General features: G+C 38.9%; 6 protein-coding genes and 2 long non-coding RNA genes across 20 annotated transcripts; 6 read left to right on the forward strand and 2 right to left on the reverse strand.

The window, feature by feature from the left end:
• The first annotated feature begins 13753 nt into the window (after positions 1-13753).
• pde4d (phosphodiesterase 4D, cAMP-specific) lies at positions 13754-175847 on the forward strand. 6 transcript variants are annotated; one of them, XM_077520814.1, is made up of 15 exons: positions 13754-14516; positions 148302-148493; positions 152466-152502; positions 152597-152673; positions 153269-153318; positions 158140-158252; positions 167682-167775; positions 168747-168922; positions 169162-169260; positions 169337-169501; positions 170401-170500; positions 172369-172523; positions 173182-173304; positions 173399-173581; positions 174785-175847. In XM_077520814.1, exons 1-15 carry the CDS (start codon positions 14188-14190, stop codon positions 175316-175318), a joined length of 2427 nt encoding a protein of 808 aa, XP_077376940.1. In that variant the 5' UTR covers positions 13754-14187; the 3' UTR covers positions 175319-175847. The 6 variants fall into 6 exon arrangements, with proteins under 6 accessions (XP_077376940.1, XP_077376941.1, XP_077376944.1 ...); XM_077520815.1 differs by lacking the exon at positions 13754-14516 and adding an exon at positions 71349-71860; XM_077520818.1 differs by lacking the exon at positions 13754-14516 and adding an exon at positions 98916-98951.
• Positions 175848-180452: 4605 nt separating this feature from the next.
• rab3c (RAB3C, member RAS oncogene family) lies at positions 180453-193934 on the reverse strand. Of its 2 annotated transcripts, none has more exons than XM_077520497.1 (5): positions 193780-193934; positions 191436-191660; positions 186695-186813; positions 183514-183638; positions 180453-182266 (listed from the first exon to the last, which is right to left on the reverse strand). In XM_077520497.1, exons 1-5 carry the CDS (start codon positions 193795-193797, stop codon positions 182076-182078), a joined length of 678 nt encoding a protein of 225 aa, XP_077376623.1. In that variant the 5' UTR covers positions 193798-193934; the 3' UTR covers positions 180453-182075. The 2 variants fall into 2 exon arrangements, with proteins under 2 accessions (XP_077376623.1, XP_077376624.1); XM_077520498.1 differs by lacking the exon at positions 193780-193934 and adding an exon at positions 193288-193493.
• Positions 193670-197598, forward strand: LOC144018409 (adenine nucleotide translocase lysine N-methyltransferase). Its single transcript, XM_077520499.1, is given in 6 exon segments — positions 193670-194067; positions 195326-195504; positions 196299-196403; positions 196528-196672; positions 197004-197050; positions 197121-197598. Coding segments are annotated over 5 exon segments (642 nt in total). The 5' UTR covers positions 193670-194067; positions 195326-195336; the 3' UTR covers positions 197298-197598.
• Positions 197599-198295: 697 nt separating this feature from the next.
• Positions 198296-206494, forward strand: plk2b (polo-like kinase 2b (Drosophila)). The gene is made up of 14 exons (XM_077520496.1): positions 198296-198837; positions 198927-199034; positions 199142-199258; positions 199594-199723; positions 199796-199979; positions 200915-201113; positions 201195-201342; positions 201771-201865; positions 202050-202185; positions 202353-202433; positions 203790-203949; positions 204070-204199; positions 204278-204388; positions 205657-206494. The coding sequence occupies exons 1-14, from the start codon at positions 198652-198654 to the stop codon at positions 205846-205848; spliced, it is 1977 nt and encodes a 658-aa protein (XP_077376622.1). The 5' UTR covers positions 198296-198651; the 3' UTR covers positions 205849-206494.
• Positions 206495-226120: 19626 nt separating this feature from the next.
• LOC144019366 (uncharacterized) lies at positions 226121-228941 on the forward strand. Its single transcript, XR_013283641.1, has 3 exons — positions 226121-226425; positions 226696-226926; positions 227198-228941. It is a non-coding gene; the product is annotated as an uncharacterized LOC144019366 (long non-coding RNA).
• Positions 228942-257109: 28168 nt separating this feature from the next.
• LOC144019230 (uncharacterized) lies at positions 257110-259550 on the forward strand. The gene is made up of 3 exons (XR_013283609.1): positions 257110-257514; positions 258617-258703; positions 258785-259550. It is a non-coding gene; the product is annotated as an uncharacterized LOC144019230 (long non-coding RNA).
• Positions 259494-260902, reverse strand: LOC144019229 (uncharacterized). Its single transcript, XM_077522161.1, has 3 exons — positions 260529-260902; positions 259900-260129; positions 259494-259618 (listed from the first exon to the last, which is right to left on the reverse strand). The coding sequence occupies exons 1-3, from the start codon at positions 260771-260773 to the stop codon at positions 259515-259517; spliced, it is 579 nt and encodes a 192-aa protein (XP_077378287.1). The 5' UTR covers positions 260774-260902; the 3' UTR covers positions 259494-259514.
• Positions 260903-263363: 2461 nt separating this feature from the next.
• Positions 263364-274678, forward strand: mier3b (mesoderm induction early response 1, family member 3 b). Of its 7 annotated transcripts, none has more exons than XM_077522159.1 (13): positions 263364-263961; positions 265809-265833; positions 267451-267575; positions 268180-268302; positions 268384-268507; positions 269011-269084; positions 269169-269241; positions 269340-269482; positions 270382-270463; positions 270763-270857; positions 270961-271088; positions 271165-271313; positions 271389-274678. In XM_077522159.1, the coding sequence occupies exons 3-13, from the start codon at positions 267477-267479 to the stop codon at positions 271850-271852; spliced, it is 1554 nt and encodes a 517-aa protein (XP_077378285.1). In that variant the 5' UTR covers positions 263364-263961; positions 265809-265833; positions 267451-267476; the 3' UTR covers positions 271853-274678. The 7 variants fall into 7 exon arrangements, with proteins under 7 accessions (XP_077378285.1, XP_077378283.1, XP_077378280.1 ...); XM_077522157.1 differs by having other exon boundaries at positions 263366-263961; positions 267430-267575; XM_077522154.1 differs by lacking the exon at positions 263364-263961 and adding an exon at positions 264862-265014 and having other exon boundaries at positions 267430-267575.
• Positions 274679-288358: the final 13680 nt, after the last annotated feature.

Genomic DNA, 288358 nt, shown 5'->3' on the forward strand with positions numbered 1-288358 from the left:
ATTCATGCACAGCAAATGAAAACTCCGCGCGGTTTGCAGCAAGATAAATGGGCGCCATATCAGCCTCAATTTATCACGCCGTTCCAGCCTTTGCATTTGTACCTGTGTATTCAAGTGTGCCCTGAATCAAGGATACTCCTGCGAGCACTCAATAAGCAAATAACTGATTACCTTTCTACCCTCCCTAAGGACACTTTACCAAAGGAAACCCAAACAAAACAAACAATGGATGACGTTAAATGGAACTCCATCTAGTCCACTTCCAGCCATCTGAGCCTTGGGTGTATTGTGAGTTCAATAAGATGGGGGGGAGAAAGAAAGCAACTCATTCTGGAGTTGAGTCCATCACAAGCCTGACTGAAAGAAATGAGTCATTTGTTTGACTATAATGGAGTCTATTTGGGTTTCTCAGTATTGCAGCCGCCACTTTAAGCTGTATGGAGATCATTGAAATCATCTGTTCACTTTATGCTACATCCGTTCACCTTAATGGGCTCCTTCTGAGTTACCTTAGCGTTTAGGTGTAACCTCATAGGAAATCACACTATCATTTGCAATAAAAGCAATCTACCTCAGTGTGACTGAAAGCCACACAAGCGTATATTAAAAATAGCATCAGCAGCAGCTTTGCATAACTGAGTCATGTTTTGGGTCAGGGGTTTTGCTCCTTTAGGCGAGTGAAACATTTGTTTCTCTGTTACCCCCTTTTTTTAGGATGCCTCGATTAAGCAAATTCCATTCATTAATGCTAAACTGTGTTTTATGTCATGTGAGGTGCAGAGTTATGACCTAAACGCAGACACGACACGGGAATCTTGAGTGCAAAAATACAAAGTAACAACAACAGAGAGCAAGGCTGGATTCAGATGGCCTCGTAGAAAATCCTTCAAATCTATCTATCTGTCTGTCTGTCTGTCTGTCTGTCTGTCTGTCTTGAGATGCCTTTCTACAATTCTTTCTATTTGTAAAGATGCTGCTGCTTGGAGCCTCTTGTGCGTTTTTCCTGCTGCCTTCGTTCCTATCAAGCACTCCAATGTCAGAAAGACTGCGCCGTGTTGCCCTCATGTCTTGGCGGGAAATGAGAATTGGAAATACGAAGTGGCCGCTATTTTTTTTCCCCCATGTTGGGTACCTTTGGAAATTCAATCTGATGTCCTAACTCCACACTGAGAGCGCAGTGTTCTGAGAGGCATAAGACCTGTCATTTCCAAGGTCTAACTTCTGACTTCATACAAGATGGCTATTAATGGCCAAATGATTGTTCTGTGGAAACAAATTCAAGGAGATAACACAGTTTTGTGTTAACTTATTTATTCGTGGGCCTGCTGTTTAACTAATGTTAGCTAATAGTGTGCAGTTAACTTTTTGTTCTTTTGTTCCCATGTCAGTGTCCATTCTATAACTTGCTCGGTTCCAATTTTTTTTTTACACATAAAGCATAAACACATTTTCCAGATATGCCATGCCCTTACACAATGTCATGAGGGGACCTCTCCCTGGATCTCTGCAAGCACGGTTTCTCAAGCCCTTGACTGCTATGCTCCGTCACTTGAGACTCGCTCTGAAAAAACTTAGGGCAACTTTCAATCACCTTGTCTTGTAGCGATAGTGAAACTGTGTTAGAGGAATGGAATGTCTTTATTATCACTGCACATGTGCAAGTACATTCACCCATCCTTTTTCTTGACCGCTTATTCCTCACAAGGGTCGCTGGGGTGCTGGAGCCTATCTCAGCTGGCTTTGGGCAGTAGGGGGGTACAACTTGGACTGGTTGCCAGCCAATCGCAGGGCACACAGAGACGAACAACCATCCACACACCCAATTAACCTGCCATGCATGTCTTTGGAATGTGGGAGAAGACCCACGTAAGGCACGGGGAGAACATGCAAACTCCACCCAGGAAGGCTGGAGCCTGGACTCGAACCTAAGTCCTCAGAACTGGGAGGCGGACGTGCTAACCAGTCATCCATCGTGCCGCCCTGTTCAAGTACAGAGCAACTAAATTTCAACCCTAACCCTTTGCCACTTGCTATCGACTGAAGATGACATCATAGTTGCTCAGGGCCCAGGCAACGAGCAATCACATCTCACCTGTTTTCTAAAGCTGAGATGTGATTGGTTGTTACCTGAAACCTGAGCAACTGTGATGTCCTTTTCACTCGACAGCAAGTGGCAAAATGGCGGCCTTCTGTTACTGACAATAACTGCTGGATTTCGCTGCTTAACTTGTATTCCGCTTGTGCAATATTAACCAGAATGCCGCATTTAGACTAGTGAGGCTGTATAGAACATATTATTGTCGATATTTATTTATTTTTCCAAGAACTATGAAAAACAATGAACAGCAGAAGGAGACAGGACAAAAAGGTCTGTTGGTATTCACTAAAAAGTGCCCCGCAATCTTAGATAAGAAGTGACGATGCGAGTTGGAGCGGAGAAAAGTGAAGGCTCATGCCATGTTCACAAAAGTGCATAATCCCTGAAACAAAAAAAACAACAGAATCTTGAATCACCTTCCAGGATGACACCAATATGCACGTTTTTGATGACACGGCTGGTCTGATCACCAGTGGAGAAGAGGCAATTAGGTGGCTCAGCTGGTGTCTTGGTGATATGAAAATAATCTCTCCTTAAAAGCTGTAAAGAATAACAAGATGATTATTGAGCCAAGGCAGAAAAATGAGCAACCGTCAGTGGGACTCAGGTGGAGAGGGTGAAAACAGTCGGTGGCCACATCAGCGATGACCTCATATAGACCCACAACACAACACACAGCCCTTAATCAGGAAATCACAACAGAGACTGTACTTCTTGAGGAAGCTGAAAAAAAAAAATGGAATTCCACCTAAACTACTCAGCAAATTTTGCAGATGCGCAGTGGAGAGCATCCTGACCAAATCCATCACAATCTGGGATGGAAACGTTACAGTGTCTAAAATTAAAATTAATCTCTGACAGAGGCAGGCATGTCACTGTGGGGACCCCGATTCGAGACCACCCCCGGATGCAGTGTCCTTGAGCCAGACCCTGATACCCCTGACGCTTAACCACTGGAGCAGGGGGTTGCTTACCACTAACAGTGTTCGCTGTGATGATTTCATCATCATATTTCATCTCTTACCAATTCCAATGTTTCTGATGGTTCAGTCTTAAAAGATTGATGGACTTGGGAACTAACAAATAATTACATATACATAAATAGATGTTTCCAGTATATAAAAAAAAATGAAAATATGGGACAAGTCCAAAAGAGATTTCTGATTAAATTCCTGTCATAGGATACACCATTTCGTTTCATTTGTCCTTCATCATGATTTCCTGTTTTTTTGGGTCATTTCAAGTTATAATATCCATCAATGAGTGTTGAGTGGACTTTGATGTTGTGGATTATTCTGAGCCTTTCTGGTAATTTCTAAGATGTGCATTGACGGTTATTAACAATGAGAAGGAGAAACGACCCCATAGATTTATATCATGACACGTCTGTGCTCGTGCTTGTACATCAACAAACTGGGGTCTTTGATGTTGTGGATTATTTCAAGTGGTTCTGGTGATTTCGGTGATGCGAGGTGACAGTTATCATTAGCAAATGGCAACGGGAACGATTGCATTGATCATAGAATGTCAGGTCTGTGTTGCACATCCGTGCCTGTGGATCAACATGCATTGCATAAGAAGTGGCATGAGGGACCCTGACATCGGTTCTCGATTTGATCTTGCTCATTTTTTTTTTCAGTCCTGACAATTGTGCTTATTCTGTCATGCCCTTCCCTGGTTCTTTAGGTGTCTGACGATTCGACGGACTCCCCAGAGTTGGGTCCGGTCACCTGCATGGAGCCCTTCCTGGTGCGGAGGTTATCGTGCCGCACGGTACAACTTCCCCCTCTGGCCTTCAGGCAGGCCGAGCAGTCGTACTTCGAACGCAAACCAGAGGCCGACGCAATCACCGCTCCTCCGCGGCCCAACACTCTGCCGCTTCGCACGCCGCCTCTCATTGCCATCACCTCCGCTGACACCAGCAGGTAGGAGGACATGGAGGATTTGGGATTTTTTTTTTTTTAAATGTAACGTGTAGCGAGAGCTTCTAGGGTAACCTGTTTATATCTGTCAATGAGGGCTATAGCAATGGAGGAGTGCCAGTTAGCATCATGTTGGTGACACCTAGTTTAATATTCATCTTCCATATATAGACAGAAGGCTTTGACGCAGTCTCTGACCTGAAGAGGTCACTTACAGCAATGGTAGTTATTACAAAAAACGTCCAGCAGGTGGCAGCAGAGTATAAGAGATCAACCAGGGCCACGTTGCACGTTTGTTAATAATGATAAAACTTAGCTATAATCTAATGATAATTGATACTAAACGGAAACAAATATACTTTTTTTTTTTTTTTTTTTTTGCCTGATCAACGAAGAGACTCATCTTTCTTTTTGGTAGGTTCCATATTTTTTATAGCAATAGAGCAGAATATTCTGTGGACCTTGCAAATTTAGCCGGGAGCAAAGGGGGTCCCTTCAGTGAAAATGGCTGGGAGTGAATGCGTTAATGTAAAATTTAATACGGAACAGCCCAAGAATACAGACTGAACAGTGAATACATTACCATACACTGCATACCTCTATATTTAAACATACAGCACACTAACTGTTGAAATGACACTCAAAGGTAATTATTATTATTTACTGTATGTTGAATACACCAAGTAATACAAAACATTTGCCTGTTCAGGTCTGCTGTGAATCGTAATTAAAAATGTTGGTTTTGTCTAACAAGTTCAATTAAAAAATGGTTAAGGTCTCTGCACCTTCGGTTTGCAGATGATGATGAGGATGTAAATAAATGTTCATTGGATGGCCGCTTCAAGTCCCTCCAGACTGAGGGTTCTAATTTATTCGAGAGTGTGATTTGGTCATTTATCCTGGATATGTGGTGGACTCATAACTTGCAAATCTCTTTAAAATGACTAACTGCCGGCCGGTGTGAGTCATCACGCTTATTAGACGAATCTGTCACTTGTCTAAAAACATGCCTTCAACTAGCTAATAACAGCCTTTTGCCGAATGGAATGTAAAACAACTCTTTGTCTTTCATATTTGGCAGTGCATACAGAATATAGTGCTGGTGATTTTTCACACTCTAAAGCAAAGATAATTACAGTGGAACCTCCAAAGTCAAACACAATCGCATCCATCCATCCATCCATCCATCCACCCTATCCATACAGATGGACATATTGGTACCAGACACTGATACTTAAGGCAACAAAATAAATAAATAAAAAAGTCCTCCTCGACAGTAGTTGGCCCTATACACTTTTGTTTATCATGCATCACAACGGAAGTTCTTTGTTCACAAGTTTTTTTCAATTTATTTTTATATATAAAAAGAAAGAGGTATAGGTAGTATACGTGAGTAGTCAAAAGAGTGAATACTTCCATTGGTATCGAATGTCCCTTACTCTTGTCCTCCTTAGGGTTGCGTGTGAGCCTACCCCAGCTGCCAGTCAGGCTCACATTTGCACACCTTTTTATTTATTCATTTTAGCGTCTTCGGTGAATCTAATATGCTTATTTTGAAATGTGGAAGGAAGCTGGTGTATCCTTGTGAGCACGTCGAGAACATTTCCATGACTGGCGACCTCCTGTTTTGGCTTCACATTTCCATAGAAAAAGCAGAACACGGTCTCACAGTCTCATGGTGATGGGTTTGTTTGTACTTCAGGCATTGTTTTTCCCAGAAAACCTTGGTTGAACTTCCACGGTGATCATCTTTAGAGGGTCAACTAAAAAAATAAGACATAAAAAAAAACCTGAGAGTGCATTAGTCTGTCTCCACTTGAAGAACACGACCTTGTGATTTATAACACCCCCCACCGGATACGAAAATGTACCATGGTGTGTTTGTCATATGTGATTTTTGAAAGACAAACAAAATGTTATACCGCATTCCCATCATGGAGCAAGCTCAAGTACTTCCAATGGATTCAGTCCACCGACAAATACAATGGGAGACAAGATGCTCTATATTCATACCGTAAATATGGGCATGGGCGTACTAGACTGGTTTTGATAGTTTTTACATTCTTGCGCTGCCTACGAATGTGGAGTCCACGGTCTCTTCAAACTTGGCTTTGATCGTTGATTCAACAGCCGATATTGCACGTCGCTCACGTTACAAAAACATACACGCTCCACTCAAAGCTCTGTCAGTCTTCCAAATGAGGAATGAAAAACATTTTTTCCTGCCTCTTCCTCATGTTGTTTTTCTCCTTGCCAAGAATGCTTGTACCTTCAGCGAGCGGATAAACAACAAGGACACGAGCGGCCGCTTACTAATAAGGCTCACTTGCTACGGGGGGTTTTCATTATTGAGACTGGATAATCATGCTCTGCTAATGGAATTCAAAGGCAAAGAAGGTTGATTGATATGTTAGAGTAACAAAAAAGAAGTAGGAAATATCAGTGTGCTGTGGATTACATAATCAGGCAACTTTGATACGGTACACACACACACAAATCATTTACTGTTCCCTTATAATAAGCTCGTCCTTTCTGATGTTTCTGTGGCTTTGTTTACAATGCGTCATCAAGCAAAAAAGTTGCTACTTGTAGTTTCAACTGAATTTTTCTTACATCAGAAGAAAAAGCCCAAAGTTGACATGAATAATTGGTGTCTCCTTGATATTATTACACAAAAGAGTAAGAGGATATTGACAGAGTTGTATGTATAATTTTCAACAAGTTGGACAATGATCGGGTGATTCTGTGAGAATAGTTAACTGAACAGGATAAATTATTACACACTTTGCCTTGTTTTCCCATCTTCTTGGAGGGAAACATTTTTACAACAATTTTCTTGTTTGTTATGTCATAATTGTGTTTATAACAGTACTCACCAGGGGCCACACTCATTCTGTGATTCTAATGAAGTTGAGCAGTTAGGGCAAGGGCTGATAGAAATGAAATTCACAAACTTTCCCACTAAGAGAAACCACGCTTGAATTTTTTACTCGGAATGTTGATAGATGGATCGTTGGATGAATAAATATAGTAGAGGTACAATGGATGGATGGATGGATTGTTGGATGGATGGATAGATACGTTCAGTAGATTGATAGATCCTTTCATTGTGTGTCAATTTGTGTCGGTATGCACATTTGGAAACCTAACATCCCCTAAATGAGAGGCACGCCCCAAACCACGAATGGTATCACTCTCGTAAGATGCAAAACAACAATTGTTGATATGCATGGAAGACAGGCCAGCAAACGACTGTTGTAGGCATGCAGAGCAAAATGTTTTAAGACAACCAGAACAATCCAGTTGAGATCAATTTAATAACCTCAGAAGAAGATATCAGTTCAAATCAGAATTTCACGGATTCCACTGTAATCCAGTGTAGCAATGTGGGTTATAATAAGTAGAGTATAAAGCAGCTTAATGACACAACTGTGTGTGTAGAAAAATACCAAATTGATACTAATACTATTCATCACAGTCATCCTCAATGAATAAGTTAAATGGCAATCCAGAATGCAAAAGTCTGAATGTGTGCGACCGCTGTTTAAGTATAGAATTGCATTTAAAACAAATATTTTTATTTTAAATTTGGTCTCTGAGTTTTTATTTTTTATTTTTGTTGATATATAATTTTAATAATAAAAAATGATGTCATTATTGGAACTTGGTCGCCCTGGTGAACAACTTACCGTACTTTAATTGTCGTTTAACTGTGGGTGTCGAATTGCACGTAGTTAGTGAGACAACCCTCAAGCACGCTCATATATTTTGAATGAAACGAAAGAATACACAATTTGAAAGTGGTGAGGAAATGAGTTATGCAGAGAATGTTAACAATGGCCATGCATCTTTGCCTTGCTTCAGGCTTGATTCATTTATAATTCAGTACACAGTGTGGAGAGCTATACAAAGGTGCCACGCTTTGATACGCTCAACTTTGACTTTCGGGGGTATAAGAACATGCATTTTGATAACACGGTGTGCGGTATTAACGCAAATGTCAAGATGTAGTGAAAGGTGCTACTGTATGTTTTCACTACTAACTCATAATTAAAAACATCCAGTGCCACAAAAAACACGTGAGTTTGTGAGAGTACCGTATTTTCCGCACTATAAGACGCACCGCATTATAAGGCGCACCTTCAATGAATGACATATTCTAAAACTTTTTCCATATATAAGTTGCACCTCATTATAAGGCGCACCTTCAATGAATTACATATTTTAAAACTTTTTCCATATATAAGGTGCACCGCATTATAAGGCGCACCTTCAATGAATTACATATTTTAAAACTTTTTCCATATATAAGGCGCTACAGTAGAGGCTGGAGTTACGTTATGCATCCATTAGATGGTGCTGCGCTAAAGGGAATGTCAACAAAACAGTCAGATAGGTCAGTCAAACTTTATTAATAGATTACAAACCAGCTTTCTGACAACTCCATTCACTCCCAAAATGAATAAACAGCTGTTTTATTATTTTCTCTGAGGTAAAGTATTAGTATTAGCTCGCGATCCAAGATGGCGGGATCTTCTGCGCATGCGCGTCACCGATCGTGCAGGGTCACCGATAGCGTCTTGACAGCGAGACCTGTTGCGACTCAATATTGATCCACATATAAGATGCACTGGATTATAAGGCGCATGGTCAGCTTTTGAAAAAACTGAAGGCTTTTAGGTGCGCCTTATAGTGCGGAAAATATGGTACATGCGAGTGTTTATCAGTGAAGTAGCCGTTTCTGCTAAACAACATGACCGTGATGAACTGTGCGTTAGAGCATTTGTAAATTCCCAAAGTGTTTTTAAACAACATTCTGGAGAAGCTACAGAGAGGACCAAAAGTCAAACCACCAGATGTTCATGTGACGCCGCAAACATGTCGATGGTGATTGTTTCGAGCACTTTAGGTGGTAATTAGTCCGCAAACCGTTAACGCAGCATGCTTGTGCTAATTGTAATCAATGTGTGCGTTTGAAGATAAACAAAGGCAGGTTCTGTCATAGTGAGGAAGATTGATGAGGTCATCAACACCCTTCCTCAGTTTTGCAGTCATTATTATGGATTGCTGTGGTAATTATTTCATTTTCATGAAAAAATAATGTATTCTGTTTAGGTAGCCAGAGTTGGATTTTTTTTGTGTGTGTCAGAAACAACCCTGAAATTCCTGCAGCTCCTTCTTGACTTTCCGTCTCGTCTTTACAGTTCTTGGCATACGTTGACTGTTGTTCCATATTTTCTCCACTTGTATGATGTCAGTCTTTACTGTGTTCCATGCTATATTTCTTGAATGCCTGGAAATTATTTTGTACCCTTCTCCTGGCTGATCCCTTTGAACAATACAACCCCTCTGATGCTGTGGGACATCTCTGTGGACTGAACAAAAAGGCTATTTACCAGGGGTGTGTAGACTTTTTTTTTTTTTTTTTTTTCTTTCTGTAATATAACGACTGTCTACAAAATTTTTGTCCAGAGATTGCACCTGAGCCAGGGAAGAAGCAATTACGTTTTGGTGCAGAACTGGACAAAACTATGTATCAGTATATACTTTTTGCAGCTCCTGTCTGCTTTCTTGAGGGCCAACCGCCAGATGCAGTAGATGTGGCTATTGTGAAAATAAGCTTGCTGTATACTGTAAACTTAGTATCGGCTCACTTAATTATTATTAGTTAGCTCACTCGGCATGCAAAAGCTGAAATGACATCAGATGCAGAAGTGACAAGCATATTTAATATCTGCGCAAAGTGTGTAAATCAAGCAGCTACATTTTGATTGCGTTATTTTGTACGATATGCCATTTTTGTGGTTATTTTTTTATGCTGTACGCGACCTACGTCGTTTCGACTTTACGTACCTGTACCTCATCCGTAGCGCCTTCTTTTTTGTGAATTTCCCACAGTAATCACGCCATTTTAAAGTTATTTAAAGTCACATTTGCGTGTTGAAGTTTGTATTAGCTCCGCTCTGCCCTCCGTCAGCAATGAATGTCCGTGCAGAAGCACGAAATATTTGTTCTGGCTCTTCCGAGTTGCGCAAATATGTTTTTTTAAAAATGTCTGTACAAAGTATTTTGATGTAAATATCGACTTAACGGTGAAATCCAACTGAAGTTGAAATTCGGGTTGCATCACCAGCGTAGAAACGGAACTCATCCGTAACTCGAGGACTCCTTGTATTATGTAATAACTGACTATGTTTCTAAATGTAGGGGAAGAATGGATTACATTTCGGTGCAGATGAATTAATTATTTTTGCCATAACATTTCACTTGAATTTGTGACCAAGAGAGGCAGTGACCCACTCCTTGTGACCAAATTGGCTGGGTCCTCCAAAGGCCAAATTTGTCGGCTGCATGCACATGCATGGACTGTCGGTCAATGCGCTACTGAAAAGCACCTTTGACAATACATTCATATGTAAGTCCATGCGTGCTGGGAGTGATGTCATGCAGCCGACAAATTTGGCCTTCAGAGGACCCAGGCTTGTGAATTTGAACACAGGCACTGTATAATGCAGATTAAACTGTTGCTTGAAGAAGAAAAAAGCTGTTTTGTGCCACCTTGTAATTCACATGACTGCCACCTAAAGGACTGGAGTGGAATCATTTCAACCAGCATGTCATACTGTAATTTTTCGTTATTGTAAGGCACCGTCACATTATCCACATTTAGAACATTTAAAAAATAATAATAATGAAAGTCTATGCACAGTTTGACCATTAAAAATAATAAAAATAAATAAAATACTTATTAAATGATTTAATTAAAATGCATTGCACATAATAGTTGAATGAAAGTTGTACTTAATTCTGTGAAAACAAACAGTCCTTAAAGCAATATATTATGCTTAAAAGTTAAATATAACTGAACCGCAGTTAGCAACTTTACTGTACTGTAATGAATAAGGAAAAAAAATAGCCACTGAAGCACCGTTTGAACATCTTATTTCGTTATTGTTTTGCATACAATTACCACAAGTGCATTGCATTTCCGGTTTGATTAAATTACAACCAAATTGGATGGATAACAAACCACATGACCCTGCAGATAGCTACTTATTTATTTTAGCAATTTTAAATGTTGTTTGGAGGAGGTAATAAAATTCAGAACAGAAAAAAAATTACCTTAAGTAATATTTTATTATTATCAATATTATATCTCAAGAGCAACCCAGAATACGAACAGGGGAGTCGTGTACGAAAGGTTTACCCGATTTAAAAATAAGTTGTCCATCTGTTGTTTTGATTGAAGGTTATGCCGGGACACTCTCCTGCCAACGACCTTGTTTAAACTTGGACAGTGACTTAAATGAAATGAAATGTGTGTGCACCGCGCCGGGCCGCACAAGAGCACACGCATATGTCACACAAGGCCATGCTGCTGCTTCTTATGCTGTGTGTGGCGCGCCATCACACTTAGCTGCCGCCATTGTTTTCTCTCACTTTGTTTGCGAGGAAGATGACACTTCGGCTGTTCAAAGAGCGGCGATTGCATTCCCCTTGCTACTAGTTTCTGGAGGAATGGGCGTGTACCTCAAGACCGATGTGGAGGATAAACACACACAGTGTTCAGACGTTGTGTTTCGAAAGAATACTCTTTTGGTGTGGAAACCCAACAACAGGAGGTTTAATAAACGGGATGCACTTTCGTTGATCTCTGATGTCATCGCAGACGCAAGCGTTGCTTCTGTTAAGCCATGTTTAGTGTTGTTGCTGTTTTTATTTTGAAGCAAGAGCCAATATTGATCACCTTTTTGTGAGTGAAGAGCATTGAAGAACCTGTGATTTGTCCTACATTAATTGACAAAGGATAATCCCGCGGCTTGGTTGAACCTCCTTTAGGGAAGATGCAATCGAACCTTTAAAAGCGTTCACTTTATGGAGGCGGATGTGGATTTATATTACTCACAGTGGCGGCTTCACAAAAGCGCCATTCATTTGCATTCTGGATATGGATGGGTAAACATGTCTCTCATAATTTATTCTTTCATGAATCTGCTAAGGCATTTGACAAGTTTCTCATTTACAATGCCAACCTGGAGGCAATTTAGAGTTCAGTATCTTGCCCAAGGACACTTCGAGAGCAGACAGCGGGAACGCGATTCGGAACTGCTGACCCTTCGGTCAACCGTCCAATCAGCCTGCTCTACCGCCTGAGCCAGAGCTGCCCTAATAAAACCACAAAAAGTCACGAGATTTGTTGCTAGTCTTTTTTTTTCTTTTTTTTTTGTAAAGGTCTAAGACTGAATTTAGTAAAACTGCTTTACTAGTCACTCGGTCTTATGTACTCTCAACTTCATTGAATGCGAGAGCTTGCCCACAATGATCACTCGAGAGTCAAATAAAATTTTGAATTGAATTTGTATTAAAGAGGTTGGTAAAGTTGCTAAATTAGCAATACTGAGACCCCATCCACACAAAAATGAGTTCAAGGCGTTTCCGCGAAGTTTGTTTCGTCCGCACGTTATCGCTGTTTTGCGAGCTTGATTATGATCATTTTTGCAACCTTGCAACACATACTTCTTTCCTGAGACAATGAAGTGGTTATCCCAGTTGTCATGTGACCGTGCACAAACACCACTCCAACAACAACAACTGCAGCAATGGTTGATAACAGTGTCGGATGACGTTTATCTTGGCCGTGATCTTGGCTTACGTCACAAAGCAGAATTTCTACCTTGTCGTCAGTCCAACAATGTTGTCTTTCTTGCTCGATTCACATTTCCTGTCATTGTTCTTTTTACATCACACAGGCTTCTGTATGAACGACGGTATTTCAATATCTTTGTGTGGACACCTGGTATACATTTCTTGAAATTATTCTGGTCCTATGGAAAACTTTTTAAGGACGAAAACATTTCCGTTGTTCTGCCCCTGATTATCATGGTAACAAAAGCAGCTTTTGCATGAGACAACTGAAGTTGATATGACATGTAGCCTACTGTAATTCCTTAGCTTTTGTATACTTTGACCAGGAAACTGTCAAAATATGCATTTCTTCTTTAATGTGAAAAGGGCTTGTTTGTATATTACATTGAAAGAAAAAAATACTATTTAGGCGAAATCAACCAACTTTGTGTCTAACATTGTACTGGATTTATACAGTATGTGAATGACCAAATTTGCTAGGTTATTTTATATATATATATATATATATATATATATATATATATATATATATATATATATATATATATATATATATAAGCTTTCTGTTTCATTAAAAAAATTTCTCTTTTTATGATTTTTTTTTAAATGCCCAGTCATTAAAACATATTCAGAAAGCCACACAAAAATATTCACATGAAATAAAAAATAACTCAGAAAAACAGAGTAAAAATCTGAAAAACAGAAAAAAAGATATTCTGGAAAAAAAACAGAACAAAAAAAAAAACAGAAAAAAAGTTACTCAGAAAACAGACTAAATATTCAGAAAAAAATAGAAATTAATATGAAAAAAACTGGGGAAAAAACACTCAGAAAAACAAGAAAAAAATCAATCAAAAACAAACAAAAAACAAAAATAAAGCACCCAAATATTACTCAGAAAAACAACGATGATTATTATTATTGTTATTGTTTTTATTAAAGTGAATGCATATGTTTCAAACCGGTCATGTTGGGTGCACTTGGCTATTTTCCAGCTCTGAAGTGTGCGTACATGATTGGGCCATGTGGGCGTCTGCCCGCTGCCACCTTTTGCCTTCTCAATCTCGCAGGATAGCAGGGGAGGTGCTCTGGGTGGGTCTCTCATGTTTAATGTACAATCTTGCTTGCTTCCCTATATTTGCCGCCGGGTGTGGATCTTGCACAGGAGCACTCGAGGAGGGGATGGAGTCGAGCTTTTTATTTATTTAGTTTTTTACTTAAAGTTCATTATTTTTGCACAATAAAAGTTGTGCACATGCAAGGATTAGTCCTGGACCGAACATATGTTGCACCTTTTTCTGGAGTGGGAGTGGATAGAGACTTCCGGGACACTTGTGAGGTGGGGGGAATGCAACTTTGGACCTTTTCGAGTCCACCTGGATGTACCGCCAATAGAGAGGAAGTTTCTGAAGTTTAACAAGCTTTAAAGTTTGACTAAACTAGTCATGATTCGGCCAAACATTTGCATTTGAATGCATCCTAAGTAGCGTTTAAAAACAAACAAGAAAGCTCAGGGGTGAAATGGAGCAAGGCAAAGTGGGGACGCAGTCCTCGGTGGCCGCCGGCGGTGGCGGCGGCGGCGGCGGCAGCAGCGTCGGAACCGCCGGCGTGAGTGCAAAGGCGCCCAAACATCTGTGGAGGCAGCAGAACCAGGCTGCGCTCTCGCCGCTCCACCACGCTCTCCTAGTGCGCAAGAGCCACCAGCGCGTCAGACAGCGAGGCTTCTCCGACACCGAGCGGTACCTCAGCCCCCTCAACATGGACCGGACGTACGCCGTGGACACGGGACACAGACCCGGACTGAAGAAATCGCGCATGTCGTGGCCGTCGTCGTTTCAAGGTCTTCGACGGTAAGCTTTGCGTGGACTGTAACTGCGAGAGGGAAGGGAAAAAGGTGGCGGGGGACAAAGTGCTTCGCGATGGGCGTTGTGTGCATGGGCGATCCGCTCTTTTTGCTGTGGTTCCTTCTTGCAGAACTTTGGGTGGGTTCGACGCTTTATTGTTCTTTTAAAATCACGAGCCACATTTTGCATCAGTTTGTGAAGGTGGATGTTGCCTGTTGTAGCTTTTAACGGCAACAATTACAGCGCCTTTACAGCATGAAATAATTGCAACTTTTTGTGTTTTAACTAAACATGATCCGTTCGGAGGTTAATATAAAATAAGAGGATATAAAAAAATAACACAATGTGACACAAGGTAGTGATGCGTTCAGGTGCAAATGACACTGAGCTGAGGTGTCGCCCCACAGGCAGGTCACAGAAATTAGAATAACATATGCAAATCAGTAGACATCAGGATTAATGCTAGTCAGCTGTGTAAACGCATTCGTATTTGATGCGTACTCGAACACTTATGCTCCAGTTACATATGTGGCCAACCTATGACCCGTTGGTCCTTGAGAGCATCTGATCTGACCTGCCAGGCAATTCTGTTCTGCATATGGGACTGGTTCTGGTTCCTATGAGTCGAAGGGCACATAGAGACAGACAACCTTTCACACGTAGAATCACACCATTCTGAGTGGTAATTGAACACGCCTGCATGGAAGTCAGGCGAGTGAACCATTGTAACCCCATGCAATTCGACAAATAGAATTTCAGAAAAACCAGTGAATACTCATAATGTATACCACTTTATTTATTTATTTTGTACACAATTAAGCAGCACTTGAATATAGTGCTTGGCATATATTGCGTGACAGTCCTGTGGTTTAGGGTTCAAATTACTTTGTGCGTTTTCTCTAGGCTTCCTCGCACATCCCCAAAACATGCATGTTGGGTTCACTAAGAGTCTTAATTAAAAGATAATTTCATTTCTTTTTTTAAATCTAGTATATCCCTCAGAAGATATTCCAGGAGAAAAATGGCTTCCCATCCCTGATGTATCTTATGTATACATGATGTCCACATTTCCTCCCTTCCTCCTGAGCATTTTATACCGACACTCAAAAGTGATGACAGCAACATTTTAATGAAGCACTTCCTGCACACATATACACAGTGGCAGAAAGGCAAAAAAAATGGCTCTGGTGTATGCGGGAAGTGCTCTAATTACTCACATGTTCTGGGAAGAAGAGAGCACACGAGAGAGTGAAGGGAGGGGGAAAAAAAAACATCTGAGGATGAAATCTGAGAAGGTCACCTCAGCTCCCATGTCTAAAGTGACTGTTAGGGATGCAGGTTTGATGTCAAACCACTTGATGTAAACCTCCCGCCTCATTCCAATTTCTCCTTTTATTCAAATATTCCGCTGATGAGAGCCTGCGAGTGCGCTCGCTCGCTCGCTCGCTCGCTCGCTCGCTGGCCGGCTACAGAAAGGCTGTCGGTTTGTCTGGCCGGCTGACGAGAATAGTTCCTGTCTTTTAGTGGCAGAACAGTCACACGGAGGAGAAGCCAGAGCGAGCGAGGGGAGGGAGAGCGAGCGAGAGGGCACGCGAGATCAGAGCACAGATGGAAATGACACAGCCATGCAACTGCTTTGCTGCACTTAAACACCCATGTCATTAAAAAAAAAAAAAGGGTAACATCAAAATGTGGTTATCTTTTGCCAACATGTTCCCATGTGCAGTAGGACCCCATTAATAGGGGACAACATTCAGGAGGTTAACGGCCTGTGTGGCACCCGCAGCAAATTACATTTTACACCAAAAACTAATTATGTTAGCGATACATTGGACTGTCCATTGGGGGGAAACAACACATGAGGGCAAATCAAATTTTTGGCATCATGCCGTCGCTGTGATTTGCAGTTGGTCACTGGTGTCTTTTTTTTTTTTTTTTTTGATTTACGTCACATATTATGGCCTTATGCTTTTGCTTGTAATCCATCTGCTGATGACAACGTGCTTGGCTCTAGGAGTTGGGATGGTATAGTGCGGATGAGGAGTGAAAACGCCAAATTCTACATCGATGTGGGGAGGGTGGACGCCGACCGACCGATCAACTTCCAGCGACTGCTATTCGTCGTTCGTAAACGAGGAAGTGACACGTGGCGACGATTATACATCAACGGGGATGTGGGGAACGTTTAGCATTGGCGGGCCGCCAGGCTTTTAAAGCACTGGAGGAAACCCCTGCACTGTAATTCTTGCATATTCCCAATTCACAAATTCAGCAGCTCTCTCCAGCTTTCTCAATTACGTTTTTTTCCCGCTCTATCTTAAACGCCCTAAGATGCTGCAACATAGCCCTAAAGCCCTGTATAAATAGGAACGTAGTACAGTAATTGGTGCAAGGAATTAGGGCTAGGCAATAAATCGAACTATAGACTAAGTGCAATTTCTGGAGAAATTGCGTGGGAATGCTGAAAGCTGAATGCCAATAGCTGAATGCTTATGAAGTAAATTGAAATATAAATTATGTAAAAATGACAAAGTTTTAATTGAAATTGAAAGATAAAAGAATAAAAAGAACTGAGAATTATCGCCGAGCTGGTAATGATGATCAGTTGTATGTATGTAAGTCGGGACTTAGAAAAAGTTCAATATCAGTCCTATTGAAAATGAATGGGGAAAAGTTTATCTTTAACGTCAAATTGTGCGAGTACTGTAAGTAACGTGGAATCAGACGATACATACCCCGAAATGCGTGAATTTTTGAAGCAAGTTGAAATTTGAACGGTGTAAATCCGTGGGAGTTATTTTTCGGCAAAAAAGTGAGGAGAATAAAAATCCGAATAAAATTTCTGGGATGCTTTCAGCAATCCCACAATTAATTGGATGCATCGTCATTTTAAAAATCGAATTGTTGAAAATTTGCTAAATCCTGAAATCAAGTTTCGTCTTCTGGATTATTAAAACGTTATGTTCTGTTACATCCAAATGTTTTTGTGAGTTGTAATATTGCACAAGTGGCAGAATGCTGGATGGTGGTTTACAAGACATGTTTACATTATCTACCAACTATTTAATTGTGGCTAAGCACAAACTATGAATGTTAAGTTCATGTTCATATAGTGCATTTTTTTCTCAAAATCAAATAATCTATCTGTAAGCCAGTTTTTTATTTTATTTTTTATTTTATTTTTTTTGCAGTTTCCTACAGTACCTTTTTGAAATGGGACACAAGCGGACCTATCTAGTCTTTTTTTTTTTTTTTTTTGTGCCCTTAATTTCTGTTGTGCCGTTGCTGTACATAGCTCCGAATTCTGCCTTGTTATATCCCACAGTCACCACTTTTCCATCGCAGCCATTAGTCTTCTACCGAAATTAAACTGTGCATCTTTAAGTGGCTAATAAGCACAAGTCAAGAATTAAACATTGGACTGACCCTTGTTATCTTCCATTAGTTGTTGGCTCCTGCATCTCTTTGCGATAATGTTGACGGTTTCTTGCATTTTCCCAGTAGTACTATTTTGAAAGCAGCCCCATGCTGTTACTGCTTTATTGAAACATTTGAGGATACGCAGCAAGAAACAACAGATACCGTCTCCACTTTACCGAATCGGTCTGTTCACTCGCTGCCCTTTTATTACACAGGCCACATGCTGACATGTAAATACAGGAAACTCTCATTGTCCTCCATTGTTGGTCTGACTGATGCGTTTAATGTAGTTTTTTCTTTGTAGTTTCCCGCTAAACTCTGTTGAAATAAGGAAGCAACTGCATCTTTCATTGTTGTGCTATTGTAGCATGAAAATGCAATTCTAGAAATTGAAAAAATGCGGCCATAAGTCTGCACTTTGCAGCATCAGCCATTTGTCTTCCTTTGAATAAAATTACAGTGGTCAAACAGCCACATGCAGAGATGTAAACACAAGTGACCCTGTTTGTTTGTGTTTCTTGTTCTGATTGATGTGGTTGCCGCTTTTTTTTTTTTTTTTTTTACAGTTTTATAAAAAAGTAGTGCTGAGCTGGTATTGTGCAGTGGAAAAGTATCATTGTTTGCACACAACTGTTTGGAATGGTAAACCCTCACAGGTAGAGTTGGGCGAGACACTATAACTGCCAACAATCCAGTCATGAAAAGGAAGGTGGAAGTAATCAAAGTACAACAATGGACGACTTCCATTGTGTTGTATTAAAAAGAGCATTTTGTCTTTTAGAGGTCGTGATTCTCTGTCGTCAAATCAACTGACTACATTGTGTCTTAAAGTTCTGTCCCCATTTGGCTTTTATCCTAAAAATAGGTTGCCAAAATGTTAGTAGAGATCTGCCAAAAAGTGTGTATTACAGCTGTAAAGTACATGAAGCATTCAGTAAAAAGTAGATGGCCTTCTGCACCAAAATTGCTTGTCGTGCTATTTTATTAGATGCTTGTTGTTTTCATGTGGCGCAACGTGCTGTTTGAAGGCCGCTTGTCGTCCTTCCCAGACGTGCAATAAAATAAGTGAAAGATGAGGAATATGACGCTTTTGGCTCTGCATTGCCAATGTTGTTTATGTGAGCCATACTTTGGAACAACCTCATTAAGCGAGGCCACGCACGCCTCATTTCTTCGCATGAAAAGCTCGGCGATCAAGTCGCTTTAAGTCAGATAACGCTGACACATCTGCTGATTACAGCAGACAGATATGAACAACTACCCGGGCAGTGTCCCCGAAGAAGACGAAAAAGAAAAGCCGGCTCCCCCCCCTTCCCCCCTCCCGTTGCGTTTGTCTCTAACAATCTTGCGTATATGTGGAGAGACAGCGGCCCTCTCTCCAAAGACTGTGGATGTTCCAGTGTGTCCCTGAGTGGCTGGTTGCAGTGCAAAGTCCAGCAGCACCCCCCAGGTATAACACATCACCCAAATGTGTCACAATGCAGGCTGGGCTTGGATGCTGCTCAAGGCTTCTGTGAGACCTCAGCGAGAATCTGGAGCATCCTCTGATGACAACATGGCATTTCTCCCGTTTCTGTCCTGTTGCAGAGATGCTGCAAGGGCCGCTGCTGTAATGGTAAACATCTTTGTCAAAGGGAACATTCGGATTTCTTTTCTCTGGGTCCAATTTTTGGACTGGAAAAAGGAAATGATGAAATAAAAGCAGAGGAATAGGTGGAAGTGTTCCATCTGGGCTTTTGGTTGCTTTGTCTTATCTGGGTCCTCCAAATCCATATTGGATTTCACAGATTTAAAGGTAAATGTATTCATATTTCCATTGGGATTTTTTTGGTGTGGAAGATATTAGGTCAGCAAGTGTAACTGCTTGGCGCTCTGTCCACATATCTACTCCTTGAGCTAATTCAGTGCAGGTCAGCCTGCGGCTATCAGGCGTCCTGGTTAGCGGGATGCTTTTGGCAGTACCTCAAACTTGGAAATGGCACAACGCCAACGTCAATATCAGTGCAGCGGGAAAATAATAATAACTAGAGCTGCGAGCAGCTATAAAGGGCCCTCGCAACCCGGGCCACGTTGGGGTCCTTGCACGTTGGGGTCCTTGCACGTTGGGGTCCTTGCACGTCGGGGTACTGGCATGTTGGGGTACTGTCAAATAGGAAACCATCTAAATTGTAAACGTTTTTGCCATGCTTTGTGTTTTTAAAGTTTCATGGAAAGGCCAAAAATGATGCACAATTAACAAAATAAAATCAAAATGGATTGGCACATGGCTATATAGAATACTTTTTGAATATATTCGGCATGCCTGCCAATATTCACACATCTAGCTGAATCATATAATCGGAAAGACTTCATAAAAATGTCTAGAGGGCGCTATTGAGCCATTTATTACAAATTGCACAACAAATCTCTAAATAAAATATTCATGTTCCAGACAGGTCTGGTGTGTGTGCAGTTTTGTGAGTTTTCACCCATATTTAGACTCTCAAAAAAGCATTTTTCTTCACAAACAATGCATGGCTACAGCAAAGGAGTGTGACAAAATAAAAAAATTCAATAACTTTTCATCTTAAATATCTTAAGATGAAACACGCCAAAGAATGAAGACGATCTGATAAGTTCTGTTGAAAATATGACCCCTATAAAAGGCCCCAAAAAATGGCTACAAATACCAAAGTAAATCAAAATGGCAGACTTCCTTTTTGATTCAGCATATGGCTTTAGAAACCTTTTTGTAAGTCTTAGGCTGATAGGTATCCCAATTTTTACAAATCTAGCTGAATCATAAAACACAAAACATTTGCAAAAGCTTCATAAAAATGTCTAGAGGGCGCTATTGAACCATTTATTGCAAATTGAATAAGAAATCTCTAAAATATTCATGCTGATGACAAGCCTGATGTGTGTGTAAAGTTTCATGAGTTTTTGCACGTTTAGACCCAAAAAAAAAAGCAGCATTTTACTTGGCAAACAATGCATCGCCATGACAACGGCGTGCGACAAAATAAATAACTTTCGATAACTTTGCATCTTAAACATCTTAAGATGAAGCACACCAAGTTTAAAGACAGTCGGATAAATTTTGTAGGAGGAGTTCGTTAAAATATGACCCCTAAAAAAGGCCACAAAAAATGGCTACAAATCCCAACGTAAATCAAAATGGTGGACTTCCTGATTGGTTTAGCATATGGCTCCAAGAGACTTTTTTGTACATCCTGAGCTCTTATGTTTGCCTGCAAATTATCATAGCTTTAGGTGAAACGTACAACCGGGAATGCTTTGTCTGTTTAATCAAAACGCAAAATATGGTGTGCAATTCCAATGCATTGCTATGGCAACAGAGTGTGACAAAATAAAAAACTTTCGATTACTTTGCATCTTAAACATCTTAAGATGAAACATACCAAGTTTGAAGACAGTCGGATAAATTTTGTAGGAGGGGTTCGTTAAAATATGACCCCTGAAAAAGGCCACAAAAAATGGCAACAAATCCCATCATAAATCAAAATGCCGGACTTCCTGTTTGTTTTAGCACATGGTTCCAAGAGACTTTTTTGTACATTGTGGGCTCTTATGTATGCCTGCAAATTTTCATAGCGCTAGGTGAAACGTACAACCGGGAATGCTTCGTTAAAGAAGAGTTTTTTAGCTCAAAATGTGATGCCCGGCCCCTGGGGGACTTCCTGTTGCGTTTAGCACATGGCACCAAGAGACATTTTTGTACATCCTGGGCTGTTACATATGTCTACAATTTTTCGTCGCTCTAGCTGCTTCGTACAACTGGGAATGCTTCATTAAGAAGGATTTTTTTCCTTTGCAAAAAGTGCATGCCACGATAACAGCGTGTGACGAAATAAAAAACTTTCAATAACTTTTCATTTTCAACATCTTAAGATGAATCACACCAAGTTTGAAGATGATCGGATAAACTCTGTAGGAGGAGTTTGTTAAAATATGACCCCTATGAAATGGCCAAAAAAAATGGCAACACATTCCAAAGTAAATCAAAATGGCGGACGTCCTGTTAGGTTTAGCATATGGTTCAAAAAGAGTTTTTTGTACTTCGAGGGCTGTTATATACCTCTACAAATTTTGGTAACTTTAGGTGAAACGTACAGCCGGGTATGCTTTGTTAAAAAGGAGTTTTTTTAGCTCAAAATGTGATGCCAGGCCCCTGGGGGACTTCCTGTTGGGTTTAGCACAGGGCACCAAGAGACTTTTTTGTACATCTTGGGCTGTTACATATGTCTACAAATTTTCGTAGCTCTAGCTGCTTCGTACAACTGGCAATGCTTCTTTAAGGATATTTTTTTTCCTTTGCAAACAGTGCATGCCATGACAACAGCGTGCGACGAAATACAAAGCTTTCAATAACTTTTCATCTTCAACATCTTAAGATGAATCACACCAAGTTTGAAGATGATCGGATAAACACTGTAGGAGGAGTTCGTTAAAATAAGGCCCCAATGAAATGGCCAAAAAAATGGCAACACGTTCCAAAATAAATCAAAATGGTGGACTTCCTGTTAGGTTTAGCATATGGTTCAAAAAGAGTTTTTTGTAGGTCATAGTCTGTTACATATGTGTACCAATTTTCATAGGTCTAGATTAAACGTACAACCGGCAATGCCTCGTGAAGTAAGAATTTTTAAACTCTAAATTTGATGCGCCGCCGCCGTCATATAGTATATCAAAAACTTTTCATTTTTCACAATGATGTTGTCCCAGGTGTTGAGATGGTACATCCCAAGTTTGAAGTCAATCGGGTTAACCGTGTAGGAGAAGCGGGCAAAAGTATGACCCCTGTAAATGTGCAAAAATGGGCCAAAATTGGACATTCAAATACTCATACCTCACTTCCTGTCTATTTTAGGGTACACATATCAAAGAGGTTTTTGTTCATCTGGATGTGCTACAGGTGCCACACAATTTTCGTAGCCATAGGACAATCGTAGCGGGACAGGGATCCGTTAAACCTATGTAGGTGGCGCTACAGAGCCATTTTTCTGTTATCATGTATGGCGACTTTAAAATATCAAATTTTTCGCCAGGCCCGATCTGCGTGTAAAATTTGGTGAGTTTTCGTTCATGTTTAGTGCCTCAAAAAAGTGGTTGTTTGCGGAAAAGAATAATAACAAAGAAAAAGAAGAAGAATAACTAGAGCTGCGAGCAGCTATAAAGGGCCCTCGCAACCCGGGCCACGTTGGGGTACTTGCACGTCGGGGTACTGGCATGTTGGGGTACTGTCAAATAGGACAAGGACCATCTAAAATGTTTTTGACAAGCCTTGTGTGTGCAAAGTTTAATCAAAACGCAAAATATGGTGTGCAATTCCCAAAATAAATTCAAAATGGCGGAATTCCTTTTAGGTTTAGCATACGGCTACAGAATACTTTTTGTAGGTCTTAGACTAATAGGTATGCCTCTGAGTTTTCACAAATCTAGGTCAAGTCAAGTCATCTTTAGTTATTTCGCGCTTGAATCATCCAATCGGAAATGCTCCATAAAAATGTATAGAGGGCGCGATTTATTGAAAATTGCACAAGAAATCTCTAAAAAGTCATGTTCATGACAAGTCTGATGTGTGTGCAAAGTTTCATGAGTTTTCACACATGTATAGACCAAAAAAAATAAGCAGCACTTTACTTGGCAAACAATGCATCGCTATGGCAACAGCACGTGACAAAATAAAAAACTTTCGATAACTTTGCATCTTAAACATCTTAAGATGAAACACACCAAGTTTGAAGACGGTCGGATGAATTTTGTACGAGGAGTTCGTGAAAATATGACCCCTAAGAAAGGCCACAAAAAATGGCTACAAATGCCGACGTAAATCAAAATGGCGGACTTCCTGTTTGGTTTAGCAGATGGTTCCAAGAGACTTTTTTGTACATCGTGGGCTCTTATGTATGCCTCCAAATTATCATAGCGCTAGGTGAAACGTACAACCGGGAATGCTTCGTTAAAGAGGATTTTTTTTAGCTCAAAATGTGATGCCGGTCCCTGCGGGACTTCCTGTTGGGTTTAGCACATGGCACCAAAAGACTTTTTTTGTACATCGTGGGCTGTTACATATGTGTACAAATTTTCGTAGCTCTAGCTGCTTCGTCCAACTGGGAATGCTTCATTAAGAAGGATTTTTTTCCTTTGCAAAAAGTGCATGCCACGACAACAGCGTGCGACGAAATAAAAAACTTTCAATAATAAACTAATCAATCGGCGACTTTAAAATATCAAATTTTTCGCCAGGCCTGATGTGTCTGTAAAATTTGGTGAGTTTACGTTCACGTTTTGTGTCTCAAAAATGCGAAGCTAATAGGTATGCCTCCCAGTTTTCACAAATCTAGGTCAAATCATCTTTAGTTGTGTATCGCTTGAATCATACAAATGGAAATGCTCCATAAAAATGCATAGAGGGCGCTATTGAGCACAAAGTTGGGTTACTTGCACGTCAGGGTACTGGCACGTTGGAACAAGGACCATTTAAAATGTTAGTTAGTTTTTTCCATGCCTTGTCTGTGCAAAGTTTAATGAAAAAGGCCAAAAATGATGTATAATTCCCAAAATAAAATCAAAATAGCGGACTTCCTCTTTGGTTTGGCAAATGGCTACATAATACTTTTATGTAGGTCTAGCATAATCATACAATCGGAAATGCTTCATAAAAATGTCTAGAGGGCGCTATTTATTGCAAATTGCACAATAAATCTCTAAAAATTCATGTTCATGACAAGTCTGATGTGTTTGCAAAGTTTCATGAGTTTTCACACATGTATAAATAAAAAAAAAAAAAAGCAGCACTTGGCAAACAATGCATTGCTATGGCAACAGCGTGTGACAAAATAAAAAACTTTCGATTACTTTGCATCTTAAACATCTTAAGATGAAACACACCAAGTTTGAAGACAGTCGGATAAATTTTGTAGGAGGGGTTCGTTAAAATATGACCCCTGAAAAAGGCCACAAAAAATGGCAACAAATCCCATCATAAATCAAAATGGCGGACTTCCTGTTTGGTTTAGCACATGGTTCCAAGAGACTTTTTTGTACATCGTGGGCTCTTATGTATGCCTGCAAATTATCATAGCGCTAGGTGAAACGTACAACCGGGAATGCTTCGTTAAAGAGGAGTTTTTTAGCTCAAAATGTGATACCCGGCCCCTGGGGGACTTCCTGTTGGGTTTAGCACATGGCACCAAGAGACTTTTTTGTACATCCTGGGCTGTTACATATGTCTACAATTTTTCGTCGCTCTAGCTGCTTCGTACAACTGGGAATGCTTCATTAAGAAGGATTTTTTTCCTTTGCAAAAAGTGCATGCCACGACAACAGCGTGTGACGAAATAAAAAACTTTCAATAACTTTTCATTTTCAACATCTTAAGATGAATCACACCAAGTTTGAAGATGATCGGATAAACTCTGTAGGAGGAGTTTGTTAAAATATGACCCCTATGAAATGGCCAAAATAAAATGTCAACACATTCCAAAGTAAATCAAAATGGCGGACGTCCTGTTAGGTTTAGCATATGGTTCAAAAATAGTTTTTTGTACCTCGAGGGCTGTTATATACCTCTACAAATTTTGGTAACTCTAGGTGAAACGTACAGCCGGGTATGCTTTGTTAAAGAGGAGTTTTTTAGCTCAAAATGTGATGCCCGGCCCCTGGGGGACTTCCTGTTGGGTTTAGCACAGGTCACCAAGAGACATTTTTGTACATCTTGGCCTGTTACATATGTCTACAAATTTTCGTAGCTCTAGCTGCTTCGTACAACTGGGAATGCTTCATTAATAAGATTTTTTTTCCTTTGCAAAAAGTGCATGCCACGACAACAGCGTGTGACGAAATAAAAAACTTTCAATAACTTTTCATTTTCAACATCTTAAGATGAATCACACCAAGTTTGAAGATGATCGGATAAACTCTGTAGGAGGAGTTTGTTAAAATATGACCCCTATGAAATGGCCAAAAAAAATGCCAACACATTCCAAAGTAAATCAAAATGGCGGACGTCCTGTTAGGTTTAGCATATGGTTCAAAAAGAGTTTTTTGTACCTCGAGGGCTGTTATATACCTCTACAAATTTTGGTAACTCTATGTGAATCGTACAGCCGGGTATGCTTTGTTAAAGAGGAGGTTTTTTTAGCTCAAAATGTGATGCCTGGCCCCTGGGGGACTTCCTGTTGGGTTTAGCACAGGGCACCAAGAGACTTTTTTGTACATCTTGGGCTGTTACATATGTCTACAAATTTTCGTAGCTCTAGCTGCTTCGTACAAATGGGAATGCTTCTTTAAGGATATTTTTTTTCCTTTAAAAACAGTGCATGCCATGACAACAGTGTGCGACGAAATACAAAGCTTTCAATTAACTTTTCATCTTCAACATCTTAAGATGAATCACACCAAGTTTGAAGATGATCGGATAAACACTGTAGGAGGAGTTCGTTAAAATAAGACCCCAATGAAATGGCCAAAAAAATGGCAACACGTTCCAAAATAAATCAAAATGGTGGACTTCCTGTTAGGTTTAGCATATGGTTCAAAAAGAGTTTTTTGTAGGTCATAGCCTGTTACATATGTGTACCAATTTTCATAGCTCTAGATTAAACGTACAACCGGCAATGCTTCGTGAAGTAAGAATTTTTAAACTCTAAATTTGATGCGCCGCCGCCGTCATATAGTATATCAAAAACTTTTCATTTTTCACAATGATGTTGTCCCAGGTGTTGAGATGGTACATCCCAAGTTTGAAGTCAATCGGGTTAACCGTGTAGGAGAAGCGGGCAAAAGTATGACCCCTGTAAATGTGCAAAAATTGGCAAAAATTGGACATTTAAATACTCATACCTCACTTTCTGTCTATTTTAGGGTACACACTTCAAAGAGGTTTTTGTTCATTGGGATGTGCTACAGGTGCCACACAATTTTCATAGCCGTCGGACAATCGTAGCGGGACAGGGATCCGTTCAACCTATGTAGGGGGCGCTAAGGAGCCATTTTTCTGTTATCATGTATGGCGACTTTAAAATATCAAATTTTTCGCCAGGCCTGATGTGCGTGTAAAGTTTGGTGAGTTTTCGTTCACGTTTAGTGTCTCAAAAATGCGATTGTTTGCGGAGAAGAAAAAGAAGAATAATAAGAAGAATTCCTACAAAAACAATAGGGCCTCGCAGCGGCACCGCCGCCGCCGCTGCTCGGGCCCTAATAATAAGAATTCCTTCAGGAACAATAGGGACCTCGCAGCGGTCGCTGCTCGGGCCCTAATAATAAAACAACATTTAAGTGGCATTTAGACAGCCTCTCCTGAGCTCTTCATATGGAGCCAAAATAATAACAAATACCATAATGTTTTTTTTGTTTTGTTTTATATATATATATATATATATATATATATATATATATATTATATATATATATAGCATAACACTTCTCTACGCTGTTCATTTCCTAAAAAGAAGAACTTTTCTAATCAACAATTCTAATTTCTACATTTAGAGCATTTCAATTATTGGATAATTTGTCACGTCAGGTGCAAAGTTAGGACGCAAACGCAGACAAGACAGAGTTGCGAAACAGAGTTTTTATGTACAAAAATACAAAGTAACAACAGAGAGCAGAGCTGGATTCAGATGGCCTCGAAGGAAACACTTGATGGCGAAACCTTGACTGAGAAAACTCGATTGAGGGATTAGGGCTGGATGCATCCTCAAACAAAATATAGTCTTGTTGACATAATGGATTTTTTATTTTTATTTTTTTAACTCAACCAGGATTTCTGGCATTCATTTGCGCCCGTAGTATTTACACTTCAAATTCACTTATACTCATTCCAATCAATCAGTCAAATCAATTTCTTTCACTCTTTAAAATAAAAGAAATGAAAGGGGACAGAAAGAAGTAAAACTTGTCATTAAGCGAGGCGACACACGCCTCATTTCTTTGAATGAAAATCTCGGCGATCAAGTCGCTTTCAGTCAGATAAGTCATTTCTGTCCCCTACAGAGAAATTAGTAATTTTCTTTAGCTTTTATTTCCCGTGGTTTCTCACACATCTGGTGATCAAACGTAGCCTGATTAGAATATAAATATCGTGAGATGTTGGTTCTCTTCTAAATTTCATTTTACCTATAAACTTGCAGTATGCCGTAATTTATATTTTCTCTCAGCTTGCTCTTGTCCCACGTGAGTAGCGTTCATGTAAATGCTACTTCTTGGTTCACCACCATCTATTTTTCCACCCAGACGTGCATATGGTGTCTTTAGGGCCTCCGGGATTAAAGAATTTACACAAATATTACAATCTGACTGAAAAATTAAGACATAATCAACCCCAATCTCTTGCAAAATTTACTCTTCGTTGTATTGCTGTTATTTTGCAATTAATATGAATTCCACATTTGCTCCCAATAACGTGTAAATACGTTTTTTTTGTTTTAAGTGTCCCAAAGACGTATTTATACGTTTATTTTTTTAAATTTTTTTTATTTTTTTATGCTAGATTATACAGAAGGCTTTGATGCAGCCTCTCAACTGCAAGGAACGGTTGCAGAAATGGTAGTTATTACACAAACGGCCAGTAGGTGGCAGCAGAGCAAAGGAGATCAACCAGGGCCATGTAGAAAAAAAGCTAAATTACTTAAATTGTAAATAGATTTGTGAAAACTGATGAAACTGAGCTCTCTTCTAATGCTAATTGCTGCAAAACGGAAACAGACAGAAACATACTTTTTTTTTTCCTGATGAAAGAAGAGACTTTAATCTTTCTTTTGATAGGTTCCATGTTTTTATAGCAATTGAACACAATATTCTGTGGGCCTTGCAAAATCAGTCAAAATTCAGTAAAATAGCCGGGAGCGAATGGGATTGCTTCCGTGAAAATGGCTGGGAGTGAATGAGTTAAAAAATAAAAAATAAATAAAAATCACGAATCACCATTTTTTTTTTTTAGGTCAATAGCAGATTAGAAGCCTTTCTTTTGCACACATTGTAAATTATCTTTTTTTTTCTGCAGTCAGTCAATGTGCCTACCATTTCCAAGAAAGATTTTCACCAGTATGTGTACATAAGCCGCTGACTGCTGTTGAGTTCTAATGATGTTTGTGAGGAATTCCGTATGACCGTAGTCGACAAAGAACGTTTGGAATGTGCTAATAGACGTGGTACCACACGTTCCATTAGAACAGATTAGCATAAAATCACGTAGCTCACATAATGAACTGGATTACAATATGGTTATTTGTGGCTTTTCTGTACAATAACAATGCAATAATTGAATGTAGGTTGAAGTTCCAGTGTAACAATATCAATGGAAGATCCGAATCAAGCGAACTCATTTCTGTTCATTTAGAAGAGCGCAGCAGTTTAGCTCATCTTTTTTTAAACATTATTTCTTTCAAGGACTTCACACATTAGCAGCTTATAGCAGCAGACACATTTAGGTGCCCCGTCGAGGCAATTTCGGCCAGTCGGATGTGGAGTAAAGCCGAATGAGAACGCTAAAAAGGTCACCAAGCATTCGGCATCAGAGTCAAATAATCAACGTTATCATTTTGCACAAGCACAGGCAGCCGCTACGCGCCGGCAGCTAACCTTGGCAGCTCGTCGAAAGCTTTCCTCGCGAGTAACGCTCATTGTTTACTTGCTCACAACTGATGAGGAGTCCCTTCTTGAACTCTTTCTGCATTAGCCAATAAAACCTTTTGTGTAATATCTGCAAACGTCAACTTGCTTCCACTATTGAGCCAACTGTACACATATTTAGATTCAGTATGTTTTTCATAGGTCGCTGATGGTGTCGTGGTTCATTTGACTTAATTCTCACTCGGTGAAGGTGTCGCGATATGTGACCTCAAAATGACTGGCAACCAGTCCAGGTGTCGTCCGCCTTCACCTTGGATAGACTTCAGCCTAAGCAGTTCGAAAAATTGACGGATGATTGATCGATTATTATTATTTATTTTTTTACACTTGTATTATCTTTTAATATTTAAAATATTGTTACGCTCAGAGACTCCTTGTTTCTTCATGTTTTTTTCATCTTGCAAATGAAAAAGAACGCGTCCTTGATTGCTAATTGAGGTCAGCAGGTAGTGCAAGCCCTGTTTTATTTTTCCGCATTTTCAAATGTGAGATACAATAGAACGCCAATAAAAACGTAGTTAGCAAAGATGATCTAACAAGTAACCTTTCAATTAAAGACAAGTATAAGAATGTGTAAGAGTTCATGGCGGGTTCATGATGTCATGTGTTTTTCACTCTTGTAGTATTTTCTTCTTGCCTTTCTTTGAAGATGATTTTTTTTTTAAATAGAATATCCATTTATAAACAGACTTTTCACGTTTGCTGTTATTTTCATTTCTTTCAAGAGCTCAATCATCTTGGGTAATTATGTGTCTGTTTACTCTTTGGTAGCAAGTTGTTAAGATTACATTTTTGGTTAATTATGCCTCGCGTATGCGAGCGAGTGAGGAAGCTGACTGTGTTTTTGTAAATAGACTGTTTTGCACATTTTTGCCAACTGGCACACTTTGCTGGTTAAATGAAGCGACAGTTAAGTATAATGTGCTCTGTTTGTAAGCAGATGGAAAACAAATCCTTTTCTGTGATCTGTGTTTTTCGGTTTGAAGTAGTCAGTCTACAATTTTACAGTTTGTATTTTCAAGCAAGAGTGGATCACATTTGTAATATAAATCCATTTCTCTTCATTGTTAATTTAAAACAATTTTATTCATTGGTGTGAGAAATATCTGAAAGTTCTTGTGTAAGAGTGGTTGGTCATCTAGCTTTTTTTTTTTAAGTCATATATTTATTAATTGTGGGAATGCTGAAGCATTCCCACGTTATTGTGATTTTTATTTTCCACACTTTTTTTGCCACGTAACAACTCCCACTTTACACTGTTCAAATTTCAACTAGCTTCAAAAATTGACGCCCCCTGGGGTATATATCGTCTGATTCCACATTACTTACATTATTTGCACAATTTAACGTTTAATATCAACTTTTCCCCATTTATTTTCAATGGGACAGACATTGAGCTTTTTCAAAGTATCACTTTCCATGCCCACATCCATACGTATAACTTATCATCATTACCGGGTGTCTGATACTGCTTTGTGGCACAGTTGGTAAAGCACATTGTCCAGTGACCAGGAGGTTATAATTTCATAATTTATCACTCAATTCACTTCATAAGCATTTCCCATGCATTCAAATCTTAACATTCAGCTATTAGCATTCAGCTTTCAGCATTCCCACGCAATTTATCAGAGAAATTGCACTTAGTCCAGTTATCCTGAGTAATTGTCCTGCGATGTGGGGTGTGTTGATTGATTTTTTTTTTTTCCCCCCGCTAGCTGCTCCAAAATGTTGGTAGCTGACAATCGTAAATGTAACACTGTTCAATGGCAGATGCTTATGCCTGTTAGCACAGATTTTGGCTGAGCCACTTATTTTAAAAAAAAAAATCAGTTAAGATATTCCAAATTGCGAAGAGATTTTTACAACCTCCGACAGGGTTGCTCCATTTGCTGGATTTATCTAATGCATGGAAAGACAGGACTGTTACTGTGAGCCAGAAGCTCGTCTGTCTTGATACCGGGTGATTTCCAGCAGTCTTGGCTGGCTGCGTTGTGCGGATCACATGGTACTATTACACAGAGAGAGACTTGCCAGTGAAGGCTTTGATATACTGTATGTACACAGGAGGCCGTACTGACCTATGAGTTAATGCTGCCTGGATCTGTAAAGAACAAGACATTACATTGGAAATCGCTTGCCTAGGCACATTTGTTTTTCCTAACCTTGATCTTGTCGCGTACTCATTATGTGGCAGGCAACTAATTTAAGTTGTCATGATTTCATTTCCGAGTAAAAAGCCGAAATAGTCGTGTGACAAAGCGTGACAGCAGCCTGCTAAACTAAAGCCTGAAAAAGGGGCACAGATTGAGCCAAATGAAGAATATTCTAACAGAATAGTAGTGAGATGTTGCACAACATGGTTACTTAGGCAGCTAGCCAATTGGCATTGAGTCCTAAGTGTAACTGCCACTGCTCTGGTATTTTATTTATTTATTTATTTATTTTGATGGTCTCACCTCGTACATGCTGAGTGGGATTGTTTGATGTAATCAATCTTGTGGCTGACATCGTCAAATAATTCTCTTAATTCGATCTCAACTGTGTTTGCTTACTTTGCTGTCATTAATGGAGATAAAAAAAAGTAAAACAAAAAAACAAACAAAGTGCCAAAAGTATCTTTTATATGGACTAAAAATTTAACAGTCGTCAAAAAAAACCCAAACAAGTAAATTACAGCTAGCCTACCTGAAAATTCGACTTAACAGTCAGCCGCCAACAACCTTCACCTGCCGAGAATGAGTGCTGCTGAGCTGATAAAGAACCCGACAGCACGTGACAGGTGTCACAGAAGCAAGATGGCAGAGCTGCTGCGCGGTCGTTTGTAAAGAGACATATAGTGTCTGATGCAAGCACCCGTGGGTGTTATCTCGCTCGCTTGAGTCATGTGCCTCTTTGGCTTGGTCCTGTGGGGGAATGGTTTACACAGAGCTCGTGGAACGTGAACAAGATTTCCTCCTATGCATGACCACGAGGGAGCGTGTTATAAGAGCTGTCAGTCATGCTGTGCTTCACCGTGTCTTCATGGTCCAATCCCTCGTCTGATTTATTATTCATTTTTTTTGTTCCCTTCTTTGCCAAGTTTCATTCTATGATCCTCCTCATTATTGTTAATCCCTATTGGTACATAAACAAACTTGAGGTTAGATTGCAGCTAATAAATGAACTGGTTTTGGTCTTAAACTGACCTAAAATGAACTTTCTGGAAACAGAGTGTTTTTCTTTTCCTGCTGTATCTATACTCTATAGTAGTTGCGATGATTTGTCTTGCTCTCGGGATTTAGATAGCGATAGTTATCAATGGTGAAGAGGAATGTTATATCAGTAGATTTGTTAGAAACCATGATGTTGAATTGGCGGCTCATGTTGTCCTTGGGACTAACTAGTACCTGGTGGCACCATTTTAAAATGATATTTTATAGGGCAATGCACATTAATCAACAGCAAAAAGGCATCCGTGTTTGCACAGTGATACCGCCCTCCTCTTCGTCCGTGCATCACTGCTCACCCCTCCCCTCTTTGCTCACCTGTTTAGTGTTGCAAAAAAACAAACAAACATAATGAGTAGCAAAGTTGACAAGGTTGTCTGTACAACCCCAAGCGTGCAGTGCCTCAGTTAAAGTTCTGCCAGGCCCGACTCGCATTGTTCTGTGTATGACTTGCGCAATGTAATGGACCATTATTCAAAAATTATTATTATTTTTTTTATGGTGGCAGAAAAACCATTTAGAAATAATTGGTTTCAAAACACAACGCTGTCGTTAATGTATTGCGTCTGGAGAAATCCCATTAGAATTCTCGTCTATTAAATAACAGGTTTTAAAATATTCATATGAATTGAAAACGCGACTTGCTATACAAACAAATTGTCAGTGCAGCTGCTTAACATCTAACAAGTGACGGTAAACAAACTTAACATTATTTTCTGTGGAGTTAGGGGATCAGGTCCTCTAAATAAGAGGCCGGTTTATAATAATTTGTATTGGTGCTTATTCATTACATATACTTCCAGTGTGTTTTGATGTCTTCAGGCAAATAATTTGAAAGTAAACAGGCAAGTGGATATCAAGGGAACAACAAACGGACAATGATATGCAGCAAAAGTCCTTGGCTGGTTTGGGCCAAGGATACGAGAGGTCACGGTCAGTCTGTTATGTGTTTTCTGTCCAGGTTGTGTTTCACTTGAGTTGGTTTAAAATCTCAGTAACAAAGAAATACATAATAAGTTGGCTAGGGGCCTTGAGAGGTTTGTCTTATTTGGTCTTATTTAAATAATTGTTTTATGAATTGATATCAGGCTTGAGAAGCAAAATTGATATGATATATCGATTTATTTTTTTTTAAACTTAGCTCTACTGTTTACAATATTTGGTAGTGACCACAAAGCTGCTCCTGCTTAGTGTGACAGCAGCTGCCAGAAAGCAACCCACAAAATAGTGCATTAAAACATAACTTCATGGAGATTTTTCGCTCATTAGATATCCAAACATTACCAATTCCTTCTATTCCATGAATCCTACCCATCGTTTGACCAGCTTTGTTTGTTTGCATGATGTTCTCTTGTACATCAAATGAGATCAATTAAATATGAAATACATGTGTCCTGTTTGGTTGAATCATAATCGGTTATGCATTTTCTCGGAATGCGTTCACAGAAGGCCACCACGATCATTTGGGAAATAGTTGCCATGGCTACATTAGTTAGACGGGTGCGCTCATTTCATTAGTGATGAGATCTCCCGAGGACGCTTCGAGGGCAGCGGCCAAAGGGCAGGAAGGGAGAAGAAGAAGGACGGCGAAATTATTTGAGGGCGTGCGGAGCAGATGAGAAAAGTTTTTGGTTTTCAGCCAACAACTTAATTATGCTGTCAATATGGAGATGCGTGAGTTAATTTGAAAACTTGTAGCGTGCTGATGAAACCACAAGTACGCCCAAAAACCCCCCAAAAAAAACACTTTGTGTAGAAGCGAGTCATTTGGATCTTTATTTTCTGTAAAGAGAGCTATTTTCTGTTAATTGATTCATTTTGCCTGAATTTTCTTTCTTTTTTGTGAAGCTCTCACACCCCAGTAAAGTGCACTGGAGATCCCAATATGAGCCCAAAGGCATTTATTTTCACACCACACTATTCTCAGTGTAACTCAGAGTTTAAAAGCCTCCTGCAGAGAGTCCAAAAGGCCTTATAATAGTTGGGGATGAGACGCTAGGGTTCATGACGATTTGTTCCTTAACTCATTTGCTCCCAAAGACGTATATTTATACGTTTTTTTTTTTTAATGTTTTTTTTTTATGCTAGAGCATATAGAAGGCTTTGATGTAGCCTCTGAACTGAAGGAAACGCTTGAAGCAATGATAGTTGTTACAAAAACAGCCAACAGGTGGCAGCAGAGAGTATAAGAAATCAAACAGGGCAATGTTGCAAAAAATTATTTTCCCCACTGTTTTAAACATATTTGTAATGAAACTTAGCTACATTCTAATGCTAATTGCTACATAACCGAAACAGAAATATACTTTTTTTTTTTTTTTCCTGATGAAAGAAGAGATACTATTTTTTTTCTTTTAGTAGATTCCATGTTTTATAGCAATAGAACACAATACTCTGTGGGCCTTGCAAAATCAGTCAAAATCCAGTCAATGGATTGCTTCAGTGAAAATGGCTGGGACTGAATGAGTTAAAAGGAATGCACTATAATTTTGTCACTAACGGAATAGTATAGTGTTTGTGAGTATCCGCCACCTGTCAGCTTAAATACTCCCCACCCAATGCACCCTGCTACCATCACATTAACTCCTGGACAGAATGCTGCATTGGGTGTGCATTAAAAAACAAACAAACCAAAATCCCCGGTGTCTGTCTGTTTGTGCTGCAGCCAACTTCCTGAGCTATATGAGTCTCACACAACAGGAAGATTAGTGTACCTTTTGGTAAAGTCAATCATGGAAAAAGGTCATGGTCTGCTACACTTTATTTTCGCAGTTTGCAACGGTGATAGCAAAAGTGATGCATCCGCAGGGAATATTGTAGAGTAGAGCATGACTGAGTTTCACGTCCCTCTAGAGCGGCCAGGATGACTCTTGATCATGCGTTTGGAAGAGACTGAAACATGAGAGACGAATAGCAATTTGCTCCATACATCCATTTTGTAATACCAAACATTAGGGATGTGCGATAAGTAGTAATTGATAACAAGTACCAAAACCACAAGTCCTTTTGATATGTTTAAAAATTCCCCCCCAAAAAATGATGACAGATAATTTTAAGGAAAGACCTATATATCCCAATAGAGCATTTGCCCTAAAACTTGCATGAATTAAATGGCAATTTTCTATTCTAAATTCTCATTCCTAGATCCTGATCATAAAACGGACAGAAGAGGAATCAAAGAAATAAGGCCGGGTATTGGCCCTCTACCAATACCTGGTATCTGTGCTCATCCATCCATCCATCCATCCATCCATCCATCCATCCATCCATCCATCCATCCATCCATTATTACTGGTTTCCTCTTTGTGGCTCAAAAGGTGTACCCCAGAGTAAACATCTAAGTCCACTATTATTTAGATATTTTAATAATCTCTGTGAAAAGTTAGAACATTAGCAATAATGTTATCCATCCATCCATCCATCCATCCAATCACATGCACATACAGTATAAACACAAAAGCATTCACATTCAGTTGGACAAAGTATTTTCAGCAAATCCGTGCAGGTTGGAATGGGTGCAAACTGCACCCAGGAACCCGAGCGGCGATTCAAACCCAGAACTTCTTGACTGCAAGGCGTACCTGCCTTGAGCACACCTTGCAGCCAAGTTATTTCACTTGTCATAATAAAAAGACTCTCCAAGGATAGAGAATTACGCCATCTCATCATTCTCTAAAGTGCGTGTAGTGTCGTGGTACGTTCCTGTTCACCGCCCTCATTTCAGTCAGTCCCAGATGATGCTTTTACTCCCTCTCATCCCCGTTGAGCGGCTGCACCCAGATGTTTTCTCGGGAACCGCCATCTCATCGACATTCGTCTCGCCTTGTCTCGTTTCGGGCCGAGCAGCGGCCTGTGTGGAAATAATGGAGGAAATTAAATTTCCAACCCATTGACATAAGGCGCGAGCACATTCGAATCAAGAATACTGATTTTCACATTTGACTAAAAGACGTCTGTAAGAAGTGTGAAGATTATTGCTATATTTGAGATCCAATAACAAAGATTGTCTCCAAAGTTGCGAGAGGCACAATACATAAATAAGATATAAAGCTCGTGTGCCATTGTGAGTGAGGTATGCCCTCTAGCATATTTCCCCTGAGTCACTTTTTAATGAGACTGCAGGACTGTCCATCATATTGAGTCATTGTTTTTTTGTTTTTTTTGTGTGGGTCTCTAATCCGGTCCCATCTCTACTTTGGTGTTTGCTGTGAACTAGGTCAAGCTCGAGTGTCTCTACATATTTTTAAAAAGCTGTATTATACATGTACTTGTTTTTAAGGTATGGAGTAATGAAAAACATCCATCAGATGCTTCTATTCAAATATTTTTTTATTTTTTGGTGAGTTGTTGTGGAACACAATGTCCTTTCTCTATCATATCGACTGTACTCCAAACTTAAATTATAGACAATAGATGTTAGCGTTTTAAAATGACTTTAGATAAGAGTTTGTTTACAGCTTGTACATTGTATCATGCTGTTGATCAGGGGTGTCCAAGCTACGGCCCGGGGGCCATTTGCGGCACGGCACGCACACCATCCATTTTTCAGCAGCCCGCGGCACATATTAAAAATGTCATTTGACAAGGGTATTTTCTAAAAAATAAATTGGTTCATACTGTCAAGCTTTTCTAAAATATTTACAACTAAAATAACATTTCATTTCACTTCAAAACACTGTGGTGAATAAAGATAATTTAACTTGAGAAACAAGCATTGTTTCTTACACTTTCTGCTCTGTGTCAAGATCCGATTTATGAACGTTAATAATCCTCAAGTAACTGTTTTAGCATTTTATAAAAGCTTACTATAGTTTGTTCTTGTTGTGGTTCTGAATGTTGGACAGTTATTTTGCTTTAGCTATGGATGATGTAGTATTTAACGAAATCCATTTAGTCTCATCCGTGCTGCACTGCCTCTTAAAATTCTAGCATATAGTTATGGAAATTCTCATTTTTTTGCTGATGCATTCAATGCAAAAGTGGCATTAGAAGCTCCAACCATGAATAAGATAAACCTAGTCTTGGCCTATAACAATAGGGCTTGTAAAAATAATACAACAAAAAAAATGTCCTTTTTTTAAATCCTCTGGCTAAAGTGAAATGGTGCAATATCCTTATGTACCAAAAAGTAGCATGATTGTACAAGCTGCTATATTTGGAACTTGTAGACTCCAATGCAATCAGAAAGCTGTCTTGCAAGAACAAGCCTGGTCTGACTTTGTTCACAACTTAATATTATTCATATACCAGTGAGGGTTTTTGCCCGAGCCATATAGGAGCTATCTCATAAAAGGTTGGGATTGGTGTCCCAAAAGATCTAGTTTGTTTTTGTGGATTGATCAGCCGGCCCACAATGAAGCGGTGGTAGGGCTGCGATTTGATTTGCGATTTTTGTATTTTACACATTAAAATGCGTGAAAACACTACAACTGTGAGTCAGTTTGGTTTCAGACAAGTAATTTGATCAATATATGACAATGCAATACTATAATGTCACGATTTGACTAAAAGTACGAGGCGGAGGTGTCCTCTTCTGGTGAATATGCTAACGGGGGAGCTTTGACCTACATTCTGCTTCTAAACCAAATAATTTTCCAATAAAAACAATACATTGAGGCTCAGGCTATGGTGAGATTATAATATAGTTACATATCCAGAATAATAACACAGAATGGAAAATAACATCCTAATTTTTTATTTTTTTTGTAGCATCATTAAATTCAAACAAGAAAGAGATCCATGAATGTAAACAATCTTCAAATATCAAGTGTCAACATTTCAACAGGTAAACATTGCACACTATTATGCACTTATATCAAGTAAACACACCTTTAAAGCTCAATACTCATCACAAAACTCTTGTATTAACAGTGCAAAACTTTGAGGTCTGTCCATTGTGTGCAGGAGGCTTTTGAAACCTTCCCCCTGACACAGAATTTAGGGAAATCATTTCCTTGAAAATATTCTTGTAATTTCTTTGCGCCTACCCGAACTTTTTTCACAAGGCGTGACTAACGTGAATGCTGCTGTTAGCGATGTTTGCTTAGCACGACCGCTAGTTGTTGCCTCCCCTTCGTCAGTCTTTTTTTTTAACCTGCTTGACGGGCTTCATACTGAAGTCGGTGGTGTTTTTTTTTTTTTTTTTAAGTGTTGATATAAGTTGGTAGTGTTGCCTCTAGATCTGGCTACTCGCTGATAGCACATTTTGTATCTGTCGCTTTTCTTTTGGGCCACGTCATTTTTGTCGAATCCGAAATACGTCCAAATGACAAACGTACCGCCCTTCTTTGACACAAGTTGCTCTCTGTCCTCCTTTGTAGCGGCAAAAGTGCCTTCTTCCATTAAATCCACTTTGGTGCACGGCAGTCACAGCAAACCTCGAGGTGCACTTGTTATGGTTGCGTTGTACAGAGTGAAGGCACCGGAGCGCAGACTAACATGTATGAGCCAACAACGCTGATTGGCCAGCACCATTAAGACTCGCGCATCGGCAATTGTGGTTGGCTAATACAGCTATTACGCTAACACCAAAGGGGGGAAAAAAGAAAAACTATCTAAAATCGCACTGTTTTGCGATTAGGTTATTGCACTTGGTCAAACCTTGAAGTCGATTTAGATTTATCGTGCAGCCCTACGGTGAATAAATTATGAGTTCATAATTTATACTTTGTATGTGGATTATATCTTTTGTGATACCAGTACAGGAACTTTTCTCTCACACCTCACATTTAAATTGGAAGTCAAAACAACATCTGAAATATTCATGGCTGATTACAGAAGTGGCTACTCGTTCACTCCGTGTGGAGACTTTGATTTATGTGGCTGTAAATATCACACGAGAGCAGAGCCTCAGTTCCATTCGCTTTTGAGCATTTGTCTGCACATCTTGGTGTTTTTTTTTCTTTTTTTTTTCGGGGGTGTTGAAGCATCTGTCGATTTTTGTTTAGTATGGTGTGCTGTGCTGTGTCATGAGTGCTCAGTAACAGGACTCAAGATGTTACTCTCTTCATTTCAAAAGTATGTCCCTGGAATAAAGATGAATCTAGTAGATTCCCTGGCCAATATATATAAAGTATAGCTCTATATGTCATCCATTTCATGTAGTCCAAAGGTGTTGTCTAGAATAACACTATTATCTTGGATTTGCAGCTTTTCTTATAGACATATTTTGAGTGCTTTTGACATCCAAGCACCTAACATCAAGTCTGTTTTTATGAGCATGACCCGTTTGTTACAGTCTTCTCCTTGAAGAGGCTAAAATGACGTGTGACTCACTATGCCACTCACTGATAATTAATGTCGTTCTTGCGTAGCAGTGCCAGTCTTGTCTTCCAACTTTCTGCTTATCTTTTCCTCATAGTTTGTGTTTTTTTGCTCTTTCGAGGGGTAGGGTACGCAGCTCTCCTGGAAATGGTTTGGAACAGTAACTGGCTTTGTTTCCAAAAGCGTGTAGGCGGGATGGCATGCGTCAGCCAAGTACAGTAAACAGTGTGACATCATAGAGACGGTGCAATTAGTGCGACAGCACAGAGAGGAGCTCGACATCCTAGGTCAAGGGCAACAACTCTATTCCAAAATGACAAAAAGCATTTTTTTGTGATCTTCTCATTTGAATTGAATGGTCTCCTCAGTACAGTGACTACTAGTAAAGATCCACCATTTAGGTACTCTTCCAGAATAGAAAGATGGCCAAAAGTTAGGAAACCCACATTTTGCATACCAAATCCAAATGAATTGTACTGCATGGTTCCTCTCTTTATGACAAAGCAGCGAATAGCATTCACATATGTTTTAAAAATATTTTACAAAACAGTAAGTATTCCACGATATATGATCGCTAGGGGTGTTAAAAAAAATCGATTCGGCGATATATCGCGATACTACATCGCGCGATTCTCGAATCGATTCAATAATCGGCAGAATCGATTTTTTTTTTTTTTTTTTTTTTAGGATTCACACCTTGAGCATGGAAGAATGTTATATGAACGGAACATTAAGCCTTAATATTTTATTTTAATGCTGTTCAAACATGAAACATATTACAACCTCTATAAGACTGAAATTTCAGATAAATAAATAATACATTTTCATATAAATCTTACACTCCACAAGCTTACTGATTAGTATTTTCTAAATTTGAATGAAAAAAAAAATCGCAACAATCGACTTATAAATTCGTATCGGGATTAATCGGTATCGAATCGAATCGTGACCTGTGAATCGTGATACGAATCGAATCGTCAGGTACGAGGCAATTCACACCCCTAATGATCACACAACAATTCAATATCATTTGAAACTCATCTTACGACATTACCCTTAAAAAGAAAATGGCTACAGGTGATTTGATTTTGAAAAAATGCACCAGAAATGCTCACACTAACAAACCAAGCTTCACTCTGTCACGTTCACGTCAACATATTCTTGAAACCATCACTTTGCTTTTCATGCCTTGGTCAGAATCTTGTATTTTCATTTCTGAAGTAGCACAGAAATGTGAAAAAGGGAATTTTCAGCAAATGGGAGAGTAAATTTTACTGCGTACTAATTAGCAACAACTTGTTAATTTTAATCAACAACTTTTTTTTTTTTTTTCTCATTGAAATTTGGCAGGGACTTTAAAAACACTTTTCTGTGAGGTGCCAAAATTTACAAGACTTTGTTTTTTGTTTTTTTTGTTTTTTTCCGCTTGACAATTACTTTACGTATAAAAATGTAAAGTTATACAGTATTTGACTTGATTTGGCAGCAGTACAGTGGCGGCCTTTTTGTGTTCTTTGTCCTTAGCAGTCTTTGTCTGCCTGAAGGGGCATTTTTGTGTTCCTCCCACTTCCACTTGATTCTCATTCAACCAATCAATGGACTGCAGTGTGTGTAGCTCCAGCCTTTATTTACCATAGTAGTTTGGATGAAAAGGGGTGTCAAATAGTGATACAATTTGTCTGTCTTTTTGTCATGTGCTGAAGGTTGGATCCCAAAGCGCAGACACAAATAAGATTTTAAATATTTATTCACATAACTTGACTAGATGAGAAACAAAGAGGTACAGTGGTAACAGAAGTAATAATCGGACGAAGATACACTTCTCAGGAGGCTTAGATAGACAAGGAATCGATCTGATTGGTTGTGGCTAGACATGTGGGTAACAGGACTGACATGGAATTATCTGATTGACTGTTGACCTGTTGATTAAAGATTCCTGACATCACACAGCCCTTAACATCACAAAACATCACATAGCCTAAAACCAGTTGAAACTAGATGCTCATCATTTCAAAACAGACGCTTGTTACATCAGTACATAACAGACACTTGACCTCACGGTCATGAACCCAACTTAACAGGTCATGAACTCAAACTTAACCCTGGCGTGACCCCAGACATGACACTTTTAGGTAACCCCACATAGAACTTTACTGAAACATACCATTAGTCCCCAGGGAATTCATCTACATAAGACAAAAACAACTCTCAAATAGATGCATCAATTTGTCAAACATAAAAAAAAAATACTGATACTGTAATGATCTCATTTCATAGATGCAATTCCTCATATATGGAACGTAAAAAGTTAACTGCTGAGCCAAACAGCAGCCCCCACTGAGGCAAATAAAAAGTCTCAGATGAATTAAAGTGCAGAGTCTAGTAGATGGCAGGGGGTGGACACTAAACTAGTTGAAATGTTCTCATTTTTTTTTTTGTAGCATCCACAGTTACACTCAGCAGTGTATTTTGTCCTTGAGTAAACTTGGGCTGAGATGGCAAGAGCAGCAAGCTAATGCACTGGATACTGTTTTTCAGTATTTATGATCATCTTCCTCTCACAAAACCCAATTAAAAAGAAGTCATCAAAGTTGACCCCCCCCCCAAACACACGCACGCTTCAAGAAGTGATCGGGCACTCGTAAATGTGCCACTATGAGCTGCCGCTGCGGCTTCGGGGGAATAGTGAGGGTTGCTCTATTTGATGAGCGCCTGCTTTCTAAAATTGTAAAGTGCCTTGTCATTTGTGGTGTTCTGCAGGGGATGGAGTCGACACACAGTAGTTGTGATAGAATTGTTGCTTGTTTCGCGCTTCAAGTCCATTCGAACCGCAGGCTGCTTTATGCTACTTGGCAGTCAGTGCTTCTGAGACAAAGACCAGATTGTGAGTTTTTGATTGAGAACGTAAACAATGATACTCATAACAGGGCTTGAACAATAAAGGTAAACATAATGGGCTCACAGGGGAAACTTCAAGATGGCCAACCTGGCCTTTAGATTTGAATTTCAATTGACCTTCTCAAAACTTTTTAACCTTCAGTTTTTCACTACTTTCTGTTCTCTAACAAGCAGCTGAACGGCAGCATTCACAAAAGATGTTTGATCCATAAACGGACCGTTATATTTCTAGTTCAATTAGAATTGCTATTTTCATCATGCTGTTCACATTTTATCATCAGGAGACCAGAATTTTTGCGGTTGGAGAAAAGCAAGTTGTGGAGAACGTCCTGACAGATCAGACCGTTGGTGATGTACATTCAAAAGATGAGAGAAGGTCAAATGAAGTTCACCTGTACATATTTTAGTGGTCATCCTAAAGCTGGAATCTGAATAACTGTGTGTATTCAAAATCTACTGCTCACAAACGTACATTGTTTACGTGTTCTGAGCATTCTGACTTGCACATCAAGTTGCTGTTAAGTCACGGCCATTGGAATGAAATTATGTTGTAAACCGAGGACCCTCTGAACCGGTTGTCATCAATTATTGTTTAGTATAAGTGTGACAATGGCTGCTGTGTAACTGAGAATCTCTTGTATAGTACATTGAACAATTAAATATTATTCTATGTTCCCCTGCTGCTCTAAACACGGTATTCTGATTAATATTGTTTTTGTGTGTGTGTGGAATATGAATTAAGCAGCAATCAATCTCAGGGGGCGGCCATTTTGTCACTTGCTGTTAACTGAAAATGACGTCACCACTTTAAAATTGTTCAATTTTAATTTCAAACTTAATTAACTTTATTTACCACATGAAGAGAAATTGTGTTTATACAACCATGAACATTCCAACATCAAGGAGAGCAAGACCTCAGATTTCAACTCATTAGATTAGCCACGACAAGTTTTTGTTTCACACGTTCAACGGACCAGCCAGGAATCCTCTTGTCGTGAGTTTTAATAGTTCCTGTGCTTTCAATTCTCAACAAAAGCCCCTAAACCACAATTCCTTTGTATTTACCACTTCTGTATATTACTCTTAAGAACTGTCGGGGAAGCCCTTGAGAGAAGAAAAGAAGCTACCATAGTCTAAATTTGTGTGAAATTCTTCCCATCCCGCCAGTTCAGTCTTTTATAACACGTGACATCTTTCACTGTCGGCGAGCACTCTGTGGGATTCATCAGTGCCATCTGGCCTGAAAAGCATAAGTCTGCTAACATGCTTGGCTCCTCTGCAGATGTCACTTACCTGATTTGTGCCACACTAATGAGAGGCTTTCCTAAATTTGCCTCTCTGGGCCCTTGTAAAGCTAGATGAAGGAAAGCACCAAGGACCTTTTTTGTCCTACATGGGATGGCTAAAAATGGGATCCACTGTTGAAAGTGGGAATGAAGGCGAAGTTTTGCTTGGTTTGCGTATTACTGACATGGATCGAGGATGGAACGAAGGTCTTGCTTAATATAGTGAATTGTTGAACATAATTTGGCGGCTAGTTGATGAAGTGCTGCTTCCACTTCTTCACGATTTCTCATATTTTTTTTCTTCAGACTGTGGGCTGACGCTTTTGCAAGTCGTAGCAACAAATATAGCAATTTTTTTGCGACCCTATCAGAGATATCCAGGAGATGGCCACACCCCCTTACATCAAATAAATGGTGCTGGCTAATTAATCGGAATGTGTTTACACTTGTGAGAATATGAGGTGACTCGCCAATTTATGTCATTTGCTCCCGAAAACATATAAATACGCTGTATTTTAAATGTTTAAATGTTTTAAGTGTCCCAAAAACGTATTTATAGGTTTGTTTGTTTTTAAAAACAATTTTTTTTAATGTTTTTCTTTATGCTAGAGCATACAGAAGGCTTTGATGCAGCCTCTCAACTGCAAAGAACGGTTGAAGAAATGGTAGTTATTACACAAACGGCCAGCAGGTGGCAGCAGAGCAAAGGGGATCAACCAGGGCCATGTTGAAAAAAAGCTCAATTACAATTCTAAATAGATTTCTGAATAATGATGAAACCTAGCTATATTCTAATGCTAATGGCTGCAAAACGGAAACAGAAATATTATTTTTTTCCTGATGGAAGAAGATACTTTAATCTTTCTTTTGGTAGGTTCCATGTTTTCAGTCAAAATTCAAAAATCTGTCAAAATTCAGTTTAACAGCCAAGAGTGAAGGGGCTTGCATCACTGGGAGTGAATGAGTTAATTGCATCCAATCACATGCTTGCTGGTAACCTCAGCTGTCTGTCATCGCCCTGTTACTTATTGATGTTTATTTCGCTTTGACTCGAAATGATAGCTCTGGGCTGCGTTTATAGATTTGGCCTCCTCGGAGATCTAGCGGGTAAATATTGTCAACACAAGCAAATGTGCAGTCAAAGCGCGTCAGTCGGTTGATTTACAATCGAACATGCTGCTGTAATTACCGGTACTCTTACTTGTTTGTCACATTCAAATGACTAATTAGTCTATATGCTTTACATGCTGGCATGGGCCATTAATGGCGCAACGTCCAACTTTGATCATTTATCCAAAGGGGAGGGCATTTAGCGAGAGTGTGGACGGTTATTCAACATGCAAACCCGTCTCAAGTCATGTTTGTTTTATGTATAGAACATCGAACCCTTTACTTATTTGAGGTTCGCTTTATTGTGCTCTTGAAAATGTCACAAAATGGCACTAAAGTCTACAGGAAAGTAGTAATTGCTGTCAAAAAAGTATGTTGAGACTAAGCGACTACCATCTTAGTGGGAGTTTACTGTATTGTGAAAGGCAAGAGAAATATTCCACTGTTCTAGGACAAATCTCACATGTGGGTCAATGTGGTAAGATTTTCTCTATGGAATTTCTCCTTATTAAATTGTAATTTTTGGGAGCTGACAAAAGCAGTTTGGAGGTGAGCAAAACCTTAAGGGAAAGTCACCACCCACACACAAAGCGGGCATGACTTTGCTTTGTGCTAGCTCGTATCTTCTCCACAAGGTGACTCAAATGTGAAATGGTAAAGAATGAACAGATTGTCGAAGCCCCCAGGGGGGATCGAGTCAATGCACACCAACTCTGCTGTGACTTGGACTCGGTTGTGGGAATGGCCTCATGAGATTTGATGAAGAAATCCAATAGAAGCCCTTTCTGAAAATGATGATGATGATAAGCGCACTGTTTTCTATTGGCGCTAGCGTCACTGCACCTGCGGGACCTTCTGCGCACCTGCACAAACTCACTCAAAAGCTAGAACGGCACTCGGTGGAGTACAGATGAGAGTCAAGGTTGAAAAAGTGTAATGCTAGATGATGGTGGATTTCTCTGTCCTAAATGAGTGGCGAGATCAGTGAGAATTCATCAGGTGTACCGCGGGAAATTAGCCAGTGTCAAATTAATTAGTCCAAATATTACTACTCTCTGTTTATCAACAACAGTGGTTCTTAACATTGTTGGAGGTATTGAACCAGTTTCTTGAAAAATAAAATATGACTTTTTTTTTTTTCTTTCTTTTTTTAAATATATGTTGACTGGTAAACAAATAAAATGTGATTCAAAAAACATGTTTGGTGGTGAACAAAATGAACGGGGCGAGTAGCCTTTTAATTGAATCTGGCCATCGTCATCTTGAATTCTGAAAGTGTTGTGTTCTTCTATTCCCCATAGCCATGTAGCTTAACTCATTCACTCCCAGCCATTTTCACCGAAGCAACCCCTTTCGCTCCCGGCTGTTTTTTTCTGGATTTTGGCTGATTTTGTAAGGCCCACAGAATATTGTTCTATTGCTATAAAAGCATAAACCTACCAAAAATAAATACCAGAGTCTCTTCTTTCATCAGGGGGGAAAAAGTATATTTGCATCTTTTTCAGTTCTGCAGTAATTAACATTACAATCTGCAACATGTCCCTGGCTGATCTCTTATACTCTTCTGCCACCTGCTGGTCGTTTTTTGTAATAACTAGCATTGCTTTAAGCCACCTCTTCATGTCAGAAGCTGCATCAAATACTTCAGTATGCTCTTGCATAAACAAAAGAGAAAAAAAACATATAAATATGTTTTTGGGAGTGAAGGACAAAGTATTAAAAAAACGTATTTAAACGTTTTTGGGTTTAAATGAGTTTTAATTGAGTGATCATTTAGTTTTGCTAGATGGGTAATTGTGCCGGACTCGAGCGTGTATTGACTTTCGCCGAACACCTGTTACCCGAACCCAGGTTTAGAACCACTGATCTAATCATTACGCTGATACAGTGGTGAAGTCATACATACTACAAATATGAAACCTCATATAAACACTAATATTTGCAAGAACTGAGTGTGCCTTTTTGTGGCTCATGACAACACATTTCAAACCTTGAAACCTTTTTTTGTCAGTACTGTCATAAACCGAGAACCCTCTGTACTGGAAATGACTGAATTTCAATCACCTTTATAGAAAACCACATTTTGTGTGCATCCTTATTTACTGGAAACCTATTACATAAACTGTGTAACTCTGAAACATCTCCCTCCATCCGCTGCCTTAGCGGTAAAAAAAGAGAAAACCAATGGAAGATGTTGCTGTGAAAAGTATTATTTCGCCATCATTTCAAAGAGGTTAGGCTGGGGCATGTTATTGTGTTGGATTGAACTCATCTGTCCGTCACATCGACGTTTTGTGTTCCCACTTTTATGTGGATCCTAGTTCAACCTTTGTGTGTGCCATGACATGTCAACATCTGTCAAGATTTCCTCAATTTTCCGAGGACCCTAACCCCCCACGACAGATGGAACGACGTTGATTTTTGTCAAACAACGTCCAGTGTTAACCCTAAAATGTGCTTCTTGGGTTGGTACTAGGGGTGTGAATTGCCTAGTACCTGACGATTCGATTCGTATCACGATTCACAGGTCACGATTCGATTCGATACCGATTAATCCCGATACGAATGGTCACGATTCGATACCGATTAATCCCGATACGAATTTATAAGTCGATTGTTGCGATTTTTTCCCATTCAAATTTAGAAAATACTATCAGTAAATTTGTACATGTACACTGTAAGATTTGTATGAATATATTTATCTAAAACTTGAGGCTTATAACCGTGAGCCACTGTACACAGTTTGCAATCTGTTTCACATTTGAACAGCATTAAAATAAAAATATTAAGGCTTAATGTGCCGTTCATATAACATTCTTCCATGCTCAAGGTGTGAATCCTAAAAAAAAAAAAAAAAAAAAAAAAAAAAAAAAAAAAAAAAAAAAAAAAAATCGATTCTGCCGATTATTGAATCGATTCGAGAATCGCGCGATGTAGTATCGCGATATATCGCCGAATCGATTTTTTTTTAACACCCCTAGTTGGTACAACTGTTTTTTTTGTTTGTTTGTTTGTTGTTGTTTTTTTTTTAAATGTGTGCATTAGGTGTTGCCTGGCTCTTATTCCAGTCAAGCTGCCATAGGCTCTCGTTACCTAATTCTAGTTAGGACAGGGAAAATAGATGGATATCGATAGATGATTTTCGAACAATAAACTGCAAAATGATTGGATATGTTTTATTACACCAGAGAGCTCCTCGTTTGAGGCTGATGTTCCTCAGCCACAAAAACTTCACTGTGGTTATTAATTGTGTTATGATAGCTTGAGCACTAAATGCCTCAATTGTGGCTGACCATCACAACGTTCACCGTTAATAGCTACAAAGTCTTGCCTTGTCATCATGATAGACTCCAAATGATCTTCAGCTGTTGGAAGGTCGTCGCACGCTTTAGCTAACGCATCCCGCCAAGGTGTTCGAGATTAACAAGACCCCGAGGGAGTGGGGAAGGGAGCGGGGGGTTGTAAAGGAGAAGGAAGGTTAAATGCGAATGCGACTGCGTGCATTCAAGTGCCTGCGTTCTCCTAGAAGCACAAAGGTGGGGCATCTAATCAGCCAGTGAGCCACAAATGTAATTCCCTTGTCATTGAGACAGAGAGAGTAGTAGTAACAGCACCCAGCAACCCAAGCAAGCATCCTGAGGAAGCAGGCTAGAAGCCAGGGGATTCAGTCATCACGCCCGCAGGCGCCCATCCTGCAAAGTGACATAAATTTGAGTTTCCGTGTTTCCTGAAATAGTTGTGTGCGCTCCAATAGATACCCTGCCTCAATTATCTTACAACCTTCAGGTCCAGCCTGGTTCTGAAAGGTTTTTACTCACTCTGCTTCTCATTTTATCTGATGTAGCACATATTCCTGAGTGTAATGACATTGCATTTTAAATTGATACATTATATTTTTATTATTCATTTATCCTCCACTTTAGAAAAATAAACACCTCACCTCAAATTAACTAATTGGTGACATTTAAAATATTTATTCGTTCTGTAGTAGTAATGAAAAATGATCACATGTAGTACCATATAATAATTTGTTAAATTTAATTACGAGTTTGAAAGCATATGTTTAGTAATATTATTATTATTGAATTATATAGTATTTGTAAAAATATACGCCTCGCCTCCTCTCTACTAAATGCCTCAACTTTAATGAGAGTGGGTCATCCACGTGGCCGACGGGTTGCCTGTTGGAATCTCGGCTCCGACTGCCTGCTGTTGAAATGTCCATGGGCAAGGCACTGAGTTCTAATTTAATCCCAGGGTGCCTGGCACTGCACCTTGCATGGCAGCAGCTGTCCATTTCTGTATGAATGATAAAGTGCCCCATATAAGTTGGCTCCATTTAACCAATTACCAGACACACTGCAGTCAAATACTGAATTGCATTTGTAATTGTTTTAAAGTGCTTTATAAATAAAGTTGAGTTGAGTATTTAGGTTTAAATATATGGATCAGGCCAGGAATAAATTCCTCACCTCATGGTACTTTACAAAGTGTTTGAAAGTTTGGATGAAGTCATCCATCTTCCACCTTGCAAATTAGACCAGTAATGAATGTGCAAGCAATTGAAATATGGAACGGGCTCAGTTGAGGTTTTTAGCCTCATAAAATAAAGCATGAATTTTGTGCCATAACTTGATCTATAAAAATTTGATTATGTATGTTAAATCTGATCACCTCAGGCCATAGAATAACATTACGGAACAATCTTCCTGAACTGACATTTATTATATGTCCGCGGGCGCTCAGCTCCCATAAAAGGGTCTCGAAGCTGATCGCATGAATAAGTTATGACTTTCCTATAATGCACATACTGTATACTGTACATGGTTGACTTAATAGGATATAGATCAGGATGACGAGAAGGGGGGGGGGGACCCTTGGAGACAGGCACTTGTCATTTGAAGTAGTACAAGGATGCTAAAAAGCCTGCTCGCTTTACACCAGAGGAGAACTTGAAGCGATTCTTGAGTCCTAATCAAGGAAAAAAGTAAAGAGAATGTGAGGGGGGAGGGCCAAAAAACTCCCTTGCCCCCTACCCCACTCATCTTTTCTTTCTGTGAAGTTTCAATTTGCAACTTGCACTTAAAGTACACGCGGCCATCTCTACTTTCTATTTGATTTTGTCAGGAACTTTGGAAAAGTAAGTCTCTCAAGCTGTAGCTCGCGGCTATTTGTGTGCCCGCGGGTGACCACTCAGCCTCCCCCAGGGACCGAATAGAGAGCCTTTCATGCTAAGTGCAAAGGGATGTGGCCAATCAAGGGTCGAGTGAAACGGCATCCTTGATCAGCTTCATGTGTTTGACAAGGGAGCCGCAGAGCAACTGGGTCCATTTAGTTTTAAAACCCTTGGGTGTTGTGTTTAAAATTTCCAACTTGTGCTGTGACGGAAAGTCAAAGCTAATGACCCAAGTGCTCCTTTGTGCGGAGTGACTGTTAAATCCTGTAGATACCCCATAATTTCAATGCCAATTCCCAGGAAAAAAAAAACAAAAAACAAAAAAAAACCATCATACACTGTGTATACAATAAATAATAAGGGTGTGCCAAAAAAATAAATTTTCATAAGAATCGCAATTCCTATTTACTATGATTCAGAATTGATATAAAATGTCCCAAAATCAATTTTATTTATATAATTTTATACTGTCTTGCCCTTGTTTGTTTGTGCCTTTTATTGGGAGCGCTGTTCATGTTGTACACGATTTGGCCACATAGGGGCAGTGTTGTTCCACGTGTTCTGACGCTGTTAAGTTTGTAGCCACAGTAGATAGTAGAAGAAAAACGTCACAATCAGGTTATAACAAGTTGTTGTTTTTGCATCATAGGAAGCGCATATGCCGGTGAGTAGTGTTAAGATGCTTCTCTGTATACATTCCCGAAGCGCTTTTGTATGAATAGCCGTTCTTTGGAGTGATAAAAGTTCCGCGAGTAATGCGGTAATTAGCATTAGCAAGTCAATGGTGCTTTCCGTTGTGCGTTAGCCTTGAGTTAGCTACATTTGGGGAACAAGCTAAACAAAGTGTGTTTGCCTTTAAGTGTTTACTGTTAGTAATTTTCTTTGTTTTGTGTGTTTAGATTTACAGTTAACCCCAACAGGAGTGTAATAAACGACTTGATACTGTAACAATAGTATTCTTAGTTTGCGTTCATGTTGCTTGGGGGACTGATTAGAGTGAGCGAACACATTCCAGGACGTGATGTAAATCGAGCATGTCCTATGAGCCAGGAATAAAGTCACATTCCTTATAATTCAAAACTTAATAAATGTGGGAAAAAGAAGAAGAAGAAATCAAATCGAATCGTGAGACAGTCAAAGATTCCCATCCCTAATAAATAGACATGTCTTCATGCCAAGTTTGGACCCAAATGCAGACAAGGGTAACGGTTTATTATTGTTATCAAGATAACATTAGTCCAACATTCCACCCAATTGACTTAAGTATTGATCCACCAATTGATTAATGGATTAATAGGCTCATTCCGAATCGAAAGTGAGTTAGCCCACTCGGAGCGGCACTTGAAACAGTTGGTTTGCGCACTGTGTGAAGAACTCAGCCTACTAAAAATTGATGTGCAACAAAGCCAGATTTCTGTTTCTGTGCCAAAATAATGTCTCGTCCCCATGGAGGACCTTTTTGCTGTGGGGGTGGTGGCAGTGGTCAGCGAACAGACCATCAGGCTCCAACGGGGTCAAACAGACATCGTCCTCTGGGGCCACAGGCTTGGAAGAGCGCATGTTTGGAAAGGAGATGATGGAAGAAGAGGGGCGGGGGCGCAGGGGGGTGCACAGAGCGGATGATTGGGAGGCTCTGAGGAGTTGCCGAGCGAGCTCAGCACACTTTGTAAAGCTGGACAGCTGCGTTTGAAAAAGCAAAAGCTCACTGATGCACAGGTGCAGCGCTGCAGAAAGCGTTCCTTTGAGTTGAATTAAATACCATTTCTCCAGGCTGTTATTAGAAATGGAATTTGGTTGGGTATTGTACAACTGATGATGGCAGAGAAATATGTTTCACTGCCTTCCGATTAATTGAAAACTGCCCTTGCCTTCAACAGTAGGATCCGGCTTACTACTTTTACAAATATTTTGACACAGATCATTTGTAATATATTCTTTCTGATTCAAGTTGAAATTTGCAACTATCATTTTGACGTGACACTAATAAATAATTCTAATCTTGGCCTTCGGAAAAATAACATCTGGCGAAAGAATTAGTTACCAAAAATAAATAATTGTGTTGTTTTTGTGTAGCTTTACCAAAAACATTTTTGAATGAACACAAAAACACGGATTTGCAACCTTAATCGTTGTCACTTAGCGACGAGCAACACCCATGCCTGTCGTGGCTGCTCAGTGCAGTATATGTCAAACAGGACAAATGTGATGGTGACCATAGTCACAAATGATAATTATTAGCAGTGTTCAGTAAATCTGCCTTTTTATGGTTTGAAAATTCACCTACAGTAAACATACATTCCAGACCACCACCGCAATAAGTGATATCCACAATAGAATTAGGCAATTGAAATATTCCTTAGCTAACAAACTTATCGCTAACAAATTAATCATGTCACAATATACGTTAATAATCATGCCAGAAGATGTACATTATAAAAGGAAACTTTAGCCATTGCTTTCTGAAGGCGTAAAAACGGTGGATAGAAGAATATTGAGACATTTGATAATCTTTCTAATCAGCAAGAAGGAGGCTAGTCTTGATCTTCTTCTTCCAAATTTGCAGTGTTGAACAATAATGTGCCGCCCCCAGTGATAGGAAGTGGAATTACACTAAAACAACAACACTGAGTTATTATTGCAGAACGAAAAGAAAATTCTCAAAAATGGCAGGAATATGAAACTTTTTTTGTGTTATTTTTTGTGCAACTCATAGTTTAGGATGTATTTATGGTATAAAAAACAGTTGTCAGTTTTTTTTTTGTTTTTTTTTTGGCCTAGGTCTCTGTTATTATCATCCGCAATTAGCAAGGGATTACTGTCGGATAGCAACAAAAGCATGACTTGTGATGAAAAATGTGATGATGATCATGCGTAAGAATCTGTTTGCTCTTTATAAGGATTTGTGCATTTATCTGAGACATTGTGGTCTATAAATAAAAATAGAGTAAAGCCATAAAACCCATTTTGTCCCGTTCCCATGTGGACATCTCTATGTTCAGGCACACCCAGCATGGTCTTAGCCACATGCGGTCCCTCTCTTTAAACAGCGTTAAAATGTCTCCTGGGTCCTGCACTTGATGTCCTCTGCTCAAGCGCAAGCACGCACTCATTTGCACACCTGGAACAAGCTAAGGAAAAAAGCCCGGTCTGCATGTTTTTGACTTCTTTCTCATCTAATTCCCAGTAGACAGCCACAAACTCAAGGACGCTTGGTTTGAAAACAAGCTATATTCAGCAGTGATATCCCAAGTGTTCACTTGGAATTGGTTTACCTGTTAAGAAATAGTATTACAAGTGTCAAGAGAGGGCAAACATCAAATTTAGTTTAAATTATTTTAATCATTTGGGTCATGTGAAAGGAAGGGAAGACCCGATCACCCAAATAACATCCATCCATGTTCTCATTTGTCGAAGGCCTCACTGTTTCGCCTTGATGTCATGTCTCTGGGAAGGGTCCCCAGAGTTTCCAAGCTGTTCGCTCGTATTTCGCTCCAGCGGCTCAAAGCGCAGAGCCCAGTGGAAGTCCTCATTTTTTATTCAGTGGGACGATAATGAGACCAAATTAAAGGCCAATTGGCTGCGATTTCGGAAACGTCTCCTCCAGTTTACTTTTCTGTCCGATTAGATTAGCTCATATCGGTTGGAGGCAAAAGGCTGTTTGTTTGCAGTTTTTGATTCATTTGTTGTAGACATTAGAAATAGACAGAATCCTGGACTCATACATTCACATTTCAAGATAATGACTTACTACATTAAGCGTTTTTGTGAGCCAGATTTTTCAATAAAAGAGAGCAGTGGCTAATCAGCTAATGTGGAAGTCATGCATATGGATAATCTGGCCTAATTTTAGAATGATTCTGATCAGCTAGCTCGATTATCTGCTCACTCTAACAACACACTTCTCTGCTATTTGATTTTGTATTATTATTATTATTATTATTTTACATTTTATTTCATTTTTTGTGCAATGAACCGCTATGCTGACAATACACTATTCATTTTGGAGTCATCTTATTAAACACATGCTTAGCATACGTGAGGCCACTTGCATTATTAGTGTCACCCACCATCACTGAAAAGGATTCATACATGATAATAACGTGACGTCTCTCTCCATCCTTGCATGCCTTCCTTTGTCTCCCTCTCATTTACATATTCCCTGTTCATTTTGTGTGAAATGAACATGGTCGTGAAAGTGTTCTTGTACAGTGTAATATTTTTCTCACCATATGAAAGTGAAATCATTTTTTTTTTTTTTTTTTTTTTACTAGCTCGAACTGTCACCATGTTAAATTCATTTGCGATTCAACATTTGTAAACTCACATACTTGCCATTTTTAGGGCATACAAAAACTGAGGTTCCACTTGATTGGAATTTCCTACATCATTAGCGTAATGGAATCGTTGGCGGATGGCTAAGTCATTGTAAAACAAGAAATAACACAATATTATATTGTAATCGTAGGTTTAAAACGACTTCGGCAGTATGCGACTGACGATAAGCAGGAACAGATGGGGTCTCCAATGCCAGGTTCTGTCTTTGGGACCATCATGACAGTAGCTGGCGGCTATTTGCGGCGCTGCCCCCCCCCCACCCCCCCCCCCCACCACCACACGTTTGTGTGTATGTATTTGTCAGGTTCATCAATACTGACACTTATATAATAATTTTACACAGACACAAAAAGGAGAGAAAGACACCGTAATACCTTTTAACACGCTAGCGAGGAGAGCAGAGGAGAACTGTACCATACAGTTCAAACCCATGCTTCTAAAACAGTCCCTCTGCCCCCTCTCCTTTTATTTGAATCATCTGGCACACAAAATGAAAATAGGGAGGGGAAGCGAAAGAGATACTGATTATCTTCTCCATCCAGGTTCTTCTTTGACGTTCGATCATGACCTTGCAGAAACTCAATAAACATCACGTTTCATGCAAGGGCACTTTCGATTGCCAACGGATGCATAATTTCCAGATCTTCAAGAGCAGTTTTGCTCTCGCTAAAAACACTATATTTAATATGAATGATTATGAAAACTTAGCAAATGTATGATAAAACAATATAGTTAAATCTATCAAATCATCTTCTGCAAATCACACTTGTTAGATAATTATTCCCAATTCAACAATTATTCTATCATTCCCCCCTTTTTATCCTACATTTGCTACCAAAAAGAATATCATTAGAAAGACCTCTCAATGGCTTTACCCCAATAAATCATAAATTCTTCAGCAAAGAGGAAAATCAACACCGCCGAACACACATTCGCATAGAAAAAAATATTATTGTAAATAAAAATTGGCTCAGAAAACGGGTCAATACGAGGACAGAGGGTCGTCACCAGTGTTGGCCAGGTCATCCAGCAAGCCCGTGTTAACCCGAGATTCATCCTGTCTCACCAACAAAGGGAATAAGTCATTGATTTTGAAATTTGTATGGGCTATAGCGGCGGAGATAAGGCGGTTGAGAAGGCGAATGCAGGGGATCATTCAACAACCAAATGACAAGAACAACAACTGAGGCGGCAATGGAATCCAGAATAGTGAAACCCAGATTTTTGTACTCGCCAAACATGCTATCCCATCACTCAGCAGGCAGAGGTGTCCACACCTGAGTGCTCCTTCATCTTGTGGTTCAAGGTGCGCAGGCCATCTATGGCCTTCGAAAGAGCGCCCTCCGTGGCGGTATTTTTGGCACGTAAGTGCAGCAATGGCTGCCAAACATAGCACAGACACCACCTTTTTCAGCAAGGAGCATATCGACCGCAGTGCGGTTCTGGAACGCCATGAGTGAGATAGCAGCCAATTGTTCTCGAATTGCAATAAAGCCAGTCTCAGTGTAATTTCCCAGTTTTTGAACATTGTAGTGGATGTAGTTGATCCGACCGCCATTCTTGTTGGGTGTTATCCAATTAAGAATGGACTCCCACCCTGCTGCAATCTAGTCAACCAACTTATACTCATCCGGTACTCCCCGTGGCACGCCAATGGAGTCAATGTAGGTCGGGTCCCCGTCCCCCCAGGCAAGCAAGTGCCTTCCAGAACGTCGGAACCGCGACCCCCGCCCTCCAGCAGGCCGGAAGAGGAGCCCTCCCCCAACAGGCTGGAAGCCAGACTCCAGGTTCGTCACAGCCAATCGGATGTCTCGGTCTGTAGCTGGAAAGACAGACACGGGTAAGAGGAGTGACACAAGCGCAGCCACATGGACCAGTCTGATAAGAGGGTGCAAAGTTTTAGCAAAATAATCAGTCGTATAACTTGATCGGTCTCTACTGGTCTCAGCAAGCAGTGTTGACAATTTAAATCTCGCCAATATATACCAAACATACCCCTTGCCATGACTATTTTTTTTATTTTAAACTTCCTTATGTTAAATGTTTTAAAGTTTGTTGAATAATGTTTTAAGATTGTTATTGTATGTTTTTGTTTTTTTCTCTGAATGTTAACTACTGTTTCTTGATGCTTATGTGTTGTCTTTCCTTGTGTAAAGCACATTGAGTTGCCTTGTGTATGAAATGTGCTATACAAATAAACTTGCCTTGCCTATAAGCACTATACCCATGCTCTTCTTCAACCCTAACAGATCTGGTCTCGGTTAGCAAGATATCAGACCATAGAAATATAAGAATAATAGTAGCACAGCCGGAAGACAGTACATTTTAGTCCGCGGTGGGAGCCCGTAATTGATCAAGGATGCAGGAAGAGGAACAATTTTTGTTACTGCGCAATTTATCTGTCCGCATTGGTCCGGGTTTAGCGAGTGTCACCTTTTTATGGTGATGGTAATTTTTTGTTTTGTATTTATTTATTTATTTTTTAACCTTAGCTTTTCGGAAGTTCTCTATTAGATCGACTAGCTACGCTATATGCCTGCATAGCAGTGGTGTACTAGTTTCTTCATTCGGCCCCCCCCCTCGGAAATGTAAACCATCAACTGTGACATAAGAATCAGCCCGATATAAAGCAGACACAACACTGCAGAAATCGTTACCATTATAATGACATAACACGCAGCGGCACATTTCAGACACTTACGACACGTCATTGTCAGCTGAGAAACTCCTACAATGGTTCAGGCGTCTTGTAAATTCTTCACTGGCCCTCAGGTATTTTCAGACACTAAAAATCTGCACCCACCTTTATGCCAGACTTGGCTCACCGTCCCCCCTGAGTTTCTCAGATGAGATGACCTTTTTACAATGTGTGAGATGTATCCAAGTCTTTCTTTCTGCGATCTTTGACAGCTGTTGGTGTAGTCATCAGCACTTGATGCCAATGCTTCCTCTTTATGGCTCGCACCAGGACCCAATCTCCAGGCGTAGTCAGCTCTTCCTGTGAGGGGGAAGCAAAAACTCCCCCTGGCATTTCTAAATCTTTAGCGCATATACTCTACCAAAGTAGCCTCATCGTCTTAACTACCACTGTGTAGTAAATATTTACAGTTTATACGGTTTCCCAAAAAGAGTTTCAAATGGAGTTAGACCTGCCGCGCTAGTTATATTCACATACAGTTTTACTAGGTCTATACATTGAGTCCACGCTCTGTGGGTAAGCGCAATGGTGTTTCTAAAGTAACATGGAACATTTTGCCAATCTTGTCAATAATTGTGTTCACAAAATGTGTTCCATTATCACTATAAATAGCTTCAGGAATACCATATCACGGTATTATATCTTTACATAATGCCTTGGCTACCGTTAGTGCATCAGGGTGTGATGCTGGAAAAATTTCAACCCACTTTAAAAAGGCATCAATTATGACCAAGCAATATTTTTTCCCCTTCACATTTGCTTAGCACAATAAAATCTATATGTATTCTTTTGAAATGGATACGTAGCCTGGGGAACCTGGCCACTCTTAGCCCTAGAATTCCCTTATGGATTATGTTTTGAACAAGTCAGATGAGCTCTTCAAAAATATTTTGAATACAAATTAAACCCATATGCCGCATGATGTCTCTCAATCATTTTTGTCATCCCGGCCGTGGACAGATGGACTTTACCATGCGTTAAGGTGGCAGCCCATCTAAAAAGATTTTTTTTTTGTGAAAAACTGGTTTATTTTCATTACTGATATAAATCCCATTTATCAGTGTCTCCCCTTTATTTTCCCACATTTTTTTTTTCTTGCGCCGGACTTTGCTGTTGCATTTCAAGCAAGACGCTGTTTTGCAAAATATCATCTTGTACTGTGTTGTCTGCTACCCCCAAAAATGCCTCACAGCAGCTTATCAGCAAATGCATTCCCCAGGGTGACACTATCTGTGCCAGTGGTGTGTGTTGCACACTTACATATCAGTAGCAACAAGGCTGACACAGCGTGTGGTACTCTTAATGTCAGAGGGTGAAAAAGCACGATTGTACTGCCATATATGCAGCCACAACTGCTCTGACGCAATGAGGAAGTGCGCAAGCCACATTGTCCATTTTAGAGGAGAAATCGGCTATTGCCCTTAATTTATCTCCATATTATTTATTATTATTATTATTATTATTATTATTATTATTATTATTTTTAGTTTGTTCTGAGGTGATCGGAGGTATGCAGTCGTTGCCGCTGAAAAGTCCCCCCGCCTCCTCACTTCTATGTTGCCTTTATCTGTGGGCACCAGGCCAAGCCCCAATCTCAATAGCCCGTCTCTCCCCAACAAATTTACAGGGCAATTTGGGGACATCACGATTGACAATTTGCATGTCTCCCCCAGGGGGTCTCTAATACAAACTGGGGCAGTTAGCGGATCGAGAGAAAGCCTTCCGTCCGCTGACCTAGTCAATACATTTTCGCCGGACAATTTAGCGCCTGGTATACCTTGATTACATACTGTTCTACACGCCCCAGTGTCACAAAGGAATTTCATCCTTTTCCCATTTGCAATTAGCTCAATTTCAGGTTTTACTTCATCCATTGCCAATCTATCACTAAAATTTAGTTCAGGGTCGGGCTCGCCTTTGTCATCAATTTTTCCCACGTTTGTCTGTGAAGGAGAAGAATGTTCTAGTCATGCCGTAGCTTTTTCCCTTCTCCTCGGGCATCGTCTTGAGATATGACCAATGTTGCCACACCTCCAACAAATTATTGGTTTCCCCTCAGTCCCATTATTGTCACTGTCATCCCTCATCTTATTAGTAAAACCTCTTTGTCGCCCGTTTCTAAACTCGTTAGTTTTTTTCCTAAATTTATCATTAAAACGCCTCTCGCCCTGGTGGCCCTCGAAGGCCCTTCCCCCCCATCGACAGTCGATGAGGAGGGTGTTGCTGTAAAAGGAGGCGGAAGAAGGGGAGGATGTTGATTGTGGGCAATTTCTGGAGGAGCCGGAACTCTTATACTGTGGTGTTGCTGGTGAAGTTCTTTGTGATTGAGATTCTATATCTTCCCTACTCTGCTCTATATTAAGCCACACCGGCCCGGTCTCATCGTCCCCCTTTCTTTGATACATTACTGCTCCTTCCTTTTCTCTTGTTTCCACCTGCCTCGCTTTCTCGCCGCTTCGCTTTTCTGCCATGAACATCCAAAATTCGGTATCGTCATACCCATCATTTCGCATTTTCTTTTTGTTGCATTTTCGCGTGGTTTTAATTTTATCTTGTAACTCGACTATTTTTACTGTGTTAAGCTGGCCAGCGAAATTATACTTGTTTATCCATTTATTAAGGTATTTTATTTTATCAGAGCATTGATTTTCCACGAATTTCCAATCCTTGCATGCCAATTTTTGTTTCGGATCCTTTATCTTCGCCTGCTTACTGTTTGATTTCCCCATTTTGGAGTCAACCGTCACCTAGGGTGACTATGTTGACTTTTTCAACCTTGAACAGGGCGACAATTACTTCCCGTCTGAGGTAATTCTCAAGCTTCTACCACAAGTGGCGGAGAATTCTTGCCTTTGCTTCCTCAGACATCTTGTCACTCAATTTCCTGTTCACATGAGGTAGCGAACCTCCAGTCACACTGTACACATTCACACTGCGGAGCTTCTATGCGCAACAGGACACCGCCGCCCTTCCCAGTTTTAAAGTCTACTCTGACTTTCAGTTTTAGAGTCTGCTCTTTTTATGGGTTTTAGGGTCTTCTCTGACCACCACCAGTTTTAAAGTCTACTCTGACTCACAGTTTTAAAGTCTACTCTGACTCACAGTTTTAAAGTAGGTGAAGTACTCACCAAAGATGTCTTCTCTCCCTGGGTTACCCGTCAACCCTTGGCTCCCAGGCGCAGAGACGAAGCCCAGGGTTCCCAAAATAAGGGATATAATGCCACGGCCGAGGTCTTTACCTGGACGTCGACTCAGCTCCCGGAAACGTCAGGCATATTGGGTCCCGGGTTTCGGCACCAAAGAAATGTCAGGTTCATCAATACTGACACTTATATAATAATTTTACACAGACACAAAAAGGAGAGAAAGACACCGTAATACCTTTTAACACGCTAGCGAGGAGAGCAGAGGAGAACTGTACCATACAGTTCAAACCCATGCTTCTAAAACAGTCCCTCTGCCCCCTCTCCTTTTATTTGAATCATCTGGCACACAAAATGAAAATAGGGAGGGGAAGCGAAAGAGATACTGATTATCTTCTCCATCCAGGTTCTTCTTTGACGTTCGATCATGACCTTGCAGAAACTCAATAAACATCACGTTTCATGCAAGGGCACTTTCGATTGCCAACGGATGCATAATTTCCAGATCTTCAAGAGCAGTTTTGCTCTCGCTAAAAACACTATATTTAATATGAATGATTATGAAAACTTAGCAAATGTATGATAAAACAATATAGTTAAATCTATCAAATCATCTTCTGCAAATCACACTTGTTAGATAATTATTCCCAATTCAACAATTATTCTATCAGTATTCCTCATTTTTATTCATCCGTTTACTTTCACCCGGCGTCTGTTACCAGCCGCTCTCAGCTCCTGTCAGACTTGGCAAGCTGCTCCCACTCATTTACCTCCCATACCTTCCCCCCCCCCTCCTCCTCTTCTTCCTCCCACCTGGTCCATTTCCTTCTTCTGCCAAAGCCAAAACACATGCATGTACTGTAAAGTGCGCCTGTGACATAAATGTAGAAGAAAACCGAAACGCACACACATGGGTTTGTCGCTCTGCTGCATGCACACTTTTAATCAAAGCTTCCAGGAGTGTGCTAATGGATACCGGCCCGGGGTCTATAATGTGACTTCTTTCCTTGGCAGTGAGGACTCCCCGAAGTTCGGCTTTCTGAGTCATTATGCCGTCGGAGACGCGCTGCCCCCGACTCGTAATGCTTTGGAAATTGCAATAGGCTCTCAACAGTATGTCAGGCGAATTATGAGTGAGAGATGTGTGTTCAATATGTAGTTATTTTTTTGATCCCATCTCGTTCTCCACTTCCAGATTTGAGAGATGCTGTGGATTTAAGTGAACACATCACTATTAAATATCATTTTCTTTTTTAGCCCCAGATTTTCTCACAAAAAAAAAGTGGCACGTAACCTGAATTGTATTTATTAATTAACTCATTCTCTCCCAGCCATTTTCACCTTCAATCCCGGCTGTTTTACTGGATTTGGACTGAGTTTGAAAGACCCACAGAATATTGTGTTGTATTGATATAAAAATATGGAACCTACTAAAAGAAAGATTAAAGTCTCTTCTTTAATCAGGAAATAAAAGTATATTTCTGACTGTTTCTGTTTTGCAGCAATTAGGATTAGAATACAGCTAAGGTTCATCATTATTCACATTCCTGGTGAAAACTGGCAAAAAGAGCTTGTTGCAACATGGCCCTGGTTGATCTCTTATACTCTGCTGCCACCTGCTGGATTTTTTCATAATAACTACCATTGCTTCAACCGTTCTCTTCAGTTCAGAGGCTGCATCAAAGCCTTCTGCTACGACAAGGCAACACAATGTTGATCGATTGACAAAAGCAAAACAAAAACAAAAAAACACCTTGACTTGAAGAAAGAAAATTGAAGGAAAAAAAATCATTTGTTGTGCCATCTCGTCCCCAAAAAAAAAAAAAAAAAAAAAGTTTAAAATGCACTTATTGAGTAGATCAGGGGTGGCAAACTGCGGTCCTCGAGGGCCGGAGTCCTGCAGGTTTTATAGATTTCCCTACTCGAAGTGCAGCTGATTCCAATTAACAGGCTCGTTATCAGGTTTCTGCAGAGCTTGCTGATGAGCTGATCATGAATCAGCTGTGTTGAAGAAGGGAAATATCCAAAACCAGCAGGAATGCGGCCCTCGAGGACCGGATCTCGCCACCCCTGGAGACCCAAGTTTTGTTTGACTTTGGAGGCATTTTCTTTCAGAAACTCATCATTGCAAAGGGCAGTCACACTAAATACTTGACACTTATAATTATGATAATATCTTAAATTTATATAGCTGCTTTTGAGGGACCCAAGGACACCTAACAGTAACTCATGGAGGTAATTAAAATCTATATGACAGTGTGTGCGTGTGCATAATATGAAATATTGATAGATGGCGTGATGCTATTTCTATTCAGTTATTATAGGGCCATTTGTGAAGCTCAGATATGCAAAACATGGCACCTCTTTAACCCCAGACACTATTATTCACAATTTCTTATTTCTTATTGACAATTTATATCTTTGCCCGACACATTACCAGCACCATTGCTCAGGTTTTTAGGCCAGAAGGGGTGAAGGTGGAGGGCTCAAGGGTTGGTTTGGACTATTGACCCCATGTAGGACAGAAGCACCACTCAGGGTCACTATGGCACCTGCGCTAGCTGGCGAGCTAGCCGGCCTGCAAGTGCCCTACACGGCAATGTGATGAGGGCAATATGGAAAGCAAACAGGAAATGGGTGAAATAATCTGTGTCACTTACTGTAATGTAAGGCTTTTGTGGTCATTTCTGTTTTATAGGAGACATATGAATTGAGGTTTCTGAGATGTTCCTAACACACACACACACACACTCAACCACCATGTGTCACTTTCTCAAATGACAAACTACCTACTTTTACTTGTGATTCATCCAAAGAGAACGCTCCATAAATGTTAAAGCAATAAATAAGTCACTCTTTTAAGTTTTCAGCCCTCACAACCGGGTAGAAATCAAATTGTTTTCTTATATGAAAGTCGTATTGAGAGAGTGACATTTTGAGGAAATTGTTTTTGTGCCCGTGCGTTTGATGATAATGCAAATGAGCATAGTAAAACATAAATTGGGCTGCCCATCATATTTGCCAATATGCTGGAGTGAACTGCGGGCCATGTTGAGGAAATAGCTGTACCGATGCTGCCATCTATTGGCCATTTAGTGTTACTACGATTTCGTTTGGACAATTGCACATTGCCATCATGTGCAATCATATTCAGAGAATATTTAATTCACATATATTAAGCTTTTTTTTTTTTTTTTTTTTTTTTAAATGTATTTTGTTACGAGGCAAATTATTTAAAGGTGCACACCTTTGAGGTTTCAAATAGCTACACCCATTGTGGAAATGGCAACATGTTTCACACAATATTTTGTGTAACATGTATGTACCACAATCTTATTGGGAATTCAAAACAGCTTATGGCAGCATCTACTTTTAATTAATCACCGGCTGTGTCATGCAACTCTATAATGCATTTGTCACACCGCTGACAGATGCCATCGTTTTCCCTCAAGGTGTGCCACAGAAATGGCCCAGTCACGTTTGCCATAATTGATATTCATAACATCATCATGCATGCTGCCTGCAGAGCTGAAAATGTCATCTCTAAAGTTGGAATTATGAAATAAAAATGAGTGAAGAAAGCAGTAATGCACAATATAATCTAATATTATTAAATCTGATCTATATCTGTGTCCATATGTCACCACATTTTGCCAGCTTGAAAACCTTATCTGAAAAACAAAAAAAAAAAAAAACTTTTTCTGGTTTGTGTAAAACAACAACAAAAATATGCTGATAAGTATACAAGCTTTTTGTTATACAGCCACTATATATCATTCATTTTGTACTTACAAAATGTATATCTACAATATATTCCTCTATTAGTTATTTAGATTTTCCATCCATCCATTTTCTTGAGTGCTCATTCCTCACAAGGGTTGCGGAGCGTGCTGGAGCCTATCTCACCTGTCTTTGGGCAATAGGCGGGGTACACCTTGAAGTGGTTGCCAGCCAATCGCAGGGCACATATTTGTGTTTTCATTAACTATATTTTGGAAAATATTTGAAAATATATTTGAGACGATTGCGAGCAAAGTAACTTTGTTCAATTTTCCCTTAGTAAGTATAGTCTGTTAATGGGAAAATAATAATTACTAATTTAAAGATCATGCTGTTTTCACATTTCTCATATGAATGTTTTCAGAGAATTACTAGTAACTAAAATAAAATCACATTTCATCCCATTCCCCACTGTATGAAGTGCAGTCAAACGAATTGACTCCTGATATTCCTTGAGTTCATGTATGTCCACTAGAGGGAGGCAGAGGTGCGTTAAGGCTGTTTTGTACGCCCGACCTGCTGTCAGGCTGAAGTATACGTCACATTTTCAACGTGTCCTCTTGTCAAATGCATGATAATTAATACACCTAACACTATTTGTCGTTTGATTTCAGTATTGATCCAGATCTATGCATTCACTCTCTGTATACTGTATATTAAATATGGCAAGTACAGTAGTAGTCCATTTTGTGAGCATCATACAGAGAGCCTCTTCACTGATAACACCCCCCACACGCTTGACTGCTGTCCCTGCATGACACTGTTTCTGGGGAAAAAGCATTTTCACCGTTGCTCACTAATGCACACTCATTTTATGTTGTCTTTAAATAAACACTTTTATCAAAAGGAAAAAAAAAAAAAAGTCTGACCACGAGTTAATATTATGTCTCTTAATGCCTCCGGGTATGAGTCATACCTCGTAATGTATCCTTCCGTAGTGTGGATAAATGATGTCTAAGAGTGACATTTGTAGCCTTCTTTTCGTTGTGCCCTTCATGTGATAATTCAGCTGCATTGTGTTGCAGCACTTTTGTGTTCATTTACTTCATTAACACTCATCGCGACTGAAATTGACATCAAAGTGTTCACGGGCTCGAATTGTGGAAACGTCACGTGACCAAATCAAGAAAAGGCGAGCGTATCTTTGCAACGCGTGCTCGTGGTCAATTTCAGTCGACAGCAGGGGGCGCTGCCGCATTGAATGTCAGTCATCTTGGATGGCTGAAAAGGGGTGCATTATTCCGCTTCTTCCTTATTCTATGAAAATAATATTAATCAGAATGCCGTGTTTATACTATAGGAGGCTTTAACCGCTGACTGCAACAAACAGTTGAGAATAAATTTCTTAATGCAAATGATACATTTCCTTTTCCCTTTTCATCCCAGGTGAGGCTCGCTGCCAAATCTGTCCTGTGACTGTCTTAAGTTTTGACTTGTTCCTCTGACATTTTCCCTTCAGTTAGATTCATGTCAGGTGGTTGACTTGGCCATTGCATAATGTTCCACTTCTTTGCCTTGAAAAAACTAGTGATAGACCGATATGTTTTTTTCAAGGCCGATACCGAGACAGATTATTAGTAAACAAGGAGACCGATAACCGATATTTCAAGCCCATATTCAATTTGCAATAAAATAGAAAAAAAAATATTTTAAACAATATTGACAATTTGTTAAAAATTGCAGCGCTTCCAGGGTCGTTAGCATGTGTTAAGCTAAATTAAAAAAATAAATAAATAAATAAAAATAAATAAATAAAATAATAATAATAATTAAAAAGCAAGTAAATTTGCTTCCCAAGTTTTCTAAATTTTCAACATAATTTCTTGATTTAATTTTTTAAAATAAAAAGTGTAAGGTGTTCAGTTTTGTTTTTTTCTCCTTTCCCTCCAATAAAGTGGAAATTTAAATAGACCCATAAATGAAAAGTTCCCCATATCTCACGGAGTGACAAATGCAGGCTAATGTCGCTAATTTGGGGTTTTTGTTCGGGTTCGTAAAAAGTTTCAAAAGATCTTCGCAGTGAGATTTGTCTGAATATGTTCCAAATGTGTTTACGATAAATAAAAACTGACTGAACATCTTCAAATTCCTGATGAAAACCACAAATTCGTTACGTTCACAAGTATTCACTGCTCAGTGAGATACCAGCTTTATCGGCCTTCAGATTTAAAAAAATGGCCGATGCCGATATTTGTCAAAATGCCAAATATCGGCACCGATAATCGGCCCGGCCGATAATCGGTCTATCCCTAGAAAAAACTCTTTGGTTGCTTTCACATTATGCTTCAGGTCATTGTCCATCTGCACTGTGGAGCACTGTCCAAGTTCTAAAGCATTTGGCTGCATATGAGCAGATAATATTGCCCGGAACACTTCACTGCTGCTTTTGTGAGCGGTCATCATAAATAAATACAAGGAAACCACATACACGCCAACCAGGCCATGATAAGCAGCCAATTGACCCATTACTTTAGGTCCCTCAAAAGTAAGAATACTGTCTAATACGAAGTGTTGTAATTGCTTTAAATTTGTGGTTGTACTTAGAGCCAAACACATGAGAATTGTCTTGATGTTGCAATATTTATGGACCTAACTATCACCACATGAGTGAAGCTTGGCATGACAAGAACATGGAGATGTCAGGAACCTCCTTACATATGTGCATCCACTTTCTTCCTTGTATTAATCCCACTTTTGTTCCTTCAGCCTTTGTTTTTATTTTTGGTCCCTCTCCATCTACGTTGCCTCTAGTAACTAAACGGGGGTTAGTGTGGGATGCACGCATTTTGTCACGTGTTGAGGTCTTGAGGAAAATCTTTGGCAAAGCAAAAGGTCAGAGGAAAAGAAGCACAAGTGAAGGTGGCGAGGAGAGAAACAGCAGAGTGAGAGAAAAAAAAAAAACGAGATGGCTGGCAATGCCGGAACGCAAGCTGCCACAACCGAATGTGTCGCAGTTTGCGCTTCGCCAAATCAGCAATCGCATGATGTAACGCGCCAGACCCCGCCGACTTAACAGCCACATTGCAGCAGTTCAGCTCATTTGAATTTGATTCCCACGAGCCAGCGTTGAATAAACGAGGGCTAAGATTGGCAGACAAATGGCCATCGTGATGATGCCTTGAAGAAGAAGAACTGATATGTAAATCTGGAATGATAGGCAAGAAATGGCTCTTATGTCAGCCTATGATCGTGTCATGGTCCATTTCATTGCTTTCTTTGCCAGTACAAACTCAATTTTGGGGATGATGTTGGCAGAAATGGCTGCTGGTTGGCAGTAAAAACACTAATGAGCACTGCGATGTGCTGTCATGTCCTCAGTGGTCTTTCCTTGTAATTTCAACATATGCTAACATTAGCATGCAATTTTGCAGGGGAATTTGCATTCTATTGACAGTTTTTGTCTGATTGGTAAACTTTAGGGGTAGTCACTTTTTTTTTTCTCTCGTTAGTATTTAAAAAAAATGTAATTAATGATCCTATATTAACTATTTTGCTCCCAAAAACATAAAAATGTGTTCTATTTTAAATGTCTTAAGTGGCCCAAAGCTGTTTTTTTTATTTTTTTTTATTTTTTTATTGCGAGAGCAGATGGAAGGATTTGATGCAGTCTTTGAACTGCAGAGAACAGGTGAAGCAATACTAGTTATGACAAAAACGGACAGCAGGTGGCAGCAAAGTATAAGAGATCAACCAGGGCCATATTACAACAACTTATTTTCCCCACTTTTTAAGCAGATTTGTGAATAATGATAAAACTTGGCTATATTCTAATGCTAATTGCTGCATTTGCTAAATTATGTGTTTACTTGTGGTGTAACAAAAATGGTTACAATCGGAAAATCAGTTTTGATTTTTAAAGATTGTGAGTGCATTCAATCGAACCAAATAAACTTTATAATGTATCGAATTGAATCATCTTTTATTGGAGAGCTATATCTTTAAAGGAAATGGCAAATGAAAACAAGAAACTCGAGCTGAGTTGTTGAGCTTATGGAATTGAATTGTTCCACTTTAAAATTGAATGATCGTTGAATCGTATCACATCCCATTATCAAAACATATCGAATCGTCTTTTATTGGAGAGAGTGTTTACCATTGTGAGAATATGAAGTGACTCGCCATTTTACCTCATTTGCTCCCAAAAATGTATAAATATGTTCTATTTTAAATGTTTTAAATGTCCCAAAGACATATTTAGTTTTTTTTTTTATGTTTTTCTTTATGCTAGAGCATACAGAAGGTTTTGATGCAGCCTCTCAACTGCAAAGAACGGTTGAAGAAATGGTAGTTATTACACAAGCGGCCAGCAGGTGGCAGCAGAGCAAAGGAGTTCAACCAGGGCCATGTTGAAACCAAAGCTCAATTACTCACAATTCTAAATAGATTTGTGAATAATGATTAAACTCATCTATATTCTAATGCTAATTGCTGCAAAACGGAAACGGATAGAAATATACTTTTTTTTTTCCCTGATGAAAGAAGAGACTAATATTTCTTTTGGTAGGTTCCGTGTTTTTGTAGCGATAGAGCACAATATTCTGTGGGCCTTGCAAAATCAGTCAAAATCCAGTAAAACAGACGGCAACAAAAGAGAATGCTTCAGTGAAAATGGCAGGGGGTGAATGAGTTAAGAGGTCATTGGGGCATATTCACTAAAGGTTTGCGTCGCCTTTGCACGGCGCTAACTGGTAAAAATGGAGCAATCCGAGAGCGCCTAATTCACTAAACAGGCGCAGATGAGGAAATCCGTCACTAAGTGCTCTGCGCCAGTGTTATTTGCGCGTATATAAATTAGGTAAATTAGGTAATTTGCATACATTTGACGCAAAATATGCCCACCCCAATGCAAATGAAACTCATTAATATACAGCGTCTAATTCACTAACGCCAGCGCTAATAGCCACAGAGAGAGAGATAGATTTTTCTATGTTGGTTTTGGACACATAACATAATCCGGGCTGATTGGCAATGGCGGGGAGTCATTTTACGATCATTTTTACGTGCCAGATGCATACTGTATGCCCACGCCAACCTCGGAAAATATATTTTTTTAAAAACAAAACAATCGCACCAATAATTTGTACTTTATGAATGAATGACGTCATTGTCGTCCTCTCTGCTCTGTACAGCTTAATGGCGCTCTAAACGCTTACTCTCGGTCCAACCTCGCTTTCTGATAATGTCATCTTTCTCGCAACTGTTACTATAACAACCATGTTCTTGGCGCGAATCCATTGCCATGTGTGGTAAATCAGGTGCAAATTTGCTCCAAGCTGTCAGTTTTGTGGGCGTGTTTGCGCCGGTATATGATGAGAGCAATATCCTTAGTGAATAGGTGGGTAACTGGGCGCAGACTGCGGGTGCATACCCCATTAAGTTTAATCACGTTGTCATGTTTGGGGTCACACCAGAGTTAAGTTTGAGTTCATGACCTGTTAAGTTGTGTTCATGACCGTGAGGTCAAGTGTCTGTTATGTACTGATGTAACAAATGTCTGTTTTGAACTGATCTAACTAGCATCTAGTTTCAACTGGTTTGAGGCTATGTGATGTTATGTGATGGCAAGGGCTATGTGATGTCAGGAATCTTTAATCCCATTACCTGGTCAACAGCCAATCAGATAATTCCATGTCTTTCCTGTTACCCACATGTCTAGCAACAACCAATCAGATCGATTCCTTGTCTATATAACCCTCCTGAGAAGTGTGTCTTTGTCAGATTATTACTTCTGTTACCACTGTCCTCGGTGCAACTCTCTTTGTTTCTCGTCTAGTCAAGTTTGTTCCATGCCTCTCGATGTGACTAAATAGTTAAAATCTTATTTGTGTCTGCGCTTTGGGATCCAGCCCCCAGCTCATAACACACCTGAGCTCATTAAAATAGAGTATGTTGTTATTTGGTCATTTGCTTTATTGATTTTTGGCTCTTTTATACTTTTAAAAATATGTAAAATGAAATATATATTAGGAGTGCATGTTTTGCACTTTTGCATGTCTTTTGTTTGTATTTAAAATAACATTTTTTATTATACATCTGGCTAGAATGTCCCCCAGTCGAACTGAAAAATTGTGGGCCCCTCCACAATTTAAATTTCGCATCCCTGCCCTTGCTAGTCAAATCATGGGAAGAAAAATTTGGTGTGATTCGGAAATTATGTAAATTTGGAAGCACAGCACTTGTTTAATTTCACACTTGATGGGTGGCGAGGCACTCCGGAGAGAATCATGTTTTTATTGATCAATTTGCTATTGCCATGAAAAAGTCCATTTCCCAAAGTATCGCATGCGTCGGCACACACTTGCGGTTTTGGGCTGTTCCTCGACATATCTTGATGTGCAGCCTGCTTTCAGCTCCCTCAATAACTCATGCGGGCTTTTAGCGCCACACAGCTCCGCTCTCACGCACACACTTCTATTAAAACATCTTCGCAGCGTCACTCAAGCAGACTCGATTCCTCCCTCTTTTTATCCGTTATTAAACACACACTCTCTCGTTGCTCCAAAGGATCAGTAGCTTGTAAACTGGCTGCAGTCAGCAGTCATTTTCCCGTGAGTGTGTGTGTGTCAGGAGGGAAGATGGGAGGAGGAGGAGGAGGAGGAGGATGGATGAATTGCTTTCGATTGGATGGTGCAGAACTCCAGCGAGCCTTACTGGATTTAGTCGCACTGGGCTGGCGATGGTTCCCAATGGCTAGACTTCACTTGCACCGTTGAGGGGTCATGCGCTCAATGATTGAGCTCAACTCCTGCCAGATTTGGATTTGCCCGACTGTGCTGCCGCTGTGAAAGACGGAAATCCCTTTTTTTTTTTTTATCCTTCTTTTTTTTTTTTTTTTTTTTTTTTTTTTGCCTGCCGCCCTCTCTCCTCTCTTGCATCGTCCCCTCATCTTCACACAGCAGACATCCAGTGTAGTCTTGCAGACAAAGACATCTCATCACAAGGAGAAGGAAGGAACAAGAAGGGATTTTTTTTTTTTTTTTTTTTACCTGCCAACATTTTATTTTTCACTATCTGGAGGAATTTTCTGATTCTTTCCTATCTGGACTGATACAACTGCGGCGATTTTCTCTTTGGATCGGGGGCATATTCCTGGTGCTACTGGTGGTGCTGGTGGCCAAGCGGCGGGCGAGGCATGGCCCAGCAGGCAGCCATGGGGCCGACGCACCAGGACACCCTGGCCGTGCCCGACATGCCCAAGCACTCGGGCCTGAATGAGGACCTGGTGAAGATCCTGCGCGAGAACCTGCTGCACCCGGAGAGACCCCGAGGACACCGGCGCTCGCCCTCCTCCATCTCCCCCCGCCTCTCGCCGCGCAACTCGCCCAGGCTGCTCCGCCGCATGCTGCTCAACAATAACATCCACAAGCAGAGGCGCTTCACCGTGGCGCACACATGGTGAGATGGGTGTCCGAAAATATATATATATATCAAAACTTAACTTGGGTTTGATCGGGTGAGCCAGTTTCAGGGGTTCATGATGATACTCCCCGCTTGGCTATCATTTGTTGCATGTGATCACGCCACATTGTTTGGCATATCTGTGCTGCAGGGACTTTCTTGCGCTCAGTCGTCGACTTTTGACTGTTGTGATGGTACCTTGTGTGATTTATTTCTTATTGTAATGCCTTCGTACTAACTAAGTGAGCAAATAAAGAAAGTGGTTGGACAAATATGCGCAATACGGAACATGGAGTTCTACAGGGTTCAGTTCTGGGGCCTCAGCTGTTTCCAGTTTTTAGGAAACCAGTGGGGTTTAGTACCTCCAACAAGGTTAAGAACCACTGGCCTAGATTTGAAAATATCCCCCGCGATGAATAGAGCTTCACTGTACCAGTGCTGTCACTATCGAGTGTTTTACAGAAGCATTTTTCCCTGATTACTATTATGGGCCACGTTTTTCACCGGAAACATTTATCAGTGGGTGTTTTATACCAGGATCTCTGTATGGGATAATGAGAGCCTAGCAAAGAACAAACTTCATTGTTTGCGTCAACCATTCAGAGTATTATCTCAGTATCGTGAGTGGTGACTTAATTGAAGTTTGGTTTACCTTTCACAGCGATTGTTTTTTCTAGAGTGCTTTGCTTTCATTTCATTGTTGATGGTTCTGATAACTGGTTCTGATTATGCAGATCAATCTTTGAGTAGCACTTGGAAAAATACCATACGTTCTTACTGATGAAATCTGAATTTAGAGCTTCTCCCACACTTATTTTATACTTATTGGTACAACTGTACGCCACACACTGTGGTATTTTATTTCACAGTAGAGGAAGAAAATAACATGGAAAAAGTACGCAGCGAAATAGTACAGTATTGAACTTACTGTTGGTAAGATGGCCGCTGCCGGCTTCACTTCTTGCTTCAGCATGAGCAGCCCAGGTTATTTATTATAGCCGTGCTGTATCAGCCTGCCAAATGCGAATCCACCTCAGAATCTGATTGTGGTCTTTTTTTTTTTTTAAGCTTTGAGCCAGGAAAGCATGGCAGCATTTACATTTCATTTTCTTAACTCAAGAGCTACAGTTGTACACAAGCGTTCTGGTCGGGTAGCATTGGGCTAGCATCACCTTTATGACTTGAATGACATATGCACGCTTCTCTCGCAAAGTACAGATCTATATGACTACTGGATTAAGCGTGCGCATGGTGATGTGATGAGCGCAGGGCTTCAACAATATATGTAAGTCTGTGGATGAGCGTCGCTCGCTGGAAAAGCTCTTGGGGATCAAAACATGAATTGTCAAGCATACCGGAATGCTGATAGTACGTCCTTTGCACGTTGAGAAGTACCTGTACCCTCAACGGCGATTTTTGGAAGTGCCGGAGCTTCATACCGGTGCATTCCGGCCCACTGAAAACACTGTTCCTGTTCGATTAGGGCTCTTAATAATAAGGTAGATGACTTGAGCTAGGCAGTTATTTCGTTGTGACCTGTTCTGGCTGAGGGCCTTTCTATCTATCTGCACTTATCACACTTATCCAGTCGAAACCAGTTAAGACCATCAGGTCTCACATTTTAACGTGGGCTAGGCTGAGCCGGCCCCCGTGGGGGTGGCGGCCAAGGTAGTATAAGAGTAGCGACCCTTTTGAGTGGGGCAAGCGTTCTTCCGTGTTTATCAGATAAGGCTCCACAGCTGTGTACTCGATCTTTCTGGTATCCAGTAAATAGTTCAACTGATAATATGCAGTCTCCTGGTTGTTATTATTAATCAAGATTAAGGAACCGGTGAAATTTCCCATCGAAACCGAAAGCTCTCCATCACTTTATTTCTTCAGCTTGTTCGTCTTAGTACACCTGCTTGCCAGCAGTTTTTGGACTGTTAATTAGCTCTCTATTTTTGGCTGTCTATCAAGCTTGGTTACGCCCGCCCACGCCTTCTACGTTCATCTATTCCCCAGCCTCTTGCGCCGACATAAACTGTCTTCTTTCCACCCGACCCATGTTAACCAATTTCTTCTTCTCTCAATGACTTGCAATATCCTGTTCTTGATGTCAGTCGCTGGATCTCTGCATGTACTTGGGGGGTCCTTGGTTTATATGATGTTTTGAAGTTATGAAGGGCGCACTGTGAAGTAGTTTGCATATTTGATTTGATGGATTTCTTGTTTGTATGACACAATGAATTTCTTGTTATTTTACTATATCGTTCCAGTGAAATGTAGGTATTGTGTCTGATGCACCTCCGGAATATTTTGTGCCCCACAGGCATTGGTATGCAAGTATAATTCAGTTCTATTTTTACACTTCTGAAATCTGCCTGTAGAACTTCTCCTTTCTCGTGTTAAATGTGGCTTTACTTTGCTTGTTTCCTGCATAATCTCACTTGAGTCTTTCCTTTATTAACTCTCCCACCACTTTTATTATCACTGTTATCCATCTTTCGGCGCCCAGTGCTCATATACTGTATGTTGCGAGCGTGTCTGTGTAATTTCAATTTTATGACTTCATTATCTGTGCCTGTGCGTACACACACACACACACACACACACGAATGCAACGGTGCGTCCATGGTGGTTATTTTGGATTATGTAACCATTCACACCACCATCATCATACCCCCATCTGCCTCTTAAAGATTTTGTTTTTAAATATTCTTTTCCACCATTCCCAGTTCATAACCAGATAATTTGGCTTTTTTTTTTCTTTTTTAATCATTGGCTGAAGCTCTTCTCCATGGCAATATGGTGGAAATAGGATGCGGTCGCAAATGGTGCTCTAACTTCATTATACAGTAGATGCATCTTGATTTAAAGAGGAACTTCCTGATTAATCCACACTCAAGGATGGAACCGGCATTTTTTATGTGGTTATGATGCAAATGAAATTAAATACTAGCCGACTAATTGTAACACACCCACTCCTCCCTTGTCGAAATCTGCTGTGCTCTGTTACATCATTAATGTGATACCTGGTCGCTGGTCGATATTCGGGTTTCTCTGGGCAAAAGAATGAAAAATGTGCTCATAACAAATACTTCTTACATGAACAGTAGTCACATTGACCAGTTGACCAGTCAGTCGTTGCAACCGGAGATTGACAAAAGGTTGCTGGGTTTTGTTGTCCAACTTTTGCTTTAAAAACTGCTAGGACATTGTGGTCTTCTGTTGTTTGTAACACACCATTTGTCATACTCTGTTTTCTTTGGCCTTTACCTTTTTGCTTCTTGAGTAAGTCTGAATCTTTATCAGTAGCAAATTTAAAACTGTTGAATCCTTTCTGTGTGGACTCTGCATGTACTCGACTTCTCTGCCGGTTCTCTAGCTTCTTTGTTTGGGTAACTGAGCCAGATGTCCATAGTATGGTTTGGAAAGAGTAAAGCCAGATCTGTCTTGTATTTCCACCACGGGGTGTGTCCGGATGCCCATGGCTGCGTCAGCTATGTGAATAGTGTGACATCATAGCAGCGCTCTACACCCTTTAACCCACAGATGACTGCTGGCTTAAGGCGGACCATGGTCACATGGCCAGTTGCTACGGAACAGTGCATTGATTGCAAATTAATATCACACTTGTCGAGAAACACATAACGGTCCAAAAAATAAAAAATACACAAATAACAAATCAGATTTTATCATCCGTGACCCTTTTGAGGAATTTGCGGTCAATAAAATGGATGGATGGATGATTTTATCATAATGGTCAATGTAATGATGAAGTGCACTATTATAGTGCTTTATATGAATCATATATGATTCGAAAGCAGTTTGGTATGGATTTTATTAGGAGTGTGCCGAAAAATCAAGTCATAAAAGAATCGAGATTCTCATTATTAATCGAATCGAATCGATATTAATATCCCAAAATCGATTTTATTTAAATTAGAAATGAAGAAGAAGGGGAAACGGTAGTTGTAGCCCACATGCTGTTTTTGTGGAAAAAGACACAATAAAAAATTAATAAATGTTTTAACAAAAAAAAACAAAAAAAAAGACACTTTGATGTCTCTATTTGTCATTTTGTCTTGCAAAGCAGACATAATGACAATGTTGTGCATATCTGTAAATTGAAGCAGAAATGATTTGTCAATCAAATCATTTTGAATCGAAAATCATTTGAATCGAGAATCGATTTTGAATCGAATCGTACACCCAAAAATCGTAATCGAATCGAATCGAATCGTGAGACAGCCAAAGATTCGCAACCCTAGATTTTATAGTGTTTCCTTTCTAAAGGACCCCAAAATATCCAACCTAAACCGTCTCATGTTTCAGTAACAAATATTAGCCATTTTCCAAGCACACAGAACCATGTCAAAGCCAAAAGCTAAGTAGAGCTACAGCGTTATTGGATACTTATATTAGTATAAGCTGATGGCATTATTAGAGCCTCAGATGGTACAACTGGTACAAAAACACACTAATGTCATAATACATGACAAGAAAATAAAAAAAACAGTTGAAAACTTAAGCAACATACAAATAGACTCAGAATGATGTCAAGTTGTTTTTCAGTTACGTGCTGTTGTATCCATGATTTGCCATCCTGTTCAGGAGTCTCCTCCGCCGCGTGTTACAGGAGGCTGACTTGATTTGCCGTCATTTTTCTGCTCCGGGTACCCGAGGGAGAAGAACTTGGCAAACGTAGTTAGCCTCTAGTGGTGCTTGCAGCTAGTGTCGGACCCAGTCGGTTGACCGCCGCTTACTTTCCACACGCTGAGTCTCATGATCTGGGCTCCTGCTGCTTATATCACTCTGCTTTGCTCTCGCTAGATTTTGCTAGCTTATCCTGCTAGCCACTTTTGTTAGCCACTCTAGCTAGTTCTTGCTAGCCACTCTTGTTCGCCAGGTTGCTAGCTCCTGCTCCTGTTGTGTATGTGCTATTAAATCATTGTATTGTATTAGTTCACCATTAGATGACACAAAATCCTGTACACAGTCCCTCTAACTTTACAACAGAGATGTATTTTCAAGTACAAAAACTTGTTTAAAAAAAAAAAAAAAAAAAAAAAAAGCATACTTATGGATCTTTAGGCCATAAGTAAAGACAAGTTACTGGCAAAACATTATTCATGGCCTTTAACATTAAATTACATTTCTTCTACTGTACGGTACTCCATTATTTTCTTTGCCATTAAGACATGACTCATATGAAACAAGATAAAAAAAAAAAACAGAGATGTCAAAACATGTCATCTTGAAAATATTTGCAAGAGCAAGCTAAACTGAAATGGGAGGCAGACATGTTGAGTCATTGTTTATACCTATTACTATGTCGTTGTAAACTTACCTGTCTGAAAGCTACCTTCAACCCACTCCTGCAATGTTGCCTGCCAATAGAAGGCAGTGTTGGGGACACACCCATCCACATGGAGATCGATTTTGTTTGTTTGTTTGCTTTTAAAAAGTTTCCCGTAAACACGGAACATTTCAAGTAATATGAGAAAATGTTGAAACGTACCCAAATTTTGTCCTGGTTGCCTACGCGGTGGATTTAAGCATGTGTAATCTATACGGTTCTCCATCACAACTGTGGTTGTAGAGATGTAGAAGATTTTGATATACAAGCAATGTCTTCCTCTGGGTTTTCGGCAGCACCAACATAACACGTTTGTCCACCATTGTTGTAAACGTTGGCAGTGTTCGTGTAAGAAGCGAGCTAACCACTTCATCAGACATCATTCTACGCAACTAAGGCAAAAATTCGCTGATTATGATTATTATGAAAATTGGCCTTTCTTGACTGTTTCCATATAAACCTTGCAGTACAAACGTAAATGTGATCATGTACGTTTACTGATTGGATCCGTACCTTGGAACTGAACGGTAGTGCTTGGTAGAAACGTGACTCAAACTGCCCGTAGGTGTTGATATGAACCGAGATGCGTCAACTACGTATGCAAATGCAACACAAACATCCTTTTCGTCGTGACTGCGGCGCTGGGCTCACAAGAGAGTAACAGTAAGAGGCAGTAAGAAAAGACAGCGCCTGTGCAATGTGCTGTTTTGACATTTGCGGGACAAAAAAAAGAAGACAACAATAACAAGTGCCAGACAGACCAGATACAGATGATGTGACAGACGGGGAGAGAGGTGTTGTAGCGAGGGCAAAGGGAGAGACAATTCATTTGTAAGAGAGTGAGAGGCACCAGCGCAATTTACCTCAATCATCTGCTTATTGTTTAACCGCCACTAGGATTCACAGGGCTGCTGGGTGCTAAATTGTGGTGACGCACACATATAACACACACTTAGCCCACAGTGGTAGCACTCCACACTTCATTAAGGAGACAATGCTGCTCGGCGGACTGATTGGACTGATGTACACAGCTTTGCTCCTCTTATGGGGCTTGAGTCGAATGGAAAGTGCTCGCAAATTGTTTTCTCGTCAATCATTACTGTGACCCAAATGCTGATTGGCCAAAACAAACATCGAAACATGCTAAAAAAAAAAAAACAAAACAAAACAATAAAACATTCAAATAGTTTTCCGAGTAATGATCCGATTCACAAAATGCAGCAGCTTGACATTGACATAGTGAACAATTCTTCTTTTAATTAACCAATTTTAGGGGCGAAATGGCTAAATTTATGCAACAAATATTACATGACTTGATAATGTTAGTGCCTGGTGGGCCGTATTAAAGAATGGCCCACGGGCCTTATTTTGCCCATTGGTGAGCTAACACAAGCTGTGCATATGTAAGCAGCTCATGAATGTGTTTAATGTTTGTGGTGCCTCAATGCGATTGTTGCTGGTAGCTGCTCAAGGGGACTTTAGTGTGGCTGTTGTTTGGAATTATAATAACATCTTGTGAAAAAGCCACTAGTGGTAACGAGCAGCAAGCTAGCCTACCTCGCCGGAAAGGGATGGAATTATGGTTTGGTGTCTGTAAATGCGTGGCCTTCACGTGAACACATAAACGCAGGTCATGAATGCAAATGAGTTACGCTGTTGTCTGCGCAACTCAAGCGACAGCCTTTCAGCGACTGTGACACCTTCGTTAGCAGAGCAGCGCGTCTCGTACCACATGTTCACACGCGGGGATTTAATTGCTCTGTAAGACACACGCGCTTCATAGTAACAGCGCTTTGCTTGTCCCTTGCATTGTGTTGCCGCATGTGGACATGAATGTTGATTTCATCAGCGACTGCAATAGCTGTCAGTGGAGCGCATGCAGACCTCTGCCGATGTAGAGAAACGGCAACGTAGAGGGCCGTTTTTGTGGTTGGGTCATCAGACCGCATTGTGGCAGCAGTTTCTGTAATCAGCGAGGGAATTCCTGGTTCAATGTGTGTAAGTGTGATACGGTAATTTTGTTTGTATCTTAGTTTGCAAGGCACTCGGTTGCTAGAAAATGACGTTAAGATGTTCAAGTTGATTGATGGGACCGTTTGCAGTAGTGATACACAGGTTATCGGCGGCCATTTTAGACAATTCAATAAGATGCCTGGTTGCGGCGAGTGTAGATGCATGCTTTGGCGATACACTTTTTTGTTTTTGAACTTAGAATAACTTGGGTTTGAGTCCAGGCTCTGGCCTTCCTGGGTGGAGTTTGCATGTTCTCCCCGTGCCCGCGTGTGTCTTCTCCGGTCTCCTCCCACATTCCAAAGACGTGCATGGCAGGTTAATTGGGCGCTCCGAATTGTCCCTAGGTGTGCTTGTGTGTGTGGATGGTTGTCCGTCTATGTGTGCACTGCGATTGGCTGGCAACCAGTTCGGGGTGTACCCCGCTTACTGCCCATAGCCAGCTGGGATAGGCTCCAGCACCCCCCGCGACCCTTGTGAGGAGAAAGCGGTTCAAAAAATGGATGGATGGACGGATGGATAGACGGATGGATGGATGGATGGACGGATGGATGGACGGATGGATGGATGGATGGATGGATGGATGAAGTTAAACATTAACTGTAGAAAACTTTGACATTTTTCTGTCTTGTTACTGCTTTTAGCCTGGAAGCTCCTTTTTTTTTTTTTGTTTGAATTTGTGATGAATGAAAAGCTTGTTAACATTCGGTTTAAGGCATTCAAATGTTATTTTCACTTTTATCGCAAACAAATGGCAGCTTAAAATATCAGTTATTGGCATTCTTTACTGCTACTTATCGATATTGGTATCAACACTAAAAAACATATTGGTCTATCACTAATTTACAGTTTGGAAAAGTGGGAAGTAATTACCAAAAAAAAAAAAAAAAAAAAATTTTAACTGGTAGGACTGGTAGATTCCTGTCTGTCAATTCCTAATGTATCATGTCTTGGATTCAGCCAATCAGCCAATATTAGCACTGTACAATTGGCTTTTTTTTTTTGCTTCTTAGCAACGCTAATTGGGGTTCAGCCGAGCCTTTTTGATATTCTTCTAGCTCACAAAAATAAACAAATGGATAAATAAATAAATATTTCACTTCTGTGTCTCACTTTTGTGCTTGGTGGATGTAACAAAATCACCGCATTCACGCATTGTGTGTTTCGCTTGGAAGCAGCATGCCATCAACACTCACGACTCCACTTTACATTCCCTCCGCCATAGTCGCCGTTTTCAACTTTCCTCCCAACTGACCCTGAAGTATTTTTAATGCTGTTGCACAACCGCATCCGATGCTGCATTGCAACAGTGCGACTGGCTCTTTATGTAACAGGAAGAGTGGGCCATATCAGTGAGGCGGGGAGGGAGCGGTGGGGGAAACAGGTGGCTTTGGCTGGGTTGCGCTGATGCCAGTGCTTCTTCTCTGGCCAAGTGGCTCTTGATGGGGAAGCCTGTGGACAGATGATTGACAGACAGACGGACGGATGATGAATCTTTAATGCTTGGCTCGGAGCGGAGGACCAAAGTGCACGACTGGCTGATATCATCGTTTTATGCATCTTTATTTCATGGCTTTTAGCTGGATTGATGCAATACAGCTGGACAACACTGCCAACTAGAAACCGCAGTAATGCACACAGTGATGAATCACCCCCATCCAAACGGACCATTAGTTTGTAAAAGCTGAATTTTAGATATAGATGCGGCCGGAATGCTAGTCAGAGAGACATTAAAAGGTGTTTTCAGTATGGTGTCTTATAATAATAATAATAATAATAATAATCCATATATCCATCCATCCATTTTCTTGACCGCTTATTCCTCACAAGGGTCGCGGGGGGTGCTGGAGCCTATCTCAGCTGGCTTTGGGTAGTAGGCGGGGGACACCCTGGAATGGTTGCCAGCCAATCGCAGATACTGCATATAAGCATGGCAAATTTGCAGCCATTTGCCGATTTTATTGTAAATTTCTCAAGGAGCTTTTCTTATGTGACAAAAATTTGTAACGAAATTCATAATTAATAAATAACTCTCGAATCCCATGTACCTATACCAATAATATTTTTTATGCATAAAATTGACAAAAAAAACAAAACAAAAAACAAACAATGGCAGATAATTTAAAAAAAAGACCTACATATCCCAAAATAACATGTTTCCTTAAAATTGCATGAAATTAGTGGCATTTTCTATTCCTCTAATATCTAATTTTGTTAAACAGCCTTTGTGTGCATGCACCAATCCCTTGAAATAAGGCCTGGTATCAGCTCATACCGATACCCTGTATCAGTACTCACGCATCACTACTCAAGGATAGTACAAAATCTATAATCTGCATTTGTAGGACCGCCCCTTCAAAACAGGTTTCTTGCAGGTTCAAAGTATGTTGTAATTCTTGATCATTGTGATGATTTCACCAATTATTTTGACAGATATGTTATTAAGATATGTAGGAACTAAATTGTAAAAAAAAAAGTACAGTATGTCTTCTTTAATGGAATGTTGCATGCCTAATGAAAAACGTTTCCTGTGATAAAACAAAATGCATACAAGGTGATCCATTTTCTGTACATGTTGTCATTCGCTGCACAGGTTATTTTCTTCCCTTTTCCCTTTTCTTTCTCCACAGGCTCTATAGCTACCTTTTGATTGTGGCATTTCTAATAATAGACTCTTCAGGGCCACGTCGCCCGTTGTTTGGGCTTTGCAGTCAGTCCACGCTCATCCTTTCATTTTAAAGGTGTAGCACATGTTTTTCTTCTTCAAGTAATGGCTGCTTCTTTTGAGGGCGCGGCAGCGCAAGGAGGGATTCGTCAGGTTTTTATCAGCCCAAACAGTGGTCTCCGCCCAGGAGAATAAGTGATTTGCATACATATGAGCGCTGCTGCTTGTGCCGCTGCCGCTTCAGCGTCGACACGTCGTTTGACAAAAACAGACAGATTGGGCATACACGATTTTTCTTGTGACACGCAGCGACTTGTTCTGTCTGGCGATCGGGGATTAGTCAGGGTTGTGTGACTCAGCTTTGACTTTGTGTACTTGTGATAGAGACGGTGATGGTCGGCATAAGATAAGAGAGAATTCAGAAGTCTTGTCATTTCAGTCGTTTGGTTTTCATTACTATATTGGTGTAAGTAGATATGTATACATATGTACAGCATCTGTAAAGCGACCTACCATCTCCACTAATGTTTCTTTGTTGATGAGGTTAGGGTCTGTCTGTCTGATCTCTGCAGGGGAGGTTGCAAAAAATGACCTTAATAATAATTTCTTTCCATTTCAATCATACTCACAGGTGAAATGTTCGTCCACAGCCTTTAAACTGGCGATTTGTGCAGTTTAGCGCGACACATGTCGGCCTTTTGCAGCCAAATGGCGACATACGTTTCTTGGGAGTACCAAGATGGCAGCTCCGCGGCTTCAAAAGTCTCTCCCTGCGCATTCAAAGCACCTCCAATTAGGGATGTCACGATAAGGGCAATATTGTGATATTGCGACATTAAAACTGCCACAATATCGTCGTCGTCATGTTCACAATATTTAAAAGGAACAGCTGTTAAAAAAAGTCAGGTTGATTTCCATTTGTGCAGTTCTAGCACCCTCTAGTGGCTAGTTTATTAGTGCAATTTAATTTTCATTAGGGATGTTTTGGCCTTATATGTTTAAAATCTATGCTAATTGTCAGATGAAGGGGAAACTAATTTGCTTGTGAAGCGATCAATGTGTGCTTGCATTACCAAGTAAGTGCCTCAATATTATTATTAGAGATTGTAGGTGGTTTATATGCATTGCTGTTATGCACAAAAGCACAATATTGAGCTCTTTTTTTTTTAGTATGAGTCCTCTTTTTTTTTTTTTTTTTTTTTTTAAATATTGTGGTCTTTTTTAAATATCGCCAACGCCCCCACAATATCGTGATATTATCGTATCGTGACCTTCATATCGTGATATCGTATCGTGATGTTTGGATATTGTTACATCCCTACCTCCAATGTAAATCTGGAAGTGACGCATAACCGGCATCGACACAATAGTTGAGCGCGGGAAACAACATATAACCAAAACAGTTGTTGAACGGCTGCGGTTAGATAATCCTGATTCCTGACATTTAAAAAACACAGATTTATAGCTTCACTTCAGTGGCTCTATGAAGAGGCATCCAGGAAAGCCTTTTGTCTAATTTGGTCCTCAGTGCTTTGGTTTAGAACTTAGAAATATATTATTCTAAACACCACATGTAGAGTTTCAGTTTTTCAAAAGTTTGAAAAGACCGGGCAAAGAGTCCATTGAAGTGACTTAAAGATCTTCAGCCGGAATTAAGACTATTAGGAATCACATGTCTCACTGTTAAACGTTAAAGACGTTTAACCGTCCGCTGTATGAGGAAATAAAGCAATTTTCATTGGACATACTTAAAATAGTGTCAGGTAGTTGACGGGTCTTTATTCAATGTTTTTGCATTTTGGAAATAAAAAAGCCACGTCGTAGACATCTTGACAATGAGTCGCTTTCAACTGGTGCAGACACACGAAGGTGTCTCGACCGAGGTTAGCACGCCGACGCGTTTAATTAAACCGTGACAAGAATGAATGGGGCTTGAATGGGCCCAGCTGCGGGGCTTCATCAAAGACTTTTTTTGATATGCTGATCGCTTGTTTGATTCAACCCAAATGACGGAAAGATTCTGCCAGTGGCTACTGCAACACAAACATACACATCACTCATTTGTTCTATTTTTAAATTTCATTTGAATATGGAAAGGTAGTCAGTTTGAGGGTTTATTTTTGTTGCGGCACAATTCATGTGAGTTCGATCAGTCTGTATAATTTCAAACTCATCTTCCAACATTACCCTTAAAAATAAAATTACTACTACTAATATGTATTATGCATAATATATGTAATCCATCTTTGTCATTTTTAGCTGAATTCTTACAGATTTTGCCGCCCGTATTCTGAGTAATAGTTGATTGCAATGGGAGAATTTAGCAACTGATTAGCCGCGCCCGCGATGAATGCGGCCAGCTAGCGAAAAAACCTCCGCGGAATAGCCTGAGGAATCAAGAGTGTGAGGAGGAGATAAGTGCCAGGGAGTTTTTAATGGAGTGTCCTTTCTCGACGAGATGGTCATGTAGTCATTTGAGCTCGTTTTAGCCGTACGTCGTTATCGCGGTTCGAAGATAAAGACTGTATAACTCTATCATTTGCCACACATCCCATCTCATCTCAGAGGGACGACTTAACAGTGTGTGACTGAAAATGAAGATTCAATATGCCCCAAGGCTTTCATTATCACATTTAGTTGAGTGGGCCTTATTATCTAGATTCTAGAAGGTGAGATGCCTTAATGATATATTAGTTATAGTTGCCTATAGATGACTGCCTTAAGCAATGATAGAACGTATCGACGGTCCAAATCAAAGTTCACATTTTCGTGTGTTTAAATTATTATTGCTAATATGTCAAAGCCAAAGGCAAGCTGACCTGTTTTGAATCTTGTTAGATGCATAAATTAGTGTTAGCTGAAGTGTTAGCTTCTGATTATGGACGACCAAAACTGCCAAAATTAAAACTAAATAAATACATAAATAAATAAATTCATGAATGAATTTAAAAAAAAAAGTTTTAAAAAAATATAATTCAAAAATTAAATACAAAAAAAAAAATAAATAAATAAAAAAAATAAATATAAAAATATGTGGAAATAAATACAAAAATAAATATATAAGGTATAATAAAATGATATATCAATCCATAAATAAAAACACTCTGCTCTCACATTTATTTATTTCATGCTGCAGATGCCCTGTCAGCAAAAAAATGTTATTCAAATGAGGGGGCGGTCCTAAGTGTGTCTTGGGTTGGACTCCGCCATTCCAAACTGTGGTCTAGTGAGTGGGTCACCACGTGTGACAGTGGACAAGATAGTCTGCCATTGCTGAATATATTTTTTATATCCGTTTTTACTTTCACTTGTATTTATTTATTTTTAGTTTTGGCAGCTTTGCTCCTCCATATCTGATAAGTGGCACATATGTGATTGCTTGGTGATGTTGTCTAGGGTGGTGGCAGTGTATCAATTGGAACAGGAAACCAGCTGGCGTCCAACATGTAACGTTGTTTGTTCAAATGTGACCTCCGAGGCAGTCCACCTCTTAATCATTTACATGTCCAATTAACATGCAGATGCCTCCTGTGTAGTCCTGCCATTGATGTCATCTCTTGATTGCTTGTCGCAGCTGCCTCCCAATATCCTGCTTTATTTTTTTCATGATGATGCATTTTTATCTTTTGTGTGCATGTGCGTGCAAATGTACTGTAGACTGTGTAAATACACCCGGCGTCTTTTGTCTGTGTGCATTATACGTATATACAGTACACCTGCAATGAATGCGTGTTTACGTTCACGGGTGCACTATTTTGTCAGAACCTGTCCTGATGACCACTCATCTGCTGTCTTCTCTTCACTCTCCTGTTTTGATTGAATCGATTCGGCAGTGCTGCTAAACGGCAAGAATGAGCAGCATTGCGACTGTGAGGTCTGCAATGAGTTGCTCGGGAGGAGGTCGGCTGAGCTGACACGGGCTGTAAATCCCCCGTTTGTCGCGGGGAATCCATTCGCTACAGGTGAAAATCTGCAGTATAAAGAGACCTATGGATTTCATTTGTGGATAAATGGAATAATGTGCCTTAAATTTTACAGAAGGGGTCAATATTACCAGAATCATAAATTACCGTATTTTCCGCACTATAAGGCGCACCACATTATAAGGCGCACTTTCAATGAATGACATATTTTAAAACTTTTTCCATATAAAGTCGCTAAAGTAGAGGCTGGGGTTACGTTATGCATCCATTAGATGGTGCTGCGCTAAAGGGAATGTCAACAAAACAGTCAGATAGGTCAGTCAAACTTTATTAATAGATTACAAACCATCTTTCTGACAACTCCATTCACTCCCAAAATGAATAAACAGCTGTTTATTTTCTCTGAGGTAAAATATTAGTATTAGCTAGCGATCCAAGATGGCGGTATCTTCTGCGCATGCGCGTCACTGATCGTGCAGGGTCACCGATAGCGTCTTGACAGCGAGACCTGTTGCGGCTCAATACTGATCCACATATAAGGCGCACTGGATTATAAGGCGCATGGTCAGCTTTTGAAAAAATTGAAGTCTTTTAGGTGCGCCTTATAGTGCGGAAAATACGGTAGTTAAGATATACTTTTGGTTTAGTTTGACTTAACTTGCACGCTGACAGATGTTTGAACAGCTGGGTGACGTGTGACTAAGCAGATAGCTTTAAGGAATGCAGGTACGTATGTCTAATGTCCAAAAAAGAGAAAAAGTTGAAGTGGATTCGGTGATTTGGGATAAATGCTGTCATTTTCTGTCCGCCTCTGGCAAAATTATTTGGAGGTTTTCGTCCTCACTAGTCCGTGACAGCCAGGCAACACTTCTGAGGAATTCGCTTTATTCAAGAGTGATTTTATTCTGGTGATTATTATTTTAGGCTCATTTTTTCCCCATTTTTAAATTCATTAACATCTCATTATTGCCTTTACCTGGCAGTCAGGCTGCGTATGTTTTCAGCACGAGGGCCAAACAAGAACTTCTAAGGATATGGAACTGGTAGTGACAAGATTATTAAAAATAATAACAATAATAATTGTGATTATAAATAATAAATTTGCATGGTGAACATCTCTGTGCTGCTATCACGTGATCAAAGTATGGAAGGAGTACACAGGTCAAGCCGGCTGATGACATGCATTGCACCAGCCCACCAATCAGAAACGTGCGTTGGCATAGCAACATTTGCCCCGAAGCTTGGCTGGAAGGAAAACGTCTCCGGACCTCGGACCGGTGCACACATAAGACAAATTTAAGACTTTTAAGTACTCCTTATAGTTTGAACATGCATAACATTTTCTTGAAAACGTCGTGGGTGGCGGCCAGTTTATTTAAAATGGTGTGGGAATCGCTGGTAGTTTAGTATTTTATTGACTTTTTTTTTTTATTATTATTATTGAATCGGTTTTACTGAATTTTATGTGTATGATAGTGTGCGGATCTCGATGTGCAGCACTTTAGAAATGCTTGTTTATAAAATGTGCTATAGAAATAAAGTAGATTGGATTGGATTGAAGATCCATCTTCTCGTCCAAGTCAAAACCGGTCGTATCCCAAAAATAGCACGTAAATAGAGGTGATTTTTTTTTTTACACACAAAAAAAATGTATTTGTGTAAAATCTCTGCATTAAAACCTTTAAATGATGTATTTTCCAATGCCCCTTTTCAGGTATGTTGTGATAAATAATTCACGTTTTGAGTGTGTCGCAGTGGCAGGTAAGTGCAGCGTCTGGCCTGCATTAACAAAACCTTTCTGCGAGCATTCAGGAACTGTCTGCTTATTGACGTGGAGTGGACGGATTCGTGCAGGTACCTATACTTAAAAACAGAGACGACCTCGGCTCACCTTTCATGGCTTTCTGTAGACGTCGCAATGGAACCTTGAAATGGAGTTCAAGGGAAGACTGCGGTTTTATAATTCATTAACCCGGCATGTTGCACAATTGTCGTCGAGGAAATCGTTTGTGTGGCTCGGGGAGCACATTTTGCCCTAATTGGACTTGGAATTTACATTTTTTTTGCCACCTGGTGAGTTTTTATAGCAAACTCAACAACGCTTCCTTAATCCCAAATGTCTCAGTATCTTGGCAACATGCGCTGCAGTAATGCCCACACATCAAGTAAACAAGGAAACAGGAAAACACACAAGACAACAGTTACATCACATCCCACCCACAGCATGCACAAATACAAAAGGCACAAATGGATGTGCATGCTCCAAAATGTGCAGAGGTAGAGCTGAAAATATCCTTTTTTTTTATCTCTGATGTTTGCCTCAAGACTGTTTTATTGCAACACTTGAGGTAAAGCAAGGGATTATGGTACATGGAAAGGACAAGACAGCACATCAAAATGTTGCAAGTTCATTTGTCGTCTTGGTGAAAATGTATTTTTTGGAAATTGTCACGGTTGTAGCCACCACAAATTGGTTGTCTAGATTCCCTGGAGTCCTTTTTTTCAACATTCAACCGTCATAGCCAGTTTCACTTGGCTTGACAGTTTGTACTCGGGCCTATCATGAGTAGAACCACAATTACTCTTAAGAAGCAGTATCTGAAATTCTGTCATGTTGGTTTCAAGTGGCCATTTTAGGCCATTTCAAGGTGTCCTTAGAAGATGATCTTGTCCTAGGAAATAATTGGCCACATTGTAGTCACAATTTCCCTCAAAAGGGCCATAGTGACTGAAACCATATAAATGTCTGATTGCCTCATCATATCGTATATACCACATGTATCAAACTCAAGGCCCGTGGGCCAAATCTGGCCTGCCATATCATTTCTTGTAGCCCCCGACAGCAAATTATAATATGCATTGACTTCATGTTTCTTGCAAAAATGTCAAAATTCCAAATTGTCTTCACTTTTAGAAGTGCAGATATTGCAAACATTTTTGAACAATTTAACTAGCCTCTTATTTCAAAACTAGTTATTCATCAAATTGTTTTGTATGCAGTCAGAACGGCCCTCCAAGAACCGAGCAAAGACCATCTCTTGTTTTAAACATAGAAAATATGCCTTTGGACAGTAATGGAACACAGTCCATTTAGTACTTGACCCACATGAAGCTAAAACTCCAGGTGTACAGGTTAGTCCAGGTTTGGCGGCCAAAGTGTTTGATGTATTCATAAATAAATAAATGTATTTCAAAACTCTGACCCAAGTGTTTTAGCCACCATATTCTTGCGATATGCTGTACTTTTGAGATTAAAAGCATCTATCGCTCCTTTGGTAGAAGCTAGTAAAATGTGCTTTATAGACCATTTACCCAAGCTACCTCATATTTGGTCCCTCAAAAGAGCCATCTCAGATTAGCTGTGAAGTCTTTTTTTTTTCTTTTTTTTTTGCATTAAGCATTATGACTATATTGAGATAAAAAGGCAATTTGCTTTGCCTCCTTCAGGCGAGATGTGCTGTTGATGTTGACGTAAACAAAATAAAAAAAGTGGAGAGAGTTTGAAATGTTAATAGTGTTTTAGGATCATAGTTTGAAGTCAACCTTAAACATTTCTTGACAATAATATTTTATATGTGACCTCACTAGACGACGTTCTGATTAATATTACATTTGTGGAATATGACTTATGCAGCAAAATCCAGCCATTCTTATCAATGTCAGGGGCGGCCATTTTGCCACTCCACGTCGACTGATGATGACATCACAGTTGCTCAGGCAATGGCCAATCACAGCTCACCAGATTTCTGAAACTCAGCTGTGATTGGTTGTTACCTGAGATATGAGCAACTGTGATGTCATTTTCACTTGACAGCATTGCTAACATTGCTAAAAACGTCTGGATTTTGTTGCTTAACTCATATTCCAATTATTAACCAGAAGACCATAGTGAGGTTCCAAAGAACATATTATCAAGAATTTTGAGGGACTTCCCCTTTAAGGTTTAAATGATTAATAAAGGAAATGCAAAATCTTTTATCGAGGGGGTGATTGTATTCTTTTCACTATTAGCATCTGGGCTCAGTCTCTTTCTCCTGTGAACAGCCCGCAACGTCAATATCCGATATAATTTTTTTTTTTGTCAAAGACATTTATTTCTAAGCAATTCCCATGCACGCTTTCTGATCTACACGTTGAATTGTTCAAGGAATCCATCTTGCAGTTGCAACAGCGGAACGAGAGAGGCATTCCCACACGCTGAACTCCGAATGACCCGCAGTCTTACTTTATCTCCAGCAAGCAGCGCGCTAATGCCGCATGCCGCCTTCAGTTCATACCCGTTATAGCGATCGCTACGGCTGAAGTTGACGGCGTTCCAGAGAACGCGAGCGCACGCGCCACCGGGCTCTCCAGGATGCCGCGTGCCTCTTAGCGATCTGTTGGTTTTTAGACGCTCCCCAGAGGGCCTTGTCACATCCGTCCTGCTCATTGATTTTTCTCCCCCGTCCGTGTCACAGACTCCCGCTGACAACACTTGGATGTGATGTGAACTCCTCCTCATGCCTGCAGCGTTATGTATTTACTTCATCTGTCCATGCATGTTGGTTGGTTTTGCGTTCCAACCCACCAGCACCTGCCTTAATTTTCCTCGCAGGGCTAATTGTTTTATTGATTTGCTGCATTCCTCTCATCTTTTTGTTGGCATGAAGTTGGATCTCAGTTGTATGAAATCCAAAATACATTAAAGGAGAAACAATTTTTCCACTGATTGAAACAGCTCCCAGGTGTCTTGATAAAATTGCTCGATGAAAACACCCTCAGGATCAACAGTTATAGCAGACGTATCACCCTTAGGGTTAATGGGAGGTTGCCCTGTCTCATGCAAATGAGACACTGCTCACTCCCTCGTCCTGCGCAAGCCCCAAATCGGGAATTTACAGTACTTAACAAGCTCACCCAATACCCCCACAGAGAAAAAGAATCATATATTGAAATAAAAGTGAAATGGTATTCAAAACAAAACAAAAAAAATAGAACAGAAATGACATTTTACATTCATAAAGCCAACTATAAATATAGTGAAAAAATTAACATCATACTCTACATTAGGGATGTAACAATAAGGGCAATATCGTGATATTATGATATTAAAACTGCCGCAATAGTCTTCGTCATGTTCACAATATTTAAAAGGAACACATCTGTTAAAAAAGTCAGTTTGATTTCCATTTGTGCAGTTCTAGCACCCTCTAGTGGCTAGTTTATTAGTGCAGTCTAATTTTTTTAGGGATGTTTTGGCCTTCTATGTTGAAAATCTATGCTAATTGTCAGATGAAGGGGAACCTAATTTGCTTGTGAAGCGATCAACGTGTGCTTGCGTTAGCAAGTAAGTCCTCAATATTGTTATTAGAGATTGTAGGTGGTTTATATGCATTGCTGTTATGTACAAAAGTACAATACTGTGCTTTTTTTTTTTATATGAGCTCTTTTTTTTTTTTCACAATATTGTGATCTTTTTTAAATATCGCCAACCCCCGACAATATCGTGATAATTATCTTATCATGATTTTCATATCGTGATAATATTGTATCATGATATTTGGATATCGTTACATCCCTACTTTACATAAGCCTTTAAATGTATTTCTTTTGGGATTACTATAGATCCGTACAGAATAAGTAGACTTTACACAGGTCAAATCGGCAGACTGTTTAGTTTTCATGCAAAATGTGTCATCTGCCGTTATGTCATAATTTGCTGATCGATTAATGTTGTCATTGATGGTATCCACAAAATAAGACATGACAGCAAACACAATCAGGGACGTTTTGTGCTGCCATTTTTAATTTTATAAGGTTTCGCAGCATTTGTTTTTTGTATGTATATTGAATTATTATCAGAATTTTGGGGTGAATTTTTTTAATTAAGTTTTCTGTATTGTTTTCCCCCAATGCTGTTCAGTTTATACGAGACTTGTGGCTATTCCTGGGCTGGTCCAGTCTGAATCCCCTGCGAATAGTGGGGGGTCAACGTTACAGTAAATAAAAAATAAAAAAAGTTTAAATAGATTGGATGGATTGCTCCATTTTCTGATCGGATCGGTTATCAGGTTTTTTAACTTGTTGATTGGCTCCAAAATTGTGATTGTGTCAACCCTAAGAGAAAAGAATGTCATGCAGTTTTGGAATTGGAGTTTATGGCACAGTGACCTTTTTTTCCCTGTAATCTTGTACTAAACAAAGACACTATAGTCCAAACACAAACAAAAAAAAATTACAATTATAACTTAAAAAAAAAACACCCAGAGAAACCCACACAAGCATTTCGATCTGCTTTATAAGCAGTCAGCAATTTTGTGTTGAAATATTGATAGCAAATGGGAACCTAATATACAGCACCACAATATTTGACTTTGGAATAATGCAACGGTTTGTTTTAATTACTTGTGCAGTGTGTTTAATTAGGGGGCTGCCATGCTATGACTACCCCGCGCTTCGTGATGCATTTCGTGCGAGCGTGTGCGTCGACGTGTGCATGCGCTTGTCTTCATGTTGCGGCGGAGTGGATCAAATTGATTTGAGAGGCAGAACTGCGTAATCTTCTTTCGAAATTGGTATTCGACAGAAAGCTTATCTCTGGAGCCAGAGAGGAGGAGGCGGGGATGGGGGAATGCAAGTCGGGGGGTGAAATGAAAACGGGATTGCTGTCTTGGCTACCAGTGGTCACGTCTTGCTTTGACTTTTTTGTTTATTCCCAACTACAGAATAATAATCTTTGTCTTTGCACAGTTAGACATGTTGTTTTCTCAGATGTTTTATTCCACAGAAGAAACATTTTCACATTCTTTTTTTTTTTTTTTTTTTTTAAAGAGCTCAGAATTGTTCATTCGGTAGTCTTACCGATTCAACGTCTTATCATCATTGCTCTTTTTTTATTTATTTATTTTTTTTGTGTGTGCGTGCGTGCGTGCGTGTGCGTGCAAATACGTATAAATTTATACTCATTAATTCACCTAAAGCCTTATAAATATCCCATTACCCTTCGCCTTAACCAGGTACTTCAGAATCTTGCCAGAGTCGTGAAGTTTAAATGGTCAGGAGACCAGAGAAAAGGTCAGAAAAAAATAAAGAGAAAAGAAAGATAAATCAAAGTGAAATCCAGCACCGACCAAACACTTCCTGCCTTCCCCATGATTACAAAATCAAAGTCTGACGCCAACCCCGGAGGCCTCTAAATTCCAGCAAATTTAGCGAGATCTCAAGAGACCAGAGGAAAAACTAAAGAGAGGAAGGAGGGAAGGATCGATAAGGCAGAGTGAGATCCATAGAAGCCAGTACATCCAATCCATTTTCACATTCTTCACTGTCATACAACTGTAAACATAAGCTAAGTGCTCTCTTTGTCTTTAGAGATTTGTAGCTTTACCGTGCTTGTTTATACGTTCTGACATTTTAGCACCCCCTGTTGCTTAGCCTCAGATTTGGATGCTGCCATATTGTACTCTATTGTCTCCTCATGAATAAAGTTTGTCCCATTAATCGAGCAGATTGTCCAATTCATCACTAGCATGTTAAAAAATCAATAGGCTGCCACAAACGACAATTTTGCTAATCAACTAGTCACCAATAGTTGTTGTGATTAGTTGACTAAATGGATCATATGTAAATCGCAGCATATCGTATCAGCAAGCAGCTGCGTTTCACAGGGTTTCCCCCGGTTCTTTATACTTGTAGGCCTGGCGGGCTGCCAGGATTTTCTTGAACCAGCCTAAGTGTCACACCAACTTATTAGCTTACAACTTGAATTCTGCAAAGGGGAAGTCAAAAATTGTCTTTACAATATGTTGTATGTGACCTCATTAAGTCCAATTCACACTGGCAGTGCGAATTCCGTACGGCGGCCGTACGGACGCCGCAAGGATAGAACGCATTCAAGTGTACGTGTCAATTCACACCAGCTGCGGTGCGTCTGCGGTGCGGAAGGGATGCGGCGATGCGGAAGGTTTCCGCAAGCGTTTTATTTTTTCCGGACGCCGCATGCCGATTTTCCTGAAGCTGAAGAAATTACACGAGCCGGACAGGAAGTCGGGCGTCTCGCATCAAGATAAATCCGGTATATTTCTAAATAAAACCGCTTGCGAACTCGTTTTTTTTGGGAGGGAAGCTAGCTAGCTACATAGCATGACGTGAGTCACACATTTAAGACAAAAAATGAGCTGAGATTAAATTAAACATGACAAAATAACACTTTTTAAATACAAAACGTACTTACCCATGGTAGAAGTCCCAGAAATAATGTCCAAAAAGCATACATGTGACAACAGGTAAGCGTGGCTATTGCTTACATAATAGAACAAAATAGAAATAGACACGGTTGTTATTGTGTGCAGTTCCCCATTAAAAAAACACAAAAAAATGCCTTTACACGGACATCATAGAGAAGCTGCATAAAAAGTTTCTCTGTGATACAAATAGACTACAGGAAAGGTCTTTTCAATGTTGTCATTGAAGGTCTTTGGCCACGATGCACCCTGCGTGCGATATAAAGGGAGGCTGTAGAAAGCATTATACTGGCGACATCACACGAAACGCCCTCACGAGTAGAGACAGGAACAAAGTAAAGCTCTAAGGCAGCGCTGACGGCGAAGACTTGGCCCCGTAAATCACACGTTTGATTCTCAGCGCGCGTCAGCGGGTTGAACTTCAACGACCCCGCCGACCTCTCACGGCCCCCCATCGTGTGATTTACGAGTGTCGGGTGCGAATCGCCTCGTCGTTAGGAAAAGTACGAGCGGCTCAAATCCATACTGAACTCGATCATTTTTTTATATTTGAACATCATTACTTAAATTGGTACAGCGCAGAGCGCTGATTTGCGCTCTTAGCATTCACCACATGGGGACGACTGTATTATTCATGGAGATGAAACATGCTGTGAGGTTAATCAGATCTGGAGTTTTTTTTTTTTTTTTTTTTTTTTTTTTGCCCCATTTTATCATGCAAGCGTTACCACACAAGAAATATTTCACGTTTTCTAAGCAGCACGCTCCCGTGATTTATGTGAGGTTGAGATCCCCGCACGGGTCGTATAAACACCTTTAAAAAGACGTAGTGGGTCATTTCACACTAATGAGCGTCCTCAAACTGTGACTGCAAACTGCTCCCGTTTGGAGGCTGAAACGCACCCGGGAGGTTTTGCCAGCAGTAATCCCGATTTTTATTTATTTATTTATTGAGTTGCTGGCTTGCATGGGGAGTGAAAGTGAGCCAGCGACGTAACATTATTACGTCTCGCAGTATGAAATTGCAATCCTTGTGACTCATTTCCCACAGTCTCTCCTCTTCTAATCCTCAAAATTTGCAGGCTGCTCACAATACACAGTCAACACCTTTAAACCGTTTCAAAAAATAAATTATTTGACGTGTTTATTGTCTGATTGCTGCATGCTTACTTAAATGTCATTGCGCATTTATTGGCTTTCATTAAATAGTTATTTGCATCCTCAACTCGTGCATACCTACACAATCACGTTTGCCGATAATGTTGCCACGGCAAATATCGCATTTGCTCAACTAGTTTCTCTGTGGCACAATTGCAATAATACCCTTAAAGCCATTTTGCTAACCAAAGCTGCAGAACCTACCAAGGCATGTAAACAGGTGTGCACTGTACCCCATGCTGTCAGTGAATTACAAACATCACGACTATCACGATATGAAACTCACAATACAATAATTATCACTATATTGTGGGGAGGTCGACGATAGAGGTCACAATATTGGAAAGAAAAAAAAAAGAGCTCATACTAATAAAATACTAACAACCTACAATCTCTAATAGAACTTAATATTGAGACATTTATTTGCTAATGTACGTACGCATTGAGTTCCTCCACATATTGACTCGGTTCACAAGCATATTACGTTCCCCTTCATCTGACGATTAGCGTGGATTTTGAATGTAGAAGGGCCAAAACATGCGTTATGAAAATTAAACTGCACAAAAAAATAGCCACCAGAGGGTGCTAGAACTACACAAATGGGAATCAACTTGACTTTTTTAACAGATGTGCTGCTTTTAATATTGTGACATGAACACGACGATATTGTGCCAATTTTAATGTTGCGATATTACGATATTGCCGTTATTGATACATCCTTAGTAATAATATGTAAGTATGAAGTTTTCCTCAAATAGTGGTCCCTGCTTTATTAAATTATCAGTGGGTTTAGGAATGGGAAAGTACCAATACAAGCCTAAAAACATCTAATGCTGCACAGAAGTGTACCTTGTAATATAATATAAAAATAACATTGCTTAATAACAATTCAAAAAGGCCTCCCCTCAATCGACCTGTTTGCTGGCGCTCACGCATGCCTGTGCAGTGTGTCGCGAGAGGGCGGAGGATGTCTGCCAAGGGTGGGAAAACGGCAAACAGTGGCTTCCCAATTGTGGGGAAAGTAGTGTAAGCTGCTACGATTAGCGCAGAGCTCGGGTCTGCTCTCTTTATTTGTTATGGAGCTTAAGTTCTTAAGCGAGGACCGCTTAGAGTTGAGGCCTTCGTTCCTTGCTTCACTGCATCTTTTTGTCATTTTATATGTATCTGACTGAAATGGCAAAAGTACACATGCATGTACTTTGTTTAAGTAAAAGTGTAGGTAATAGTCTTAAAAAAAATAAAAAATTTAAAAAATAAAAAATAAAATAATAATAATAATAATAATAATAATAATAAATGCATAAATATTGACTGACTCTACTTGTAAACGTAAAATGTGCTTGTCACTTTGATAAAACAAACCAAAAAAAAAAAAAAAAAAAACTGCACACAATAGTTTCCCACTGTTAGCTTGCATAATAGTAATTATGCTAAGAAAACAAAACTCTCTTCGTGTTGGCTAAGTTTTATGCCATTAAAGCAATGTGTTGTCATAGCTTTGCTAGCAGTGTGAAATGCTAAAGAGCTAATGATAACTGAAAAATAAACCAATTTTGGACATATTCAAATCAAATCAAATTTTATTTATATGACACCTTTCATACATTAAAATGCAACACAACTGGGATGTAAAGTAGTTAGAACAAAAAGGTTTAGCTTCACGTATAATCAGGAGGAGCAGATGTGGTATACAAGTGAAGCATGTGAGGCTATGCTATATATTGTTTTAAGCTAACATTTAAAAAGAAAATGCTAGCATCACGTTTCTACCACTTTAAAATTCAACCAACCTGGTACATTTTGCGTGATGATGTTTTATTTTATTTCATGTTTTAAATTGCATCACCATCCATTGCAGTTGAAAAAAAAAGTAATATGTTTTGTAACAAAATAAGAAGAATTTCCAGATTCTAGTTTCAAATGTATGGAGTAAAATTCACTTAATTCACTTAAGAACCTATTCATACTTAAAGTAATTTTTTCCCAACGTGATGCCTAGAATAGGATCCTCTGGAAGAAAAAAAAAAAAAAAGTAACACAACCGCAGAGATACAAGCATATCCATGAGAATTCACACTCAGACAGTGTGCGCGCACACCCGTCTCTCCGGCAAGTGATTAAAAAGCATCGTTATGGCACTCGGGCCGTAATGAGGAGCGCACACCTGTTTCCCGCAGCTGCTTTGCTAGGCGCAAGCTGTCGCCCTTCACTTACGACCACACGCTTTGAAGGTGACGACTGTTTGATGCCGTAAATCCCCCGGCCAAGTATCCCGTCGCCACGGTAACGGACCTCATTAGGATTATGCGACTGGAAAGGCTCGTCCTATTAGTGCGGTCAAAAAGCAACATGTTAGTCAGATTTTGTCCTGGTGGAGTTAACAAGCATGCAAAAAAAACAAAAAAACAATTAAATTCCATGGTTAGATACATCCTGCTTCATTGACATGTTCCAGTACTTGAAGATGGTGGCGCTGTGGTGCATCTTTGCGCATATGACCAACAATTTGTTTACCAGATCGTTTGAGAAATGATGGAAAAACTGGAACTGTAAATATGGTTGTCCATGTTCACTCCCCATGCTTTATACTTGCAAAATGAGCATCATTACGTGGAAAAATACACACTATGCGTTCCTCTTACTGTGCTTATGAGCCATTATTTCGACATTACCATATGTACCCTAGCAACCATTAACCTCTCTTCCAGGTTGTCGGTGTATAGGTGAAACACAATATGCATCAAGGTGTGTCTCTATGGATGAAAAGCAGCCATGCGGCCATTTAGTTTTATTTTACCTCCCTAGCTTGACTGCACACTAGTTCTGAAGTAAAGCAGCAGTCCTATCACATTCATCTTGCCAACTCCATGATTGCTGCTCATGTCGTCTTGTGCTGTGCACTAAAGGTGCAGGATTTGAAATAAGAACAATGCAAAATGAATAGCGGAACCAGTAATTATTGTTCCAGCCCCCTCAAAAACACCAATAAAATGGTTTTATTAAGAAAAACATTCAGTCATACCATAATTTAATGGAATGTAAGGAATTAAACTTTATTTAAAGGAATTTGTCTGGCATGCTAATTCAATAGCTTTCTCATGTTTACACCTCGGCCACAAGGGGCAGTATAATACATACATACACATAGGGGTAGATTCACGAAGAATGCGCTGCGTCGGGTAATAGTGCGGGGGGAAGGTGATTCACCTCGCAAATGGAACCCCACAGGTAACACCTGTCGAGAAATGTAGTCCCATCAGTACTTTTTCTTTCAGGGATGCCATTTCACTTCTGGAGTGTCTAAAATGATCATTATAGTGCGAATCCCCCCCCCCCCCCCCCCCCCGCCCCCACCCACTGCAAACAGATTCTATTTTTATTCAAGGATGAGAGCTATGCTGATAACGAAGGTTGGCGTTCGCAGAAGAACGCGGGAGGCTCGACTGAAATAATCAATGAACCGTAGCGCACCAGGGGCGGGGAAAGCTAAAGAAAGAGATGTTTTCTCACCACTGCAGTAAATTGATGTAGACTCCCTATAAGTGTGTGTGTGTGTGGTGTCCATTAAGCAAGACGGGGTCAAGGGCTACCTGCAGTCATCGAAAATATGCTCCCATGCTTGTTTCAGCACAAATTACACCTGACTGGAGTACAAAGTAGATGGATTAACCTCCCTCTCTCTTTTTTCTTCTCCCATTCCATCCCTTCTTCCCTTCTTCTCTTCTTTTTACAGGTAAGTTGCTGAAGTGAGCATGAGGTGCCTCCAAAGGTAAAGCATGCAGTCATCTGCCTCATTTTGGAAGGTTATGTTGATTAAAAATAACATTACATAAGGTGGCATCTTAATAAATACCAGCAGCACAAGAACGCTATACAGTAGTTCTTCAGTCACACCATATTTTCTCATTGTGCGGCCAGGCGGGTTTCTTTACTCAAATGCAGATGGGAAATAGGGATTTTTAGAAGAATATTAAATAGGTACGTTAACGTTTATATCACATGTAGGGCTGAAGGAGGAGACATGAATTGTATATGTAATTGAATGTATATATATTGAATATCGTAGAATATAGACTACTAAATAAGAACATATGCTAATAACCTTAAAAAAACACGAAAACAGGGGTTGCCTCCCTCGCCCGAGGAGCGCCGTGCGTCTTTTCGCCCGCCGGCTGTGTTGTGTTTGGCTGCTAATCTGTTTATCTAATCAGATTCTGAGGTTACGGCTCTGTCTCATTAACGTGCGGGATATTGATCGTGCTGCGTTGTCTTCTGCGGCGGCCCACGGCTGCGCTCGCAGATGGGAAGGAATGCAGCTCTTTTTTTTTTTTTTCTTTTTTTTTCCCCTCATAGCTCATCAATCGATCCCGCCTCGTCTCAGGGTTGCTGCGTGTGCGAGCTTGCAAAAGTAAAAATAGCTTGCGAAGGAGACACGGATTCCTGGAGATACGGTTTGAAGTGTGTGGAGACGCTGCTGGAAAAAGTGTAAACAAACGATCAACGTTTAAGCGCATCTATGATGAATGAAGAGTTTCACCTTAGCAGAGGTTCCACAGTTCTCGTCTATTCATATTTTAATATCCTGATTGCATGCATTCCTGGAAGGCATCATTTCATTTCCCTCTCCACACAAAGCTGTTTATCATCATAAAATACTTGAGGAACTTCAAAGTTTTGACACAGTCTGATCCGGGAGGCAGTCGGCCTAACTGTTTATTTTGATTATTTGTCACGGCGGAAATAATTTATAGGAAATAATCTTTTCCATAATCAGGCAGGTAAACATAAATTCTTTCTTGACTGTATGCTTCTGTTCAAATAATATTTCTTAAATTACATTCAAGTGTAAAAATAAGGCATAATGTCAAAGACTGAGTTTTTCTGTGATGCATCACATGTGAACATTTTAAAATTATAAATGGACTGCTTTTTATATTGCGCTTGATTGCCAAACAAATAAGTTAACAAGTGCATAATGAGCTCTGGTTGTGTGCCCAGTTTATTGCGTTTTTAAATCCGTGTTTGTCATACCAGTGTGAAAATAAGTTTGATTAAAAAACTGTATTACCGTTTGGACTTTAAATTACATAATGCGAAGGCTTTGTGTGTCTTTTAAGCATTAATCATTTCTACAAAAGTGCTAAAAATCTTTATCAACTCAATTAACTTGAAAATCAACCAGATCAAAATTTCTTTGCGACAATAAAAACTTCGGAAAAAGTGTTTGTGAACGTCTTTTCCTGCAAACTTGAGCGAACCCTGACGAGAAAACAACATCCACAACGTGTGCGCACAATCACAAGCCTTCGCCAATCAATGAGATACGGTCTTTCGTTCGTGAACTTTGTGAAGTTTAGTCAGATCCACAGTAGTGATTCTGTCGGCTAAAACAGCACATGAGTTTTTTTTGTTTGTTTTTTTTAAAATTATTATTATTTTTTAATCATCAATAGGAACTGCAACAGTGCCAGGCTGTCAGAAAAAAAAAGAATGCAAAGCCTATTAACTCATTTGCTCCCAATAACGTGTAAATAACGTTTTTTTTTATGTTTTAAGTGTCCCAAAGACGTATTTATACGTTTTTTGTGGTTTTTTTCATGCTAGAGCATACAGAAGGCTTTGATGCAGCCTCTCAACTGCAAAGAACGGTTGCAGAAATGGTAGTTATTACACAAACGGCCAGCAGGTGGCAGCAGAGCAAAGGAGATCAACCAGGGCCATCAAGAAAAAAAGCTAAATTACTTACAATTTTAAATAGATTTGTGAAAACTGATGAAACTTAGCTCTCTTCTAATGCTAATTGCTGCAAAACAGAAACAGATAGAAACATACTTTTTTTTTTCCTGATGAAAGAAGAGACTTTAATCGTTCTTTTGATAGGTTCCATGCTTTTATAACAATTGAACACAATATTCTGTGGGCCTTGAAAAAACAGTCAAAATTCAGTAAAACAGCCGGGAGCGAACGGGATTGCTTCTGTGAAAATGGCTGGGAGTGAATGAGTTAAACTGCCTTTGAAAAGTAGTCCAACAGCTCTTGCCTGCCTATATGAGCCTCTAGCTCACTAGCTAGCTGCTAGTCCAGGACTGTCAACGGTCACACATTTCTCACCATTCTCACGATCTCACACTTTACTTTTATTTTTCACAAAAAGAAAAAGTATCTGGTACCAGGATGGGATGGGCAAACTAAATTCCAATTCAATTTTTCATCATTCATTTCCGGGTCTACGCCGAATGGTTTGTGTTTACATTGCTTCCCCCCTATTGTTTGAACGGGTTAGCTGAGCCAGTAATGTAGACTGCCATCTCGCATCCCCATTCATTTAAATGTGTCAGCCTTGCCTAGCGTAGCTGTTACCTGGCTGTTGCGTTGTCGTGTGTGCCATGTGATATTTCTCTGAATATGATTTATCAAGTGAATGTTTGAGGGTTTGAATGATATTGAAGTGCTTTAGAGCCCAGTCTCTTTGTTATTTTGTTTCTTTGATATTAGGTACTGTGGTGAACCTGTCAGTCAAAAAATGAGTGCCTTGCGGGAGATTGGCAAAAGTGACAGAACATCCACCAAGAGATTTTAAGTTAAATCAACCTCGCTACCTTCTTGTCACTTCCTTCAATATAACCAATACTATATTTTTATATATTTTGTATTTTATATATTGAGAATCAGAAAATATTTTAACATTGAACAGTGAGACACTGATAATTATCATGCAGCTTGTGCTATTTCTTTAATATTTGTCTTTTGAATGTTTGATCGTGTGTGTGCACTGGATTATTAATTGGGTGGCAAGCTATGAGACTAGTCTGGGCCTGAAATCTGGAGACTGCCTGCCGCTCTCAGTTTGAACTAAAACTGAACCTTCACTGCTCTGGTTGTGCTAGTGGGAGTCTGCATCTTCATGCAGCCGGTCCCCTTTATTATTTAAAGATAAATAAATAAATAATGCTGATGTATTGTTGCCTGTAATTTACTGACATTAATTTTAAAAAAAAAATGACAGAAGCACAGATAAAATAACCTCGACAGATGATGGATGGATGATTACAGTTTAGTTTAGTTTGGTTTGACATAATTGATGATTAACAACGATTCATTTTTTTGATGATTGTTTTGATTGATGCACCCACTTCTGTTTTCTTGCCCTTGCAACTTACTTGTAGTCCATTCATTTATTCAACACATTCCCTCCCCAATTCTTGGAGTATTTCTCTGAACAGTTTGGCAGTGAATTGTTGAACTGTTGTCCATTAAAGACAATTTTATTTGTGCAGATTGAATGAAGGCTGAATTAAATGCTTTTCCTATTGTTTATTTTTTAACGTTGTTTGTCTTTGCAAATATAAATATTCCACGATGCCGAAGTTTTCAGTTTGTCATTCTCCACGAATAGAGCTGAATAGTGTTGTTCCGATACCGATACTGGTATCGGCAGAGGTGCCGATACTGCATTAAAACAGTGGTATCGGTATCGGTGACTACTCACAAGTAACATGCCGATACCATTAATTCCAACGCTAATATAGGATTTTGGATGCAGCATCTTGCATCTTGCTGGTGCACGACATTCACTGGTATGTGACATGTTCACTGCATGCCGATCTAAGATATCCTTTTGGCCCTTGAATGCTCTGAACCAATGGCAGGACAGATTTTTCATGTTGAGGAAAAAAAAACCTTAAGTATCGATATGGTATCGGTATCGGCCGATACTGCAAACCTGGGTATCGGTATCGGGAGCCAAAAAACGGTATCGGAACAACACTAGAGCTGAATCTTATCTCCTGAGTCTAGGCCATCACCAGTATGTACCCTGTACTCAATAACTGTCTTGCACATAGGATAATGTACATGTTGCATACCACTGGGGGAAAAGGGGGTTAAAGTGATACTTGACTCATTTAGCTATTTTCAGCAGTAACAAACATGTTGTCCAGAATTAATTTGATAACTTTATTTTTCATGTACAATACCTTTAAAAAATATCAAAAAATATCATGCTTGCGTGAGTGTGAGTGTGTGTGTGTGTGTGTGTGTGTGTGTGTGTGCGTGCGCCAGTATAATGCGTCATACTGCGACTTGCAGAAAAGCCCGGGAGCTCCCCTCTGCCTGCTCCCATGCTGCTTGCTCCTCGCTGTTACGTAACGATGCTCCTCTCACACGTTCACTTTCAGTGGCTCTCAACTTGTTGTGTGATGTGCACAATAATGTGGTAATTTTCCAAGGCCCAGTTGTGTTGTGTTGTGTACAAGTGGGATGTTTTTGTGCTGACACTTCACAGTTGACGGTTAACAATGCTAAGGAGTGTCCATCGGTATTTTGCTCACTGCTTCACTTCCTTTATTTTACAGTTAGACCGTTAATTTGAGTTTAATGCTCAGGATGTTTTTTGTTTGTTTGTTTATTTGTGTTAAAGAATATTAATAATAATTATTGTATTTGAAGGGGACATTCTATTTTTCTCCTGGGGGGAAAAAATCTACCGTATTTTCCGCACTATAAGGCGCACCGCATTATAAGGCGCACCCTCAACGAATCACATATTCTAAAACTTTTTCCATATATAAGGCGTACCGCATTATAAGGCGCACTTTCAATGAATGACATATTTAAAAACTTTTTTCCATATATAAGGCGCTACAGTAGGCTGGGGTTACATTATGCATCCATTAGATGGTACTGCGCTAAAGGGAATGTTAACAAAACAGTCAGATAGGTCAGTCAAACTTTATTAATAGATTACAAACCAGCTTTCTGACAACTCCATTCACTCCCAAAATGAATAAACAGCTGTTTTATTATTTTCTGTAAGTATTAGTATTAGCTAGCGATCCAAGATGGCGGGATCTTCTGCGCATGCGCGTCACCGATCGTGCAGGGTCACCGATAGCGTCTTGACAGCGAGACCTGTTGCGGCTCAATATTGATCCATATATAAGGCGTACTGGATTATAAGGCGCATGGCCAGCTTTTGAAAAAATTGAAGGCTTTTAGGTGCGCCTTATAGTCGTGAAAATACGGTACTTTTGAAAAATTTATTATTATTATTTATTTTATTTTATTTTATTTTACTTAGTTGTTTTTTTTTGCAGTTTCTATAGTTCAAAACGTTGTTGAAGTGCTCTATGAATAAAGTTGAATTGAGTACAGTACAGTTGACAGAACAATAAGTCGAATCAATCCATCAGTCAGTCCACAATAGTTTGAATAAAAATAGTGCTTAGGCGCTCTTTGTTGCAGCAGGTGCTGCCTGCTCGGCCCGGTCGTTTTACCCGGGCGAACAATAATAGCCGTAACATGACACTTTGTTGATCTCTGCGGGGAAGCTCTCAACAGTATTTGTGCCTTGCACTGATGACGTCATTTGGGAGGCTCACATACTGAGCGGCGCACCTGGAGCCGCTACACATGGGTGGGGCGGGACCCACTAAAATATTAATGTGGCCGCAGGAGGTGCATACTCTTAAGTGCTCTTTGCATTATGGAGTGTACACTCAGCGTTATAATATTCATGTAGCATTCAGTCAAATGAGGTCCGATGCAAAAAAAAAACAACAACAACATACATTATATGGTTAATGTGCTGTTAGGGTCATACAAAATTTTGACATTGAAAAACAATAACTGAGATATATTGTCTCCATACATTTTTTTTACCCTCCCAATGTCGAGGAGCAGCTTTCTATTTTTTTTTCCCCCTTAATCTGCCGGGAGTCCCAGCAGAGTGACAGCCGGGTTACATTTGGGTGACGGCGACGTGTGAATGAAAAGGAGGTGAAAGTTTGACTTTTAAATGTCACGGGAGCCATGAGCACATAGAAACACACGCACACACGCAGAGGGGTGGCCGGGTCGCTGCTGCGTGCCCCTCAGTCGCTGCTGTCACATCCAGTCAAGACACAAAAAGCCACAACACTCTGCTGCATCTGCACAGAGAAATGATAGCAAATATACTGAGAGCAGAGCGCTTCAAGAGTGTTCAGATAATAGTTTGTTTACATTGAATCTATAATTGTTCTATTCTCACAATTGAATGTTTGCTTAAGTGCCACTGTTTTTTTTTTCTAATTGTGAAAATCAGTTTTACAATTCATTTGCGGCAAAATTTACCGACTTGCACACTTTCGAGCAGATCTGTAAAATTTTACACACATTAATGCGAGTTTTGTATTTTCATCACACATTCCCAAAACATACATGTTAGGTTAATTAACTCTTGCCGAAGTCAGCTGTTATCCAGCTGTTGAACATATTTATTCTGTTTGATACATTCTATGAACCCTGGGTATTTTTTTCTTTCCATTTTGTCACAGAATTATTGTGACATGGAAAACATAACTGCCACATAACCAAGCCAGAGAGAAAAAAAAAAAAAAAAAGCCGAAAGTGGTGAGGTGTCCGAGCCGGTCCATTAATATTCTCGACCTCTAACGTGGAGGATTTTGGGGGTCGGTTTGGAAGGGCGTGTGCCGCTCAGTCTGGTGGTTTTTCTTCCGCACTTTGTAGACAGAAAATTAAGCACAGCCCTGTTTTGGCTGCGAGATAATTTTATATCCCGCAAAGATCCTCCTAACCCGTAATTACTTTCACAGTTTAATGTCACACAAGTCCACCCTCATGTACATTCACAACGCACTTCCCGTGTGCTGTTCTTTCCGCCTTCATAATTCATGCCCTTGAACGGAATTCAGGGCAGTGGAGAAAAAAAAAAAAAAAAACAGCGCACAAAAAGCCTTGTGATTCATTTCTTTTGCTCTAAAAAGTCATTCAAATGTGTCTTAGCCTGAATTCTAATTTCACGATGAGTATTCTCAGCGATTTCTGGTTTTAGCGGCTTCGTGTTTTTAATCCTCAATTAGTTTTGAAGCACAGCAAGGAAAAATTAAAGCCAATGAAGTCAGGTCAATAAATGTACTGAGGGTGTCAAAATTGAGTTAATTCACAGTTCCCTTCACGCCACTAATTTTTTGAACACGTCATTAATACGCACCTTACTTGGAAAGCCTGTACTGGGAGATTTCCAGTCGCAACGTGACAATAATGCATTTTTTTTTGTGGAGACTGGTGTCAATTTGTATTTTACAATTTTAAAAATGTGCAGAATTTCACAAGTTACTTCATGTTAAAGATTAGGTAGATAGCTCTTAATATGAAAAGAAAAATACACTGAGCTGTCACTAACGTCTTACAAATGCAATTATGCCATCTAGTGGCAGAAATATGACAACACAAATCAATAGCGTACTCGTTATTTACAGTACAGTACATCTTTTTAATTTTAACTCAATTTTCTGAATTATTATGAAATTACTGTATAAATGACTAAAAGATGCAGCCATATTTCTATTTATTTAACATTTTCTTTCAACTTACGTTGACAAGAGTATGAAAACTGTTAATTGTACATTTTATTGAACTTTTAGAACAGATATAAAATTTGCGATTAATCGTGAATTAACTAATGAAGTCATACGATTAATTATGGTTAAAAAAAAATTTAATCGCCTGACACCCCTAGTGCTAATATAACATATATGCCATGACATCATATCTAGTTGCTCTGAATAGCACTGTCAGGTTAGCGCTGACGCTAACAACATGAGTAGTGTCCTGGGTAGTCCACCGGTATCATAGACCAATAAAAATGTTCCATTATTACAAACGGGCGTACCATCAACATAACTTCTTAGTTCACATATAAATGTTGAATCATTTCAATTCATCGTTCCTCTTCCAAGAGTGGACATATATTTCCCCACAAGCCTGGTAATTACTGTATCGCGGGGTCACTTGTGGGCCGTAGCGTCCCTCTGTGGAATTACTAATCACGCTCACATTGACAATCAGTCCAATACAGCAGGGTGATTAAGGCTACTACGAGTCAGCCGGCGCAAGGGGAGAGAAGTCAGCCCGAGTGTCTCGACCGCAACAGTGACACAACGTTGGTGCAATGCAGGAGAGGTCTATTTTTGGAGGGCTTGAGCAACCGAGCTGGGAAATGGAGGTGCTGGGGTGCACAGTTTGACGGGCAGCGAGAAATTAGGACAAGGTGCAGATGCAACAGTGGGTTTGTGAATGAGAAGCGCGTAGGCATACGTTTCTGCTGCCAATTTGCTATTCACAAACTTGCCTATTCACACTATCGTGCTCACAATCTTTCTGTAATGTTTATAATGCCTCAAAATGGGGCGCAAGGTTTTTCTTAAATCGGAGGTAAACCCAAAGATTTTAACCCCCAATCATCTAAACAAGGTGTTCTGATTAATATTGCGTTTGTGGAATATGAGTTATGCCACAAAATCCAGCCGATTTTATCCATCTCATGGCAGCCATTTTGCCGCTTGCTGTCGACTGGAAATGACATCACAGTTGCTCAGGGCTCACGGAATGACCAATTATGGCTCACCGTTTTTTTTTTTTTTTGTTTTTTTTTAAGCTGAGCCGTGATTGGTTGTTGCCTGAGCCTAAGCAACTGTGATGTCATTTTCAGTTGACCACAGGTGGTAAAATGGCCGCCCCCTGAGATGGACAAAAATGGGTGGATTTTGCTGCTTAACACAAACAAAATATTTATCATAATATCGTGGACTAGTGGAGGTAAATTGAGCATATTGTTGTAAAGATGATTTTTGTGTTGACTTCCCCATTAACAGGAATTGATCTCAATGAAGTATGTTTACAATTTAAACTGTTATAAGCAATCATCTTCTATTTGCGGTAGTCCGTTCAGATGAGCGTCTTGAATGAACTGACCATGCATGTTTTTGGAATGTGAAAAAAAACAAACAAAAAAACACGCAAGCAAATGGAGCACCTGCAAACTCCAGTTACCCACTCACCCTAATAAAGACAAGTTGTAAAGAAAATGGAAGCGTGCCTATTAGAACAAGTACAGTAACTTAGGTATGTTGGTGGTGATATGACAGCAAGGTGACAGTGTCAGCTCCGCACTTCCAAAGCTTCCGCTTCCTTTCCTTTTATGAGGAACTAAAAAGTGCCCCATCTGTAAAATCCTGCAGCTCTTTGAAGCCAAAGTAGGGGCTTTAGAAGTCTGGATTTTCTTTCCTTTTTTTTTTCTTTTTTTTTTTTAAACTAAAGAAGCCCGTTCTTTTCTTTCACTTGGCCATAATATCAAAGAGTCAGTGGGAAAAAAAATTCCCCACTTATCAAGTGAGCATTTTTTTTCTCGCCACTTAAACCTTCTTTATATTCTCCAAATGGCCCTTGAAGCCTCCATGTCGCCCTCCACCCCCCCCTCAGTAGATGCTGATCTGATTACAAATATCTGTCTCCAATGTGGAATGAGTTAGCATTTGCCGAAATGCCACCGCGTACGCGTGTGAATAAAGGCTGCCTCTGGGCTTTTTACACAGCAGCGCACATCATCAACGTGATGGACAGCCGGCCCTCCTCAAAGGAGGTAAAACGAGCACCGGGTTCCACTTTTCTCCACCTCTCGCTTTCACATTTTGGATCTTATCTGGAATTATTCAAGTGTTGGTATTGAGATGAGGTGTGGCGGCATCAGCATGCTGGGCAACCTTCAATTTGTTCAGATTAAAACATCATGGAAGGAAATCATGTAAATTGAACAAAATCAGATCAAATACATCTGTTAAAGTGGGACTGAGGCTGTATTTCATTTTCAAAAAGGTGAAGTCAACCTTAAACATTTCTTGACAATAATATGTTATATTTGACCTCACTAGTCTAAACATGACATTCTGATTATTATTATATTTGTGGAATAAGAGGAAGCAAAATCCAGCCGTTTTTATCCATCTCAGGGGGCGGCCATTTTGCCACTTGCTGTCGACTGAAGATGACATCACAGTGGCTCAGGCAATGACCAATCACAGCTCACCTGTTTTCTGAAGCTGAGCTGTGATTGGTTGTTACGTGAGCAACTGTGATGTCATCTTCGGTCGACAGCAAGTGGCAAAATGGTCGTTTTCTGGTGTTGATAAAAACTGCTTAACTCATATTCCACTAACGCGATATTAACCTGAATACCGTATTTAGATGAGTGGGGCTGCATAGAACATATTATTGTCAAGAAATTGTTTTGGGGTTGACTTCCACTTTACTGTAGTGGCCAAAAAAAAAAAGATTTAAAAAAAAAAAGAAGTAAAATAGTATATTTTGATAATGGAACCACCGATTACAATAATTACACGATCTTTAACTCATTGACTCCCAGCCATTTTCACAGAAGCAATCCCGTTCGCTCCCGGCTGTTTTACTGAATTTTGACTGATTTTGCAAGGCTCACAGGATATTGTGTTCTTTTGCTATAAAAGCATGGAACCTATCAAAAGAAAAATTAAAGTCTCTTCTTTCATCAGGAAAAAAGTAAGTTTCTATCTGTTTCCGTTTTGCAGCAATTAGCATTAGAAGAGAGCTAAATTTCATCAGTTTTCACAAATCTATTTAAAATTGTAAGTAATTTAGCCTTTTTTCTTGATGGCCCTGGTTGATCTCCTTTACTCTGCTGCCACCTGCTGGCCGTTTGTGTAATAACTACCATTGCTGCAACCGTTCTTTGCAGTTGAGAGGCTGCATCAAAGCCTTCTGTATGCTCTAGCATAAATAAAAAAAATAAAAAAAAACGTATAAATACGTCTTTGGGACACTTAAAACAAAAAAACAACGTATTTACACGTTATTGGGAGCAAATGAGTTAAAAAGTCTGTCAATCCATTTTTTGCAATTAATTGCCTTTCACCTGGTACGAAAGCAGTCACATGACCAGTAGCAGTGACATTCTGTCAGGTTTTTTGCGCACTCCGTTCTGGAAGTGGGGATACAGTACACAAGGTTAAATTCTCTGCTAACGTGAAATCAATACCGACTTGTTCCGCCGTGTAATCCGCCTCTTTTCATTGGCCGTCCAGGGCCACACGGCAGTGCCCGGTTCACCAGTACGATGGGATGCTGTATTTATCTGATGAATGCTGTCCATTGTTCTGCCAGATGAATCTCATGCGAGTGACAGAGTTGTCTGCAAATGACTGGGAAAATATTTTAAAAAAACACGCTGTCATTGACCCCTCGAGTACCTTTCCTAGACCTCATCTCCGCGTCTGTGTTCCGCTCTCATTTGTGTGAACACCTGCACACTTTTAACATATTTGTTTTAGCCTTTGCTCCCTTCCTCTTCCTATTTTGTGTCGACTGGCAGAATGAGTCGTGACAACTCACCAGCGTTGAGTGGATCGGAGGCCAAGAGCCTGCCGGGGAAACGTCTGAGATTATGCAATATGACAAGCAGAGACACATTGTTGGCTCCATCACCACTAAAACTTACAGAAGGAAATCTACAGAATGATCATCAGATTTTCGAGGATTATGAATTCTTTATAGGTGTGAATGTGAGTGTGAATGGGTGTCTGTCTATGTGATGGTTTACAGTGGGGAAAATCACAACTTGAAGCAAGCATAAATTCTACAGTCAGGTTAAATTGATGGATAGAAACAATAGTAATTACCTCAACTGAGATTGATTGATGTTTTGGGTTTTTTGTTTTGTTTTGTTTTGTTTTATATCAGGGCTGATACCAATTTATTTTTTTTAGACAAAATTGCTTTATTGAAAATTCCAACGAAAAGTTCTGGAAGTTCATCAGCATTTCTGAAAAAGTTACATTAAAACTTAAACAAATAAATAGCGAAGTTTTCAAAATTTTCAAAATGACTGAAATGTTTGTTTGTTTTTTTGCTTTAATTTACATAAAAAATAAAAGGTGCATAGTAGGGTTGCACAATTTTCGAAAAACGTGAATATGTAACATGGGTGTTGAATATTGCAATATCAATATTATCGCAATAGTCAAGATGTACATAAAGAAATGACATTTTTGATATCTAATGAAACAGATTTGTTTTCATGCAAAAAAACAAGCAGGCTCAATGTAATCTGATCTAATTCTGGAAATGTACATTTTTTACATGTATATATGTATTTTTAAAGTTATTTACTGTTAGTAATGTCCTTTGATGTTTGATGGCGATGCGCATTTAAGGTTGTATATGATTGTCAGTGCCGATATTGGTCAAAATAACAAATATTGCCCGATAATTGGTTTATAACTAATTTATAAACACTATTACACACAATTATGGTGTGTTTGCTACTTTGAGATAAGTTACTAGTTTACTTTCATTTCAGTGAGTTTATTTGTAAGTTCAATTTTCAGTAAGATTTTGATATATTTCCACACTTATTTGAATGTTTGAGTCACTATGACGCAAATTCAGCACAAACGGCACCATTAACTTGAATGGATGGACAAACAAACACAAATATGGCACCCCGCAATTTTTTTCCACTTAAGTTAAGCCTTGGAAGAAGTCTCGTCAGTCTTGCGAGCGTCCTTTGAAGCCTCCTAAATGAAAACGTTTTCCCCGTCGCCGCTTTTACGACACAAGTCATCCCGCTTGCGCGCACAAAGCGGCCGCAGTCTCCCAGCGGGACCGCATCTCGGTCGCGACGTTGGCCACAAGCGGGTTCCTCGCCCGTCACCGGCCCGCCCCACCCAGCCCGCGTCGCTCGGAGGTGCAAGCCGACACAGGCGGTGAGGCGGTTTGGACTCCTGGCAGCGTTTGAGAGGCTGCTGACGTGCGTGTTGGGCAGGAAGTGTGCAAGAAGCGGTGCTGGATCCTGTTTTTCAGACCGCAAGCGACTGGAGGCGCGCCACAGCTATGACTTGTCATGCACAACACACACATACAGGGCGCTCACCCCGACCTTCACTCATAACTTCCTCGCAAACCACTCCTGCCCCCCCCCCACCTAAATTCCTAAATGCATGCACGCACGCAAATACGCACGCTTTCTGCAATCAGTGTCAATCATGCGTATGGGGGGTTGCAGTTATCTTCACACCTCAGTGCTTATGAATGACATCATGACGTATGATTCCCTTTCACACTATAATAGGCTTCAGCTTGTTCTCACGAGAATGCTGCAGGATTTTGTATCAAGGTAAAACACTGTAATTCGTCAAATATTGGCTTATTTTGATATTTTACGTGAAAAATATTTTTATGCGCCACAGCTTAAAAGGCCTACTGTTGCCATGTAGGCAATACTCTTGATCATTATTGAAATATTTGTTTATGATTTACTTATTTACATTTGAAAGTTGTCAGGTCTTATCACAATGTTGTTACATGACATACTCGCTGCATAATTTCCTACGGGAAAAAAAAAAATCCTCTTTGAACACAAAATTTGCATTAGACCACGGTTAGGGATGAGAATGCAATACATGATTGCATATTTACATTTGTACGATTTTCTATGAAATTCGTATGAGGAAATTCTCTTGGGATGCTAATGCATCACTCATACACGTTCACATTTACATTTACGGTATATGTATATACATTAATTTTTTTATACAATTTCCAACTAAATATACATGACAAATTTAGCCCTTGAAGGCAATACTTTGTAAGATGGTGATTTTTCAATGATATTGTACTACATTTGCCTTAAGAAATTGACCCATTGAACACACTACTGCTACAAATTTACAAAAACTAAAATTGGCATGCTTTTGCATACACATAAAAATTTACTTATATTAGACTTTCAATATTATTCTCAATGGGATTTTAGCATTACTGTATTTTTGGAACATTCACCACTACATCTCTGTGAAGAAAAGTAGGTCTTGAACTTTTACACCAATTGCCACTTAAAAAAAAAAAGAAAAAAAAAGGCTCTTCAAGTACCATCTTAATCTCATTCACTGCCTTTGACAAGTATACTTGTCAATTGTATTTTTTAGAGCGGTGCTAAATGGGGGCGAATCTGAGCATGCTCCACTGTAAATATCAAACTTGGAAACAACTTTACTGATGCCCAACCACCGGTAGATGACATCATTGCCCCATTTTATAGGAAATAAACACAGTTTCAGAGTCCATGGGAGAAATGGCTGTATTTTGGCAAACCTACATTTTTCTGCTGTCAATTATAAAAGAACGGGACGGGACAAAAATTAGGGAGTCTATTCTGTTATTTGGTAGATTCGGTTTATATATAATTATTGAATGTAATATCACGTGAGTATTGGAAATGTAAAAATTTTCTATAATGACTGGCAGTGAATGAGTTATGACCAACATTAGGTATATTTAATATTTTTGTAAGCAACTGGAAGCCTATCAATATGCACTGTTTGATAATAATAATTCATCCATCCATCCATTTTCTGAACCCCTTGCTCCTCACAAGGGTCGCGGGGGGTGCTGGAGCCTATCTCAGCTGGCTATGGGCAGTAGGCGGGGTACACCCTGAACTAGTCCCCAGCCAATCGCAGGGCACACAGAGACGAACAACCATCCACACTCACGAGCACACCTAGGGACAATTCGGAGCGCCAAAATAACCTGCCATGCATGTCTTTGGAATGTGGGAGGAGACTTGAGTACCCGGAGAAGACCCACGTAGGCACGGGGAGAAAATGTAAGCTCCACCCAGGAAGGCCGGAGCCTGGACTCGAACCCGAGTCCTTAGTACTGGGAGGCGGACGTGCTAACCAGCCCAATAATAATAATAATAATAATAATAATAATAGTCACATAAAAAACAAACAGCTCTAAAAGTAAAACACTGAACGATGTACTAATATATATATTAAAAAAAAAAAAGTTTAAGCCACTGAAACACCCAGTTTAAATATTTAATTCAGTGATACTTTCACGTACCACTAGAGGGAGCCTGAGTACACACTTTGAGAATTACTGCTGTATAGAACACTGGCTGTGTAATATCTCACTACGATTGCATGAGGAAAATCATCCCTTTTGACTTAAATGCACTTTAACGTTTTGGAGATATCTCATTAAATGTTCTGCTAAATTTGCAAGAGAATTTAGAGGGAGCCCTGCGATTGGCTGGCAACCAGTCCAGGGTGTCCCCCGCCTACTGCCCAAAGCCAGCTGAGATAGGCGCCAGCACCCCCCGCGACCCTTGTGAGGAATAAGCGGTCAAGAAAATGGATGGATGGATGAATTTAGAGGGATGCAAATGTAGTTTGCTTGTAATTTTTTTAATATCGTTTCCGACTAAATTTAAACATGGTACAGGTTTCATTTTTGTACGAGAGCATGTCTTATAAATATACTTTTCGTATGATTTTCCTACTTAATTTTAATTCTAAAAATCATTACCTTTCAAGAAAATGCATATTGCCCATTGTTTGAGAATGCCATCAAATCGTGCAATTTTCGTGAAATTTTCTACTACATTTTTGTGAGGAAAATAATCCTGATTGAACAGGATGCACTTTTACTTTTTGTATAAGTTGTCCAAAAATTGATGGATGATTTCTTATTTGCGTTCGAAACCAATGCCCTTTTGAGCGCAATGTAGCTACTTTTTCCCCCTACAATTTCCCACAAAGTAACCCATTTATGGTTTTGCAAACAATTCTCAACCGAGTCTCAAAGGTGCTGGTGCAAGAAGCGAGGACGGTCTGTTTCTGGTTAGTAGTTACGGGGCAGTTAACATGCTGTGTAACGAGTTTCCAAGAATCCCCCTGCATGTTTTTGTGGCATTACTCACACACACGCACAGAACAGAACCACATGTAATGCAACATAAGAGCAGCGTGGCCTGCTTGCGTGGTTATGATGACGTCGGCGGACAAACAAAGGCGTACTCCGCAAAGAAAAGAAAGGTGCGGCGACAGATGGACATAAGTGGGCGGAATGACTTGTGTCAACTCATGTGTGCGCACATTACGCACACACACACTACCGACTTTCTGTTGCGTGTGTAGACACGTCGCTCAGCAATGGCGCGCAACCGCGTATGCTAAGAGGATCAATCGGTTTTAGCAGAGTGGAGAGCGAAGGCACACCTCACACAGGGTCAGGACATCCCACACAGGGAGGAGGCGGGAGGAGGGAGGCAGAGAGAGGCTCAGACGCTTCACTGTTGTTGTTGTGTTTTTTCTTTTACCTCCCTCCCTCTCTCCCTTCCTATTTCCTTACTTTCCTCTGCGGGATGTTGAGAAAGTAAGCGAGACAAAGCAGAGCGCTTTGCGACATGCTCGGTCACGCTAGCGCCACTCCTCATCCCGCCGCTGCCCCCCGTCAGCTGTTCTCCAGAGGAATGACTCCCTGAAGCCGGCTCACCATGTGGATGCGGGGCAGTCACTTCCAGACCTTTGCCGGAAGAATACCCAGGAAAAAAGGAGCGACGGCGGCGGCCCACAGGGCTCGGCGTGGGTGGCCGCACTGCCGGGAGTCCATACGCTGCAGTTTTTACACTGGGATTTCATCTGCCTTTTGATGATGGATTTTTTTTTCATGATTTTGATGGTGCTACTTCATTTTTAAGTGCTTTTTTATTGCAACCAAAGACTTCTATTTATAGCTTTGTGCTGGACTCTTCTGCTATACTGCAGCATGGGACACCACTCATGATACCGGTTCTTCATCCATAGATAGAATAGTAGAATCCGAGTGAGAAAAGAGCTGAGTCAGCCTCGGCATGAAGCCCGGATTGTGTCCAGGTGTCTCCAGTGACAGGACCATGAAGCACCTGAGCCACTTTCCCTTTAGAAGACACTCCTGGATATGGTGAGTTCCAACAAATTACTCCTGTTGCCCTTTCACCCCCCGTGTAATCTCAGGACAGGAAACATGGGACTGACACTCCCGGTTATTTTTCTTCTGCAACAAACGTAAACAAGGCGGGAATAAATAGTAAGTGCAACAGCTTTTCAACAGCTAAATGTTACGCTGCCTCGTTGAACTTTCCCCCCCGCTGTCTGGTTTTTATTAGTCCTCCCCAAAGAAGCTCCAAGGTATTTTGGGAATATGGTAACCTTGCTCTCGCAAGAATTTTTGCGGTATTTGTGAGTTCACAAACTGAGGAGAATACATCTTGTAACCGCTCCCGTTCATTTCCACCGACCAGTGGTTCGGACCAATCACAGAGCAACATTGTGTTTGGGGCGGGACATGCAGTTGTGACGAAACCAGGAAGTCAGCACCGACGCCGGGGCTATCAAACAAACCTAACATGGGCGAATGGACGCTACAATGAATTCTGTTCTTGCAGAATTACTCACCGTTTCCTTGTTTTATGTTGAACGAGAGGCATTTCGTGCATTTCTAGCTACTAAGATGTTCGTGCTCCGCCCCCCTTTGACAAGAACGAAGACGATTTTCATCCGTGGCCGTGATTGGTCAAAACAAACGTGTAGAATGTCGCATCGTCCAATCAGCTCGAATTATTGTACAGAATGTCCCGCCTGTTCCCAACGACAGTACCGTGGTGAGGTACCAGATGGATATTGCGGAAACTCACTTGAGTGAATCTATCTGGTTATTGCCAAGTTAGGAATATGGTATGTGGACTCTAAAACGAGAGGAAACACGTAGCGATGAGTCAGTGATCTCATCAGAAAGTACTAATTGGGATGGCAAATTTCTTCCATGGTCGTTAAGTTGACCCAAGCTTATCTTCTCATCATTTCAAGAACTTTGTCCATTGTTTATCTGCAACGTGACAGCATGCAAAGCGTGAAAAGTCCTATAAAGTTGAATGCAGTAAATTCTCGAAAAAAAATTATTGTTATTAGTTGGGGCTGGGCCAGACATCTTGATTTGACTGGGGACAGTCCCGTATTGAACCGAGCCAGTCCCGTTTGTGCCTTAGGTCCTGTTTCCTGACAGATTTCGCCAAGGTCCTCTCCGGGAGTCCCTGTTTTTTGCCATGTGTGTGTCAATCACATAGTTGTCATACCGATTTGTTACCTGTAAAATTCCTTCGTATTTAGCTTCACATTCACGTTTTGCATTCTCATTCTCATCCGTATCTAAACGGTAGCAGGCATATTTTCATCATACTGGAACTACTTCCTGCTTCCATGACTAAGAATCATGGGAAATGTAGTCTTACTGCTGCGCTCGCTGGTCAGGGCCGATGCCAGCTGAGTTTTTTGACGGCATATTTCCAATGTTATACAGTGTGGGACTGGTGCGAGGTAAACGGCACAGCCAGCTTCCAATAGCTATCGAGCAAAATGGGTGGATAGTGGTGAGTGCATTGTCTTGTTTAGCAGAATTGAACTGTCTAAAGGAAGTCTAAAAGAAGCAACTACTACTTCTGAAATTTTGCACGTCAACTTTGTCACCGCTCCAGTCTGTCTCTGCCATCAACATCAATCCAGAATATTGACAAAAAAAAAAAAGGTGTAAAATTCCAAATACTAATACAGTACTTTTTCCTTTCCTTTTATTATTTTTTGAACATATAAACAGATGAACAGCAGAGATAAAACAAAAAACAACAACAATCAAAATAGAAGAAAATCCCAATAACATAATCATTCAATTAATCATAACTTACATGTTCAAAAGGGAGTAGGAAGACAGAAAATTTGCCGGTTGACTTTGTCATCCCCATTCCGCATCTGTGCTGTTCTTAATTAAACAAAAAGTGGAAAAATCCTAATTTTACTGTGGAGGCACTGTATAAAGAGTTTCTATTTGTAGGAATATTCCTTGGTCGACTTTTTGGTACCCCTAATCCGTGTCGGTGCTTTTCAACTAGGCAGTTTTAACAAGACTGTTCTGTTTATTGTCATCACATTAAAAGGTTCAGGGAATTTGTCACTCAAGACACAGAAGTTGAACTGCTGCAGTAGCGGAAGTCGACATTGACGTGCATGAAGACGTCAATAGAGTATCTTTATTTTACTGCACCGTCACGCACGGAAGCGGGCAGGCTTTATAGACAGGAAGGTGCCGTCAAATAATCCTTCGCGATTGCTTTAAACATGCTCAAACATCCTTGTTCCTCTCTCAAAGCTCGCACTGCTACACTTTTGCCAACGTGTTAGAACAGATCACGTTTAAAACAACTTAGTTTTTTTTTTTTTCAATTGGTTGATACGTGTACATGGCACAGTCAAGACTTCTTCTTTTTTTTAATCAATAAGGCATTTGTTTCCTTACTAATTTAATTGTGCAGATGCCTGAGTGTGATGTCATGCTCTTTAAATGCTTTTGTGCGCTAACAATTCAACAAGCTCTCATGCTTGTCACATGCAAGAATTTGTCTATGAAACGTGACAGATGAGCTGCATGGCCTCCATTTAAACCCAGGCAGGGAATTTGGTTGTACTCAATCACTAACCAGTGGGCACCATCATTGTTGCGCACAAGCGTGTGTGGTGTAGCCAAAGGAACTGTCAGGAGAATGTGTATAATTAATTGCACCTTGATAATGGAGCCGTTCCCCTTCTGTCCATGTTTGGACTACAGTGTGAAAAAAAATCATGTGACACTATCTATCTAGCTAGCTAGCTATCTAGCTAGCTAGCTATCTAGCTATCTATCTATCTTGGAAGCTAGTTATCTATCGAGGAAGCTAGTTATCCATCTATCTATCTATCTATCTAGGAAGCTAGTTCGCTATCTATCTAGGAAGCTAGTTCGCTATCTATCTAGGAAGCTAGTTCGCTATCTATCTATCAAGGAAGCTAGTTTGCTATCTATCTATCTAGGAAGCTAGTTCGCTATCTATCTATCTATCTAGGAAGCTAGTTCGCTATCTATCTATCTAGGAAGCTAGTTCGCTATCTATCTATCTAGGAAGCTAGTTAGCTATCTGCCAAATGGGAGAGAAAAAACATATTCTGGATAGGAGTCGCTGATGGTTTCGTGTTGTTTGCCTGTCTTGTGTGCACGCAGCGCGGGTTCGGTTCCCAGTCACTGACGTGTGAATGTGAATGATCGTCCATCTGTATGTGCCCTGTGACTATTCTGCCTTTTTCCGAAATCAGCTTGGATCAGCTCCAGCACCCCACAACCCTCAAAAGGATAAGTGGCATTAAAATGGATGGATGGATGGATGGATGGATGGATGGATGACATTCTGTGTATGTTGAGGAAAGCATGGTGAGAAAATGAGGTAGCTTATAGGGTCTCTACAATCAATTTTAATTTGTGGCGTGTTCAAAACTGAGTCTAAAAAGTCACACTTTCCCCATCAAAAGAGTGATTGATGTGGTTGTTGTCATTTGGAGAAAATGCGTGTTGCCTTCAGCACTGCTTTAAATGCATTGAAATGCATCCCAGACATACGGTCTGAGGACTGGAACTATTTTGGCTTGTTTGACCAGTTATGGATGACGGAGAGTGCGTTTTTCACATATTTTACTGGTTAATGGTCAATTTTCATTCCTCGGCAGTGGCACCCTCCTGTGTACCTCTCACGCATTAGCCCCAGGCTCGCCTCTGACAATGAGACACTTGTTATCTCACTCTCGTCTGCCATTGCCCTGTGTCATTGACTCTAGTCGCGCTCGGGCAAACTTTAGATGACTTTCTATCTCTGCCAGTTGCTTTGCTTTTGAAATGGGCTTTTTTTTTTGTACTCTGGAGAGACCTGAGACCTGCTGTCACTTGTGATGACACAAACACATCACTCACAGTTTGCAGAACACGCCAAGAACCCCTACCAGCACTGTGTGCGTGCGTGTGCATACCTGTGTGTGTGTGTGTGTGTGTGTGTTTTTGTACGTGCATGAGGTACTGCTCAACTGCAGTATCAATCTTGCCTTCCTGCTAGTTTGTGTGGTGCCAGTGCTCTGGCACTCATTACGTTCTCCACACTCTCCCCACGGCGAGGCCAAGCAGCTCAACACGTCGTACCTTTTCCCTGCATCAGAAATGTGATGTGGCAAATAGGAAAAACACACACTTGGTGGCGAAAATCATTCCTATGTAGAAGCTTTCACCATATGACATGATGATGTAAACCACTGCTGTTGTCTCATTGGTTAACATTACTGTAGTAAGTTGAGGATACATATAGCTAAAAAAAAATGGCACCCCAAATATGTAAATATCATTTGAAACTCGTATGACAACTTCCATCCATCCGTCCATCTATCCATCTCCCTAACCGGGTCGTGGGAGTGCTGGAGCCTATCCCAGCCAGCTTCGGGCAGTAGGCGGGGTAGGTTGCCAGCCAAACGCAGCGTATGACAACATTACTCTTAAAAATAAAATAAATAAAAATAGATGGATGACAGATATGCTATTAGGTTAGCTTAGCAATTAGCATTACTTACCCGTCGTTCCTTTATGAGAACGATACTTGTCGAAGTATATTTTGCTCGTCGCCGCGGAGGCAAAGAGCAACTTTGTTTAGTCACTCTAGCTAGCTAGCCAAAGCTCGATGCTAGCTACCTGATACGGCATAAATAGGACCGAGCTTGCATGACTATTGGGTGACGTGAGCACATCCACCCCAGCGAAGCTTTTGGGACCATCTCAGAGGTTCAATTACCTGGCAAAACGTACAAGTTGATTCTTGGTTTCGCTATTCAATGTGTTTTGACGAAAACGCTAAATGCTAATTTTGACTCACAAACTGCCATGACAAAGCGCTTATTGTGACCCTTGGAAGTAAATACAGGACATCATTTTCTTCTCCATTTGTTGCTGTTGTTTATGCGTCTCATTAGCAACAATGGCTTCAATGCAGTGCAGTTTTTAGAGTTTTCTGCATTTGTACAAAACCGACCACCCAAGATGAGGCAAGTAAATCTCATGGTTTGGAATTGCGGCGCCACCCATTGCCCTATGGCATCCAGCCTTTATTTTCATTTTGCTTACGACGGTATTAACATATGAAGCGTCACGTTATGAACTAGTTTATACTACAATTTTGCTCAGTAGTAAAGACTTTAGCATTGGTTAGTGATAGACCAACTACATTTTTGACTGACTATAAATATTAGTCTGTTCTACAGCATATGTTATGTAGTCTGTGAGAACACTGATGCGTCCCACGAGGTGCGCGGTGAAGTGTTAACTTGATTAAGAGATGACTTGAAGCATAACAGACATATTTCTCACCAATGTTTCTCTGTTTTGTGTGCATGGCCGCTAACGTGGAATGTTAGTTCTTACCCACAAAGACCTCTCTGTTTCACCTCCTGATTTTTTTTTTTTAAGAGGAAGTAACGACTTGCTTGACCAGAAAGAGTGTTTACTTCATTGTGTGTATTTTGCTTTGAGGCTCTTCATGTCCAGAATGCTTGTTTTTATCCACACTATTCTGCATGTTTGAGTCATCATCATCATCATCATCATCCACGTTCTTCTTCACACATTGTTGCTCTTGTGTTCTCTTTACCGACTTCTTCTTTTATGAGCTGCCCGCATTTCAGAGCCATGAATGTACAATATTGCGTTGCAGGAATGCAGTTTAGCTCAATGATTTCTTATTCAAACTTATAAATATGTGAATTATGAGGGCATTTTAGCAGTAATAAATAAATAAATAAAGATAATTTAAGACTTTTTATTTTATTTTATTTTTTTTAAGTTTTACTAACTGACTCAAATTCTGATTTTCCATGTACATATCAAGAGCGTGTGAGTGTGCAGAAACATTGATCAGACCAGGAATCAAATTAATGAGTATTTTGTCTATTGTGTGGAATTGATTATTGATTCATCAAATCTTGAATCAAGTTCAAATGAAGTGCAGTATTTGGTTGCAGTTACACTCATTGTTTCAGTGTCAACAGGTTTGCTCTCCAAAGAAGTATGAAATAGGAAGTTGAGCTACAGCCGCACATGCGGCCACTACTCCTCCACCCACTATTCGTCTAACTCAGTAAGATGCCGACATTGAAACAAGAGTTCAAAATATTCCGAGAGAAATGGTCAAACGAGCAAAATAAAGTAAAATTCATTCGTTAATTTTCTCTACTGCCAAAATTGAGTCTTATGCCAATCACAGATTTTGTGCCTGCTTACTGAAGCCAATTTAAAAGGGGAATATTATGGAAAATGTCTTTTTAATAGCTTGTATACAAATAATTGGGTCTCTTGTGGGCCTGCCTACCCATCAAGTGTGAAATTGCACAACTATGTTTTGTTTTTTTTGTGTTTTTTTTGTTAACGGCCTGTATCTGGAAATGCAGCTTCAGATTTGGATTCTTCACAGTTGGGGAAGATGAAATAATGTCACCTAGAGAATGGATTTTTCCTACCCATGACTTGGCAGCTATCTTGGCAAAGGCACACAATTTTCTTTAATCGCGGGAATCTTGTGTCAAGAACCTGAAAGTGATTATTGAGTAAAAGTAATTGTACTCTGTTACATTACAAGACTGACTGCACATAACGGCGCCCTGTAATTCTTCATCCTTGAGGCGTTTTAACCGAGGAATGTCACACTTTTTATTACGACTACTGGGAACTGTTTCATTTTGAGGGAAAGTGGCATGATATGTCTCCTTTAGTGGTGAAAACGGACAGAAAATCTCTCTGGGCATCGTAGTGAATCAGGTTGTCACTGGTCTGTTGAATAAAGTCCCTGGAATGACACAAAATGGTCAACTGGAGCCAGAAACAACCCCCCGAGGTCTTGTAGAAATAGATTTGTGCAAATAAAGTTTGCACATGACCAATAAAGATTTGAGCCTTGAGACAGAAATATTTATCTTTGATAGAAAGGTTCAGGTATGGCTACATGCCGCCATATTTCAAGGAGAGGTTAAAAAAAAAATATGTGATAGCAATATGGCTCCCCAAATCCCTGAGGCAGCTTTGAGATCGCATCGATTCTAAATATCCATTTCTCTTTCAATTTGATTTATCAGGCCGCTATGTCCGCACAGCAGCTGCTACACGGGGCCGCTCAATCAGGCCTTCATCTCGCCCACAAAAGGGGAGAAGACGGACAGATCAATAAGAAAGACGGAGCACCCTCCCCAGGGCTGGCGGTCATGACGCATGTCTTTGTGAGCTGTTGGAAATTAGGAACATCACCGCAATTTGGACTCAAAGGCGACTAACTGACTGCCAATGACTGATTGGTTTTGGGATTTGAAATGTGGTTTGTTTCATAGGACTCTTCTGTTTCCGTCAAGTCAAGCGACCGCGCACCACAACACTACAAGATGATCTTTCCAGGTTGTCACATAAGATTATCATGTCCACTTTTCTGTTGTTTTTCCACATCAATGGCAACTGCACTATGTCACTATTTCATTAGATAGTGACGCCAAAATGAAAGCTCACAACGGTAGTTCATGAACCTCTTGAAGCTAGTTAATGGCTATCCCCGGAGGCTAATCTTTTCACTAGCCACATTCCCGCCCCAAACTTGGATTAGACAGGCCTTTGTAGTTTCCTCGTAAGCTGATTCTGTGAAACGTAATACGCGCGGTGAATCAGAGTGCCACTGTGCGGCCATGTACGTCAGCCTTTGACCCAAACAAAACCTGAGGCCAGCCCGGAGATGCTATCAAGCGCGGGTCCTTCCTGTATGAACAAAGGAGCCGTCCACTTCAATGCTGCCACCGCTGCTAATAAATGGCAACCAAGCAAAACAATGTGGATGGAGTGTTGTATTTGCGTTTGAAGGAAATCATCTAATAATAATGATGTAGACGACTAGACGTCTTGCTCTCGGGGGAGGGCTACTCCTGGACCGTCACCTTTGTCAAAGTTGGAACCTACTAGTAGTGTACAAACATGGCTGTGTGGGAAGTCAAGTCAAGTTATCTTTATATAGCGCTTTCAGAGCACAGACCACAAGAAAACCATAATAATTGCCTGTATTAATAGTTTAAATCTGGTGTGGTCAAACGTGTTTGCTCAAGGCCTGTATTTGTTATTCTAAGGTTGTGGTGCCCAAACTATGGCCCGTGGGCCATTTGTGGCCCGCTAGACATTTTTAAGCGGCCCGCGACATGCACTAAAAATAGCGCATCTGCTCCTAATAAATTAGTTTTATAGTCTGTCGAGCTTTTCTAAATATGTAAATGAACTCTTTACAATTAAATAACATTCCTGTTCATAACACTGTGGTAAATGAAGATTTTTACAAGCAATTGTGATTTCCTCCACTTTCTGCTCTGTGTTAAGGTGCAAATTGTGACAATATCAGATGAATGAGAGTAAGTGCTTTAAAAATGATCTTACGACAGATTTCTCCTGTTTTGCTTCTTGATTTAGAGATGGGATTCGGCTGCTACTCTGTGCATGGGCTCATATTTTCTTGAAAAATTCTTGCTGTAAAAAAAAAGAAAAAAAGATGCAATTGCTTGATTGATTGAGTTTGGTGTGCTTGATGAACTAAAGTAAGAAAATTCCCCAGTGGCCCAAGTTTTAAAATAGTTTATTGTAAAATTAAAATAATTTATTTTCATTTTTATTTAAATTATTTAATCAAATAAATAACTGGAAAAAAAAATAGAAAAATATCAATAGAATGATAAATTAGATTAATGATTAAATACTTTTAAATATGTTAAATGTAAAATAATAAACATTTTTTGTAATTATTAGAGCTGTCAAACGATTACATTTTTTGTAATCGTTTAAATAAAAAGCCTTTTCAGCAACATTTTTTGCATGCCAAATTTGAAAAGCACCTGGTATGTGTTAATTCTTTCAACATTTAATTTTATGAGGACATCTTCAACGTTTTTTGATCCACTGCACATTCTCATCCTCCTCTTTTTCTAATCAGTTAATTACTTGCATAATTTAAGCATAATTTAAAATGAAAAAAAAATTACCCCAGTCGTTTGACATGAACAAATATTCTGAATGTCATAGACAAAGATAAAGGATCATCTGTGGTCAAAATTAATAGTGTGATTAACCTGCGTTAATACATGATTAATGTGATAATTTTTTGTGACTAATTAGTTAACGCTTTAACTTTAACAACATTAGGAATTACGCTTATTTTTACATTATTTTACATTTCACTTCCTATAAAAATTAACATAATGACTATTAGGGGTGTGAATTGCCTAGTACCTGACGATTCGATTCGTATCACGATTCACAGGTCACGATTCGATTCGATACCGATTAATCCCGATACGAATGGTCACGATTCGATACCGATTAATCCCGATACGAATTTATAAGTCGATTGTTGCGATTTTTTTTCATTCATATTTAGAAAATACTAATCAGTAAGCTTGTAGAGTGTAAGATTTATATGAAAATGTATTATTTATTTATCTGAAATTTCAGTCTTATAGAGGTTGTAATCTGTTTCATGTTTGAACAGCATTAAACTAAAAATATTAAGGCTTAATGTGCCGTTCATATAACATTCTTCCATGCTCAAGGTGTGAATCCTAAAAAAAAAAAATAAATAAAATAAAAAAACACGATTCTGCCGATTATTGAATCGATTCGAGAATCGCGCGATGTAGTATCGCGATATATCGCCGAATCGATTTTTTTTAACACCCCTAATGACTATTGAATAAAAATAAAACAAATACATTTTAATTCAGCATTTTAAGAATGTCAATAAACATGAAGGGGAAAAACACCAAAGACGTGTTCCATAAAATCGTTTTTAATCCTGCTAACAAACAGAACGTGATTAGAACCCTCACGCCCTTGGAGGAGGTAATAAGCGATTAGTACATGGCCAGATGCTGTGGCGCAACCACGTCCCTCGTGGTCGGTGGCGTCCAGAGGCGGCGCCTGACACGCGTTCCGGGAATCGCCATCATTAGCGGCGAAGCTGGATGACGCTGACCATTTGGATGACGCCAGTGTTTATGGCCGGACGTAATCAACGGCTTAGACGGGCTTAGAGAGGGAGTCCCCCCTCGTACCTGGCTGGATCAAGTCATAATGACGGACTTGAAACTTTTTCTGCACATGGTCTTTCACTAGCTTACTTTTCCCCTGTAAAACTTGGCATTTTATCCACATTTGTACAAACATTTAGAAGCAATGTTTAGCCAACACTTTTCCTGCGTGCGTGTGTGCGTGCGTGCTGGCACACGATGAATGTAACGGCTTCCTCGGAGGAAACGCACTCCCACTTGCACAATCCCAACTGTTACTTTGTCGTGTGTGTGTAGAATCACACTCAAGTCAGCAGTCATCTAGGACTCGTTCGTGATGAACTGACAACATTTCAAATGTGCCGCAGGGTTTTAATTCCATCTGCTATAGTTGTTGTGTATGCGCCTTCGTTTGCTTTTAATTAAGGGACTCTGTGGGCTGTTTCAATGGTGTGTACTGGCAAGGTACCATCCGTCTACTTTTGAGCCTTTTTGACCCCTTTATGACCACCATACATTGACTAGCCAAAAATAAATAATAACCAAACAATACACTAAACAAAGAGGCCAAGTTCTAATAGCGACATTAGCAACTTTTTACCTGTAAATTTGAGCAAAATTCCGGAAGTGAGTTAGTAAGTGTTGCTCAACCTTTGCCATATTATTATTAAAATTCAATATTATCTTCATACAGGGAGTCCTTGAGTTACATCAGAGTTCCGTTCCTATGCTAGTGATGTAACCTGTATTTGGACTTAAGTGGAATTTCCCCATTAAAGTCAATATTTATATCTTAATAATTTGCATAAACAAAACCTAAAATACATTCAAATAAAAAATAAATAAGATGCTGTACGACTGTCCGACTGAAGCCCAAGTCTTTGCTGATGTTTGTCGTTGTCTCTCCTTTCTGCGATCTTTTTATGATGTCTAGCTTCATTTCCATGATAATTGCTTTTCTTTTGGCCTGACCAACATTGATGGAAGATGTAGCTTTCTTCTTCTTCGGGGCCATGATGTGGAAAAAAGAGGGCGAAAAAGCCGAAGATAATCCCACAAGTGCACAAGCGCTAGCACTAGCTAAGGGCTAAATAGCGGACGAGGGGAAAACACTGCCGGCATATGGCGGACGAGGAGCCAAAATGGCGGACGGGGCCAAAATGGCGGACCGGGCGTAACCGTTGTAAAGTCAGGGGTGCTAATTAGTTCCATTTGTACAGCGTAACCTCAATTTTTTGCGTGCAAGTGGGAATGGGCTTTGGTCTATTCTATAACCAACTAGTAAAAAAAAAGTCATAATTAAGTAAGTTAATATAGGAAAAGCTGCTTCTAGGTCATGAATGTCCATGTCACATTCAATTTGACTAATTTTGCGCCTTTTTGAGCCCTTTATGGCCACCATACTTCAATAGTGTTGTAAAAGTTTCACGTTCCTCCAGTAAATTCTAGCTAAATTCTGAATAGTACGATTTCAGGGATATGAGATTTGCATCATAATAATACTTAAAAGGGACGTCACGTCAAATAAGTCACTAATCACGGCTCGCCTGTTTTCTGGATGTGCTCATGTGACCAAACTGTTCGCAAATTGAGGCCTAAGGCACTTTGATGTCATATTCAGTCGACTGCAAGTGGCAAAATGGCCACCCTCTGAGGTGGATAAAAACGGATGGATTTTGCTAACTCATATTCCATACCGTGTTTAGACTAGTGGGGGCACATAGAACACATAGGTTTTTTTTTTTACTCTTTAAATAAAAAAATAAAAAAAGAAGTGATAACTAGTAACATCTGTTTCCATTTGATTCTTTTTTACCCCTTTAAGGCCGCCGTACTTCTGCTTTTTTTCAACAGTTCCGTGTGGTATTATCACGTAGCATTCTTTGTATATAAAATGTAAAATTATGAATTGTAAATTATGTTTCAATAGTTCGCACGGTGGTTGACTGGTTAGCACGTCCCCCTCCCAGTTCTGAGGACTCAGGTTCGAGTCCAGGCTCCGACCGTCCTGGGTGGAGTTTGCATGTTCTCCTCGTGTTTACGTGGGTTTTCTCCGGGTACTTCCTGTCTCCTCCCACATTCCAAAGACATGCATGGCAGGTTAATTGGGCGCTCGAAATTAGCGTGTGGATATTGTTCGTCTCTGTGTGCCCTGTGATTGGCTGGCAACCAGTCCAGGATGTACCCTGCCTACTGCCCAAAGCCAGCTGGGATAGGCTCCAGCACCCCACGTGACCCTTGTGAGGAATAAGCGATCAAGAAAATGGATGGATGGATGTTTCAGTAGAAGGAAATGTTACTGCATTCAAACTATTTCGTGTGGCCTCCCTGTTATATTTCCAGAATTCATCACTGCCGTGTTTTACATCAGTGGTTTTCGCATTAAACTCTCTTTTGCTCTGCTTTTTAATAGGATTTATTATGGTCGTGTTAATCCCATGTGGAACCGTATGTTCTTGTCCGTGTGAGCGTATGCGCTGGTGGCGCGCTTATATAAACTACACATGAACACACTGTGTAGTCAAAAAAAACAAAAAACGCACTAGCGTTCCATTCCAAGCATGTCTGCGCGGGTGTGAGTGAGTGTTGGGGAACATCCTGGATTACCTGCTCTGTGTTGGCGCACAATGACAGGCTGTCCCTTTACACACGCACAAACACGCTCTCAGTCTAATGGGGTTTCTCTTGTGGACTGTCCAAAATGTTCACACAAAGAAATGTCCACACAATAAAAGGTAAGATGGTGAGGGTTTTGCCACGCAAACAGAAAGGGAGAAAGACACTCGCACACGCACAGGAAGCTTGTCCACAAGCATGTGGCCTCAGCCCTCGCTCACACTCACTCTCACCAGCGTAGTAGTGATGTCATCAGGGCTTTAATGAGGGATTACTCTGACATCACCGGGCCCGCTGCCAGTTTAAACCTATTAGCTGCCCCATGTGCTTGCGCCGTACGGCATCTCGAGTGCTGCGGTTGCATGTGTGTGAGCGCGTGTGTGGCTATGCGTAACGTTTAAGAGGCTGCACACGTCCATTCAACTCTCCGTCAATTTGGAGAGGAAGCGGGTTTTCACGGTTAGCGTGCGCGGACGACGTAAATCCTGCAAGGACTCGACGGGTGACGCTTGAACATCTGTTTGATTGTGTCTTTGTTGTCACCGCATCATTGGAACGCTCGCAAATTACCAGTGCAAGTTCATTCAAATCAATCATATGCAGTGGAAAATATTTTTTTCTGTCTTAAATGATTTTTACAACCCCAATATAGGGTTGCTCAAGTATGAAGAAAATATTAATCAGGATTATTTTGGTAATAATTGAAATCACGATTAGGATGATCTTGTTTTTTTTGGGGGGGGGGGTTTGTGCAAAACAAGAACATGTTTAAACTAGGGGTGCACCGATCGATTGGCCGGATGAGTTAACTCATTTGCGCACAAAAACGTATACATACGTTCTATTTTAAATATTACCATGGTCCCAAAAAACATTTATACGTGTTTTATGTTTTCTTATGCTAGCGCATACAGAAGGCTTTGATGCAACCTCTAAACTGAAGAGAACGCTTGAAGCAACAGTAGTTATTACAAAAAAACGTCCAGCAGGTGGCAGCAGAGTATAAGTAATCAACCAACAACAGATTTGTGAAAAATCATGAAACTTAACTATATTCAAATGCTAATTGCTGCAAAACAGGAACAGATAAAAATATACATTTTTTCCTGATAAAAGAAGAGACTCTAATCTTCCTTTTGTTATGTTCCATGTTTTAATAGCAATAGTACACAATATTCTTTGGGCCTTGCAAAATCAGTCAAAATCCAGTAAAACAGCCGGGAGTGAAGGAGGTTGCTTCAGTGAAAATGGTTGGGAGTGAATGAGTTAAGATCCAATCATGAACCAGAAGTGTTGACATCATCCAAATTATACATTTTATTGGTTTAGACATAGCACGGTGGATGACTGGTTAGCACGTCCGCCTCCCAGTTCTGAGGACTTGGGTTTGAGTCCAGGAAGGGTGGAGTTTGCATGTTCTCCCCGTGCCCGCGTGGGTCTTCTCCGGGTACTCCGGTCTCCTCCCACATTCCAAAGACATGCATGGCAGGTTAATTGGGTGCTCCGAATTGTCCCTAGGTGTGAGTGTGGATGGTTGTTTGCCTCTGTGTTCCCTGCGATTGGCTGGTGTACCCCGCCTGCTGCCCAAAGCCAGCTGAGATAGGCTCCAGCACCACCCGCGACCCTTGTGAGGAATAAGCGGTCAAGAAAATGGATGGATGGATGTTTTAGACATGCAAATATGTCAGTCATGTCCACTGCAACCATCTATGGGTCTGAAGGGGTTAAAAGCAGCTGACAAAACTTTAAATTATTTGTATTTTTTTTTGTATTTCAATTCAAAGTGTAAAAAAAAAAAAAACAGGCACGGCGCTGGCGGTAAACCAGAAGAGCTGCTACCATTTGAAGAAAACATTTTTACCATCCAGAGTGTGAATAGTTTTGTCTATATGTTCCCTGCAGACTGGCTGACAACCAATTACTTTATAAATGTTTGTACTAAAAATCCCCCCCAAAAAATACACTCCTCCCCCATGTTGAGTAAATAACAACCCCAGTCACTTTGAGGAAATGCAGTATTGAATATTTCAGCCCATTACAAGCACAAGACAATATTTTCATTGCATATAATTATATTGTATTACATTTTCCTTTTGAATGCATGCTATACTGCCTTATTGTGATAGAATAATGGCTCCTTGCAATTTTTTTTTGATCACTTCCCATTGTGTTGTCTTTCCAGCACGTCTCTTCTCGTCATCCTCTATTTTGTCATCATTTCTTACCCTTAGCAACTGCATGCTGATTGGTTACCTGTCCCTTTTCAAAGCCGCCACGTCGCCAAGGCAACCACATCATAAACATGACTCTGCGGGCACGGCAAAAGGTAGGCAGGAAGTGCGATCCGAGGCGAGGCGAAGGAATTGGCCCCGGTCACGCAAAGCAGCCCGTTTTTCTTCCCTTGAATTCGAGGCGCGGCATTGGTCGAGAGACGCTCGCTTGGCATCAAAGAAGCGTGCCGACTCTTCCTCACCATAACTTTACTCATTCATGCACACCGGAAGATGAATAGTCAGTCTTTGTCACCCTGCTTTCCCGTGGCCGAGGTGCAGTTGCCATGGTGATAATCTGCCACCTTAGCGGGAGCCACAGAGAATGTTTTCTTTTTTAACCATTTATCCACCGTTGCGGAGAATTCAATTAACTCTGATATATGTGCTCGCCGTACGAGCCTGTCAGCGATGTGGTGCAAGATAGATGGCTGCATGGCCAATCTCCACCTCTTTGTCGAATCGGATTGTCGTTCACATTTTGCGTTATCTGTGGAGAAACAATAGCACAAAAAAAGGTAATGCACTGTACTGACTGATTTGTTAACCCACCAAACTGTTACATTTTAAGACACTCAAACCCTCATTAAAAGCACTTGTGTATGTACTCTATTACACAGTGTTTGCCGACATTTACTGATCTTGCACAGTAAATTTTGTAGAGTACATTTTACTCTAAACATCGTCTATTTGGTCCCACTCTAAACAGAGTAAAATTTACATTTGGAAGAGAGTAAAATATTTAGACTATTATGCACATTTTTAGTATATTTTACTATTTTATTTAAAAAAATAAAAAAAAAAAATAAAAGGGTTAAGGAACAAACTCACGACCTTCAGTTCGGGAGACTGCCACTCTACCACCTGAGCTATGCCACTCCTACTGTTTACTAATGTCCAATAGGAGATGTTTTTGGTCTCTTGGAGGAACGAAGATTCCAGCAGACACGAGCGATATATTAACACACAGTAGGATCAGTATGGCTCAGGACTAAATTGGCTCCCAACTTGAAATTGTAGGCTTGTTCCTCAACCCTTCGGTGACTTTTTTTTTTTTTTTTTTTTTTTTTTTTTAATAAACTAGTCAAATTTAGTCAAAATCTTTCCTTGCAAATTTTACCTAGAATTTCTGAGTGAAAAATGTTTGACTTACAAGACATTTTGAGCCCTCTTTTTCATGAATATAATATTTTCCCCCATTCAACCCCTGACATATATCTGACACATGCATTGCACCGATGATCCATTAGAGGGCAGTATCACCCAGCTGATGACTTTTCTAGCGAGTTTGCAAGAGACACCTGTACTTATTGATAGTGGGAAATGTTCTTTCTGATTTTTGGAAATACTCATATGTTTGATATGTCGGTGTATTATTATATTTTTGACAGTTCTATGAATTTAAAGCATTGTAACCTGACGTATCAAATAAGACACAAATCAAAAGTCATATGTGGATTTTCAAAACAAAAAAACAAAAAAACGTTTTTTTATATATATATTTCATGGTTCAGGCTTTATAGGGTTACCAGTAATAGGTTTTTTCATGGCATAGGAAAATTCACTCATACATGCTAAAAAATACTTTGAGAAAAATTTACTCTGAATATTTTACTATCTTCCAAGTGTAAATTTTGCTATGTTTAAAATGGCACCAAATACTCTTATATATACTGTATACTAAAATTAGTCGCTCGCTAGTTATGTCCTTCAGAATCAGTAGTATTGGCCCATGTAAATTAAAACTATATTAGCAATGAGAAAAGCATTTTTCCATCGTTTGATTGGTTGATTAGAACATGTGAAGGATATTTTTGCAAATCACAACTGCCTGCACACATTGAGTAATATGCACATCATCAGTATCTGTATCTACTTACAGAAGTCAAAATGACGTCTTACTCGGCGAAATGGCGCTCTCTGGATTTTGGATCGTGGTAATTTGATTTGTGAGGATTATTTTGATTTCAAAATGTGACGAAATGTTGTTTGACTGCTATAAGAATCAGCCTGGTTTGTATGCTAGCCACAGGCAAAATCAATACAATAAGGTGTTTGTTTACACCGTGTAAAGGAAGCATTTGCATTGCGGAAATATAAAAAAAAAATGCCCGGATGTTCAGAATTGTCGCTATTGTGTGAGTACTTCTGTCACCTCTGCTTACATGGCAGGCGTTTGTCAGGGACGACTGGAGACCGAGTGACGGCAGTGTCGTCATTCGATGCGCTGCCAGCGTGTGTAAAGCATTTGTGCTCGTTTTGTGAGGAGACGCTTGTCTCTGCACTGGAGCATGCGTGTCACCTCTCCCGACACACTCAAGTCACTACATGGGGACTGTGTGCGTACGCGGATGTCACAGGGCCCACAGATGTGACGGCATCGTCATTCGCGCGCGCGCGCACACACATGATCTTCTGTCACACGCTGGTTGAGTCTGACAGAACAGAGAAACAAGCGGAACACCGCTGAGATTTTATGCGCGTGTGCTATACTGGATAAGCTTGGATTTGAAACATAAACTCAAAAATATCAGTTTCTAAATTTTGCTACTTATCTACTTATTAGTAAAATGATTGATTCATTTTTTTTCCTTTCTGTCTAAACCGCATTTCTGTTACCTCATTTGTCATGACTTCAAGGGACAGTAGAGTTGTCCTCTGACTCTTGGCCGCTTTTGCGGTGCGCTACTCCCTCCTACTGGTGAAAAGTGTGAATTGCAGGAGTTGAATAGGATGTGAAGGATTTAGTGGCCTCATATAAATTTATCTTGTGTCTAAATGGTCGCCGTCACCGTCTGGCAAGGAAAGATTTATACTGGCTAATGTCAGATTTCATTTTTCACAGTTTAGTTCGGTTGGGGAAATGTTAACAATACTATCGCATTTTCATATTTATATTGTATTAGTTTGGAAGTTTGAAGTTTATTTTATTATGTACTTTTTTTCTTCTTTTTTTTAAGTTATTGTAACAGTTGAGTTTGGAAAAGTAGTTTGTTTTTTCTAGTACCTGACTATGTATTTGTTGATCCTGCTCATTTTCAAATTGTAGATTGTGTTAATTTTTATTTTATTTTTTATGGTTATTTTGGAAGTAAAATTTCCTTTATTCTTTTTTAATAGAACAGTTGGTAACACAGTATAATAATTATGTTATAACTAGTTAATAGATCACTAGTAAACTGTGAGTTATTAGTAACTTAATTAAATGCTTGCCAACAGTTTAAAGATTTATAATGATGCCTAGTTAATATATCATTATTGTATTTATTTATTTATTTATTTATTTTACGATTGAGTTCCTTTTTTTAATTAGAGTTAATAATGAAGTTTAGAAATCAACGTCATGAACGAGTGACGATATCCGGCCTTCTTTCAAGGTATGGCTACTCATGGCCTCTTGTGGTTGTTTTACGACCAGATTTAGAAAAATAGAAATGAGAAGAATAGATAATTGCCATTAATTTCATGCAATTTTCAGGAAACAAACGTGATATTGGGATATTCAGGACTCTCTTAGAGTTATCGCTCATTGATTTATTTTTGAAAATTTTGTGTACCCAAAGTACCAGTGGTATCGATCAGTATAAGTGACTACACAAGGTTTGAGTACTCATGGTATTGGTATGGAAAAAAAAAAAAAAAGTGGTTTTGAACATATCTAGAATCTACCCAGACATCATAATACTTTACACTTTTTACTTTACATCTTACAGCACAAACTGCAAGACAAAAAAAAGTATTTCTTTTGAATAGTTTTTTTCTTTCTTTTATAAATAATGTACACACAAAAGAACGAGGAAAGAAAACATCAGCTTCCAATAATAAGGTCCACTCAGCTGTTAACCGTCAACACAGTTTGCCAAATAAAAGGCAGACGGTGGAGCATGAGTGTCATTTATGGGCGAAGGGACTTCCAGGAGCGCATGCAGTATTACTTGAAAACATACTTGATTATGAGCTGGCAGATATGATAAATTAGTTTGCTTTGCATTTGCACTTTGCCCCCTCCTATTACATCCCTCACTCTCTCTCCCTCTATCATCTTTTGACTCAAAGTCACACGCACCGCCTCCTTCGCTCTCCACACTCCGCTCTTCTTCTCCTCCTGTTCACTAACCCTCAAAATCCCACCGTGCTCGCTTGGCTTTTCGTACCCATTACACCCACCCTGACCCCCCCCGCCCTTGTTGGAGATGAGTTTACCGGTCAACTCCGAGTACCTGTCGCTGGAGAGGATCGCGCGCTACCGCCACGCCTGCTCCAACGGCTCGCCCTACGCCACCAACAAGCCCATCGACATCAAACCTCGCGGCAGGAGAGGGTATGCGAGGGAGACGGCCGGCCGGGCTAAAAAGGAGTCGAGAACGTTTGTGTGAGATCCAGAAAGTCGGCCTGAACTTGACGCGCTTGCTTTTGTTTGCATGCCTATGACTGAGTATCTGTTGAGTTGCTCCACCTGCTGTAGTCTATCACTGTTTACTCAACGTTGTCTGTGCGTGCGTGTGTCTATGCGTGTGCCCGTGTGTGTTTGATCTCTTGGGGGCCCCCCCAAAAAAAAGGACAATGCAGGACACCCTAAAAAAAAAGGAAGATGATAGGATGAGGTGATGGATAAACAACAATATTGTATATTGTTTTGAATAATTGACATAAAACTATTGATGGGCGAGTACCGATACCAGGTATCATATCGGCCCGATATCTGTAAAGAAAATTGCCATTAATTTCATCCAATTTTAACAGAAAATGCTATATAAGGGAGATATATATATATATATATATTTATGCTCACGCCAGTCACATAATTTACAGCTGATCATGATCAATATTGACTGAAAAGGAGCAGATTTTTTTTTTTCTTTTTAACCGTCACAAAATAATCCCGAGGTATAAAAATCCTGCCAAATTAATCAGCAATAGCTTAGATTTGTATTGCACAATGTAACGATTCAAGTTTTTAGTATCCTTATTAGGCTTTAGACCAGGGGTGGCGAGATCCGGTCCTTGATCAGGATTTTCCTGCCCAGCACTGATCGAGTTTGAAAAAATAAATGATAACCAATCACCAATTCAATCAGAAGATTGAGCAATATGTCTATTTAAAAAAAAATAACAGTAATTTTTGAGCTGATTGATGACATCATCGATTGATCAGGCAAATTAAGACATTACAACCAATCGCCGATTTTGCATATAATATAAATATGTAAATATATACTTTTTTTTTTTTTTTTTTTTTTTTTTTTTTAAGTCTAGTCATTATTTAGAGCAGGGGTGTCAAACTCATGTTAGCTCAGGGGCCGCATGGAAGAAAATATATTACAAAGTGGGCCGGATCGGTAAAATAATGGTATATAACTTTTACTTAACAATTGCCGTCAATTATACGCAGATTTTTGCGATTTTTGGGCCAGCCCTAAATTACAAAACTCAACTGTAATCTTTTGTTTAAAAAAATAATATTATTATATTCATCTAAGGACTGCTGTTGAAATGACAAATTTATATATTTGATTGTGGCTGGCTGATTAATTAGTCCGATATTAAAAAAAAAAATTTTTACTTTACAAAGTGGGCCGGATTAAACCCCTTTGCGGGCCTCATCCGGCCTGGTATGTTTGACCCCCTGATTTAGAGTTTGTATGTCGTGCGCATGTGTGTGCCATATTCCTCATTTGAGCTTTTTCAGACAACAAGGTTAACAGCGAATGAGCGCTCAATCAAGGTGTTCAGGCGCACCGCTCACAATCCGAGCACTCTGCGTCCATTAAGGCCCCGCACAGCAAATTTTAAGACCTTATTAGGTCCATTATCATGTCGCCATATTTCTGGCAGACTCAGTGACCTCAAACAAATGAAAAAACAAAAAAAACAAACAGATGTGTACATGTGAAATCTGGATATTCGATTGTATGTGCCTTTTTCTATGTGTGTTGTGTATTTGCATATTATGAACTTAAGATAATGTCTGTGTAGACATATAGATTTGGATGGAGCCTTGTCAATAGCACGCCTGAGCCATCTGTGCTCTACTTCGTTTAGTGCTATTTATACCAATGTTTACTCTTAGCACTTTCTCTATGTGAACTACACACTTTTAATATTACCCCCCTTTAAACAAAATCAATGATCTTGTCAAGTGACGTTTGTCACTTAAATGTGTGCTGCTGCTCTTTTATGGTCGGGTTGATGCTGCACTTACACAACAATCGGCACTAGGTGGCTGTCTTGTACATCAGGATGGGAAAGATTTTACAGATGAGGGACCTTTAGGCTTATAGTCTTATTTATATATATTGCTGATCTAATTATTACTTATTGTGAATCTTTGTGGGTAAAATATTTTTGGAGCTTTTTGAAACCGGCTCACTGAGCTTGAATATAATTTTGTCTTTGACTTGCATTATTAATATCCATGGTGTGGATGTTTGTTATTCTTGTTAAATTATGATATATGTTTATTCTGTTATTTCTCAACTTACGTATGACATTGTTCACATGTAGATTTTAATAATAGCAAGGAAGTAGGATGGCAACTGATGATAGTCTAAAGCCAACACTCGAATGTATGTTTTAAATTGGACGTTGAATTTAAATTGGTCCGGTGCAGTTGGTAAATCGGCTATTTTTTATTTTTTTTCCCTTCAATTCCCCCAATCCCCCCCCCCCCCCCCCCAACCGCACCCCACCCCCTCAATGCTGCTGCTTATGGAGGACCAAAACTGCCAAAATTCAAAATAAATAGATGACTAAATAAATGACTAAATAAATAAGTACATAAATAAATAAATAAATAAAAGTGACAATAAAAACGGATATAAAAAATCTAATTTAAAAATTAAATATAACTGTATTATTTTTATTTTTACTTTTAGTCATTTATTAATGTAGTAATTTATTTATTTTGAATTTTGGCAGTTTTGGTCCTCCATAGCTGCTCACCTCTTAACTGATGCAAGGAAGGAGGACATAACTCCAATATTCGTTTTTAAATCTTACTCAGCATTGTTTTAGTGTTTTATTTTTTTTTTTCTGTGCGTGCCTGCGATCAGCATATGTGCGCATGCACGCCGCAGCATTAGCATCCTGCGTTCACCTCAAGGCCGCCGCCGCCTTCCTTTCTTGACATGAAAGCCCGTGCGTGCGACTGGAGTGGATGACCGCAGCATTATCAGTCAAAAGGGTCCGGCAGTACGTTTGTTTTGGCTTGAATGGGACTGCAGATGGACACGTTTCCATCTGCATGTCTTTTATGTACGCCGTGCTTGCTGCGAACAAAAGGGAACCTTGCGTTGACTGATGTCGCTCTGCCGTCGCTTGCGTCTCCGGTCAGTGGAAATATTCAAGGCTGCTTTTAAGTTGACCTCGGGGCATCTTGGTGTTGGATGTCTTCTTTGTCTGTATATAGCAACCACAGTCTAATCATAAGGTTTTGAATGACGGAGGTTGGGAATATACAGCCGAGCATTTGATTTGACCCACTATGCAATTCTAAAAACAAAAGCAACAATGAATGAGCCCTTGTGGTCCTTTTTTTATGGCACATTCTAAGGCTGCAGAATATTTTGGTCCAGTTGCAATCGATTCAACGACCTCACAAAGAAATGACCTGGATGAACGAGAATATCCACAAGTATATTTGGATGTCCCACTGACTACTGAATAATGCAGTATTCACACAAAATACAGATGTAGATTTTTTGCTTGAATAAAGAGCAGTTATAAACACACTTGAGAAAATAACACATTTCACTTAATAGTAACAACCTATTGGTTATTTAATATAATCAACAATCCATCCATCCATTTTCTTGACCGCTTATTCCTCACAAGGGTCGCGGGGGCTGCTGGCGCCTATCTCAGCTGGCTCTGGGCAGTAGGCGGAGGACACCCTGGACTGGTTGCCAGCCAATCGCAGGGCACACAGAGACAGACAACCATCCACACTCACAAGCACACCTAGGGACAATTCGGAGCACCCAATTAACCTGCCATGCATGTCTTTGGAATGTGGGAGGAGACCGGAGTACCCGGAGAAGACCCACGCGGGCACGGGGAGAACATGCAAACTCCACCCAGGAAGGTCCGAGCCTGGACTCGAACCGGAGACCTCAGAACTGGGAAGCGGGCGTGCTAACCACTCGACTACCGTGCCGCTATAATCAACAATATTTTCCTAAATTTAAGCTGTGCATATCAGCAAGGTATTTTGTTCATGAGAAACATTAGCAAGTGACATCAGAACCACTAGCGATGTTGCAAGTAAGCTTGGTTTATTTATAAATAAATAAATAAATGATCATAGCAACTGTAACTGTGTCAGGCTATCACCATGAAAGTATACATTTTTGCCTATTAAACTGCCTTTGAAAAGAAATTTGATAGTTCTTGCCAGCCTATATTGGGTACTCGCTTAGCGGCTAGCTACTGGCCATTAGCCGCTATTACTGGAATCAGACACCGCATTCTACAATGCTTTTTTTTTTTTTTTTTTTTTTTTTTTTTTTTTTTTTAAACATGTTTGATAAGCGATTGAACCTGATTTCAGGATGACGTTTTTTGTTGATGTCGTTGGCAACAGTTTGTGATGGCAAACTGAGCTCCGACTATCCAACTTCCCATCGGGATGATGAGTCAAGTTAGCCACCACGCTATCACGCGCTGACATGAGAAACTTGGAAATAAAAGAGTACCAAGGCACTAATATCTGTGTATCACTATGATTGTGTCAGATTTTCTTTTGAAGTTGGCCTTCTCACAACATTAGCGGCGTGTTGTCATGTCTCCTGACTTCAGTAAAGTTTGGGAAACATGAGGATACCCACTTCCGACTGGCTCATTCAAATACTTTGTCCAAATCTGAGTCCTGGAATTTGCTCGAGATGGTTGACCTAATTTCTTATCTTGCTTTCTTATACTTCAAATGAAAGAGAAAGTCCAGAAGATTCCCTATGGAATGCATTGAGATTATGTCATCTATGAATTTGTGGTTTTGTATTGCATCCAAGTTCTACCTGGGCCCCAAAAGTAAAATCCATATGATTTTAGAGAAAAGGACACATAAATGTTTGTTTTCGATATGAAGATTCTGCTGTTATATTCTCTAGTACTTCCATGTGTTTCCAAGTAAGCACACACGCTAACTCTTTTCTCTGTCTGCTACTATGTTTAACTCCACAGTCTCCTCTTGGCTGCATGGATTAAATGTGTCACCATACCGTGGCCAAGAATAGTGTTGGAATGAGTTTTTTTTTTTATATCAAAATATCACTATTCCTCCACTGCCTCACAATTTCTAAACTGTTGTCAAAACACATGAGGTCCCCGGCCGCTTCTCCTGGCATTGTCGCCGTTGGTTTTGGGTTACCGTGGCAGCGTGGCTGATTGACGCGTGAGATTGTAAGGACGCCCTGGAGGCAGCGAGGGGTGAAAGCAAGTCCCGCCCTTTAAGGAATTACTACGACCAAAACAACCCCTCCCACTCGCACTCAAAAGCCAGGCTGCAGCTGTGGAGGGAGGCAGAGAGAGCGCGAAGAGTCATGTAAACTCTTCCACCCGGGTGAGGGGTCGAGGGTGCCGAGTGGGGCTAGCCGAACCCAGGAAGTTGTCGGGATTCCAAACGAGAATAAAGCTGTCCAGAAGTGGGGTGAAATCATCTGGAATACTTGATCCGAGGGAGCGTTCGGGACTTGAGGTCCAGGTGGCCCTCAAGTGCGTGTGTGTCTCTATGTGCGTGTGCGTAAATCGAGCAAGTGGATGTGGACGGGAACGTGAGAAAATGAGTATCATTCTGAAGCCAAGGTCGCGCTCCACCAGCTCGCTGAAGAACACCGAAGGAATATGGTAAATGGAAATATTTGCAATCTCCATCCTGTCGTCTGTGTGTACCTCAACGTGTGCGTGTGTCATGTTATTGTTCACCATTCCTTCCTTCCTTCCTGTTTGAGTGTTACCTCCTGTTGGTTTACATCCATCCTATGCTAACACCTGCCGTATTATACTCCACAGTCTCCACTTGGCTGCGGCAACTTTGCCTACAGATAAAGAAAAAAGGTTTATCATTAAAATGTCAATATGTTGGTATTTTATGGTTACAAAATTTTTTTAACTCAAAAATGTTATCACAACTAGTAGGTACAATTTGTAGTGTCTGCGGTTAACTTTTCTGGCCTGTGTAGTGGCCGTATGGGTTTTACAGGACTTGATAATAAACGCACAAGCTAACTTCAGCTATCCTTAGCCATATTTGACTTCACAGTCTCCACTTTGTTGGGTATCCCTTAGTCTCCTCATGGATGAAATTTATGCTGTGGCGTACAGTCGAGAAGAAAGGCCGAATTTTTAAGATGGAGAAGATCTAATTTAGGGAATAAAAGTGAATGAGTTATTAATAAACGCACACGCTAACTTCAGCTAGCCTTAGCCATATTTTACTTCAGTCTCCACTTTGCCTGGCCCTTAGTCTCCTCATTTATGAAATGCGTGCTGTGGCCTACAGTTGAAAAGAGAGGCAGAATTTTGAAGATGGAGAAAATCTAATTTAAGGAATAAAATACAATTAATTTAATTCAAAACATTACCGTTATGAGGTAGCATTGCTGTTTTGTTTTTTTTTGCATTTCTGACGTGTATTTGAGTCTTTGGGGGACTCATATGCTGTTGCTAACTCCGGGCTCATATTACACAGCCATTAATTCCTGAAGGTACAGCGTATGAGCATGATTTTCCAAAATCTGATTCTAGAAATGGTCTAAAAGACCTTAATCATTTGTATCGGAGCATAGCTTTTAACTTGGATTTAAAAGCATTTACACTTTTTTTTTTTTTTTCCCTTAAATGATCTACATTTGGGACTAACTTGGATCTTATTACATTTGTGTCCAGCATAACAGCTCCATGTTTGCTCTGAACTCTGCGGAGCCCGCTAATTGACCTTAGTTTGACCTCGGAGCCCTACTGGGTTTATATTCAATGAGCATTGTATTCGCAATATATTAATCGATTAACTGACATATTAATAGATCAGTAGCATAATTTTAGAATATATTCTATTCTAATATATTCTTCATTGGTTTGAGTATGAGTGTGACTGGTTGTTTGCATGTGCCTCTCCTAATTGACTGGCGATCAATCCTGCATGCATGCTGCCTCTCGCCCAACATCAGCTTGGCTAAGGCGCCACATGTGACACTAATGAGGTCGAGCGCTGTAATAAATGAATGGACTTCCAAACTATCCAAGTTTTATTTATCAGCGGTGGCACCCCTTTTTGGCCGTAGGCAAGACTTCGTTTTTTTTTTTTTCACCATTTCCATTCAGGAAGTAATATCTCTCGCACTCTTTTTGATCAACAAAGATGCAGCCCGAGGCGCAACCTGCCCTGCCCTCGTCCTGTCTCCACTCGTCCTTCGCTGCCAGCTCTCATTTCCCTCTGACAAATTGTCCTCCTGTCGCTTCCACGCCAGGAGGAGGGCGCCCAGTAAATATGCTCTTCCACTGTCACATCGTCAGATAGCGCTGGAAATAAATCTCCAAATCGTCGCTGTGTTTGTAAAGGAGAGAGGAGAATGCCTCTTGACCTTTTTCCTGCCTATCGATGTCCTATCATCAGTGGAATCTCGCTCGTTGTTGTTATCGCTTATTATTCAAGCAAGATATGCAAGTAGTACGGATGGGTGCGGGTGATAGTTCGGCTTTGTCTTTTAAGATAAGACAGCGCTTTACTGGGTTTGTGATCTTTTGTTGTGCATGTGTGTGAGTTTGCATGTGGAGCCGATACTCCTGCCTCAGTACCACAACAGAGCTGATGTTGGTTTATGTTGAATTGAGTAGTAAAGTGGAAACAAATAAAATGCTGGTCAACTTTACAATTTGGTCTGATTGTTCCCTCAAAAATTGACTTATGTTTTTTTTTTTTTTTTTTTTTTTTTTTTTTTTTTTTTGTTGTTGTTTTTTTTGTTTTGTTTTTTAATTCAGGACTATTACTTTCAGGCTCAACTTTACGTTGAATGAAACTCAATGCAGCTCTGCTTACCTTTTGGCTTTGACATGATAGCAGGTTTGTGGGACCAGGTGAGGAAGTGGGAAAGATTTTGGTCAAACTTTGAATATTACAAAACAGATAAATAGCCCAAACCGGACATATTTTTTTGTAGCTGGATTGTTAAAATGACATTTTTATTGTGTAGCATTTTAGCTATTTTGTGGATTTTTGTATTAATTTTTTTATTTGACAGAAGGTCTCTGTATTTTTATTTGTATTTGTTTTTTAAGACTTTTGCAAACATTTTTGCTTGCTCCAGCAGAGTTTAGCAAAATTTTACATCCATTTTCAACCTCGTATCCTGCTACTTAACTTTGTTGGGCAATTTCCTAATCATAACATCATACTCTCAGCAGATCATATTGGATGTTTGGGGGGGTGTAGTAAAAAGAAGGCGTGTTTTTATGCATTTTTAATCATTTAATGTTTTTTTTTTTCTCATTCTCATGAGGTAATAATCCTCCACTTTATTCAGACTGATACTAAGATCCCATCCCTAAATATATATTAATCAGCATTCTGACACCTCACCCCCACTTAGAAAACATGATGCTGAGATTAAGTGTGGACGAATGTGAATCGCTGACGTCGACTTGAAGCGCATTCATCTGGACTTTGTTTGTCATGACTTGACTGAGCGATGATGTCGCTCACAAGTGCGCAGGGCCTGTTTTATATTATTCGCATTGGAGTCTTTGGATCCCTAGTTGCAAAACTGGTTGAGTGTGTGACCTTTTATTTGCACGCATGTCACGACTGAACGGCTCATCTGAATGGAGCATTGAAAGTCGGCGTAAAGACGACAAGCAGCAAACCGCTTTTCTTTACGCTCCGTCTGGCAGAACAAGACAAACCAGATGGAGCTAGATGACACAATTGGCTACTCTTTACGTGTATGCTAATTTGCTCACTGTGAACGTCACCACTGCCGTTTGTGTGTAAATAAAGGGAAGATCGCTGAAGTGCAGTAAAGGCATCTTAGCATCAAATGAGATCCAATACAAATGTCGTTCCCACCTATGTGTTTGGTACTTTAGTTTTAAGTTCACAGGACAAAAAAAAAGCTGCTTAACGTTTTTGTAAATGGGAACAGGTTTAGTGACTTTTAAACTTCAAATTGCTAGCAATGAATGAAAATCTCAAAATAAAGAAACTAGGGGACACAAACACATTTCAAAATACGTTGGCGCAGTCTCACAGTTGAAAGGTTCGGGGTTTGAATCTTGTGCAACACTGTGAATGACTACGCTTTTTTTAATACACCAACATCGTTTGTTTAACTGCTACTGGAAATTTCATATTGCATTGCACAATTTTTTTTAACCTGTTTTTCTGTTAGCATTTGACTGCTGCTAAAGGCATATTGGCTAGCTACGACGCTATGCGCTAACGAGAGGCTAACCTGCATCGTGTGTATTTGATTACAGAGTTGATGTGTGGCTCAAGTTGGGCAACATTTTGTGCTTACTTTTGATGTTTAGAATAGATGGACTACAACACTAAAATAATCATATTTTAATTAATGTTAACTAACTGCTTACTTAACTCATTCACCCCCAGCCATTTTCACAGACTCAATCCCGTTCGCTCCCGGCTGTTCTGATGGATTTTGACTGATTTTGCGAGGCCCACATAATATTGTGTTCTATTGCTGTAAAAACATGGAACCTATCAAAAGAAGTCTCTTCTTTCATCAGAAAAAAAGTATAGTTGTATCTGTTTCCGTTTTGCAGCAATTAGCATTAGAATATAGCTAAGTTTCATCAGTTTTCACAAATGTATTTAAAATTGTGAGTAATTGAGCTTTTTTTTTTTTTTCAACATGGTCCTGGTTGAGCTCCTGCTGTCACCTGCTGGCCTTTTGTGTAATAACTACCATTTCTGCAACTGTTCTTTGCAGATGAGAGGCTGCACTAAGCGTCTTGTATACTCTAGCATTTAAAAAAAAACAAAAAAAAAACGTATAAATACGTCTTTGGGACACTTAAAACGTAAAAAAACATTTATACGTTATTGGGACAATGGGAGCAAATGAGTTAAATAAAACAAAATTGTACGTATAACTTTATTTATACAGCACTTTAAAACAAGCATTGCTGTATTCAAAGTGCTGTACATGAAACAGTAATCGGTCATGCAGTAAAGAATAAGATAAGAAAAACAAGAACAAAGCAAGCATTTTAAGTGAGTATACCATATGTTATGATAATCCACCTTTTGTTGATGAATACTTCCGACAGTATCTTTGCAAAGGCAAATTGTCTTCCATTACGGACATAATGTAGTGTCCAGTGATCTTCTGTGAGTTTAATCTCAGACAGTTTGTGCAGTGTGAGGAGGAGTCAGTGTCAGTGAAGTTTCCTGACATTCAAGCACGCAACTTGACTCGCGTGGGAAGCATTATTGTTCTTAGCAGGGTGTCTACCGTCTTGGCTATGTAAGGGCCGCTGAAATTCGATCTTCCATCTTTGGACAAGTTACTGTCCGCTTGGAAGTCAACAAGAGATATTGTTTTATCGCAAAGGCAGATTAAAAGCGTATCTGGACTCTGCTGACTCTTCAAAGATGTCCTTCCTAGGCGAATTAGTCGCTCCTTGTTGGGAAATGTGGAAGAGCTTTGCGTCAGAAGGGAGAAGCAAAGGAGACCTTCCTCGATGAGTGATGTCAGAGCTGGTGCAATACCTCAAAAAGACATTCCCAGAAAGGGTGTGTCTCTTGCCACACACACACATCGGGAAAAAAAAAGAAGAAAAGTCAGTGCTGGTGTCACTTGTACTGGAAAGAGACAATGGAGAGAAAAAAAGTGACTTTCCATGAATTAGGAAACAGGCTTGTGATGCATATTAGCTTTTATTAAAAATAATAAGAAGAAGAAGAAGAATATTTATTTTGTATCGCACTTTTCAAGATACTCAAACGCTTCACAGATAGTCCAAAAGATAAAATCAGGACAAAAATGCATTCAAAAAAAGTCCAGAACATAAAATCAGTACAATGATAAAATAAGTACAAAACTTAGCATTCATAATACTAAACATTAAACAATCAAAGCCACTTTAAACAGATGGGTTTTGAAAGCAGTAAATTGTTAAAAATGTGGGAAAATGCACACATTTATGAGACGTGTACAAGGGAAATCTCCAAAGTCAGAATATATTTGGATCCATTGCACCCTCACGTTCCGATAGGTGCTTTTCAAGTCAAACTATAAAATGGACAAAACAGCAAAAATATAAATAAATAGTGATGATGATGATAATGATAATGGAGTTGGAAAAGTTCAGATTGAATTTTGCCCCCCTAATTTAGCCGTTTACCACAACACAGGGGAAAAAAGCTCATAAACGCAATCTGAAACAACCCACAAAGACAGAAAAGTTTGTCTCCCATTCCGTGTCGGTGCCATTAAAAAAAAAAACAGAAAAATGCTAAATAAATAAATATATACCAGTTGTCACAGGCAGTTCAAAACTGTCTCATGATGATTTGTTCAAAAGCGAAACATTGCTGAGTCCCACCATTCAGGATCACTAACGTTCATCCAGAACAGCTGCACATTTCAGAGGTTCAACAATGCCAGATTTTACACGCAATGCAACAAGGTCTTCTGGTACTACCTCAGAAGCCAGAATCCTAATACTGTATACAAAACAGTAACATGGAGGTCAAGAGGTGTATTTTTTTTTTCTTTTTTTTTATTATTATTAAAGACTGTGTAAATGTTGCGTACATGTGTGGTTTTATTTTCCTGCCGGCTACCAAATATGACATGTGGGGCTGTGAGGAATCTGGTACAGAGATGCCAGTGATGTCCCGTCAACACAAACCGAGAGATACTGGAGTCACACTGGCTGCGTGTACGCATGCATGTGTGCGTGAGAATGTGAGTGTGAGAGAGAGGGAGACAGAGGACAAGTCGATTGCCCCTTCCTCGCCAGCCAAAGCTGACACTCACTTAGCTGCTGCTACCCAGACAACAGAGGGTGAGAGCCCAGTGTTGAAGTTGTTGGGGGGGGGATTCCTGGCATGACCCGTGTTCGTGTTTGTGTACGTGCTCATTGTGACTTTCTAATGATTTTTCACTAAACGCATGTTGTCATTTATCAAACTCTAGTTGGGGTGTTTAGTTGGTTTTGTGGTTAGTCTTTTTACTAGGGGTGTCAAAATTTAGTGCATTCATATTGAGTTAATTCAAAGTTCCTTTAACGCCACTTTTTTTTTTAATACGCGATTAATGACCACCACTTACTTGGAACACCTGTAGTGGGGGAATTCCAGTCACAACGCAGCAGACACGCCCATGTCAAAATTTAGCAGTAATAAACTGAATAATGATGCAAATGTTTGTGGAGACTGGGGTCAAATTGTATTTTACAATTTTAAAAATGTGCAGAATTTCACAAGTTACTTCATGTTAAAGATTACATAGCTCTTAATATGAAAAGAAAAATGCACTGAGCTGTCACCAACATCTTACAAATGCAATTATGCCATCTAGTGGCAGGAAATTGTCCTCAATGCAAATCAATATCACACTTTTTTTTTTTTATGAATTGTTATAAAATTACTGTATCAATGACTAAAAGATGCAGCCATATTGCTATTAGTTTAACATTTTTTCCACTTTTGTTAACAAACTATGAAAACAGAAAAAATTTACATTTTATTCAACATTTAAAACAGATATAAAATTTGCGATTAATTAAGAGTTAACTATTGAAGTCATGTGATTAATTACGATTACAAATTTTAATCCCTGACACCCCTACTTTTTACACATTGTATGACAAAAGTATTAAAAATGTCATTCCACTGTCGTCATGTGTCATACTTGCTTCTTTCCTTTTCGTCCTACGCTTCCATGCCGGTCAAGAATGTGAAAATGGAAGTTGTTTTGAACCTATTTATTTTGACATAAGATTATTTCCTGTGGGGAAAATACTGTAGTTGTGTAAGAATTGTGTTCAGCCTTAAGATGACTTTTAGGATTTTTCACACCATATTTTTCAGTGAATACATACCTCATTTCTTTTAATCCCACTTTTCCCAGCCAAGCTATGAATCAGCTCTGATGAGAAACTATTCATGCGCTCTCACAATGTACTTCTCTGTCCGCCGTTCCAAACGTCCACGTGTGAACCGCATGCCTCCACACGCCGCCCACGTCACCCTTTAGCGAACGCGCTGCAGAGTACGTCACGTCGGATTAAGGACGTGCCCTTATCCACAGCGAAGATGATGATTATGTGCGGGGGGTGACGTCATAGCTACGCGTTTGGGATACCCCCCCACCTTCACTACCAGACGGGATTATGGGATGGCTCAGCAGCAGATTTCCCCTGCCTGTGACACAGGTGGTGGTCACCGGCACAAACTTGGTGCTCAAGGTCAATGTTAGGTTTTAAAAATGAATGGATGAGCAATGTGAGCATTATAAAAAAATATGAAATACTTCATTTCAGATAATAAATTACATAAAGTTTACACATTACTTGAGATGGTGAAGGTGGTTGCGTATGGCGATTTAAAATTAGGTGGCAATCCAAAAATGAGTTGCTAATCTAAACCTCTTGTCTTTTGTGCAGTTTCGACGTGGACAATGGAACATCATCAGGTCGCAGCCCGCTGGACCCGATGGCCAGCCCAGGATCGGGCCTCATCCTGCAGGCCAACTTTGTCCACAGCCAGCGGAGGGAGTCCTTCTTATACCGCTCGGACAGCGACTACGACCTCTCACCCAAGTCCATGTCCCGAAACTCCTCCATCGCCAGCGACATGTAAGCGCTTCGGACCATTTTTTTTTTTTTTTTAAATCCACCTGCGTGTTCCCCTGTTGCGCTGAAAGCTTTTTATTCTATTTTTAGACTTGTTTTTTTTTTTTTTTGCCTGTCTGAGTGCATGTCTGAGTGCCACAGCTGGATGTTTATCAGCACAGGTCATAAAGCTGCCACATGGGCCACCTTTGGCTCTGGTGGGAAGTGTGCATGACCGACAGCCCGCCGAGTGGTGTCACATTTATTCTTATCACACAGGCCGCGCAGTGGACTATCTTAAATCACTGCTTAAACGCTTGCCATTGACACACTGGCCTTTATCGACTCAACAACTCCTGCACAAACAAATCTGATACAGGTGTTGAAAATTCAGTCTTCACGAGATAATAATGCTCGTTTTTGATTGACACTGCCTCTTTCACATGTTGATAGCATGCTCTCACACTGCGCCGGTTAGATGAAGCAGTCGTACAGGAAGTGGAATTATTGGCTGAAAATGTAGCTTCTTGATCGAGCCTGAAAGGCAAGATGGGGAATAGAGCAATGAATGGAAAGTAATGACCTGCATTAGTCATAGTCACTATTATGTGGTCCTTATTGCTGCTTTTTACTTGTCGGGCAATTGACAGTATTATGGAATACAAATTTTAGGTACACAGAAAATCCTGAAATAGCCCCAACTCAACTTTGTTTATAAAACACAGCAGTGAAGAAGTTAGGCCTAAAAGAATTGTAAGAATTTTGCTAATTAAAAATCACAATATTACAGAAAGATTTTATTATTAAATTATAATACTACACGATAATGCCAGACTAATGCAGTAAAGTGAGGCCTAAAAGAATATCAGAACTTTGCTAATTAAAAATATTCATTTTTTTTTAAGTTAAAAAAATTAATAAAAAAAAAAAAAAGTCATTACTACAAGATAATGCCAGAATATTGCGGTGAGTAAGTCAGTCCTAAAAGGTTAATGTCAGAATTTTGCTAATTAAAAAGTCACAATAGCACATGAAGATCTGAATTTTACTATTAAGTTATAATTGTACAAGATGATGCCAGAATATTGCAGTAAAGTTAGGCCTAGAAGAATATCAGAATTTTGCTAATTGAAAATATTCAGCATATTTTTAAAATGTAAAAATGTAAAAATAACTAAGTAAGTAAATAAATAAATAAATAAATAAATCATAATAATACAAGATAATGCCAGAATAATACAGTGGAGTTAGGCCTAAAAGAATATCAGAATTTTGCTAATTGAAAATATTTAGCATATTTTTAAAAATTTAAAAATGTAAAAATAGGTAAATAAATAAATAAGTCATAATAATACAAAATAATGCAATGGAGTCAGGCTTAAAAGAATAATATCTGAATTTTGCTAATTAAAAATATTCAACATATTTTTAAAAGTTAAAAAAAGAGAAAAAAATCATAATACTACAAGATAATGCCTGAATAATGCAGTGAAGGAGTCAGACCTAAAAGAATATCAGAATGTTGCTAGTTAAAAATGTTCAGCATATTTTTAACAGTTAAAAAAAGAGAAACGAGTAATAAAACTACAAGATAATGCCTGAATATTGCGGTGAAGAAGTTAGGCCTAAAAGATTAATATCAGAATTTTGCTAATTAAAAAGTCACAATATTACCAGAAGTTCTGGATTTTACTATTAAGAAGCTGCCATGTGAGAATTGTATTTTTAAGACATGGCATTCTACAATGCATAAATTAATGTCTAAATTTCACAAATAAAAAGTTGTTTTTCAACAAAGTGCTCCAAGTTTGTTGCTTTCCATGCGTTTGTTTAAATGCATTACAGCAGTCATGTGATGTGTGGTTCAGCCAGCATGTCAGGTCATATTGGTGTGTGTTGGTGGTGCAGTAGCGATCACCTGATCAAATGTTGACGGTGAGCTTTGAGGTCAGCGGCACGAGTGCATGTGACTCACGGTCCGCGGAGTCGAAAAATTCCTTTCAAGAGGGAGCAAAATGCGTAAAGGCCTCTCCCTCGCCCGCCATCCTGTTGACTTTTCCCAGAATCCGTGAATGATATTAGGGAATAGGAAATCCTCGTGCGTGGAAGCTTTTCCTGCGTCACCACATTGGAGCGCCCACGCAACATATTGAAAGCCGGATTGAAAGGGACGAGCGCTTCAACCGGCTGCTGATGTGAAGTCAGCATGTCACAGTGATGGAGTGCATGACAGGCACAAAACCTGTCTCATATGACGACACCACTGTTCTTCACTCTCGAGCTGACATTTTTTATTTTATTTTTTTTTTACATTATGTGCTTGTTCATGAAATGTCCACAGGCTAATTAGACACCTGACATTTTTAAATGTAATTATTAAAGTGTGGACTTACACATGAAATCTACAATAAGCAATAAGCCATTCTGACTCTAATCCAAAAATTCTGATTCAGATTTTGTTTTCAATGGGCAATTCGCAACTGAATTTGAGTCACCGCCAATTCGTGCACAGCCCTAATAATTATATTGAATTAATTTATTCTGTATTTAATTAAACTGTGAATTTTGTAATTCTATTATTTATTATATTTTATTACTCGTGACTGCCACCTCTGGCCTAAAGCATAACTGCAATTTCTGTAACCCTCTTGTATGTTCATGTGTAATCATTGTATTATAAATTGTCACGTAAAAAATAAATAAAACTATATATATATATATATATATATATATATATATATATATATATATATATATATATATATATATATGTATGTATGTGTGTATATGTATATATATATATATATGTATGTGTGTACGTATGTGTGTGTGTGTATATATATATATATATATATATATATATATATATATATATATATATATATATATATATATATATATATATATATATTAGGGGTGGTAAAAAAAATCGATTCGGCGATATATCGCGATACTACATCGCGCGATTCTCGAATCGATTCAATAAAAAAAAAAATCTTTTTTTTTTAAAAGAGCTCAGAATTGTTCATTCGGTAGTCTTACCGATTCAACGTCTTATCATCATTGCCTTTTCTTTTTTTTTGTGTGTGTGTGAGAATCCATTTTTAAACTTCCATTTTTAATGGAAAAATATTCAACAAAACGTCTGACTTCGGGTTAGGATTCACACCTTGAGCATGGAAGAATGTTATATGAACGGAACATTAAGCCTTAATATTTTATTTTAATGCTGTTCAAACGTGCGGCACGGTAGTTGAGTGGTTAGCACGTCCGCTTCCCAGTTCTGAGGTCTCCGGTTCGAGTCCAGGCTCGGACTTTCCTGGGTGGAGTTTGCATGTTCTCCCCGTGCCCGCGTGGGTCTTCTCCGGGTACTCCGGTCTCCTCCCACATTCCAAAGACATGCATGGCAGGTTAATTGGGCGCTCCGAATTGTCCCTAGGTGTGCGTGTGAGTGTGGATGGTTGTTCGTCTCGGTGTGCCCTGCGATTGGTTGGCAACCAGTCCAGGGTGTCCCCCGCCTACTGCCCAGAGCCAGCTGAGATAGGCGCCAGCAGCCCCCGCGACCCTTGTGAGGAATAAGCGGTCAAGAAAATGGATGGATGGATGGATGCTGTTCAAACATGAAACAGATTACAACCTCTATAAGACTGAAATTTCAGATAAATTAATAATACATATTCATATAAATCTTACACTCTACAAGCTTACTGATTAGTATTTTCTAAATTTGAATGAAAAAAAATCGCAACAATCGACTTATAAATTCGTATCGGGATTAATCGGTATCGAATCGAATCGTGACCTGTGAATCGTGATACGAATCGAATAGTCAGGTAGTAGGCAATTCACACCCCTAATATATATATATATATATATATATATATATATATATATATATATATATATATATATATATATATATATATATATATAATATACATTAAAAAAAAATGTTTACATGCTGTTGCTTAAAAGTTTCTCTTATGTGTTTTCCAGCCATGGAGACGACATGATTGTAACGCCATTTGCACAGGTGAGTTTTTTCAGCACTGTTTGTTGTTCAGCATTTTCTGTACGTCTCTTGCAAATCATAATTACAAAAACAATATTCCCACCTTCTCTTTCAGGTCCTTGCCAGCCTAAGAACTGTACGGAATAACTTTGGTGCGTTAACCAACCTGCAGCAAGACAGAGCATCTAATAAGTACGTTTGCACCACGTTACTGGGGTTTGTGGGAAATCCTCAGGCAACAATTTTAACTATCTGGTTGTGTTCTCTCACAAAGTGGCTTTGTGCCCCCTCTTCTGTTTATCAGTGGTACTACAGCGACAACTGTAGTACCATTGGTTGATCTAATTGTAATAAACACCTCCCTCAAATAGGTGCCTCCATTTTACTATCCGGGGAAAAAAATATTTGTTATTATTATTTATTTATTTACACAAGTCTATCACACTATTGTGCGCATATGAACTTAATTGCTTGGCTGGCCCATTTAAACTTTGTTGTAAAGCAAAACAGCAGCACCTATGTAAAAGTTATGACAAAATTTAAGTTACTATTGACTACTGTACTTGTAGTTGTGGCCAAGCTACTGTTGTCCACACTAATTTTATTTAAACAACCAAGTCGTTTCTGATTTGTGGTTGCTCCACAATGTTGTGGCCTTCTCAACACATTTGTCCATAACTTTTACTACAAGATAACGTTTACTAATTGTAATGTACCAGCTATCAGTGTTTAATATCATTTCAATAATGTGTAAAAATGTTTGTTTTTTTTATCTCCCTCACAACAGGAGATCACCCATGTGCAACCCACCACCCATCACCAAGACCACCTTTACAGGTTTGTCAATCATGTCAATAATATTCCATCATGTGAGACTGTCTGAACTACTTTATAATGGTGGAAGATATAAACTTTTTACCTTGCTTTCTCTTTACTAGAAAAAAACATTTGTCTGGGAAGAAAAATAAACTTATAGCACTATTATCATAATTACTAGGGGTGTGAATTGCCTAGTACCTGACGATTCGATTCGTATCACGATTCACAGGTCACGATTCGATTCGATACCGATTAATCCCGATACGAATTTATAAGTCGATTGTTGCGATTTTTTTCCATTCAAATTTAGAAAATACTATCAGTAAATTTGTACATGTACACTGTAAGATTTGTATGAATATATTTATCTAAAACTTGAGGCTTATAACCGTGAGCCACTGTACACAAACAGTTTGCAATCTGTTTCACATTTGAACAGCATTAAAATAAAAATATTAAGGCTTAATGTGCCGTTCATATAACATTCTTCCATGCTCAAGGTGTGAATCCTTAAAAAAACAAAAAACAAAACAAAAAAAACCAAAAAAAAAAACCGATTCTGCCGATTATTGAATCGATTCGAGAATCGCGCGATGTAGTATCGCGATATATCGCCGAATCGATTTTTTTTAACACCCCTAATAATTACCATATCATATCATATCATTCATTTGTTTTATATTGAGCTTTTCCAGATATGCCCCTAAAATAGACCATTCATGGCAAAAATCCATATTTCACTATCAACTGTATTTACGCATGGAAATGAGAGGTCCTGTATCTCAACATTAAAACATCCCGATTGTCTGCTTGCAGGAATGACTTTCCGATAAATCGCCCGCTCCTATATGGGACGTCTGTCGATGCTGCGCTATATTTAGAGCCCAATCAGACTGGTTAGCGGCCATTATGGGCCCTGCCATAAAGCGGGGACAGCTGTGAGTCACGGTACTGATTGTTTGAGAATATTGACGACCTGTAACGTCAAAGCAGGGAGTTCATTGGGGGGGAGATTAGGTCATGGTTGAAGTGAACAGGACAGGGCCCTTCTCTGTCAAATTTTATATATATATATATATATATATATATATATATATATATATATATATATATATATATATATATATATATATCTTGCATGACTTCAATAGTTAACTCCTCACAATAATTTTTTTTTTTATCTGTTCTAAATGTACAAGTAAATGAACAATAAGTTTTCATACTCTTGTTAACATAAAAGTGAGGAAAACGTTAAATAGAAATATGGCTGCATCTTTTAGTCATTGATATAGTAATTTCAATATAAAAGTTAAAATTAAAACGATGTACTGTACTGTAAAAAACAGTGTGATATATAACTTGTGTTGTGGTCATTTTTTTTTTTTTTGCCACTAGATGACATAATTGCATTGGTGACAGCTCAGTGTATTTTTCTTTTCATATTAAGAGCTATCTAATCTTTAATATGAAGTAACTTGTGATATTCTGCACATTTTTAAAATTGTAAAATACAACTTGATTATTATTCAATTTATTACTGCTAAATTTGACACCCCAAATATAATATTAGGTGTGTAATATTAGTAAAATCAAAGAAAATATAACAATCCGTTTATATAATAAAAACGTTTGCCTAGAGACTAACCCATAATTATATTATTCAAACACTTTGGTCCACATTTTGTAGTTCAGGCTCCCTCAAGGCGGAGACCTCCCTCCCTCCATCTGAGTCCCGTTTCGCCCGCCCAGCCGCTCCGCTTCGTGGTTTGTCTGCAACCGTGCGTCTGTGCAGCAGCAGCAGCAGCAGCAGAGTGGCCTCTCCGAGCACCCGGTGTCTGATGTCGCACTAAGCATGAGAAGAATGTCATTGACGTCAGTGCAGTCGCTGTCAGAACGGGTAGCACCCCAGTCGATGACACCCCAGCCAGGGAGGGGAAACGGGGAAGAAAGAGGACAGACAGATGAGACGAGTGTGGGAGAGGAAGGAGGATTATTGTGACAGAAAGAAGAGAAGGAGGATATTGTTGACAAGAACTGGGCTGACATGGGAGACTCCTGAAAATGAACCGGCATTCTGTTGACGTTTTTGTGTGACCGCAGTGACACTATTGTCACTCGATAGCAATCCTATATATGTGCCCAAATATTTGATGATGTCATGTAGTGACCATGTGATTCAGTGTCATGCAACTTGGAGTTCATCCACAAATGGGCTTCAAATAATTTATTAATGTATTTATGATTTAAACCAAATCCTGTATGACTTCAATTGTTACAAGAGATGTGACAGCATTGGAAGGCCACCGCTGTGCTCAGTTGTGATTCTAGTACATCAAGTTTTTGAAATATTCTTTATTTTTCCCCCCCTTCAAGTTTTAGCCATGTATTGTAATTCATCCATGCAACGTTTCAGAAAAAAAATCCACCTATTGCTGAACCTAACCGTTAATTCATAAATATTACTAAGGATGTTAAATGCCAGTTTTTGTTTTGTTTTTTTAGACTGATACTACTTTTCTATTCTTTAAATTTGTAATTTCTAGTTCGTGATTGTAAAACGACCTCAAGATGGTGGCCGCCGTGCGTACCTTTCCTTGAAATTAGGCCGAGTATCAGCCCAATGCAGATACCTGGTATCAGTACTTGCCCATCCCTCAATATTACAAAATATATATTATTACCTGTATATTGCACATTACTTATATTATTTTTTATTAGGGATGTTACACACCTTTTTTTTTTTTTTTTTTCCAGAGTAATACCAGTACAACTATACTCAACTCTTGAGTAGTCACTGATAAATGGTTCCCATCACACAAGTACTTTACATAAAATTTACAAAACAAACACAATGACAAATATTTTTAAAGAAAGACCAATGTATACAAATATAGCATTTTCCCTTTAAAATTCCTGAGATTAATGGCATTTTTGCATTCTTCCAATTTCTAGTTCCTGATAGTAACGGCTACAAGAGGCCAGCCGATCCTGGTATTGGCCAGTCGTAAGTACCGATACTTTAAAATCAGGCTCATTTTTATTATAAATATATCTGTTGTCCAAAATTGCTTTAATCTTTGATTATGGTAATTAAAATAAATAAATTAATTTGATGACCAGTGTGTAATCAATTATGCGATTTTAATTACACTTGTAGTAATCGGGTAAAGGGACCAACCCCTGCAGCGAGTAGTGAAAAGTTTTGTTTTAGAATCGCCACCATTATTCATTTAAACAGTTAATCTATGATAAACTATGTTACCGAAACATTTTATTTTTTGTTAGGAATGTTTGATGCCATTTTTTTTTCAGTCCAATATGTCCCAATATAGAATTTGCCCTTAAAATTGCATGAAATTTATTAATTTTTATTTTTCTATTTTTTTTTATTTTTAGTTTCTGGTCGTAAAAATTGCCACAAGAGAGCAGCCGATACCAGTACATCGATACCAGTATTGGCCGCCTTTGCTTAATACTGATACCTTGAAATAAGGCTGGGTCTTGGCCTAATACAGTATGGGTACATACTTGACCATCTCTAACTTTAATTCTTTTATTCAACATCATCCTTACAGTTTTATTTTTGAAAAATACAATAAAAGCACGCGCAGTGAAAACACGCCATAATTTCTACTAGTCTCTCAGTCAAGGTGTACACTATCAACATACTTCCTTGACATCAGTTATTGTGCTACTTCTGCAGTCAGGCAGTACTTTGGCGGCATCTTGTGGGCATCTTACAGGAAAAAAAAGAAAATGGCAGGAGCTGAGAAACTAGCTGGGGATAGGTGTGAATTTGTCAATAGTGGATGTCTATATGTGAAGTGAATATGTTTCTTGCTCACATCACATTAAATGCCCCAAGCTTTTGGCATCTATCGTCTCCCCCGCCATCTTAGTTGTTTACCTCGCGCTCAACGTATTTGTATGCTGATCATATATCTGACGCGCACGCACACACAATATAGCAGCAGCTCTCCTCCTCCGCTTGCAATCCAGTCCATGTGTTGTGGCCGTCCTTTCCCCCATCTACAGTGCGGTCCTCTCAGGCTTTAGGTACAGCACGTTTTGGCTACCAGGGACGCCGAAGCAACAGCAGACACCCCCCCACCCCCTCTCGCCCCCCCCCAACCCCACCTCCATCCCTTTACACACACACACACAGCATCTGTCTGGCTAGCATGCAGGAATCTACAGTGACGGATGTTTTGATTTGCACACGAGGAGGCTGAAGCGTCATGTGCTCGCGTTACGGGCGAGCGTGTTTGCGCGCGCGCGTTTGGTAGTCATGTCAGGATGCTTCGACGGGCATCCGAGGCGCTTGTGAGCCCCCCCTGCCGTCGGTCGGTCGGATCCGGCGCGTCTCCGTCCTTCCTCCTCGCGGGCCTGCTCGGCAGACTGCTCCTCATCCCACTACGTGACTGGAAGTGCGCCTTTCATATGAATGACATTGCGGAGCTGATGAGGCAGGAAGTGGCGTGAGTGTGCGTGCATGTGTGCGCCTGTGTAGCTCCCCTGCTTCTATGGCTAATCGTTAGCATCTGGACACCCTTAATTGACTGGCTGACATCGAATCTGCCTGACTTTCCTAAAAGAGGACTACGGATTTGGTTCTTGGTCACAGGGTCCCCCACACACCTCGCCTTCCCCTGCTCCCCCAACCCCACACACATGCACCCCCAAGAGCTGGACCATCCAGTATGAAGAGTCACCCATGTGTCTACTCGGGGTATCCCAGCTTAGCCGTGTGTGGGGTGGGAGACCCCGGGCCTGGGCCGTCCACTAGCCCCCTGAAGCGGGCCCTTACTGACCCCTTACCGTCCTGTCTGGTCCCCGCAGAGGAGGCCTACCAGAAACTGGCCACCGAGACTCTGGAGGAGCTGGACTGGTGCCTGGACCAGCTGGAGACCCTGCAGACCAGACACTCGGTCAGCGAGATGGCCTCCAATAAGGTAAGGATGAACACAAGGTAGCTTTGTGTACTGGTTTTCCTCATATGGTGGCCCCGGGGGTTTGTTTACTCAACTGCAGAGAGTGCCAGGCATATGTGGCATGGAATTATTTTTCAAAATACAGTTTCTATACATGTTCCTTAATTGTCAACAATTAAATAATTGTACTTTTTTTATTTAAAACAATATTTTAAAAAATATGTGTATGCTACTCGAGCTACTCACTCTTCAAACTCTACCATCAGTTTTACAGATGCTCTGTCTGCTCCTCTGATGCAATTTTTTAAGAATACGGGACTAAAATGTTGCCATCATTTTGAAGTGTGCTGTTTATCTATTCAATGATAACTGGGGCCTGGTGTTACTGGTGTCTATTATTGCCGCTATTTGAGAAAATGCAGTACTTCAAAGTACACAAATGTGCTATGTGCTTTTGTTTTGTCGGGAAAAAGCTGCTACCCAAGACTCACTCTGATGACATAATTAGCTTAGAGCCGCATTAATGGACAAGTTTGTATGGGCTGAATACCCATAATAAGATAATAGCTTTTGATTTGGAAATGTTATTGTAAAAATGTGGAATTGTGGAGAAACTGCATGGTTGTGAACTTTGGGAATATTTAGAAGTTTGGGTAGTGTGAGTATGTAGACATCTGACAGAGTAAAATGCCCTTAAAGCATGAATAACTTTTTTTTTTTAATTATTATTATTATTATTATTATTATTATTAAACATATGTTTCACATTTTTTTGTTTTGCTTGTTAATGTCAAAATTGTGGAACAAGTGGTCGTTTTTAAAATGTGAAAAGCACAGATGAGAGTGTCTTGAATTTTGTGAATGGTGTTCCTCCACAGTGTCGCCGTTTACTTCCTTCGGCACTGCTACATAGTAATTCTTGGTGTGTGGAATGTTACCTAGATGGAAATCCTTGCTATATCATAAAAATATGTTTAGAATGATGTTTTTTTTAATGCAGTTTTACAATATTTCTACTTTTGCACTGTTTGTTTAACATCAGGAATGAGTCAAACACAATGTTCTCACTCATTCAGGAGCTGCTGTCAGCCACAGCTCACGCTTAGCCACTCACATGCAGATTCAACATAGCTTGAGCCAACCTTGCAGACTTTATATGCCACCCCACCAGGCCCCGCTTCTTAAAGGCACATCCATACAGCAGCCTTTGCTACGCTGTCTCACGAAATGCTCAAAATTGCTAAATGTATGTTAATAGTTTCAACTGTAAATCTACCAAAAACTATGAAAATATGACCCCTTTATAATGTGGGTCTCTCTAGTAGTATGCAAAAAAAATCCTTAAATACAATTCAGTTTGTGTTTGTCGGTACAGTACATGCATTAATTTATTACGAACAGTTTGTTTTTAAACTTTTATTTAGGTGCATTTTTTATGTAACTTTTATGCATAATAATTTTTAATAGAAGCATCATTTAACTCATTCACTCCCAGCCATTTTCACAGAAGCAATCCCGTTCGCTCCGGGCTGTTTTGCTGGATCTTGACTTATTTTGCAAGGCCCACAGCATATTGTATTCTATGGCTATAAAAACCTGGAGCCTATCAAAAGAAAGATTAAAGTCTCTTCTTTCATCAGGGAAAAAAAAGTAAGTTTCTATCTGTTTCCGTTTTGCAGCAATTAGCATTAGAAGAGAGCTAAGTTTCATCAGTTTTTACCAATCTATTTAAAATTGTAAGTAATTGAACTTTTTTTCAACATGGTTGATCTCCTTTGCTCTTCTGCCACCTGCTGGCCGTTTGTGTAATAACTAGCATTGCTGCAACTGTTCTTTGCAGTTGAGAGGCTGCATCAAAGCCTTCTGTATGCTTCAGCATAACCCCAAAAAAAAAACGTATAAATACGTCTTTGGGACACTTAAAACATTTTTAAAAAAAACGTATTTACACGTTATTGGGAGCAAATGAGTTAAATACACCTTTTAATTTTCTTATATGTATTTTTTTAAATTAAACCTCTATATATTTACCTCTACTAATGTCAGTCATGATATTGGAACGTGAAGAGCCACATTTTTTTTTTTTGTGGGGTGGTTTTGATGTAAAACCACTAACTTAAATTGTCTTACCACATTACCATTACATTTAAATGGTTTCCAAATAATTTGACTCCATTTATATGCACTACAATTGTGCATGCAAATGTTGCCATGACATACTTCCTTGACACCAATTCCTCTGTAGACGGGGCTTTGGCGACATCTTGTGGCATCTTATGGCATTTCAGAAACCTTTTTTTTTTTTTTTTAAATGAATGCGCTGAGAAGTGTGTAAGGACAACAAAGTGATCAAAAGTCATTTCAGTGCAGCTTTTCGGGATTCACACATTCAGCATCACCTCAATTTGAAGCTCGGACGTATACTGTAACAATGCCCAGTTATGCTGACTGCACGCATACGTCGCTAATGACACCCGCTCGTCTATTAGCATTGTCAGCACGTCGCTTCTACCGAGGCAGCGATAGCATCATCGTGCAGCCAAGGAGCATGCTCAGTCAGTGTCAGTGTGTGTGCAGCACACTCGCTGTGAATGCTGATCAGCTGCGGTGATGTCACACCAAAAAAAGAGGGTAGTAGGTGGGTCATGGGAATGGTAAGACAAAGACACAAAAGGCGCTGATGTCAACTAGCATCGCTCACATGAGCTCATATGAATGCTGGAATATGTGTTGCGTCTCACCCTCCCCAACCCCACCGCCTTGCATCCACGGCTTTACTATAGCTGGTTGCCGTGGCAACAGCTACAGACCTACAAGCAGCCCTGCGATCACATTGTAGCTGATGCATTCACTTAAAGACGCATGCGGCCGTTCCTCATGCGGTGAATATGGGAACGCAGATACCGGAACCTTTTGTTTTTCTTTTTAAAACAAAGAGAAGTGAAAGATTAACATTGCAGTTATATAGGAAGTTTGGAAAACTTTATTAATTTAGTAAAATTTAACATGCTGCTAGAGCCTGGGAGCTCCCTGAGCATTTTGTTAAAATTTTAAAAGGAAGCAGTCTATTGTTTGAAATTGTAATAATAATAATGATAATGATAAGTCTGATACTCTTAAATGAATCTGGGTTACTTATTGCAGTTATTATTGTTATTCAAAGGTTTGCCGCCCTTATTTTGCCTTTTACGGCAAATGAAAAGTGGCTCAAAAATATTGGACGGCCCTGGGGGAAAAAAAAAGAAGCACATTTCTCTCTCTCTCTAACTAGGACAGTCTGATTGGAATTATGTGTCGAACGTGCCCCGGACGAAACGGGCCACAGAAATGGGACTTTATTTGCAGCAGCAGTGAGTTAGTGTTGTGTTTTTATAACTGTTCTTTAGAGGTAGTACCCTTCAAGCACCAATAGGTGGTGCTGTTGTGTTAAGGGCGAAAATATATTTTTGGTTGTTTGATTTATTTATTGCACAGTGATTCAAAGATGAACTTAAATTGTGTATTTTTTTTCTCATGTTTTTTTTTTTTAGAATTATAGCTAACTAACAATTATGTATCAACATTACATACATAATTTGTGTATTTTATGTAAACGTGTATTTATTAATTTAAAAATACAGTACCACAAGAACAAAACAAAAAAAGAACACAAAAAAGCATAAATGAAAAATTATCCGACCATTAATATGCATAAATATACAAGGAGCAGAGAAAAAGAAAAATGTGAGACATTTATGCCTCCACATTTTTTTTTTTATGAAAGTTCATATTAAGCAGATTAATCACCTAGCAAGTTAGCAACCACATCGTATTATCATAAATGCATTCTGATTGCTGTCTTCTGTTTATGTGTAGACAATAGCATGCCATAGATTGGCTGATTACAATTCCAAATATTATATATAGAGAAACGTCATCTTTTGTGTATTTTAAGTTATTTAATTTTTAGTTTAGTATAAAAAGCTAATAATTTAATTATGATAAGGTCAATCCATTATTTTCAAAAATACAAGTTTGTTAATGGTTTATTTCAAAATAATTTATTTCATAATAAATTGACCCCGCCTCTGTTGGAGATGTGGTTATTGTGTGTCATGCACCACATATTGTACGTTGATTTTATATGACATTAAGGTAAATACAAAGTCTGTGTGATTGTAATATAATGCATGGGATACTGTACATTGACCCAGATGGACTCAAGTACAGCGTTTATTTATTTTTTTAAACAAAATGGTCACATACAGTATATCTTAGGTTATTTCTGTTCCAATCCCATTAGCAGGTGCAGGTGTCGTTTGGAAAGGAGTTGATATTTTTGGTCGGCGTGCCAAAGAACAAATTGCTTTAGTGGCCTGGCTCAGCCTGGTGTGACACTTTGCAATTTGTACCCGATGCCTTTTGTTCACACCTCCTTCCCCGGCTATCCATACGTACGGGTGTGCATCGCGGAACACAGACGTGTGCGATCAGCCAGTGGCCTCATCTGCTTCACTGTAGCCGTAAAGGACTCTCACTGCTTATGGTGTCAAGTCAGAAGAGACGTGTTTGCTCTTTTTTTCAATGCATTTTACCTACAGACACTCACAATGCACACATATGCATTCTATTTTATTGATCTCTAAAAATACCCATTTGAAATTTAGAAGAATTCCGGGTTTTCACAATAAAATGGAGCATTTTTCATGGCAAAAGATTGCATATTTCAACATAGCATATTTATAGTCCAAGTTGTAACAGGAATTTTATTTTAAGATTCAGAGACTGGCAAGTACCGATACCGGACCTTATTTCAAGATATTGATACTCGCGCTGGCAACCGATATTGACCAGTATTGGCCACCCTCTTTTGGCTGTTTCACAATCAGGAACTAGAAATTAGATAAACAAAATGCTATATTGGCATATGTCAGGGTTAAACACGACACAAAAAGGAGAGAAGACACTCAGTTCAAGGCTCGCGAGGAGAGAGGAGAGGAACTGACTGATACAATTCACTCCTGCACTCTCTGAAGATTCCTCTCCTCACCCTCTCTTTTTATTTGGTTTCCACACGGCCACGCCCCTAGTTACATGTGTGTTCCAACCCTAGAAATGCAAATGCAAGGCATAGTTGGAACACAGTGTACTTGTTTGTCTTTATGTTGTACATATGAGTGGAAAATTGATGAGTACATGTGTGGTCAAGTTTGCAATCATTTCTTAACAGAAAACAGGCGGCCTCAGCAGACTGGCTCGAACCATTCTGCTGCGTTAGATGTTGTGGTTCTTCAGCTTCTTGAGTCATTTTCATATAGCTAAGCTGTGAATGTGAGTGCGTAGCAAAGCAAAGCATTCTTCATTGCAAACAGAAGCAGTTCTTCATTGCAGCAAATGTATGATAACTTATTTATAATTATTTCTACAGCATATATGGGTCTATCTTTAAAATTATCTGATTTGTTTTTTGGGAAAATGTATTAAAAGTATTTGATATCCTCCTGACTATCACCAATTCAAATTTGTCCTCTGTAGTGGACCTTTTTAAACCTGGAAATCTCCTGCCCAGTGCATACGACTGAATTAACTCATTTTGTGCTCTATAGAAGACATTCAGAGCTTTCCAATGATACTAAATGTGTAGGGGTGGGGCTTCCCTCAGTGCAAGCACTTTTTAGGGAAGAGGAAAAGTAAGCGTATAACACTTTTTATTGAACAAATTTAGGCTTTAAATGTTGTTAGCATGTGTTCTATAAGACTCTTAAGAACACATTAAAGTATTGTTTTAATTATTAGCATTTAAGGTTTTTTTTTGTTTTTTTTTGTGGGGGGGGGGGGGGTCAAAAGTCCTCTGTAGTAGACACATCATAGCTTAAAAATAAAACTTATTTTTTTTTCAAAAATGTATTTTGCAGTATTCCAGTTACTTCACAAGATTGGGGAATATCAAAATAAACATGATTGGATGAAGATTTTTTGTCCTGGTAGTCAGGAGGATATCAGTACTTGGTATCAGTGCGACACAAGAGTTGAGTACTCGCAGTGGTATTGGTCTGAAAAAAGTGATATCAAACATCCCTAGTAATATTCTAATTCCTCTGTTTATGCATTTTTTTTCCAATCAAAATGTAAAACAGCTCCCTGATGTCTTGAAAAACATGTCTGCCAATCTGTGCATGTAGCACATGCCCAAATAAATCTGCCATTCGAATGTGTCATTTATCAGAAACTGTTCAAGGCTAAAAGCCACAAAATAAAAAATAAATCATAATTAAAAAAAAAACAAATACTGTTAAGTTGAGTGATGCTAGTATGCTAATGCTAACACTGCAGTTCTGCTTATCTTTTGGCTTTTATCTTGCTTCTATGTATTCAAAATGGCGACTCTTGGTCCATCCTAGCTACCAAGTCATGAGCGGAGTAGGTCCAGTTGTGATGTCACTACCTGGCAAAATTCTGAGCATTTCAATCAGTCACAAATCACAAGTTAATACTGTTAGCTGACTAATCTAAACCATCACTTGAACAATATTCTCTCAAGTCGTGGCATTATTTAACTTGCCAGTTAATTTAATGAATGTAAATTTGACTCCCAGTGGGACAAAATGCAGAACGACTCGCACATTTTTAATATCAGACACCAAAAAGTACAGCGTGTGAGTACCTTTGCCACCTTTTGATTTCACCCCATTAATTGATGAATTTGTCTTTATTCTGGTATGCTGACATCATCCCACTGACTCAGAGTTACATGTGTGAGCTCAGCTTCCTTTAATATTGCCTCACTTTAATCAGCGCGCAATGTCCACACCAGCTCATGTGACCACACGTATGAATATGCACACGCATGCCCCAGCATGGATTGCACATTTTCCACAATTTCAGGCCAATGGCGCAGCTGGTGACCTCAAGTCCGCTCCCGTCGCAGCCAATCAAAAAGCAGGGCCGGCTCGCCTGTCCTCTGGCGCCGATTGGTTGCCGCGCGCGAGGAGCAGCCTGTGCACGTCGCGGGGGGGGAGGCTCGTGTCGCTCACACCCAGCCGAGCCGAGCGGGGGGGGGGGGGGGAAGGAAGAAAGGAAGGAAGGACAGACGGACGGCAGCCAGCCCGTGACACAAATATTCCGACGCTTGCCCGTCGTTTCCCTGCGGCGACCAATCCTTTGTTGTGTTTAATGCCCACATGCACGCCGTCCCCGCGGAGGCATGCACGGTCGTCATGATGCTGATCATATTCCATCTGACGTTCTTCAACGGATGCTAGCAGGATACGAGTCACTATGAGGACACTCTCGCAACTTCAGATTTAATCTTCCGACTTTCTCTTTTGTGGATTTTCACTCTTGCTCGTTTTGCCAAAATGCCGGACGCAAATTATTTGTTCTCAGTGTCCTGGGGATACATTAAGGTAAGGTGTTAGATCAGATGAAGTAAGACTACATCAAATCTTTTTGTTTTTCGGACACTTTATTGCAAGTACTGACTGGAAAAATGCTTAATCCATTTTTTTTCTAACATTTTTCCACATTTCTTATCATTAAATTTACAACAAAGCAACATTACGTATATTTAATTAGACACATTCAGATACTGTTTTAGGGATGTTCGATACCAGTCAACTCTTGGGAAACCACCAATACAGATGCCAAATACCAATACCACTAGCAGGCTTTTTTTGATACATTATATCCCCCCCCAAAAAAAAACCAATCAGATCATTTTAAAGAAAGGACATTAATTGCAATTTTCTATTCTTCAAATTTCTAGTTCCTGATTGTAAAACACTAAAAAATATGGAATATGGTATCAGTACTTGCCAATCTAAAAAGATGTGTGTTTTTTTCAGTGTGTTTAATTAGAAACTTTTGCAGATAAAATGTTTTCTTTGGCTATGTGTAAAGTCCTGTAAAGTGCAATGAAACTTGCATTGCTTCATATTGCCATAATAATAACATAAAATGCTGCGATTGGCTGGCAACCAGTCCAGGGTGTACCCCGCCTACTGCCCATAGCCGGCTGAGATAGGCTCCAGCACCCCCCGCGACCCTTGTGAGGAATAAGCGGTCAAGAAAATGGATGGATGGATGGATGGATAACATAAAATGATTTCCAGATCAAATTATTTGTATTTAAATTTTACTGCACGTTGGAAACATTGAGATAATGTTTGTTAGTCCTGATTAATGGAAAGTAATCGATTTAATTATTTATTTATTTATTCATATGTTTATTATGTTTAATATAATTTAGATGAATAAGGGCTTCAGAAAATGGATGGATATTTGTTTTTAACATTTTGATGTATTTGTTGAAAATATTTCAGATTTTCATTTTTTGTGATATATATATATATATATATATATATATATATATATATATATATCTTAGTGTTATTTGACATGGTTTAGCCATCCTCTGTGGAGCTTCTTGTTGTTGTGCGTCATAAATCTTTTCAGGTTTGAACGAGGCAATGAAAACGTTGGTTAATGTTCATTCATTTATTTATACATATTTATTTATTTGAGTCATGTGTATTCATCAGTTTTTCAGTATTCAGAATTTTTTTTCGTTTTTGAATCACAATGGTGCTCTTCACATGAACCTTTGTGTCCATGAAAAAAAAGAGGGAGAGAGAGGGGGGGCAGTGGGTGTTCTTCATTCAATAGTGTACATAATAGTGCGGTAAGCACTCAAGCGGCGCCATAATGGTCTATTTCAGGTAATCAATACCGATTCATGTCACCTCCGTCAATATGCATACATGATGTGTTTAGCCTGAAGGGAGTGTCGTTTTTAGGACGAGATTTTTTTTTATTATTATTATTTTTATTTTTTTCCTTAAGAGCTATTGTTACGCAGGTTTGCACTGAAGCACTATGGAAATTTTCAGATTTCAAGCACCCTCGTTCCATCAAATCACAAAGCCACTGCTGCTAAGTGAGCTCCTGCCACTCCAATTAGACCTGATTGACGTATGGCGCAGTCACACACTCACTGTTACACGAGGAATGCTGGACTAAACATTAGGTACACCCACAAGGGATCCAATCAATAAAAGGTTTTATGATGTATGATTTTTAGATTTATTTGCAGTCCAGATGGAGAGGGGTGAACATTTCCTCATCTGGAGTCACCACTAGAAAAAAAGTTGCTCATTGCTTTGTTTTCCTTTTTAAAATTGTCTTTACAGGGTCAGAAGTCACTAAATATAGTTGCACAGCTTTATCGCATGCCCTAGCTCTACCCCGGTTGTCATGGTAACAAAAGGCAATCGTTCTTGTCCTTATTAGGGTTGCAGGTGAGATGGAGCCTGCCCCAGATGAATTTGGCCCAGAAGTGTTTATAATAATGACATTCTTGGGTACAGCTTTTTCCCTTTTTTTTTTTTTTTTTAATTTTACAATTTCAGTCATAGGTTTCAACCTCAAGCTATATGTTTTAATAAAAACAAATATATGCGTGTTGTTTTGCAGTTCAAGAGGATGTTGAACCGGGAACTGACTCACCTGTCAGAGATGAGTCGCTCGGGGAATCAGGTGTCCGAGTTCATCTCCAGCACCTTCTTAGGTGAGACAGATGTTTCAATATTCTATGTAAGATGTCAATACAGTAATACAGTGTCAGCATTTGAAATTTTGAAGTGTGATGTTGGGCTTTTTTCATCAACTCAGACAAGCATCTACATTCTGCTTATTTGCAGGTGTAATATTGTGACTGATGTTAAAAATACTGGAACTTCATTTTGTCATGTTATCAATAAAATGCATCTTTCATTCTACTTAAATAATTTCTCAAAATATTTTCATTTGATTTTATTACATTTTTTTCATCAAAACATTGGACATTTTTCATAAAATCACATAATTCTCGATATATTCCATTTTTCTTATGTATATATTTTTTTCTTTTTTCTTCACTTTTGTTGCAGTCATTTTACTTTAATAAAGTCTTAGGAAATGCTTCATATTATAAAATGTTACTTATTTATTCTTGGTCTTCTAACATATTTTTTTGTAAAATTGCATCGTTATTCTCATTGTTTTTATTCTTGCAAGATTATTCAATTATAGTCATATGATTTTTCTTTTATCTTAAAATTGCAGCTTTTCTGTAATTCCCCTAAAATTATGTCTCTGTTCTTGTTAATTAAATTGTGCTTATTTTTCGTGTTATAGTTGCTGAACTTTTTTTCAAAATGGTTGTAAAATGTTTACATTTCTCACCAAAATAAGATGTTTATCCTTTTCAAATTGTTGTTATTGTCAGAGTCAGAAGTCAAAATAAAGTTTTTAAATGATTTTTTTTTTGAATATTCTACACTTTTTTGTAAAATTGTCATTATTTTCATAATGTTATGGGGGGTTTTTTTCTCTAAAAAGAAGCTTTTGTTGAGTTACCACCACCTTTTACATCTATAAATAATAGTACCTTTCATTTTTCCTCTCTTAGTAATGTTTGTAATATTGTGGCCTATATCATCTTAAAATTCCGTCTTAATCTTTTTTTTGACGGCCGTCTGCCTCTCCCGCCTTTTGTAGACAAGCAGCACGAGGTGGAGATGCCGTCGCCTCAGTCTCAGAAGGACAAGGAGAAGAAGAACAAGCCCATGTCTCAGATCAGCGGCGTGAAGAAGCTGCAGCACTCGTCCAGCCTCAACAACTCCAACATCCCTCGCTTTGGCGTCAAGACGGAGACGGAGGACGAGCTGGGCAAGGTACGCGTTTGCTTATTTGTAGCCAAGTCGTGAAAAAACAAGTATCGACTTTCCACCAGTAGAGGGTGCTAATAGATTGTGAAGTGGACATATTAAGTACTTTGAATGCAGTTATATTGACTATTTTTGGGGTCCACTTCATCAACTTAGTCCCCAGCCACCACCAAGATGGCATCAAAGTAGTAGTAGTAGTTTTTTTGTAAAACAAAACTTGTATTTGTCTCTTGATTCTCCGCCAGGAGCTGGAACATGTGAACAAATGGGGCCTTAACGTTTTTAAGATCTCGGAATTCTCTGGGAATCGGCCACTGACAGTCATGATGTACACCATTTTCCAGGTAGCGCTTCTCACCTCCCGCCACCAAACAGTATGAATTATGAATGATTTTCAAGGCTCTGTGGTGTTTGTTTCAGGAGCGAGACTTGTTAAAAACCTTTAAAATTCCACTGGACACCTTTATCACCTACCTGATGACCTTAGAGGACCACTACCACGGCGACGTGGCCTACCATAACAACATCCACGCTGCTGACGTCACACAGTCCACACATGTGCTGCTTTCCACGCCTGCGCTTGAGGTCAGGACCACACGCACATGCACGCAAACTCAATGGAGCTATTTTCATGCCAAAATTGCGCCTTTCGCCTTATTAATCTCTGTAAGATTTTTATGTCATAAATTTACCCAGTAATTGGTTTATCATATTGGCATTTGTTTTTCCTAATAAAAATGTTTTATTCTGATAACAATTGAACATTTTTGTCCCGTAAAAATGACGTCTTTGTGTGACATTGGACCTTATTTATTGTGAAATTACTATCTTGATATTGAAACATCTGTTATTCAGATATTATTTTTTTACTTGACGTTTTGACTTGTCTTTATTCAAGTTGTATTGAAACTTTTTTTACCCTCATACAATTACCTCTATTGTTATAAACTTATTGTTTATTTTAATAATTCAACTTTACTCTTTTTACAGAAGTATATTATATATAACTTAGATGTTTCTTGTAATATTGTTTTTTTTTTTTTTGTATTGTAATATTAATAAGATCTTTCTTCTCATATTTTTTCCTGGGAATACTGACACCATTTTTTTCCCATAAAATTGCATCTTTATTCTCATAAAATGTTGACTTTTTTTCTTGTAAATTACATCTTAAGTTTCACAACATTGTGACTTTTTCCTCTAACAGCATGACTTTTTTTCTCATAACACTGCCTGTGTTCTTGCGAAACTTTTTTTTTCTTTTTTTTCTCGGAACGTGATGTTTTTAGTCTCGTAACACCGTGTACTCAAGAAAAAGCGCGTACACATGCGCATGCATGCTAGCATGAACGCACCAGTGAGCGCGCCACAATAGGCTTCAATCAAACCTGAGCTCACTTCAATCAATGACTCGTTGTGGGGTTATTTTTAACCGGCAGTTTTCTGAATCCCTCTCCCTCCCTCCCTCCCTCCCTGTCTGGCAGGCGGTGTTCACGGACCTGGAGATCTTGGCCGCCATCTTTGCCAGCGCCATTCATGACGTGGACCACCCGGGAGTGTCTAACCAGTTCCTCATCAACACCAGTGAGTCTAAAAGCGGCGCCATCTTAGCACCTGCGTCACTTTTTGTTCACACGACGCACTCACCTCAGGTCGGCCCACTGTCGCAGACACACACACACATTTGAGTAACTAGTCATTTTCACAGAATGTTCTCATTCATCCAGTTCGTTTTCGGGGCATTTAATCGATCGCAACCAGACTGTCCTGTTTGTTCTAGAAGTTGTTTCGCCAACACAGAGCGAGCAGGCGTCATCAGGCACATAGGCTGTAGCTAAGCATTCTGGGTAAAGTGACATCAGCCAGAAGGGTCTAAAAGTAAAAAATAAAATTGTGCTACACAACTATAAAGCAGGGTCAGAAATGAATTACTGTATGTTACGTTACGGCGTATGTCACCCGGGAGGTGTGTCCTCGAAAATTAAATGTATATTAATTAAGTAAATTGAATATTTAATATAAAAAAATATTACTAACTAGATATTTGCTTGTTTTCACAATAAAATTTTATTTTGATTTGTTTTAAGAGCTGCACAATAAATGCTCCTCAAATAAAAAAAAAAAAAAAAAAAAAGTATTTAAAGTATTGCTGCAAGGTGTACGTAAACAAATGTTAAAGGCCCGCCACACACACCCATTTGTGCAGATGTGATGTCCACGTGCCAGAGCACGTATTCACGTGCGTGCGCACGGTCACGTGCGTTGACGGGCAACCTCGTGCTGGCAAGACGGTGGATGGAGTTTAGTGGATCATCAATCGTGCTTTTTAGCCTCAACTCAACATCATTAGCCGCTCACGCTAACGGCTCTTCCGGGAAATGAAGCAGAGTCACTTAAAGGACAACTTGCTCACGAGCTGACTTGAATGAAATAACACAGCCATTACTTAAAGCGCAGCGCTATTTACAACCCATCGTTGTTAATTATTGTGCATCCGGAAAATCGTCAGAGAAATTCAATCTACCTTTTTTTTATGTTACTTGTTTACTGTTTACTGACTCCAAAAAAAGATTATATTCATTTTGTTCCTTAAATTCTACCCACACATTCCCTGTTTTTTGTCCGGTATAGTTTTGAGGCATACATGTGTGTGTCAACCAGCCAGGACACCTTCAAACTTTTCCTGAGAATTACCATTACATACAAGAAGAAAAACATATTAACTAGGAGTGTTAAAAAAAATCGATTTGGCGATATATCGCGATACTACATCGCGCGATTCTCGAATCGATTCAATAGGCGGCTGAATCAATTTTTTTTTTTTTTTTTTTTTTTTTTATTTATTTATTTATTTATTTATTTTTAAAGAGCTCAGAATTATTGTTCATTCGGTAGTCTTACCGATTCAACGTCTTATCATCATTGCCTTTTTTTTTTTTTTTTTTTTTTTTTTGTGTGTGTGTGTGAATCGATTTTTAAGCTTCCATTTTTAATGGAAAAATATTCAACAAAACGTCTGACTTCGGGTTAGGATTCACACCTTGAGCATGGAAGAATGTTATATGAACGGAACATTAAGCCTTAATATTTTATTTTAATGCTGTTCAAACATGAAACAGATTACAACCTCTATAAGACTGAAATTTCAGATAAATAAATAATACATTTTCATATAAATCTTACACTCTACAAGCTTACTGATTAGTATTTTCTAAATTTGAATGGAAAAAAATCGCAACAATCGACTTATAAATTCGTATCGGGATTAATCGGTATCGAATCGAATCGTGACCTGTGAATCGTGATACGAATCGAATCGTCAGGTACGAGGCAATTCACACCCTTAATATTAACTGTGTTTCCTTTCGTAGCATTTTCATCGTGGGCCCAAAGAATTAGCTTGCTTATATCTTAGCATCATGGTAAAGGTGGTGCGCTTTCCTTCCTGGCAGACTCTGAGCTGGCACTGATGTACAACGACGCGTCGGTGCTGGAGAACCATCACCTGGCTGTGGGCTTCAAGCTCCTGCAGGAGGAGAACTGTGACATCTTTCAGAATCTCACCAAAAAACAACGACAATCACTGCGCAAAATGGTCATCGACATTGTGAGTGCAAAAACAACCATGGGGAATACATTAGTAGATTGTCTGTCTGTCTGTCTGTCTATCTAGCAAGCTAGCTAGCTAGCTGCTAGCTAGCACACTGATATTATTTTATTTGTCTATCTGGTTAGCTGATATGTTATTAAAATCTATCTATCTATCTAATCTATCTAATCTATGTAGCTAGCTAGCTATGTAGCTGCTAGCTAGCACACTGATATTGTTTTATTTGTGTCTATCTAGTTAGCTGATATTATGTTGTTATTAAAATCTAGCTAGCTAGCTATCTTGTAAGTTAGCTAGATTGCTGGAACAATTTTGTTATCATTAGTATCTATCGATCTATCTATCTGTCTGTCTGTCTGTCTGTGACCCTAATGTGTCTATAATATATCAAATAACGTGTTATTGCTTCTATCCAGTTAGGTGATATGTTATCATTAGCATCTATGTTTCTGTCTGTCTGTCTATTCCGTCCGTCCGTCCGTCCGGCCATCCACCTGTCTGTCTTTCTGTCTGTTCTTCTGTTCTTTCATTGCCTACTTCAGTAGTTTATATTAGTGAACCACCCAGGTCCCTTCTTACCTTGCATTAACAGTGAAAAGTAGGTGCTTGTTTCCGATGATGAGTCATAACATGTTTTTTTTTGTGTGTGTCTTAGGTGTTAGCTACTGACATGTCCAAGCACATGAATCTACTGGCTGACTTGAAAACCATGGTGGAAACCAAAAAGGTGACCAGCTCGGGAGTCTTGCTGCTGGACAACTACTCGGACCGGATACAGGTCCGCTCTCAAATCACTCGTTCTAAACATGGTTTATTCAAAAACTCCACTGAAAATTGCATTAAAAAAAAAAACTAATAACTGTTTTCTGTAGGTCCTGCAGAACATGGTGCACTGCGCCGACCTCAGCAATCCGACCAAGCCCCTGCAGCTGTATCGGCAGTGGACCGACCGCATCATGGAGGAGTTCTTCAGCCAGGGTGACCGCGAGAGGGAACGAGGCATGGAGATCAGCCCCATGTGCGACAAACACAACGCCTCCGTCGAAAAGAGCCAGGTGAGATTATATACGAGGGGCCGTCACATGCTTGTTGTTGAAAAAAAAAATAATAATAATAATAATAATATATATATATATATATATATATTTATATGTATATATTTTGTTGCTTTGTGTTGCGAGCTATGTCACTATTCTAGAATTGCTCATACCATTATTAATCCAAAAAATTGGATACATTTTTTTTCTCTCTCTAATGACTATCCTGATTATTGCTGTTTTATTGGGTTTTGGTTAATGATGAGACAAAACCAAATAAGATTTCAGCAATATCCCACGAGAAGTACAGATGTTGTTTTCAGCACTGTTTTTGAAACTGAGAGCTACTTGGGTACAATTTAATGCAAAGGGCAGCAAGTTTGATACACAATTTTGAGGTTAGTTAAGGCTTAACCACGTCAAGTACAGTTTATGACTGCAAATAATGATTTTTTTTTTAATAGATATTAAATTGGTCATTATTAAAACTTCATAAATTTATTTTGATTCCTTCTGTCACATTTTCCTAAGTAAAAGCACAAATCTGCTTTCATAAAGGACTCTGACTTTTGTGAGGCTGAAGTAAGACAATTTGGATAATTATAAGTTAATTGATTATCAAAATTGTCACTTAATTACTGTAGATGATACATTGATTGTTGATTTAATGTGTTAATTTTGACACCTCTACTTGTGCGGATTTTCTAACAATGTCTGCTCTGCTCTCCCTGAGCATGCCATATTCAGTTTGGCACTTCTATCAAAAAATGTTTTCAAACAAGGCCACTTCCACTTTTTTACTGTAACAACGAGAATTAGATATTGTCTGACCAAATTCCACTAGTGTGAAACACAATAGAAACCATCCTAAATATTTTGGTCGTTCTAAACAGCTGATATTTGACAGAAAATATAACAATATTCACAGGCATGTATATGCTTTTTTTCCCTGCTCTTTAAAAAAAATCACTAAAATAACTGCTGCTTAGTTCTGATGTATTTGTATTAGAGTACACTGTATGCATGTAGAGTTATGCATTATACTGCCCCCTTGTGGCACACCAGACTTAAGTCTACTCTACTAATCTTGGTCATTATGAAGGCACTTTTTTTAGGCGGTACTTGGTTGAGAAATACTTTAGTGGTTTATGATATTAGTTGGGCCAGTCCAGTCAGCTTTCATGTTGTTTTTGGCCCCCGTCCCCCCCCATGCCTGCGCAGGTGGGTTTCATCGACTACATCGTGCACCCCCTGTGGGAGACGTGGGCCGACCTGGTGCATCCGGACGCTCAGGACATTTTGGACATGCTGGAGGACAACCGGGAGTGGTACCAAAGCACCATCCCCCAAAGCCCCTCGCCCGCCCTGGACGAGCCCGAGGACGGCGGGCGCCACCCGGGCGGCGACAAGTTCCAGTTCGAGCTGACGCTGGAGGAGGACGGCGAGTCGGACACAGAGAAAGACAGCGGCAGCCAGCCGGAGGAGGAGGAGGAGGATGAAGAAGAAGAGGAGGAGGAGGAGGACGAGGAGGAAAACAGCTGCACGGACTCCAAAACTCTCTGCACGCAGGACTCGGAATGCACTGAGATTCCCCTGGACGAGCAAGTGGCCGAGGAAGAGGAGGTGGCCGAGGAGGGCGACACTTCCTGCTCGCAAACGTGTGTCGTGGAGGAGGAGGAAGAAGAAGAAGAAGAAGAGGTGTTAGCGGAAAGGAAGGAAGACGACCAGGAGGAGGCCAAAACTCCAGACACATAACAGTTTAGGGACTCATGAGATGAACTGCTCTTCTTAGTAATGATTATTTATAGAATTGTTTTTTTGGGGTGGGGAGTGGGGGTTATGTTTTTTTCTTACTTGTATGTTCTGCCCTGCTCAGACACTCGTTTGAAGCCTGCTCTAGACTGCAGCACGTCAGCAAAAGGTGACGCTGCAAAATTCCACCAGGCCATTCCAATCGTGCTCGAGTCCACAACCAAAAATAATCCACACGATAAAAATAAGGCCACGTCGCATGTAGGCGCAAGTACACAATCTCGTGATATGCGATGCGACACTTAATTAATCAAAACTGCCATAAAATGGACTGAGTGAAATAATCTACAAATTCAAAAATAGTTCCAAGCACACTCTTGCCAATTATTCATAATACTTGACGCCTTGCACAATAGAAATAAACAAAATTATGAGAAATAATACACAAAGTCAAAAATATGTCCATAGTACGTACAGTATGCGCCCATACATCTGCATTTTACAGTCTACATGTCGACATAAAAACTCATAATAATCTAATCTAATCTAATCTTCAAAAAAAAAAAAAAAAAAAAAAAAAAAAAAAAAAAAAAAAAAAAAAAAAAAAAAAAAAAAAAAAACTCATAATAATCTGTGTCTGTGTCATTTAATTCATGTGATCGCGCTTGTCGCCAGTTATTTCTAACTGCTTTGCACAATAGAAATATAAGCGAAAGGAAATAACTTAAAATAATCCACTAAATGGGGGGGCGGGGCAGGGTATCCATAAGTGCACGTTCAATTTCCGTGGCATACAATGAATGCTTATCTTCCAGTTATTCATGATGATTGTACAATCAATGACCAGAACGACTAGAAATAATCCACAAATTCAGTCTTGCAAGACTAAAAATTTAGTCAGCACACACACGTGACATCACATGATTGATGCATCTAACTCAATAACCCACAAAGTCTAAACAAAGTCCAAAGTCTCGTTCATATAATGATGTCATCGCTCCTCTCACCAGTCAATCATGATAACCGCCACATGGCACAATAACAACAAATGGAACAACTAGAAATAATCCACTGAGTTAAAAAACAAAACAAAAAAGCCGATGACATTCTTATGATTAATATTTACATTCATGGTAATTGCCATTGCACGCACAAACATAATGAACAGAATGACTAGAAATAATCCACAAACTCAATTATGGCACGCGGGAACACACACACAACATGGTTGTTGCAAAGCATCCGCTTGACAGGTATTTATGGCAACGAGTATCTTTCTCAATAATCCACAAAGTAAAAAATAAATCCACATAAAACTGATATAATTAGGCTCCTCCCACCAGTTAATTATGACAACCACCACTTTGCACAATAGAAATGAAGACAACTAGAAATAACCCACAAAGTCAAAACAAAGTCCACGGCTGACTCTGTCATATGATGATGTCATCACTCCTCTCACCAGTCAATCATGATAACTACCACTTTTCACAATAAAAACAAATTGAACAACTAGAAATAATCCACTGAGTAAAAAAAAAATAAACAAAAAAGCCCATGACACATGCATATGTCATATGATTAATATTTACATTCATAGTGATTGCCATTGCACGCACAATCATAAAGAACAGAATGACTAGGAATAATCCACAAACTCAATTAATCGGCACGCAGGAACGCATGCACAATTTACATGTGACATGATTGTTGCAAACCATCCACTTTACAGGTATTTATGGCAACGAGTATCTTTCGCAATAATCCACAAAGTAAAAAAAAAAAAAAACAGCAAACTCTCGTATAATTATGTAAGATGATTAGGTTCCTCCCACCAGTTAATTATGACAACCGACACTTTGCACAATAGAAATGAACACAACTAGAAATAATCCACAGAGTAACGACGGAGGGAGAATTTTGTGCAAGTCCGGCACGGTTCGGAATGGCCTCGGACTGCAAAGTGTGGATCAGGCTTCAAACGCCACCCAAAGCACTCGCGAGCGCACGTCCGCTTCAAACATGACCACACACCGGTACTTTTTTTTTTTTTTTGTGTTCCACTCAGGAAAACTTTATATTCCTGTTCACATGAGGTGCCGCATTTCCTGCTTGTCCCCTTGTTGTTCTTCTGTCTGAGAGGGTGTGAGAGTGTTTGTTGGCCTTTTCGAAACACATTACGGATGTGAAAGTCTTCCTTGGAAAGCAGATGGACGCTCGCTCTCTTTTGTCTTGTCGTCTTGGGATATTTTCTACGCTTTTGTTTCACGTGCGTGTGCGTGTATTTGACCCTCCTGAGGCGTTTGCACTTGCTCCGATAGCATTTATACTCCTGAACAGACGTACTCGCACTCGGCTAACTTGCTGGGACATTCTGATTGGCTTTTGTTTTGCCCGTGGAGGAAGTGAACTTGGAGAAACACGTTCAAGTGGGTGAAGCCTTGAAATCTTGTTGTTGCCTAAAGTTCTTTTTGAACACATCCTGAGACAATGCAATGCTTTGTAGTCCATACAATGAAAAAGCACCTTTTTTTGTGTGTGTTTTAGTGCTCTACATAACTTGTGTACATTCACAATTAGTGGTTTGTTTGTTTTTTGTTATTGTTTTGTTACTGTTTCACTTCCTGTTTTGTTTTTCCATCACATTCAAGCCAGTTGTATAATTTAGTTTATTTGTATTTTTATTTTCATTCAATATTATTTTATTTTTGCTTTAGTTTCTTTGATGTCTATTTTTGTTTTACTCTAACATGCCAACATGCCTCCCGCGCACATTAAGCTTTTTTTTTGGTTTTTCACCTCCCCCCATTTCCACATATTATTTCGTACTGTATTTTAAAATTGTTTTTACAATATGTGCCCCCACTAAACACGCCATTCTGATGACTATTGAGTTTGTGGAACATGAGTTGAAGCAACAAACCCGTTTTGGGCGGCGGCCATTTTGCCCCGTGCTATCAACTCGAAAATGACATCACAGTTGCTCATTGTCCGGCGACAACCAATCACTTGTCACCTGTTTTCTGTAGCTGAGCCGTGATTGGTCGTTAACTGAACCTTGAGCAACTGTGACGTGGTAAAATGACCGCCCTGGAGATGGATAAAAAAAAATGGCTATACTTTGCTACTGAATTCATATTCCAAACACCGCAATATTCATATGAATGCTGTGTTTAAACTAGCGGAATTGCATAGACCATTTTCTTGCCGAGAAAATTTTGTGGTTGAGTTCCCCTGATTAGTTTGAATCATATAAAGTTGGTAAAGTAAATAAGTCACTGTAGCGTAGACAGGCTTGCCAGTTCAGAAATCCAACTATTATTTTTTTCCCTTTCTTATGTGTGCAAATATAAACAGCAGTTACCAAAAAAAAAAGGAAAAAACACACTTGAAGACTGCACACTGATTTTCTTAATTTATTTTATTTAATTATTTTTTTTGTGCCAAATTTTCTTTTTTTCCCACCTCCATTTTATTCTCATGCTCACCTAATGCCCTTACGAGTAATACATTTTTTTCAGTTTAATCGCTGTTTACAAACATATTTATCGTTGTGTATATACTATATAGTTATTATTATTATTATTAATGTTATTACTATCATAACACCGTTTGTTGTAAATGGTTGACTCTTAAACATCCCTTTTGGTGATGGTGTGGCTGTATCACGTACCTCTTGTTGAGAGAATGTGTCGAAGAGAAAGAAAAAAAAAAAAAAGATTTTTAAAAACGGTTGCTTTTTGGGGGGGGGGGGGGGGGGGTTAAGCCAAATTATTTTCTAAAAAGCAACTGTTGCTTGGCCCATGGGCTGTGCCTTAAATCCAAGACTCTGTCGCCCTTTTACTTTCTTTCTTTCTTCTTCTGCTGCTGCATTAGAAAAGTACCGGTGGCTTACAAGGACAAAGTTGCAAAACTCAAAACAAATGCTCATGTTGTGTTAGGTCGGCGTTAACGTAAATACACGACGATCGATTCTGTCCTCGACGGTCTTTGTGGAAGCAAAATGGAGCCACAAGTTGCAACAAATTGCGTAAAAATTGCCATCATAAAAATGTCATTCATAAATACCATTTACAACAATCTACCGTGAAATCTCGGCAGCCCAGCCACCTCACATATTATTTCACAACGAGTACATTTGTTTTGTGTTGTGTCTTGTTTCTGATACTTCTGAGCCACCGTAGCGATGACCTCACCTCTTGATAAATTGCCTTTTTGTTTTGCGTTCGAAGCCAAACTTTTTCCTCAAGGAAAGCACACAAGCTTAGCGACACACACGCGTGCACGTTCAGCCGCTGCTGCATTAAATTTGGTTGAAACGCTGACTGTGTGTGTGTCGCTAATGGACACCCCTCCTTCCTTCCTTCCCTGGCAATAGAACCCGACACCCCGGCTAACAGAGACGCTTCTTTTGACACATATACTGTAGACGCTAAACAGCCCTGGCCCAATGGAAACAGTCTGTTCTTTTTTTTTTGTGTTCTATTTTGTAACGGTATGAAAGGAAAAACACAAACTGTAACTTAAAAAAAATAGAGAGAGAGAGAGAGAGAGAGAGAAGAAAATAAAAATGTCTTCAGGACAATTATTTTTTTGGGTTATGTCTTTAGAATGCCAACTTGTCTGGACGTTTCACAGGACAATTCCAAATGTTATTTTAATGAAATTCTTGTTGATTGCAGTCTATTGGATAGAACTGTAGAGCATACAACTTTATGTATAAAAAGTAAAAAAGAATGGAAAAAAAAACTGTTTTATATGCAATGGATTAAATAAAAGCATGGGTTGATTCTGCCTAATCTGGGTATTCCATCATTTTCTGTCATAAATTATGGTTATTAAAAAAAAATAAACGTTACAAATAGATGCTGCATAGAACATATTGTAAAGAATTTTAATTATAGCTACCATCCATTTTGTGTGTGTATATATATAGACAACATAACAGACATTGTATGTAAAAAGGTAAAACACGTATTTAATATGTATTACCTTTTTATCTTTCAAATTAAGATTTAAAAAACTGCAGCGTAGAGGAAGTGCTGTGTGCAGCCTCAACACTAGGTGGCACTGCAGATCTTTCACTAATATTGAAGTCCACGTTAGGATGAGCAAATAAACACACAGGACATAAGCAAAACATTGAATGACTTTTATTCCCTATGATCTAAAACACAACCTTCTGGAATATCCCGTCAGTTAGGCAAATCGTCAGATTCTGCACCACCATTTTCACTTGAGAGCCACACAATAACGCCTTAATTAGTCATGGCATCAAATGCGAACAACATCACACACTCGCACTGTCACACGCACACATTTTATTGTTATACACTGACACGACCGACATGTAATGGGGACACACCATCGATTTATTTTTTCTTACAAAAAAAAAGGTTTACCCGAGCATTATGGCACACACACATATGCACACACACACTGCATTCATAGTGATGGAGAGACTATTTACAGGTTTTTAAAGTCATAAAATATTGCACTTATTGGCCCATTTGCAAGTCACGGCGAGTGCCGCAAGCATGCTTTTTTAAAATCTGTTAATGTAGCCTTCATACGTGTGTGTGTATATATATATATATATATATATATATGGTATATACACGCACACATATTTATTTTATTTATACTGGGATATAAATCTATTTGCAAGGTCATGCACTTTCCTGCTGTTATTTTGTCTACGACAAACAAACAAAGCTAAAGGGAGGTTTTTTTTGTTTTTGTTTTTTTGTTTGGGTTTTTTTTACTTTTCTTTTGGCACACATATTTCATTGATTGAGAGTGTTGTAACAGAACCGAAAAGGCCTTGAGGATTGGAAAATAAATAAATAAAAATTACAACTGGATACAGCTCACGTTTGCGGCCACTAGCAGGAGCTCTTGCTCTATTAGCATGCTGACTCCCAAGGGAAACTATGGCTGTCAATTCCCTCACCCCATCCCATCCCCAATGGATGTGTAGAACACTCCCCGTGCTGTGTCACTCTTACACCTAAAACGTCAATGCACATCTTGTCCTCTTTAAGGTGAACACGTGATTGGCTTTTTTTTTTCGGCGGCATGCTAAGATCGTGTACGAGTACGACACCTGGAGGAAATCAAAACGCAAACGGGACTGAGGCCGTGTTGGATGCTAAAAGGCCACGTTTTGAATGTCTAAAAACTCCCAAAAAGTTCATTCACAAAAACACACAAGGAGGAGCACCCTATTTGGCTAAGATTTAAAGGGGACATATAAGCATATGAGACTTCACATGCTAATAGTCGGCTCAACGTGGTGCTCGATTTGCATTGGCTAACAGTATTAGCAGTGTTAGCTTCTGATCACCAAGCTAAGTTGTCAATTTTTTAACGGTGTCATGTCGCCACATAGCAACAGTTGGTCATCTAAGTGGCAAGATGTGTTGCCATAACGGTTTAAGATTGTGAAAGCATTTGCATAATATGTCTCCTTTAAATAAAAGTTACACAACATAGCCACTAAGGTTTCAGGTTTAGTTTGGATGCTTTACAATGAAGTGGACTACAAACATGGAGGTTATTGAGCGTGTCTCTAAGAGCACATCCTGTAACTTCTTATTTGCTTTCATTAGCAGTACAGGTGACGAAGGTTAGGTTAGGTTAGGCGCTAGTACGACAGCATTTTTAGTAGCTCTACCACTAAAGGGTCGTGGTGGCGAGGGGAGAAGAGAGAAGGAGACCAAAAAAAAAACACAAAAAAAACACGGTACAGTAATTTGAACTAACAGTTGCAGCCGGGCTGTTGGAGGGGCGGAGCACTGTCTGTCAGTTTGGCGGTGGGCGCCCCAGCAGTGACGGCCGGGTCGCCGTCCAGGCTGTCGGACATCTTGTCACAAATGAGGTCGACGAGGCGCTCAAAGGTCTGCTTGACGTTGATGTTGTCCTTGGCGCTGGTCTCGAAGAACTCGAAGCCTTTGTTGAGGGTTGAACGAGAAATCTGTACAGTTAGCATTTTCATTTCCTGACATATTTGTTGTAACCAACAAATACTGGTGGATATAAGCTGACAGCTGTAAAGTTTTGGCGTTAGCATTTACGATTAGCATGTCCTAAAATGACACTCTACAATAGCTGCTAGAACCAATAACTGCAAATTAACATTTCTTTTTATTGTTTTAGTGCTTATTATCGTAACATTAGCATTCAGCATTAGCATTGCCTAACATTATTATACTTTTGTTGATTAGAATTTTGCATTACCATTTTCTAACTTGCACTGTGTGCCATATGTGCCGTAACAACAAAAAAGAAGATACATAGTTTAGTGTTTTCGTGTTTTAGCATTACGTTAGCCGTAGCATTTCCTTACAAACACTTGCTGCAATCACTGCTGTAAGCACTAAATATACTGTAGATTAATCTTGTTGATGTAGTTTTTTGTTGTTTAATGTTACATTAGCAATACTTTACACAGACTTCGATATCTACTATCTTGTTTTAGTGTTTTAGGGTTATCGTTAGTATTTTCTTACGCACACATACTCCTGCTACTGTTTTAGTGCTTTAGCAATAAGTTAGCATTTAGCATTAGCAATTACCGACACACTTTATGCGATATCTGCTATAAGAAATAAATACAAATTTGGTTTCTATAGTCTTTGTGCTGGTTTAGCATTTCAATATAAATTACCATTTGGCATTTGCATTTATTGACACTTTCTGTTATATCTGTAACCAACAAAAACAGATATAGTTTCTATAGTTTTAGTGTTAGCATTACATTAGCATTACCTGACACACATTTTTGCTATATCTGCTGTAGCCAACAAATACAGATAACTACAATTTATACTGTCCTAACATTGTTTTGGAGTTTTAGCTTTACATTAGCATTTAGAATTACCATTTTCTTATTCACTCTTTCTTAGATACCTGCTGTAACCAAGACAAAAAGATGAATTCAGGACATTAGCATTTAGCATTAGCATTCCCTTACACAGACTTTCTGTGATAATCCTTGTGTTCATACATATACATATATTGTAGTCTTAGTTTATACAGTTTTTACATTACATTAGTATTTAGTTATCATTTCCTGACACACATTTTCAGCCATATTTGACTAAATACAGATAAATATAGTTGATAGTATAGCTCACGCCCAATTTGTAATTTAGTTCACAGTGCAACAGGCAAATAAGTTTTTTTCTCACACTTACCCAGCTGTTCCGCCAACAGCCTGCCGCTATCCACCGACACCACTCGTTCCTCTTCCATATCACACTTGTTACCCGCCAGCACCACTTGCGCATTATCCCACGAGTATGTTTTTATCTGGGTCGACCTGCTCACAACACAAGAACGTGCGCTTTCGGTCAAACAACAAAGACAAGTTGTTTCTGGGTCAGCGGATTGCACAGCATCTTTTCAACACGAACAGAGAGATGGGCAAGATGCAAAGTTGGTTGGCCATTTGGACAGGTCATGGGTTGAGATTGCGTCATCGTTTGTTGGTCGGTTTGTTGCGTGATTCACTGCTGCTAGGGAAGGGAAAATGGGTCAAGTTCTGTTCTGGGATGAACGTGCACTCATATGTAGGTTAATTTGTTTTTTTGTTTTTTTTATTTGTTATTACAACTGATGCAATCATCAATTTTTGGTCTGAGCAGATGTGACAAGTCGAGAATTATGTGAAGAAGGATGCTAAAGCGCATAATTAACTCATTCACTCGCAGCCATTTTCACTGAAGCAACCCCTTTGCTCCTGGCTGTTTTACTGGATTTTGACTGATTTTGCAAGGCCCACAGAATATTGTGTTCTAGTGCTATAAAAATGTGGAACCTACCAAAGCAAGATTAGAGTCTCTTCTTTCATCAGGAAAAAAAAAAAGTATATCTCTATCTGTTTCCATTTTGCAGCAATTAGCATGAGAATTAGTGTTGTTCCAATACCGATACTGGTATCGGCAGAGGTGCCGATACTGCATTAAAACAGTGGTATCGGTATCGGTGAGTACTCACGAGTAACATGCCGATACCATTAATTCCAACGGTAATATAGGATTTTGGATGCAGCATCTTGTGTCTTGCTGGTGCACGATATTCACTGATATGTGACATGTTCACTGCATGCCGATCTAAGATATCCTATTGGCCCTTGAATGCTCCGAACCAATGGCAGGACAGCTTTTTCATGTTGAGGGAAAACAAAACAAAAAAAACCCGTAGGTATCGGTATGGAATCGGTCGGTACTGCAAACCTGGGTATCGGTATCGGGGGCCAAAAAAAAACGGTATTGGAACAACACTAATCAGAATATAGCTATGTTTCATCATTATTCACAAAAATGAGGTTCTCTTATACTCTGCTGCCACCTGCTGGCCGTTTTTTATAATAACTACCATTATTTAAACAACCTCTTCAGGTCAGAGGCTGCATCAAAGCATTCTGGATGCTTGGCATAAAAAAACAAATATTTACATTTCTTGGTTTGTTTGACTCTCCTAGCAATTTCTTTTTCGCCTAAAAACTTGGTTTGAAATCCAACTTGTGCCACTTTTGGCCATTCGACATCAGCTGGTCCTCTGCACTTGATCATTAAAAAGTCCTGCAGCCAAACAATGCGTCAGTGTGAGTGCAAAACGGTCCCAGTGACTCAGTGAGGCGCATTGGCAGAAAGAGCTTAAGGAGCAAATATCTCCTGTGGTGCTGCAGCCCGACTCAAAAGTAGGCCAGTGAACACGACGGCCTCCGAAAAACAGGAGAGCAAGAGAGCGAAAGGGTCGGCCAGACATTCTGTGCATGTCTACGTAGTGCTGTGTAAGATGTGACTCACTTCGTTAAGAAAAAAAACATGTGTGTATCAAAAAGGAACGGCGGCACCAGAATAGGAATACGTGCGTGTCACAGACAGGATATGAAGACGTCACACAGTTTAATTCAGGAAGAGCTGAGGAAAGAGCGGTTGCCATGGCGATGCCTTTTTTTTTTTTTATGCTATATGTCGCAGGGTGCAATGGAAGATGGGAGGAAGCGGAATGAAAGCGAGAGGCACAAAAAGTCGATACAGGGTGCAGACTGTATTACTGTATGAAATGCAATGTCACTCAAAGCCGGAAATGCAATACATAATCACAATAGAATGCAGCAGTTCAGTACTGTTTGAGTGTTTTGTGTTCAGTTTTGTTCATGTCTGATTGAAAGCAGTCTCTTGCGTCATTCAGGACAGCTGAAGGAGAGATTGCACATGGAGCTTACAAACTGACAAAAACAAAATGGTGAATGATTGTGATAAGCTAATTGCTAAGTATTTGTGTTCTTTGGGATTACAGTGGATTTCTTTTTTGGCAAGTGATTACATTTATGTATGTAGCAATAGTTTACATGTACTTGACATAATGGTCAATTGATCAATTAACCATTTTCACAATTTTCATTTTTACCATTTTCACAAACAATCGCCTTCACTGCTGGCTGTTTTACTGGATTTTGACTGATTTTGCAAGCCCACAGAATATCGTGTTCTATTGCTATAACAACATGAAAAGATGGATTATAGTCTCTTCTTTCATCAGGAAAAAAATATGTATATTTCTTTTTCCGTTTTGCAGCAATTAGCATTAGAATATAGATAAGTTTCATAAGTATTCACAAATTTTTTTAAAACGGTGGGGAAAAGAGGTTGTTGCAACATGGCCCTGGTTGATCTCTTATACTCTGCTGCCACCTGCTGGCCGTTTTTGTAATAACTACCATTGCTTCGACCATTCTCTTCAGTTCAGAGGCTCCATCAAAGCCTTCTGTGTGCTCTAGTATAGAAAACATTTTAAAAAATGCATAAATAAGTCTTTGGGACACCTAAAATATTTAAAATAGAACATATTTATATGTTTTTGGGAGCAAATGAATTTTTAATTCCGTCTATATTCTTGAACAAACTGAGCCGAAATGGAATGCACAACTTGGCAGTTTGCTGTCCTCCTGCAGGTTGCACTGATTATTACACTTACAGTCAACATGCAGCAGATTCTGCATATTGAGTGTCATGTGCCACCATTGGCGTGATGAGTAAGGCATCGACGTCAGCCTTAATGGTTATTGTCAGTCCAACAAAGTGCGTTAGCTTCGACAAATGTGATCCACAAGTTTTGCTAGTTCGGTTCTATCGACTTTAGTTGAGATTACACAGACGGCAAAAAGATGAATATGCAGATTATGGTAAATGAGATATATTGTCAATTGCATGTTTGCATGTTGTGCTATAATAATTGCTCATCCGTAATCACGTTTACACAATATGACCTTATCTGAGGCGAAGACTTTGTAACTTTTCTACGTATTGACAGTAATAAAATATGACTCCAACATGGCAGCCCAAAAACAAAAGACTTTTGACGTACCAATCCTGCACGGCACCAAAGGATTCCTCGTTGGTGATGTCATACATGAGGATGAAGCCCATGGCGCCGCGGTAGTAGGCCGTGGTGATGGTCCTGTAACGCTCCTGGCCTGCTGTGTCCTACAAACACACACACGTGCGCTGTTCACTGTCATGCGCGTACATAACTGTCCATGACAAGAGAGCATAAAACATACAGGCCGCAATTTAATCGCATCCTCTGTATTGAGCTCACGAACGATGCAGACATCATTCTGCTGAGTGCCTCATAATAAATCTGCACTGACATACAACGGTGACTCAATTTCAGCGTCTCCTCGAAAAGCTCAGCCATGCGAGATGTGTCAACACAACTTTTAAGAGTTCAGTTGTAGAGTGAGGAGATGGTTATGATATACAGTACATTACACCATCCATTTTTATGGACCATGTATCCCTCATAAGGATCGCGGGGATGCTGGAACCTATTTCAGCTGGCTTCGGGCAGTAGGCAGAGTTAAAAAAAAAAAAAAAAAAAAACACACAAAAAAAAAACCACAAGAAGAGTTTGCCAGATAAACAAACACTTAACCAGATAACTACTGTTATTCCTACTACTACTACCACTAAACCCCATCAAATATTAGAAAAATGGGGATACACATTCAATATGCATTTTTCATTCAAAATGGGGGCTACCCACCCAAAAATAAATAAATAAATAAATGAATAAATAAATAAATAATATTGAGATAAATAAATAAAGTAGCAGGGGCTCCACTGTACTACTACTACTACTACTACTACTACTACTATCATTATTATGATTTACAAGGATAGTGATGTATCAAAAAAAAAAAAATCCAGCTGTCATAAAGATGATAATGTTCATTTAGGATAGAAATACATCACATCATACTCTGGTTTGCTCAACCCGATATACTCTAAATCAATAATTAGTAAACAAATATTTGTTTACTGATTATTGTGGGTACTCATTTACATGATCAGTGTCTTAACATAAATGAATGTCATTATGTCATTAATAATAACAAGGGCTGTCACTATCTTACTGATTATTCCATCAATTACTTGAGTAATTGCCCATAATTTTGAGGTCGAAATTTCTGTCAACCAATTTTGATGGTCGATTGTGGTAGCCGAGTTAGGTTCCCCCACCCCAGTCCTAATAATAATATATAATGATATTAACATGGAATTTGTCCAAATAAGTTATTTCAGTTCAGTCTGTATCAAAGTGGTAGCTCTTTGCACTAATCAGCAGTGAAGAAGTAGATGGTGACCCATGCTATGAGTCACACGAGATTTTTGGAAACGGAACTAAGATTTTGTGTCAATAATTTTTCTAAATCATACAACATCAAGATTCAATTCCATACTCAGCTTTATTATTGGATCTCATTAGATTGTGTGTACCTAATATTGTGGCTAAAGAATCTCCAGCCAGGTGAGTTAGAAAATATTTGAATACTGTATTGTGGATAATTATTAGAATTAGTTCACTTACTGGTAGTACAGGAATTCATTTAAAAAAAAAAAAATCTAAAAATGTTTGTCCTGGTATTTAAGGAGTTCATTTAAAAAAAAAATTACATTATTTTTGATGCACTGCATAAACTAAAAAGTACTGCTTGTACTGTACTGTAGCTTTTGAAAATCCTGCTTAGTAGAAAAGCAGAAGACTGTGTAAAATCACCGTGGAAACGGATTCCCGCCGCTGCATCTTTTTGCTCTGATATCTCAATGAAAATGCAAATGACGACGCTTTGATGTGCTTGATTGTATTCGTGGGCTAGTGCTATTTGTTTACTCCTCATCTTGTTTGCCACGACTTACATAACGACAACACGAGGCCTGCCGTTTGGGCAGTTTGTTCCGCCCACAGCAAAGTGTGTTTAGCGGCAAGCGTCTGTCTGTGAATCACGATGGAGGACTTTTTTTGGCTGCCCCACTTGGCGCCACTTTAGCGCGCTTTGCTATCCGTCGGCGTGCGCATTGGTACGACCACAGCGCTGTAGCTTGAGGCCCACTCTGACCTTCACTGCAGAGATTGAGCTTGCTGTATATATACACACACAGTAGTGACCTGGTCACGCTTGCAATGACACACACACACACAAATGAACTAAATAGCGCCACAGACGGACAATTGCTAGATTATACAAGGTGTTTTTCTGAGATTCATTAGAGAAAAGCTGAGTGCACTGCTCCAGTGATTTGCTCTTATTTAAAAGGCAAGAGAATGACTGGAGTTAAAAACAAAAACAAAAAACTGCTGAGTCGTACAAATTGGAGCTCGTTGAAAAGCTGGGCTTGACGCTCACAGGAAATCAATGCAAACAGCTGACACCATCAAGTGGAGAGCGGTTAGGCGGAGGCATTTATTTTAATGGGAAGTTTGGAGTGAGATGAAATGTAATGGTTTCACGGTTTCAACTAAAGTATACATACTGGAAACTATTCATATAGTTACAGGGGCATAGTGATCATTTTTGGATTGAGGGATAGATTAATTGTTCATGAGTAAGCCAAGTTTAAAAACAGTTGGGTCAAAAATAACACAAATTGGGTCAAGAATGTACCAACCAAAATGTTTGAGTTATTTGGGTCAAATTAAATGAATAACCCTCACAAAGTAGCCCAATTTTGGGGTTTGTTTTGTGGGTTATTCATTTGACCCAAGTGTAAGGGTTAATTGAATAACCCAATTGAATTGGGTAAAAAAATAAAATAATAACTGACGAGTTATTTAACCCAAAAAGTTCAACAACTCAAAGATTTATAAAACCCCAACAGTTAGGTCAAATTGAATTAATAGCCCACAAAGCAGCCTAATTTGTCATTTTGTGGGGGTATTCATTTGATCCAACTGGGTTAATTGAATAGCACAATTGAATTGGGTCAAAAAATAAATAACTGACCAATGTTGAGTTATTTAACCCAAAAAGTTCATTAAGAGTTGGGTCAAATTGAATTAATAACTCATAAAGCAACCTAATTTGTCTTTTTGTGCGGGTATTCATTTTACTCAGCATTTTGTTTAATTGAATAACCCAATTGACCCGGGTCAAAAATTTGACCTGGGTCAAACATGAACTGGCCCAACCTTTTGAGTTATTAAGCCAAAACGTTGGGTGAAATTAAATTATTAACCCACAAAGCAACACATTTTTCAATTGTTTTGTGGGTTTTTCAGTTGACCCGAAAAGTTGGGTCAGTCCCTTGTTGACCCAATTTGTGTTATTTTTTTTACCACTGAGTCGCTGCCATCTAGCAGACGTTACATTAACAAGAGGCTTACTCCAATCAGAAAACGAGCAGCCAGTTACTTGAGAGCAAGAAGGACAATTAATTGAAAACGCACACATCCGACTGGACTGTCACGACGCTGTTGAAAGCCACTTAAGAGAGTAAGTTGAATGTCAGGGGCTTGCTAATTGCTGCAAAATAGTCTAATATGACAAGAGATCACAATCTCGACTGGAATGGTAACCTTTGGTGTGAAATTCAAAAGAAGGGAGGAAAAATGGGTGACAGAGAAAGAATGAGACCATGTGCTTCTGCAACTCCTAATTAAAAAAGCTTCAGTTCAGCTTCACTTCCACACGCACGCACGCACGCACACACACAGGAAGGTGTCAGTGTGTGCTCTTCCCCTCCCGCTGGGCGCCAAGCAAACACTTACTGGTCTACTCTCACAAATGTTCAGACTTCCATCTGCCTCCCCACCTCCAATGAATGTCAAAGCACAAAGACAAAACGCATCGTCCCCGGAGATGGCTTTTTTTGTTTTTAAATCAAATAACAGAGCGAATGTTTTACAGCATTTTCTTGCCATTTTATCTTGTTTAGCGTCACTGGGAAAACAGCCTATTGCAACGGACTATGGTAAGTTAAAAAAAAAAAAAAATTACATGCACACCAAGCCTGATAAATGACATCTACTGTAGATCATGTATGTTCTTTATTTTCCTAGTATTAAATCTGATCTGTCGATGATCAAAAATGTCATCCCTCAAATCAGAAGTCTTGTAAGATCAAACCTTACATAGTACCTTGACACACCCGTAAGGCACTGCAAAGCGCACCTAGACTGCCAGAAAATAAAAGAAGATAAAGCAGACTGATTTTCAACATTGTGCCCCAAAACAAAATAGTAGAAACAGAAGAAGCTAAGCTAACTGTTAGCTCATCCTTGAACTACATTGCTGTTCCACACTATTTGGTGAATTATTTTTGTGATCTTGAATATTGAACAGATTTAACATTTATGATTGTCGACCCGGACCATTTTCTTAAGCTAATCAAGGGAGGGGCGGAAAATCTTTTTTGATCTTGATCAATATTAATTTAGGCCCAATTATTGGCTGTTGGTGGCCATTATTTGTACTATATGTTATTCATCCATCTTCTTCAAGTAGTTCCTAATTGGCTCTATTTAAAACATTGCAAATAAAGCAGCATTTCTCTAAAAATCTGAAATCGTTCCTGATTCATCCCATACCCATCTTATGAATGCACAACAGATTCTAAACATGAAGTCCTGACCTTACAAATAAATGTATTGTTAGATTGATCAAGATAAGATTAGACGCAAGAGGTGCGTGAGATGTAATCTTCCTTTCTAAGCTAATGATAAGACTTAAAAAGGCTCCTTTTTTTTGGGTTGATTAAAACCAACACCAGTCATGAAGAGGCACGACAGGGAGGAGCCAGTCAAGTGGGAGTGAAACATTTTGTACCCATATTTGCAGCTTGATCCTCTTGTCGTTTTTGTACACCGTCTTCACTTTGAAGTCGATGCCCACGGTGCTGACGAAGGCCGAGGTGAAGGCGTCATCGGCGTAGCGGAACAGGAAGGACGTCTTGCCCACGCTGCTGTTGCCTATGATCAGCAGCTTGAACATGTAGTCGAAGTTTTGGTCGCCGCCCTCCCCCTTGCCTTTCGCATCCTGAGTGGCAGCCATCTGCAAAGACAATGAAAAGAGGATGAGAAGGCGCAGAAGCTATTTACAGTACTCAAACAGAAAGGATAGAAAGGGACAACATTTTTAGGCACAATATGGCTTTAATCTTTAGTCTTACGCCATCTACCAGGGAGTGGTCGACTAGCATACAAATGGAGAAACAAACACAAATCATTTTTTGTTAGCAGTTCAACCTTGGCGGACGTCTCAGTCATTTGGGTTCAATATATTTTTTTCTTAGGCCCACTGCCTGCATCTTCATGACAGCAAAAGGTTGGCCACTAAAGTTATTGCTGTTATTTGAAATTTGAATCACAAGTGAACAGGCATTTAAAAATGCAGTCATATCACAAACTTTTCACTAATTTAGCCATACCAATACAGGATTGTGTTTTGTTATTTCCTATGAACCTGTGGCTGGCTAAAAAACAAAGCATATAGCAAATGTGATGCATCAAAACGTTCTTTCCAAATAACACCAGGACTTGCAGTTTTTTTCTATTTGACAAGGCTAGTATGTATGCATTTTTTTTTCCGTTATTGTTCATCGTGTTCAACTGCATTACTTGGTGTGCTGCAGAAATTGCTTTTTTGTACTTAACATCACAAAACTTCCTATACAAACTGTAGCTATCAACATAGATCTGCCTTTTTTGCCCCTAAGCACATATTTTCATACATTCAGAGTAGCTTAAATTGACAATTGACAACTTTGCCATTGAGACTTTCATGACCGAATTAAGACGTCATAATGTGTAACTCCGTATAAAAAAAAAAAACTTCATACGCTATATAAGTTTTAGCTAGCTCTCAATGTGGAGTTTGTTGCTTGTGTGTGTGTGTGTTTTTTTTGTGTTTTTTTTTTGTTTTTTACCGTAATCTTACAACTTTTTTCTCCTAACTGTATGGATTGATTCTTGCTACATGTCTACTTTTTCTCCTAACATTACAACAATATTCTCCTAACATTACGAATTGTTTCTTGCTGCATTAGTATTATATTCATGACTAGTTTCCTCATAATTTTACTTCTTACAAATAATTATTTTGTATGTGGCTACTTGGCAGAATTTGTCAGGCACAAAGATCCAAAGCCACAAAAATAGTATCGTATCCGGTGGGGCACTGCATTCCCTGCCCCTAACGCAGAGTTACCAACTAAATGATGTAAAGACAAAAACCTTCTGTCACTACATTTAACACTGCTCCTTTCCACGTCAGCAACCGTCCAACTGAGAGGAGACGCACGCACGCACGCATATTTGCTCCAAGGTGAACCGTGCAGGCAAAAGCACCGCATTCAGTGGTGTCAAACATGTGCAGCCTTGCTACCATTTTAAAAATGAATAACAGCGTCCATTTAGCATCTTTGCGTCTTCTATGAAAAACATCATGCACGCTGTAGTTGCAAGGGCACACCATAGAGGAGCTGTCATTTACACACGCATAGTGTGTAAAAATAACGTTTGACCAAATTGACACAATGTGGTAAGAATTTGGGGGTGGGGGTAGAGGATGGTTGGTGGTATTGGGGAGGGGGGCATACCGGCTAACGCTAGCGAGGTCATTTTATGACGAATTATGAACCATTCAAAGATTAAGCGAGTAGACATGCTGATAAACAAACCTGTCTCCAAGGCCCTTGGCTCGAGTTTTGTCTGTGTCAAAATTATCCTCCTTTGTTTTATTAAATGTTTGGGGGTTTTTTTGCCTTTTTTTTCCTTCTTCTTCTTCTTCTTCTTCTTCTTCCCCCCCTCCGCGTCGCTCGTTGGCTGTGCTGAAGCAATTTCAGCACCAGGGAGCTGTTCCCACCACCTCTCCCCTCCCTTCTCGCTTTCCTTTACCCCGCTCCCTCCCGCCGCAGCACGAGGCTGAATTTAAAGTCATCGACTGTTAGGCTAGATGGGAGTTGTAGTTTTGTTATGGATCCGACGCGGAAGTGCGTCCCCAGCCGAAAAGGGGAGCGTTTACTACAGTTTCCAGCATGCAACGCGGTACGTGCTTAAACAGCTGCGTGATTTACGATGGCGAGGCGGGGAAAAGAAATAATGACTTTACGGCTTGCGTGACACAAATACTGTCTCGGAACTTCATGGTGGTGTTTTGTAGCATGTCTTACCTTCCCGTATAAGTCCATCGTGTCTTTGTTAAAATAAGTAAAGATGCGCAAAAACTGAACAATGTGTGATTACGTCAGACTAAAAACTACTATTATGGTGGATTCTGCTGTCAACTTGTCAAGTGGGGCGGAGGGCGATTTTATGGTGCTTGAGGCCTTCTGTGATAGGACGACTGAACGGGCGAGTGCGCTTAAGGGCGGTCTCGGGTGAGCGCCGTCCTCCCCCCCGTAATGGTGGCTCAGACAGTGGAGAGTACGCAGTACACAGTACAGACGCTCCAGCAGCAGGTATGTTAGGCTGCACGAACAAACCTCTGTGTTTATTGTTGCTTTTTATTAATAAACCGAATATTTAATATTTAATATCTTCTGTTTATTCATCTTCATCCTGTGGTGTTTTCACCACGCTTGCACCCAGTTGGTGGTCAATTATGAAAAGTGATGTGCGTAGATAAAGTAGTAGGAAAAGTAGTAAATGTTTTTATTAATCACCAGCAGATAATTGCTGAGTGCAAGAGTTGAACTTTTCTATAAGCTGTTGTGGGCTAAAAAGGTCCAAATTAGCGCCCTCTGCTTGTTGGCAAAATAATCGGCTTGTTAGCAATAACTATAAAGGCCAAACTCCGGTCAAGATAAGGGCAAGAATTGTGCAACTCGGCTAATTTAGACCGAGACAACCTAAACCAGATGTAGCTACTATGACATTAAAAAAAATAAATAATTCAATTCTCATTATGTCTGTATACACATGATGACTATTTCGCTATCTCTTCACATGGAATCTGATGAAGATGGGTGTTGCCTTCAGGGACTTTCTAAACGAGTCTGTCTAGTCCATTTCTAAGTACTGTAGTAGCTGACATACAGTAGTTGCTGCATATCCACTAAATATAAATATAGTATAATGTGAAAATATCAGAGCAACACTAGTACAAAATCTCTTTTTGTGTAAGTAGGATTTTAATATTGCTAACTGTCAACGCAAAGAGACGTGAACCACTCTAATAAGGTAACCTCTCAAGAACCTCTCAAAGCTGGTTCCCTTTTTTGCAGTCATGCATACAGCTGTATTCCGGCTCCCCTATCCATAAATACATGAAGACTGATTTCCCAACAGTTTCACTCAGTGATGAATGCCGTGCTACTCTGAAGATGTCCAGATGGAGGGGGGTCTGGCTTCTATAAGGATTTGGCTTCATGATGCTTTGAGCTGATTGGGACTGAGATAATCTGCCTTTTTAGGGTTCTGGAATGCTGTACATGACCTCTAAAATAATTCTCATGCAAGAAAGACATGATACTATGTTGCCAAAAATACCATTGAAGAGTTAACTACTATGGGTATACTGAGAGAAAATCTCATGCTGTGGCCACCTTCATCCCCCGACTGCAAGTATTTGACACCACAAGATGTGGTAAAGCATTGCTTTTGTCAAAATCAGAAGTTCACAAACGAAATTAATTTGATGTTAATCACATTGGCTGTTTAGGCAAGATAACACGGACATGGCTAATGGTTTGGAACACGATGTTTTTTTTTCTTCAGCCAAATAGTCAATGGAAGACTCCATCGAAGTCATCCTTCAGGACTACGAGAAGGTCCTGCCTTTGAGCAGTCCTCATCCGTTGTTGTCAGCCTGCACCGGTGCTCTGTTCACAGGCCTCTATGGAGTGTGGAGTCTCTTCACCATGCCCGGCTTCCGCAAAATCCCGTCTAACCTGAAGGTTCTTGAATGTTACATTTGTATGTTTTATTTTTTATTAACATTTATCACCCGTTTGCTTGCTTGGTGTAAAAGCTAAACAAAATTAAGCAGACTTGCATGTTAACAATCTTGTGCTTCTTTGTGTAAGTAGCAGTAGTAACAAATATGAGCAAGGAAAAAGTGGTCTATATCCTGGATTGTATTAAATACATATTAAGCTGAAGCTTTGTTGGACATAATGCGGACTTTTTTTCCACTATCAGACCAAGAAAACAGACGGATCTGGAGATGATTGTCTTTAAGTGAGTTGAGGTTTGATGCAATTACCCTGCAGTGTATTTATCATGCCCCATGATTCCCTAATGTGAATGTTATGCCATAAAGAATGGATTATAAATAACGCATGCACACATTGGCCAAAATATATTGAACAGCTAAACCCAATACAAGAGGTGTATCAGGAATTCTGCCTTTACAATTATTATTTATTTTGCTTTTTGTTATATTATGTTCAGAATGTTTTCACATGATTTTTTTTTTAAATATAATTTTATTTAAATTATTTATTTGTAATGTAAAATGTCGCATAATTCTGACACTTGTATCTAATATTTTGATTGCCTTAACATGCCTGCGGTGGGATGCATTAAGTCAAAAACAATCAATACATTGTTCAAATACATCCAAACAATGTATTTGTGAAGGCAGTTTCTTTGATATAATTGTTGTATTGGCATGGATTAGGTTGTGCAGGTGTACCTAATGAATTGTCCAGTGGGTTTAATTAATTAGTCTGTGTGTACTGTGCTCCAGGTGCCCTATTTGCCCTCCAGCAGAGACCAGACGCAGAACATCATGAAGCTGCTCAAGGGTCGCACGGGTCGCTTAGCAGATCTTGGATCAGGAGATGGGAGGCTGGTGGGTGACCTGCTCCGCCTAAACTAGAAGTCTGCTGTGTCCTTTAAGCTTTAAAAAGGCCCAGAAAAACAGAATCCCTAATGCAAAATCTGAAATGATATGATTGAATTTTGTTATCTCTCAGGTGTTTGCCGCGTCCTCTGCTGGCTTCAAGTGCACCGGCTTCGAGATTAACTCCATTCTTGTTGCATATGCCAGGTCAAAGGCCCGTTGGACCGCAGTGCCTTCCAGTCAGGCTACTTTTGTTAAAAAAGACTTTTGGAAGGTAAAAACATGGACACCTGATACGCCCAATGACTGACAGATACGAGACGTTTGTATCCCAAAAGAATGATACCATTTCCGGTGGTGGGGCATGCTTACAACTTGGATCATATTAGTTTGGTTTTCCACACCAACTCAGGCTGATCTGTTCTATTCCAGCCATCTTGCATACACTGATTAGATGAGAGGCGAAACATCTTCTAAGACAAACAGAGCAATCCAGTTCGGATCAATTAAATGCCCTGAGAAAGAAATGACTTGCATGAATGAGAATATTTTATTATATTATTTTTGTATGGACATTACCGTAACTTCATTTCTTCTTCCCCTTGACTGATTTATCACAGTACGACAATGTGACGGCTTTTCTTGCTACAGGAGTGGTGAGTTTGCCTTCTCAACATTACGTAATCTCAGTTTGGCTAATGCGGCCTCTCCCGATGGCTTGGACAGATGGAAGTGCTCGGATAGAAGCTGCTGAAAGAGCTTCCCGATGATGCGCGCGTCATCGCTTGCCGCTACCCTTTCCCCGGCTGGCCTCACCAGTCCACTCTCGGCTCTGGACTCGACCAGACGTGGGCCTATGATATCGGCGCCGTGCGATCCAGTCTGAGGGGAAGTGTCAAGTAATGTGGGGGAGCAGTAGGTGGCGGTCTTTGCGCTCAGGTGACCCTTATCTTGTGCTATGCTTTTTCTTATTGGGTGATGATGATTTAAGAGACTGAATTTTGGAGTATTTTTTAATGTGCTACACTACTCAACCACGTTCGATAAGAAATTATTTTGTGTTCGCGTTTGAATTTTAACATGATAAAAAAAATTGCAGATTAGGTTTTTGCATTGCACTGTTTCTTGAAAACATTGAATTTCCTCCATCTCAATGGTTTATCCTAATAAATGTGAAATAAAATGTAAAAATACTGATGGGAAATTTGAGTGTCTTTTCTGGTTGGATCGAGTTAGTTAGTTAGTTAGTTAGTTAGTTAGTTAAGAAATGCCTACTTGTACATGGCTACATAAAGATAATTAAAAACATTGAAAAACTTAAATTAGTCAAAATCACTGTAACATTCCCGTGAGTTATAGGCGTCTTAAGGGCTAGTTTTGGCTATCACTCCATCCATTTTCTGGAGCACATGATCGTGAGGGTGGTCTGGTTGCCAATCAGTTGCAGAAGACTTAAAAAAAAAAAAAAAAAAAAAAAAAAAGTCCCACTTATGTTAACACGTGTGGAAAATGTGAAGGCTTCAATGTACGTTTGAAAACTTTCTTGACTCTAACATGCCCATTTTTTAGATGTGAGAGGAAGCTGAAGTACCTGGGAAAACTCAACACAAGAAATCTCTGTTCAACCTTTTTAAGTCAACATGGATCAGTCACATTTTAGCCTGGAAGATGCACAGACAAATAAATCTACCATGAAATAAAACGCATCTTGAAGTTTGATGTACGGAAATGCACACTCACTTGAGCCAAATTGCACTACACGCACACCACCACCTAGGGGTGCTCGTGCTCCAAACAACCGCAAAGAAAGACTCCAATCAGAACTATGCGCTTGAGGGCGACTAAATACATCAAATGAATATGAAATGTAACAACTATTAAAATGTTTTGTAATTCTAACGTTTAAAGTATTCAAATTGTTTTGTTTTTTTGTTTTGTTTTTTTAATTGTATGTATATTTTTTTCACTTTAAAACGGATTCAATAAATAAATTAAAAAGTTCAGTCACAACCTGGAACTGCTTTAGACTTGTAATATAAATGCAAGTACAGTACTGTATTGTATGCGTGATTGGATGCCTGCACGCAATACTTGAATTTTAATAGCAATGGACGTAAGATTAATGATGTGATGTCACAAAAGGGGCGGAGTACAGACGGCGCCGCAGTATAAAACCAGAAGTGCGCTCTTGGGGTGTGCATTCAGAGTGTGGCGACGACAGTAAAGCTAACACTCGCATATACACACACATACACAAATGGAAGTACAGAAGACTGCCGGGCTTCAGCAACCCAAGAGCGGCAACATGTGCGAGTCGACGCCGAGGTCCTGCGAGCCTCGGCGGAAGAAAGCCGAGGAGCGCGGCGCTCCTTCGGAGATGTCTCGGATCATTACCGACCCGGCCACCGGCAAGTGCTACTGCCGCGGCAAAGTTCTGGGAAAGGTACCGAGAAAGAGAGAGATACATCACTTAACTTTTTATATATGCGTGAATTGAATCATTAATGAAAACAATGTATTCTTTCTTTGCAGGGAGGCTTTGCAAAGTGCTACGAGATGACCGACCTCTCCACCAGTAAAGTTTACGCAGCCAAAATCATCCCGCATGCGCGCGTCTCTAAGCCGCACCAACGGGAGAAGGTATAAGAACACACATGCAATTGTTTCCAAAATTAATCATCACAATGACTTAAGGGAAAAAATAGTATTCACTATTTTGATCATGTTTTTTTCCACCTCATGCCTAGATTGACAGAGAAATCGACCTTCACCGAATACTCCATCACAAGCACATAGTGCACTTTTACCACCATTTCGAGGACAAGGACAACATCTACATCCTGCTGGAGTACTGCAGCAGAAAAGTTAGTCTAATGCACAACTTTAAAGCATGAGGGGTGGGCAACCTTTTTCCAACCTTCATCCTTGCCTGCACACTTTTCCTGACCTACCCACTCCTGTGCCATCCTATCCTATTGGCTACTTGTTCCTCACACAGTCCACATGGAATAAATCCAAATACTTAAGAGGCATAGTAAATCCACTTTACTGCATGGCATTTAATCTGGTGCACTAAATATGTGGAAGAAACAATGCATTGATGTTGTCACACCTCGTTCATGTTTATATTGCACTCCAACTGTTTGTCTCCTGTGGCGAATTTCATACGTCCCTCCTTTTTTTTTTTTTTTTTTTGCAGTCCTTGGCACACATCCTGAAGGCCCGCAAAGTACTCACGGAGCCAGAGGTGCGCTACTACCTACGACAGATCGTTTCTGGGCTCAAGTACCTGCACGAGCAGGAGATCCTGCACAGGGACCTCAAACTGGGTATGCATTCCATGGCAAGAACAGGAGCCTCATCATCTTGCCCTTTCTCATCTTTCTCCCTCTCCCATGTAGGTAATTTTTTCGTAAACGAATCCATGGAGCTGAAGGTGGGCGACTTTGGTCTGGCAGCCAAGCTGGAACCGGCGGGGAACAGGAGGAAGACGATCTGCGGGACTCCCAACTATCTTTCGCCCGAGGTGCTGAACAAGCAGGGCCACGGCTGTGAATCAGACATCTGGGCCCTCGGCTGTGTAATGTGAGTAGGCTTCAAAATGAGTCCGAATGTGAACCCTCTGATTGCTGATTATACTAAACTGTCAGAAAGTTCAGTGGTATAGAGTATATCTTGAAATGCGTGGTTGTAAATGAGGATTGTGTAGCAATCGTTTTAGTTAGCTTAGCTGTTGTCATCCGCGTGTCGTTGACAAACTTTCTTTTATTGCCGGTGTAGTTTCCAGTTTTAATCTGACCCCATTTTTGCTCAATGCAGTCATCCTTGCCTGTGCACGGATCCAATTATGGTCAAAATTAACTCTTTGACTGGCAAACGTTAACAAAAAAAACCCAACCTTGACAGTGCCAGCCGATTTTGAGCATTTTCACTCATTTTTCAAGGCAAACAAAATATTGTGCACTATGACTACATAAACATGGTGATTGGATTACATTCTTTGAATAGGGAAAAAAAAGTATATTTCTACCTTATTCTGTTCTTTAGTAATCACCATTTGAAAATAGGTAGTTTGAATGACATAAGCCAAAATAGAAAAGATAAGTAGAAAACAAGTTTTTTTGAGAAGGTACATTTTCTGCACAACAGTGACTTTGACACTAATATTTTTTGTTTCGTGGCGCTCTGTGAATTACATTTAATTTGACAAAGGCTTTGATCGTTCATGTCATCCTTGAAAATGTTCTATTTTATCTGATTCATCATGTTTCATTGTAATTTCATACACCTTGAGCCCATTGAAAAGAGATACAATGCTGCCATCTGCTGACCATATTAGTGGGTGTTTTTGATTTCACAAATCCATTGACCAGGCAATGGAGTTGGAGTTTTTTTTTTGTTTTGTTTTTTTTACTCTCACTTCCTACCACATTCCAAAAACCTCACCAGTCACTCCAATGAACAAGTGCCATAGCAAATGAATGGATAGAGTTTAACGAGCATATTTTTTCTCACTCCAGGTACACAATGCTTTTGGGAAGGCCGCCGTTTGAAACCACCAACCTGAAGGAGACGTACCGGTGCATCCGCGAGGCTCGCTACTCGTTGCCCTCCTCGCTATCGCCGCAGGCCAAGCAGCTCATTGCCAGCCTGCTGGCCAAGATGCCAGAGGACAGACCCGACCTGGAGCACATCCTGAGGCACGACTTCTTCACACAGGTGAGATGCAATTTTCTTCAGGACGGGAGTACTGGAGGCTTCCTGTAGGTTGCTGACCCACTTTGGTATGTCCCCTTGCAGGGCTTCAGTCCCGAACGTCTGTCGGCGAGCTGTTGTCACTCCACGCCTGATTTCCACGTTTCAAGTCCCGCCAAGAGCTTTTTCAAGAAAGCGGCGGCAGCTCTGTTTGGAGGCAGGCGAGACAAGGTCAAATACTACGAAACTCTGAGTGAGTAAGACTGATTTACTGAGCAACATGCAGTGGGAATTTAGCAACTTAAAGAGGGAGTCAACATGGAACATTTCTTGACAATAATATTATATTTGACCTCACCAGTCTAAATATGACTTTCTGATTAATAATACATTTGTGAAATATAGGTTATGAAGCAAAATTCAGCCATCTCAGGGGGCGGCCATTTTGCCACTTGCTGTCGACTGAAGATGACATCACAGTTGCTCAGGCATCGACCAATCACAGCTCACCTGTTTTCTGAAGCTGAGCTGTGATTGGTTGTTGCATCTGATTGGACAATTTAACATACACTGCACATGTAACCATGCACATACAAAATGAAGAGAGTAGACTAAATACAGTTTAGTGTAGACATATAAGAATTGGACATTTTTATTTATTTATGTGTACTGTTTTTGCAGATAAGTTAACCAAAGAGGAAGAGGAGATCTACAAACTGCAACATGACCTGGAACGAACTGTCATCAGCCAGCAGCAGTGCAAAAAGACAGCTGAGGTGAGAATGAATTATTCACACTTGCAATTTTCAAACAGTCCCTAAGTGAGCAGGTTCTACAACATGCTCAGAAAGCCGGTTATTTTCAAGCATTTTGGTTGAGTCATAGTGAAAGGAGATGAATCCTACTCCGCCGCCATCACACATTTTCAAACGCTGTCGTCATTCGTTTCATCCGCCTCAGAATGGAAGTCTACTTCCGCCATCTGCCCAAAGCCCCGTTGCCCTGGCAACAGAGAGCCGATCCCTGACGACGACGCGAGATACCATCCGTCTAATCGTCAGAGGGAGTCTGGGGAGTTGCAGCAGCAGCAGCGAATGTGAGTCTTTGCGGCTGCATTGGTACACTGGCAGGTTTAAGATGTGTAATGACATGGAATAGCCAAAAGTTAGACCAATGTCACTGTGCAGGTGTAGCTAATGAAATGTCCAATGAGTGTATATAGACAAACCAAACACTAAAGTCCATACCCTGTCATCCCTGAAGGTCTGGAGTACAACACCACAGGGAGTGTTGCCGACACGGTCGCCGGTGTGTTGAGGGGGTGCCTGGAGAACATGCCTAAAGGTGAGTCAGTTACAGGCAAATACGGAACATATCGAAGCCTTCTTAAAAATAATCGCCTAAGCCATTTTTGCAGATTTTTCAGGAAAAAAAATTTTCAGGAAAAAAAATGACCCCAAAAAAGGACTTAGGCAATTTACAATATGCGGTGACAATATGCGGGTGTGATAAAACTTTAGCCATACCGTCTCAAAGACCCCTGGCAGAAACTTATAATGCTCAACAATATGAAGCCAGTAAAGATTTATCACTCTTGGAAGTATCTGCTGAATGGTGCTTTTGTGGATGCTGAGTTCGATTACAGCCCTCTGGATAGATTTTACCTCTGTACGAAATCCTGCTATATCACTTTGGGGTGATAGTAGCAGATCTTCTGTTACGTGATTTAAGAACAGATCCCATGTTGAGAAACCTGCTATATTGCATTCGATTTTACTGCATGTTAGAGCAGTATGACGACCATAAAGTTTCTCAATTGGCACTGAACTGCAATTGCGGAAAATTCTTGCCAGTTGGCAATTTTGCAGCGTTGCCCCAATGTCAATTGGGAAGGCACGTGCAAGGAAATACACACCAAGTGGACTCCTTCATGGATGCAATTGTCACCATTCTTGCATCAATCATTTGAACGCCAACGTTAACCAAAACAGCAGCACCTACTGATCAGTTTTGTGGTGCCTTCAGGAACACTGGGAATTATACCTTATTAACTCATTGACTCCCAGCCATTTTGACTGAAGCAGCCCCCTTCGCTCCCGGCTTTTTTACTGAATTTTGCCTGATTTTGCAAGGCCCACACAATATTGTGTTCTTTTGCTCTAAAAACATGGAACCTACCAAAAGAAAGATTAGAGCTAGAGATTAGATTCTTTTATCAGCGTAAAAAAGTATATTTTTATCCGTTTCCGTTTTGCAACAATTAGCATCAGAATATAGCGTTTCGTCATTATTCACAAATCTGTTTAGAATTGTGGGGAAACAGCGTGATTTCAACATGGCCCTGGTTGATCTCTTATACTCTGCTGCCACCTGTTGGCCGTTTTTGTAATCTACCATTTTTTTTCACCCGTTCTCTGCAGTTGAGAGGCTTCTGTTTGCTCTAGCATAAAAAAAAAAAGATAAACATATAAATACGTCTTTGGGACACTTACACCATTTAAAATAGAATGTATTTACACGTTTTTGGGAGCAAATGAGTTCAGCTTTTCAAAGGCCTGCACTCTAATAGCCACCTCGCCCAGCCACGATTTACGGTATGCGTCAGTACGGAACAGAGCATTTGTGATATGAGTCCACCATCTTGCTGCTAAATGAGTTCTTAACCTCCCTTTGTTGTTTTTGTTGTGTTGCGCCTTGCAGCTGACAGCATTCCTCAGAGCGCAAATAGTTGCAGCCTTCAGTGGGTGACCAAGTGGGTGGACTACTCCAACAAGTACGGCTTTGGATACCAGTTGTCCGACCACACCGTGGGCGTTCTCTTCAACAATGGCACTCACATGAGCCTCCTGCCAGACAGAAAGTACGCGCCACCCCAAATGTTACGCTTATGCAAATGTTGCCAAGTGCTTGCCAAAAAAGTGTCTACTTGAGCTTTTTAAAAGGGTTTCTCTCACTCTGATCATCTCCAATTCATCACCAGGACAATCCATTATTATGCAGAGTTGGGCCAGCGCTCTGTTTTCCCCACCTGCGAGGTACCTGAACACTTCGTGGGCCAAGTGACTGTGCTCAAGTATTTTTCCCACTACATGGAGGAGAACCTCATGGATGTAAGCGTTTCATTCATTCTTTTTCCTAAATGCTAGCATGTCATGGCGTGTCAGATGCTAACCATGTTGTGTTTTCAGGGCGGGGACCTGGGCAGTATGACGGATGCACACATGCCCAGACTCTATCTGCTCCAATGGCTCAAATCGGACCGCGCCCTCATGATGCTCTTTAATGACGGCACTTTCCAGGTAAAACACTCTCAGGGAAACACCAGGGTTGCCAAGAGAAACAAGATAACAGTATGAAACTCAAATCAACAGCAGAGGACAGAATATTCAACTAGAATTGTGTGCGTCCTTTAATTGTTTATGTATCGGGTTCTAATAGTCAGGTCAACTCAAAGGAAATTTTTATAGCTTGTGGTGCACTCATGAAAACTCTGAGTTTGGAAACATCTCTCTTGAAGCTTGTAAAGTCCAACCTCAAAATGATAACAATTGACCTAGATATTGTGAAGTTTTGTAAGATGTCTTGTGGTGCAGTCATGAAAACTGGGAGTTTTCAAACAACCCTCTTGAAGTTTTTTAAGATTAAAAAAAGAGATAACTTCTGACAGAGTTACAATGACACGCGTACAGATAATGAATGAATCGATTATTAAACTGTAGTGTAAGAAATCAGCTATATTGTACTACATTCATGAAAACTACAGATGGAGATTTGTCTTGGTATAGATGACATATTTTGTAATTTTTAAGATTTCTATAACATTAAACTGCTAAGCCTGGGTCAGAAAAGTCAGATGACTGCACCAGGATATTGAGTCACTTAAGTTGAAAAGTTAAACATAAACATGTGTATTTTAGGTTCATCTTGCAATTTCACCCTGAAAGCCCAAGAGCCCGAACTTTTTTCAGATAATTTATTTAAAATAATAATAATAATAATAATAATAATAATAATAATAATAATAATGATATTATTTATATATATATTATGCTCCCACTACTAATATTAACAATACTGATAATAATGATAAATATTTGATGATTTTCCCCCACTAATTGTAAGTGGAAACTTTGCGTTTCAGTCCTTTACACGTTCCTAATTCAAAGCTCTGTTTTCGGGAATGCAAAATTCAAACTGTAAACAGGAAGCCCAGAACAGGAACACAAACAAACCCTTATCAGGGGAAAACCGCTTTGGTGAAATTGAAACAAAAAATAGCACATAGCCTTCAGGGTTGTCAAACTCATTTTCACTGTGGGCCTTGTTGTTTTGGTTTACTGAGAGGGCCGCCATGACTAAAAATGACGAATGTATCCTCATCACCGCATTATATTACATATACACAGATTACCCTTTGATAGGTAGGTAGTCAGAGGTCATGTAAAATGGTGAAGGGGTTTGATGAGAGGGGATGTGAAGTAAAATAGCAGATTTTTCAGCCACAATGAAAAAGGATTCATGTGCCTAAAATTAACTGTTATTGTCATTTGTTTATTTTTCCCCAAAGGTGAACTTTTACCACGACCACACCAAGATCATCCTGTGCTGCCAGAGGGACGAATACATGCTGACCTACATCAACGAGGACCGCGTCTCCAAGACCTTCAAGCTCAGCTCGCTGCTGGCATCTGGCTGCCCCGCCGACCTGCGCGAGCGCATGCTATACTCGCTCGACATGCTGCTACAGAGGTGCAGCTAAAGACCCTATAAATATGTGCGTCACACACATGGACTCGCGCATCATGCAGAGCTTGCATCCACTGGGGAGGAACTGCGCAAGTGGAATTGTGGAGGAACGACAGACTGTGGATAATAGAATGCAATGGAGGAAGATGAGATTTCACCAGAGGAGAGACAAGTATGTTGGACCCGGGAATGTTGGTACGATCCAGATGTGTTGGATAAAGAGAGAGAAAGAGGACGTCTTTTGAGGAGACTGAAAAGCTGGGCTGGCACCAGCTTAAACATAAAGAAGAGGCTGCAGGACTGTCTCCCTGTTGTGTGTGTATACATATATATATATATGTACAGTGTAAGCTAACCTGCTATACAGAAACATGCGAATGTGTGAGGATGGGCCAGGGTTCAAGTGTTTTTAAAAATATGTACGTCTGTTTGTGTGTGTGTGTATATATATGAGTCAGTGTGTTTGTGTGGGAGGGTTGTAATGCAAAAAAAATAAATTTGATTTTGTGTCTTTAATGACAACTAGACTGAGAGCACAGGGGTGGGGGAGGATGCCTTTTTTTTTTTTTTTTTTTTTTTTTAAAAGAATGCTTAAAGAGCCTTTATCACCCCGGTAGAAAAAAAATGTACTGCATAACTTATTGTGTACAAAAAAGTGCCGTATTTATTTATTTAATAAAAAGAAATGCATTTTATTAAAAACTTGTGTTTGAGTGTGTGTGTGTCTTTTACTATTTAATTTGGTTTTCTGCAGTTTGTCAAGCCCTGGAGCCATATCCAGCCCATAACATCATTTTACGTAAGGAAAATAGTTTCTTGCTGAATGGATTTGTTCTTTTCGCTTTGGTAGAAAATCTGTACAGAAATTGCAGTTTTATTCACTTCAATCAGTTTTACAAGAATTTACACCAAATCCCTTAACATAATTTGCAAAAGATTTGTGTGCTTAAGATTTTTGCCATTGGAACTATTTTCCATGACTTCTGATTTCAAATTCAATTTGACTAGTCAATAACAAGCCAATGTATGTAATACACATTACAGTACTTGTGTACAGAGATGGGAAGTAACGAAGTACAGATACTTCGCTACTATACTTGAGTAGTTGTTTTTCCAGTACTTTGTAATTCACGGAGTATGTATTTTTTTTAGAATACTTTTTACTTTTATCCGTTACATTTTAACAACAGTATCTGTGCTTTTTACCCCTAGTTCCTGGCTCGGCCAATCATATGAAGCATTTACACACGGTCTCCGACATCCCCGCTTGTGATAGGCTCCATCTCAACCAATGAGATGACGCAATGTTGAGATGTCGCCAAAGTGAAATAAATTTGAAACTGTCAACATTATGGACTCGACTCAGGAGGAGCGAGCGAGTCGGCTGGCTACCTACTTACCCAGTCCGCCCACCCATGGCCTTACCTGCGGGAAATGTTCACCTTGGTCCGCTCTAAGAACGATTCATGGCGACTGCATTGTGTCCTGTGTAATCCTAAAGTCCACGAGCTAGCTTCCTGCAAGAATTCCCCATCCAATCTGAAACAATTTATCAAGTTAAGGTACAGTAAAGCTAAATAATCATCACCCTTTCGTTAGCTTGGCTCTGGTTAATGCACCGATCTGAATATATGACTGGATAGTCACTGTTTTTTAACAAGTTAAAAAAAATAAAAAGTGAACAAGTGGACGGTATGTGCTGCTTTGAAGACCCCCTTTTTCTTTTATTGCTTAGTTCCTTAAACCCGAATATTAGATTTGGCAGAGGCATCTTTTGTTGAATTACAGTTATAATTCTTTAATTAAATTTAATTTAAAAAATGTACAAGTTTCCTCCTGTAAACATCATTAAGCATATAATTTATACGTGTATTTAAGGCAAGTTGTGGAAACGTAATTCATTGCATCTTTAAACCAAGGGCACCATCTAGAGGAGTAAAAAAATGTTGCAAGGGCTTCATGAGGCAATTTAGTCAGTTTTAAAGATTTGTTAAGTGATGATCTTTTAAATTTAATTGTCTTCAAATTATATGACATGAGGAGGAAACATCTGGTAAAAATACTTTTTACTTTTACTCATGAAGTACATTTTAGAGCCTGTACTTTTTTTTACTTTTACTTGAGTAATTATCTGAATGAGTACTTTTACTTTTACCAAAGTCATTTTTTATGCAAGTACTTTTACTTAAGTACAGAATGTCAGTACTTTTCCCATCTCTGCTTGTGTATGGTTTTCAATCATGACAAGCTTCTGTGACAAACCATAACTACAGTGTAGCCTCTGATGAAAATTAGTTTAATGCCACTGATTTAGATGTCCACTGGCAATCTTAACATGTGCCATGAACAGTGGACATAAATCCTGCACAACAGTGTTCGAATCTCGGGTTTTCTGTGATATACCGGTAATGTAATGTAATGTAATTAATTAATTAATTAAAGACGTTATCACCCACTATTTGTGGAGGATAGGGTAGGGCCAGCCCGTAAATAGCGAAACGCTGCATATAATTAATGTACATTCAAAGACTTTTTAATTCTTAAAAAAAAAATGCTGATAAACATTCAGTTAAGTATACTTTATACACGGAAAAATGGAGGCATGAGGGAAAAACAAAAAGACAAAGTAGTATTTCTCTCCCTCTTCTCAGTGAACGTCAATCAGAGGTCATTTTTATCTCACACGTTGTCATCCGAATGTTCACTTGATGATTCTGCTGAGCACCTCTTCACCTCTAGTGCTAACTTATATAACGACTGCAGTCCAACGTAGATGCAGTGCTTGAGTCATCCACTTCAGAAGTTCCCTCAGAATATCAGTGCTTGGTGGAGCTCAATAATACATGGCCGAAGCGTAGACATACCCACGCGGGGAGGGCAGAACAGGAAGTGGTGGTCCACGTGAGGGAAGGAGTGGGAATTATTCATGCCGCGATACCTCCAGGGTCTCCGTGCTTTTGACAGTAATGCATGCTCCAAATAGACTGTTGATGTTGACATTGCGTGGCATTCAAGGGCATTTTGACCTTGGGTTCTAACAAATGCAGAGCGGCATCTGTATAAGCATACGCCTGAAAACTGACTAACAGGGAGAAGAAGAGGTAGGAGGAAGTCAAACATAGTTACACGCATGTTCGGAACAGAAAAACAACATGAGAGAGAAACGGCAATTTTCCCTGTGTCCCAGTGGGAATGCTGAGCGATGCTGAGCTGAAATGCCAGTGAAGGACATGAAGTGTGATTAATACTGGTAGAAGAATAGTAAGATTTGATGAACGGTACAGTGCACCAGTGGTTAGCACAGTTCCCAATTTCTGATTGTGAATCTTGACTCTGACCTTCCTGTATTGTGTTTGCATATTTTTTTTCCAATGCTTGTGTGGGTTTTCTCTGGGTACTTCAGCTTCCAAAAATATGCATGTTGCAATGAGGACCAAATTGTCAGTAGGTATAAAATTGAGTTCATTTAATTTAACCTGGTCCTGGACATATACCATTGAGATAAAAAAACAAACAAACTATGTTTGGATTTAAAAGTGGATGAATTATCATTTAAGACTCCCAAGTATTTCTACATAAGAACAACCTGTATTTCATTGTACTCGAGAATAGACAAGTGGGGGAATAATTGGAGGTAACTTTTTGATGTAGTGAATTAATGAGAGCTGGACAGCTACAAACGCTTTCTCCAACCATTTGACAGCCTTAAAAAGAAAAAAAGGAAAAAAAAAAGTTGAGCCATAGTAGTAAATAACTTAACCTTGCTTTCGCAAGCTTTTTTTCCCGGTATTTGTGAGTTCATAAACAACGGAAAATACATCTTGTACCGCTCCCGTTGATTTCCACCGGTCCGAACCACCAATCACAGAGCGGCATTGTGTTTGGGGGCGGGATATGCAACTGTGAGGAAACCAGGACGCCAGCGCCGACGCAGGGGCTAACAAACAAACCTAACATGGACGAATGGACGCTGCAATTAGTTGTGTTCTCGCAGAATTACTCACCGTTTCCTTGTTGAATGTTGAACAGCGAGAGGTGCTTCGTGCATTTCTAGCTGGTAAGATGTTCGTGCCTTTCTTTCGACAAGAACGAAGACGAAATTTTCACCCTTGGCTGTAATTAGTTAACAAACGTGTACAATGCCGCATTGTTCAATCAGCTCGAATTATTGTACAGAATGTCCCGCCTTTCCCGAGAAAATTACCGTGGAGAGGTACCAGATTGACATTGCGGGGAACTCCCTTGAGTGAAGCGCAATATCAATCTGGCTATTGCCAGGTTATAAATAACTGTTGTTAGCATAGAAGTCCAAATTTGCACCATATGAAGTCCACAAAGGTGCACTGGGCCCAACATTTGAACCCAGAACCTCAGACCAGTGAGTCAGACATGCTAAAAACTAGTACATCATGTTGCCTTGGGTCCTAATGATCATTTATGTCTTTATGTTGCTACCAACTGGTTTTATTGCCGAGTGTTGGTTTGGCATCATCCAATCCAATTTAGCGTAATTACTATTGTGCCAATTTACAACTAAAGAAGTTTTATCGACAGTGTTTTTTGCACAGAATAGGTTTAGCTCCTTTTCCATTAAAGAGACCAAACCCTTTTCACTCAATTAGTGTGAACGCTGGTGGTTAATTTAGGAATTTGTGTTGTAGTGGCACAAGGCATTTCCACTGCGCAGTCACATCAACTTAGGAGAAGAAAATGTAGTGCGTGCGGGCAGGCTGAGCGGTGAGCTTGAGTTGATATGACAATGAGAATCTTTATATTGGCTTCTTCCCTCGAGTTGTCTGCAGGCAACAACATGACTCAGTGTGGGAGTCGAAAGGATTGTTATGAGGGGTAGACAGGGACATAATTCCACATTACCTCTCTCACACTCGAATGGAATGCTCTCACACACATTTCAGTAGTGTGTTGGAGATGTTTCACTTAGGTGGAAGTTTTCTAGTGTTGTGCGTGAGAGCATTTCACTTGGGTGTGGGAGTTTCTGTCACATGTGCGGGAGCATTTCATCTCATGTGTGAGAGTGTTCCCTTGTGTGTCCAAGAGTGTTTCAGTTGTGGGTGTAAAAGTAAATGTAAATGCATGTGAGAGAGTTTAAGTAGTGTATGAGATACATAACTTCACTTATGTGTAAGAGCATTTCAGTAATGTGTGGTAGAGTTTTAGTAGTGAGCAAAGAAAAACGTTTGTAGCGTGTGTGTTACAGTACTAGTGGGTGAGAAAGTTTTTCTTTGTATGAGAGCATTTCAGGAGTATGTCTGAGAGCACTTTAGTAGTGTGTGAGAGGGTTATTTGTGAATGTGAGATCATTTCAAGAAAGAAATTCGACACTGTGTGTATGAGAGCGTTTCAATAATAATGATATTCATTTATGCGTAGATACTGATCATGTTAATGATTTCTCACAATAATTAGGAAACAGATAAAAATCTCTACAAGTGTTTATATTTTTCAAATGATCATTTCTACAACATTCCCATCATTGGTGAGCTATTTTTAGAGCAGAACATCTGATGGCCGCAGGCATCAAGTTGGTGACTGATTGTGTCACTAATTTATATTAGAGATTGAACGAATTAGTTAATTTAATTGGAATATTGTGCTTATGACTAAATGCATGTTGGTAGGATGAATGAAAAATAGGGTAGGTGTGCCGAATTGCCCACGCACACTAGATAGAGGTCAACTGATTAAAAACGTCATGCTTTCCGAAAATGTAGTCTTATTCAATATAGAAGCACTGATTTGTTTCAATGGAATATGAAATTAAGGATGCCTAAAAGGAAGCTTGACTTCAAAGATGAAAAGGTGGCGGTGCGAGTGCATTGTCAAACTGCACTTAAAGGTAATGAAGGATCTCAAGCGACTCATTAATATGCCAAATGTGCACTCAGTGATGATCCCTGTGACTGTGTGCACCTGATTATACACTTGTTGGAATTTGAAGGAACCTGTTGATGTGGATGCAACATTGCGTCAATGAATTGAGTGAAAGGACCATGAAACAGAAGCTGCAACCCTCTGAAATAAGACAGACTCGGGTTCTGTCGTAGCACTTGTTAGCTTCATATGGCCAAGGGGCTGCATCATCACAAATTATGTGTGTCCTGACGCCTGGCTCACTGCTAAGTTTCGAACCCAGGTTAAGAACCACAGTTTTAGCTGAATTAATAGTGCAGTGGAAAGACGTGAAATATTTTGTAGTTTTATAATACAGTATTGTCTAACAAGGCCCACCTCACAGAATAATATCTCTGACATTTATCTCTGAGCTCTTACTTTTCTAATAAAGGATTCGTGAATGTAGGTGGTACAAAATGAAGAAAAAAAAAACTGTCACAGTATGCCTATATAATATTGAGTTTGAAATGATATTCTATTTGTGCAACAAGAACAAAAAAATGTTTTTAACCATATTTATTTATTTATTTTTATTATATTTTATTTATTTTAGTATATTCTATTAGATGTATTTATTATATTATTTATTTATATACTTTTTTTTTTCACCATAATTGTGTAACGTGTAGGGAATTATTACACAGTCTTTCGTTGAATAGCCCTGTGAAAACATATGAAACACATGGACACATTACAGTTTGCTTTTGAAGAGATTATGCAAATGTTTGAACGACAAGGCAAACTCTCATTATTTCAGAGTTCAGACTAATTATTGGTCCCATGATTCCAAATTCCAGGAAACTGTGAAATGTTGAAGACTTCCTTGTTCTCCATTGCTGTTGACCTGCTTTCCTTCATGCTGTCGGTAGAAGCAGATCTTTTCTCCCCTTTCAGTTTCTATTTCTGTTTATTCCATTCCAGCAAAGGTTTGTTTACCCAAAGGTACCACAACTTCAAAAGTTCCTGTGCTATCACTGAAGCGTGACAGTGTTGCAGATGATAAATGAGCGGCATTTAGGTGTGAAGGTAATTGCTGTTTGCCGAAGCAAAAAGCTATAAGACACGACATTCCGTACATACCAACAAATCCAGAGGTGTGTTGCTCTTTATAAATTCCATGTTTCAACATGTCTGACATCTGTCTACCCACAAACCACTTGACAGGTATGGCATACCCAATGACACATGTTGTAAATGTTCTTTTTGTTATAGTGGCTTGTGTGGCTCAAACAACCGGATACAAATTCCGTATGTCTTCTTTGGTACTCAGCCCAGAAAGTTGATTCTATTTCTGTAAATTTTCTATTTCCTTTTCACACGTAATTGTGTTGCAACGTGGCGCCAATGGCGTCGAGCAAAGCTCCCTCGAAATATGTCAGATTATTAAATGCAGCCCTGCCTAGTTGAATGAGAAAGCGCGAAATTCTTCAAAGCTGCATTTCAAACGAGTGACTCACTGAAGAAATGGACGTACAAAAAGATAATCCGACACAGACATGCCCCAAGTTGGGTGCTGGGTGGGGCTGAATTGCTCAACAAGTGTTAGTGCTCACGATACTCGCAAATCATTAATAGTTCACACACACTCGCTGGTGACTCAAACTAGGAGTCGTTGCAAATCACTGTAGTATATAGATCCTAATAGCAAACCAAAAATAATAATTATAAGTGCTTTGATTTAAACGCCAATGACGACTTCTTCCATATAAGGGAAGTTCTGCATTTCCAACTGTCGCACGCCAGGTGACGTTACCATGGCGTCAGGCGCTCCTCTGTACTACTCCAGCACATTCCTCCTCTCATTCATAAAAAGCCGCATGCCCTTAAAAGAGCGTGACGGGAGGTCAGAGTCGTCAAGCACAATATTTCCGAGGGAGAGTGACGAGCCAATCAGACGGCATCATGTCTCGCTGTTAAATAGGCAGGCCTGCAACCGAGCTGAGTGGGAGACACGCCGCTGTTTCCATGGCAACCGCCTCTCTCTCTCTCGCACGCGCTCTCATCGTCGTCCCCCGCGCGTAAACATCTGCAGTTCGTTTGGCTTCTCCGTTAGTCATCACTGCTCGTGGGCCAAATACTGTCATCAGATTATGTCATGAGTTCGGTGTACAGGTTTCAGTACCTGTTTCTTTACAAAAAAAAAAAAAGAAAAATACAGTTTTGGAGGAGACATGCATGTGATTCACTCAGCTGCCATTAAAAAACGTTAGACAGCAAAAATAAATAAAATAGCATGACTTATTTGTGGCAGTAAGTGAATAAAAACAAGTCTGTTCTAATTTAAGTTTTAAAAAAAATGTATATCGGGCTGACACGTGACATTAATTCAAGGTATCAGTACTCGCAATGTCGACCGCTGTCTTGTGGCTCTTCAAATATCAGAAACTAGAAATGAGAAATTAGAAGAACAGAAAAGTTCCATTAATTTAATGAAATTTTAATGGGGAAAAACAGTTCTTGCTTTTAAGATTATGTTTTTTTTTGTTTTTTTTTTTATAAAAGTAATAGTGATGTTGGTAACTACTCAAGAGTTCAGTACTCATACAGGTATCGGTTAAAAACAAAATGGTATTAAAAATCCCTAATTATTTACACACTGTAAAACCTTCTAGAATAACATCAATTTACTAACACCACATGTATAATTTCCTAATCTATTCTGTAAGATATGATTAATAGCAAAATTTTAAATGCAATCCATATATGATATTAAAATTTGTGATGAAACAAAATCAATTAATTGGTATACTATTCTCTTAATACATTCAAGTAAACCCAACATAATGCAAATGTATTGAATGTGCTTTTTGGACGGATGCACATTTTAGTACATTTTCTTAATAGCCTAAGGGAAAACTGCTAAATTAATCAACGTTATTACAATAGTAGTTATAATATTTTTAAATATCAAAAATGTCTTCTTCTTTTTTTTTTTTTACACAATTTTTTATTGCGGGAAAAATATTGAGTTCTCTTATTCATTCAAATGAACTGACTAAGGTTCAGATTACAAACTAGTTGAGACAGAATCAACGGGGCCTCTACTACCCAAAATTAATCAGTGAATTGATTGTGTGGGAGTGGATGAAAGACCCTTCTAATGCTGGCCCGCTGTGTATCTAATTGTAACCTTGTAAGGGTTGTGGTGTGTGGGGGTGTGCGTGCGAGCGTGTGTAACACTTAACACTGGATGCCAAGATGCTAGAGTTGTTCCTCGCCAACAAAGTTGACATGTGTGATGAGCCACAAACAGCTGGACTGATTCTCTTGTTCAAAGCGATACGATGACTCTCGATAATTGCAAGTTGTGAGCCGCGCATCTGTTTGTGTCGGCATAAAAGCCCACCTGGAGAATAAAGACTCAAGTCTGACTAACACCTCCTCGAGTGTACCTGCACGGCATGTCTGTTAGCAGGTTCTCTTCAGACTTTTATCTCATTGGGGCTGTTTACACGACACGACTTTATCTGAAAACGGATGAAAGGGTTGCTGGTTTTGGCTCCTGTGTAGTCTTAAGATGTTTGAAAATGGGTTTCAAAGTGGGAGTTTCTGAATTTTTTATTTTTTTTAATGGTTACATTGTAAGCAATGTAAGTGGTTGCCTGTGAAAATAAGAGTAAAGTGGTTCGAACATACTGATAAAGTCGTTTGAACGTATTGTTATCACGTAGGCAAAAAAAAACAAAAACAGCCCATAATGTCATGGGGTCATTTCATTTTTAGCTTTTAGGTTTACGAATATGTTTGAACAACTTTAGCAAGTCATTTTAACGACTTTAGCAATACATTCAAACACCTTCAGCAATGGTTTGAAAGACTTTGCAGTATGTTTGAGCGACATAGCCCAGTTAAAACTGTTGACTCCACTCTGGCAGTTCCATACTAACGTAATGTTGACAATTCCAGGTTATGAACAGCATGAGCATATACCAGTTTGCGTATTAGCATCCAAATATGCGGTCACCTACGTCCAGTACGAAGGCCTGCTTATTTGCTAGCATACTTAATTTTATTCGTTTTTTTTATTAAATATACACATACCTAGATAATTAGCAATTGTAAAGGTATCTTAGCACATCTGCATCACTGTTCTGAGGTTGGGGGTTCAAATCTAAACACAACATTCCTTTAAGGAGTGTACATGCATTCCCCAATGCTTATGTGGGTTTACGCTGGATACTATGTCCCAGGTCCCACATTCCAAAAATATGTTTCTTAAGCCTGCTGCACACTAGAGCAAATCACTATGCATGCATAATTTTCAGTGAGATTTCAGTTTTATAAGGCCTCGAGGTGAATATCTAACACATAGGTGTCAAACTGTAGTCCTCGAGAGCCACAGTTCTGCAAGTTTTGGAGGTTTCCCACTTTCAACACAACTGATTCGTGTTTAATCTCATCAGCGAGCTCTGCAGGAGCCTGATAATTATCCTGATCATTGAATCAGGTGCGTTGCAGGAAAGAAACCTCGAAAATATGCAGGACTCTGGCCTTCGAGGACCGGATCTTGACACGTGATCTAACATTTGATATTTTTCGCCTCGCTAAGTGAAAAACTCACCCGGTAATGAATGTAAGAGAATGTGGACGAGCCATGCATGGCCACAGAGAAGGCCTGGACAAGGTCGATAGAAGACGCATTTAGATTGGACAGCTCTCAAAAAAACACCAAGTGTGAAAATTGTGAGTTAAAAAAAATATATCAAACTTTCTAATTCCATCTCAATACCTGCCTGGTGAGCCAGAAAAGTTAAAATAAGTGCACACAGCAAGCTGACTGCCGAGCAAATGGTCGGGAATTACTTTTTGACTCAGCAGATAGCTCCAGGCTGTAAGTTAATTGAAGACTCGAAATCGCCTATAGATGTGAATGGGAGTGTGAATGGTTGTTTGTATGTGTCCTGTGATTGCCTGCCAACTAGTCCAGAGTGTACGACCTTTTCCAAAGCCAGCTGGGATAGGCTCCATTTCACTTGCAAGTTCGCAACCCTTGTGAGGGTAAGCGGTACAGAATTTTGTCGTTGTTAAGTCTTTAGAAGTAAAGAGAGAAAAATGAATATCTCTTAGAGAATACTGGTCTGATCTTAATTTTAACTTTAACTTGTAAGTCATGACATCCCATTCTGCTTCCTATTGGTAATGTGTTTTGATTGTGATATAGCAGTATATCTGTACACCGTACTGAAAGTTGGTAGTGCATTGCTGCCAGTGTTGCCGGTAACGCGTTACTTAGTAACGCGTTACTCAAAAAAGTTGCTTTCTAAAGTAACTAATAGTCTAACGCGTTACTTTATTCTACAAAGTAGTCTGATTAAAGTTACTGTCCAGAGAATCAATGCGTTACTCCACATTTTCATGAAGAAGGCAAGCTCTCTCACTTTTGTAACAGTCACAAACAACTACTGCTAACTACGACGATGAGGCAGAAGTCATTGATCACCACACTGAATTCAGCCATGGTCTGGTCATGAATGGTTTGCACATTCAAAACAAAAGTGATGATACTTTTACTACTAGTTTTATTAACCAACAGGCACACAACACAACAAAAAAAGTGTGCATTATGGACCATAAAAGTGGTAAAAAAAATAATTTATTTCCATCCTCAACTGGTCCGTGAAGCATTATGGGATGAGGTCGCCTCCGCCCTCTCGCCAGGGGGAGTGACGTCAGACAAGTTACGTTTTCAGTAGGGGTGGAACAAAAAAACGATTCGACCGAACCATCGTTCGTCAAGGGGAGCTAAACGACCGTATCGGTTGCGAGTGAGGCTTTATGGTTTTCATAACAATAGCAAGAGTTCTGCGCCGTGCTCTACTCGTTTTGTTTACATTTCAGTAGCATCACCATTCAAGCTACTTCCGTGTTTCCGTGCTCACGACACGGCGCGCGCGCGCGCAACGAGTGACAACATACAAATGGAGACAGTTAGCAGAAGCCGGTGCCGTACATCTCGGTATTTCCCATGGCTATCGAGTCCTCTCGGTGCACGTGTATGTCCCGGGCCGGCGTTGGTACTGCGCGCGAGCCAAAAAGAATAACTCCCGTGACGATCCAATGCATGGATTCAAACGACACAGGTATGTCCCACAGCCAACACACCAGCTAAGCTAAAAGCACACTGCAAGTATCTCATTTCTCAGTTTGTGGCTCCCTGTCAACGTCTACAACTAGCATGAGCAGCAGATAGGAGAACTGAGACGTGCCCGCGATTACGACAGCCCAAAAAACAAAATATAAACAGTAGTGATTCTGTGGTCATCATCGTGTCTCAGATTAAAAAAACAAAAAAATATGTCATACATTAACCAAAAATGAATGTGATGACAAAAGAAAAAACAATTGTTAAATACAAAAATTGTTGATTAAAAAGGGAAATGAACTTTTGGAAATATTTTTGCATATATTAAGTGGTTAAAATGTGTTTGATAGATTTATTGTTCCATAAGGTGGCTTCATATTTCTTTTGGCTGGACGGTAGGTTTATTTCATGTCTTAAATTTATGTTTCTGAAATACTTCACAATGTGCAAATATTCTGTTTAATTGTGTTGGTGTCTGTCTAAAGGTTAAATATTTATATTTAACATTAAATTATCAACCTTTTGTTTTCCTGATCCTTATTTTGAAGAGAAAAAACAAACAAACCAAAAAACAATTATAACTGTCAATAACTACTAATAAATATTTAAACTGATACATGTGTACACACTGGAATAGCGGAACAAACAAACAATAGAGGAATTTAGGGGATTTTCATTTTCAACCTGGATAGATTTTTATTTTTTGTTTTATAAAAAGTATTTACGTTACAAGAAGTCAAGAGAGACTGCCTATTTTGTTTTTCATTAAAAAAAACCCTTTATTTTCATGTTAAAAATGCACTTTCAATAAAGTATTTGGAACTCCGTTTCTACTGCATTATTTTTATGTTGAGATGGTGTTATCGGCAGCTGCTGAAAGTAACTAAAAAAGTAACTTTTAATCTAACTTAGTTACTTTTAAAATCAAGTAATCAGTAACGCAATTTAGTTACTTTTAAAACCAAGTAATCAGTAAAGTAACTAAGTTACTTTTTCAAGGTAACTGTGGCAACACTGATTGCTGCTCCTCGTCAAGGTTCTATTTGATTTGCCATGGCTTTATTTGTGGGTGATTTATCAGTCTCGACTTTTTATATTTCCTTTGTGAAAGTAGTGAAAATGTCACCAATGTATCCAAGAGCAGAGTAAATAAAAGAAATGCTCTTTATGTAGGCAAGGTCCAACGCTGTGATACCAAACCGGATGAAAACATGGAAAATCCTATTTAATATGTTCTGACGCATCTAACAACCGGTAATGATTAATCCTTGGGAGAGGTCTACACTCCTGTTCATGGTGACAGTTTCTTCTTTTACCAATGTAAACAGTCTCCAGGACTTAAGTATTGGTTTGTTTTCATTCAATAGCAACTCTCCACTTGCAAGTTTTGTTTGAGCATGTTCGGACACATCTCAGTCAAACCCTCCCAAAGAATGACGATAGTTCTTCTGGCCTTAGGGCATTCCTTTCTCCTGCCAGTGTGTTTAGTTTTGTTTAGTTTTTTTAAAAACCTGCAATCTTCCTCTTCTTGTTTATTGTCCTTCTTTTCTGAGGCTCTTCATTCATAACCACTCAAGGATAATTACACGCAATAACCATGCGTTCGTCACAGAGAATAATCGAACAAGCTTAATCTTGAGAATATAAGCATGTAAAATAGATACACCATATTTGTTTGATTGCTGATTATTCTTAAGTGTGCCTTTTATGTAGGCATCTAACATGACATGACACACTTTGCTGCTTCACAATGCTGACGTGAGTGTTGACTCAGAAGTGAGACAACAAGTGCTGGTATCGCCTGTTCAAACCAATAAGGGAGGGACTGTGACTTTCTCCTTCAAATGGTTTTGAAACATTAGTGAGGCACAATTATGGAGTGTTTTCTGAATTTGAAGGATACTTTACTGTTCTCAAACACTGAGGCCTTTTTTTTTTTTTTTTAATTTATTTTTTTTGGTAACACAATAAAAGGAGTCATGTTTGGTAGCTATGTAATATATCCCAGCCAATAAGTACAGACAGTTAATCAAATATGAGGAGTGACAAAGAAATGAGTATGTGGTACCCACATTCACAACTCAATGGTTGCTTATATTACATGGAAAAATAAGCTCTGAATGAGTTGGAAATGCACTTAGAAAGAAAAAAAGATACAGCTGAGCATAATTTTTTGCTAATTATTTTTGTGGTCACCAAAACAGCAACACCGACTGAGGCACTTGAAAAATGATGATGCACATTGACAGAGAATTTCAGAATCAAATGTACAGAGAATTTATTTTATTTTATTTTTTTTAATCACATAATAGTGGTCTTTCTGTTTGTCGTTTTGTCCTCATTGCCCTATAATCGTTATAATTTGTGAGAACATGTCGCGCAACACTTTTACGATTCTCTGTGAAATTGCGATTGTTGTCTCACGCCGCCGTCGCTTGCGAAAATGTTCCAGACACAAACTTCTTAACACCTTAAGTGGTTCCTCTCATTGTGAGCAGCAAAGCGCGTGGACAAATAAGGACACCAAAAATAGGTTTTGTCTGCCATTTTGTGCTAATCACACAAATGGAGACAAGCCGGAACACACTCACTCAACATAAAGCATGTAATAATGCAACTTTGTCATCCATTCGAAGCCACTGGCAAGGGTTCAGGGACAGAAAAGGCCGAAACAATAAACACTATCAGAAGAAGCACTGAGCTACATTTCCAACCTAAATTGAATTATTTATCTATTCCATTCCCAACAGTGTATTCTTTTAATTTCATGCCATTTCTCTTGAATTCTCTGATTCCATTACATGGGGATGTTAGATTGAAATAGGGCTCAAGTACAATAAGTGTAAACAATTGTATGTTCGTAATTACAACCCAGGCTAAATCTAGTACTACTCCGACATACTGTATAAAACTAGTCTCTCTGTCACTTCAGTGTTACTTGACAACCTTTTACTGTACTACACTACAATTTAAACAAGGGTTTATGTGCTTGATATATGAATGTGTTGCAGGGGATTACTGTCAACCAGTTGTTATAACATTAAAATAGTGTCAGGTTGTTTGGTGTGGTTGTGGAGGCAAATGCAAAGAAGCAGGGCGAGGAGGCAAAGGTGAGGTTAAAAAAAAAAAAAAGGAATTTAATCAAACCAAACAAAAAGCGGACTCCAAAAGTTAAGCAAAGCAAGACGGGGGAACAACAAGGCAGAAAACTGGCAGCATAACGGGGGATCAACGCGGACAGCAGGGAGACAAGAAACTAAAAAATACACACGCAATAATTGACACGATTAGACACAGCTGGGCAAGACACAAGTGGCAGAGGGTGCTGATTGGTTGACACATGAGGTAGGGCAGGCAAACACAGGTGGACATGACAATGCTTGACAAGTCTAGGTGGGGCACACAAGGACAGCAACGCAAAACACAGATCGTGACTGAACTACGAAACATGAGGACAAACTCAAACTAAATCCAAATTAAATCTGAGCTATGACAAAAGTAACAAAATCAACCCCAACCCAAACCATGACAAACAGAAACAAAATAGAAACATACTCATGACTGAAGAAAATCAACCAGAATTGAGTCACCATTCATGCTTTTGACTCAAAAATGCTCGATGCCATACAGCTCCATCTATGGATTTCTGCACCAAACGTTTGCTGCGAATGAGAACACGTTGTTAGCGAGTAATATCGAACCGTCTGGAATCATCACGTTGCTAGGCATTATTGATGTGTGTAACTCAATTTTAGAAATGCACCCTGCTTCTCTTCCCTCCTCTCGCTGCTGTGCAGCCAAAACTATTGAAATCACCCGACTGATGCACTCCGCTGTACACATCATTTTACTCCCCATCTGTGGACCGACGTCATTAATAATACATTGGGCTTTTAACTCCTGGAAGATTATGTCGCATGTAGACATGTTGTCTTTTTATAAATGCATTGTCTCTGCCTCCAAGGAGTAACGCGACACTGCCAATATCTGAGCCATTTAGTGCGTTTACTTCAGTGCGAAGACATTTTGTCTTAGCACTATGACCTACAAGCCGTAATGCTACACCCTTGACATCTGAGCTTCTGGTGTATCTTTAATGATGTTTAGTTCTGCTTGATTGTGAGCTTTAAAGCTGTCCAAAACATCATTTCATCATGGAAAGGTTTGCTATTGTGAATATGGTGTTATGAGGTCTGTTGATTCGGGACTAGTGCTATGTGGATAGACAAAATTACATTTTATAGTTGGTAATTATTACCTCTGGAGTACCACAAGGTTTGGTACTAGGGCCCGATACAATTAATACTGTATGATAAAAAGCTTTCGGTTGAATTCTCAGTCTGAAATAGTGTTAATTTTTTCTGCCAGTTTTAAATTTAGTGTCAGTTTCAGTCCAATTTCAGTCACGTTAGTTAACCTCATTCCATTTTTACTTAGTCCATTTTTGTCACGATAAAACTAGCATTTTTGTCTTTATTTTAGTCCAAGAAAATGTAATTGTATTCATCTAGTCTTAGTCAACAAAAACTATCAACGTTTTAGTTTAGTTTTAGTCAGGACAACCATTTTACCCCTGTGTGTGTGTGTATATATATATATATATATATATATATATATATATATATATATATATATATATATATATATATATAATTATTATTTTTTATTTTATTTTTATTTTTATTTTTTTTGTCAGCAGATTATATTGAACCTGGCGGCACGGTGAATGAGTGGTTAGCACGTCCGCCTCCCAGTTCTGAGGACTCCGGTTCGAGTCCAGGCTTCGGCCTTCCTGGGTGGAGTTTGCATGTTTTCCCCGTGCCCGCGTGGGTCTTCTCCGGGTACTCCGGTCTGCTCCCACATTCCTAAGACATGCATGGCAGGTTAATTGGGCGCTCCAAATTGTCCCGAGGTGTGCTTGTGAGTGTGGCTGGTTGTTCGTCTCTGTGTGCCCTGCGATTGGCTGGCAACCAGTTCAGGGTGTCCCCCGCCTACTGCCCAAAGCCAGCTGGGATAGGCTCCAGAAACCCCCGCGACCCTTGTGAGGAATAAGCAGTGTGGAAAATGGATGGATGGATATATTGAACCTTTTGGGAACTATTTCACGTAATCTTTTTTTTTTTTATGAAAGACTTCACACACAATTACAGTGGCTACTATGGCTCCATGCAATGAGCTAGTAAGTTAGCCAGCATTAGTTAGCAGTAGCATTAACATCATTGTTGGAACGTTAGAGCCATTGGCTTAATGTTAAACTATAATTCTAATGTACTTTTTTTTTTTTCCTTTCCTTTTCAAAATGAATTCACCTCCTGTCTGTCCCATGTTTTTGTGCTGTGGCACATGACAATGTCACAGATTATCAGAGACAAGATTTTACAAAATCATATAATTTTTGTCTCGTTTTTGTTCATTCACTAAAATGTCCATAGATTTTAGTCCAGTTTTTATTAAGCAAAGTACATTTTCGTCTCGTCTTCATTAGTCGACGAAAATGCATACTGATTTAGTCTCACTTTATTTATTTATTTGTTTATTAATGAGGGTTTTAGCCTCATCAAGTCTAGTTCTAGTCCGGTGAAAAATGTGTTTTGACAAAATTATTATTTTTTGTTTGTTTTTTGTTGATGAAATTAACACTAATCTGAAACAAACCATTTTTTCCTTTACTCTTTTTTAGGAGCAATAAACACAGCCAAGTATTTTATAAAACACAATTCAACCACTTTAAATCAAGCTAACACAAACTGCGTACCCGATAGAATGATCCCAATTGTAACATCAACTCAGCACATCATGCTTTAAAAAAATTAATAAATAAATAAATAAAAGATACAAATGCCTTAATAGACTCCCTCGAGACAATTTGTGCCTTAGCGGGGCTTGTTCACGAGACACTGCGTGATTCTTGTCCATATGCCGGCCAAACAAGGAGGGGGATTATAAGAGCGACATTGATGACGCAGGAGCCTCACAGTAAGACTGTGTTTTCACTCTTATTACTAATCAAGTGATGGCGCACGAGAGAAAATGTAACGCTGGAGAAGGAGCCAATTAACGTGCGGATGTGGGAATGTGATCATGTGTGTGCCTATTCATGATTGTCTCTCTTACATAGCTGCACAAGACCCCAACTAGTTTTGGGTAGATTAGCCACATTCACATGAATAGAATAGGGTAAGCCTTTATTAGCCACGCAGTGGGGAAATTCCACTTTGGCACAGGAAAGTAAACAGTAAAGAATAATTTCAAAACGTGTAAAATAATTTATGTGGCAATGAAACTGAGCAGAAATAAAATGTGTGTGTAGCTATGGCAACAATATATGCGGATGTAAATGGAAAAATGTACATCACTAAATAAGATACATTATACCTACCACAAAAAAAGTTGAAAATATTGTATTAATTTCATTCCACTTCATGATTGCATCCCTCTTAGTGTTGATTCTTCACACAAAAATAACACTTTATATCTTTTTGTTTGAAGCCTGAAATGTGGCAAAAGGTCCCAAAGTTCATGAGGGGGGTAATACTTTTGCAAGGCATGGTATGTCAGCATTAACAAACCACATCAGATTGTGATTTACTTGCCAAATATTTGCAAAAGTGGGAGTACAATCAGGGTAGTCCTTATGAATAACAATTAGGTGATACAAAGGCTTTTTTTGTTTCCTGCAACAGTCTGCTGAGATGAGTGAACAAAAAGCTGCGGCTCCGAGCGACTTGCGCCAGACTTGGACAGCACAAAATGACAGCTCATTGTCAATTTGTCTCATTTTGATGCTGAATAGTTGGATGACGTGATTTAACGAAAAGCCTCATTATCTCTCAGCCGAGCGCTTGGACAAAAAGAATCAATTGATGATAAAGCACCAAATTGGATAAATGGACAGAAGCCATTATTGTATGATAACCGACGCTCTGGAGAACCAAACTGGATTGTCAATTCGAATGGTGGCGGATATATCCAAGATTGGTGTAAATTAGAGACAAGTAAGCCATTATCAAATTAGTCGACAATTATTTTCATAATTGAGTAATCGTTGGGAGCCATTTTTTAAATTAAGATTGTCCAAATATCAACAGTAATTGTTCACTGATTCCTGTCATCCTTCTTGAAAGAAGACTGATTATCGTCTGTGTTTAATCAAAATTAGACATTTGCAATCATCTGTTTTCATTTTGGAAAATAATGACCGAACCGCTAACATAGTACAAACTCAATCCCACTTTTTTAATCACTATAAAAATACAAAAGTACGAAATAAACACCAATCAACAGTAATCAGAGAAAATATGTTTTTGTAATACACATTAATGCAAAATTAAAATGAGTTAGATTAGTCAATTAATCGATAGATTAATCGATTCTAAAAATATTCAACAGTGACAGCGCTACTGCAACTCATGAGACATCACCACATATGACAGAAAAATTTGGTTGGTACATTCTTCCCCTTATCATGTGTGGTGCAGCAGCGGTGAAATAGCAGCTAGGTTAATTTGATAGACGTTACAAAGTCTTCTCCTTTAGATCTTTACATTTTTGACTTAGTGGGCTTAAATACTGAATGTTTAAGTTTGTCACCCCATCAGATCGGAAGCAGGAAAAATCCCTTTTATTGCTCACCACACCACAGGATAATCGCTCAGGATAATCTTTCAGATTACAGCATTAAGCATTTATGTCAGTTTTTCATGACTGATCTGCATCATAGAACGTGACAATAATGATTTCTATTATAGGTATTAGGGGTGTGAATTGCCTAGTACCTGACGATTCGATTCGTATCACGATTCACAGGTCACGATTCGATTCGATACCGATTAATCCCGATACGAATGGTCACGATTCGATACCGATTAATCCCGATACGAATTTATAAGTCGATTGTTGCGATTTTTTTCCATTCAAATTTAGAAAATACTATCAGTAAATTTGTACATGTACACATGTACACTGTAAGATTTGTATGAATATATTTATCTAAAACTTGAGGCTTATAACTGTGAGCCACTGTACACAAACAGTTTGCAATCTGTTTCACATTTGAACAGCATTAAAATAAAAATATTAAGGCTTAATGTGCCGTTCATATAACATTCTTCCATGCTCAAGGTGTGAATCCTAAAAAAAAAAAAAAAAAAAAAATCGATTCTGCCGATTATTGAATCGATTCGAGAATCGCGCGATGTAGTATCGCGATATATCGCCGAATCGATTTTTTTTTAACACCCCTAATAGGTATGTAATTCACTCTTTCTTTGTAAGAGTTGTGTTTTTTGTACCCTATAGGTCGCTTGCACATGTCGTCACTTCCGCCTCGGATTTCTCGTAGTCGCCATGCTGGGTGGCCTCCATTTACGTAGCGATTCGGTCTAACACGTATCTATCACGTTTGTTTTCTGCGTTTAAAATGGTACATTGTTGCTGCATCGTTGGCTGTTCGAACAAAGCCAAGGGGGAAAATGGTCGGTCTTTTTTCCGAATTCCGAAAATAATTAGGAACCAGGGCCTGGAGACAGAGGAGTGCGGACTCCGGAGGGAAGTCGTTACTTTGGGCTCGTGTGTGCAGCGATCACTTTGTGAGCGGTAAGCTTGTTTACCTTTATTTAATGCATGAGGATTAATAACGTTTCGACCGCCCATATATGGGCAAGTTGCTTATGTTTTGGATTCATGAGCAAGCAAGTTCGGTAGTACAAGCTGGCTAGCGGACGTTAGCCGAAAGCTAACATCGAACATTTTCACCCCCGGTAGCCTACACATCATGCTAAAGAACTTATTCACGGCCACCCTACTGCGGTAAAATAACCAGTCTTTCCATATTTTATTTGTTTATATATTTGTTTATTTTAACAGGTCGCCCTGCGCCCGTTTTTCTGTCCAATCATCCCGACTGGGCTCCAACATTAAAGTTGGGTCCCAAGTTACAACATCTATGTCTCAGCCCAGTCGGTGCCAAGATATGAACGTGCACAGGAGAGACAAGCAAAGAAAAGACGACTCGAAGTGGCAGAGATTGTTGCAGTTATGCAGCCAGATGGCTCCAGTAACCTGTACCCTCAAGTACTGCTGACATCATTGACTCTGGTATGCCACTCAGAATTCATTACATGATATATTGTATGCATGAGTGAATGTATGTGTTTGTTTGTGTGTGTACACGCACCTTATATTTTAGAGACATTTGGAAGTGTTTATAGAAATAAGTATTTGCCTGTAGCAATGTTCATACATTAAAAAATGCAACAAAATGTGTACATTTCTTTTACACTGACAAAAAAACTATACTACTTTACTATATTAAACCTATTACTGGTACCGTATTTTTTTGTGATTTTTTCTTTATTTTTTTCTTTAGGGATCTCATGCCACACCGACTTGATTGCCAATGACATGATGGAAACGAAGGCGAGCATCAAAGCATTGGAGGAGGACAACATGCGACTGTTTGTTTGGCGCTAATAAAGGCAGCGTTTATACAAATTCTATTGTTGGGTTTGTTTACAAAGCTATACATAATACAAATGACAGGATTTGACTCAATGTGCAATATGGTCCCTCTTAAAGTAATGGCATAAATCTCTATTATTTCTAAAAGCACAAAAAATGAAGTGAATAATGATTAGATGTAGTAATTTCAGGGTTAAAAATTGAACTGTTAATTAATGTAGTTTATTTTAGCACAGGTGCCTACCATCCTGAGATGACGGTATGATGTAATGTTGATGGGGTACGCAATGACTTTCATTATGCTATGTACAGAGGAAAAAGTTGCTCTCTTTTAAATTTGTTTAATGTAAGACAAGTACCAGTACTGTGTTACAGTTTTCCCAATAATCCTTGTTTCACACTTGTCACAAAACCACTGTCCTTTTGGCAGTCTAGATTGGCACACTTCAAGTGATATCATTTGATTTTACAATCTGCTGCAGCACAAAAAACTACTTTATTCCGCATCTTTGAAGTACATGAGCAAGTGGTAGGTGACAGCGGCTGAGCAGGAACACTGGAAGTCCACTGCTGATCTAGTAAATGCTCTCCCGAGCAGTTCAGGTAAGGAGGGGATTTTGGGAAAAAAAAACTCTGGCTTTTCCAACTGGCCAAAACGAGCGATCTGGGTGGACTCGCTCAATCACACTTTGTCCACACCACAAAGTCGCAGAAGTCCGTCCAGTTAAACTCATCTGTGCCTGAATCTGAAAATATTACAAACATTGTAATGAAAATATGAAACATAGAATTAAATAAGAAACTACAAAAAGTAAAGCCATACATACCTGGTAATACTATTGGTGTTGTCGTGACAAGTGATGGGAATTGTTGCCATCTGGCACCAGACAGAAATTGGGTGTTGTGACAGCCTCCTTAACCGTGAGATCATAAGAAAAGCTGTCAGTATGCTCAGTAGTTACCATGAACACGTTTTATTGTACTGGAAACTGAAACTAAAAATACGTCCTCTGAGAGTGGTTAACCTTAACCATTTAGAATAAGTTGATTAAGTAACATGTAACTAGTGAAAGGGTAGCATTAAATTTAATTAAGCCACGGGGAGGCTGTGCATAGTTACTTTTTATTCTTATACGCTCTGCCATATTTGCCTGTTATAAAATTGTTAGAAAAAACACATCAGGTAAACCTAGCTGTGCATGTAAACACAATGATAACAGGAAGCCTGAGAACAAATCAACATTTTTGTGTGCAGAATTACCAACACCATGTGGTTTACTTACGTGCAACAGCAACCGTTTCTTCTGATGCGATGTTAAAGTTTACACTCTGTATCCACCCGCTTACAAAATAATTGTAAGCCTCCAGGGATTTGTTGGCGTGTTATGGAGCATGTTGTCAACACGAGGTAGGGAAAGATGTCCAGAGATGTCACATTTGGCCAGCAAGCTTTCTCCGTCAAAAAAAAAATCACCCTTGGTCAGGACGTAATTAGGATCAATCCCGCCACACAGAGACACCTTCTGCCTGTATCGTTGTTTTTGATCTTCCGGTAAATCGTGAAAATACTGCGAAAATTACATCAGGTTGATAAGCTCTACCGTGTAACTCGCGAGTGTACCTTGTGAACCGGCGGACACCCAATATGGCGCCCGAAGGAAAAACTCCCATGATGCATTACGATGTGCAAGCGACCTATAAACAAAGTTGAGCTGAATGTCTCTCAAAAGATGCCTTACACATCTATGTGCACACAGATCTGCATATAAACAGCTAATGGTTCGTTAAATCAGATATTGTCCCCCTCTTAAAATAATTGCCTAAGTCTTTTTTTTTTTTTTTTTTTGCAAAAATTTGAATTATTATTTTTTGGCCTAAATCATCTCCTTTTGATGCAAATAGTTGGATATTTTTGTGTTTCCTGAAAAATGTGAAAATTTATGACATATTATAAGAAGGCGTCGATATGGTGCTTTGATCACTTGGATAACTGGAGTATTTTGGTAACTTCATCTTGTCATTGTCATCACCAATGACCAGAAATTAGCACACTGCTGTACCCCATATGCAAAAACCTTTGTGGATTACTGTGACTTGAAGAAAGAAAGAAAGAAAGAGGAAAAAATAGTAAATATTTAGCAAGTTCATTGGTGTATTTTTTATTTATTTTATTTTATTTTATTATTTTTTTTACATTGTGACAGTCAACTAAAAAGAACTTAGAAATGACTGCCGACTATTCAAGGATATACCCCGCCTCAGCTGCAAATAGCTTAGCTCAGCTGCCACCTCAATGAGGACAAGCGGTACAAGATGTATTGAATGGCAAAAAGCCCTCATGTGAATAGTTGCTCATGATTGAAAGTAGTTGGGGGTGGGGGTCTCTCCAGCTGCAGGTGCGTGAGTGCACACAAGACATCACACCTTCCCTTCCAACAGGAAAGACTTGGCTGTCTAAGCACAAGGCTTCCTGCAGCCTGAATGAACCCAAATGGTGCTTTTCCTGCCAGAGAGCTTCCTGAGCTAATGGCCCACTGCAGGCCCCACCACAATAGAGGCATGCAGCTGCCGAGACCTTCGCGTGTGCATGTGTTGTTTACTAGAGAGACGATTTGTCTTTTTACATAAAAAGTTAGACCTACATCATACGAGTGATCTTTTGAAATGTGTGTTTTTTTTTGCGCACTGACTCACTTGATGTTGTTAACCCTGCAGCTGGGTGGGCGGAGGCGAGCGGGCCACGCTTCCTGCACAACAGGAAGCCGGGTGCGGGGCAAGAGAGAGGGGAGGGGCTCGTATGGGGTTGATAGATGAGCTCATTTGAACCCGCATTGTGTCCACTTCCCTCGACAGGTGCACTTCAGCCGTGTAGTGGAGCAGAAAAAAAACAAAAAACAAAAACGCAACAGTTGCTTTTTGTTTGTTTTCGATTGACTACGCGTTATTTTCTTGTTGTCATGGGAAGTACTGGTGGTTGCCTTTTTCTTTCTTTTTTTTTACACTTTGTTCCCAATTTGCAATCAGTCCTGGTCGAGTGGCTGCTGCACGTTCCACAAAGAGAAATTGGTGAGATTAGATCCTATCTGAAAGCCAGCCATTCCACCGCAGTGAGCGCTTGCGTAATCGAATGAACAAGTTTGAAAGGTGTCTTTTTAAATATAAAACTTTTAATTAACTGACTCATTCCAACACTTTGCTTTACAGGGAAGAATACACCACATATGCGATTATCATTAACTCTTTCACTCGCAGCCATTTTTAGTGAAGCAAACCCTCTTTGCTCCCGGCTGTTTTCCTAGATTTTGATTGATTTTGCAAGGCCCACAGAATATTGTCTTCTGTTGCTACAAAAATATGGAAACTACCAAAAGAAAGATTAGAGTTTCTTCTTTGATCAGGAAAAATACTACATTTGTGCCCCCTTCCCATTTTGCAGCAATTAGCATTAGAATACATCTAAGTTTAATCATTACTCACAAATCTGCTTTAGAACTGTGGGGAAAACGGCTTGTTTTTACATGGCCCTTGTTGATCTCTTATACTCTGCTGCCACCTGCTGGCCGTTTTTGTAATAACCACCATTGCTTCAACTGTTATTTCCTGTATCAAAGCTTTAGGTATGCTATAGCATTAAAAACATATAAATAGGTCTTTGGGACACTTAAAACATGTAAAATAGAACATATTTACATGTTTTTATGGGAACAAATGAGTTAACAAGAATTAGGTGCCCCAGTTTGAATTTATTTTGAATGGATACTACATATACATTAGGGGTGTCACGATTCGCCAACTCCACGATTCGATTTAAATTTCGATTTTGGGGTCACGATTCGATTTTTTTTTCGATTTTTTTTTTTTTTTTTTTTCTCCGCTCCCCCACTTTATAACACAGAGGCATATGCTTCTGTAGGCTAAGGCTAGTCTATGATCATTGGTTCTATTCATTGTACAGTAAATCTTATTTCAAAAGATCGGCTACATATAGGTGATGCAATTTCCATATTATTTTTGTGTAAATTTATGTAATATATGATAATTGACATTAGGCAGGAATGATCAAATTCAAAGAATTTATTTACAATATAAAGTTAACCGTCTTGTTCTTACTGAAGTGTAAAATAAAAAATAAAAAAACAAAAACAAAAAGTCACAGTGGGTGCCTGCCATCTATTGACTGTTTTTGGTTACAACAGTGTGCTGTGCGTTCCTCTTAAAATAATGTGCAATGTGCAACAACAACAAAAAATATATTGTATCCAAAGTCATGGAACAAATACAGCCTGAACAAACTATATCCCAACATTTACAGTTGCTGGGCATACTGTAGCGTGGTTCAAGTACACTAATTAAATGTTTGAATCCAGCGTTTTCCAAGGCTGCAGGTCTGCTGCTATAAATAGACCTATGGATCTGGCGTTTCGCGCGAGCTGAAGTGTGTGGAAGTTTCACTGTAAATGAGGATGAAATAGTTGGTTGGACCGTTGTTTTCCCACTTCTAGTTGAATTTGATAAATCTAAATCTTTGTGATGCCTGCGTAAATGTCCCGTCATGTTTGTCGTGTTTCCCGTTGTTACGGCTGGCGCCTCGGGCCATTCAGTTTGAATGCGCCAGCGCGACACTCTGATTGGAGGACTGTGCCAGCGCGACACTCCGATTGGACGACTGTGCCAGCGCGACACTCCGATTGGACGACTGTGCCAGCGCGACGCTATTGTGTATCCGTGTATTATACCCCTATTAGTTATTGTTTCTCCTCCGTTCTGTCAGTTCTGTCAAATGCGGTTATTATTTGTTCACCTTCCACTTTCACTCCCTTGTCAAACCCCTGCCTGAAATTTCAATTAAAACTACTCAGATGTTAAAGTCGACCCGTGTTTATCTACTCTATATTTTCTGTTATTGTGTTACTTCCCTTCCCCTTGACGAGCCGGGCGTAACACCGTGGCCGAGTACAGTACGCGCACATAGCATATCTTGCAACTGTGGTCTTTTTATCGACAACGTGAACGTTGTCGACATAACTCACCGGGAACGCAAAATGTTTCCAAACTGGTGACGAGAGAAGCGGGAGCGGCTTGAAGCACCATTGCTGTGTCTGTCCGCGCTTGCCATCATGACTGCAGGAGAAGTCAGCTAACAAGTGCCGTTAGCTAGTAGCTGAATGGCTGCGTCTCATTTGCTTTCCTGGGAGGTGGCGGTGGCGGCGGGCGCGGGGGGGGGGGCATCGAATCGTGTGTCCTCTCTTCTATTTCGATGCTCGAAATCGTGACGTAATTTCGATCGATTTCGATAAAAAATCGAAATCGTGACACCCTTAATATACATATATAATGCATACAGTCAACAAAGTATCTTTACAATTATGTCTGATTTGTTTTACTAGGAGTTTATCAAAGCTTGTAGTTACACTGAATTTGTGTTTCGGTTACCCTGGCAGGTAAATAAATCGTTGAAAAATAGCTACTCTTTAAAAGGCAAAATTTATATTGTGCTTTATTGAAACTAAATTGGGTAGGCAGACTCAGACAAACCATTACGCATGGAAGACATCCGCCATAACTCCCGTCAATTACTTGAATATATACTCCTCAGTTTGTAAATTTCCACAAGTGTGTCTGTTTTTTCTTTTCTAAGCCATTTGTGAAATTGCAAAGAGAATTTATGGTCACCCAGTATATATACAGTTGTTGAAATACTGATTTGATCCCCTGCTTAATTTGTCAGTTTGCTCACTTACAAAGAAATTAATGATCTCTAATTTTCCATGTGTTTTATTATGACTACAGGCACAGAATAAGTCAAAAAGTCAGCATCACGCAATATGGAAGTTATAAAATGCGGTGCATTTTATTGCTCAGCCAATTGCCTGGCTCCCACATACTGGCTGGTGGCCATGTGGCACACAGCTGCGTACATCCAATTATAAATACTCCTGAAACTGGTCATGTGTATATTGTGAACATAAAATAGTATGTTTGACTCTGCTTGTTGGCTCCACCAATATTAAGAACAATGTGAAGATCTAAGCTAACAACCCAAAAAGCTATAAAATGAGCAGGAACGGGAACTAAAAAGGAAGTACAAAGCTACCAAAATAATACCATGATGAGCGTGTTAAATATAACTCATCCACATGACTACTGGCCATCTTCCCTCACCATCATCATATTGAAACACTTACAAACACTGTACAAAATAGCTTGGACAACACTGGAGTCCACTTATGAAGTGTCACCAAAAAAAGGTAAACTTTATCAGAGATTACCCTTCAATGATGGCTACAATGAGATCTAGTGAGATGCATTAAACAGCTTGCATGCTATGTTGACATCATTCATTAGGGCAGTTCCATGTAGTAAATGTACATTGTAAAAACTGATGACACTGTTAAGACCAATGACCATGATTGATACAAGAATAGGACTATAAGAAATTTTCTTCTCTTGGTTCTCTAAGAATAGGATTAAAACACAAATGTATGTATGTATATATATGTATGTGTATATATATATATATATATATATATATATATATATATATATATATATATATATATATATATATATATATATATATATATATATATATATAATATCAATAGTGAATCTGTCTCTCCATTTGCAAGTATTGGTCAATGTTAATTTCATTAATATAAGCCAGGTTTATGTACAGTCACAAGGTAAGATGGATTTGTGATGATGTCAGTGAATCATCGAAGAAAATTGTCCTTTCCAGCACTTTCCTCAGTTTGACTTTTAATTTCCAACCAGCAGCATCTTCTTTGGGCTGATTATGGCAATCAAGGGGGAATTCAGAGCCTTACATGCATCTCATCATCAGACTTGATAGAGGTATCCAATTAAGAAATCCGCATAGTCTGCTGCGCACAATCAGTCATCCAAAGTTCAAACATAACATCTTATTTGATTTGAGAGGGAGAGGGGAGCGAGGGGCGAACAAAAGGGATCATCCGTGCATCCCGAGTTTCTTGTCTGTTCTACGGATCAACGCTCTAATTTGGAGATTTAATGGGGAACCATTTATCTTCACTTCAAACTGCCCTCAGGTATACAAATGTTAGAGTTATATGAGTTATGTAAGCTCCTTTTGGTTTTAGCAGTCTGGTCTACTACCTCTTAACAGCCACAGTACTGACTGTGTGTTTAAAATGTGAACTGAAACAAATGTACATCTCGGTGAAACAATGTTAAGTCCAACATTTTCTTGTTTCTTGTGTTGTTCTATGTGGCCCCACTAGTCTAAATATGGTATTCTAATGAATTTTGCATTTGTGGAGTATGAATTAGCAAAATCTACCCATTTTTCTCCATCTCGGGAGGCGGCCATTTTGCCTCTTGCTATCAACTGACGTCACATTTGCTCAGGTCAGGGCTCACGTAACGACAAATCCCGGCTCAGCTTGCGAAATGTCACATGAGCAAACTCAGAAAACAGGTGAGCCATGGTTGGTCGTTACCTGAGTCCTGAGCAACTGTGATGTCATTTTCAGTATCGTAGCACGTGGCAAAATGGCTGACATTTGAGATGGATAAAAACAGGTGGAAGTTACTGAAGAATACTGAAGAATTATTATTATTATTATTATTATTTTATTATATTTTTTTAACTTCCCTTTAAATGTGGTCAAAATTAAGACAATCTGTTAGGTGTTGTGTGTGTATGCATTATGGATCCCAGAGGCAGACAGTATGTAGCAATAAAGCTAGAATTTAATTTAACAAAAGGCGCATGGAACACATCCAAGGAAGCAACAAAATATACAAAGTAGCAAACAAGGAAACAATATAGAATAAATACTAAGCAACCGAGGGCGCGCGAGGGGACGAAGCCACCGCGGACAAAATAGCACAAAGTAAAGCAAAAATACTAAGCACAAAAAATAACTATAAAAGTCAAAGTACAATTAAGGACGTGCGAGGGGACAAAGCCGCTGCGGACAGGAGAACTACGAGAATCGGAAGTCATTAAGCGAGACGAATGATCGATAGTCGAGTTGGTAGCAATGCGAAATAGCCCGACGTCTCCTGTCCGCAGACGCCAGGCTTTTAACCCCTGCTGATTACACCGTAGTAGACTCTGTCCCTCCGTCACCATGGCAACTACAAACAGAGAAACAAACTCAACAGCGGGACAAGACCTCCAAAACATAACGCAATCACAGTGTCATTGACTAGCACTTTTGTTAGCGTCTTCACAGAATAACATCAACAACTTCCTGCTTCCGTTTTAAAAGCTTATGGAAGCGCTGACTGTTAGTTTAAAACGACGGGTTAAATCAGGGTCTATCAATTATTTTAACGGCTATGAATAAATTACATTTCAGGCCTCGACCTTCCTCTGTGGAGTTTCTATTTTCTTTTTATTTGGATGTTTTTGTAATATAAAATTTTATATCGAAAGTCTGAGAAAAAAAAAAGACAAGACAGATTTTTCTTTTTTTTTTTTTTGTTATTTTGTTTTCTTGTTCTGGTGCTAGGCCATTTTGATTGTTTGGTGTCTTGTAAGCCCATTCGGGCTGCACATATTGTTGTATGCGTGACACAATAATAAAAATGTCAAAATGATCTTCCCAGATTCCTCCCTGATTCTAAAGATATGTTTCCAGTTTTGAAATTGAAGACAAAATTTTCCCTGAGTCAAGTCAAGTCAAGTTTATTTATATACCATTAATCACAAAAGAGTCTTAAAGGGCTTCACCTGCCTGACAAACATTAACGACATCCCCTGATCGACTAATGTCAGCTGAGATAGACCCTGCAACCCTAGTGAGAATTGTGGTGCAAAAAATGGCCAGTTGGTTACTTTACTTACTTACTTTCGATGCCGTTTTGTTTCCAGTCCTTGTTGAGGATGGCATCGTTCGTGATTTATGTTCATCCCCACTTTGCTATTGAGATTTCTTTTGTGAGGCCTACTTTTTAAGAGCCTCTCCCTGTGTTTTTCCTATCGCTTCCAACCTCTCCCCCCTCCTCTTCCTCCTCCTCCTCCGCTCTCTCCATCATCCCCTATGTCCTCCCTTCCTCCTTTGCACATTAGTATTCCAAGCAGTCCCTGCTGCTCCAAGCAGGGAGGCTGTCTGCTGTCTTTGGTTGAAAGCTGCTGGAGTGAGACACCCCAGCACGACTTGACGCTTTTTTTTTTTTTAAATCAGTGTGTAATTACCCATCGCACAGAGACACACATACAGTACAGACACCTCTTGCACCCCACGCCACAAACCTTTTTTTCCCTGACCGTGTGCGCAGTCCCCTCTGATAGATTGCACCCGAGCTCGATAAGCCCTTCAGACGCAAGACATCACGACCCAGTGCCAGGCACGTTACGTCAGACGGCGTGACCAGGGCAGAAAACGGGGAAAATAAGGTGGGAAATCATAATAGCGCTGCACTCATTTTGTTGACAATCACCATAAGAATGACTACAGCCTAGTGTATTGCATATTTATTTACAATAAATCACAAAGTCGTGTGAATTGGATAGCCACTCTGATTTTTTTTCCTCCTACTGAATAGATTCATTAGGCTTTTTTCTGTTTCTGAAGATATTCAAAAAATATGTTAATTTGTTCCTGACTTGTCTCAAGCAAGCAGAGGCTACTAGGGCAACACTGGTATGACTGAATTAGGAGCTCCTGCAGAGTGCATGTCTCGATCATTCTGTAATAGCTGGTTGAGAACAGAAGATGAGACCTTTAGTGCCGCATCTGCTTGAGTGGTATCGCCGACAAGGTCCCACACACATACAACTCAATTTTTTTGTACCTCTTGTGCTCAATTATGCAGGTGAAAGCTTTCATCCATTTATCAGTTACAAGTTGACCTAAAAGATCACCTGCTCACCTTTTGAATTTTTAGAATAAATATGGTCTTGCAGTTGATTGTATTAATTGAATTGAAATTGGAATCTAATTTAAAAGTGCTGTGGACCCACTGAGGTCAAACTGCCCCTGCTGGGATTTGTTGCTATTCAGGCATTATTCTTAACTTGGAGACTAACAAGCTAAAGTACTGTATATGCAGTTTAATTTAAACAAAAACAGTATGTGACCACATCCTGCTGCCTGCTCTGGTAGATTTCCATTAGCGTCCCAGTGCATTTTGTCCATATGTTCTCCTCACCTTGTTGCTCTTGTTTTAGCCCCACCACATCACTTATCCACCACTCACCTCACATGGCTGTCTGCCACACAGATGCAACAATACAAACGAAACTGCTAACCTCCCTGGCCAACGAGGCTACTTTGAAATGCTCCCACTTCAGCCAGTTTTGGTATCTAATATCAAGCTGAAGTGGTAGGTAGTTTTTCAATAAGGTCTCAAAATGTGCCTTAATTAACGCAACTCATCGGAAAAAAACATACTGACATCGCACAGGTTGAACTCACCAAAACCTGTAAAAGGACTTGCGATATAAAGCAAGGCCATTTAAATCCTCTCGTCTGTCCTGTATATTGAGAGAGAGAGAGAGAGATCGATCGATCGATCGATCGATCATTTTTACATCATTTTCTCAAATACAGCCTGGTGAATAAGACAGCCTTCTGCTTTAAAAGATGAAAAACATCTAAAAGAAACCTTTCATGCACCTGAATTGAATTCTGAAATACTTTTATGAACTTTGTTTGTTGGTTGTTGCATTGACTTGATTTTCTGCTAATAATTTGCAGATGGTCTCCACCAAAACAAGTTTGTATGTCTGAATGTTCGTTTTAGAAAGCCGTCTGTAGCTGACCCGAAAGCGGCTACTTCAAACCAAGAAGGCCAACTTCCTCTATCTTTGGCATCTTGACTTTTTTTCGTGGCTCTACTCAAGACAGCAATGCCTACCAACTTTTGTGTTCTTTTTTACAGAGCCAAAAGTAGAAGTTAAGAAACAAATGTATGACATCATGTCTGACTGTTCTTACCAGGCAACATTATCACACCATTCATTTTCAACATGATCCAAGGTCATTTTCAAACCAAGATGCTGATTTACTGTGTCTTTTTGGTATGGGTTCTTAAGACTTTTTTTTTATGGGTCGGCTCATTATAGACCCGTCTTCCAAATTTAAAACTTCTAAGTAAAAATGGCTTTGGGGACTGAATTTTCCCCAAAATTCAGATGAGTGCTACAAACTGCAGTAGAAATTGGACATAAAAGCTGTTCATGCCTATCACATTTAATTAGCATTAACATGCCATTCATTTTCAATATGACCCTAAAATGGTCCATTGAAGCTAAGATGGCCGACTTCCTGTTTCTGTTCAGACATGGGTTCTTCAGACTCTTTTGTGTATCTAATCATGATAGACATGCCTGGTAACATTCATGTATTTAAGTGAAACAAGCTTCTTGGGCTGGATTTCCCCAAAATTTTGCGTTGAAGACAAAACTATGACATCATGTCAGCTGTTAACGCCAGTCGTGTTTCACTAAACATTAGCATGCCATTCATTTTCAACCTGACACTTAAGATGCTGATCACTCAAGTGTGAAGCTGTTAAGTCACATTCTCGGAATAGCTAAGTGGATTGTTTCTGTCTTTGGTTTCTTCCAGACATTGACATGCTGCAAGTTTATGTGGCGTGGCATTTTTTTTCTTCACTTGGGGGTATGGTGACTCATTGTCAGGCAACCCTGACATTTTAAGCTCTTATCAGCCTATACGAGCCTTCACTTTTCATTAGATGTCTACGATTGGATTTGTGATGCCACATACGCCCTTTTATCGTTGCAATCATTTGCTGTGATTCTCTGCGGATGCTTTGGCGTAAAAACAAGTTGAGGGATGAAAAAAGAAAACCTTGAAGTTGAGTTATATTTAGATATTCATGGGAAGTCTTTTTTTTTTTTTTTCCCCCGCTCATATAAAACATTTCATGTAAGAGTGAAACGCAACCATTATTTTGACAAATGTCATCAGGTGCTTCCTGCAAATGAAGTAAACAATGAGCCCAATTCTTCTGTTAAACCCATTAAAAGAACTTAACTTTTATTCATGGCCAGCTCTTCTGTAACTGCTGCATTCAAATCGCAACGCTCTTTATGTAGCATTTCCTCATATCCTCACACGTTCATTGTGGACTCTCTCAGTCATCCAAGGTAAAGGCCAATTCCAGCCAGGTGAAGCATGTCAGTAAGGTTAATTTAAAGAGCGAGCCGGTCGTGATGTAAAAGTGCATGATCTGTGAAGCCCATTACGAGACCAGAATGGCACTCTGTAGAGCACAGACCTCCCTCAAGGCACGGTCCATATACTGCACTGTTGTTGCCAGGCTTCCACCTCAACCAGACTTAGTAAAAGTAACTGAAAGTAAACGTGCAAAAAAGAGTCTTAATAGAAAGTAAATTTGGTGGATGCAGACCTGGACTGGCACGGCGAGTCCAGCGGGATTGTCCCCGGGTGGCCAACAGTATAACACTATAAAGCACAGGTGTCAAACTCAAGGCCTGGGGCCCAGATTTGGCCCGCCACTTCACATTATGTGGCCACAGCAAATCATGTGCGACTTCATGTTTCTTGGTGTTACTTTTAGCTCATTCATTTCCAGCCATTTTCACAGAAGCAATTCCTTTCACTCCCGGCTATTTTACTAGATTTTGACTGATTTTTGAAAGGCCCGCAGAATATTGTGTTCTATTGCTATAAAAACATGAAACCTACCAAAAGAAAGATTAGAGTATCTTCTTTCATTAGGAAAAAAAAGTATATTTCTATCCGTTTCCATTTTGCCGCAATTAGCATTAGAATATAGCTTAAGTTTAATCATTATTCACAAATCTATTTAGAATTTTGAGTAATTGAGCTTTTTTTCAACATGGCCCTGGTTGATCTCTTATACTCGACTGCCACCTGCTGGCCATTTGTGTAATAACTACATTTCTTCAAACGGTTTTTGCCGTTGAGAGGCTGCATAAAATCTTTTTGTATGCTCTAGCATGAAAGAAAAAACACAAAACGTATAAATACGTCTTTTGGACATTTCAAACAATTAAAATAGAATGTATTTATATGTTTTTGGGAGCAAATGAGTTAACATAGCAAGCGAGACATACATAGCGACATCTTGCAAGCATTTTCTTTGTTTTTTACTAATTCGCCCTTTTCACTTTTAATAACAATGAGAAGTTGCAAGCATTTTTTGGGGGGGGTTACTAATCACCCTGATTGCTTCAGAAAGCCAAGTCAATTACAGTACAGTCAGGCAGCACTTAGAAAAACTCTAGTCACGGCAAGGTGGAAGCATCCATGTTGACTGAGCCTATTTGTTTTATTTTACGTGCAGTTATATGTACCAAAACTGTAAATCTCTGAAAATGAGTTGATTATTTGATGGTTAAAGGCAAGTCTCTGTTATTGCACATTTTCCTTCCGCTGTCTGTGTGTCATCTGAATGTTTGAGCAGCAGCCGTGGAGTCCAAACACCACGCAACACTCTGCACACGCTACGTACCCCGTACAGCCGCTAGTTGACACTTAGTGAACACACGCTCAGGCACGCTCTCACATGCTCAAATACGCACTCGCACAAACACACTGCAGGTTCGCAGATGCGTGGTACACACACTTTCACAGATTCCTGTTTTTTTTTGTTTCCCTTTCCTCCTGCACCCACACACATACTTGACACAGAGGTGGAGAGTGTTCACAATGCAACATGTTCTTACACGAATTAAGGAAATCCTATCAAATGGCACAGTATTATATTCGGTCTGGAGTGCATGTGTTTGCTCGCCACATGCCACAGGATGCATTGCGTTCATAGTTGCACGTTTTTATTTGAAATGGGTTAAATTTTGTGTTTAGAACAGTCAAGACAGGCAAAAACTGTCTTTAATTTTAATGAAGAAAATTGAGGTTCAGAAGACAGTTTAATTCAGTTGTTGGAGGGTAATTATTTGTTGAACAACCTTTGTGATACATATTCATTGTTCCACAGTTATATTGCGGTTTACCTACCGTCTCCAGGCGACCATTCCCATATCGTGGAAATCTGTAATCTGCTCTTGCGTGTGGGAAAGAAGAGCCAGAGTCGCTGATGCACTTTTCAGGTATTTTCACAAAAAAAAAAAAAAATGTACACACTTTGTCAGAAGCTGCTGTTGGCCACCACTCACACGCAGACACTTGCACACAGACGCTCCATAGCTATCCCATCAGGCCCCGCCTTTTAAAGGCACAGATCTACTATGATACATACAGTATTTTCTATAATTTTTTATACTTGCAAAATATATATACAAATATGTAGTATAGTTTAGAAAGTGTGATAAATATCTTTAAATATGTTTAAAGCATGTAGGTGGGACAAAACTATACATACAACATAAAACAATTTTTATGTGGTATTTCTCCAGTATATTGCAGATTTTATTGTATGGGAGATGGGTCAGTAACATATCCCCACAATGAATTAGGGATCACTGTACAGTATCGGAAAATCTACATCCATGTATTTCTAATAACCTTCATGAATAAATGAGAACAACAAACCTTTTTCTACGAACCCTTTTGACTGTGGCTTTATTATTATTTTTTTCTCATAACAGTGCATGTTTGTATGAAATTCTATCTATGGGGATAAGAAGTTGTGGAAAAGCAATGATGTCATGACATCGCACATCCAATCTGATTTGGTTTGTTATTGTTATTATTGTACATATATTATTCTACTTCACAAGGTGTATAGTATACTGTATGGGGATTTTATAGCCTATTTTACACAGAGACCACTATGTATAATTGCTATTGGAAAATATCTGTGTTGACTTTGACAGTCAGTGACATTTATAGAACAGCAATATAGGACAAAGACAGAAAAATTCCCTTTGATATTATCTCTATGGAAAATCATCAACTTCTTGCTGACTATTCTGTGTCAGTGCTGTTTATACAAGCCTGCTTGTTCAGTCAGTAAAGGGCATCTTAAACCAAGTCCGAAGATGGAAAATTGTAAGGCTAACTTCGTCTTTCCTTTTCATGTCAGTGGTATTTATGCAGAACACCGAAAATCTTTTACAGGCAGTATAAAAGGGACTTCTACTTCTATTTCTGTGCTCGGAACGGCTTAATTTGGCCGTCCCATTCTGTGTTGCTCATGGTAATGAAAAAAAGTGACACGTACAAAAATGGTGGCGTAAGGGTGGAAAATCACCTTCTACTTTGTCTACCTAATTCAGTGTCAGTGAGATTTATATAGAACTGCCAAGGAGAGAGGAAAAAAAATGCTTAGCTTTTTTTTTTTTTTTTTTTTTTTTTTTTTTAAATACACACACTGGTAGTGTTAAAGGGGTTTCCGATACAGCCTCTGAGGGGGCAGAAAATTGCTGGGTTGACTTTGTCCACTTGTTCCATATCGGTGCTAGTCCACTTCATTTGGTGTTGGTGTTGTTTATTCAGAACAGTGAAATTTCCAGGTTGAATTTGTACCCCTTTCCATGTTGGTGCTTTTATATAGAAAAGAAACCTATACCTCAGCGGCCGGAAAATCGAAGGGTTCACTTTACCCGCTCATTTCGCGCCCGTGCGTCGGTACAGTTTACACAGAATAGCTTTTACAGGCGTTTTTCCATTTAGGAAACTATCACATCGACCTAAACTTTATATTGCAGCCTTGCACAGACAAGAGTGCTCTGCTCTCTCATCCGTGTGGCCAGACGTGTAATTGCAAGCAGTGATGCAGCCCTAAATGCTTTTCGACTGACCGTGGGGAGCTTCCACAAGATTGTGCTGCCCTTTTCCAATCCACAGTGTGTCAACCAAAGGTCACGCACTTGTCTATCTTTACTCTTTCCCGCCGCACACAGGCACAGAATTGTGTTTGAATCAGATTTTTTATTTTTTTTGTTCTTCTTGAGTCACGAAAGGAACACATGCAGGCACAGCCAATGTCTCCGAAGAGGCACATCGCCGGCCATAACCACAGGGTGGTCACCGATCATTAACTGAATGTGCCCTTTAGCCCACTAAACCGCAGGGCGCGGGACAACAAGGCCTCCCGTGTGCTGTCGTTCCAGCTGCACTCAGTCTTTTAATGGGTACACGTGTAGCTCTGTAAACAAGATGAAGGGAGGAGGAGACCGCGGCTTCTCTTTTTTGCCCCCCCCCCAAAGAGTAAACAGATAACGGAGGCATCCGAGGCAACAAGTGGAGCATGGCAGCACACAAATATTTACTGTGCTTCTTGTTAAAAACAAAAAACATTTTAATTATACAACAGAATTAGAGCAATGATTCGAATCCACTCAGGGTTTATTAGTGATGGTGACCTGGTCAAAGCTCAAATCTCAAGTTTGCATGCTATTCTCATGCTTGTATGGATTTTCTTCAGGTACTCTGCCTTACAAAAATCATAGTATTGGTTCATTGAAGACTAAAATGTCAATTGAAGCGAATGTGAGTGTGAATGCTTGGTCTATATGTGCCTTGTGATTTGCTGGCGACCAGTCCAGGGCGTTTCCCACCCAAAGTCAGCTAAGAAAGGCTCGATGTTGACCTGTGAATCTAATGAGGGCACGCGCTATATAAAATGCATGGATTGACAAGCAGTGTGGTTTTATAGTGGTCACTGGTTAGCATAGCTGTCTCATAGGCGGAAGATCCATGTTTGAATCTTCGGTGGGAGCCATATCATTCCAAATTTGCAAAAATAAAAATACAAATAGGCCTGTTATATAGTAATACAGGACAGTATAAGACCCAGTGTAAGTGCAACTAAGACAAGCCTGCCATCTAGTTGTGAATGGTGATATTACAACTTAAAACTACAGTTGAACCCGGCAAATTTGCAGTTTGGCATCTATGATTTGCATATTCACGGATTTAATGTTTTTTTTTTTTTTTACAGATTTGAGATTTTGTAGATTCCCCCCGTATGAAAATGTATATTTTAATGTTTCTCAGCATTTTAAAATAATTTGTAGGCTTTAAAATATAATAAAATAAAATTAAAGCATTTTTTGTTTAATTTTCAAATTAATCAATTTTCTGCAAGTTGCCCATCCTTGGTCTATACAGTATGTGACTTTAATCAGCTATAGAAAATGGACAGATGGATAAATGGATGATTGCCATGTAAAATAATGAACATTTTGACTCTCTTGCATAATAATTTGCAGCAGGAGTTTTCAAACATTTTTTCTGTGAATGCTGTCAGCGGAATGAATAGAATCTGCAGGCGCTTTTGTCATTTTTTTTTTTTAAATGACAGTTTGCATCAGGGCCGCAATGTGACTTGACAGACTACATCTAAACAATGGTGGATTGTGACGGAGCTAAATTATCCACGCTTTGGCGCCCAATCCCAAGAACATAGCACCTTCGCCGCTCGCTCGCCCGCTCACCACCCAAACCCCCGATGAGTCATCGGGAGCGGCGTCTCAAGTGATTATGTCCAGAACAATGACAGCTATTAAGCTTAACTTCGTGGCTGCTGCTTGTCGCTTGGTGAAAAGTACCATAAAGAAACGCCTGGGCAAGTCTTAATTGATGACTCACTCCTGCATACCAGTGGCTACTTTTTTTCTTCTTTTTTTTTTGCAAAAGATGTTTAAAAAAACAACTTTCAAATATTATGTTTAAAGTTTGAGTCATGGCCTTTTCCAATAAAAATGTGTGCCACTTCAAGGAGAATACTGCAAAAAAATATAATGTATACCACCTAGTTTTTCCCAATGGAAAAGCATCAAAAACAAGCCACGAGGCTTATTCGTAGCATTATTGGATTTACCAATGTTTTGAACATTATGACATAGATATAGTGCAGCTAAAAATGCATGCATAATGACTAGCTTTTGTTTATGACATTACTTTTTCTCATCATTGTTATTTGTGACTGAATGGGAACCAAGGCCTGAAAAGTCCTCCCCTTCCTCCCGCCCACCATCTTTTTATGTTCTAAACAATCCTGGAAGAAAAGCCTTAAGGTGACCTCATCCATTGTTTTTCCCAGGCCGAGCTGCACCAATGTCATGAAACGCTGACACATTGCATGACATGGATCTTGTAAACAAGCCAAAGCGAGAGAAAAACCCTGTGGTGCTTTGTTTTGTAGCTGTAACGCTACCTCACAAATTAATCATAAGAACTCAGGTTGTGCTTATTGAGACAAGTCGGGTTAGATTACACACACGCCACACACCATTACGTAATGTTACGAGAATAAAGTTGTACTTGTTTCTTAGTTGCTAGTTGCCAAAGTTGAACCGAATCAGAAAAGGTCAGAAAAAACTGACTTTTTTTTTCTGAGCCACACAAACTTTGTTCTTAAATAGGCTATACAACAATGATTGCTTATCATTACTGACCCACCTGAACACTGTTGATGAGAGGACAGCAAAAAAACAAACAAAAAAAAATTCGGTCATGGAATGCAATTAAGTGCAACCTTCCCGTTCAAACGGGTTGCTTTGCATTCCGTTTGTCTTTGGAATGTCACACCATCAGGCCATGGCCGTGACGTAATCCGGATGCCACGCGAGCTTGACGCACTTTTCAATCAACTTGTATCACCGGAGCCTCATTACTAAGGCTTACAACGGCATTCCCTTTTGAGTAAGAGAAAGTTCTCACGGTGCATTTTTCCACTTGTTGCCATTTCCTTTTCAAAGTACAATTACCTGTTCTTTATAGCCTACTTTCCACTTGGTAATACACCACTTTGTTGTGTTATTGTTAAAGTTAATGACATAAAGGATGCCACAAATCCATAATTTGCAATTGGCTGCTGAATGCTGACACTGATGATGTCATTGAAATGACTGAATGAATACATCACCGCCTTGCCCATATGTGTGCACATGGGACTCCTGGTGGCTGTGAGCAGTATAGCCAGCAACATGACGTCATTTTGGTCATGTCTTCTTTGACGATCGTACAAGGAAGTGTTCCAACGTGAATTTTGTTCAATTCTAACCCATTTCAGGATTACCAATGCAAAGCAATGCCAAAATGTAATGGTTTGGTGAGCAATTTCGACACAAATGATATGTGAACAATTGCGCTAAATTTTCAATCGCACCTTTAAGGGGTTTAGTCATGCAGGAGCTGGAGTCGTTCTTTGCAAGTGTTTGGATTTTGTGTTTGCGTTGAGGGCCTTGTAAGGTGGAAAAGTTCTATATAAAATAAAGTGCCATTTACCATGGCAATACAATAAATTAATTTAGAACTGTGGTGCACCAGAGTATTTTAGCAATCCCCTGGATAATGTGCAAATATGCCCCCGAGAAGAGTCTTAGTTGTTTTTCCTGATCAAAATAAGAAATTCACAAAACCTTTGTCCCAAGGCAAATATGGCCCCTTTGTGGCTGTGAGCAGCATAGGGATGCAGTTACAGCAATCTGATTGGATGGTTTGTGAGAAGTAACGAATATATGACAACAAATACTAATCAAATATGTGTCCTTTTTGGCAGATTGTGTGCATGACAACTGTTTTTCTGTAGCCTGTAAAGACTTGAAAATAAGTCTCAAAGTCAGTTTTGACAACTTTAGTGGCATTCCAGACCCTTTTTGCAACTAGTTTACCCCCCAAAAAGTGACTATCACCAAACATAATGACTTTTGATCTCCTCTGTGTTTAGTTTATCAGTTGAACCCCATGTCAAATCTCTCTTGGATAACATCTGAAGGACAAACAATATGTAGATTGTGTTCCGTTATAAAGTGCCATGGCCAACTACTGGCAAGAGAGAAATGTTATTAAATAGTAACAATGGAATAAACAGTACAAATGTAGGTAATCTAGTTAAACAAAATAAACAATGGAAAAATTCAATTTCAAACCACAAATAAATGTGCAAGTTAGTAGTTTAGCCGAAGTGAATGGTGGTTATCACTTGAAAACAGAACTTCCATCCATCCATTTTCTTGACCGCTTATTCCTCACAAGGGTCGCGGGGGGAGCTGGAGCCTATCTCAGCTGGCTTTGGGCAGTAGGCGGGGGACACCCTGGATGGTTGCCAGCCAATCACAGGGAAAACAGAACTTGTATTATCTATTGAACCATATAACATTTGGAGCACTTTGGTGGTGGGTTACCTGAAAGTGAATCTTGTTATAGCTATTAAACCATAACAGCAAAATCTTATGGCACCATCCAGCGCATTCTGAGCTCAAATGAACGTGACCATTTGGCGGTTAGGGTTATTATTGTTAAGAATTGAAGGTAGGTCTCAAAGCTTTTCTCTCTAGCTATGATCTTGGGGGGTTTTTTTAGTGACTAGCAACAATTCTAGTGGGAAGTCAGGCTTCCTCCCACGTTCCAAAAACATTGATCTAAGGTTCACTGAAGACTCTAAAACTGTCCATAGGTGTGATGTGAGTGCTTGACCGTCTATTATGTGGCATACTATACTTCTGAGCCCCAGAAGAATGAATTTGATTTAATGTACATTTATGAATGTAATGCAAAACAAAGAGGGTCATTTTGCTTCCAAATGGCATAAAAGATTTCTCAACAAGCCCCGTGATTGACTGGCGACCAGTCCAGGGTGTACGCTGCCTCTCGCCTAACACAGCTGCTCCAGCTCACCCGTGATCCTAATGTAAATAAGTGATGAAGAAAATGGATGGATGTTGTTCATCAAATGAGAGGCTCCCAGGTTGAAAACAATGGTGGAAATGTCGCAGCAGTAATAATAAGCAAACAGCTGTAGGTGCTTCAGCTCCTGCACGTGTGACCCTGACTTCCTCTCTGGCTTTTCACACCCAAACTTCTTCCAAGTCTCCGTCTACTTGCCCTGCAGCAGGAGGCTCCCAAGCGCTCATCTATGTGGGAGAGTCTCTTTCAGAACTGATGAGGGGGAGTGTTTTCTTTCCCAGAGCAATGGGATCCCGATGAGATGATTCACCGCGTGCAAGTTGCAACCCTCTGCTTCTTCTGCATGAAGCGATCGCATCTTCTTCGCACACCTCCTCCTCTTCCTCTTCCTCCCATAGCCCAGTCAGCTCGCTGTCCTCGTCTTCTACGTGACTCACAAGTGAATGCGCTGATAGAGTTGGGCCTCAGAGGGTGGATAGTGCTCCCTTCTGCACCATAAACTGCACTGCTGTTATAGCGTCGGCTGGATTTTATACTGCAGCACTTGATGCCCATTTCCGATTTAGTGCCTATATCCGATCTGTTTACGAGTTTGAAGAGGCTTGTTTCCGATATCACCATTTACAGATTCCTGGCATTGAAGACCTGCAGGCACTCTTTACATGTATGAGCAAGGCCTGATTTAAATCTAATGGTATATGATTTAATGAGTATTTTTCTGCTTTATACTACTATGACCTATGTCCCCTTTTTGCAAACTTACTTTCCAACACATTAAAAAAAAAAGTACTTTTTTTCCATTATATATATATATATATATATATATATATATATATATATATATATATTCATATATATATATATATATATATATATATATATATATATATATATATATATATATATATATATATATATTCATATATATATATATATATATATATATATATATTCATATATATATATATATATATATATATATATATATATTCATATATATATATATATATTCATATATATATATATATATATATTCATATATATATTCATATATATATATATATATATATATATATATATATATATTCATATATATATATATATATATATATTCATATATATATATATATATATATATTCATATATATATATATATATATATATATATATATATATTCATATATATATATATATATATATATTCATATATATATTAGGGGTGTGAATTGCCTAGTACCTGATGATTCGATTTGTATCACGATTCATAGGTCACGATTCGATTCGATACCGATTAATCCCGATACGAATTTATAAGTCGATTGTTGCGATTTTTTTTTTTTTTTTAATTTAGAAAATCCTCATCAGTAATTTTGTACAGTGTAAGATTTGTATGAAAATGTATCATTTATTTATCTGAAACTTCAATCTTATAAAGGTTGTAATCTGTTTCATGTTTGAACAGCATTAAAATAAAATATTAAGGCATAATGTTCCATTAATATAACATTCTTCCATGCTTAAGGTGTGAACCCTAAGATGTTTTGGTGAATATTTTCCCATCAAAAATGGATATTTAAAAATCGATTCGGCCGCCTATTGAATCGATTCGAGAATTGCGCGATGTAATATCGCGATATATTGCCGAATCGATCTTTTTTTACCACCCCTAATATATATATATATATATATATATATATATATATATATATATATATATATATATATATATATATATATATTTATTTATTTTTTCAGGGTTTTTCCCTACCATTTTTACCAATTTATTTGGTGAAAATGTGTAGTTTTTAATCGGCGTTGTTTTTTGTTTTTTTTGTTTTTTAAAAAGATTTTTTGGGTGTGTTTCCTGAGCGCAATATTCAATTTGCAGGTCTCATGCGCACCAGCGCACCACTTATGTGCACAGAGACCGTCTCGCAAATAAAGCAACTGGACACTAAAGGGCATTCCTAAACATTCTTAAACTTATGATATTCGGCTTGGTGACACAATCTGTCAACATTCACATAATTTCTGAAGAAATTACTTACTAATTACAAATATGACTGATTTGTCTTCATACTGTGACAGTCAATTAGTCATATATTTAATTTTGAGTCCCGGACGCCAGTTTCTCTTGTTTAGTTGTCTGTCCCCTAATTGTCATGAACGTTTTTATTCAGGTAACACTCAGTTATTTTAAACACATACTGGCTGTCTATTCATTTAAAATGATGCTTTCTTGATAGTAATGGACAATTAACTCGTGTTGCATAAGTTTAAACCCACAAGAGAATTACATATAACTGGAATCAATGCTGAGAAGTTCCAGAGTTTTTTTTTAATGGATGATTTATGTGCACAAATACATGTAGCATGCACATAGATCACCATATAGGCGCACACGCCTTAAACTTCTGTACCACCCACCGAAAAGCTATGAGACCTTACATGCACACCCAATCCGGACCTGCAGTGTTGAACCGGACCGGGCCTGGAGGTTATTAAAGTGAGGAAAGGGTGGAACCTCCAGGGAGGAGGAGGAGGTGTGATGGCATCCTTCCTTGGAGGAAGCATATGGAGAGGAAGGCCTGAAGCAACACATTCACACAGGAAGTCCAATTAATGACATGGAATGTAAGCCACGTCTTTGCATTTGGATTCCCAAAGACGCTTGTCAGTGTCTTTTGTTGCGGGAATGTGTTTGAACAAAACACATATCCTTATGGGCGTGGTCCTTCTGGCTGTGAAAAGAGGAGATTTGCTTTATTAGTCACTCCTATTCATTAACGACAGTGCACAGCATATGTAGGCAATACCATCCTTCATTCTGGTGACAATTCTGGCATTGCACAAGTGGCAATCCAATGTTGGTTTTATTTCCATCCATCCATTTTCTTGACCGCTTATTCCTCACAAGGGTTTGGGGTGCTGGAGCCTATCTCAACTGGTTTTGGGCAGTAGGCGGGCTACACCCTGGACTGGTTGCCAGCCAATCCTGTCCCGTACAGCATAATTATTAGGGATGTAATATTGTTTAAAAAAAAAAAAAAAGACAGAGAAAGAGCTCATACTAAGAAAAAAACACAATATTGCGCTTTTGTACATAGCATCAATGTTATGTTATTATGATTATGTTTTTTATTATTATTATGTTTTGTTGTTAATGCACACACATATTGAGTTCCTCTACATATTGACTTGCTTCACAGGCATGTTACGTTCCCCTTCGTCTGACAATTAGGGTAATTTTAAACATCGAAGGGCCAAAACATGCCTTGTGAAAATTACATTGCACTAAAAACAAAATTGCCACCAGAGGGTGCTAGAACTACACAAATGGAAATCTACCCGACTTTTTTAACAGATGTCTTGCATTTAAATATCGTGAACATGATGACGACGATATTGTGGCAGTTTTAATATCACGATATCGCGCTTATCGTTACATCCCTGATAATTATAGATGGCATTTTCTATATGTATTAATTCACATGTAGGTGAAAAATTCCAGCCATATTGACTTTTTTTCTCATTAGAATAGAAAATATACAATTTGGCCTAATTGTGCCCTAATTGTAGGTATATTTGTTTTGCGTTGTTTTCCAAATCTACAGTAACTGTGTGCATCCGTCTTTCCGTTTTGGACTCCTTGGCAACCGAGTGTTCAATGAACCTAACATACATGCTTTTATAATGAGGGAGAAAATGTCAACTCCACGCAACCAGAACCAAGGTTTAAATTATGAACTTCAAAACTGTGAGGCAACCAACGTACAACCAACTACCCAGAGATTGTGTATACTGGCAAAATCATAAATACGCTTGCCATTGTCATAAAAAATGGCATGCTTCCCAAATATGCCGCCAATTTCATTTTCACATCTCCCTTTCATGTTTGAGCAGGTAAAAAAAATGTATGATAATCCATTTTGTTGCAACATCCTTACAGGAATGCCTTTGCACGTGTGTTCCTCTTACGGTACGTCAGAGGTCTTGACTTGCAAAGGAAAGCAGACGTGTTCTTGGCTTTGTCCCATGGGGGGGTCATTGTCACATCAGAGAGGGTCATCCTGAACTGGAGTTTAAAACAAAAGAGGATGTGTTTGTGTGTGTGTATTTGTGCGCCTGCAAAAACTCTTTGGCTCGCGGAGCTGGAAGGGGGGGGGGGGGGGTTGTACTTCCTATACGGCGCATAAAAGAAAATGGCGTAGGACGGTGTGCCCTGGAACAATGCTGTGAAAATCAGCCCCCACCCAGGTTAGGGAGCAAGGGACTTGTGAATCAGAGGCCACAGAGGCAGAAGGGAGCACGTCCCACATGGTGGAACACCTCTGACACTCTTTTGGAGTGTATTGTCTGCTTAGATCATTATTGGGTGTGCATACGTGACAATTTATTTTAATGTTATCTTGATCAAGGGGTAAAGTAGGTAGTAAGTCGTAGCTGAATGAACCTATCATGCATTTTAACCTTTACAGGCGGACGTTTATTTTATTTAACCCCTTATCGCCTTGCCTAGGTAAGGCAATCGAGAACAGATTCTTATTTGCAATTCCGACCTAGCAGCAGACTGCAGAGTAAAAGCAAAAACAAACCAAAAAAAGAAACAAAAAAAGCATCTATGCTATTCTCTAACAGGTTTACTAGTTTCCTGGGTCTGCTCATTTAACATTTTCAAACTAACCCATGATTGTTGCTCTGAGCACCTGTGATGTCATTAGCAGTCGACAGCAAGTGGCAAAATGTGTTTTTAAATGTATTAATTGTACATAATAAATAATTATATTATCAAATTAATTCCATTATTAACTTTTTATTGCTGACAATGGATAAATAAGTCAAGTATCCCTTTAAAAAAATGTCAGCTCTTGTTTTGGTTCTCAAGATGGAGTTGGGATTTGGTTGTTGTTCAATGTATGAGTGGACTTATTCTATTAGGATAGAAGGCTGCCAGTCCCAATTATTGAAAAATCAATAACTATCGCCTTTATTACTTTAGCAGTAACCCGTTCCACTGCAAGTTAAAAATGTCTCAGAGATGTCGAGACGTGTGTGCACGATATATTAACTTGGTAGACCATGTAAGTACTGTGGCTCATAAGTGGCTGACATAACATTTGGACCCAACCAACCAACCAGTTGTTGTGTGAATAGCTGTTTATCTATCTGTGCACTGTGATTGCCACTTGCCTGAAACTGTAATGAGGACAAGCGGTAGGCTATAAAAAGAAATGGATGGATTTTTTTATTTTTTTTGGGTCATTTGTCAATGTCTGCCCTGTGTAACAGCAACGAAAGAACAGGCAGATGTGATGTGAACACAGACAGGCTGAAGGAAATCTCATTTACACTTCTGGGATATGACATTTAAACTTTAATGTTGTGGAATGGTAGCGACTGTGTGTAAGGAATATTAAAAACAAAAGCAACAGAACACGAGCATATGAATATATGGCCTCTTCTGGTGATATTTTGCTGCTGTGTAATGATTGTGCATATTTATAAAGTGGTGGGAAGACCAAGAAAGAGGAAGTTTACAGCTCTGTCTTTGTTTTCAGGATGTTACGCGGGCTCTAAATTTAGTCTCATGGAGATATAACAATCTGTGTCACATCCTTTGAAGATAAGTGACTGTCGTTGTCACTCGCTGTCGCTGCAAATATTCTTCACAATTAACAGTGCCTCAATTACATTGTCCCAAATAATTGTGCATGTATGACAATTTCATCGAAGGCAAATATGCATCATTTTGAATGTGGGAGAAAGTCAGAGTAGTCATAGAAAACTGGCACCGGCTTGGGAAGAACATCCAAGTGTGGCTGGTATTAATACCTTAAAACAGCAATTCTTAAAATAATTGTGAATTTTTCAATGGATTGATCATTTTTCAATTCATTGGATAAGAGAGTTTTCAAGGTGATATCAAAGAGGAGCTCAGAAAAGGGTCAGATTATATCACAGTTGTATTTTCATGTAAACATGTCTGTTGTTTCTTTTACGTAATACAGTATAATTTTAGACATTGTGTAGCTTCCCAAACTCATTACATTAAGGTGTAAAATAGTGCAAACAAGCACAGCTAACATTGTTGATATTATAAACATTTAATATACTTTTGACTTTTATACATTTAATATACTTTTGACCTTATGAGCCTTGTCATGGCTGACATCAGCCGTAACCGGTTTTCGACAGTGTGCTTGTGTAGCTGACCCATTATTTTATCTCTACATACGTATTAATTGTAATGTTGATTTGTTGTTCCTAACTTGTTGCTCTCCACTCGAACACAGTTCCAGTTTGTACATATCAGCATTTATTCTGACTTTTTCCGGATGTTTTTAATCATTAGTTTAGCGATTAGCTTTAGCTTCTCCATCTTCTCATGTTCTTTCTCCATGCTCGATGTTCTTGCATGCTTTAGCTACTCCTCGCCCGCCTTGACTGGTAGCGCTACTTGTGGAAGTTTATCTTATTTGCCGGCACGGAGGCAAGGTCTGGTTACCTAAAGCTGCTGGTGCAGAGCAAGTTAGCTTCGCGCCGAGGAGGATGAGATGATTACAATAAACCAAAACAGCATATATGGTAGTTAATCATTGGTGCACAATGTAGAATCCTAAAGTTTCTTTTTCTTTTATTTTTACAACGGCGCGTCGGGAGATGAGAGGAATTTTGGACAATACAGATACACTATGTAGGCCGGCGGCTTTTAAAGCAAAGTTATTACATAATTTAGCACTCAGTGTGCGACTCTGCCAGAGATTTCCATACGCTTCCTCAATCCACCCACCTACGTTCTACTGATTTAAAAAAAAAAAGACTGCAAAATGGAGCTGTGATAAAAAGGATTAGAACGAGAGAGGTCACACATTTTCAACACGTGACCATCTAGAGAGACATGAGAGTCTGCAGTGGTTCCAGACTTAAAAGTGAGAACAATTTTAGTTCACTGCAGATGTGACAGACATTTTCTTTCACTGTTGCTTTATAAACAAAGCCATGTCCCAGTCATCTGCACATTTTCAGTGTTGCCAAAAAGATGAAGAAAAGAAAAACATAAATCTGACTTTTCCTTGTTGTGGGTGAACCAACGAAATGGCAAAAAAAATGTCAGCCTAACGTTGCTGAGTCACACGGGGATAACTTTTTGTAGGTGTGAAGAAAAAGGGCCCACGTTTGCCTCTCTTATCTCAGAGCACAAATGTTCACCAGGCGTTTGATTTTGTTTTTCTGCAAAAACATCATGTGCAAGCAGCCCTGTGAACCTGCTGTTCTCTTGTTGGACTCTCAAATCGAAGGTTCTGGGTATGAATCTCGAGGTTACATGTACTAACCCGTGCTTGTGTGGGTTTTCTCCAAAAACATGCACGTTAAGATCATTGAAGATTCAAATATGTCCCTGTGTGAATATGAATAGCTGTTTGTCTATTTGTGCAATTGATTGGCGACTGGTCCTGACATGTACAGTGAGTCTCTTTTATGTCTGTGCCTGTTTGCATTATGGGGAATAAAAGGGAAGCACACGAGTGTTCTCCTTCCATTAGTCTGCACTTGACTAGCATTAGCCCTCTTGTACTTAGGACATTCTAACTAATGCATGTTGATGCGTGGTCCACTTAGTTATTCGGTCCCGTCCTTTGAAAAACAGTCCTACTTCTACTTTATTAGCCCAGGAAAGGTCAAATGAGGTTGTTCCACATGCCTTACATACAAAAGACAGCATTAACTAGACCTAGGCCCACTTAAATGTATGTATCATGTTTAAGTAGCGCCATCGGTAATAATTTCATAAAAGAGGAATGATGGCTCACCGTGTCATTGGGTTCATGTGGTTGACAAGAGTGACTGGACTAATACATACAGTGGGTTCAGGGATTGCTGCCATGACAGACAGCAACCATCTTACTATCTGCACCAGTTGTGCCATGGTATGAGGAGGCTTTTAGAAATTTATTAAAGATAATGATAATAATAATAATAATAATATACAGATATAATAATAATAATAATAATAACATATAATTGGAGCACAGAATCTCTCTGTCTGCGCCTGGAAAGATCCGCCAAAATTGCATTACAACACCTGAGCCACAACTTAGACCTGGATTCACCTGGTCTAAAGTGTAGTCTACTTTCTGTCACCAAGTTGTCAGGTGCATCGAGGGATGGAATATAAAACTGTCTGCCAGATGGTAGGCACTAAAACAACCACAACTGTTTTCTAAAGATTGAACTCAGGAGCAGCAGATACAATGAAAACAGCAGAGGCCTCAGAATCGAACCCTGTGGAACACCATACGTTCTGTTATACATGTGAATTCACTTGTTTTTGTTTTGGGGGGGGTTTCATCACAACAGTCGCAAGTCGAAAACTGAGCACACCAAATTCCCTGCAGCACAACTCGGCCAAGTAAGTCGGGTGTGTGTCTTGACGACCGCATAACCCAAATGTCCGAGATCTGGTTTTAATATAATATTTTAATTTGTTTGTTTGTTTGTTTGGTCAGGGGGTCTGGGACCCAGTTCACAAAACTGCACCTTTTAGAGTGGTCTTTTATTGTGGGCAGGCACACAGGTAATCATGGTGTCTAATCAGCATCTTGATATGGCACACCTGCGAGGTGAGATGGAATATCTCGGCAAAGGAGAGGTGCTCACTATCACATATTTAGACGGGTTTGTGAAGAATATTTGAGAGAAATTGTGATATTGTGTATGTGGAAGAAGTTTTTAGATCTTTGAGTTCATCTCATGAAAAAAAAATGGGAGCAAAAACAAAAGTGTTGCATTTAGATTTGTGTTGAGTATACAAATGTTAAATGGGTAGATTAACATATAGCATATATTTTAAATTCATGGTATTCCATAATATGAAAATGTGCTTATTTGGAGATAAAGGCCTCACGACAAGTAAAGATGTAATGGGCTCTTGGTCCTCTGCTCTGCAGTGGAGTACATCATTTCATTTCCCGCAGCTGCCTATGAAGAGATACAGACTTAATACCACTGAAAGAAATGTTTTGAGTTTTGACTTGAAAGCATTTTGCTTTTGTCGCAGGGCGCACGGGATGTATTGACACGTTTGCCTTGACACATATAAAAAAGAAAAGTGAGACTCTTGCAGGTTTTTCCCACTTCAAACATTTTCTCTTCTCTCTTTTTCACCCACCCAACGGCTCTTGTGGTGGATTCTGAGGTTGCCATGGAGACAGAGTCACCCACGTGGCTCGTCATAAGAAGCCTCTTGTCCCTGACAACACAGCTGTTTGCTCTGTCCTTCACATTGTATACATTTGATCTTGTCAACGTGCAGAACAGAGGCCGCCCGGAAGTAATCCCTTTAATGTATGTAACGCCACTTTTCAAGTTCAGTCAATCTTGTAAAACTCTTGATTAGGTCATTGGACCAAATATGGACATTTCCACCACTACCGCCGCCGCTGCTGCTGATGCTGAGTTAGTCAGAGAATTCTCGCCCGTGTCAGCGCATGACATGACGCAAGTGCTGGATATATACAGTATACAAACACCCACGATTTGAAGTGTGCAAGAGAGAGGAAATTGCAGCGCCCACTCTCACTCGTTGGCTCCACCTTCAAGTCACCTCTTTGTGTTTCAGGGCAGAAAGTCTAAATTATTTCCGAATGCTTATGTAGCCGTACCTCACATCAATGAACAGGTGAGATGTTTTCAGACTCTTGCTTCCATTATATTTGCTGATTTGTGCCATGCAGGCAAACACTGTGAGTTTTACAGATACGAACGTAAATATGAACAATATGAACACCATATCAGGTTAAGATCAGGATGAAATAGAGTGAAGCTTACAACTTTTTTCGTTTCTTTTACATAAGTGCAAAGAAAATGATAAATATGAGACAAAAGTTCAGAATTCCAGCTTTTATTTCAAACATATTTTATTGGAAACCACACACTTTTCAAGTGAGAAAGTATGGGGTATATGCCACGGAAGAGGCGGGACGTGATTTTGCAGTTTATTTCCGGTCCGGGTTGCGAACGCGCAACCGAGGGGCACAAAGTCGGAAGTACAAGTATTTTTGACGCAACACACACGTCGCAAACCGAACCGGAAACAAAACTGATGTGCAAAAAACAGTCCCGCCTCTTCCGTGGCATATACCCCATTGGAACAAACAATATGAAATTAACTTAAAGTGAATAACATTTAATATTTGGTGACCATATAGCCCTTTCTTGCATCAAGCATGTGAACCATTGACTTCACCATAATGTTGATTCTTCATTTGAAATGCTTTCTGTTCTTGTTTGTCTATGGGGCTTTCTCCATTCAGTCAGGATACTGTATGGATGTAAAATGCATGCTCTATTCAATAGAGCATGCATTTTACATCCAACACTGCACCTTAACCCAATAGAGTCTATAGGTCGCTTGCACATCGTAATGCATCATGGGAGTTTTTTCTTCGGGCGCCATCTTGGGTGTCCGCCGGTTCACAAGGTATCATTGTGTTTACATGCACAGCTGGGTTTACCTGATGTGGTTTTTCTAATCATTTTATAACAGGCAAATATGGCAGAGCGTATAAGAATAAAAAGTAACTGCACAGCCTCCCCGTGGCTTAATTAAATTTAATGCTACCCTTTCACTAGTTACATGTTACTTAATCAACTTATTCTAAATGGTTAAGGTTAACCACTCTCAGAGGACGTATTTTTAGTTTCAGTTTCCAGTACAATAAAACGTGTTCATGGTAACTACTGAGCATACTGACAGCTTTTCTTATGATCTCACGGTTAAGGAGGCTGTCACAACACCCAATTTCTGTCTGGTGCCGGATGGCAACAATTCCCATCACTTGTCACGACAACACCAATATTATTACCAGGTATGTATGGCTTTACTTTTTGTAGTTTCTTATTTAATTCTATGTTTCATATTTTCATTACAATGTTTGTAATATTTTCAGATTCAGGCACAGATGAGTTTAACTGGACGGACTTCTGCGACTTTGTGGTGTGGACAAAGTGTGATTGAGCGAGTCCACCCAGATCGCTCGTTTTGGCCAGCTGGAAAAGCCAGAGTTTTTTTTCCCCAAAATCCCCTCCTTACCTGAACTGCTCGGGAGAGCATTTACTAGATCAGCAGTGGACTTCCAGTGTTCCTGCTCAGCCGCTGTCACCTACCACTTGCTCATGTACTTCAAAGATGCGGAATAAAGTAGTTTTTTGTGCTGCAGCAGATTGTAAAATCAAATGATATCACTTGAAGTGTGCCAATCTAGACTGCCAAAAGGACAGTGGTTTTGTGACAAGTGTGAAACAAGGATTATTGGGAAAACTGAAACACAGTACTGGTACTTGTCTTACATTAAACAAATTTAAAAGAGAGCAACTTTTTCCTCTGTACATAGTATAATGAAAGTCATTGCGTACCCCATCAACATTACATCATACCGTCATCAGGATGGTAGGCACCTGTGCTAAAATAAATACATTAATTAACAGTTCAATTTTATCCCTGAAATTACTACATCTAATCATTATTCACTTCATTTTTTGTGCTTTTAGAAATAATAGAGATTTATGCCATTACTTTAAGAGGGACCATATTGCACATTGAGTCAAATCCTGTCATTTGTTCTATGTATAGCTTTGTAAACAAACCCAACAATAGAATTTGTATAAACGCTGCCTTTATTAGCGCCAAACAAACAGTCGCATGTTGTCCTCCTCCAATGCTTTGATGCTCGCCTTCGTTTCCATCATGTCATTGGCAATCAAGTCGGTGTGGCATGAGATCCCTAAAGAAATAATAATAATAAAAAAAAAAAAAGATCACAAAAAAATACGGTACCAGTAAAAGGTTTAATATAGTACAGTAGTATTGTTTTTTTGTCAGTGTAAAAGAAATGTACACATTTTGTTGCATTTTTTAATGTATGAACATTGCTACAGGCAAATACTTATTTCTATAAACACTTCCAAATGTCTCTAAAATATAAGGTGCGTGTACACACACAAACAAACACATACATTCACTCATGCATACAATATATCATGTAATGAATTCTGAGTGGCATACCAGAGTCAATGATGTCAGCAGTACTTGAGGGTACAGGTAACTGGAGCCAACTGGCTGCATAACTGCAACAAACTCTCTGCCACTTCGAGTCGTCTTTTCTTTGCTTGTCTCTCCTGTGCACGTTCATATCTTGGCACCGACTGGGCTGAGACATAGATGTAACTTGGGACCCAACTTTAATGTTGGAGCCCAGTCGGGATGATTGGACAGAAAAACGGGCGCAGGGCGACCTGTTAAAATAAACAAATAAAATATGGAAAGACTGGTTATTTTGCCGCAGTAGGGTGGCCGTGAATAAGTTCTTTAGCATGATGTGTAGGCTACCGGGGGTCTGTTTTCTTGCATCACCCACTTCTGTCTCTTTTTTCCAAGTTTACATTTTGCCACCAAAAAACATGTTATCGGCATTAAGAGCCCAAGACTAATCAATCCAATTTCAGCAGTAAACACTTTGCACTGGCACTACTTGGGTGAAAATGTTCGATGTTAGCTTTCGGCTAACGTCCGCTAGCCAGCTTGTACTACCGAACTTGCTTGCTCATGAATCCAAAACATAAGCAACTTGCCCATATATGGGCGGTCGAAACGTTATTAATCCTCATGCATTAAATGAAGGTAAACAAGCTTACCGCTCACAAAGTGATCGCTGCACACACGAGCCCAAAGTAACGACTTCCCTCCGGAGTCCGCACTCCTCTGTCTCCAGGCCCTGGTTCCTAATTATTTTCGGAATTCGGAAAAAAGACCGACCATTTTCCCCCTTGGCTTCGTTCGAACAGCCAACGATGCAGCAACAATGTACCATTTTAAACGCAGACAACAAACGTGATAGATACGTGTCCGAATCATTACGTAAATGGAGGCCACCCAGCATGGCGACTACGACAAATCCGAGGCGGAAGTGACGACATGTGCAAGCGACCTATTGGGTTAAGGTGCAGTGTTGGACATGGCCAGTCTAAGACCTTCCACTTTTTCCTGATTTGTTGTGTTGCCAGCCTGTTTTGGTGTCATTGTCTTGCAACGATGAAGCTTCTCCCTCGGCCCCTTTGCTTTAGAGCTTGTTTTTTTTATAGTTTTTTTTTTTTTTTTTTTTGACTGATGGTGATACATACATTTAAGTGGTCATAGGTATAGATAATGCTGTCTTTTTTTTATATAATCATAAAATTTATATATGAATACATTTATTTGTTTAATAATTATATATATATATATATATATATATATATATATATATATATATATATATATATATATATATATATATATATATATATATATATATATATATATATATATATATATATATATATATATAATAAGTAAGCAAACAAAAATACTAGAATCTCCAATTCGATGCATCCCCAACCACCCCTTATGCCTTGAGTAGATAAACGCCCCCGACCACTATTTGAAGAAGTGCAGCATTGACTCATGCAATGATGTCTCTTAATAGCTCGTTACAAAAAGAGCAAGAGACTCATCAGTGTAAACATTTATGTTGTCTGTAGGATTGCCTTCAATTGCTCCACAGCTGCCCATTGTATTCATTACAATAACGCCATAAATTTGTCTCCTTTTTTTTTAAACCCTTGAATGTGTACATCAATGTGTTTACATTCGTATTTGCAAGATAAACCTCAAAAGGCTTCCCCTAAACAAAGCCTTGCTGTGCAGCTGCTGACCCCGTTAAGAAACCCAGTGTAGAAGTCAGTAGAGCATTTGTCAGCACACCCGATTATACATGATTGTCCACGTTAAACATGAACACAACAAACAGAGGGATGTCTCAGTAATGTTGCAGCTGGTCTGAAGGGTGGAAGGGGGGAGGCGTTTGCGGCGCTCTTTCTGCTTCAGCTGAGTCATGAACAGCTTCAAAAGCTGTCACACAGCGCCACCAAGTGGCAAGACCCTGCACCATTCTTGAGCCATCAATATGTGGGCCATTCAATAGCTGGAGTACATTCTGTACCCAGCCATTACATTTCAAATAATCCATACACAAAATACAAAATCAAGCACTTCTTGCCCTGGTTGTAGTAAACGTGCTTCCTAATTGTTCTTTAAAATACAACATAGCTCCATTGATATACATTTACTTCCTATAAAGCTGACGTCCATTTTCTTTTTGAACAAACATTTGAGAGTGGACTATTACTATATTGGCTGGCGACCAGTCCAGGGTGTTTGCCACTTATCTCGCCCAACGCCAGCTCCAAGAGACTCCCTCCTCTCCCATGACCCAGATGATGATGTGCACAATAGTAATTGAATGAGTGGATGGAGATCTAATGTTGGCTGTAATGATTTCGGGGTAATTTGGATGCCAATGTGTTTGCTGGCGGTGCTCGCAGCATAACACAGGCGTGGGAAGTTGGCTGGCTTACAAAAGAGTGGAGGTGCATTTGAACCAGTGTTAATGACCTGTTGCGATAGCGTCACAAAGAATCGTCACCCGCCTCTGCCCGACGGACGTCACGGCAAGCGTGTTGTTTTTGGTACAAAGCTTCTGTATTTTTTCCAAACCTGATTTTCAATGCACAGTACAAGCAAAGTGGTGCAATTTGAGGCTGTGCATAATCATATATTTCTCAGGAAATAAGTTTTACATTTTTAAGATTCAAGTCATAATGCCATGATAACAACATCTGCCTCACACTTCTGAGGTTGTGGGTTTAAATTCTGGCTCCGGTCTTCTTCTGGGGAGTTTGCATGTTTGCATTTGCGTGGGTTTTCTCGCGGTGTCCTCCCGCATTGCCCTGCAATTGGCTGGCGACGCGTGTACCCCACCTCTCAACCAAAGTCAACTGGAATTGGCTCCAGCACAACATAAAGCTGTATATTTTCCAGGAAAAAAAAAAAAAGTCTATATTTTTAAGATTTTAAAAATTGACAACATCCAGGTCAAGATCATTTGGGACTTCCAGATCCAGACTGACAAATTGGGGATAGCCAACATAGCCAAGGCCCACTGACATAGTGGTGGTGGGTAAACATCAGAAGACCGCCACAGCGATAGATGGAGGAATCTCGAATATTAGTAATATCCGAGGAAAGGAACACGAAAAGCTGGAGAAATACCATGGACTGAAGGAAAAACTAGAGAAAATGAATGGAGAAAGTCATCATACCACCCAAATTGAGTTAGCAAATAACATAACTTTTGCTAGCAACGTGCTAATAATGCATTACAGTATAGCATTAAAACCCAACATACTTACAAAAATTGCATCTTAATGGGCATTTGAAAGTATTGACAGAGTTGCAATTTTTTGAGCATCTCCCGGGAGAATACTAGAGTGCATTGAGCTGAATGCAGACAGTACCAGTGTTAATTTTGACAATACATTTTTATTTAGTTTTAGTTATAGTCTTTTGAGTAAACTATAAGTTTTAGTCATCTGATTGTATTTTAGTTTTAATCCTATTTTATCCATCCATTTATTCCTCACAAGGGTCGCTGGGGTGCTGGAGCCTATCCCAGCTGGCTTTGGGCAGTAGGCGGGGTACATCCTGAACTGGTTGCCAGCCAATCGCAGGGCACACAGAGACGAGCAACCATCCACGCTCACAAGCACAACTAGTGACAAATCAGAGCGCCCAATTAACCTGCCATGCATGTCCTTGGAATGTGGGAGGAGACCAGAGTACCCGGAGAAGACCCACGCAGGCATGGGGAGAACATGTAAACTCCACCCAGGAAGGCCGGAGCTTGGACTCGATCTTGCGTCCTCAGTACTGGGAGGCGAAACGTACAACTTTATTCTCATAATATAAACACATTTGTCCCTCCTTGAGAATAGACACATTTGTTATTGTAATATTACATATTGAATCTTTAATATTCTGTTATATGAGTGGCAACAAGTTGACCCATTGATGGGCTGTGTCAACCAGAGTTCTGATGTGAACTGCTGGCCCCTTTCAGAGGTGAGGTCAGCTGGCGTGCCGAAGCAGGCGACCCAGGATGTGATGAATGCCTGCCTGGGCCACCTCATCTGAGGCTGTACATGACAACGGAACCACTTCCAGCTGGTGGATGTCGACCATGATGAGAAGGTGAGTGAGTGAACCTGCAGGATGGAAGCAGGGGTACCACCAGGTCCAAGTTGACAGGGTTAAAACGACTCTCTGGCACTGGAAACAGTGCCAACTGGGCCCGATATGGCAATGTATCGTGGTGCGCTAGCATCCCATGCCCTGATCTCTCCTGAGGCCTGGCCAGGCAAACTTGTGCTCCACCAGTTTAGTAGAAGCATTCTCATCCAGGTGGGAAAGGCTGTGGATGTGTGATTAACCAAAAGTTACACATTCACCAGGCAGTTGTACCTTTTAAGAGAGGGATTAGAGTATGCCGTTACTTGCATCCAAGTGTTGATTAAAGGCTTGTTACTTGCTATGAAAACAATCATGTGTGTTCGTCTCCTCGTCTCATTTGCCGCATCTTCACAAAAGGACCATGCATTTTATTCGTTTTCGACGTAATGTAAAATAGGATTTTTGAAACGTCTCTTGCACACGATCTCATTACAGTGTCTTTACTGTTAATGCTCGACGTGTGTTGGCATTTGACAATTCCAGCTGATACCTTTCCACGGACCTGGCAACAGATCGTCTCCTGGTATGGAAAGATTACCTTGTAGCGAGCAGTGACGGGAGTCGGAGGCAGAGTGTTGAAGTCCGGAGCCAAAGACCGGCGATTTATTGACATCAGCTTCTCAGCGTTTAACAGCAACAACAACTCACTCTGCATGAGGCTCACAGACCTACCAACATTTTGTTCTTTTATCCTTTCATCCTTTCATCCTCCCACCAGGAAGTCCCCCTTCGTCCCAACATTCCGTGGGTGAATTATGTTCCAATCACTACAACCTGAGATTTCGCAATGGTGGGAATTAAAAACGTGTTTCACGACAAGACTTGTTAGTTCATTTAAAAATAGACATATTGTAATGTAAATCTACGACGTTTCAAAGGATTCCCGTTAATCTGCGGTTGGTTTTGAACGGCGTCACGACCTAGGCGGCCGGCGCGCTCTCTGATTGGCCGAGAGCCGTCATCCGGGTACTGCGCTACGACTGGCTCATGAGCTAAGGTACCAATATGGCGGAGGTAAGAGGGAAAACAGGGGAGAAGCGATCGCTCTTAAATCGATATTTTTATCATTTCATGTCGCGTTTTCGGACTTTTTTGATAGCGATTGGAGAGATGGTGTTTTTTACCGGCCATGTAGCGTGACGGGCGTCAAAATAATGTTTCTTATCTGACCGGAGATGTGTCCGAATGTCTGGAGTGATCCTTCACTACAAGGCCGCTGCGCCTTCGCTCTCAGCTGCTTCGGTGTAGCGGCGGTGTAAATTGATACGTAAATTTGAACGTTTGCTTGGAGAAAAAAATATTCTACGCGTTTTTGGGGCGTGAGCGAAAAAAAAAAAAAGGCGACACCTTGAGTCGTTAATTCGCCACCGCGTTGTCGTCACCGGTAATTCAAAAGCCGTCAAATGTTAACACCGCGCCAAACGAAATGTACATGTTTACATGCATCGACGTTTTTAAGGTTTATCATCAGTGCTCTGATGTTAGCTCGCTGGCTAACTAGCGTCGCTTGCAAATGTCACTTTCGTCTCTCAAAACGTCCGTGCTATTATATTGTTTTAAAGTTCCCGTGTCTCGCGGTTGCCATTTATTGACGAATTTTGTGACAGAATTTCTCGATATGTCGTATACGCGGCTCCTGTCGTCGTAGCCCCCCTCCTGTCGTTCAGGTAACGGTAACTGCTGCCTTTTCCTCGCTCATTTCCGACTACATGTTTTTAACTAATTATACGTTTTGCTCTATCATTGTTATTAGAAATATGTTGTGTAATATTCAAGTGTAATTTATGTTGTGCTCTTCCTCTCCCCAGGCTTCCATTGGGAGTTCAAGTCCAGGTAAGTGTCATTTACGAAAATGGTGGAGTGATGTTGTTGGTGTCCTACAAATGAGTTAGGGTACCACTCGGTGGAAAGTCCTAATAAAACTGGTATATTTTCAAGAAAAAATGAATGTGGTTGAAGTTTTAATATTATGAATTGTGTATATTTCAGGAAAAAAAAAAAGTTTTGTTATATATCAAGTAATTAAAGTCAATTTATTTTCAATTTTCTTTGTGTATATGAATGTATGTTAGATATGTACATTTGAGAGAAGTTCAATATTTGCAGAAAAAAAATAGTAATTATGAGAAACTTACAGTAGAGCCCGCAATTCATGGGGGCCGTGTCCGACAATGAAGAGTGAAAATCCGCAAATGATTGACGCCCCCCAAAAAAAATCAACAAATACCTAAATCTGGAAACACTATGCCACAAATATGTTAACTGTATATTTGAAATGAAGTTGTAATATTCCAAGAATAATCAAACACTTTTTGCGAAGTTAAAGTTGTAATATTACAAGACTGCAATTAAAAAAAAAAAAAAAAAAAAAAAATCTTTAAAGAAGAAAACAAAAATAAGTCGTTTTTGAGAGAGTTGTTTTACGATCAAAATTCCAATACGATGCAAGTAGGGACAGTAGTATTCGTATGAGAATGAAGTAGAATATTTTCTTGTTATGCACACCTGATGCATCTTTGCCTGCTCTGAACCCCTCTGCTCTGCTCCCATTTAAAACTTTGGCCTCATCAAAAAGTCATCTCTTAGTCCGTTTTCAAACTTTTGCAAAAATGCGAACCGTTCATATGTTAACAAATCGCAATATTACAGAAAGAACTAAAGCAGATCCATAGGTTTTAACTTTGTGCCCCTCTGTCAGGTACTGTTGTGAAAAAAAAAAGCAAATGCTATGTTAACAGTTTTTATGCTAACATTTAGCAAGATCACAGCCTCAAAGGAGAAAATGCTCTGGCAAACAGATGAGTTCGATTCAGTTACAAACTGACAGAAAGAGATACATCTTGTAAAATATTGATGCCAGCTAAGAAATGCATAATAAGTTAGCATTGTGGTCAATGGTCGAGGTGGTTGACTTTCCCCCATTACAAGTGAAATAAAAAGTAGAAAGGTACCAAATGTTAGGCAGCAGGACTGAATCATGTTGCTAGGGTGATGAGTTGATCAGAGATTTTTTTTGTTGTTTTTTTTTTTTGCGTTTTTCTCATGAATCACCTTGTAGATTCCATCCCCCTGCTTTATTCAAAAGGTGAATTTTGAATTGAAATCAGCGATTTGGGAGTTTTTATTTTCTCCCTCTTTCAATCAATGATGGAAACCAAGCTATAGATCATTCTCAATTTTGTTCAATGGGAGTTTATTAGTACTTTCGTGATTATGTCGCCATGGTAACAAAAAAAAAGGTATACAGATGTGGGTATAGCTGTCCCATCAAAAGTCGTGCATTTTTTTTTTTAGAACAAAGTTGCATGTTTTCAAGAAATGAAAAATTTCAATGTAGCCCGCTGCCCGAATAAATCTATTCAATGTTCTTTTTTGTGTGTGTGGGTGTAATTCAAATGTATTCTTTTTGTCTTTATCTTTCTAACACAGTTGGCTCTTTGTCGTCAGAAGATCATGATTTTGACCCGACTGCAGAGATGCTAGTTCATGAGTACGACGATGAGAGGACCCTCGAGGAGGAAGAATCTCTGGACGGGGGAGGCAATTTCAGCTCTGAGATTGCAGATCTGGAGAAGGTAAACTTTATAACTCAAGAACATGTCTGTGAATTATTTATATTTTCCTTGTTTTGGAGGCTGTGTCTGTGCACCTCTCCAATATTACTAGATGTGTATCTTGATTGCGTGTGGGTACCTTTTTTATTTTATTTTATTTTTTTATTTTTATTATTTTTTTTATTTTTTTGAAGGGGCGGGCCGTTGGTCAGTACTACTGAGCATGTTACATAGTGCTGTCACTATGGAATATTTTTGGAATCGATTAATCTATCGTTTATTCAAACAACTAATCGGATTCATTTTAACTTTGCATTAATATGTATTACAAAAGATTTTTTTCCCCTCCTGATTATGTTTTATTAACCAGTGATTGGTGTTTATTTCGTAGTTCGATTGATGTTGTACTACATTACCGGTTCGGTCATTGTTTTCCAAAGTAAAAACAGATGTTTGCAAATGTCTTATTTTGATTAAACATGGAACATAATCAGGGCGGCACGGTGGGGTGGTTGTTGCCATAATTTTGCTTATGCTCCAATATTTTGTAGCAAATATTTGGCTTAACTGGTAGTATACGTACATGAAAGAGACTATTAAAATATCCGTGCATCCTCTTGTCCAGGAGGGTAATATGCCGCTGGAGGAGCTGCTGGCCATCTATCGCTACGAGGCCTCGGCCGGTTCCAGTATAGACAGCTCATCTGGCGACCTCACAGACGAGCTGCCCGACATGACTTTAGACAAGGTGAGCGTCACCCACCTCGCCCGATGAGCGGCGTCTTATTTCCAAGAAGATCGTTGGTCAGCCTGACTCATTTCTTCCTAGGAGGAAATTGCGAAAGACTTGTTGTCTGGCGACTACGAGGAGGAGACCCAGTCGTCGGCAGATGACCTCACCCCTTCGGTCACCTCCCACGAGGCCACCGATTTCTTCCCCAGGACACTTCGATGTAAGAAACTGACACCACTCATCTTTAATTTGATGTTAATTATTAGTTATTTGAAGAAGCATTTCAGTTTTGTTTATTATTGATATGGTTCTAATTAGAAAATGTTTTTTGTATTAATTGTTTAATAAATAAAATAATTCAATAATACATGTATTATTATATCTAATTAGGTTTGTCTTCATTTTGAAGTAATTTTTAATGTTCATAATATGGATATTTTTGTACTAAACTAGGAAGTAAATTTAATGTTTCATTGTTTCCCGAACTGTGAGCCAGACAGGCTAATCACGACTCCCTGATGGTAAAATGATTTTAAAATTCCACTCTGGAGGTTTCACTGTTTACAATGTAGCTCTCTAGTCGAATACAAATAAGTCCAAACGAGGTTTTTCAGATGCAATGTAACTCAAAAAATTTGGAGTCGCATGTTTTTTTCGCTTGACACTTTATTGAAACTTGATCTTGAAAATGCAACAACGGGATGAATGTTTGTATCTCTTCAGCTAATGCAGTCTCTGACGGAGATAAAGATTCTGAGTGTGACGATGATGGTCCAAGTCCAGAAGACTCCAGAAAGGTACAGATTACATTTTGAAACACAGAAAATGAAGTACCTCAAGCATATTAATTCAACGTTTAATTTGTGTAATTGTATAACAAGGAAATCATGGTGGGTGCTGAGTACCAAGCGGAGGTTCCTTTCACCATCTGCCACTACACAGAAGACGAAAAACGTAAGGACTACTCTCTCTTGCCCCCCCCCCCCCCCCCCCCCCGACCCTGCTTTAAAATGTTGCTGTTGACTTAACGCTCCCTACGTTTTGCTTTGCAGCATACGACGATGAAGATGAGCTCATTTGGAGCCCGGGCACCCTCGCAGAGAACAAGGTCAGGAACTTCCTGACCGACGTGGTGTCACGGACGACGGACGAGAAGGTGACGCACGACAAGCTGCACGTTCGAGACAACGAACAGGTCAGTCTTCTTTTATTCTTCATCTCTTTCGCACAAGTTTGACACCGTGGCAGTTGACCTTGATAGAAAAAATATAAATGCTGTATTTGGTTAGTAAAAAAAACAAAACAAAAACACAGCAACAATTTAATCTATGACGTGTATACAGTTTGTTACAATAACAGCTTGTACCTGTATGAATAATTAACTATGCAAGAAGTTTATTGCAGAAACAGGAGGCATTTTTGTTACAAAATAACATGGATAAACACGACATTGTGGAGTAGTCATGTCTCAAGTCGACTGGAACGCCAATTATTGTGAAAGCACTTGATGTTAGATCATCTTTAATACAGTGCAGCAACTTTTACAGCCGCCATACTTAAAATTCATCAGTGAAATTGTATGATTTGGTGCCATTGTGTGTGTGGGGGGGTGTGCGTGTGTGCGCTTTTTTTTTTTTTTACATCAATTTCAACACTCACACTTTCGACCTATTTAAAGGGACACCATGTAGACTTTTTTTTTGTTTTTTCAATGTTAGTTCATTTAAAAAAAACCAGTATAAATTTAAATAATATGAAAAAAAAATGTTAAAGCACATCAATGTACATTTTCTTTTAATATATTTAGTAATCGTTACACATAGGTGACATAGGTCACACCGTGGCTGACATGTTTTGCCGCCATCTTTCTGTTACTGATACCCAAAGGAGACAAACTTAGTGAACGTAGTAATTGGTGGTGGGCTTGCAAAGTTTGGCCTCCTTGAAGGGCACTGTATGTAATGCACGTGATTCAAAATGCACACACTTTGAACTTAGTTGCATTCTTCACTAGATGGCAAAAATCTCTACACACTGTCCCTTTAACTTTTTTAATTATTATTATTTTTAAACCTCTCTACTCTCCTCATGCAGGCTTTGCTTGAGCTCGTCAAGTGTAACTACAACACCCACGAGGCGCTCGAGCAATACTGTAGCCACCTAAAATCCTCGAAAGGTAAGCTTTTCTATTGGCTGCTGCTAGATGATATCACTTCTGTCCTTCATTCCGAAAATGGATATTTTTGCTATGATTATAGTTTGTTAGTTTTGTAAACATAAAATTCATTCATACATTTCAGTTAGTTTAAAAAAAAAAAAAAAGAAGGATTTTTGTTTTTATTTTGTTAACAAAATTTTTTTTTTTATTTTAGATTTAGTTTTTTTTCGTTAGTTTTAAAATAACCTTGGTCAAGAATGAATAAGAATACCAACAAAGGCCCCTTCTATCTGTTTTATTGAAATTGATGCTTGCAGAAAAATCTCCTCCGTGGTCCGAAGAGGAGTGCAAGAACTTTGAACATGGTCTGCAGATGTACGACAAAAACTTTCACCTCATCCAGAAACACAAAGTGAGTCTTGCCGTGGTGATGTGAGGAACAGCAGAACAAGATTATTTGGTGCTTGACTCGTTCTTGATTGCTTTCCAAAAAAAAAAAAAAATTCCCATCTTAGGTGACAACCCGAATGGTAGCAGAATGCGTAGCCTTTTACTACATGTGGAAGAAGTCGGAGCGCTTCGACTTCTTTGTGCAGCAGAATCGCTTCGGGAAGAAAAAGTACAGCAGCTATCCCGGCGTCACGTAAGTTGACATCCCGCCCAAGTTGTGCACCAACACAAAAGATTGTTAACACTCAAATGAAACGTTTGGCGGCCAGAGACCTCATGGACAGGCTGGTGGACGAAGCGGAGGGTTTGGCGGTGGACAGCTCGTCGTCCGTGTGCTCGGGAGGCGGCGGACGGATGGAAAGCACATCGGATCAGCAGCTCAGCCTGCTCAACTCCATCACCGCCAGTGACCTCACAGGTCGGTATTCCGTATACACCGCATGTTGACATTTGATTCGGGTCCACATGTTTGACGTGCGTTTGCCGTCGTCAGCCCTGAGCAACAGAGTGGCGACGGTGTGCAGCTCGGCCGAGGCGACGTGCTTGGACTCGTACAGCTTCCCGCCGCTGGACGGCCTCCACCGCGCCTCCTTCACCCACGACGAGCCGCTGGGCTTCCCGTCGGGCGGCGCCGACGCCGCCGACTGCCTCAACATGCTGGACGCCGGCTTCTACCACTCGGACCTGGGCCAGCTGAGCGGCGTGTGCGTGGCCAAGGACTGCGAGCGGCCCTCCAAGAGACTCAAGATGGCGTTGCCGGACTCCTTCATGCATGGCGACGTGTCGGTGGGCAACCTGGCCGTGGACTTCGAAGCGCGCCGGACCGCGCCGCACCACCACCGGATAACCGGCGCCAAAATGGCCATGTCGGTCACGGACTTCGGCGAGCCCAACGGCTTTTTGGGCGGCCACGCGCGCCACCACGCGCAGCACGCCGCCGCACTTCAGTCCGACTGAGCTTCCTCGTCCTCTTCCTGCGTTCTTCCTGTTTTTGATTTTTTGTTTTTTGCTGTGTACATAAAAGACTGACCTCACATGATTATATATATCGCTATATATATATGTACAGAAATATACTTTTGTTTTCATTTTTGTGTACTATGACATCAGTGATGTCTCATATAGAACTAAAAATCTTGATTTCTCAAGAGTTTATAATAGCCATTTTATGTTTGTCGCCATGGTAACGTCCATGTACGGTGTGGTCAACAGCGCCCTGCCATTCTTCTTCTCTGCTGCCAAAATCATGGAAGGTGCTTATTTAAAGTGGTACTTGTATTATTTTTATTTTTGTTTAAATCAGTGTTTGGTTTACAGGTACATTGCAGTTGCATGTTGCTAGCTTTCGAGTTTATTTTGATTTGTGTGTACCCATTGTGACTAGTGGCACTACGTCACGGGTGGCGAGTCATGACAAATCACCTCATTACATGTGCAATTGGCCCTGCATTTTATTATTTTATAGTTTTCAACAACAAAAATAGAAAATTCTGGAAAATTGTGACGACCAAATGTTTAAGGGAAAAGTTAGAATTTAAAAATTTCACAGATTTCCTATCTAAAGAAACCAAGACTTCAACTTAAGTGCTTATGAAGCCTGTGCACTACGGATCTTAAAATGGCAAAAAAAAAGAAAAAAAAAAAGCATTTAGTTGTACAACGACCACACTAAAGTTACACTTGTGTTGTAATTTGTCTAACTTGGTCAAAATGTGATGTCATTTATATTCAACAGTCAGCAATTGGTCATTTGAACGTTCTGATTGGCTAACTGGGGCACTTGCTCAAATCCAGTTGTCATGTGTTCATCACAAGTATTAGCAATGTTGGCAAAAAGTTGGCTGCCATGCGTAAAATCCGCTTGTTGTTCCTTGTTTTTGTCCATTTTCATAATTGTTGGCCACGAGGCAATTTGTCACCATTTTGATACCCCGCACTCTTCGTGGTTAAAATATATGTTAACGTAAAAAGACTTCTGATGTCATGTCTGACTTGTCTAGCAATTAATTGGCCGGTTTATTGTCATGGAACAAAATACAACTGATTGGACTTGAACTGCCTTGCTCATTTACAATAATTCTGTTTTTTAGTAGGCGGTTAAACATTCTAATCGGTTCTGAATGGATGATGAACTAAAATTGCATTCTAACTGTATTTTGGACCTTTTTTTTTTTTTTTTTTAAATTCGATTTTGACCAGAACACAGTCGCCCAGGTAGCCCTTACGTTTAGCAATGTTAGCATTAAAAAATATATATAATAATAATTGTTTAAACAGCATGTTTTTGTTTTTTGGAAGTTGTTCCCCAAGAATTTCAGTATTAACCCCGCACTGCTTTGTGTATGTGTTGCGCGCGTCTGTTGAATGTTGGCCGTGGAGCAGAAAGTGTTTTGTTTTTGTTTGTTTTTTTGGGAGCGTACCATGTTTTAGCAGGGGGGTCTTCACGTATCTATGCATTGTGCGACGCGAACGGTTCATTTCAGGGGCTGTACATGTGCACCCACTCGCGCAAGGAGCAACTCATTTACCCTTCCCATGGCTTCATTGATGTAAATACGAACTAGCAAGTAGCCTTTAAAAAGTCTAATGACCTGACCTCTAATTGTCCATTTGTGTGCATACAAAGCTTATTATTATTCTGTTTGTTTCTAAATGGCCATATGTTGTAGATATGTACAGAATTTTGGATATTTTGCATTATTGACTTGGGATTGTTCGCCTTTTTCTCATTCTCCAACGTGGAACGCAATTCTTGAAAATTTTGGAACCACCTAAACTGAATTGGTCCGTCCCTGGGTCAAACTTGCTATTGTGAAAAACCATTCACTTTTTTTCTTTTTCTTTTTTTTTTTTTCTTTTTTCTTACCGGCTGTCTTTACGAATGTGGCATCATAAGAAAAGAAAAAGGGGGGGAAAACATGCTGACTTGAGCTGAAGTTGTACAATTTTGTGTGGCTTTTATTTTCTTTTTACACACAAAACGTTGGACTCCAAATTAATTAACTTTTAGGGCTTTGACCTTCATAGATTCCCCTGTTGTGTTTCTTCCCCCAAAAATGAAATGATGATGTTCTGACAGACTTTCCCACGCATGCTGACTCCCCAGACCGAAAAATGTGTCAATTTTTCTGGTCGTTAGCATTAATATCAAAGAAAAAAAAAACTTAAAAAACAAAAGTCTCGTTAGTATAAAGGGATGGCTGCTGCTCTTTGAGGAGATGACGTTTTGTGCTTTTGTTGTTTCTTGTATTTTTATTTTTATTTTTTTAATGCAGTAGGTGGTGGTAGCGGTGCAGTGCTATTTATTATTTCAACCTGTGGTTTGTACAAACACTTGTCAGAATGTAAAAGGCCATTTTAGAAGTGGTATGTTTTTTTCCACCACTCTGTGAACTCTGGAAAAATGTGATATTTTATTGATGTGCGAGTGTGTATGTGTGCGCGCGCAAGCCAGCACGAAGCAAATTTAATTTTATATTTTTGTTTTTTGTCATTTTACAGAAAAAAAAGCAACAAAAAAATAGATAACCCTTTGTGCATAAAAACCCCTCCAGAAAAAAAAAAGTATATTCAGAATTCTAGACAATCAAAAAGGCATCACTATGAGAAATGTTCCACAACAGAAGTTATCTTTATTGTTTATAAGAATTGTAAATACGCATTCTGTTTGTTTGTTTGCTCTCTTGCTCATTTTGTTAATCATTCTTTTGTATTTTCTGTTGTACTTTAATACCTTGTGTACAGATCCAGAAATAAAGGCTCTGGAAAAAGGTTCAAAAGTGACCGTTAATAGTTTGTTCCTCTTATATCAAAAGTATGCATGTATTTTTATTAAAAATGAATCAACATTTAAAATACTATTATCTTACGTAATTATAAAACAAAGTTGATGTAGCATTGAAATATGTCTACATAATAGTTAAAGCCCCATTCTGCTAGTTTCACTCTGGAAAAGGCACTTTTTAAATACAGAATTTAAACAAACAAACTACTTCTCAATTTACAGGTCAGGTACAAAAACGCTAAAAAACTATTGTCGTTAAAAAAAAAAAAAAAAAAAACGCCTTACTATACATGGTCGTTTAAAAAAAAAAAAAAAAATGCCTTACTATACATGGTCGTTTAAAAAAAACGCCTTACTGGTTGTTTTTAAAATAAAAACAAAAACGCCTTACTACACGTGGTCGTTTAAAAAACCCCAAAACGCCTTACTATACATGGTTGTTTGTAAAATAAAAAAAAACGCCTTACTCTACATGGTCGTTTAAAAAAAAACGCCTTACTATACATGGTTGTTTTTAAAATAAAAACAAAAACGCCTTACCATACATGGTCGTTTAAAAAAAAAAAAGCCTTACTCTACATGGTCGTTTAAAAAAAAACGCCTTACTATACATGGTTGTTTTTAAAATAAAAACAAAAACGCCTTACTATACATGGTCGTTTGAAAAAAAAAAAAAAAAAAGCCTTACAACGTCGTTTAAAAAAAACGCCTTACTATACATGGTTGTTTAAAAAAATGCCTTACTATACATGGTTGTTTTAAAAAAAAAAAAAAAAACGCCTTACTATACATGGTTGTTTAAAAAAAATGCCTTACTATACATGATCGTAAAAAAAACAAAAAACGCCTTACTATACATGGTCGTTTAAAAAAAAAAAAAACCTTACTATACATCGTCATTTAAAAAAACGCCTTACTATACATGGTTGTTTTTAAAATAAAAACAAAAACGCCTTACTATTCATGGTCGTTTAAAAAAAAATGCCTTACTATACATGATCGTAAAAAAAACAAAAAACGCCTTACTATACATGGTCGTTTAAAAAAAAAAAAAAACCTTACTATACATCGTCATTTAAAAAAAACGCCTTACTATACATGGTTGTTTTTAAAATAAAAACAAAAACGCCTTACTATTCATGGTCGTTTAAAAAAAAATGCCTTACTATACATGGTTGTTTTTAAAATAAAAACAAAAACGCCATACTATACATGGTCGTTTACAAAAAAAAAATGCCTAACTATACATGATCGTTTAAAAAAAAAAAAATGCCTTACTATACATGGTCGTTTAAAAAAAAAAAAATGCCTTACTATACATGGCTGTTTTTAAAATAAAAACAAAAACGCCTTACTATTCATGGTCGTTTAAAAAAAAAAAAACGCCTTACTATACATGGTCGTTTAAAAAAAAAAATGCCTTACTATACATGGCTGTTTTTAAAATAAAAACAAAAACGCCTTACTATTCATGGTCGTTTAAAAAAAAAAAAAACGCCTTACTATACATGGTCGTTTTAAAACAATGCCTTACTATACGTGGTTGTTTTTAAATTAAAAACAAAAACGCCTTACTATTCATGGTCGTTTAAAAAAAACGCCTTACTATACATGGTTGTTTTTCAAATAAAAACTAAAACGCTTTACTATTCATTGTCGTTTAAAAAAAAAAAAAACGCCTTACTATACATGGTCGTTTAAAAAAAAAAAAAATGCCTTACTATACATGGTCGTTTAAAAAAAACGCCTTACTGGTTGTTTTTAAAATAAAAACAAAAACGCCTTACTATACATGGTCGTTTAAAAAAAAAAAATGCCTTACTATACATGGTCGTTAAAAAAAACCAAAAAAAAAACGCCTTAATATTCATGGTCGTTAAAAAAAAAACAAAAAAAAACTGCCTTACTATTCATGGTTGTTTTAAAAAAATGCCTTACTATACATGGTTGTTTTTAAAATAAAAACAAAAACGCCTTACTATTCATGGTCGTTTAAAAAAAACGCCTTACTATACATGGTTGTTTTTAAAATAAAAACAAAAATGCTTTACTATTCATTGTCGTTTAAAAAAAAAAAAACGCCTTACTATACATGGTCGTTTAAAAAAAAAAAATGCCTTACTATACATGGTCGTTTAAAAAAAACGCCTTACTGGTTGTTTTTAAAATAAAAACAAAAACGCCTTACTATACATGGTCGTTTAAAAAAAAAAAAGCCTTACTATACATGGTCGTTAAAAAAAAACAAAAAAAAACGCCTTAATATTCATGGTCGTTAAAAAAAAAACAAAAAAAAACTGCCTTACTATTCATGGTTGTTTTAAAAAAATGCCTTACTATACATGGTTGTTTTTAAAATAAAAACAAAAACGCCTTACTATTCATGGTCGTTTAAAAAAAACGCCTTACTATACATGGTTGTTTTTAAAATAAAAACAAAAACGCTTTACTATTCATTGTCGTTTAAAAAAAAAAAAACGCCTTACTATACATGGTCGTTTAAAAAAAACGCCTTACTGGTTGTTTTTAAAATAAAAACAAAAATGCCTTACTACACGTGGTCGTTTAAAAAAAACGCCTTACTATACATGGTTGTTTAAAAAAAAAAAAAAAAAAAAGCCTTACATCGTCGTTAAAAAAAAACGCCTTATTATACATGGTTGTTTTTAAAATAAAAACAAAAACGCCTTACCATACATGGTCGTTTGTAAAATAAAAAAAAATGCCTTACTCTACATGGTCGTTTAAAAAAAACGCCTTACTCTACATGGTTGTTTTTAAAATAAAAACAAAAACGCCTTACTATACATGGTCGTTTAAAAAAAAAAAAAAAAAAAAAGCCTTACATCGTCGTTAAAAAAAAACGCCTTACTATACATGGTTGTTTAAAAAAATGCCTTACTATACATGGTTGTTTTAAAAAATTAAAAAAAAACGCCTTACTATACATGATTGTTTAAAAAAAATGCCTTACTATACATGGTCGTAAAAAAACAAAAAAAAACAAAAAACGCCTTACTATACATGGTCGTTTAAAAAAACGCCTTACTATACATGGTTGTTTTTAAAATAAAAACAAAAATGCCTTACTATACATCGTCGTTTAAAAAAAACGCCTTACTATACATGGTTGTTTTTAAAATAAAAACAAAAACGCCTTACTATTCATGGTCGTTTAAAAAAAAATGCCTTACTATACATGGTTGATTTTAAAATAAAAACAAAAACGGCATACTATACATGGTCGTTTAAAAAAAAAAAATGCCTTACTATACATGATCGTTTAAAAAAAAAAAAAGCCTTACTATACATGGTCGTTTAAAAAAAACGCCTTAGTATACATGGCTGTTTTTAAAATAAAAACAAAAACGCCTTACTATTCATGGTCGTTTAAAAAAAAAACAAACGCCTTACTATACATGGTCGTTTAAAAAATAAAAAAATGCCTTACTATTCATGGTTGTTTTAAAAAAATGCCTTACTATACATGGTTGTTTTTAAAATAAAAACAAAACGCCTTACTATACATGGTCGTTTAAAAAAAAATGCCTTACTATACATGGTTATTTAAAAAAAAATGCCTTACTATACATGGTCGTTAAAACAAAACAAAAAAAAAACGCCTTACTATTCATGGTCGTTAAAAAATAAAAAAATAAAAAATGCCTTACTATTCATGGTCGTTTAAAAAAAACGCCTTACTATACATGGTTGTTTTTAAAATAAAAACTAAAACGCTTTACTATTCATTGTCGTTTAAAAAAAAAAAAAACGCCTTACTATACATGGTCGTTTAAAAAAAAAAAAATGCCTTACTATACATGGTCGTTTAAAAAAAACGCCTTACTGGTTGTTTTTAAAATAAAAACAAAAACGCCTTACTACACGTGGTCGTTTAAAAAAAAAAAAGCCTTACTATACATGGTCGTTTAAAAAAAACGCCTTACTCTACATGGTTGTTTTTAAAATAAAAACAAAAACGCCTTACTATACATGGTCGTTTAAAAAAAAAAAAAAAAAAAAAGCCTTACATCGTCGTTTAAAAAAAATGCCTTACTATACATGGTTGTTTAAAAAAATGCCTTACTATACATGATTGTTTTAAAAAATAAAAAATAAACGCCTTACTATACATGGTTGTTTAAAAAAAATGCCTTACTATACATGGTCGTAAAAAAACAAAAAAAACAAAAAACGCCTTACTATACATGGTCGTTTAAAAAAACGCCTTACTATACATGGTTGTTTTTAAAATAAAAACAAAAACGCCTTACTATTCATGGTCGTTTTAAAAAAAATGCCTTACTATACATGGTTGTTTTAAAAATGAAAACAAAAACGCCTTACTATACATGGTCGTTTAAAAAAAAAAAAAATGCCTTACTATACATGGTTGTTTTTAAAAAAAAAAAAAAAAACGCCTTACTATACATGGTCGTTTAAAAAAAAAAAAGCCTTACTATACATGGTTGTTTTTAAAATAAAAACAAAAACGCCTTACTATACATGGTCGTTTTAAAAAAATGCCTTACTATACATGGTTGTTTTTAAAATAAAAACAAAAACGCCTTACTATACATGGTCGTTTAAAAAAAAAAAAATGCCTTACTATACATGGTTATTTAAAAAAAAATGCCTTACTATACATGGTCGTTAAAAAAAAACAAAAAAAAACGCCTTACTATTCATGGTCGTTAAAAAAAAAAAAAAAAAAACTGCCTTACTATTCATGGTTGTTTTAAAAAAATGCCTTACTATACATGGTTGTTTTTAAAATAAAAACAAAAACGCCTTACTATTCATGGTCGTTTAAAAAAAACGCCTTACTATACATGGTTGTTTTTAAAATAAAAACAAAAACGCTTTACTATTCATTGTCGTTTAAAAAAAAAAAACGCCTTACTATACATGGTCGTTTAAAAAAAAAAAAAATGCCTTACTATACATGGTTGTTTGTAAAATAAAAAAAAACGCCTTACTATACATGGTCGTTTAAAAAAAAAAATGCCTTACTCTACATGGTCGTTTAAAAAAAAACGCCTTACTATACATGGTTGTTTTTAAAATAAAAACAAAAACGCCTTACCATACATGGTCGTTTAAAAAAAAAAAAGCCTTACTATACATGGTCGTTTAAAAAAAACGCCTTACTCTACATGGTTGTTTTTAAAATAAAAACAAAAACGCCTTACTATACATGGTTGCTAAAAAAAAAAAAAAAAAAAAAAAAAGCCTTACATCGTCGTTTAAAAAAAACGCCTTACTATACATGGTTGTTTAAAAAAATGCCTTACTATACATGGTTGTTTTAAAAAATTAAAAAAAACCGCCTTACTATACATGGTTGTTTAAAAAAAATGCCTTACTATACATGGTCGTAAAAAAACCAAAAAAACAAAAAACGCCTTACTATACATGGTCGTTTAAAAAAACGCCTTACTATACATGGTTGTTTTTAAAATAAAAACAAAAACGCCTTACTATACATGGTCGTTTAAAAAAAAAAAAAAAAAAGCCTTACATCGTCGTTTAAAAAAAAACGCCTTACTATACATGGTTGTTTAAAAAAATGCCTTACTATACATGGTTGTTTTAAAAAATAAAAAAAAACCGCCTTACTATACATGGTTGTTTAAAAAAAATGCCTTACTATACATGGTCGTAAAAAAACAAAAAAAACAAAAAACGCCTTACTATACATGGTCGTTTAAAAAAAAAAAAAAAACCTTACTATACATCGTCATTTAAAAAAAACGCCTTACTATACATGGTTGTTTTTAAAATAAAAACAAAAACGCCATACTATACATGGTCGTTTACAAAAAAAAAAATGCCTTACTATACATGGTCGTTAAAAAACCCCCCAAAAAAACGCCTTACTATTCATGGTCGTTAAAAAATAAAAAAATAAAAAATGCCTTACTATTCATGGTTGTTTTAAAAAAAATGCCTTACATGGTTGTTTTTAAAATAAAAACAAAAACGCCTTACTATTCATGGTCGTTTAAAAAAAACGCCTTACTATACATGGTTGTTTTTAAAATAAAAACAAAAACGCTTTACTATTCATTGTCGTTTAAAAAAAAAAAACGCCTTACTATACATGGTCGTTTAAAAAAAAATAAAATGCCTTACTATACATGGTCGTTTAAAAAAAACGCCTTACTATACATGGTTGTTTTTAAAATAAAAACAAAAACGCCTTACTATTCATGGTCGTTTAAAAAAAAATGCCTTACTATACATGGTTGTTTTTAAAATAAAAACAAAAACGCCATACTATACATGGTCGTTTACAAAAAAAAAATGCCTAACTATACATGATCGTTTAAAAAAAAAAAAAATGCCTTACTATACATGGTCGTTTAAAAAAAAAAAAAATGCCTTACTATACATGGCTGTTTTTAAAATAAAAACAAAAACGGCTTACTATTCATGGTCGTTTAAAAAAAAAAAAACGCCTTACTATACATGGTCGTTTAAAAAAAAAAATGCCTTACTATACATGGCTGTTTTTAAAATAAAAACAAAAACGCCTTACTATTCATGGTCGTTTAAAAAAAAAAAAACGCCTTACTATACATGGTTGTTTTTAAAATAAAAACTAAAACGCTTTACTATTCATTGTCGTTTAAAAAAAAAAAAAACGCCTTACTATACATGGTCGTTTAAAAAAAAAAAAAAATGCCTTACTATACATGGTCGTTTAAAAAAAACGCCTTACTGGTTGTTTTTAAAATAAAAACAAAAACGCCTTACTATACATGGTCGTTTAAAAAAAAAAAAATGCCTTACTATACATGGTTATTAAAAAAAAAAATGCCTTACTATACATGGTCGTTAAAAAAAAACAAAAAAAAAACGCCTTAATATTCATGGTCGTTAAAAAAAAACAAAAAAAAAACTGCCTTACTATACATGGTTGTTTTTAAAATAAAAACAAAAACGCTTTACTATTCATTGTCGTTTAAAAAAAAAAAAACGCCTTACTATACATGGTCGTTAAAAAAAAAAAAAAATGCCTTACTATACATGGTCGTTTAAAAAAAACACCTTACTGGTTGTTTTTAAAATAAAAACAAAAACGCCTTACTACACGTGGTCGTTTAAAAAAAACGCCTTACTATACATGGTTGTTTTTAAAATAAAAACAAAAACGCCTTACTATACATGGTTGTTTGTAAAATAAAAACAAAAACGCCTTACCATACATGGTCGTTTAAAAAAAAAAAAGCCTTACTATACATGGTCGTTTAAAAAAAACGCCTTACTCTACATGGTTGTTTTAAAAAAAAAAAAAAAAAAACGCCTTACTATACATGGTCGTTTAAAAAAAAAAAAAGCCTTACTATACATGGTTGTTTTTAAAATAAAAACAAAAATGCCTTACTATTCATGGTCGTTTATAAAAAAAAACAAAAAAAAAAACGCCTGACTATCCATGGTCGTTTAAAAAAAAATGCCTTACTATACATGATCGTTTAAAAAAAAAAAAAAAGCCTTACTATACATGGTCGTTTAAAAAAACGCCTTACTATACATGGTTGTTTTTAAAATAAAAACAAAAACGCCTTACTATTCATGGTCGTTTAAAAAAAAATGCCTTACTATACATGGTTGATTTTAAAATAAAAACAAAAACGGCATACTATACATGGTCGTTTAAAAAAAAAAAAATGCCTTACTATACATGATCGTTTAAAAAAAAAAAAAAGCCTTACTATACATGGTCGTTTAAAAAAAACGCCTTAGTATACATGGCTGTTTTTAAAATAAAAACAAAAACGCCTTACTATACATGGTCGTTTAAAAAATAAAAAAATAAAAAATGCCTTACTATTCATGGTTGTTTTAAAAAAATGCCTTAGTATACATGGTTGTTTTTAAAATAAAAACAAAACGCCTTACTATACATGGTCGTTTAAAAAAAAATGCCTTACTATACATGGTTATTTAAAAAAAAATGCCTTACTATACATGGTCGTTAAAACAAAACAAAAAAAAACGCCTTACTATTCATGGTCGTTAAAAAATAAAAAAATAAAAAATGCCTTACTATTCATGGTTGTTTTAAAAAAATGCCTTACTATACATGGTTGTTTTTAAAATAAAAAAAAAAATGCCTTACTCTACATGGTCGTTTAAAAAAAAACGCCTTACTATACATGGCTGTTTTTAAAATAAAAACAAAAACGCCTTACTATACATGGTCGTTTAAAAAATAAAAAAATAAAAAATGCCTTACTATTCATGGTTGTTTTAAAAAAATGCCTTAGTATACATGGTTGTTTTTAAAATAAAAAAAAACGCCTTACTATACATGGTTGTTTTTAAAATAAAAACTAAAACGCTTTACTATTCATTGTCGTTTAAAAAAAAAAAAAACGCCTTACTATACATGGTCGTTTAAAAAAAAAAAAAATGCCTTACTATACATGGTCGTTTAAAAAAAACGCCTTACTGGTTGTTTTTAAAATAAAAACAAAAACGCCTTACTACACGTGGTCGTTTAAAAAAAAAAAAGCCTTACTATACATGGTCGTTTAAAAAAAACGCCTTACTCTACATGGTTGTTTTTAAAATAAAAACAAAAACGCCTTACTATACATGGTCGTTTAAAAAAAAAAAAAAAAAAAAAGCCTTACATCGTCGTTTAAAAAAAACGCCTTACTATACATGGTTGTTTAAAAAAATGCCTTACTATACATGGTTGTTTTAAAAAATAAAAAAAAAACGCCTTACTATACATGGTTGTTTAAAAAAAATGCCTTACTATACATGGTCGTAAAAAAACAAAAAAAACAAAAAACGCCTTACTATACATGGTCGTTTAAAAAAACGCCTTACTATACATGGTTGTTTTAAAAAAAAAAAAAAAACGCCTTACTATACATGGTTGTTTTTAAAAAAAAAAAAAAAACGCCTTACTATACATGGTCATTTAAAAAAAAAAAAAATGCCTTACTATACATGGTCGTTTAAAAAAAAAAAAAGCCTTACTATACATGGTTGTTTTTAAAATAAAAACAAAAACGCCTTACTATACATGGTCGTTTTAAAAAAATGCCTTACTATACATGGCTGTTTTTAAAATAAAAACAAAAACGCCTTACTATACATGGTCGTTTAAAAAAAAAAAAATGCCTTACTATACATGGTTATTTAAAAAAAAAAGCCTTACTATACATGGTCGTTAAAAAAAAACAAAAAAAAACGCCTTACTATTCATGGTCGTTAAAAAAAAAAAAAAAAAAAACTGCCTTACTATTCATGGTTGTTTTAAAAAAATGCCTTACTATACATGGTTGTTTTTAAAATAAAAACAAAAACGCCTTACTATTCATGGTCGTTTAAAAAAAACGCCTTACTATACATGGTTGTTTTTAAAATAAAAACAAAAACGCTTTACTATTCATTGTCGTTTAAAAAAAAAAAACGCCTTACTATACATGGTCGTTTAAAAAAAAAAAAAAATGCCTTACTATACATGGTCGTTTAAAAAAAACGCCTTACTGGTTGTTTTTAAAATAAAAACAAAAACGCCTTACTACACGTGGTCGTTTAAAAAAAAAAAAACGCCTTACTATACATGGTTGTTTGTAAAATAAAAAAAAACGCCTTACTATACATGGTCGTTTAAAAAAAAAAAATGCCTTACTCTACATGGTCGTTTAAAAAAAAACGCCTTACTATACATGGTTGTTTTTAAAATAAAAACAAAAACGCCTTACCATACATGGTCGTTTAAAAAAAAAAAAGCCTTACTATACATGGTCGTTTAAAAAAACGCCTTACTCTACATGGTTGTTTTTAAAATAAAAACAAAAACGCCTTACTATACATGGTCGCTAAAAAAAAAAAAAAAAAAAAAAAAAAGCCTTACATCGTCGTTTAAAAAAAACGCCTTACTATACATGGTTGTTTAAAAAAATGCCTTACTATACATGGTTGTTTTAAAAAATTAAAAAAAACCGCCTTACTATACATGGTTGTTTAAAAAAAATGCCTTACTATACATGGTCGTAAAAAAACAAAAAAAACAAAAAACGCCTTACTATACATGGTCGTTTAAAAAAACGCCTTACTATACATGGTTGTTTTTAAAATAAAAACAAAAACGCCTTACTATACATGGTCGTTTAAAAAAAAAAAAAAAAAGCCTTACATCGTCGTTTAAAAAAAAACGCCTTACTACATGGTTGTTTAAAAAAATGCCTTACTATACATGGTTGTTTTAAAAAATAAAAAATAAACGCCTTACTATACATGGTTGTTTAAAAAAAAATGCCTTACTATACATGGTCGTAAAAAAACAAAAAAAACAAAAAACGCCTTACTATACATGGTCGTTTAAAAAAAAAAAAAAAACCTTACTATACATCGTCATTTAAAAAAAACGCCTTACTGGTTGTTTTTAAAATAAAAACAAAAACGCCTTACTATTCATGGTCGTTTAAAAAAAAATGCCTTACTATACATGGTTGTTTTTAAAATAAAAACAAAAACGCCATACTATACATGGTCGTTTACAAAAAAAAAAATGCCTTACTATACATGGTCGTTAAAAAACCCCCCAAAAAAACGCCTTACTATTCATGGTCGTTAAAAAATAAAAAAATAAAAAATGCCTTACTATTCATGGTTGTTTTAAAAAAATGCCTTACTATACATGGTTGTTTTTAAAATAAAAACAAAAACGCCTTACTATTCATGGTCGTTTAAAAAAAACGCCTTACTATACATGGTTGTTTTTAAAATAAAAACTAAAACGCTTTACTATTCATTGTCGTTTAAAAAAAAAAAAAACGCCTTACTATACATGGTCGTTTAAAAAAAAATAAAATGCCTTACTATACATGGTCGTTTAAAAAAAACGCCTTACTGGTTGTTTTTAAAATAAAAACAAAAACGCCTTACTACACGTGGTCGTTTAAAAAAAAAAAAGCCTTACTATACATGGTCGTTTAAAAAAAACGCCTTACTCTACATGGTTGTTTTTAAAATAAAAACAAAAACGCCTTACTATACATGGTCGTTTAAAAAAAAAAAAAAAAAAAAAGCCTTACATCGTCGTTTAAAAAAAACGCCTTACTATACATGGTTGTTTAAAAAAATGCCTTACTATACATGGTTGTTTTAAAAAATAAAAAAAAAACGCCTTACTATACATGGTCGTTTAAAAAAACGCCTTACTATACATGGTTGTTTTAAAAAAAAAAAAAAACGCCTTACTATACATGGTTGTTTTTAAAAAAAAAAAAAAAACGCCTTACTATACATGGTCATTTAAAAAAAAAAAAAATGCCTTACTATACATGGTCGTTTAAAAAAAAAAAAAGCCTTACTATACATGGTTGTTTTTAAAATAAAAACAAAAACGCCTTACTATACATGGTCGTTTTAAAAAAATGCCTTACTATACATGGTTGTTTTTAAAATAAAAACAAAAACGCCTTACTATACATGGTCGTTTAAAAAAAAAAAAATGCCTTACTATACATGGTTATTTAAAAAAAAAAGCCTTACTATACATGGTCGTTAAAAAAAAACAAAAAAAAACGCCTTACTATTCATGGTCGTTAAAAAAAAAACAAAAAAAAACTGCCTTACTATTCATGGTTGTTTTAAAAAAATGCCTTACTATACATGGTTGTTTTTAAAATAAAAACAAAAACGCCTTACTATTCATGGTCGTTTAAAAAAAACGCCTTACTATACATGGTTGTTTTTAAAATAAAAACAAAAACGCTTTACTATTCATTGTCGTTTAAAAAAAAAAAACGCCTTACTTTACATGGTCGTTTAAAAAAAAAAAATGCCTTACTATACATGGTCGTTTAAAAAAAACGCCTTACTGGTTGTTTTTAAAATAAAAACAAAAACGCCTTACTACACGTGGTCGTTTAAAAAAAAAAAAAAACGCCTTACTATACATGGTTGTTTGTAAAATAAAAAAAAACGCCTTACTATACATGGTCGTTTAAAAAAAAAAAATGCCTTACTCTACATGGTCGTTTAAAAAAAAACGCCTTACTATACATGGTTGTTTTTAAAATAAAAACAAAAACGCCTTACCATACATGGTCGTTTAAAAAAAAAAAAGCCTTACTATACATGGTCGTTTAAAAAAAACGCCTTACTCTACATGGTTGTTTTTAAAATAAAAACAAAAACGCCTTACTATACATGGTCGCTAAAAAAAAAAAAAAAAAAAAAAAAAGCCTTACATCGTCGTTTAAAAAAAACGCCTTACTATACATGGTTGTTTAAAAAAATGCCTTACTATACATGGTTGTTTTAAAAAATTAAAAAAAACCGCCTTACTATACATGGTTGTTTAAAAAAAATGCCTTACTATACATGGTCGTAAAAAAACAAAAAAAACAAAAAACGCCTTACTATACATGGTCGTTTAAAAAAACGCCTTACTATACATGGTTGTTTTTAAAATAAAAACAAAAACGCCTTACTATACATGGTCGTTTAAAAAAAAAAAAAAAAAGCCTTACATCGTCGTTTAAAAAAAAACGCCTTACTATACATGGTTGTTTAAAAAAATGCCTTACTATACATGGTTGTTTTAAAAAATAAAAAAAAAACGCCTTACTATACATGGTTGTTTAAAAAAAAATGCCTTACTATACATGGTCGTAAAAAAACAAAAAAAACAAAAAACGCCTTACTATACATGGTCGTTTAAAAAAAAAAAAAAAACCTTACTATACATCGTCATTTAAAAAAAACGCCTTACTGGTTGTTTTTAAAATAAAAACAAAAACGCCTTACTATTCATGGTCGTTTAAAAAAAAATGCCTTACTATACATGGTTGTTTTTAAAATAAAAACAAAAACGCCATACTATACATGGTCGTTTACAAAAAAAAAAATGCCTTACTATACATGGTCGTTAAAAAACCCCCCAAAAAAACGCCTTACTATTCATGGTCGTTAAAAAATAAAAAAATAAAAAATGCCTTACTATTCATGGTTGTTTTAAAAAAAATGCCTTACATGGTTGTTTTTAAAATAAAAACAAAAACGCCTTACTATTCATGGTCGTTTAAAAAAAACGCCTTACTATACATGGTTGTTTTTAAAAAAAAACGCCTTACTTGTATGCTGATGGTTGTTTTTAAAATAAAAACAAAAACGCTTTACTATTCATGGTCGTTTAAAAAAAAAAAAAATGCCTTACTATACATGGTCGTTTAAAAAAAACGCCTTACTATACATGGTTGTTTTTAAAATAAAAACAAAAACGCCTTACTATTCATGGTCGTTTAAAAAAAAATGCCTTACTATACATGGTTGTTTTTAAAATAAAAACAAAAACGCCATACTATACATGGTCGTTTACAAAAAAAAAATGCCTAACTATACATGATCGTTTAAAAAAAAAAAAAATGCCTTACTATACATGGTCGTTTAAAAAAAAAAAAATGCCTTACTATACATGGCTGTTTTTAAAATAAAAACAAAAACGCCTTACTATTCATGGTCGTTTACAAAAAAAAAATGCCTAACTATACATGATCGTTTAAAAAAAAAAAAAACGCCTTACTATACATGGTCGTTTAAAAAAAAAAAAAGCCTTACTATACATGGTCGTTTAAAAAAAACGCCTTACTGGTTGTTTTTAAAATAAAAACAAAAACGCCTTACTATACATGGTCGTTTAA

The sequence above is a fragment of the Festucalex cinctus genome, chromosome 5 (genome assembly GCF_051991245.1).
Source record: "Festucalex cinctus isolate MCC-2025b chromosome 5, RoL_Fcin_1.0, whole genome shotgun sequence".
Lineage (NCBI taxonomy): Eukaryota > Metazoa > Chordata > Actinopteri > Syngnathiformes > Syngnathidae > Festucalex > Festucalex cinctus.

What these genes read in the sequence shown, in the direction of transcription:
- pde4d (XM_077520814.1), top strand. Translation starts at nt 14,188, where the DNA reads ATGGAGCAAGGCAAAGTGGGGACGCAGTCCTCGGTGGCCGCCGGCGGT. An exon ending in GCAAAATGGTCATCGACATT is followed by an intron (nt 172,524 to 173,181) that starts GTGAGTGCAAAA and finishes TGTGTGTCTTAG; the next exon opens with GTGTTAGCTACTGACATGTC. An exon ending in CCTCCGTCGAAAAGAGCCAG is followed by an intron (nt 173,582 to 174,784) that starts GTGAGATTATAT and finishes ATGCCTGCGCAG; the next exon opens with GTGGGTTTCATCGACTACAT.
- rab3c (XM_077520497.1), bottom strand. An exon ending in GGATCAAGCTGCAAATATGG is followed by an intron (nt 186,814 to 191,435) that starts GTACAAAATGTT and finishes GTGTGTTTGTAG; the next exon opens with GACACAGCAGGCCAGGAGCG. An exon ending in GCTGTTGGCGGAACAGCTGG is followed by an intron (nt 182,267 to 183,513) that starts GTAAGTGTGAGA and finishes CCCTCAACAAAG; the next exon opens with GCTTCGAGTTCTTCGAGACC.
- plk2b (XM_077520496.1), top strand. Translation starts at nt 198,652, where the DNA reads ATGGAAGTACAGAAGACTGCCGGGCTTCAGCAACCCAAGAGCGGCAAC. An exon ending in AGCCGCACCAACGGGAGAAG is followed by an intron (nt 199,035 to 199,141) that starts GTATAAGAACAC and finishes CCTCATGCCTAG; the next exon opens with ATTGACAGAGAAATCGACCT. An exon ending in TGGAGTACTGCAGCAGAAAA is followed by an intron (nt 199,259 to 199,593) that starts GTTAGTCTAATG and finishes TTTTTTTTGCAG; the next exon opens with TCCTTGGCACACATCCTGAA.
- LOC144019229 (XM_077522161.1), bottom strand. Translation starts at nt 260,773, where the DNA reads ATGCTGGGTGGCCTCCATTTACGTAATGATTCGGACACGTATCTATCA. An exon ending in CAGCGATCACTTTGTGAGCG is followed by an intron (nt 260,130 to 260,528) that starts GTAAGCTTGTTT and finishes TTATTTTAACAG; the next exon opens with GTCGCCCTGCGCCCGTTTTT. An exon ending in TGCTGACATCATTGACTCTG is followed by an intron (nt 259,619 to 259,899) that starts GTATGCCACTCA and finishes TTATTTCTTTAG; the next exon opens with GGATCTCATGCCACACCGAC.
- mier3b (XM_077522153.1), top strand. Translation starts at nt 265,785, where the DNA reads ATGTTGTGCTCTTCCTCTCCCCAGGCTTCCATTGGGAGTTCAAGTCCA. An exon ending in CATTGGGAGTTCAAGTCCAG is followed by an intron (nt 265,834 to 267,429) that starts GTAAGTGTCATT and finishes TTTCTAACACAG; the next exon opens with TTGGCTCTTTGTCGTCAGAA. An exon ending in CACCGCCAGTGACCTCACAG is followed by an intron (nt 271,314 to 271,388) that starts GTCGGTATTCCG and finishes TGCCGTCGTCAG; the next exon opens with CCCTGAGCAACAGAGTGGCG.